This window comes from Chlorocebus sabaeus, chromosome 20 (genome assembly GCF_047675955.1).
Source record: "Chlorocebus sabaeus isolate Y175 chromosome 20, mChlSab1.0.hap1, whole genome shotgun sequence".
NCBI classification, from domain to species: Eukaryota; Metazoa; Chordata; class Mammalia; order Primates; family Cercopithecidae; genus Chlorocebus; species Chlorocebus sabaeus.
Genome location: NC_132923.1, coordinates 21829952 through 22099358, shown reverse-complemented (window position 1 = coordinate 22099358; position 269407 = coordinate 21829952). Strand labels below are relative to the sequence as shown.

The 269407-nt window shown below is 40.1% G+C and overlaps 6 protein-coding genes and 1 pseudogene across 14 annotated transcripts; 1 reads left to right on the top strand and 6 right to left on the bottom strand.

Moving 5' to 3' along the window:
* The first annotated feature begins 25611 nt into the window (after positions 1–25611).
* Positions 25612–27427, top strand: LOC103224173 (pyruvate kinase PKM pseudogene; annotated as a pseudogene).
* A 29479-nt stretch (positions 27428–56906) lies between these two features.
* On the bottom strand, positions 56907–71352 carry BCAS2 (BCAS2 pre-mRNA processing factor). The gene is made up of 7 exons (XM_007977481.3): positions 71210–71352; positions 71010–71102; positions 66111–66181; positions 64899–65060; positions 60044–60094; positions 59336–59416; positions 56907–57605 (listed from the first exon to the last, which is right to left on the bottom strand). The coding sequence occupies exons 1-7, from the start codon at positions 71300–71302 to the stop codon at positions 57479–57481; spliced, it is 678 nt and encodes a 225-aa protein (XP_007975672.1). The 5' UTR covers positions 71303–71352; the 3' UTR covers positions 56907–57478.
* Positions 71353–74270: 2918 nt separating this feature from the next.
* DENND2C (DENN domain containing 2C) lies at positions 74271–159106 on the bottom strand. 6 transcript variants are annotated; one of them, XM_073008459.1, is made up of 21 exons: positions 159018–159072; positions 117385–117523; positions 114540–115547; positions 112889–113025; positions 112365–112477; positions 111254–111424; positions 106762–106858; positions 100571–100615; positions 98218–98405; positions 93834–93943; positions 92838–92909; positions 90790–90859; positions 90171–90248; positions 89483–89623; positions 88865–89013; positions 87950–88127; positions 84502–84543; positions 83455–83560; positions 77688–77927; positions 77355–77441; positions 74271–75614 (listed from the first exon to the last, which is right to left on the bottom strand). In XM_073008459.1, the coding sequence occupies exons 3-21, from the start codon at positions 115340–115342 to the stop codon at positions 75583–75585; spliced, it is 2859 nt and encodes a 952-aa protein (XP_072864560.1). In that variant the 5' UTR covers positions 115343–115547; positions 117385–117523; positions 159018–159072; the 3' UTR covers positions 74271–75582. The 6 variants fall into 6 exon arrangements, with proteins under 6 accessions (XP_072864560.1, XP_072864563.1, XP_072864561.1 ...); XM_073008462.1 differs by having other exon boundaries at positions 77688–77924; XM_073008460.1 differs by lacking the exon at positions 117385–117523 and having other exon boundaries at positions 159018–159106.
* A 3121-nt stretch (positions 159107–162227) lies between these two features.
* AMPD1 (adenosine monophosphate deaminase 1) lies at positions 162228–185439 on the bottom strand. Of its 2 annotated transcripts, XM_007977475.3 has the most exons (16): positions 185064–185439; positions 183109–183120; positions 178688–178868; positions 176822–176987; positions 173959–174124; positions 169684–169903; positions 169023–169152; positions 167778–167972; positions 167355–167486; positions 166797–166960; positions 165346–165472; positions 164999–165162; positions 164218–164338; positions 163373–163546; positions 163099–163209; positions 162228–162405 (listed from the first exon to the last, which is right to left on the bottom strand). In XM_007977475.3, exons 1-16 carry the CDS (start codon positions 185083–185085, stop codon positions 162247–162249), a joined length of 2244 nt encoding a protein of 747 aa, XP_007975666.1. In that variant the 5' UTR covers positions 185086–185439; the 3' UTR covers positions 162228–162246. The 2 variants fall into 2 exon arrangements, with proteins under 2 accessions (XP_007975666.1, XP_037853987.1); XM_037998059.2 differs by lacking the exon at positions 183109–183120.
* Positions 185440–193355: 7916 nt separating this feature from the next.
* NRAS (NRAS proto-oncogene, GTPase) lies at positions 193356–205481 on the bottom strand. Its single transcript, XM_007977468.3, has 7 exons — positions 205368–205481; positions 204759–204886; positions 202529–202707; positions 198463–198622; positions 197419–197542; positions 197040–197078; positions 193356–196936 (listed from the first exon to the last, which is right to left on the bottom strand). Exons 2-5 carry the CDS (start codon positions 204867–204869, stop codon positions 197423–197425), a joined length of 570 nt encoding a protein of 189 aa, XP_007975659.1. The 5' UTR covers positions 204870–204886; positions 205368–205481; the 3' UTR covers positions 193356–196936; positions 197040–197078; positions 197419–197422.
* Positions 205482–205625: 144 nt separating this feature from the next.
* CSDE1 (cold shock domain containing E1) lies at positions 205626–246161 on the bottom strand. Of its 2 annotated transcripts, XM_007977469.3 has the most exons (20): positions 246052–246161; positions 237975–238360; positions 227965–228163; positions 226508–226617; positions 226016–226108; positions 225299–225396; positions 223008–223089; positions 222554–222682; positions 222301–222426; positions 221086–221298; positions 218981–219121; positions 218730–218894; positions 215458–215565; positions 214681–214856; positions 213681–213793; positions 212340–212459; positions 209294–209472; positions 208309–208472; positions 207306–207438; positions 205626–206924 (listed from the first exon to the last, which is right to left on the bottom strand). In XM_007977469.3, exons 3-20 carry the CDS (start codon positions 228161–228163, stop codon positions 206877–206879), a joined length of 2397 nt encoding a protein of 798 aa, XP_007975660.1. In that variant the 5' UTR covers positions 237975–238360; positions 246052–246161; the 3' UTR covers positions 205626–206876. The 2 variants fall into 2 exon arrangements, with proteins under 2 accessions (XP_007975660.1, XP_007975662.1); XM_007977471.3 differs by lacking the exon at positions 226016–226108.
* An 11018-nt stretch (positions 246162–257179) lies between these two features.
* SIKE1 (suppressor of IKBKE 1) lies at positions 257180–268464 on the bottom strand. 2 transcript variants are annotated; one of them, XM_007977467.3, is made up of 5 exons: positions 268228–268464; positions 267889–267994; positions 266929–267071; positions 264137–264250; positions 257180–262160 (listed from the first exon to the last, which is right to left on the bottom strand). In XM_007977467.3, exons 1-5 carry the CDS (start codon positions 268384–268386, stop codon positions 262059–262061), a joined length of 624 nt encoding a protein of 207 aa, XP_007975658.1. In that variant the 5' UTR covers positions 268387–268464; the 3' UTR covers positions 257180–262058. The 2 variants fall into 2 exon arrangements, with proteins under 2 accessions (XP_007975658.1, XP_007975657.1); XM_007977466.3 differs by having other exon boundaries at positions 261848–262160; positions 268216–268464.
* Between the last annotated feature and the right edge of the window lie 943 nt (positions 268465–269407).

Sequence of the window (269407 nt, the reverse complement as noted above, 5' to 3'; positions counted from 1 at the left end):
TACTGAGGATCTACCAGAAATAGGCTGAAAAGACCGAGTGAGGAAGAAACTCTTTAACAGCTATTTTTGGCATCTTGAGGTGATTCTCAGGAGTTGCTACGTATCAGAATCAACGGAGGAGTTTTTCAAAGCAGAGATGCCAGGGCCAGTCCCCAGACCTGAATCAGGAAGTGAGGGAGAGAGCCGACGGAGTGGGGAAAAGTCCCTTCGGCTGATTCTAATGTATTTCAGTTTGGAGAGCCACGGCTTGTAACCAATACTGCGTCCTTCTGAGGTCCCATTTTAAGTGTCCTGGTTTGAGCTGGGTGACAAATGCCCTTACAACAATGGTAGTAGAAGCTTTCAGGCCGGGCATGGTGGCTCAAGCCTGTAATCCCAGCACTTCGGGAAGCCGAGGAGGGCAGATCACTTGAGGTCAGGAGTTCGTGGCCAGCCTGGCCAATACGGTGAAACCCCGTCTCCACTAAAAACATAAAAATCAGCCGGGTGTGGTTGCGGGCGCCTGTAATCCGAGATACTCAGGAGGCTGAGGCAGGAGAATTGCTTGAACCCGGCTGGAGGCGGAGGCTGCAGTGAGCCGAGATTGCGCCGCTGCACCCAGCCGGGCGACAGAGCGAAACTCCGTCTCAAAAAAAATAAATAAAAGCTTTCAGAAATTTGCCGTTTTATTTGGGGAAAAAAAGTATTTGGAGGATTTTATGTAATGCAACAACTGTTTCAGTGTTAAGATCATGAAATGCTCTCCTGTTAGTGTTCCCAAGAAGGGCGCTTAAACCACGTGAAAACTTTTTTTTTTTTTTTTTGAGACCTCGTTTATCGCCCTGGCTGGAGTGCAGTGGCGTGATCACATTTCACTGCAGCCTCGACCTCCCAGGCTCAAGCCGTGCTCCTCCCAATTACCTGGGACTGTAGATGCACGCCACCACCCCTTAGGTGATCTTCCCCCCCCCCCTTGCCTTGAAGAGGCTTGGGTCTCACTATGTTGCCCAGGCTGAAGCTCCTGGGCCCGAGCAATTGGCCCGCCTCAGCCGCTGAAAGTGCTGGAATTACAGGCACGAGCCACTGCGCCTGGCCTCCTGAAAACCTTTTAAAATTTATTCAAAAATATTTCCTGACCTCTTTATTGTCATAGTGTTTTAGATATACACAGGGATTACAAAACAGAGGCGCTCCCTGCATTCAAGGGATTTACAATCTAATAGAGAAAGATTGAGAACAGATATATGCCAGGGAGTGGTAAGTGCTGTGAAGAAAAGAGTAAGTGGGGTAGAAAGGATTAGAGGTGACTGAAGAAGGCCCCTATTGATCGGATGAAGGAACCTGTCTTGCAGAAGAGCAGGTAGCGGAACACATAGCAAGTGCAAAGGGCCTGAGGGAAACTGATTCTTGGCTTGTTACAGGAGTCAGTGTGGCTGGAGTGGCTTGAACAAGAGAGAGAATAGTAGGACATGAGATAAGAGAGTTATTAAGGGAGCCAGGTCATGTACAGAAATGGTCTTAAATTTTTTTTTTAACTTTTGTACCCTTTAAAAGAATTTTGTAAAGCTGTTTTATTGCCTCAAAACATTGTAAGTTGACTAAATTTTTTCAGAAGTTTAAATAGTTGCAGAGTGTAATTTGTGACATTTTGTAATACTGACATTTTAAAATTATTTTAAATAGGAAAGTAAACACTAAAGTGGCTTAATACTATCCATTTTTTTTAAAGTATACTAAAATGTATTTTTTTAAACATGAAAAAGTGTTGGGAATGTTTTAATGAGATGGCTGGGAGTCTTCCCCCTTCCCCTAATTAGTTTGAGTAGGCATGAATGCATATAACATTGCTAGAATGAGATGAGGTCCTGTATCAACTCCATTTTTCATTGTCACAGACTTAACTCTTGCATTTACAACTATGTATACATGTGTGTAGTTACACACTCACATATATGATAGATTAATTCCCTTAAAACTACACTTTTATGTACCCCTTGGAAAATTTTCCTTCACTGAAGTACCCCAGGAGTACTCATACCCTAGCCTTAGGACCACTGAGTCAGATAGGAAGACTTGGATGGGTTTTGAGCAAAGACTCAAAGCAGAATTGTGGGAAGAGTCACTGTGGCTGCCTCTTAGAGGAATCACCTATAAAGGGTCAGTGGAATAAGGAAGACCAGTTAGAGGGGCTAATAGGGTAATAACTCGGTTGGTTGGACCAGGTTGGAATCTGTAAAGGTGGTGAAAAATATGGCGTATAAACCATAAACACTTCTTTTCAAATTCACTTAAAAAAAATAAGTTAATGGACTGAATTTCTCAACCGAAAGTTTTGCTTCCATGAGTTTTCTTAACCTTTTGATGCCTGCTACTGTTTGCCTTTATTAAAATCTAGAATAAAAATGTTGTTTTTGAAAACTGTTTAATTTGTATAGGAAGGAAACAGCCCCGTGAAGTTCACTGTGTGCTCTGAGAAGGCAGTGCCTGGAGTATAACTCATGAAATAGGATCATTGAAACAGACCCAGCTACATCCTTGATTTTCTGTGGGAGCCCAGAAATCTTGCAGTAGAAACTATGAAATAAGTCCACAGATGAGGCTGAGATATGATAATGCACAAACCTGTCTAATAGACTGCACAGCATGGGGTTCAGTATGCCCTGGGACAAAATGCTTGGTTTGAATCTAGTTCCATCACCTACTAGCTATGTGATTTAGGGAAACTTTCTTAGCTTGCCTCAGTTCCCTCAGTCATGAAAGGGTGTTTGCTACTGGTAGGACCTACCTCAAGGTTGTCTCACAAACAATATTTGTAAAACGTTAATAACAGCACCCAGCACATGGTGAACATGGATGTTAAAGTAGACCCAGAGTTCCCTGAAGGAAACAGAACTGGCAGGAGAAACCCATGCCACTGAGAAAATTTCAAGAAGAGAAATCATGCTGTGACCCGAACTGAGCAGCAGGTATAGGTAGAGGCTGTGTCCAGCCATTTTCCTGACCTAAGCTACTATCCCTTGTTCCTCTGGTCTGAGCATTTTCAGAAAAACACAGTTCTGAAATAACGGAAAGCGCTCTTAGTAGGTTCATAGCAGTTCTGCTATAAAGAAAACTTCTCTAAGTTGCTGGTAAACAATAGTGGAAGGAGTTTTCCAGTTGTCCAGGAAAGAGAAAGGGCGTTGGAGGTAGGTAAGCAATGGTGAGAACATGGTGTGTCCATCAGCTGGGCACAGGAGGTTAGCAAAAGCAAGGCAGTAGCTGAAGAGTAGCTTGAAGATTTGCAAAGGCTGGTCTGCACCTTCTGGACAGAGTAGCCATTCTGAACAGCAGGAGCAGAAGAGTACATGAGAACCAGCAGAAGGATGCTGAGCTGCAGCTGAAATCTGGGATGTTTCTGTAAATGTACAATACTTGCACTCACCAATGGATGAGGCCAGAGGACCTAAAGGTGACATTTTATCTTTTAAAGTTCACTTCTCAGCTGGGTGTGGTGTCTTACACCTGTAATACCAGCACTTTGGAGGAAAACAGGAGGATCACTGGAGGCGAGTAGTTCAAGACCAGCCTGGGCAACATAGCAAGACCCCCATCTCTACAAAAAAAATTTATTAATACAAATTTTTAAAATAATGTAAAGTTTACTTCTCATCATTCCATGGTGTACCAAGTACAGTTTGACTTTCTAGATACTCTGTTGTCTGAATGAGTTTGAGAACTATTAGTACCAAGAAAAGCAGGACAGATAGCAGAGTTCTGAGTCTAATTACTATCTATTGGCTTTTCTGTGTCTCTAAGGCCTTTCAGGGGCACATTGTAATTCTAGTAATAAACACCACATTTGAACAGCAGTTTACAGTTGACAAAATGCTTTCACACACATTATCTCTTAATTTTTGCAACCAGTAAAATATAGCTCAATAAATAGACTTCCTTATGTGAATGTACCGTAATGTATTATCTGTCTATTCATAGACAATAAGGTTGTTTTAAATTTTTTACTATTATAAACAATACTGTGATAAGCATTGTGATGCATAATTATTTGCACATCTATAATTATTTCTTCTGAATATTCCTAAAAGTAGAATTGCTTATTCAAAGAATATGCCCACTGTAAAAGTTTTTAATATGTAAATTTAAAGTATTCCATATGGATTATTAAATTATTTTCATGTGTTTTGCTACTATAAATTAAAAAGTGAAATTAACATGCAATTTTTTTCCTTTTTTTTTTTTTTTTTTTCCTAAAGATCCCTATTTCCATGACCAGGCACTGTGGCTCATGCCCGTAATCCCGGTACTTTGGGAGGCCAAGGCTAGAGGGTTACTTGAGACCAGGAGGTTGCAACCAGCCTGGGCAATATAACAAGACCCCCATCTCTACAAAAAATGTTTTAAAAATTAAACAGGTGTGGTATTATATCTGTAGTCCTAGCTACTTGGGAGGTTGAGGTAGGAGGATCCCTTGAGCCCAAGAGTTTGAGCCTGCAGTGAGCTGTGATCGTGCCAGACTGAGATCCTGTCTCTAATAAAATAAAAGTCTATTTCCTCACATCCCATTCATCCCTCAGTCTACTCTGGCCTGGCTTCCGCTGCCATCACTTTACCAAAACAGCTTTTGCTAAGGCCACTAATTACTCCCATAATTGTATATCCAGTGAACATCTTTTTGTTGTTGTTTTTTTTAGGGACGAATTTCGCCCTGTCGCCCAGGCTGGAGTGCCGTGGCGCCATCTTGGCTAACTGCAACCTCTGTCTTCTGGGTTCAAGTGATTCTCCTGCCTCAGCCTCCTGAGTAGCTGGGATTGCAGGTGCATGCCACCATGCCCGGCTAATTTTTGTATGTTTAGTAGAGATAGGGTTTTGCCATTTTGGCCAGGCTGGTCTCAAACTCCTGACCTCAGGTGATCCGCCTGCCTAGGTCTCCCAAAGTGCTGGGATTACAGATGTGAGCCACCGTGCCTGGCCTCCAGTGAACATATTTTATCCCTAACCTTACTTGTGTGCTTGGGAGATTTAACACTGTTGGCCGCTCCCCTTTCTGGAATCACTTCCTTGGTTCTCATGACACCACTGTCTTCTGGTTTTCCTCCTGCCCCTTGGACTGCTATTTCTCTTTTACACACTGTCAGTGTCGCCAAGACCACACTTAGGTTCCATGGTTTTCTGGAAGAACTCACAGGACTCAGAAAATCTGCTGTGCTTATGTTTATTAAAAGTATGAGGATACGGGGCTGGGCGCGGTGGCTCATGCCTGTAATCCCAGCATTTTGGGAGGCCAAGGAGGGCAGATCACGAGGTCAGAATATTGAGACCATCCTGGCTAACACGGTGAAACCTCGTCTCTACTAAAAATACAAAAAAAAATTAGCCGGGTGTGGTGGCCGGCACCTGTAGTCCCAGCTACTCGGGAGGCTGAGGCAGGAGAATGGCGTGAACCCGGGAGGCGGAGGTTGCAGTGAGCGGAGACCATGCCACTGCACTCCAGTGTGGGCGACAGAGCAAGACTCTGTCTCAAAAAAAAAAAGTATGAAGATACGGATTAAAATCAACAAAGGGAAAAAGCACATGAAGGAAAATCCAGGAGAAAACAAACTCAAATGTCCCTTCCCATTAGAGCTCTATGAGCATTAATTCTCATTAATTAGAAGTGTGACTACACATGTGAAGTGTTGCCAGCCAGGGAAACTTACCTAAGCCATAGTGTCCAGAGTTTTTGTATTGGGGGTCAGTCACATATGCATGCAACACCCACATGATTCACCTCAACTACTCAGACTCCATGCCCTCAGAGGTCAAACTGATACAGTGTGGCCCAAGACCTCAGGCATACAAAAATACTCATTAGACAGAGTATTCCAAGGACTTGGAAGTTACTTCCCAGGAGTTAGTCAAAGGCAGTTCTAAAGACAAGCCTTTCTTTGGAATGTGCAAGGTTTGAGCAATCCAGTTAACCCTTTCCTGAGCACAGACTTATTACATGTTGGGCTTTCTCAAGTCTCAACTTTAGATTCCCTTCTCTTAATCAATTTTCTTTCACTGGGCAAACTCATCCATGCTACAGGTTCATTTCCCATCAATGCAGTGATAACTCCCGAGAGTATATCTTCAGCCCAGGGCTGTTCTTTGAGGTCCAGGCCCATCTTGACAACTGCCTATTTAATGTTTCCATGTGGATGTCTTAAAGGCATCTCAAACTCAGCATGTCCAAGGCTCAGTAATCTTCCCCCAAACCGCCTGATCTTGTTCCATATTCCCTATCTCAGTGGCTGGTACTACATTCTCTTAGTAGCACTAGAAATAAAGATATTTAGAAAATATATCAATTGGGCTGGGTGTGGTAATCATGCCAGTAATCCTAGCACTTTGGGAGGCCGAGGTGGGTGGATCACCTGAGGTCAGGAGTTTGAGACCAGCCTGGCCAACATGGCAAAACCCCATCTCTACTAAAAATACAAAAATTAGACAGGCGTGGTGGCACGTGCCTGTAATCCCAGCTACGCGGGAAGCTGAGCCAGGAGAATCACTTGAACCTAGGAGGCAGAGGTTGCAGTGAGCCAAGATCATGCCACTGCACACCAGCCTGGGCAACAGAGTGAGATTCTGTCTCAGAAAAAAAAAAAAAAAAAAATTAACTGGCTTTTTGGATATAGAATGGCAGATTGGATGTAGGATGGGTCATCTTTGAAACCTACAACATCTGACCCCTTGTATCTAATCTGTTACTCAGTCCTGTCAATTTGACTTCCTAAATATTTGTCCAGATCCCTCCATTTGTCTCCATTTCCACTGTCACCACCCTATGTCAACTTAACACCCTCAAAATATCACCCCCTTATCTCTGAGTGCACTGTGACTCCCCTGCAATCCATTGTGAAACTGCAATGAGAGTCATCTTTTCAAAAAGGAACTGATCCCTCCTCCCCCAGCCACCATCCCCATGTCTTCCCATTGCTCTTAGGACGAAGAACAAAATCCTTAAGGGTTTATGACTTTATCATCTTACCCGGACTGCCTCTTCAACCACACCATGCCCTACTGTCCATTTGCTTTCTACATTCTAGATACACTGGCCTTCAGTTTCTTCACTGTGCTGTGCTCCCTCTTCCCTCAGGCCTTTTGCACATACTGTCCTCTAGCTGGAATGATCATTTCTCCACCCCTTCCCCCTCCCCACCACCCACTTTACAGAATTAATGCCTACTCAAACTTTGAGTCTCAGTTCAAGTAGTACTCCTTCAAAAAAGCTCCTGTCTAAATCAGTTTTCTTTGTTAGATGTTTTCATAGATCCCCATTTGTCTCCTTCAGAGCTATTTGTGAGAAGCAGTATAGTTTAGTGGTTAAGAACAGGGGCCAGACTATCTGAGTTTAAATTCCAGCTCTGTTACCTACTGGCTTCAAGACCTTGGAAAACTTAACCTCTTTCTGCCTCAGTTTCATCATCTATAAGTGTGTATAATAGTTATCAACTATATTCATGTTATATATAATAAGTTGTTTAATGATTAAATTAATACATGGGAAGTATTGAGAACAAGGCCTTACACATAGAAGCACATGTTTTCTTTTATTGTTAATGTCTAGATTTGTAATAATGCATTCATAAGTGTTATTTTCTGATTTACAGTTGTCTCTCATTAAACTCCATGAAAGCAGAGATGATATCTATTTTTACTGCAAATAAAATTCACAGTGCTGGGCACGTAGGTGCTTATTAAATATTCAAAAAATTAATACAGTGGCTCAAGCGTGTAATCCCAGCACTTTGGGAGGCCAAGACGGGCGGATGACGAGGTCAGGAGATCAAGACCATCCTGGCTAACATGGTGAAACCCCGTCTCTACTAAAAAATACAAAAAACTAGCCGGGCGAGGTGGCGGGTGCCTGTAGTCCCAGCTACTCGGGAGGCTGAGGCAGGAGAATGGCGTGAACCCGGGAGGCGGATCTTGCAGTGAGCTGAGATCCGGCCACTGCACTCCAGCCTGGGCGACAGAGCAAGACTCTGTCTCAAAAAATAATAATAATAAATGATTCTTTTTTTTTTAGATGGGGTCTTACTCTATTGCCCAGGCTGGAGTGCAGTGGTGAGATCACAGCTCACTACAGCCTTGACCTCCCCAGGCTCAGGTGATCCTCCCACCTCAGCCTCCCGAGTAGCTGGGACTACAGGTACACTCTGCTATGTCCAACTAGTTTTTTGTATTTTTTGTAGAGACAAGGTCTTCCTATGTTGCCCAGGCTGGTCTCAAGTTCCTGGGCTCAAGCGATCTGCCTACCTCAGCCTCGCAAAGTGCTGGGATTACAGGCATGAGTCACTGTGCCAAGCCACAATTAAGACTCTTTCAAGTGGATAAAAGAGTTTGCACATATTAAATGTTTTCTGATACTCATTGTGCAAGTCCTCTGAAGAAAGTTTATTTTGTTTAAAAGACAGGAGAGATTTGACCATGTTTCTGCTTAAGAAAAAGAACCAATAATGATACAGAGTTTGAAAATAAAGAAAGGAAAGCAGACTCCCTAGGAATCTGGGAGAAAATAGGGTGTAGAACACAGATGAGTAAATTAGCTTTGGACAAGAGGAAGAATATCACTGCCTCCCAATGAAGGGAAAGAAGACAGAAGAGCACTGTAGTGATGCAGAGAATTCTGTGGCTTGGCAGATGAGGAGGAGAAGAGTAGGAAGAGGCTGTACAGCCTCTGTGATAGATGCAAGGCTGTATGCTAGGAGAGGGGACACCAATAGGGTTAGCTTGGCAGTGAGAATTATCTTAGCTGCAAGAAACAAAATTCGTGGGAGGAACAATTATTGAGAAGGCAATCAACATGATCTGCTACGACTGATAAATATTTAAAATAGCACTGAGCTCTTCCTCTTTCCCTTCCCCAACAATTCAGTCCTGAAGCAATAACGTAGGATCAAAAATGTAGGTATCAGGGTCTGGGGTGGAGGGTCACTGTGATCCAGAGTGGAGAGTCAGAGATTGAGCAGGGCATCCCTGGGGAGAGAGGGGTCGGCCTAGGACAGGGTGCCTAAGTGTACCTGGGGTGAGGAGAAGGGCATGGGGGAGTCCATCACAGGGTTTTGGAGCATAAGCAGGGTGAGGAGGGCATCCGTGCAGGGGCTATAACCTGGCAGAGGCAGTCAAAGCCAGAGCAGAGTAAAGGCATGGGGTCAACATGAGGTGGGGGGCAGAAGCACTCCAGCATGGGACATCAAAGCACAGGGTGAGGAATGTGGCCCACACAGGGGGATAGCCTGGCCCTGAGTATCAGCACCCAAGAGGGCATCTTTGTGGGAGGGAGGCCAGTGCAGGGTGTTGGAGCCAGAACAGGGTAAGGAAGATGCCCAGTGGAACAGCTTTTCATGGGAGAGGTTAGCCCAGCCCAGATAGCCCAAGAAGGTCAACTAGGGCATTAGTGCAGGGATGTGAGCTTTCATTACACATCAAAATCCCAGTACAATGAGAAGGACATCCACAAAGGGACAGATGTGGTAGCAACAAGGAGGGATTGTTTACATACAGGCAGATTGACCAAATAAGCAAACGATTTAAAAAATGTATTCTCCTGGCCGGACGTGGTGGCTCACGCCTGGAATCCCAGCACTTTGGGAGGCTGAGGCGGGTGGATCACCTGAGGTCAGGAGTTCAAGACCAGCCTGGCCAACATGGTGAAAACCCATCTCTACTAAAAATACAAAAAATTAGCCAGGCGTGGTGGCGGGTGCCTGTAATCCTAGCTACTTGGGAGGCTGAGGCAGGAGAATCGCTTGAACTTGGGAGGCAGAGGCTGCAGTGAGCTGAGATCAAGCTGTTGTGCTCCAGCCTGGGCAATGAGAGCAAAACTCTGTCTCAAAAAAAAAAAAAAAAGAAAGAAAGAAAGAGAGAAAATGAAAAGAAAAAAATTCTTAAGTACAAATGTAGAAAGAGAAAAATTAGAGTGAACCTCAAGATCGGGAGCAGTGGCTCATGCCTGTAATCTCAGCACTTTGGGAGGCCAAAGCGGGCGGATCAACTGACGTCAGGAGTGCTAGACTAGCCTGGCCAACATGGCAAAACCCTGTCTCTACTAAAAATACAAAAAGAAGCCGGACATGGTGATGGGTGCCTGTAATCCCAGCTACTCAGGAGTCTGAGACAGGAGAATCGCTTGAACCCAGGAGGCGGAGGTTGCAGTTAGCCGAGGTTGTGCCACCGCACTCCAGTCTGGGCAACAGAGTAAGACTCCACCTCAGAAAAAAAAAAAAAAGAATGAACCTTGTAGTGCTGGATTGGAATTGTGGTATCTCTGTGTCCTTATGTCTATCAATATACACATACATAGTTATAGAAATAATATAGATGTAAATGTATGTATGTGTATGTTTGTATGTACGTAAATACATATATTCCTTAGGCTTGTCCACTGAGAGGCTTAGAGGCAACAATATCCCAATAGCAACAAATACACCTAGTACCCAGATCTTGGCTTTTAAATATTATCCTCCTTTAAAAAGAACTCTTTGCTGAAATAACTGATTCCAAGTCTGGAGTAAGGAAAATGCAAGATGAGCCTGGGATATCTTGTTGTTGCAGAAAGTAAGGTAGTCCTTATACAATGATAACAAGTTAAGAGATCAGAGAAGTCAGCTTGAATGGACTCCCATAAGCCAAACCTGGAATAATTTGAGTATCAAAATAAATGGTGATTCTAATGGATTATAACTCAGTGAATAAAATAGGAAACAATGAGTCCAAACCAATAAAAATAAATGAATAATTTGAAAGTAATGGGATTCCGGCCATGATACCCCCAAAATATAGCACCTTAGCATTTGAGAAAACAGCAAAAGCACGTAGGTCACTCTTGCTTCTTCCTTCTTCCCTGAAGCAGCTCATAAGAACCTCATTTGAGTAGTGCTCTCCCTATTCCTGGAAAAAAGGAACATCCTTATCTCTGAAAACACAGGGACACAGAAAAGAATCTGAGTACAACAGGCCTCAGAAACTTCTCTCCAGTTTATTATCATTAGGTCATACTTTTTCAATCCAATCATACTTCTCCCTGACTATCCACTTCACCACACCTAGCAAGAAGGTTCTATAATAATAAAACCTTTTGTAGAGTGTGTGTGTTTCTCTCTCTCTTTTTTAGGGTTGGGGTGTCACTCTGTTGCCCAGGCTGGAATGCAGTGGCATGATCATAGCTCACTGCAGCCTCAAATTCCTGGACTCAAGTGATTCTCCCGCCTTATCCTCCCGGGTAGTAGCTGGGACTACAGGCATGCGCCGCCATACTTGGCTAATTTTTTTTTTTTTTTTTTTTAAGACATGGTGGCTGGGGGCAATCTTGCTTTGTTGTCCAGCCTGGTCTCGAACTCCTGCCCTTAAGCAATCCTCCCACCTCGACTGACCTCCCAAAGTGCTGGGATTATAGGCATGAACCACCATAGCCAGCCAAGTGTTTCTCTCTTGATTAGCAAAAACTGCCTCATCCTTTGGTCTAGTTAGTCACTAGAGAGGAGGTGGATCAGTTGGCTTAGGAAGCTCAATCTTATAGGATAAAGGGGACCGAGACCCTAGTTTCTGCTCAACCAGATCTGAAGTTAAGGAGACTTTATCTTATCTTTAAGTCCCAGTGGCAAAGGAGGACTGAAGAGACACCAGTTTTAGTTATCTCTGCATTTAGAAGAGGACTCTGTTGCCATTTGGGCTGAGTAAGTCCCAGCCCCACCCCCTACAACTAGGATTCTTGGACATTCAGAGGAGAGGAGGGCAAACCACAAGTGGGAAAAATGACTTCTGATTAGGGTATGTGGAAGGCTTAAACTATAATAGAGAAAGTTAACAGCTGTAACTGATCACATTTGTTCCTTGAGTTTGTGGATCATACTGGTTACACTAGTATAAAAAGAACTCTTTAAAAGTCAAGAAGAAAAATTGCATTCAATATAAAATGGACAAACAGTATGACTAACCAAATACAGAAGAATAAAAATAAATGACCACTAAATATATTTAGAATGTTTAAAATGCACTAGTAATAAAAGAACTATACAAATAAAATGAGCTGTCATGTGTCACAGATCAGATGATCAAAGAAGATAATATTATTTATTGTTGTAGAAGATGTGAGAAAACATGTAGCTTCATATTCTATAAGAGGGACAACAAATTGGTATTATGCATACAAAATTAATTGTGTATTTGTTTAATTTAAGAAAATAAATGGGCTGGGCGCAGTAGCTCATGCCTGTAATCCCAGCATTTTGGGAGGCAGAGGAGGGCAGATTACTTGAGGTCAGAAGTTCGAGACCAGTCTGGCAAACATGGTGAAACCCTGTCTCTACCAAAAAATACAAAAATAAGGAAATAATTGGGCAAATTCCCAAAGATGAAAACATTTGCTATAGTATTATTAAGTAATGTACATGATTCATGTATACAGTGGATTAATGATGCCTTCCACATTTATAGGAGTTCTAAGATTGCCTGTTTAATGCCTATATTGTTAGAACGTCATTCACTGCCCCCAACACCCACTCCCACCCCCAGCTATGCCTCAGTTGCAGGAAATTTGGTTAGCTTTTTTTTTTTTTTTTTTTTTTTGAGATGGAGTCTCACTCTGTTGCCTAGGCTGGAGTGCAGTGGTGCAATCCCAGCTGACTGCAACCTCTGCCCCCTAGGGTCAAGCAATTCTCCTGCTTCAGCATCTCTAGTAGCTGGGATTACAGGTGTGTGCTACCATGCCCAGCTAATGTTTGTATTTTCAGTGGAGACAGGATTTCGCCATGTTGGTCAGGCTGGTCTCAAACTCCTGACCTCAAGTGATCCGCCTGCTTCGGCCTCCCAAAGTGCTGGGATTACAGGCATAAGCCACTGTGCCCAGCCTCAGTTAACTATTCTTAACAAGTACAAAAGAAAGTAGTATCAAAGTTGAATGGGAAGAAGGAAAGCAAAGAGAGGAATTGAGATTTCTCAGTCTACAGAAATTTTGACTTTTTTTTTAATGGCTATAAGGATTGCCCAAGCAGAAGAATTCCTCCTGATCTTCTGTAATGCACAAGAGGCATCCTTGTGGGTTCCAGGTGAAACGCAAATATGATTTATTCATTTTGGGAGAATAGACTATTGAACCATTTCAAGTCATAATTTAAAACAAAAAAAAAATTTTTTTTAGAGATGAGGGTGTCACTATGTTGACCAGGCTGTTCTTGAACTCCTGGTCTACGAGTGATTCTCCCCCTTGGCCTCCCAAAGTGCTGGGATTATAGGTGTGAGCCACTACACCCAGCCTTTCAGATCGTAAGTAACACCCCTACCTAGACCAGTTCATCTGCCCTTGTTCTTTATATGAAGGAAAACCATATAATGTATTATCTAAACCAAAACAGTTGAGAATGAAAGGGGATGCTATTAATAATTACACAGAGATTGTCCTAGGAAAACCAGGGCAAGCAGTCATTTATGTATACCATGTTTTTAACATGCTCAAGGGAGAAAAACAGGTCTAATTGACATCAATATTAGTAGTTATAAATTGAAGCATCAATCAGATAGATAACTATATAGCTAGGGAGATAGATGTTGATCAATTTGAATAAGATTAGAGACACATCACACAATAATTTTAATAGATATCCGTTGTCCAGTAAAATATAGTATATCAAATTTTCTTATCTGACTTCTGCTTCCTAAATAGGCTGATTTTATTACAACTACTTTAACAACTTGGAAAAATGTTGCTAGTTGCTAGCTCTTTAAATTCTTGTCTGTTTGCATAAGTAATGGCAGATACAGTAGATTGGTTCACTCAGCCTTCATTCCAAACCCTTTTTTGCTTACTTTACTCTAACATAGAGAAGTATGTTCCCAGACTCTCCTGTAGCTAAGTGTGACCATGTGACTGAATTCTGTCTTAATGAGACTTAATTGGAAGTCAGCTGCTGTTGCCTCTTCCTTTTCCTCCTGATGGCTTGGAATATATAAAATATTTGATGTGTGGTATCCATTAGCAAGAAAGCAAGGCAGGAAGGTAGAAGGAACCTGGTTCTTTGAGGACAAAATTTAAACTCCCAATACCAGCTCTGAACTATTTACAGATGGACATAACAAACAAATCAACCTCTTTCTCATTTAAAAAATTTTCAGGTAACTTTCAGTTAAATGAAGTTTTGACTAATATAGAAATTATAAATCAATGTTGCGTGTGTATAGTATTTTTTAAAATAATTTAAAATAATACTGGAATATAGATTAGCATGGTTAAATATAGATTACAACCGTTTTAACAAACAATCCCCAAATCTCAATAGCCCAACTCAAAAATCATGCATCTCTCCTCTTTCATATCTCAGTACAGTGCAGGGACAGGAAGGCAGGAAGTGGGAGTACATTCACCTGATTTCATGTTGCAGCCATCAACATTTGACCTCCAAGACACCAGAGAAGGGAGAGACAGATTAATAGGCTTGTGTGGGAAGGATTATTTAGCACTTCTACCCGAATTCCATAGGGCAAAACTAGTCACATGGCCCCACCTAGCTGAAAGAGTCACTGGGAAATGTAGTCTTTCTATCTGTGCAGGAGAAAAATTAACTGGTTTAGTAAATAAGTTGAATTGTCTTTGCTATGGAAAATTTTGTGGAGAAGGATAGAAAATCAAGAACATCAAAACCTGGAATCCAAAAATCACAACATAATGAAATAAAAATTAAGGAAGTAATTTTTAAAAATTACTATACTTGCTGTCTTAAAATATAGTTAAGCAGAAACAGTTCATTAGAGGGCTTGTGAAGTGTATTTTGGTAACTGAGTTTTCCTAGTAACATAGGAATAACTCCCAAATTTTTGCCGTTTTGATTTTTCTTTTTAGACAGGGTTTTGCTCTGTTGTCCAGGCTAGAGTGCAGTGGCACGATCATGACTCACTGCAACCTCCGCCTCCTGGGATCAAGTGATTTTCCCACCTCAGCCTCTGAGGAGCTGGGACTACAGGCACACAACACCACACCTGGCTAATTTTTGTATTTTTAGTAAAGATGGGGTTTCGCCATGTTGACCAGGCTGGTCTCAAACACCTGAGCTCAAGTGATTCTCCTGGTTTGGCCTCCCAAAGTGCTGGGATTACAGGCATGAGCCACCACACTTGGCTTGATTTTTCTTAAAAATCTTCTAAAATCTTACTGTGTATCTCAAATCACATGGTATTATACATCTATTTACTGCTTCCAGTATATGTCTATATCAGTTTCCTATTACTGTTGTAACAAATGACCACAAACAGGGTCTCAAAACAATAAAACTGTGTTATCTTATAGTTCTGGTAGTCAAAAGTCTGAAATGGGTCTCACTTGGCTAAAATCAAGATATCAGCAGAGCTGTATTCTTTTTGTAGGCTCTAGGGAAGGATCCATTTTCTTAGCTTTTCCAGCTTCTAGAAGTCACCTGCATTCCTTGGATGCTAGCCCCTTCTTCCATTTTCAAAGGCAGCAATAGAGCATCTTCCAATCTCTCTCTGACTCTGATCTTTTGCCTCCTTCTTCCATACTTAAAGGATTATTGTGAATACCTTGGGTCCATCAGATAATCCAAGAGAATTTCCCTATTTTAAGTCCAAGTGATCAGTTCCTTAATTCCATCTGCAACCTTAATTCCTCATTGCCAGGTAATAGAACAGGTTTCAGGAATTTATTCACGGACATTTTTGGGAGAATCGTTATTCTGTGTCACACATGTCATAAAAAATTGTGATTATAAGTGTAATATGTAGGCCAGGTGTGGTGGCTCACACCTGTAATCCCAGCATTTTGGGAGGCCAAGACAGGCAGATCACCTGAGGTCTATAGAGTTCAAGAACAGCCTGGCCAATATGGTGAAACCTTGTCTCTATTAAAAAATACCAAATTGGCCATGTGTGGTGGTTCACACCTGTAATCCCAGCATTTTGGGATGCCAAGGCAGGTGGGTCATCTGAGGTCAGGAGTTTGAGACCAGCCTGGCCAACATGGCAAAACCCCATCTCTACTAAAAATACAAAAATTAGCCTGGTATGGTAGCATGTGTCTGTAATCTCAGCTACTTGGGAGGCTGAGTCAAGAGGCTTGCTTGAACCCAGGAGGCGGAGGTTGCAATGAGCTGAGATCTTGCCACTGTACTCCAGCCTGGGCAACACAGTGAGAATCTGTCTCATAAATAAATAAATAAATAAATAAATAAATAAATAAATAAATACCAAATTACCTGGGCGTGGTGGTGCACACCTGTAATCCCAGCTGCTCAGGAGTCTAAGGTAGGAAGAATTGCTTGCATCTGGGAGGCAAAGGTTGCAGTGAGCCAAGATTGCACCTCTGCACTCCAGCTTGGGCAACAGAGCAAGACTCTGTCTCGGAAAAAAAAATAAATAAGTGTAATATGCTTGTTATAGAGAAACTGGTTACATATAAAATATGTTTTTCATAGAACTGATTACATACAGAAAAATAAAAAGAATAAAAAGTAAAATAAGTTGATTCTGTCAGCCAAAGATGACCACTATTAACATTTTGGTATGTACTTTCCAAATATATATATGTAATATACCTTAAATGTATGTATTTTAAATTGGATCATAATATTTGTTCTGTTTTCATTTAATATAAATATCTTCCCAAGTCAGTAGATATGACTCAATGTCATTTTTTTATTTGTAAATATTATTATTATTTTTTTTGAGACAGTCTCACTCAGTCACCCAGGCTGGAGTGCAGTGGTGCAATCACCACTTACTGCAGCCTCGACCTCCTAGGCTCAAGCAGTCTCCTCATCTCAGCTTCCCAAGTAGCTAGGACTACAGGCATAAGCCACAAAACCTGGCTAATTTTTTAATGTTTTGTAGAGATAGGGTCTTTCTACATTACCCAGGGTGGTCTCAAACTCCTGGGCTCAAGCAGTCCTCCTGCCTTGGCCTTCCAAAGTGCTGAGATTACAGGCATGAGCCACCATACCCAGTCTATAATTGCTTTTTTAATATACAAAACATTTATGGCCAGGCGCTGTGGCTTACGCCTGTAATCCCAGCACTTTGGGAGGCTGAGGCTGGCAGATCAACTGAGGTCAGGAGTTCGAAACCAGCCTGGCCAACATGGGGAAACCCTGTCTCTACTAAAAATACAAAAATGAGCCAGGCTTGGTGGCGTGTGCCTGTAATCCCAGCTACTAGGGAGGCTGAGGCAGGAAAGTCTCTTGAACCTCGGAGGTGGAGGTTGCATTGAACCAAGATTGTGCCACTGCACTCCAGCCTGGGCAACAGAGAAAGACCATATCCAAAAAAAAAAAAAAAAAATCAACAACTAAAAGAACAAAAAACCAAAACATTTACATGGTCCAGAAATCAAAACAATATACAAAGGTATATTTAGAGATGTTTTGCTCCTATCTTTATCTCCTAAATTTTATTCCCACCAATCCCTATAATAACGTTTTTCATTAGTTTCTGGTTCATCCTTGCTGTGTGCATGTGTTGAGGTTTTTTGGGAGGAATAAAAAAGTGTGCATATTTATATTTCTCTTTCTTACACAAAAGGAAGCATACCATGTATACCATTTTGCAACCTGGATTTTTCACTCCTCATCAGTATTTAGAAATCTTCCTTGTTTTTTATGGCCACGTAATACTTCATTGTGTGAATTTTAAAAAAGCATATCCTAAATTTGAATTTAAAAAAAAAAAGGCCGAGTGTGGTGGCTCACACCTGCAAATACCAACAGTTTGGGAGGCCAAGTGGGGCAGATCACCTGAGGTCAGGAGTTCAAGACCAGTCTGGCCAACATGGTGAAACCCTGTCTCTACAAAAATACAGAAATTAGCCAGGCATGATGGCGGGTACCTGTAGTCCCAGCTACTCAAGAGGCTGAGGTAGGCGAATTGCTTGAACCCGGGAGGCAGAGGTTGCAGTGAGTCAAGATCGTGCCATTGCACTCTAGCCTGAGCAACAGAGTGAGACTCCATCTCAAAAAAATAAATAAATAAATTTAGCTGTATATTAGATAATATAACCTCAGAGAGAAAAAGAATTAATAGCTTTGAGCACAGGTTTTCACTGTACACATTTAGGGAAATACTATTTGAAGACAAAAAGAACTACAGTGAAATCTTAAAATGTTACTTAGATTGGTTGCTGGTAATGATTTCGGTGTTGCAACTCTGAAATTCTTTTGTGTGTGTGATACATCAAAGAACAAATGATTGATACTGACAGCCAGGATTCTGTGGGAGATGGAAAATACAAATACCAAATGGGGGAAGTCAGGAAAGGCCTTGTGATGTTGGATTTGAATTGGAGGAGTCAGTGTTAATTCATGCTTTTTGCTTCGTTCTGTTTTTTAAGTGTGTTAACCAGTTTTGCCCGCTAAAAAGGCCTATAAGCAAGAACAATCCAGAATAATTTCCACAATAAATACCATTCTTCACTCTAAAGAACCAGAACTGTCTTTAAAAAAATAGTACATCCTGCATTTTATTTAATTCCATATGACAAAAATAATAGTCTAGATTAAGATATCCATTTTAATCAGTAGATGTGTCAAGTCACAAGATTTAGTAATAAAAACAATTCAGTCTGGGTAACAGTTCCCCGCTGGGGCTAGGGAAAGCCTTAGCCCTACATGGCATTACAGTATAAACATGTCTCTGGCCAGGCACGGTGGCCCATGCCTGTAATCCCAGCACTTTGGGAAGCCAAGGTGGGAGGATCACGAGGTCAGAAGATCGAGACCAGCCTGGTCAACATGGTAAAACCCTGTCTCTACTAAAAATACAAAAAAAATTTAGCTGGGCATGCTGGCGCATGCCTGTAATCCCAGCTACTGGGGAAACTGAGGCAGGAGAATCACTTGAACCCAGGAGACAGAGGTCGCAGTAAGCTAGGATTGCACCACTGCACACGTCAGCCTGGGCGACAGAGTGAGACTGCGTCTCTAAATAAATAAATGAATAGATGTATGTCTCTTCACCATGCAGAGAGGGATGGCCTAGTCCTGCATACAGGATGGGGTCAGTCTCACTGTACCTTCATGAGCCAGCTTATTTACAACACTTTATATTTCTCTTTTCTTAAGTTACATACACATCCTTGGACAGGTACAGTGGCTCACGCCCGTAATCCCAGCACTTTGGGAGGCTGAGGCTGGTGGATCACCTGAGGTCAGGAGTTCGAGACCAGCCTGGCCAATATGTGGAAGTGTCATCTCTACTAAAAATACAAAAATCAGCCGGGCATGGTGGCAGGGAACTGTAATCCCAGCCACTCAGGAGGCTGAGGCAGGAGAATCACTTGAACCTGGGAGGCAGAGGTTGCAGTGCCGAGATCGTACCACTGTATTGCAGCCTGGGCAACAGAGTAAGACTCCATCTAAAAAGAAAAAAAGTTACATACACATCCTTTTGGGATAAGAGAGAACACTACATGGTACCAAATACCAACCCCCATCCCCCCAAAAAAATCACTCCAAAAAGGACACAGATAAATAATAAAAACATTCAGCTACTGAAACACAGCAGTATTAAGCCACCTCAGTTACCCGGTCCCTCAGCCTGTGAGAAGGGATGGTACAATAGGGGGAGGTGACATCTCATCACCATGGAAAACAGAGCTGTAGAATCAGAACTCTTTAGAGAAATAGGTGAGTCTAGGTCAGGGATAGAAAAAGTACAAGGTGAGCCTGGAACGTTTGGTTGTGCCAGAAAACAAGGAAGTGTTAAAGACTCTTGGGAACGTAGAGAAAGGACAAAGGAGCCAGGGTCAAAGGTCAGTATGAGGATCAAAATGTATAATGATGGTAAAGGATTATGACACACTTGCTTTTTAAAACTTTTAATTCCATGAGTTCATAGTAATATTAAAAGGAGAGAGAAGCAGATGTTGTGAGGCCCTACTCCACGTCCCCTTGGCCTACCTGAATTCTCTTGCAGTTGTCAACAGTTTCCGACACCCTGACCTCAAGCGCCTATGTTTCTCTCCTCTGTCTGGGGTCTTTCTCAAGAACTGCCTACAGCCCATGGCTGCTGGGCGACATCGTTTGAAAGCTGGAAGATAGGTTTCCCTGGGAGTAGCCACCAAGAAGGGATGGAATTGGGAAGATTCGGAACAATTTCACATGGTTTCTCAGGGCGGTTTCATTGAGACTGAGCCCCAGTTGCCAAGAGCAAAATGTTCAATATATCCTTAATTGGCTTTTCTCCCTGCCCTGTGTCACTCACCCTGCTAACTCTGTGTTTTCTGGTGTCATCTCCCATATAACCTACCCACACCCAGGTTTCTTGTGTCAGAGTTTGCTTTGGGGGTGGATATCAAAACTGAAAAAGTTAAAGAGCATAGGGAAAAGAAGAAAGGCTAAACTCCTCTTATAGAAAAATACCAACTAATATGTAAAAAGAAATGAGAGAATTAGGAAGATTGCCATTTTACAACCCCAATGTAAAAGTTGATTTTGGCAAGGGCCATTAATTTATGCTAAAATCATTGAGTGAAAGGTTAATGGGGAACATGATATTCACATGGTCTCAAAGTATTACCCCACAGATTACTTAATGATTACAAGGAGATATACCTGTTCAGTGGAGAGATCTAGTCACCACCTTGTCAGGTCTCTAGGCTGGGGTGGTTTTGTGGTGGCTTAACCTCAGAGATGATGGGGAGAAATGGCTGCTTACCTCTGAAGCAAGACACACTACAGCAGTAGTTCTAATTCCATTGTCCTGTAGCACCTTGGCTGAAACTGTGCCTCATGTGGGCCACAGTGAGTGGGGCACAGTATTGGCTCCTTCTCTGGGGGGAGCACAGCTATGTGGATTCCAGGCAGCTCCCTCAGCAGGGTTTAGTGCCTATGAGGACTGCAGTGGGCCCCAGTGGTGAGGTCTGTACCTGTCCAACGTGTTGATGGAATCCCCTTACTTACCCCCTCACTATAAGGGGAAGTCCTCCTTCCTCGTTGATCCCAGCTGGGGGATGCAGTGGTGGAGGCCTGGCATTTCTTCTCATTCTCTGTTCTCTAAGTGGCCATCCTGAGTTTCTGTGCTCACCAGGGTTTCTATTAGTCCTCTGATACACTCTAGAACTCTCCCTGTTATTTTTGTTAAAATATAGTTGCTTATTAGTTGTTCTGAGTGTCTTTGTGAGGAAGATGAGTGCTAGGGACTTCTAATAGACCATGTTGCTAATATTACTCTCCTCAAAGCTTGTTCTAAGCCTTAAACATTCCCTCTAAAAGACATAAGGTTATTTCTAATATTTCAATATTATGAATATACTTTGTGTTTTAATTTCATACATATCCTTATTTACTTAGAATATTTATAATTAATTCTTTTTTTGCGGGGGAGGGGATGGAGTCTTGCTCTGTGGCCCAGGCTGGAGTGCAGTGGCACAATCTCGGCTCACTGCAACCTCCACCTTCTGGGTTCAAGCAATTCTCGCTGGCTCAGCCTTCCAAGTAGCTGGGATTACAGGCACCCGCCACCATACCTGGCTAGTTCTTGTATTTTTAGTAGAGACAGGGTTTCACCATGATGGCCAGACTGCTCTCGAACTCCTGACCTTAGGCGATCCACCTACCTCAGCCTCGCAAAGTGCTGGGATTACAGGCGTGAGCCACTGTGCCCCTGCTATTTGTAATTAATTCTAAGAATTCTTTGTGTAGAATTCTTACCTAAATAATAGTTTCTTCTTCATAAGACAATCAATCCTCTCGTTTCATGGTCACCTGTTTCATGGTTCCTTCTTAGACCCACTTCAGGGCAGATTCATTTTGTACAACTTCAACTTCATTTTCTCTGCTATTCAGAAGTAATCTAGTCATCCTCTTTTAACTTGTTAGAAAGCAATATGTCTTCTTAAGCATCAGTTCCTTAAGTCCTCATGACATGGCCTTGCATTCTTTTTCCTAAAACTATATTTATTGACATCTGCACAGTCCAAGTGATGTATGAAAACATACGTATTTATTTATCACATGATTACCTGATCATGTTATCCTCATAAATGTTGAAACATTATAAGTTAAAGGTACCCCGTCTGGACAGTAGAGATTCTGTTGTAAACGCTGGTGATGAGGAGTTCGAGAAGAGCCTGGCCAACATGGTGAAACCCCATCTCTATTAAAGATACAAAAAGTAGCCGGGCATGGTGGCACATGCCTGTAACCCCAGCTACTCGGGAGCTGAGACATGAAAATCGCTTGAACCCCAGAAGGCAGAGGTTGCAGTGAACCAAAATCACATCACTGCACTCCAGCCTGGGTGACAGAGCAAGACTCTGTCTCAAAAAACAAAAAAAACAGACTGATGATGATCGTCCCAAAGCCAGGGAGCTGCACAGGTGAGAGGAAAGAAAGCTTTTTGTCCAAGTTGCCCTCTCATAGCCTAGACAATGCTCTCTGTCCTAGGCTGCAACCACCACCACCTCAATTCCCCCAGTATGCACGTACACACCAGTTCAAAACAGTCCTTTATCTACCCAGAGCTTCTTACGGTTTGCTTGTTATTTCCTGGATTCCTGTAGTTTCTTTAAGTTTGATCTCAGGGGAAGGAGTCAGCAGCCAATTTATTTCAACATACTCATCAAAAAATGCCATTAAGACTGGGCTTAATGGCTCAGGCCTGTAATCCCAACACTTTGGGAGACAGGAGAATTGCTTGAGGCCAGGAGTTCAAACCTAGCCCGAGCAACATAGCAAGATCTGGTCTCTACAGAAAATTTTTTTTTTAAATTTGTTTTTAAATACCATTAAACACATTAAAACAGTGCTACAACAAAGGAGTGGGGCATGGGTTAAAAGAGAATAAAACAATAAATGAATTAAACAGGAGTGTCCTTGCATAGGACAAGAAGTCAAATAGTGTTCAGGGCTTATTATAAGAAAGAGTAATTCTGGCCGGACGTGGTGGCTCACGCCTGTAATCCAGCACTTTGGAAGGCCGAGGCGGGCAGATCACGAGGTCAGGAGATCAAGGCCATCCTGGCTAACATAGTGAAACCCAGCCCCACTAAAAATACAAAATATTAGCCAGGTGTGGTGGTGGGTGCCTGTAGTCACAGCTAATTGGGAGGCTGAGGCAGGAGAATGGCATGAACCTGGGAGGCAGAGCTTGCAGTGAGCCAAGATTGCGCCACTGCACTCTAGCCTGGGTGACAGAGTGAGACTCCAGCTCAAAAAAAAAAAAAAAAAAAAAGAAAAAGAAAAAGAAAAGAGGAAAAGAAAGAGCAATTCTTTGGCCTATCATAGTCTACCACAATTCCCATAACCCCTAACATTCAACTTACTCAGATTTTTCTTTTGGAACTTGCTTTGCATTTTTAGACAAAGTTTTAAAACTCTTATTTCTTGATTTTTCAATTTTAGATGTTTTCTGTTGGCTAGAGAGGGAGATTTATTGTGAAGCTAATAAAGCTTAAGTTTCAGAGTCCCTCATTTTCATGGGCCTCCTCCAAGGCCCTATTCTTAACCATTGAATTTGGAATTTTATTTTCTTACATAGCATTCAGCTTGGTGCTGTGGCTCACGCTTGCAATCCCAGCACTTTGAGAGGCTGAGGCAGGAGGATCCCTTTAGCCCAGGAATTCAAGACCAACTTGGGGAACATACTGAGAACCCTGTCTCTACCAAAAATAAAAAATAAAAAAAAATTAGCCAAACATGGTGGTGTGTGTCTGTGGTCCCAGCTCAGCAGGCTGAGGCAGGAGGATCATGCCATTGCACTCCAACCTAGGTGAAAGAGTGAGACTGTCTTAAAAAATACATTTTTAAAAAATTTGGCCGGGCACAGTGGCTCATACCTGTAATCCCAGCACTCTGGGAGGCCAAGGAAGGAGGATCATGAGGTCAGGAGATCAAGACTATCCTGCCTAACATGGTGAAACCCAATCTCTACTAAAAATACAAAAAATTAGCCCGGCGTGGTGGCACGTGCCTGTAGTCCCAGCTACTTGGGAAGCTGAGGCAGGAGAATCGCTTGAACCCAGGAGGCGGAGGTTGCAGTGAGCTGAGATCAGGGCATTGCACTCCAGCCTGGGCGACAGAGCGAGACTCCGCCTCAAAAAAAAATTATCTTAAAGAGCATCCTCCAAATCATGTATGCTTCTGGCCCTACAAGCCCTGAATCCACCCTTAATTTACTACTTTGGATGATGAGGGTTTAGCTAACTTAGATCGTAGCCCTTGCAACACACACCAATACACAAACATTTCCCCTTCCCAGTTTCCCAAAATGTAGTCAAGCTATTCATTTTTAGTTTGTTTATCATGTTTTAACCTCTAAGGGCCCTTTCTTGTTATCTTTTTTTTTTTTTTTTTTTTTTTGAGACAGAGTCTGGCTCTGTCGCCCAGGCTGGAGTACAGTGGTGCGATCTCAGCTCACTGCAAGCTCTGCCTCCCAGGTTCACGCCATTCTCCTGCCTCAGCCTCCCAAGTAGCTGGGACTACAGGCGCCCGCCGCCACGCCCGGCTAATTTTTTGTATTTTTAATAGAGACGGGGTTTCCCCGTGTTAGCCAGGATGGTCTCGATCTCCTGACCTCGTGATCTACCCGCCTCTGCTTCCCAAAGTTCTGGGATTACAGGCGTGAGCCACAGCGCCCAACCTTTTGTTATCTTTTCTGCATTAGCCTGTTCTTTGTCTTATGGATCCTATATTTGATCTCTCCAGCAATATTGTAGGGGTTGTCTTATTTTGTTTGTTGGTTGGTTTTTTAGTTTAGTTTTATTTTCTCAGTTGCCTGTTTCCTTTTAAGTTCCTTTTCCCTCATGGTTTATTTTGGCCTCTCTCTTATATTGGACACTTTCCTAAAAGGGGTGGTCATCCAACCATATTTAAGAATGAGGAACCAAAGCTGGACATAGTGGCGCATGCCTGTAGTTCTTGCTACTTGAGAGACTAAGGTAGGAGGTTCGCTTGAGCCCAGGAGTTGAAGGCTGTAGCGAGCTGTGATTGCACCACTGCATTCCAGTGACAGAGTGAGATCTTGTCTCTAAAAAAAAAAAAAAAAAAAAAAAAAGTAATAAAATAAATTAATTTAAAAATAAGAATGAGGCTAATCAGAAGCTCAGGTTGGGAAGTTTTCTAAATGGTGAGTGTGGTAAGAAACCCGAAAGGTAGCACCCAGTGATCCTCACCTCCTGGTATTCATGCTTGTGCAACAAAAGTATTAACCTTGCCCCAGGAAGTATCTGGCCTTTACTCTCACTTTCTGGGAGGTAATCTCTAAACTGTTGGAATGTTCTTTGTTTACCTGGGGGCCTTGGGCCATGCCAGCTGGCCTATGCTAACAATGTGATATATGGTAGGGGCTCTGAACCATGCATTGTCAGCTCAACCTCAGGAGGGGGTTGGACATGAAGGCCAGCCACACAGGCAGTCAGCCATGTCTACATGACTAATAAAAATGCTGGACACCAAGGCTTGGAGGTGCTTCCCTGGCTAGGAATATTGCATGTGTATTATCACACATTGTCACTGTGAGAAGTAAGAATTGTCTGCATAACTCCACTGGGAGAGGACAACTAGATGATCTGCATTTAAAACTCTCCTGGGGCACAGCAGCTGCACGTCCCGGGGCTCCTGACCTCTTCGCCTTTGCAGTGTAGCCCAAGTCGGTCAGCACCAGAGGACCTCAGCAGCCATGTCGAAGCCCCATAGGGAAGCCGGGACTGCCTTCATTCAGACCCAGCAGCTACATGCCATGTAGCTGACACATTCCTGGAGCACATGTGCCGCCTGGACATTCACACACCACCCATCACGGCCTGGAACACTGGCATCATCTGTACCAATAGCCCAGCTTCCCGATCGGTGGAGAAGTTGAAGGAGATGATTAAGTCTGGAATGAATGTGGCTTGTCTGAACTTCTCTCATGGAACTCATGAGTACCACGTGGAGACCATCAAGAACGTGCGCACAGCCACGGAAATTTTTGCTTCTGACCCCATCCTCTACTGGCCTGTTGCTTTGGCTCTGGATACTAAAGGACCTGAGATCCGAACTGGGCTCATCAAGGACAGCAGCACCGCGGAGGTGGGGCTGAAGATGGGAGCCACTCTCAAAATCATCCTGGATAATGCCTACATGAAAAAGTGTGATGAGAACATCCTGTGGCTGGACTACAAGAACATCTGCAAGGTGAGGGAAGTGGGCAGCAAGATCTACGTGGATGATGGGCTTATTTCTCTCCAGGTAAAGCAGAAAGGTGCTGACTTCCTGGTGACGGAGGTGGAAAATGGTGGTTCCTTGGGCAGCAAGAAGGGTGTGAACCTTTCTGGGGCTGCTGTGGACCTGCCTGCTGTGTCAGAATAGGACATCCAGGACCCGAAGTTTGGGGTCGAGCAGGATGTCGATATGGTGTTTACGTCATTCATCCACAAGGCATCTGATGTCCATGAAGTTAGGAAGGCCCTGGGAGAGAAGGGAAAGAACATCAAGGTAATCAGCAAAATTGAGAATCATTCTGAGGTTTGATGAAATCCTAGAGGCCAGTGATGGGATCATGGTGGCTGGCGGTGATCTAGGCATTGAGATTCCTGCAGAGAAGGTCTTCCCAGCCGAGCTGGGTAGTCTGTCATTAACAGTGATGTGGCCAATGCAGTCCTGAATGCAGCCAACTGCATCATGCTGTCTGGAGAAGCAGCCAAAGGGGACTATCTGGGGGCTGGGCGCAAGCAGCACCTGATTGCCCATGAGGCAGAGGCCGCCATCTACCACTTGCAATTATTTGAGGAACTCTCCCCGCCTGGCGACCATTACCAGCGACCCCACGAAAGCCACCACCGTGGGTGCCAACGAGACCTCCTTCAAGTGCTGCAATGGGGCCATCATCATCCTCACCAAGTCTGGCAGGTCTGCTCACCAGGTGGCCAGATACCGCCCACGTGCCCCCATCATTGCTGTGACACGGAATCCCCAGACAGCTGGTCAGGCCCACCTGCACCATGGCATCTTCCCTGTGCTGTGCCAGGACCCAGTCCAGGAGGCCAGGGCTGAGGATGTGGACCGCTGGGTGAACTTGGCCATGAATGTTGACAAGGCCGGAAGCTTCTTTAAGAAGGGAGATGTGGGCCAGGCGCGGTGGCTCACGCCTGTAATCCCAGCACTTTGGGAGGCCGAGGCGTGCGGATCATGAGATCAGGAGATCGAGACCATCCTGGCTAACATGGTGAAACTCTGTCTCTACTAAAAATACAAAAAAATGAGCCGGGCGTGGCAGCGTGTGCCTGTAGTCCCAGCTACTCGGGAGGCTGAGGCAGGAGAATGGCGTAAACCCGGGAGGCAGAGCTTGCAGTGAGCCGAGATCACGCCACTGCACTCCAGCCTGGGCAACAGAGCGAGACTCTGTCTCAAAAAGAAAAAAAAAAAAGAGGGAGTGAGATGTGGCCATTGCGCTGATTGGGTGGCGCCCTGGCTCTGGCTTCACCAACACCATGCATGTTGTTTCTGTGTGGTGATAGACCCCAGAGCCCCTCCTCCAGCCCATCCCACCTCCTTTCTCCAAACCATCCATTAGGCCAGCAACGCTTGTAGAGCTCACCCTGGGCTGTAATGTGGCACTGGTGGGCTGGGACACCAGAGGAGAAGATAAACGCCTTGCTGAAACATGGCTGTGTTTACAGCCTGCTCTGGTGGGACAGCCCAGAGCCTGGCTGCCCATCATATGGCCCCACCCAATCAAGGGAAGAAGGAGGAATGCCCAACTGGAAGCCCCGGGAGCCAGATGGCAAGAGGGTCACAGCTTCTTTTCCTGTGTGAACTCTGTTCAATTCCTTTAGAAAACAGATGCCCAGAGGACTCCCACTGCTGGCCTGGGGTCAGGAAACAGCCAGTGAGAGTTAGGGGCCTTAGGGTATGGGGCAGTTGTTCCATTTAAGCCGACTCCGGCCCTGGCCCTTACTTGCTTCCCCTAACCCCTGGGCCTTCCCAATTTGCACCTGTCCCTGCCCTCCACTAAGCTGTCCTGCAGCAAACACTCCACCCTCCACCTTCCATTTTCCCCAACTACTACAGCGCCTCCGGGCCTGTTGCTATAGAGCCTACCTGTATGTCAATAAACAACAGCTGAAGTAAAAAAAAAAAAAAAAAACAACTCTCCTGGACACTGTCCCATGTGCCTCTTCAGTGAGTTATGTGAGTCCTTCCAACAGATTGTCAAACATGACAGTGTCTCAGGGACCCCAGGCTTGCAGTTGAGGTCAGAAATCATGGTGGTCTTGGGGATTCCCGATATTCGCAATACCTTTATGTAGTCATGTCTCCTTTAGTATGGGCTGGAGTTCGGGACTTGCTTCTATCAAATAAAATGTGACAGAAGTGACAGGATGTCCATTTTAAGATTAGTTTATAAATAAGCTTAGTCTTCCATCGTGGGTACTCTCTTTCGTGTTGCTTACCCTGGGAGATGACAGCATTCATGTCCTGAGGTGGCCCTGTGGAGATACCCACTCATCCTGTGACCAATAACCACATAATTGAGGTTGGAAGCGGATCTTTACCCCAGTTGAATCTTTGCATGAGACTGCAGCCCTGGCTGATAACTTGATTGTAATCTCATGAGAGACCTTGAGCCAGAGGTGCCCAGCTAAACCATGCCTTGATTCTTGACCTGGACAAACTGTAAGATAATAAATGTTTGTTGTTTTAAGCCACTATATTTGGGGTAATTTGTTAGGCACTGGGCTACAATATAAGGTGATCTGGTAGACCTATGTGTTGGGTATCCACAAATGTTTTTGTCTGGAGGTCTTTTTTTCTAGAGTGATTCAATTTATTCAGAAAAGAACTTTCCAATCTCCCAGGCAGCATATACCTGGCTGCATGAGTTCAGGGTCCAGAGATGGAGAAAAGAACCAAACTTTCACGCATTCTCTTCTTTTTAGCCCCTGTACAAACTCCCGTCATCTGGTGCACCTGATGTGCCTAAGTCTGGAGCCCTTCCTGGATCATTTATCTGGAGAGGTTGTTGCCTGGTTATGCCCAGCTGGAAAAGGGACCTGATGAGTCTAACAGCTTTGTTTACACACTTTCAACAATTTTCCTTGTTTTAAACCTAGATCCTTGTTCTCACCTTTTAAAGTAACTAGTGCTACTCACAAGAATAACTCCAGAGGATATGGATCTACCATGAAAGAGAAAGCTATAAAACTTTTAGGAGATAATAAAAAACAATACCTTTATGACCTCAGGAGGGAGAAAGATTTCTTAATCTAGTTTCAAAAAGCATTAGTTATAAAGAAAAAGATGATAAATTGGTTTACATTATTTAATGTAAATAAGAACTTTTGTTTATCTGGAAACATCATTAAAAGAGTACAGCCCAGGCGTGGTGGCTCACGCCTGTAATCCCAGCACTTTGGGAGGCCAAGGCAGGTGGATCACTTGAGGTCAGGAGTTTGAGACCAGCCTGGCCAACATGGCGAAACCCTGTCTCTACTAAAAATACAAAAAGTAGCCAGGCATGGTGATGTGTGCCTGTAGTCCTAGCTATTCAGGAGGCTAAGGCACGAGAATCACTTGAACCTGGGAGGCAGAGGGTTCAGGTACTGAGATCATGCTAGTGCACTCCAGCCTGGGCAACACAGCAAGACTCTGCCTCAAAATAAAATAAAATAAAATATCCCTGAAAGTATAGTCTTGTAAATTGTTGTTATATTCAAACAACAGAATACTATCCTTCCAAGAAAAGGAACTAAAGATAGATGCAATATAGTGAATGACTCTTGAAACACATTTTTAAATAAAATAAATAACATATAAAAGAATAAATACAGTATGATTATATTATATAAAGTCCAAAAATAGGCAAAACTAGAAATGCATACATAGATTGTAAAACTATAAACAAAAAAAGCATGTAATTCCTATAAAAGTCAGGATAGTAGCTATCTATATAGGGGAAGAGATTATGATCAGGAAGGAATGCTAGTCATGTTGTATTTCCTGACTTGGGTAGTGCTTAATACATATGTGCTTTATAATTATTATTCTGTAATTCATATTTTATGTATTTTTCTGTATGTCTGTTGTAGTTAATAATTAAGAAGTTTAATTTTGCTTTTCATTGCTGTTGTTTCTGTCATTCTTCTGCTATTTAAATGCTGTTTTATTTTTCTCATGGTTATTGTTATAATGACACCTTTATATATTATCTTTCCTCTTAAGCAATATTTATTGCTTCCCTGCCATGCACAACATGAGCTGTATCCTCTTCCTCCTGTCTAACCTCCTTCTCTTTCTCCATTCAATTTTAGTAAATAACATTACCTGACTCAGGGCTTACCTTTGTACATTTATCCTTTTGCTTGACTTGCCACCCTTAAAGATACCTTTAAATTCTGAGCAATTACAGATGAAGCTTTCAAGACTTATGCTACTTCCAAATTATCTCTCCTTTCTTCCATTTATTTTTGGCAGTTCAAGTTTTCCTACATTGTCATAGTATGTAACATTCTGTCATCCTCATTCTCACCTTTATCTTTCTTATTCCTAGCCTTATTTTTGTTTTAAATCTGGAGTTAAAAACGTTTGATTCTTACTCTCAGTCCTGTAGCTAAAGTTTGCTCATTTTCTCTTGGCTGGCTGTAGTTTGCTGGTAGTTTCCTCAAGAGTATTGTTTATATAGTCAATATTCTGTGGGTTCTTGCTATCTTAAAAGTATTTGTCAGCCAGGCGCAGTGCTTCATGCCTGTAATCCCAGCACTTTGGGAGGCCGAGGCAGGTGGATCACGAGGTCAGGAGTTCAAGACCAGCCTGGCCAATATGGTGAAACCCCATCTCTACTAAAACTACAAAAAACTAGCCGGGTGTGGTGGCAGGCACCTGTAATCCCAACTACTCGGGAGGCTGAGGCAGAGAATTGCTTGAACCCGGGACACAGAGGTTGCAGTGAGCCAAGATCATGCTGCTGCACTCCAACCTGGGTGTCAGAGCGAGACTCCGTCTCAAATAAATAAATAAATACATACATACATACATACATACATACATACATATTCTAAAAAGGTGTTTGTCTGTAACCTTTATGTTTGAAGGACAGTTTGTCTGAATAAAAACTCTTTGCATCAGTTTCTTTCCTTGAGTACAGTGAAGGTATTACTCTTCTGTGTTCTGACATCCAGTTTCACTGTTGGGAAACTTACATCAATCTGAATTTCTTTCTATTTTAAAGGACTCATCTTAGGCCGGGCGCAGTGGCTCACGCCTGTAATCCCAGCACTTTGGGAGGCCAAGGCGGGCAGATCACTTGAGGTCAGGAGTTCGAGAACAACCTGGCCAACATGGTGAAACACTGTCTCTACCAAAAATATTGAAAATTAGCCACGTTTGGTGGTGCACACCTGTAATCCCAGGGAGGCAGAAGGGCACACCTGTAATACTCAGGAGGCTGAGGCAGGAGAATCCCTTGAACCCAGGAGGGGGAAGTTGTAGTGAGCCGAGATTGTGCCACTGCACTCTGGCCTAGGCAACAGAGCGAGACTCCATCTCAAAAATAAATAAATAAATAAAAGAGCCATCTTTCTACCTGGTCACCAAATAATTATTCCTTGAAATTTGTATAAATTTACTTTTTACTTGAATTTATTTACTAACTATTGGTTCTAATAGTTCTGATGACTATTCTGTTTCCTTTGCCCTACATGGCCACTGAAATGACTGGAGAGGGACTTTGTCGAGAACAAAGACAGAGGCCAAGGACTTTCACATTGACCTTTTAAGAGAGATTGTCACCCTGGTTCCAAATAATCCTGCCCCTGTTAACTCTATTTTATAGACCTTTGTTAGGCAGCAACATGAAAGAAAAAAACAGGCCAGGTGTGATGGCTCATGCCTGTAATCCCAGCACTTTGGGAGGTCGAGGCAGGCAGATCACCTGGTCAGGAGTTCAAGACCAGTCTGGCCAACATGGAGAAACCTGTCTCTACTGAAAATACAAAAATTAGCTGGGCATGGTGGCATGCGCCTATAATCCCAGCTACTGGGGAAACTGAGGTGGGAGGATCCCTTGACCCTGGGAGGCAGAGGTGGCAGTGAGCAGAGATTGCACCACTACACTCCAGCCTGGGCAACAGAGTGGGACTCTATCTCCAAAAAAAAAAAAAAAAAAAAAAAACTGTGTTTAAAGTCTTTTTCTTGGCACTAGTGTCTCTACTTATATTTTGTCCCAAACATCTTTCTTTTGCAATCCAATTTCTTTATTATAAGTGTTTGGATAAACAGCATCTTATTACTAATACATATATTATTTATTATTATATAGTTAAATAGTTCAACGTTTGAAAAGCTCTTCGTGAATTTAGAAAATGCAATCTACCACCATGATAAAAGAATCATCATAGTCCTTTAAAACTGTATGTAGATTTATATATATATACATATATATATAATTTTTTTTCTTGAGATGGAGTCTCACTCTGTGGCCCAGGCTGGAGTGCAGTGGCACAATCTCCGCTCACTGCAACCACACCCGGCCTAGATTTATATTTTTATAATGTTGTCTAGGTTCTGAACAATCAGCTTGTAAAAGCCACAGCATGTATAGATTACAGTATATTTAAGTTGCAATTTCATTTCACATTAGATGTAGATATTCTTTATAAGTAGTCTCAATATCTTTATAAGTAGTTTCCAGACTTTTGCTCAAAGTAACTTCCGGAGGTTTTTATCCCTTCATAAAACATCCAGCCTCGCATGGATTAAATACATGCTCTGCCTGTAACCCCAATTGTATTATTTGGGGTAACTACACCATCAGTGACAGTGTAATTGTCACTAGAATAGAAAAAAAAATTACATTTTCTTCTGAATAACTTGATGGAAAGGGTCCAGGAAGATTCCCCTGGGTGCAATATTGTTTTTCCAAAATGTAAGTAGGGTACCAAATAATGGGAATCCTCCAGAACCTTTGTTCAGCCAACACTAATAACACCTTTTTATTTGTAGTAACACATTTTTAACTGCCCAAGTTTGTTAGTGAATTGCTCTTGCCAAAGTAATCAGCAGGAATTTTCTGCTTAGAGCAGCACTGTCCAATAGAATATAATATGCACTACATCTATAATTTAAAATTTTTCTAGTTGCCACATATAAAAAGTTTTTAAAGAGGTGAGATCACACCGGGTGCAGTGGCTCACGCCTGTAATCCTAGCACTTTGGGAGGCCAAGGCAGGCAAATCACTTGAGGTCAGGAGTTCGAGACCAGCCTGACCAAAATGGCGAAACCTCATCTCTACTAAAATACAAAAATTAGCCAGGTGTGGTGGTGGGCACCTGTAATCCCAGTTACTTGGAAGGCTGGGGCACAAGAATCGCTTAAACCTGGGAGGCAGATGCTACAGTGAGCTGAGATCACGCCACTGGACTCCAGCCTGGGTGAGAGAATGAGACGCCATCACAATGGGGAAAAAAAAAAAAAAGGTGAGATCAGTTAATTAATTGTAATTATGTATTTTGTTCAATTGGGTACATTCAGTTCAATATACCCAAAATATCATTCTGATATGTAATTAATATAAAAATGCATTAATGAGGTATTTTACATTCCTTTTTGTACTAAGCCTTCAAAACCCAATGTGTATTACAGTTGCACCACATCTCAATTCATACTAGCCATATTTCAAATATTCAATAGCCACATAGGATTAGTGGCCACCAGGATGGACAGTAGAGACTTAATTAGCTTCTGCATTACATTAACCCACAATGTAGACACCACTCCTGAAAGGTCTGGATTGTCTCCCAGAGTGAGAAGCTGAAAATACCTTGACTTCTCAAACTCAATTTACCTTGGAATAGAGTACAGAGAGTACAGTATGCTTTCCCATTAAAGGGTTTAGCATTCAAAAAATTCTTTTTTTTTTTTTTTTTTTTTTTTGCGGGGGTGGTGGGGACAGTCTCACTCTGTCGCCTAGGCTGGAATACAGTGGCGTGATCTCAGCTCACTGCAATCTCCACCTCCTGGGTTCAAGTGATTCTCCTGCCTCAGCCTCCTAAGTAGCTGGGATTACAGGCGACCACCACCACACACGGCTAATTTTTTTGTATTTTAAGTAGAGATGAGGTTTCACCATGTTGGCCAGGCTAGTTTCAAACTCCTGACCTCAAGTGATCCACCCACCTCGGCCTCCCAAAGTGCTGAGATTACAGACATGAGCCACCACACCTGGCCCAGAAAATTTCTTTCCTTTTCCTTTCCTTCCTTCCTTCCTTCACTCCTTCCTTCCTTCCTTCACTCCTTCCTTCCTTCCTTCCTTCCTTCCTTCCTTCCTTCCTTCCTTCCTTCCTTCCTTCCTTCCTTCTTTCCTTCATTCCTTCCTTCCTTCCTTCCTTCCTTCCTTCCTTCTTTCCTTCCTTCCTTCCTTCTCTCTCTCTCTTTCTCTTTCTTTCTTTCTTTCTTTCTTTCTTTCTTTCTTTCTTTCTTTCTTTCTTTCTTTCTTTCTGTCTTCCTTCCTTCCTTCCTTCCTTCCTTCCTTCCTTCCTTCCTTCCTTCTTTTCTCTCTCTCTCTCTCTCTCTCCAACTCTTTCTTTCTTGAGACAGGGTCTCACTATGTTGCCCAGGCTGGTCTTGAACTCCTGGGCTCAAGTGATTCTTCCAACTCGGCCTCCCAAAGTGCTGGGATTACAGGCATGAGCCACCATGCCTGACCCAAAAATTTTTTCTTAAATAGACTTTATTTTTTAGAGCAGTTTTAGGTCCACTGAGGAATTGAGTGGAAAGTACAGAGAATTTCCATATGCCCCTTACTCCTAAATATGAACAGCATCCCCCTCTATCACCGTGCCACACCAGAGTGGTGGATTTGTGGATCAATGAACCTACACTGACTCCTCATTATCACCTAAAGTCCAAAGTTTACATTAGAGTTCACTTTGCTGTTGTACATTTCATGGGTTTTTACAAATGTATAAGGACATGTGTCCACCATGATAGTGTTGTACAGAATTGTTTCACTGCTCTAAAAATCCTCTGTTCTATACCTATTCATCTCTTCCTCCTTCCAAACCCTGGAAATTACTAAATTTTTACTGTCTTCATAGTTCTTCCTTTTCCAGAAGGTCATATAGTTGGAATCATATGGTACAATACGTATATAGCCTTTACAGGTTTGTTTGTTTTTTTTTTTCACTTAGTAATAGATATTTAGGTTCCCTCCATGTCTTTTTACAACATAACTCATTTCTCTTTAGCATGGAATAATGTTCCATTTCTTGGATATATCAGAGTTAATGTATCCATTCATCTGTTGAAGGACAGCTTGGTTGCTTTAAAGTTCTATCAATCATAATTCAAGCTGCTCCAAATATATGTATGCAGGTTTCTGTGAGGACATAAGTTTTCAACTTATTTAGGTAAATACTAAGGAGTACAATTGCTGGATGTAAGAGTAGGTTTAGTTTTGTAAGAAACTGTCTTCCACAATGGCTGTACCATTTTGCATTCCTTCCATCAATCAATGAGAATTTCTTTTGCTCCACATCCTCACCAGCATTTGAGCTTCTAGATCCTAAATAGAAAAAGATGAGAGTTTATAAAAGTTTTGAGTGAAAAAAATACCCTATAAAACCTATTACTTGATTAAAATGTCTCCAGGCAAAGATCACATTAAGGAGGTGGTTTCACACCTATTATTAAAACTCCTTAGTGCTTTAACGTGCCTCAGGGCAAATTCAGATCAAAGGGGTAATGCCAGGAAAACCTGTCATTTGAATGAAGCCTTCAGAGCAGAGATCAGATTAAAGGTGAGACCTTTCTATCTCTTATTCTGATAAAGGTACCCTCCATTAAACTGAAAAACCTACTAAAATCCTTCCCCAATATTCATTTTGAAAAAATAAAAAACCGACAGAAGATTTGTAATGTACAATAAATATCCATACACCCTTGACTTAGATCCTTGAATTGTTCACATTTTGACACGTTTTCTTTCTCTCTCTGTCAACCCATGCGCATGCATAAACACACACACACACACACACACACACACACACACACATATTTTTGCTCAAGTATTTAGAAGTTAGCTGTAGACAATATGGTGCTTCACCTAAAAAACTTTAGCACACTTCCAATAATAAGGATGTTACCTTATATAAACAGTATGTAGTAAAGAATTTGGCTTTGCCCAAGTAGAAGTTCTGGCCTTTGCCCTAGGCTTCATGGATGTAATCTCTGGGTACTTGGAATGTTATGCCTGACGGGAGTCTTTGTCAGGGCGCCTTGTGTCACACTGGATAGTCTAACAATGTGACTTAGGGCAGGGGCTGGCCACACCAGAAAGACTCACATGTTATTTAGAGTGAAGGTGCTTTGGATTTTAGTTTAGTTTTTTTTTCTCTTATATTTTTATTTTTTCTCTAGGTCATGTTCTCATTGGAAGGGTGGGGGCTCTGGTTCACGTGGTATCAGTCGACCTGGAGTTTGAGATCAACCACAGGGACAATTAGTCAATCATGCCTATATAATGAAGTCCCAATAAAACTCTCAACACTTAGGCCTGGGCGAGCTTCCCTGGTTAGGAATACTTGGTGCATATTGTATACATCAACACTGGAAGATAGTTTCAGCAAGAAAAAAAAAAAAAAAGACATGCATAGATAGGAAGATAGATAAATAATAGGTAGACGATAGATAATATATATAAATATATATAGAGAGAGAAAGAGACATCGCAAACAGCACAATACTAGCAATTGGATGAATCTCGGTGAAAATTCTGTGTGTGTTCATTATCTTATCCTTTCGTGCAGTAATGTGTTCTGACTCTATGAAGACAGGACAAGGGAAGCTCCACATTTGGTCCATCCCTGACTTGGCCCTATGTGCTTCTTCCCTTAGCTAAATTTAATCTGTATGTTTTTCCTGTAGAAACTATTACCATGAATAGTTTTCAGTGAGTTCTGTCAGTCCTTCTAGAGGATTATTAACCTGAGGATGGTTTTGGGAACTCCCAGACTTGCAGTTGGTTGTCAGAAGTGAGAGTGGTCTTTTATACATACGATTCTCTCTGACTTCCTAGTTGGCTAGGAATTGAGGCAAACGCATTATAATTTCACATTCTGATAATTTAACAGTGATATAATACTCTACATAATACATATTATTATTAATTAATTAATTAATTAATTTTGAGAGACAAGATCTTGCTACTTTGCCTAGGCTGGTCTCAAACTCCTGGCCTCCCACCTAGGCCTCCCAAAGTGCTGGGATTACAGGAATGAGACACTGTACCTGGCCACCTAATACATATTCTTTATTCAACTTTTACTAGAAAACCCTGTGCATGTAGACGGGGCCTGTCAACTCTGCCCTTCACCGTAGGGTAATCTAGCTGGTTCATTTCGATGATGTCTTTAGATCTTTAGATCTTTTCTCTTGGCCAGACCAGATTTTGCCAGCAAAGACTCTTATAATCTCCTTCCAGAAGGAGGCTGCTAGCAGCGTGGGGAAAGAGGGCTGAGGGATTCTTCCTAAGTACATGAGCTCTCACTTAATCTTTCTTCTTTCAAGATTGAATCCTTGCCCTTGACAGTACTAGGTGTTCCCACTCAAGCAGTTGTCTATTTCCCCCCTTTTTGGAAAACACACTTTCTGCCTTCTGTCTGCCCAGCCAGCTTGGATTGAAGATGAGGATTTGAGCCTTTCACTGCTTCTTTAAAGTTAAGGTAGAACAAGGTCTAACTCCTTCTTAAAGTTAAATTCAAAGAGCCATAAAGACATCTGGGGGGCACTGAGACTATACATTGAAAAAATGTTATTATATCAGTGTTTTTTATTTTATTTATTTATTTATTTATTTTGAGACAGAGTCTCAGTGTGTCACCCAGGCCGGAATGCAGTGGCACAATCTTGGCTCACTGCAGCCTCCACCTTTGCTACTTGGGAGGTTGAGGCAGGAGAATTGCTTGAATTATCCTGCCTCAACCTCCAGAGTAGCTGGGACTACAGAAGCACGCAAATTTTTGTATTTTTAGTAGAGACAGGGCTTTGCCATGTTGGCCAGGTTGGTCTCGAACTCCTGACCTCAAGTGATCAGCCTACGTCAGCCTCCCAAAGTGCTAGGATTACAGGCATGAGCCACTGCACCTGGCCCAATTTCACTTTTTACCTCACATTCACCCCCAACTCGCCGAGGTCACTGGTGCTACCAAATCCTGGGTCCAGAAGGTTGTGTGGATAAACAAAACTGCCTGTTTTTTTTTTTTTTTTTTACATATGAAGTCTTCTTTATTATTATTATACTTTAAGTTCTAGGGTACATGTGCACAACGTGCAACAAAACTGCTTTTTAACTTTCATATTTTGCTTTCTCACTGTTGGTTTAGGGTTTAACTTCTTTGCATCTGTTAAATCAGTTACCCCTCTTCCATTTGCATTCCATCGTCTCCAATTTCTTGCTGTTGTCTTATTTCTCATTTTCTTTGTCTTTGTGGATTTATGCCTTGAAACAAAACAAAAAACAAAAAACTTTTACTAAATGTTGTAGTGTGATTTGGGGAGGGAGTAGAAATAAATGTAAACATTCACTTCACTTTCTTTAGCTTGAAGCTTTCCACTATTTTTTTTTTTTTTTTTTTTGGAGACAGAGTCTCGCTTTGTCACCCAGGCTGGAGTGTGATGGTACAGTCTAAGCTCACAGCAACTTCCACCTCCTAGGTTCAAGTGATTCTCCTGCCTCAGTCTCCTGAGTAGCTGGGACTATGGGTGAGCACCAGCATGCCTGACTAATTTTTGTATTTTTAGTAGAGACGGGGTTTCACCATGTTAGTCAGGCTGTTTTTGAACTCCTGAGCTCAAGTGATTGCACTGCCTCGGCCTCCCAAAGTGCTGGGATTACAGGCATAAGCCACCACATCTGGCCTCTACTATCTATCTATCTATCTATCTATCTATCTATCTATCTATCTATCTATCTATCTATCTATCTATCTATCTTTTTACCTTCAGTTAGTTTTCACAAATGACGGAGCTCCAAGGTCATAATGTATTTCAGCCTTGTCTTTGAGAGTAGCAAAAGTAGTTCACACATATTGAAATAAAGCTATTCACAGCAGTTTAAATTATTTTTTAAAAACTTTTAATTTTGAACAATTTTAAACATACAGAAAAGATGAAAGGATAGTATAATAAACACCCACATACTTTTCACTAGGATTTATCCAATTGCTAGTATTGTGCTACATTTGTGTGTGTATATATGTGTGTGTGTGTATATATATAATCTATTATCTATCTTCCTATTTATGTGTCTTTTTTTCTTGCTGAAACCATTGAAAGTAAGTCCTAAACATCATAACACTTCATCATTAAAACACTCCAGCACGTATCTTTGAAGAATGTAAACCACAATACCTTTATCTTACCCATGAAATAAAAAAGTGATGCAATATTATGTAAATATATAGTACCCAAGTGTGTCCTCAAAATGTCTGATTGCTGTTCTAACTTAATATTTTCCCCTTAGCTATGACTTGCTCACCTCCTTTCCTCCTTGATTTTCTCTACACTGCCAGGAAAGGTGGGGCCAGTGAGAGTCAGCATACTTTGGCACCACTGTCATCCCCTCTTAACACTGCCTCAGTGGTTACCCGGTTTCTGCTTGAGAAGTTGCTCAATCTAGTGTTAGTTGTGGTGTGAATGAGTCCTCAGTCTTTCTTTCAATCACTAGTATGTCAACCCAGGTATTTTTATCCCAGATATCAGTGTCCACTGGTTTAAATTTCATTCTCTTTTTTTTTTTTTTTTTTTTTTTTGAGACGGAGTCTTGAGCTGTTGCCCAGGCTTGCTCTGTTGCCCAGGAGTGCAATGGTGTGATCCTGGCTCACTGCAACCTCCGCCTTCTGGGTTCAAGCAATTCTCCTGCCTCAGCCTCCCAAGTAGCTGGGATTACAGGTGCGTGCCACCACTCCTAGCTAATAATTTCCTTCTCTTATAAGCTTAGTTAACTAGTCTAGAAAACCTTGGGAACCTCAAGAAAACCCCAGGAACCTGGGCTACTCTAGCAAAAACTGATAGAAACACCCATAGATTATGTTTTTGGCCTCATCAAATGTTTATATCTTTTCAATTTACTGTGCCAAACCACTTGAAGTCAAGATGAGAATGGACAGTGAATTGATCCCTCTCCATTATAAATAGTCAGAACATTTTGGGGTTCCTGCTCCAAGGATGATCTGAGAACCATCCTAGAAATCTTGCAACATTTATCTCTGCTTGCATTTCATAAAAATTCCTCCAAATTACTTTAGGAGCTAGGACTTTCAGTCAATTTCACTTCTGATACCAGTCTGTATAGATGTAAAAAAGTAATGATGGCCTGGGCATGGTGGCTCACCTGTAATCCTAGCACTTTGAAAGGCCAAGGCTGGCCAATCACTTTGAGCTCAGAAGTTGGAGACCAACCTGGGCAACATGGCAAAACCCCGTCTCTACCAAAAATGAAAAAATAAGCTGGGTGTGTTGGCTTGCACCTGTGGTCCCAGCTACTCTGGAGGCTGAGGCTGGAGGATTGCTTGAGCTGGGAAGTAGAGGTTGCAGTGAGCCAAGATCATGCCACTGCACTCCAGCCTGGGCGACAGAGCAAGACCATTTCTAAAAAAAAAGAAAAAGAAAAAAAGCAATGACGGTATGATTAACTAAAAGACACAAACAGAGCCAAGCCAATAATACAAGTTCCTGTAATGTAGGTAAACACACAAGAATTTTAACAGCTTGAAGACATAGAGGACACAGCCACATACTCAGATAAAGGGGTCAGTTTCCTTGCTCTTCAGGTTCCCTCCTGAGGTCAGATGACTTTTGCTGAATTTACCCGATGAGGGTTGAGATACCATCAGATCTTTCAAGAAGCTCTCTTGCCATTCTCTTGGAGTTTTTTTTAAAGCCTTGGTTCCCTTCTAGCACTGAAAATGGTAGCTATGTGTCTGCCTGCTCACTAAGTGCAAGTAATTGGTGATAACTCCAGCCCATTGCTGAATGTGAATTTGAGAAAAGAAGGTTGATTTTTCAGGCATACTATCCCTCTTAAAAGCCTAAATTTTAAGTTGGCCAGAAGATTACCTTTGCGATGTAGACACTAGAATTTGTGCAAAAAGGGAGAATACGATCCTTTTTTTAAAAAAAGTAATGTATAAAAACCTTTTAAATTATTAGATTGTCTCATTTTAAATGTTTTCCCCATTTGGTGGTTTTTAAAAATTATGGTAAAATATACATAATGTAAAATTTACCATTTTCTACATTTTTAGGTGTACAGTTCACTGGCATTAAATACATTCATATTGTTGTGCAACCATCACCACCATCCATCCAAAGAGCTTTCATTGTCCCTGATTAAAACTCTTCTTTACCTGTTAAACAACTCCTCATTTCCCATTTCCCCAGCCCCTGGCAACTCTCATTCCATTTTCTATCTCTATGAGTTTGTCTACCCTACGTACCTTATATAAATGCAAATAGCCTCATAGTTAATGTGAAAATTAGTAAAATTAGTAAAAAGAGATGTGACTATATAGAAAAAACATGCATTGTGTTTTTATGTGTAAATGCGATGACACTGTGTGTGTGTGTATATATATATACAGCATACATATGCTATTTTGTAACTTTCTTCACTTAGCAATATAGTATTGTTATTGGTTATCTAATGCTGCATAACAAATTACTCCAAACCTTGGTGGCTTAAAACAACATTTATTATCTCATAGTTTCCATGGATCAGGAATCTGGGTGTGGGCTTTGTTGGGGCTCCTGTTTCAGGATCTCTCAAAAGGCTGCAAGTCAAAATGTTGCCCAGCAGGAGGATCCCTTGAGTCCAGGAATTTAAGGCTGCAGTGAACTATGATCACACCACTGCATTCCAACCTGGGTGACAGAGTGAGAGCCCACCACAAAAAAAAAAAAAAAAAAAAAAAAAAAAAAAAAAGCTGGGCACTGTGGCTCACGCCTGTAATTCCAACACTTTGGGGAGGCTGAAGTAGGCGGATCAGCTGAGGCCAGGATTTCGAGACCAGCCCGGCCAACATGGAGAAACCCCGTCTCTACTAAAAATACAAAAATCAGGCCAGGTGCGGTAGCTTATGCCTGTAATCTCAGCACTTTGGGAGGCTGAGGTGGGTGGATTACTTGAGGTCAGGAGTTTGAGACCAGCCTGGCCAACATGGTGAAACCCCGTCTCTACTAAAAATACAAATATTAGCAGGGCATGGTGGCACACACCTGGAATCCCAGCTACTCAGGAGGCGGAGGTATGAGAATCACTTGAACCTGGGAGGTGGAGGTTGCAATGAGCTGAGATCGCACCACTGCATTCCAGACTGGGCGACAGAGTAAGATTCTGTCTCAAAAATAAATAAATAAATAAATAAATAAATAAATAAATAAATAAAATTAGCCGGGCATGGTGGCAGGTGCCTGTAATCCCAGCTACTCCGGACGCCGAGGCAGAAGAATCTCTTGAAACCCAGGAGGCGTATGTTGCAGTGTGAGCAGAGGTTGTGCCACTTCACTCCAGCCTAGGTAACAGAGTGAAACTGAGAAAGAAAGAAGGAAGGAAGGAAGGAAGGAAGGAAGGAACGAAGGAAGGAAGGAAGGAAAGAAAGAAAAAGAAAGAAAGAAAGAAAGAAAGAAAGAAAGAAAGAAAGAAAGAAAGAAAGAAAGAAAGAAAGAAAGAGAGAGAGAGAAAGAGAGAGAGAGAGGGAGGGAGGGAGGGAGGAAGCAAGGGAGGAAAAAGAAAAAGGGAAAGGAAAGGAGAGGAAAGGAAAGGAGAGGAAAGGAAAGAAAAAGGGAAGGGAAAGGAAAGGAAAGGAGAGGAAAGGAAAGAAAAAGGGAAAGGAAAGGAGAGGAAGGGAGAGGAAAGGAAGGGAAGGGGAAGGGGAACGGGAAGGGGAAGGGGAAGGGGAAGGGTGTTGCCTGGGGCTGCAGTAGACTCAGGCTTGCTCATGTTGTTGGCAGGATTCACTATATCCCAGGCCATTGGACCAAGGGGTGCAGTTTTGCTCTGGCTGTCTGCTGGAGGCCACCCTCAGTTCCTTGCCACATGGACTTCCCCATAGGGCAGTTCACAACATGGCAGCTTGCTTCATCAGAAGAAAGACATGAGTCAGAGAGAGAGTGAGAGCAGAGTGAAAGTCAGTCTTCTATTATCTAATCTCAGAAGTGACTCTCTATCACTTTTGCCATATTCTATTCATTAGATGCAAGTCACTAGGTCCAGCCCATACACACAGAAAGATGATACAAGGTTGTTAATATCGGAGGCAGGAATTGGGAGCCACTGTAGAAACTGCCTACCACAAATATCTTTCTGTTATCAGCATATATCTCAACTTCATCTTTTTTTTTTTTTTTGTGATAGTTACTCTGTCTCTTTTTTTTTTTTTTTTTTTTTTTTTTGAGAGAGGATCTCTGGAGTACAGTGGCACAATCACAGCTCACTGCAGCCCCAACTTCCCAGGCTCAAGTGATCCTCCTAGCTCAGCCTCCCAAGTAAGTGAGACTACCGGCACATGCCACCAGGTCTGGCTAATATTTCTATTTTTTGTAGAGACAGGATCTTGCCATGTTGCCCAGACTGGTCTTGAACTCCTGGACTCAAGCAATCCACCTGCCTTGGCCTCCCAAAGTGTTGTGATGACAGGTGTGAGCAACCATGCTGAGTCTACTCTATTTTGAGATAAATGTCTGCAACTTAAAAAATTTGTCTAAAGATGAATATACCTCTGCATCATGGAGAAGACTGCAGACAGCCTACTATCCTTAACCTCTTCCTTGAAGGATAAACACAAATTCATCAAGAAACAAGGTGGGGGCCGGGCGCGGTGGCTCAAGCCTGTAATCCCAGCACTTTGGGAGGCCAAGACGGGTGGATCATGAGGTCAGGAGATCGAGACCATCCTGGCTAACACGGTGAAACTCAGTCTCTACTAAAAAATACAAAAAACTAGCCGGGCGAGGTGGCAGGCGCCTGTAGTCCCAGCTACTCGGGAGGCTGAGGCAGGAGAATGGCGTAAACCCGGGAGGCGGAGCTTGCAGTGAGCTGAGATCGCACCACTGCACTCCAGCTTGGGCAACAGAGCCAGACTCCGTCTCAAAAAATCAAAAAACAAAAAACAAAAAACAAAAAACAAAGTGGGGAAGGTATTCCAAGGAAAGAAAAAAGTATATGAAAATGGGTAAAAAATGGAAGGATGCATCATGGTGGGTTTAGAGAAATAGGAAATTTTTCCTTTTCTTTTTCTTCCTTTTTTAGAGTTGGACTCTTGCTCTGTTGCCCATGCTGGAGTGCAGTGACATGATCATAGCTTGCTGCAGCCTTGACTGCCTGGGCTGAGCTGTCCTCTTGCCTCAGCCTCTTGAGTAGCTGGGACTACAGGCACGTGCCACCACATCCAGATCACTTTATTTTTTGTACAGACGGGATCTTGCTACGTTGCCCAGGCTAGCTTTAAACTCCTGACCTCAAGTGATCCCCCTGCCTTGGCCTCCCAAATTGTTGAGATCACAGATGTGTAATCTCTCATGCCTGAGATTACAAGCATGAGCACATCTGGCTGAAAATTTAAATATGGTTTGAGAAAGGGGTTCAGGCAGATGAGATTTACAAGATTTGGAAATAATAGCAGCATTTAACATGTGCCAGGCACCGTTCTATGCATTTAATGTGTAATAATTTATGTAATTCTTACAATAACCCTATCAGATAGAGTAGAATTATTGTGCTAATTTTCCACCTGGAAAACAGACACAGAAAAGTAAATAAACTTGCCTAAGATCACATAGCTATTAAATGGTAGTTTGACTTCACTAGGTTCACTGTCTGCCTTTCTTTCATTTATTTATTTTTTATTTTTGTGTTTTTATAGAGACAGGGCCTCACTATATTGCCCAGGCTGGTCTCAAACTCCTGGGCATAAGTGATCCTCCTGCCTTGGCCTCTCAAAGTGTTGGGATTACAGGTGTGAGCCACCATGCCTGGCGATTATCTGCCTTTCTCTTAAAAACTTTGTATGCCATGGTAAGAAGTTTAGATTTTAATTTTAGGTAACAGGCTGGGCGCGGTAGCTCACGCATGTAATCCCAGCACTTTGGGTGGCCGAGGCAGACGGATCACTTGAGGTCAGGAGTTCGAGACCAGCTTGACCCACATGGCAAAACCCTGTCTCGACTAAAAATACAAAAATTAGCCGGGCTTGGTGGCAGGTGCCTGTAATCCCAGCTACTCAGGAGGCTGGAGCAGGAGAATCACTTGAACCCAGCAGGCAGAGGTTGCAGTGAGCCAAGATTGTGCCACTGCACTCCAGCCTGGGCAACAGAACAATACTCTGTCTCAAAACAAAACAAAACAAAATTAGGAAGAAAGAACCAATTATTTTAAGCAAAGGAATGGTTTTATTAGATTAATTTTTGGGAAAGATTACTTTGGTACCAGCTTTGAGGGTTAACTAGTAGAAAAAGAAAGGTTACAAGGAGAACAGGGAAGACACTATTCCTATGATTCAGAGATGAGGAGGACCTGAATTCATGACAGGTGGCAGCGAATACATAGATCAGGATTAGTGTGCCATTTCCAAAGTAAACGAATAGGATTTGGTGACCAGTTGGATATAAGGATTAGCGAGGAGTCAAGGACAACAAGTGAAGTTTGAGAATCTTGCAGAGCATCCAGGTGGAGCTGTCAGTTGCAATACTGCTGGGGAGAGATATGGCTAAAGATACAGATTAGTGAGTCATCCACTTCACTGGTGATAATTAAAGTCTATGGGAATGGATTGCTCAGGTTAGCTGATCCAAAACAGAGCCTTAGGGAACACCAGCATTCAAGCAATGGGCAGAAGAGAAATAGCCCATAAAAATACAGAGAAAGAGGGGTAAAACAGGTAGGAAGATAATTAAAATACTAAACAGAAAGCAATAAATACCATAAAAGAGGTACAAACAAAGTAATGTGGGAGTTCAGAGGAGTACTACAACTTAGTCTGAGTCTCTGTTAACTCACCTGTAAAATTAGGTTGGACTAAGTGATCTCTGAAATCACTTTGTCTCTAAATCTTTGAATCTATTCAATGTCTACCATGTACCCATTAACATGGTAGATGCTATGGAAAGAAAGGCACAACCCCTACTCTAGAAGAGCTTTCTTATTTTAGTTTTTTGTTTGTTTGTTTTTAGAGATGGAGTCTTGCTCTGTCACTCAGGCTGGAGTGCAGTGGCGCAATCATAGCTCACTGAAGCCTTGAACTCCTGAGCTCAAGCGATCCTCCCACTTCAGCCTCCCAAGTAGCTGTGGTTACACACACGCACAACCGTGCCTGGTTAGAAAAATTTTCGGTTTACTGGGGAGCTTAGTCTCTACACAGCTACTGAAACAAAACAAAACAAAAAACCCGAACAAACAAAACCCACTGGAGATGGAGATCATTTATAATTAAGGGTTGAATTTTGTGGCATAGCCTGTGGGCTGCAATCCAGAGAAGGAAGGTGTGATAATATGTGTATAGGAGCTTCATGGAGGAAGAGAGTGGACTTGGGCTGGATTTAGATGGAGAAGAATAATGTGGGCAGAAATAAAGGTATGAGTTCACTTACCTGACTGAACTTGAAGACTTCAGTTGGGAATTCATGGGAAGTAAGGTTTTAGATAGGTAGCATAAGGCCTACCTTACTAATCAACTTATATAACTTAGTTGGGGCTTAGAATAGACATGGAAGCAGTAGCGAGCTATTGTAGGTTGTTGGGCAGGTTTGTGATGTTTATTGTACGGGATATATTAATAGCTATTTTTATTGCACAAAATGTCTATCACTGATACGTTTTCCCATCGCCAATTTCACACTACAGTGGTTGCTGTGATGTGCTGCCCAGATTGCCTCGCTCCAGGTCTGAAGCACGCATGCATGCCCCCAGCTTCTGGGAGAGTAGACGGCTGGCAACTCTCAGCTAAGTCCTTCTCCGGGACTCGCCCTCAGCTGAACAGAGCCACTTTGCCTAATGTCCCACCCCCTTACCAGGAGCAGCGCACATTAATGACTGGTTGATGAGCTTTACAAAGGCCCAGCCTCCCCAACCCAGTTCAGAAAAACCTTTAAGTGTCCTCCTCGCAGCTCCAGAGCCTCCTGGCTGAGGTCTTTGTTGCAAACGCAGCACAGTTCATCTCCTGCTCAATCCTGCTTCCTTTGCTCTCAACAGGTGTTGATCCCAAGAATACTTCCTAATGAACTTCCTACATTCTAATTTCCATCTCAGTTTGTTTTCTGGGGAATGAAACTGAAACATACATGATAATTATAGTTTTCACTCAACTTTTCATCTATGTTACTTAACAATTAAACTGCAGACACATTTTGTGAGCCCAGATTTTGGTTTGAGGAATGTTCTTCAACAATTTTGACATTTGTAGTTTAGAACACCAAGATCTACCTTTTATAAAACCTGCACTCTCTAAAATCACACACCCATTTTGGCACTATACATCAGTTCAGTTTTTTTGTGAAGACAGTAGTAGATACAAACAGCTAAGCATACGTAAGGAATATCAATCAAAAGGAAATAATGAATTGGTGGTAACTATGTCTTAGCAGGATATACCATAGGTTAATGGAGTGCATTGCTCAGCGTCTTGTATAGTAATACTCTTGGAGACACCAGGTACTCCGTGGAGGTAGTCCACAAGTGGAAATTTTACAGTATTGTTTTGGATCACAAAGAAACTGTGATACCATTTGATTTTTTTTTTTTTTTTTTTTTTTTTTGTGCTTATCCAAAATATCTTAACCTATATACTTGGCACTTAACACTACTTAAAAAAAAAAATCACCAACTATGACACTATCAGACGGCTCTCAGCTAAGCACATTACTCTCCTTTAGTTTAAAAGCTCTACAAACAAAGTTCGGAAATTTAAAACTTGGAATAAAAATGGGCAAAAAAGTATTGTAAAGTTGGTGGTAATAAAGCGATCAGCATTGTTAGAATGGTTACCTCAGAGTGTTCAGAATATCAAAGTCCCCTGCAAAGCATCTTGCTGAGATAATTGGTCTTATAACTTTTTTTTTTTTTTTTGAGATGGAGTTTTGATCTTGTTGCCCAGGCTGGAGTGCAATGGCGTGATCTCGGCTCACTGCAACCTCTGCCTCCCAGGTTCAAACTATTCTCCTGCCTCAGCCTCCTGAGTAGCTGGGATTACAGGCGCTGGCCACCATGCCCAGCTAATTTTTGTATTTTTAGTAGAGATGAGGTTTCACCATGTTGGCCAGGCTGGTCTGGAACTTCTGACCTTGTGATCTGCCCGCCTTGGCCTCCCAAAGTACTGGGATTACAGGCATGAGCCACCGTGCCTGGCCAGTCTGGTAGCTCTTAAGAGGGAAAGATGAAGGGTGAAAAATGAGAAATTGTCCGTCTATATTCCCAATGGCCTATGTCCTTTTAACATTTATTATTATTATTATTATTATTGTTTTAAAGACAGGGTCTTGTTCTGTTGCACAGGCTGGAGTGCAGTGGCATGATCATGGCTCACTGTAGCCTTGAACTCCTGGGCAAGCAATCCTCCCACCTCGTAGCTGGGATTACAGGCATGAGCTCCACCGCCCGGCTCCTACATCACTTTTTTGTCCTTATGACGTCTGTTTTTAAAAATTTCCTTTCCTCTGTTCACAAAGGGCAAAAATAAAACCATAATAAAAAATAAAGTAAAATATACTTTCCTCAACACGATTAATAGACACAGTTTTAGAGACAAATAACTTTCAGTGTTCACTGAAATTATCAAATTTTTAACAGGGAAATAGATGGGTTTATATGGCATTCTTTATAATACAACAAATTCCGTAAAGGGAAATATATTGAAAATGCTGGGTCTGTAATTGACAGATTGCCAAAGAATAAATTATATCCTGTGCTGTAATTATGTATTCAGTAATAATGAATACTAGGAGAAAATAGCAAAGTAGTAATTATACCAATTACAATTGATTAGTTGGTATTAACACAAAAAGATGTGCTCGTTGTGTTATACTCTATTATGTCACAAAAGGCTCTGATGTATTAAAGATATTTGATTTCTTTACAAAGTCCTTTTTATAATTGACTAAACTCAGTGAGTTTGGAAGGAAACTGGGAATTTGTATAATTACTCATGATAAAAATTTATTTATTATGCTACAATTTTCATTGTTTTATGCTACTGTAGTTTCTAATTTTCTAATCTGTTTTTCCTGTGTTATTGGTATACTAGCACTGCATTTTAAAAAATGGAACAAAGTAATCCAAAAGAACTGTACTAACTGGAACTCATAAATATCCACAATTATTTATTTTTTGTTAGAAATTGAGATTCAAGGTAGCAAGGTAATTGCTACTCTATATAAAGTAGAGCTCTGTTTCTTTACAAATCTCCAAAGTGTAAATTTAACAATTTAGCAGGACAAATGATTTTACACTTCTGGTGAGTTGGATGCACTTCATAATTTTAACTGTAAAAGTGAAGTCTATGTGGGATTACATTTAAATTCTGAAAAAAATGCAAGGATCCTTCAATATATGAAACACCAAAGTAAATTTAATTATCTCCATTTTCTCAAGTCATGTAATGGAGAGCAGGCAGGTATAAATTGCTGCTGCATGGGTATTTATTTTACTTTTTAATGGCCTTGTGCCCTCTATGGTCAAACAAGGATACTACAGGAAATAAGCAGGACCTCTTAAAAATAGGAGGAGAGCATAACAGATGGCAGACTGAAAAGATCTTGAAACTTAGTGAAAAGCACAAAATAGAAAAGAAGCCAAATAACATTTAAGTGTGACTAAGATGTTCTTAGGGCCAGTTTTAGTGAGTGGTAAAATTTAATTGTAATTATAAGCAAAAGTCTAATATATATGGCCATTAACAGAATTCAATTTAAGACTAAGTTGTACACACATCAATAGCGTATTATTTTGAAAGCATTTAGTTGTACGGTGTGGAAGAAGAAGGGAACACCGAGCTAAGATGAAGCTGAGCTTTTTATTATCCTGAATTATGTACCCTTAAAGCCCATATCCAAATTCCTTGACCAAACTTTTTTAAGATCTAGAGAAAAAAACCCTACATGTTAGAGAAACTGTTGGCTAAGTGTGGTGGCTCACATTTGGAATCCTAGCACTTTGGGAGACCGAGGTGGGTGGATCACTCCTGCCCAGGTGTTTGAGACTGGCCTGGGCAACATGACGAAACCCCATCTCTACAAAAAACAGAAATCTTAGCCAGGCATGGTGGCACCTGCTTGTAATCCCAGCTACTTAGGAGGCTGAGGAGGGAGAATCACTTGAGCCCAGGAGATTGAGGCTGCAGTGAGCTGAGATTGAGCCACCACACTCTAGACTGTGCAACAGAGTGAGATCCTGTCTCAGGGGGAAAAAAAGATTTCTGCTTGGTAAAATGTGGTACTTAAAAGCAGGACTTGAAAGTTGCACACATCACTTCAATTCCTGTCTCATTGGACACAACCTCGTCACACAGCATATGCACATGGTTGGATGGGAAGCTGGGCAGTTAGTTTTTAGTTGAGAATCCATATGCCCAGCTAAAACTTCTGTCATTATAGGAGAGGATGGCATATATTAGAAGGACAAGTAAGGAGTCCCTGCTACAGGAAGTCACTGAGACAACAAGCTCTGAGTTTACCCCTTTCCTTCTGAAAGACATGTAAAAATACAACTGAGTGAGATATGCATAGGGATCATCTTGAATCTGTATGATATATTTAGAAAGAAAGTTACTAAAAACTGCAGGTTTTGGCTGGGCGTGGTTCACACCTGTAATCTCAGCACTTTGGGAGGCCAAGGTGGGTGGATTACTTAAGGATAGAATTTAGAGACCAGCCTGGCCAACATGGCGAAACCCCATCTCTACTAAAAACACAAAAATTAGCCGGCCTGGTGGCATGTGCCTGTAATCCCAGCTACTTGAGAGGCTGAGGCAGGAGAATTGCTTGAACCTGGGAGGCAGAGGTTGCAGTGAGCTGGGATTGCACCACTGCACTCCAGTCCGGGTGACAGAGAGAAACCTTGTCTCAAAACACAAAAACAAAACTGCAGGTTTATTTATTTTTATTTTATTTTTTTAAAATAGGGGTCTTACTATGCAGGTCACAAGCTGGTCTCAAACTCCTGGGTTTCAGCTATCCTCTCACCTGAGCCTCCCAGAGTGCTGGGATTACAGGTGTGAGCCAATGTGCCCGGCTAAAAACTGCAGATCTTAAGTTACCGTGAATAACAAATTACTTGGCCCACATCTCTCAACAAACCATAATAGCAAGTTTATTGACTTTTATGGGTATTTCCCAGCACAAACTATGAAACAGAACATCCCACTTCTCCACTACTAAAATTATGCCATAATAAATATAACCGATTATGTTTTTCTTTAAAAAGAAAAAAAAAAAATCCTAGGTAGTAGTTGGGTGAACTGCTTATCATACTGGGCCAGCTAAGTGAAAAGGGTTCTCTCTCTCTATTTTATAAAGACGAGGTCTCACTATGTTGGCCAAGTTGGTCTTGAACTGCTGGCCTCAAGCGATCCTTTCCCCTCCACCTCCCAAAGTGCTAGGATTATAGGCATGAGTCACTGCTCCTGGCCAAAGGGTTGCCTCTTAACCCAGGTAAGACCCGGGGTGTAATAGACATGTTATCTTTATCTGCCCAACTACTTCCTCTCTTGATAGAAGCGCCATCGTATCTTACTTTGGGGAGATATTATTCCAATCCAATCAACTGCCAAAGTATAGTACTCTACTCTCAATTCTACAGGTATATGATTGATATCTGGCCAATCACAGTGCCCCCAAGTCCTAGCTATACTTCTGACTCTAAGGACTGAACGTGAAATTTAGAGCACATCAATCAAAATCCTCTGAAATAATATATACTGATGTATTTGCTTTCTTCTAAGGCTGCTTTAGCCTGTAAGTCTGGTTGTAAGATGATGTAAGTCTGGAGCTGCCTGTGGCTTTGGCCTCTGTTGCATAGAGGAAGCCTACTTGTAAGAGATAATATGGCCAGAAGGATAAACAGAGAGATGAAAAGTAGGATGACATGGGATCTCTGGAATTATTTTTTAAATTTTATTTATTGAAAAAAAATTTTTTGAGACAGGGTCTCACTCTGTCACCCAGGTTGGAGTGTGGCTGTGTGATCATAGCTCACTGCAGCCTGAAACTCCTGCCTGAACCTCCCCAAAGTGCTAGGATTACAGGCATGAGCCATCATGCCCAACTGGAATCCTTGGATTTAGCTGACGATGTAGCTAGTTCCACCTCTGTGTTTACAAATTAAATGAACCAATAAATCCCCTTTTACTGCTTAAGGTAGTTTTAGTTAGCTTTTTGTCCCTTGCAAACAGACTTCTAATATCCAGAAATAAACTTCTAAGGATGGAGGAAGCGAAGTGGATCTAATGTAGTAAATGTTAGTCCTCAGGGTAGAAAGCAGAGTGAAACAGAAATAGAAACTTCTGTTCATGAATAGGTTTACAGAGTGTCCCATTAGTCCATCTTATTTTTGATTCCATGGTATCCTACAAATTTGTATTTAAATTAAATGAAATGTGGTTTCTGTCTGTGTTCTTCTGGCACTAAATAAAAATAGTACCTTGAGTGGCAGTCTTATGAATAATTTTCATTTTCTTTTTACCTGCATTTTCTGATTTGCCTATAATAAACATATGTAGATTTTTCTTTTTTTTTTTTTTTTTTTTTTTTTTGAGACGGAGTCTTGCTCTGTCACCCAGGCTGGAGTGCAGTGGCCAGATCTCGGCTCACTGCAAGCTCCGCCTCCTGGGTTCACGCCATTCTCCTGCCTCAGCCTCCCGAGTAGCTGGGACTACAGGCACCTGCCACCTCGCCTGGCTAGTTTTTTTGTAATTTTTAGTAGAGACGGGGTTTCACCGTGTTAGCCAGGATGGTCTCGATCTCCTGACCTCGTGATCCGCCCGTCTCGGCCTCCCAAAGTGCTGGGATTACAGGCTTGAGCCACCGCGCCCGGCCAAACATATGTAGATTTTTCACCATTTTAAATCAAACACTTATCATTACTCTTTACCAACTATTGTATTAGTTTCCTATCAGTGCTGTAGCAAATTGCTATAAAGTGGGTGGTTTAAAGCAAAACATATTTACCATTTTACAGTTCTGGAAGTCAGAATACAGTGGGTCCGCAAAGCAGTTTATCCTGGTCAACACTCTGACGGGAGATTTGTTTCCTTGCCTTTTCTAGTTTCTAGACAGCACCTCCATTCCTTGGCTCATGGCCCCCTTCCTTCATCTTCAAGGCCAGAAGGTTAGCATCCTTTCTCCTCTTTAACCTTCCACCTTCTACCTACCTCTTAAGAAGACTCTTGGGATTACATTGGATCTACCCAAATAATCCAGGATAATCTCACGTTGAGCCTTAATCACACGTGCAAAGTTCTTTTGCCATGGAAAGTAACACATTAACAGGTTCCAGGGATTAAGATCTGGACATCTTTAGGGGCCATTTTGCAGCCTTCCACAACTATCTACATGTAAATGAATACGAAAGGTAATTAAAATAAAAACTGTGAAGTAAGCACAGCCTACCCCTGCAAATAAAAGGCACAATTTCAATGGTTGGATGAAAGCTCCCAGGGAAAAATAAGCTGGTCTGGCTTCAGCTTCCCTGACAGTCATAAAGCCTATTCTGGGGAAGTGAGGGAACAAAGCTTTAAGTGATTTCTTGGAAACAAAGGGCTTAATATTGTTGGAGTTTCTGGCCAGGCTGGAATGCTCATTTGGCAGGCATAAGTTTAGGGATGAACTCCTATGAATTTTATACTTGCAAGCTCTCCAAGAGCAGGTACATAGTAGAACATTTCCAGCAGGTCAAGGAAGGAACAGGAACTTCATTAGAACACAGAACACAGTCTTGGGGACTTGGGAGGAAGGGTGGGAGTGGGGTAATGGATAAGACTACAAATAGGGTACAGCATATACTGCTTGGGTGATAGATGCATCAAAATCTCACAAATTACCACTGAAGAACGTACTCATGTAACCAACCACCACTTGCACCCCAATAACCTGTGTGTGGTGGAGAAGAACATGGTCAGATTTTGGGCCAGTTTTCCCCTGGGCTGTTTCTCAGTGTAAAATGATGGTACAATGATAGCAGGCATCTTTGTGATGACAGCTCTCATGAGCCATAGTGTTCCAGTCTGAACCAGTTGCCTTCTACGGAGTGTACATGTATAATCCCGAGAGCCCTTCACCAAGCTCTTTGGAGGAGTCCCGTCACTGCTTCCCTGTGTTTGGCTGGAAGAGCACACATCCTTCAGAAGCCCCTTAAGAAATGATACTCAGGAAGGAAATGCTTTTGAGATCTCTTATATCTCAAAGTGTCTTTATTCTACCCTAACCCTTGTTTTAAAATTTGCCTATGTCTAGAGTTCTAGGTTGGAAATAATTTTTTTGTAAGAATTCCAAAGGCATTTCTCCATTATCTTCTTTGTAGCTTCCAAAGATATTGTTGAGAAGCTTGAAGACATTTTGATTCTTGATCCTTTATATGTAACAATCTGCCCCTCCTCCCCCACTCCATGCCTGCAGAATCTTCGTGTGCTTGGGTGTTCTGCTATCTCACAAATAACATGCTCCAGAGTTGGTCTATTTTCATCCATTGTGCAGTGACCTTTTGATTCTGGAAATTCTATCTATCAATCAGTTCTGGAAAATTCTGAATTATTTTGATGACTTCTTCCCTCCAGTTTTCTCTCAGGTTATTCAGCTACTGACTTTCCAGAGTGGTCCTCCTATTTTCTCTTCTGTTTTCCATGTTTGTCTTTGTTGGCTCCACTTTCTTTGAGTTTGTCAACTTTAATTCCTAACTTTCCCATTGAATTTTAATTCCTGCTACCATATTTTTAATTTCGATGAGCTGTTTTGTTCTTTCTTAATAAAATAGCATCTTGTATATTATTATGGCTGCAATATCTTCTCTGAGGATATATTTTTCTTTTTTGAGACAGGGTCTGGTTCTGTCATTCAGGCTGGAGTACAGTGTCACATAGTTCATTAGAACAGTAACCGCCTCCTGAGGCTTGAATTCCTGGACTCAAGCAATCCTCCTCCCTAGCCTCCCAAGTAGCTGATACTATAGGCACACACCACCATGTCTGGCTAATTTTTGTATGTTTTGTAAAGATGAGGATCTCACTACGTTGCCCAGGCTAGTCTCAAATTTCTGGGCTCAAGTTATCCTCCCACCTTGGCCTCCCAAAGTGCTGGGATTTACAGACATGAGCCATCACACCCAGCCTGAGGATATATTTCTTAAAAAAAAGTTTTCTTCTTACATCATCTGTTTTCTCCATAGTCTTTCGCAGATTTGTTTTACTCCTTGTCTTTCACAATGTACAACTGCCTTATCTGGTGATCCTCAACTCTCTACTCAAGTTTAAAAGTGGGGAGCTAAAACACGGTTTAGAAGCTGTGTTGGTTAGGGGGTGGTTTGTTGAGCCTCTCTGCTCTGTGTCCTGGCTTGGTCATTTCATTTGTTGGGAAACTCTCAATTTCAACAACTGTAGTAGGTCTTTTCTCTTAGGCTGGTCAAATACTCCACAACTCTTCCCATTTCCTTCCGAGAGAAGGCCAAGGGTGGGGAATGAAGAGATGGATAACAACACTCCATATGCATTCATTCCCACAGTCCCTATCTTTAACACAGAAATGTAGCTCTTGCTGGGTGCCGTGGCTCACGCCTGTAATCCCAGCACTCTGGGAGGCCGAGGTGGGCGGATCACCTGAGGTCGGGAGTTTGAGACCAGCCTGACCAACATGGAGCAATCCCACCTCTACTAAAAATACAAAATTAGCCGGGCGTAGTGGCACATGCCTGTAATCCCAGCTACTTGGGAGGCTGAGGCAGGAGAATTGCTTGAACCCGGGAGGTGGAGGCTGTGGTGAGCTGAGATCGGATCACTGAACTCCAGCCTGGGCAACAAGAGCAAAACTCCGTTTCAAAAAAAAAAAAAAAAGAAAGAAAGAAATGTGGCTCTCAATTGTCTTAAGGTACTTTCAAAAGTACTGACCATTTATCAATATCATAGATCAAAAAATTCTAGGTTTATTTTGTATTATAATGAACATCCTTTTATATTTTTCAAAATTGAAAAATAATTTTTAGATTTTTCAATTTATATTTCTCAGTTATTGAGATAAACATCTCAATAATTTTTTTTTTTTTTTTTTGAGATGGAGTCTCACTCTGTCACCAGGCTAGAGTGCAGTGGTGCAATCTCGGCTCATTGCAACCTCTGCCACATGGGTGCAAGCGATTCTCCTGCCTCAGCCTCCCAAGCAGCTTGACTACAGGCACATGCCACCACGCCCAGCTAATTTTTCTATTTTTAGTAGAGACGAGGTTTCACCATGTTGGCCAGGATGGTCTCGACCTCTCGACCACATGATCCGCCCACCTCAGCCTCCCAAAGTGCTGGGATTACAGGTGTGAGCCACTGACCTTTCAATAATTTTAAGTCAGTACTTACACATTAAGACTACCTTGATTCACTGCACACCCAGGCTGGCGTGCAGTGTCACAATCATGTCTTATGGTGGCTTTGAACTCCTGGACACAAGTGATCCTCCTACCTCAGTCTCTCAAATCACTGGGATTACAGACGTGAGCCACCACACCTAGCAAGACTACCTTTTGATATGTTGCAAATATTTTTTCTGAATTGGGCACGAATCTTTTATACAATTTAATTCCTTACAAGTAGAGAAGTAAGAACATTAACTCTGGAGCTGGACTATTGGGTTCAAAACCTGACTGACATTTTCTATAAAAAAGCTGACATTTTCAGCTATAAAACCTTGGCAAGTTATGTTATTTAACTGGGGTCTGTTACATGTCCACATATGAGAAAAACAGTAACCGCCTCCTGAGGTTTTTGTGAGAACCGAATAATTTTTATTCATACACATCTAGTTCACCTATCTAAGGTGTTCAGAACAGTGTTCAGCACATATTAAGCTTGATATAACTGTTAACTATGATGATGATGGTGACAATGATGACTCTGTACAGTCACTGTATTTCTGAAGTCTTGTTTGGTAATCAAGAATGTGTTTCAAACTATCTCTTTATTAGACAAAGTCATAAACCAAAAATTTCCAACTTCCTGTACATGTTGAAGGTTTTAAATAAGGATCCTTGGATACAAAATATGGTCCACATGGCTGAAAATTAATTCTTTGACACAATATTATTCTAAAGTCATAACTTACTTTGAAAGCCTAAAGATTTTCTTTTATGGTTACAAAAATACCACCAAGCTAGACATTTTAATTCTGTTGAGATATACAAATAGAATTACTACAGCAGCCCACACATTCTATGATTTCTAAACATTTAAACATCAATAGTTTTGCGAAGATGCTGTTGTCCTTCACAGTTCATTAAAAGTTCAGATGCCTTCTGTGAAAGCCCACCTTTTCTTCTACCTGCTAAACTGTCTTTTCAGAAGTCTTGCCGGATGTTTTCTTTGTTTGCCTCTCCATGTTGCTGCTTAATTTGATAGATTTCATTTTCTAGCTGAACAATAGTCCGTTCAATCTCATAATTCTTACTGACCAGGGATACCCAACTAGAATGGGGGGGAAAAAGGAAAAAAATTACTCAGTGTAAAATTTCTCTTAGAAGATTTTATTTTAAATGTATACACATGTTCACCCAGAGCTATAACACTAACCTTCACTTTTTTTTTTTTTTTTTGAGACAGAGTCTCGCTCTTGTTGCCCAGACTGGAATACAATGGTACAACCTTGGCTCACTGCAACCTCTGCCTCCTGGGTTCAAGCGATTCTCCCGTCTCAGCCTCCCGAGCAGCTGGATTACAGGCACATGCCACCACGGCTGGCTAATGTTTTTGTATGTTTAGTAGAGGTGGGGTTTTCACCATGTTGGCCAGGCTGGTCTCAAACTCCTGATCTCAGGTGATCCACCCACCTCGGCCTCCCAATGTGCTGGGATTACAGGCGTGAGCCACTGCACCCGGCCTAAACTTTACTTTCAACTTTCCATTAAAAAAAAAATCAAGGCACAATTGTGGAAAAGTAGGTAAAGGGTACATGGAATCTGTATTCTTTCTTTGTTTCTTTTTTTTTTTTTTCCCTAGAGATAGGGTCTTTCTCTGTTGCCTAGGCTGGAATGCAGTGGTGTGATCACAGCTCACTGCAGCCTGGAACTCCTGAGCTCAAGCAATCCTTCCACCTTAGCCTCCCGAGACGCTAAGACTACAGGTGCATGCCATCATGCCTGGGTTCATTTAAAAACATTTTTTTTTTGTAGAGACAGGGTCTTGTTATGTTGCCCAGGCTCATCTTGAACTCCTGCCTTCAAGCAATCCTCCTACCTTGGTCTACCAAGGCACTAGGATTACAATGTGAGTCACCACACCTGGCTCTCTATATTATTTCTTACAACTGCATGGTTCAACTAATAAAAAAGCAAATTAGAAACAGATGAGAGAACTTGTAAATCAGAAGAAATAGGAAAGAGTGATGAAGACAGTATCTAATTTAATCAACAAAAAGGAAAGAGGCAACAGTTTATTAAATTGAGGAAAAAACATGAAAGGGTACCAAAGAGACTGATAACACGTACATGGAGATGGTAGAACAAGGAGAATAACTTGAGTAATGAAGGGACAAAGGGAATGGGAAAGCAAAAAAGAAAAGAGAAATGACACAAATATTCAAGATATTGTATAAAGGCAAAAGTGTGTATGTAAAAGAACATTTTTTTAAATGTATAAACCTGAGGTGCAAACAGATTATCAAGAAAAGTATGAAATCTCTCTCCCTACAATATTTTATAAAATTAATTTTTTTCCTTTTTTTTTTTAAGACTAGGTCTCACTCTGTTGCTCAGGCTGGAATGCATTGGTGCGATTATGGCTCACTGCAGCTTCAACCTCCCAGGCTAAGCAATCCTCCTGCCTCAGCCTCCACAGTAGCTGGGACTACAGGCATGTGCCACTGTAGCTGGCGATTTTTTTTTTTCCATTTAAAAGGAGAATAAAGGTAGAATTCTATTCAAGGCCAAAAATACTAGACTAAAAACAGGGTATTCTAAGACCAGAATCCTTTAGCAATGGTTCAATTTAGCAAAGGATCCTTCACCAATGGTTCAATTCTCGTTTATAGTTCTCTTTAACACCTTATAGAAAGGCAGAGACAGTGAAGGGTGAATTCAGAAAACAGCATTTTCTTTGACACCTATGGCATCCCACTTGAATGCTATTTGAATCATATTATTGAATCGACCTTGACAGGGCTAAACAATTTAAAAGATGATGGAATTATAGATACTCACTTTGACTCCATTTCTCTCAATTTAGATCCAGCTGTGAGCTGCATGTTCTTTCTCTGCCAGTTTAAATCTTGAATATGTTTTCTGTAAAAAATTATACAACCTAATGACATTTTAATGTAAGACCAAAACTCAACAGAAAACTCTATAACACAAGAGAATATCTTAATCCCATGAGAACAATATTATGTACAGTTACAGGCTAACTGTAGAAATTACTGTTCTTCTATTTATTTTTTGATTACGAGCTTCATAAAACATGCTCATTGTGAGAAATCACACACACATACACACGAGCACACACAGATTACAAGTCTCAAGTCCCTCTTCGCATGCATGTCTCCTTTTTCCTGATAACTCCTGTTGAGTTTTTGCTGGGTGTCCTTCCAGGCTTTCCTATATGTGTGTGTAGAAATCGGTTTTAAAAATCAGATTATATGTGTTATTCTCCAACTTTTTCCCCCTCTAAAAGTGTCTTTCCATGTTTGCAGACTTGCAAGCTGCAAGTGGCAGAGATGTTTTCAGACCTCAGGCCTATTACTCGTCTACTTAGGTAGGGCAAACCCACTGCCAGATGTTGAACAAAGAGAGTGGATCAATTGTTTACTTTCACCTGGCTGCAGTCTCATTGCTTTCTTTTTCCTCCTATTATCTATTTATTAAAGGTTCACTTTAATAAAGTTCACTCTGTAATAGGAAAAAACAATTTACCTTAACTTCTGAAGTTCTTTCTGTGCGTGTTCAATCATATGAACTAGATTTCTGAAGGAAAAGAGGAAAATCAGATTAAAATACATGAAAATAGTACCAATTAAAAGTGAACTTTTTCAAGTTTTTTTGCTAAAAATCGTATTTATGGAGCTCTGTGCCAAGAACTATGTTGGACACTCCATAATCAAGGACTATCACCCATGCTGGAATGCAGTGGTGTGATCATGGCTCACGGCAGCCTTCACCTCCCAAGATCAAGTAATCCTCCTGCCTCAGCCTCCCGAGGAGCCGCAATTCTCCCACCTTGGCTTCCCAAACTGCTGGAATTACTATGCCCTGCCTGATACTTTGAGTACTTAGGTTGCTTTTCTTATGAGACAGTCTCATTCTGTTGCCCAGGCTGGAGTGAAGTGGTGTGATCTGCAGCCTCTGCCTCTTGGTTCAAGCAATTCTCCTACCTCAGTGTCCCAAGTAGCTGGGATTACAGGCGTGCACTGCCATGCCTTGCTAATTTTTGTATTTTTGTATTTTTGTATTTTTTTTTTTAGCAGAGATGGGGTTTCACTACGTTGGCCAGGCTGGTCTTGAACTCCTGACCACAAGCAATCCATCCACCTCGGTCTCCCAAAGTGCTGGGATTACAGGCGTGAGCCACTGCACCCGGCTTTTTTTTTTTTTTGGACAGAGTCTTGCTCTACTGTTGCCCAAGCTGGAGTATAGCTGCACAATCATGGCAGCCTCAACCTCCTGGGCTCAATCGATCCTCCCACTTCAGGCCTTCAAAGTAGTTCGGATTACAGGCATAAGCCACCATGCCTGGCTAATTTTTGTAATATTTTTGTAGAGACAGGGTTTCATCGTGTTGTCTGGGCTGGTCTTGAACTCCTGGGCTCAAGCAGTCTCCCCACCTTGGCCTTCAAAGTGTTGGAATTACATGCGTGAGACATCACACACAGCCTTTTGTCACTTCTTAAACTGTCATGACTTCTTGTCACAGAGAAGATGGAATATATCTGAGTATATCCACTTATTATTTCTCAACCCCCTTTTATCTCTATATTTCTTCATATACATTTATCCTGTCATTCTCTCCTCCTGTCCACTGCTAACTAGAGAGAGGTGAGAAAAAGAAAACTGTTGTAGATTTGAGAGATCAGTCCATATTTGCATGTAACCTATGCACAGCAAAATAAAAAACAGATACCAGTCCAGGTCAGCTGTAACTAGCACAGGAGAAAAGTTCAATAATACAGAGTACCATATCATTATTTCAGAGAAGTAATAAAACAGATTTTAATCTCTTTTTTAAGTTTAAATAACAGCTTTATTGAGATATAATTCCACATCATATCAGTTTCCTCTTAAGGCAGTGGATCAATCACCTATAGGGTCCATTTTAACCACATCTGGCCCTAATGTGTTCTTGCTCTAAATCTAATATTGTTTCCTGGCTTTTGTGACTCAAATTTTCTGCTGCTCACCTGCGTTACTCTCCTATCTCTACTGACTGGTTTCCCTGCATTAGTTGCAATTCTCTCAAGACTCAGTCTTTAAACAGCTGTGCCTCTCTAGGCTTTCCCTCAGGTCAACCCTCTTTCCTTGACTTCGACGATCACTCCATGCTGAGGACTACTGATTTTAGTGCTCTATTCCAGACTCTGCCCACCAACAAGGGAGCTTTCCTTTGAATTGGCTCTCCCTGAAAGTTTAGTTTGTCTTCTCCCTTCTCCCACCCTTCCTCTTAAATATACTTTGATAAAATATAGTACACCTCCTCTGGAGAAGTGTCCATTGAATTTGGAGGAGACAAAATATGCTCAGGGGAATGTTAAGCACTACAGAGGACTTTGTGATTAAATGGAAAAAAGTGATGTGCACAATAATTCTGTGTAGAGTTACTCAGAAGAGGGAGACAATACTAGAAGCAGAATTTCAATCAGGGAAGAAGACAAGTAAGCGAACTAGAGCTGGGCCCTAAACAAGCTGAATTTGGGTAGAACAGGAAAAGTCAAGGGCAAGTAAAGGCCAAGAGGCAGGATTTATGATAATCACCAAAGAAAGGACTAGTTTGGGTTGAGTGAAAAGTTTACAGTTGAGGGAGTAAGGAAAAGGCCTTGAATACCATGTTAAACAGCCTGGCCCAGTCAGGTGCTCACACCTATAATCCCAGCACTTTGAGAGGGTGATGCCGGAGGATCACTTGAGGCCAGGAGCTTGAGACCAGCCTGGTCAACATGGTGAAACCCCATCTCTACAAAAAATACAAAAATCAGCCAGGCGTGGTGGCGTGTATCTATAATCCCACCTACTCTGGAGGCTGAGGCAAAAGAGTTGCTTGAACCCGGGAGGGTTGCAGTGAGCTGAGATTGTGGCACTGCATTCTAGCTTGGGCGACAGAGCAAGATTCTGTCCCGACTCCCGCCTTCACTTCCAAAGAAAAAGAAAAAAAGCTTGGCCCTTACCTTGCAGGTAACAGGGAATTATTAAAGGTTTTCAGGTAATTTGACAGCAGTGTTCTCTTCAATGTCATATTTTTTCCTCTGCATCTATGCACTCCATTCCTGGAATGTTTTCCTTGTTTCCTTCTAAACATTCCAATTTCACCCTTCTTCAACAACCCTCAACTTTACGCCACATCTTTTTTTTTGTTTTTTTCAAACAGACTACAGGTGTGTACCACCATACCTGGCTATTTTTTGTTTTCTGTAGAGACAGGGCTTCACTACGTTGCCCAGGCTGGTCTCAAACTCTTGGCCTCAAGTGATCCTCCTGTCTCAGCCTCCCAAAGCACTAGGATTACAGGTGTGAAACACCACGCCTAGCAATGCCCTATCTCTTAATGCTTAGCTTACAGACCACAGCACACAATGTAACACTTGCCCCCATACTGCCAAAAATAGACTACTGCTTACTTGGCATACAACTTACTGTCTCTTCCATTAGATAAAGCTTCTTGAGAATCACAGTTTTCCATTTTGTGAAACAGATTTATTGATGTCACTTAAATTTCTTAATCACCCTGATCCCGTTCTTTCTTTTTTTCCCCCTTGCAATATATAGATATATAAAAGAAAATTAGTTGTTGGCTTTGTAGAGTTTCCCAAATTCTGGATTTTGTCCACTGGCATTATGTGGCTACAAATACTTAATGCATAATTCTGAAGATTTGAGAAACAGTATTATCATTTCATGGTTTTGCTTTATTTTATACAGCTATGTTTCAGGAAACACACTCTAACAAAAGTTGTACACACTGTTATGAAGTTCTGTGGCCTTTTTCTCTTAAATTGTAAATACACAATCAGGAAATCTCAGGGTACAAAGGGGCCATGCAGATAATCTAACCACTGAATTTTGCAAGCAAGGAATCTGAATTCTAGATAGACAATAAATACTAAAGCTACAGCTAGTTACATGGAACAGAAACAGGAGGTCAGTGGCTTGTTTTGACAATAAATACTTGCTCAAATTTATCTGTAATCTCAAAATTACTACTTGTAGTGTTTTGCAGTCATTCATGGACATGTGCAGAGCAGTGAAAAATCCGGGCTGCTGAGCATGCACATTCGCAGCTGAGGATGAACAAGGAGGTGCTCTGCCTTCTTGTTTCTGCTCTCATACAGAAATAAGCAGAGGATGAAGTTCAAGTTCTAAGTCTGGGATCTGTTAGTGGGGTAGTTTCAAGGAAGTTACTTTATATTTCTCAACTTTGTTTTCTCTTTATTTAAAAGACAGAAGTCTACCAGGATGAGTTTATTCTAGGATTTAAGACTATAATCTGTGTGAGAGATATGTATATGTGTGCACATGGATATGTATATATTCCCCCTAGGAGAAATGGTACAGTATTTGCTAATTCAGTGTCCACAGGACTTAAAGAACATAATGCACGACTAATGAGAATCAACTGTTTAAGCACACTTGATAACATTCTATCAAGTGGTGCTCTGCAAATGGGACCTCAGAACTTGTTTTCTTACAATATTATTCATTAAATGTGGCAGTTTGGTTTAGGTCCTCTTAGTACTCTTGAACTTTGGGGTGGGTTTCAAAATAGTGGCCTTTCATATGGGTCGTAGTTTTAGAACATAATCCCAAGAAAAAGTCTAGCTATATTATTTTTATCACACTTCCCCTACCCATACTTTGTGGGGGTTTTTTTGTTTTTCGAGATGGAGTCTTGCTCTGTCACCCTGGCTGGAGTGCACTGGTGCAATGTCAGCTCACTGCAACCTCTGCCTCCCGGGTTCAAGCAGTTCTCCTACCCCAGACTCCTGAGTAGCTGTGACTACAGAAGCGTCACCATGGCTGGCTAATCCTTTTTTTTTTTTTTTTTTTAGTAGAGATGCGGTTTTACCCTGTTGGCCAGGCTGGTCTTAAACTCCTGACGTCAGGTGATCCACCCGCCTCGGCCTCCTGAAGTGCTGGGATTATAGGCGTAATCCACCGCACCCGGCTTTTTTTTTTTTTTTGAGATAGAGTCTCACTCTGTCGCCTAGGCTGGAGTGCAGTGGCACAATCTTGGCTCACTGCAACCTCTGCCTTCTAGGCTCAAGCAATTCTCATGCCTCAGCCTCCAAAGTAGCTGGGATTACAGGCACGCGTGACCATGCCCAGTTAATTTTGTGTGTGTGTGTGTGTGTGTGTTTTTTTTTTTTTTTTTGTAGAAATGGGGTTTCACCATGTTGGCCAGGCTGGTCTCCAACCCCGGACCTCAAGCAATCCACCTGCCTCTGCCTCCCAAAGGGCTGGGATTACTGGCGTGAGCCACTGTACCCAGCACTTCCCATACTTTTAAAAGGTACTAAAACTTTGGGTGAGACGGAAAGAAAAGTAAAAAAAAAAAGGTTCTTACTCATTGTATACTTTCCAGGCATTACATCCATGCTGTGACATTAGTTCCAGATTCTCAATTCTAACTGCTTGATGCTCTAACTGGGCCATAGAATTGTTTACACATTCTTGCCATGCAGTAATGTCATTTTTTTGACCAGAGGAAGGGGCTGGAAGCTCATATCTGAAATTAAACAACAAAATAAAATAAAACCATCTGTACTGTCAAGACTTTACATCTCTTCCCAACAGAATGTCCCATGAGTTTCCATATAGTATAAAAACTACAGAAGACTGAGGATGTAAACCTTGCTATAATAAGAAACTGATATATCCTAACAATCAATTTACAAATATGATTTAGCACCATTATGTTCACTTCAATGTGAACTGGTTAAATAAGCAACATTACATTCACATAAAATATTGTTATATTAGCTATTAAATGATGTCACTGAAGAACATTTAATAATATTAAGATGTGAATAATATATTAAGGGGAAAAAGTAGTAGACAAAAACCTTTGCTACCATTTTTGTAAAATACTCACATCCACCCATCCACTAACATACCCATTCCCCGGTAGAGAAAAAAATAAGAAGTGATATGACTCCTTCTATACCCTCTTCATACTACCCAGTCAGTCCTTCAACACTGCCTCTCTAGATATCTATAGATCTATATCTGCAGATATCTATAGATACGTATCTATATCTACATCTCTATATCTATCTATAGATCTCTGTATCTATATCTATGTCCATAGATATATCTTTATCTATCTATATCTGTATCTACAGACATCTCTCTATATATAGTTTTTTTTCAAGACTGGGTCTCCTTCTGTTCCCCACACTGGAGTGCAGTGGTACAATCTCGGCTTGCTGCAACCTCCATCTCCTGGAGGATGTCAAGCGATCTCCCTACCTCAGCTTTCCAAGTAGCTGGGTCTATGGGTGCGTGCTACCACATCCAGGTACGTTGTTTATTATTATTATTATTATTATTTTTTTGGTAGAGATGGGGTTTTGCCATGTTGTCCAGGCTGGTCTCAAAACTCCTGGATTCAAGCAATCCGCCAGCCTCGGCCTCCCAAAGTGCTGGAATTACAAGTGTGAGCCACCACGCCCAGCCAACACTGCCAATATTAGCCAGCAAATACATTCTTCACAAATCTCAGCTCATTACTGAGTTACTACAAACTAAATTTTAATTTCCATTTTAATATTCTTACCGTTTCATACTGAGCAATTCAATTGGTTGTCGAGCAGCCAGTCTTTCAAATTCATTTCTCATTATGTCAGTCTGACGTGTAAATCAGAAAAAGATTTCTAAGATCATGTTGACAATTGAAATTAACAATCACCAAAGAACAGATTTAAGCTACACTACCTATTATAATGAATCATTTACCTTTCCCTAATTCTTCTCTGAGTTAAATGCTCTCTAGAATCACACACACACACACACACACACACACACACACACAGTCTTCACATTCAGCTTAGGCAGGAAAAGTGGCATGTATTAAGGAGCCCACAGATAAAAGGATTAATCCTAAACCAGCGGTTCTCAATTCCAGAAGCATATCACCATCAGTTGGACAGCGCTATGGTTTGAATGTTTGTCCCCTCTGAAACTCATATGGAAACTTAATCCCCAATGTAATAGTATTAAGAGGTGGGGTCTTTAAGAGGTGATTGGGTTATGAAGGCTGAACACATTCATGGATTAATGAGTTATCACCAGAGTGGGTATGTTATAAAAGCCAGTTTGTCTTTCTCTTGTGTGCCCCTACATGCCATGTAATGCTCTGTGCTGCTTCAGGACTGTATACCAAGTACACATCAGCAAGAACGCCCTCACCAGATGCAGCCTGTGAACCTTACTCACACTTTCCAGCCTCCAGAAATCTAAGAATTCTTTTTTTTTTTTTCACGATGAAGTCTCACTCTTGTCCCCCAGGCTGGAGTGCAATGGCGCAATCTTGGCTCACTGTAACCTCTGCCTCCCAGGTTCAAGTGATTCTCTTGCCTCAGCTTCCCGAGTAGCTGGGATTACAGGCGCCTGCCACCACACCCAGCTAATTTTTGTATTTTTAGTAGAGACGGGGTTTCACCATGTTGGCCAGGCTGGTCTTGAACTCCTGACCTCAGGTGATCTGCCCGCCTCAGTCTCCCAAAGTGTCTTTTCTTTATATTCACTATCTTCTCTAGCAATTTTACTGTTTGCAAGTAAATGTAGTATGGCTCTTCCTCTTTAGGGATGTTTTGGCCAATATCTTATCCCATTTCCGTTCTGCACATTTCCTACCCTGAGTATAAAGAATGGCTTAAAATATTCGTTTGTAGTAATACTTCAGTTATTCCATGTAATTTTAATTTTCCGAGGCCTTCAACTATCTTAACAATTAGACTAGAGAATAAGTATCAAAGGCCTTACAGAAGCCTGCATTAATCTTTAAAAGTTTTGTATTAGGCTGGGTGAGGTGGCTCACACCTGTAATCCCAGCACTTTGGGAGGCCGAGGTGGGTGGATCATGAGGTCAAGAGATTGAGACCATCTTGACCAAGATAGTGAAACCTCGTATCTACCAAAAATACAAAAATTAGCTGGGCATGATGGCACGCGCCCGTAATCCCAGCTACTCGGGAGGCTAAGGCAGGAGAATTGCTTGAACCCGGGAGGCGGAGGTTCCAGTGATCCAAGATCGCGCCACTGCACTCCAGCCTGGCAACCGAGTGAGACTCCATCTTAAAAAAAAAAAAAAAAAATTTGTATTAAGCATTTCTTTCTGTTGAAAGCATTTTGCAGGGGCTACTGCTAAATTACACATAATCTTAAGAAAATGTAGTTACCTAGTTTCCTGCAAAAAAACCAAGGCATTTTAGCTAGAAAATTCTGCAGTGACAAAGAGTAACAGCTAATAATTAAACAAGAGGCAGTATAAAAATGCGGTATAAGTAGTCTTGAGCCATAAAGCACAGGAGGAACCCTTAACTAACTCACATGCTCAGTGAGTGATAGATCTGGAATTTTAGCTCAGCTCTCTCCAAAGACTAAGCCAGTGTTCATGGAGCTAAGTCATGGGCGGTGGGGGAAATCCCTGCTCATAGAGTAGTCTCACCTCAGCTTTGCAAGGCCTTCCTCAACCACCCAACCTAGAGTCACCCAGTTACTTCATCACTATCATTCTCTGTGCAGCATTTATCAACAATTTTTCTGATCTATTTATTGTCCATCTCAACACTCTAGATTGTAAGGTTCATCAGTATGGACCCCGCCGATACTGTTCTCCAATACCCAGCATGGAATAGACCTTCGTAAATAGTTGTTAAGTGAATTAATGAAAGAGTAATTTCACAAGCAGTTTGAAGAATGGTTAAGGTCTTAGTCAATGAGCCTTTCTAAGCTGCAGTTTTCCCAGCTAAAAAATGGGGATAGCGAACATAGTTATATAGTTTATAGAGCTGTTTTGTTTACCAAGAAAGACAGTGAGCCCAGTATACATTACCAAATATTACTAAGAAAGGATGCCAGGTGTGGTGGCTCACACCTGTAATCCCAGCACTTTGGGAGGCCGAGGCAGGTGAATCACTTGAGGTCAGGAGTTTGAGACCAGCCTGGTCACAATGGTGAAACCCTGTCTCTACTAAAAATACAAAAATTAGTTGGGCATGGTAGTGCATGCCTGTAATCCCAGCTACTTGGGAGGCTGGGGGAGGAGAATCGCTTGAACCCAGGAGGCAGAGGTTGCAGCGAGCCGAGGAGTTGCATGCACTCCAGCCTGGGCGACAGAGCAAGACTCTGTCTCAAAAAAAGAAAGGATTAAATAATCAGTAAAATAATTACAGGAGAATCATTTGAACCCAGGAGTTTGCTAATTAAATAATCAGTAAATAATTACAAAGGTATTTAAGAGAAGGTAAAAAACTGGCAAAAGTATTATAAAAAGTCTGTGATTGAATGCAGTTATTTGAAAACATCAGAAATCAGTCCAATAAAGAAGCATTACTGTATTCAGTCCTCTCTTTTTTTTTTTTTTTTATGAGATGGAGTTTCGCTCTGTCGCCCAGGCTGGAGTGCAGTGGCACCATCTCGGCTCACTGCAAGCTCCGCCTCCTGGATTCAGGCCACTCTTCTGCCTCAGCCTCCTGAGTAGCTGGGACTACAGGCGCCCGCCACCATGCCCAGTTAATTTTTTGTATTTTTAGTAGAGACAGGGTTTCACCCTGTCAGCCAGGATGGTCTCGATCTCCTGACCTCGTGATCCACCCACCTCAGCCTCCCAAAGTGCTGGGATTACAGGTGTGAGCCACTGTACTTAGTTCTTAATGTGGTTAACATCTACACCGAGGTAACAATATTTAGAAAAAGCATAGGAAAACACGTTCATAGGAACATATGTCTTCTACTTAAAACTTAGCCAAGGCTGGGTGTGGTGGCTCACCCTGTATCCCAACACTTTGGGAGGATGAGGTGGGCAGATCACTTGAGGCCAGGAGTTCAAGACCAGCCTGGCCAACGTGGTGAAACCCCGTCTCTACTGAAAATACAAAAATTAGCCAGGCATGGTGGCAGGCACCTGTAATCCTAGCTGCTCGGGAGGCTGAGGCAGGAGAATCACTTGAGCCCGGAAGGTGGAGGTTGCAGTCAGCAGAAATGGCACCACTGCACTCCAGCCTGGGTGACACAGTAAGACTCCGTCTCAAACAGAAACAACAAACTTAACTAACAATTTTTTCATGTTACTTTAATGCAAATAATATCTTTTTTTTTTCCTCTGAGACAGGATCTCAGTCTGTTGCCAGGCTGGAGCGCAATGGCATTAGCATGGCTCACTGTAGCAGCTTTGAACTCCCAGGCTCAAGTGATCCTTCCACCTCAGCCTCCTGAGTGGCTGGGACTACACGTGCATGCCATCATGCTTGGCTAATTTTTAAATTTTTCTTTTGTAGAGAAAGGGTCTCACTATGTTGCACAGGCTGGTCTCAAGTGATCCTCACACCTCAGCCTCCTAAAGTGCTGGGATTACAGGTGTGAGCCACCACACCCAGCTAAATACTGCCTTTTAATAACACAATCCTTTCATAAATAAACGATTAGGTATAATGGGAAAAAAACTTCCAGGCTGTACATACTAAAATACTTGAATCCAATAATTTAGAAATATCTTACATTTCACTTAGCTAATTAGACCCTAACTAGAATCTTGGGTGTACTTCAAGGTTATACATTTAAAATAGTATCATACTCACTGTGTGGAGTAGAACAGCATCTGACTCCCTAGGCAAGCATGGGCACTCCTTTCTCTAATCCTCTTGTCCTTATATATACCTCCACTACAGGTCCTTTACATATTATTACACATTTATACATACTATCGTAAACTTTGTTTTATATATCTAGCTCCTCATTGTATTGTATTTTTCTGTATTCAGAAACCCTATCTTTTTTTGGAAAGGATGCCTGTCTTAAATAAAGAAAAAAAAATTAAAAGAAAACAAAATACATACTTTTTAAAAACCCACATATTTTTATCTCTATGATTTCAGAATCTGGAATGGCACCTAGCACTTGGAAAGTATTCGTATCAGTGAAAGTTCTTGCCTACATTAATCAGAAATGTGTTAATAAAAACATTGGACAGATTATAGAAAAAAGGAGAAGGCTGAGAAAAGAGTAGTATACACTTGGATATGGTTTGTCCTTTCAGTCATACCACAAACGTTTGGTAAATAACTAGACTTTAATACGCCACTCTCCAGTGGTTCTAAAGGGCTTAGGTAATTAGGTTTATACATATTAAAAAACTCTAGATCACCTGCTGTAGAGTGACTCTTGGCAGGAGAGGGTCCCTTTGAGAATTTACGCATGGATCCTGTCTCAAAGAATTGTAGCCACAAATTTTTGCATTAAGTGAGTCGTGGAGTACCAGAAAGTCTTCCTATGGATCTTAGAATAAGAACCTCAGAGAAGACTTATCTATCTAGCTGTTTTCAATAGACTGATACCTATGCAGGCAATAGTTAAAACTGGAATTTAAAAATCACTTTTACGTAGCTGAAGCTCTCAATCCAAAATAAAGGTTCACAGGAATCCTCGTTCATACCCGGGCTCAAGACATACTTACTTCAAAGGCAGAATAATCCGGGGCTGTTAGGTAGCTCAGGTAGTTCTTAGTAGGTCGGTATCTGCGAGTTTCCTCCTCCACCAGCGCTGCAGCCTTAGAAAGAGAATTGGGGCCAGGGTAGAAGCAGCAAATTGTAACACGTTTCTTTCGGTACCGAGCCAGCGAACAGTGAGTCAGCTACAAAGACACCCCGCACTCACCGCTTCCCGCACACCAGGGGCTTCATAACCTTGATCAAAATACGGCAGCGCATCCACCACAACCTCTCCAGCCACCAAACCCGTGCCCGCCATTCTGAGGACCTCAGGTTTGCCTGCGTTTTCTGCGTCTGCGTAAACTGAGTTCTATTCAGATACGCCGGCGCCTGACACTGATGTAATCACGTTCCCTGCATATGGACGTTAGCGCATGCTCAGTTGCTAATTTTGAAGGCGGGTCCGCCCGGTATCTAGAAATTGCCGGGCTGCTTTGTTTTGGGCGGACGTGACGTCACGTCTTGGCTTCACTGCGTCAGCGGAAGGCCTCAATTTCCTGTCTTCTGCTTACTGTATTTTTTTTGCCAGCCAATGGTGGCGATTGGAAGTTAGGGCTTTTCGTTTCCTCCAAAACACTGATATCTGGAACGGGAGCCCCTTAACACTTTTAGAGGGAACTGGCTGCAGGATTTGACGGGGAGAGATAACTGGTTTCCCACCTCTGCTTACTCCCACCGTCTCCTCTTAATCTTCTCTTCCTCTGTGCCGGACTTCTTTCTTTTTTTATTATGGACACACGGTCTTGTTCTGCTGCCCAGGTTGGAGTGCAGTGGCGCGATCATAGTTCACTGCAGCCTTAACTCCCCCGGGCCCAAGCGATCCTTCCACCTCAGCCTCCTGAGCCGCTGGGCCTAGAGGTGCACACCACCACGCCTGGCTAATTTTTAAATTTTTTTTTTTTTTCGAGACGGAGTCTCACTCTGTCGCCCGGGCTGGAGTGCAGTGGCGCGATCTCGGCTCACTGCCAGCTCCGCCTCCTGCGTTCACGCCATTCTCCTGCCTCAGCCTCCTAGTAGCTGGGACTACCAGGCGTCCGCCACCATGCCCGGCTAATTTTTTGTATTTTTTTGTATTTTCACCGTGTTAGCCAGGATGATCTCGATCTCCTGATCTCGTGATCCGCCCGCCTCGGCCTCCCAAAGTGCTGGGATTACAGGCGTGAGCCACAGCGCCCGGCCATTTTAAAATTTTTTTGTAGAGTTGGAGCCTTCCTATGTTGCCAAGGCTGGCCTCAAGCTATCCTCTCGCCTTGGCCTCCCAAAATGTGGGGAATACAGGCGTGAGCCACTGCACCCCGGGTCGTTCCTCTTTTACTTCCTTGCTGTACCCCGACTATCCTCCCCCCTTGCCACCCTGAAAACCTTTGCATTGGATAAGTACAATTCTTAAAGAGGCTCTAGAATTGGGCGCCAGTCTCCAATTAAAATTGTGAAGCTTTATGGTCTGAGTATCAAAAGGAACCTCAGTTCCTTAAAAATCCTGTCATTTTGCCTTTAGGAGTTAAACGGTAATAGAATGGCACTCCTCACTGTCTCCGAACCATTCAAGCTGCTGCCCATGCACTTTGTCTTCTGCATGGCTCCTGGACTAAGCAGCCTCCCTTTGATTAAGCAGGTAAAGACCAAATAAAGTTGTCAGACTATATATCCTGCCCAGTGTGCAGTCTAGACCCAGGCTTTGTCTGCCAAGAGCCTCGAAATGTTGACCTCCATTATAAAGCCTGATCAGTCTAAGACTAATTCTTATTACCTAAGTACCATTAGGTAAATGTGCTAGCTGTAGATTTAAGTGACATAAAAGATCTTTACATCTTAAGAATTCTCCAAGGGATCTGTGGGGTTTTTATGTATTTATTCATTAAAAGATCTGTAAACAACATTTTATACAAATCTTGATTCTTTTACAAAAATATCCAGAATTCATAACACTTTACAGAAACAAAACACAACAGACCTAAGGAAATGAAGCAGCTTCAGGCTGCAATGATGAAGACAGCATTCCTGAAGCAAAGGTCTCCTCCTAAAGGGATAGCCAGGATCCATCACAGTAAACCCTTTTACCCCCATTTTATAAACATCCAATTATTAACTGTTCCCGCTGGGTTGGAGTGTAAGAAGAGACCAAATGGAGAGATGTCTAGTAGAAGCCCCATTAGGGTAACCTGCTTAACATTTAAAAAAAGGCTCAGTTCTATTCCCTGGACCCACATCTGTAGGAATTATATTATACAGCACCAGTCTTAAATGGTGTTCTGCTTCAGGTTCATGCATACCTGAATGGGTTATAATGAAATACTGTATAAGTCAATAAACTGTATCACAATACAACTTAACAGTTTTGTAAGGCTGAATAAATACTTTCTGTGCCAGTTGAAACCATCAGCAGAAACTGAAGAAAACAAACTGACATTTGCTATAACATTAATAAATGAAAAGTGCACCATCTGAACTTGAATTTGCCCATTAATTTGAAAAAAAAAAAAAAAACAACAAACAGGCCCGGTGCACTGACTCATGCCTGTAATCCCAGCACTTTGGGAGGCCAAGGTGGGTGGATCACCTGAGGTCAGGAGTTCGAGACTAGCCTGGCCAACATGGTGAAACCCCGTCTCTACAAAAAATATAAAATTAGCCAGGTGTGGTGGTGGGCACCTATAATTCCAGCTACACGGGAGGCTGAGGCAGGAGAATTGCTTGAACCCAGGAGGCAGAGGTTTCAGTGAGCCGAGATCGTGCCAATGCGCTCCAGCCTGGGCAAAAAGAGCAAAACTCCATCTTAAAACACACACACACACACACACACACACACACACACAAAACATTGCACCATCACTGAAAAATTTCTCTTTCCAATCACTACTACTACTACTTTAGATATTAAAGGTCTGGATGACTAAGTGGTATATGTTCAAGGAATGTTCATATTTTGAGTCTAATTTAATTAGAGCAAAAATTTCAGCATTTCTAGGGGAATAAAAAGAGTCTCATCTAGGCATCTATATATAAAATCCCTTATCCTCAGAGCTGAAAAGTGGCTCTGGTACACTTAATAGAAAATTTTTATTAATAAAATAAATAGCTATATAATCCTACTGAGATGAAATTTCCATCTGGAGGACTAACCAACTTTGTGTCCATAAAAGTCCTGGCTTCAGTTCTGTGTTGTATAACTTTGGGCAACTTATTTAACTTCTTTGAATTTGTGTTTTTTTCTTTTTGAGATGGAGTCTTACTCTCTCACCCTGACTGGAGTGCAGTGGTGCGATCTCCGCTCACTGCAACCTCCACCTCCTGGGCTCAAGCAATTCTCGTGACTCAGCCTCCCGAGTAGCCGGGATTACAGGCACCTGCCACCACGCCCAGCTAATTTTTATTTTATTTTTAGTAGAGAGAGGGTTTCACCATGTTGGCCAGGCTGGTCTCGAACCCCTGACCTCAAATGATCCACCTGCCTTGGCCTCCCATAGTGCTGGGATTACAGACGTGAGTAACAGCACCCAGCCTTAGTTTCTTTATTAGTAAAATGGAGATGTAAATATCTATCTCATAAGGTTGATTTAAGGATTGGTTGAGATGATATGTATACATATACCACAGTGCATGGCACATGGTGGACACTAAAAAATAAAGGTGGCTCCCATGCCCTTGAGAGGACATTTTCATAATAGTTATAATTCCACAAAGTTTAAATTTATTTACTTATTTTTAAAATGTTTTTGTAGAGATAGGATCTTGCTATATTGCCCAGGCTGGTCTCAAACTCCTACCCTCAAACTCCTGCCTTAGCCTCCCAAAGTGGTGGAGATTACAAGCGTGAGCCACTGGATCCAGCCTCCACAAAGTTTAATGTTGACATGTGAGGGACAAGCAAGCTACTCAAATGCTACACAATTTGGAGGAGGAGTTGCAAGATGTCTAATTTTATAAGGTACTTAATAACAGTACTTTATAATACTACAAGTAGGGCTTCCTCCTGAGATTCCCCTAGATACAATATAAGGCAAAATAATGGAGATATGTGATGAGTCTATTCCTTTGCCCAGGTCAAACAGCCCATGGATTTAAAGCTGCCATGATAGTTCAGTGATGAGAATTACGCGTATAAGGCCAGCGTACTCCATTTCCATCGTCTCTCTCTACTATGTTAAACTCAGCATTTCTCTCCTTATTCTCATTTTGAGCTATTTTTTTAAAATGTAACAACACGGCTTTTCCTTGTGAAAGACAACTACTTTCATAGATGAAGCACAAAACAGAGAATGAGCCCAAGAATTACATAGAAAAGGCTGCTATAAAAAAAAAAAAAAAAAAAAAAATGGAGACAGAGTAAAGATGGCATTGGTTCCAGACCATTCCCAACAATTCTCCAGTAATTACTACAGCAGCAACAGGAGCATCCTCCTCCGACAGCCTGACTCGCTCTTTAACCTTTTAAAATTTCAAGAATTTTGTAGAATACTTCATGGGATCCTGACCCTTGGAAAAATATTTTCTTTGGCACTTTCTGTTGTATATTCAGGATGGAGACAATCAGAGGTTTCATTTCTTCTGCAGAAATTTCATTTTACTTCCTAAAGTGAAAGAAAAGGACAGTGAACTCTCAATTCATTTTTATTTATTGTACATTATTTGAGGCAAGGGGTTAACCGGTCAGTCATTCAGAACAGCCCAAGAGTTAAGCTGACATCTCAAATGCAGTTGATGTGTTTAACCACCAAAACCAAAACAAAAACGAACCCTGAACCCCATGTGTCTAATTAATTGCAGAGGTTAAAAAGAACTCAGACATCATGTAATCCGGTGGTTTTCAACCTTAACTATGGGTTAAAATCACCTGACTTCTCCCCAGAGATTTCCTGGAGCCCAGGGGAAAATTTTTTAAAGTTCTCTGGAGATTATAAAATGTAGTCAGAGCTGGGAACCACTGATCTAATCTAACCCCATCGTATAAAGATGAAATAACAGCCTAAGGCCTAATATGTCCATGGTCTGTCAACTAGTGAAGGACAGGGCCTAATTAGGGGGCATATATGTCAAAGACAAAATATAAATATCATAGAATATAGGTTATTCATAATTTTAGGCTAGCCACACCCCTGTTCTCTTATATCATACTAGATAATGAACTATTATTGAAAAATCATAAATGTGTTTATGAAGTAGAAAATTAGAGACTTGGAAGAAATCCTCTTTTGCCTCAGAAGTCCCTCTAAACCAGGTGTTTTTAATCTGGAGTACCAAGGATAGACCGTGGGGTACATGAGCAGCCTAAAATTACACGCAAAATTTATTTATATGCTGTAAATACATTTTTCTGGGAAAAAGGACCACAGTTTTTATAAGATTCTCCAAGGAATGTGTCCTAGAAAAGATTAATAATCATGATATACAAACATATCATGAAATAAATAAACTTCTATCAGAGAGGTACATCTCTGGGAAATGGCCCCACAGACCACTCTGATGAGGGATCCCAAATTTTGAGAAAAATGCTTCTTTTTCTCCAGAACACTTTGAAACTAGCATCATGGTTTATGGTCAGCCTATTTAAGGCTATATTACTGATCTGATTATAAAGCTTTTGTGATGAGGCCTACTTACCGCAAAGCTTTTTCAGCCACATTTATTTATTTTTATTTATTTAGTTTTCATTTATTATTTTTTAAATTTTTATTTATTTTTTTCAGAGACAAGAATCTCACTCTGTGGTCTGTGGCAAGATCATCTTACTGAGGCCTCAAACTCCCAGGCTCCAGCAATCCCCCTCAGGCCTCAACCTCCTATGTAGCTAGAACTACAGGCATGTGCCAGCATGCCTCCTTTTTTTTTTTTTTTTTTTGAGAGAGAGTTTTGCTCTTGTCGCCCAGGCTGCAGTGCAATGGTGTGATCTCTGCTCACTATAACCTCTGTCTCCTGGGTTCAAGCAATTCTCCTGCCTCAGCCTTCCAAGTAGCTGGCATTACAGGTGCCTGCCACTAAGCCATGCTAATTTTTGTATTTTTAGTAGAGACAGGGTTTCACCATGTTGGACAGGCTAGCTAGTCTCGAACTCCTAACCTCAGGTGATCAACCTGCCTCAGCCTCCCAAAGTGCTGGGATTACAGGCGTGAGCCACCATGCCAAGCCATGTCCAGCTAATTTTAAAATTTTGTGTAGAGATGGGGTCTCACTATGTTGCCCATGCTGGTCTCAAACTCCTGGCCTCAAGCAAACCTCCTTACTTGACCTCGCAAAGTGCTGGAATTACAGGCATGAACCACTGCACCTGGTCTTAAGCAACATTTATCTAACAAGAAAACACAGCAACTTACCAAGACTCCGCAAAATTCTATTCATCCCACTGGGCTCTGACTCAGGAATTGTTTCCAAATACTGGATGGCCCGGACCTCAAACAAACCTACAAGGAAAAACTCATGTTGGTGAAACTGTCTAACACTCCAGACTGGGAATTACATAAAACTCTGTGCTCATTACCAGTGTATTACTTCCAGGGCTAAAACAATATTACAAAATAAACAATTCTCACAATAAACAACTCGGATTTTGAGTCCTTGTTGCTTTACAATACTTTTTATTCATAATATAGTAAAATCTTTCAAGGTATTCACTAAATAGAGAGGGAGAACTTAATAATGAAACCGACCTTTAACTCCACTTTTCCGGAGCTCTCGGTCCTGGATGAATCCTGCAAACATCTGAGTCTCCATGAAGAGATCCAGGAAGTGGCGTACACTTCGGGAGGTGTGGGACTTACGGAATGGTTCCCTTTGGAAAACACGCTCCCCACGCTCCGTGACAGTCATGTTCAAAGAATAATGTCCTACCAACTCCACAAAAAACCTGACAAATGCTTCAGACACCAGAGAGTTGAGTGTCACATCTGCTGCAAGACGAAAAAAAAAAAAAGAAAAAAATCTCCTCAGTTATCTGTATCTGTAAACACTGGCTCTGGTTATGGAAGTCATGCCTAAGAAGTTATAGATCAAAGGACTGGGAATAAATCTAGGAGTGTTCATTCTTCACTTTCTTTCTCCATGACCTAGAAAAGGCTAATTGATTCTACCCTTACCTTCATTTTCTTTCCATACATACTCCTTCTACATCTTGCAAACTGGCTTGCACATCTGTTGATTTCATTGTAACTCCTCTTTCAAAGGCCACTGGTGAGAGCCAGCCAAATTTAATCTGCTCTTCTATTTTTATCTCCTTTAAGCTCCATGTTGCATTTGTGCTGACTACCTCCTCAGTTCTTTTGTCCCCCACAACTCTATGCTCTTCTGATTTCCTGGTTCCCTTCCTGACTTGATGACAAAGCAGTTATTTTTCTCTTGTCCTTTCTTTCTCTTCCTGAGCATGGTGCTCAGACACTCTTCTTCAACACTCCCTTCCTTAAAGGGCTAATTGGCACAGAGATAGAGCTGGCTATGATAATACTGTAATTCCAAACCTTAGTTTTCCAGCCCTGTTATCTCACCTTCTACATTTTCAGGCTACCTATGGGTGGTTATCATTTGGCTGTCCCATTAGCACATAAGTTCCATCTGTCTAAAGGTCACTATATCAGGTTCTTTTTGGAACTTGGACTATGAATCAATTAAACAAACAATACATATCTAAAGCCAAATCCATTATATTTCCCCACCAAATCAGTTTCCCTCTCAATAGTCCCATTTTTTTAAATAAATTTTGTTTTTCCCTAAAATACAGACAGGGTCTTGCTATGTTGCCCAGGCGCTGGTCTCAAACTCCTGGGCTCAAGCAATTCTCCCACCTCAGCATTCCAAAATGCTGGGATTACAGATGTGAGCCACCATGCCTCGGTGACATTGCCATTTCATACTACACTATAATTATTCCATAAAAATAGTGATTTGAGGGCTGAAGTTGCACTGTATTAAGTGCTTTTACAAACATAATAATCTATTATTATTTTTTTCTTTTACAGAGGAAACTGAGATGCCAAATGATTAAATAAATTCTCCAGGGTCATCCCATCTAGTAAGTGAAGATGCTGGACTCACAAGTCAGGTGATTTTTAATCCCTATAATACACTACATTATATTGCCTTCCAGGTCCCAGGCTCAAACTTCAGATTCAACTTATACTCCCTCTTTTTCTTCCATATCCAAATAGTCTTCCCCCGCCGACCCTTCACACTGTCTATTGCTCTATTCCCAGGGATCCACTCAGGATGGGAATCAGGGACCTAAGTTTAGTCAGAGTTCTACCATAAAGCAGTTGCATAATAGTGGGCGGCTCACTTTTCTCAGTTGGCCTGTCCACATCTGGGCAGCCAGCAGGGCTGACCAGGTGATTTCCAAGGTCTCTTTCTGAATTACACTTTGACTCTAATCTAGGGTTTTGCTATATTTTGTCCAACTCCCTTCCTTCTCATCTCTTTCCTTCTGCAGCTGAGAATCCGTGTCCATCACTGCATTTATCTTTTTTCTTTTTTTTAATTAATTTTTTTTTTTGTAGAGATGGGGTCTTGCTATGTTGCTCAGGCTGGTATTGAACTTATCCTGCCTTGACCTCCCAAAGTGCTTGAGATCACAGGTATGAGCCACCACACCCAGCCCCAACACTGCATTTATCTTCAACACTTTTGCCTCACTGTTATGTCTTATTTTCTTTCTTTTAAAAATTATGTTTTTCTATAATTTCTTTATTCTTTCCTTTTTAATGTATATACTTTACATATTCTTTGATATGTATGAGTATTTTATAAGATCAACAATGAAATGAATAAATTCTCTACCACAAACAAAGCTTACAAACAGAATATTACTAATATCTTTGAAGTTTTCCTGTGTGACTCTCTCTAATGGCATTCTTCTCCTACTTTCCAATAGAGTGACCATGGAATTTTGGATTTATTATTCCCTTGCTCTGCATTATAGTTTCACTATACACATATAAAACCCCAATAGCATATTATTAGGTTTTGTATGTCTTTGAACGGTATACAAAATATTGTAGTCTTCTTCAACTTACTGTTTTATTCAATATGTTTTTAAGATTCATTTGTAACTGGGTGCAGCTAAAATGGTGCATGCCTGTAATCCCAACACTTAGGAGACTGAGGCAGGCAGCTCACCTGAGCCCAGGAGCTTAGGACCAGCCTGGGCAACATAGACTCCATCTCTACAAAAAATTTAAGAATTAGCTGAGCGTGGTGGCACAGGCCTGTGGTCCCAGCTACTCAGGAGGCTGAGGACGGAGGATTGCTTGAGCATAGGGGGTCAAGGCTGCAGTGGGCCATCATCACACCACTTGCACTCCAGCCTGGTTGACAAAATAAAACCTTATCTCAAAAAAAATTCATTCTTAAAGGTTTATCATCCTGAAAATGGATATTCACATTGTTTTTAGTTTTTGCTATCACATATACTGGCACTATGAAAATTACTGAACTTGTTTCCCAGTGATCATGTATAAGAGATTCACTAGGGTATGTATCTACAAACTACATTGTTGGGTTGTAGGATATGTACACCTTTAATTTTACTAGATAATGCCAACTTCAAAGTGGTTGAACTACTTGACACACTCTTACCAACACTTGATATTGTTAGATTTTTTTTTTAATTGTTAAATTTTTTTTTTTTTTGAGACAGGGTCTTGCTCTATTGCCCAGGCTAGAGTGCAAGTGGCACCATCACAGCTCACTGCAGCCTCAAATTCCCGGACTCAAGTGATCCTTCCACCCTAGCCTCCTGAGTAGCTGGGACTACAGGCACACATCAACACTCCTGGCTAATGTTTTAATTTTTTTTGTAGAAACAGGGTCTTGCTATGTTACATGGGCTGGTCCTGAACTCCCAGGCTCAAGTGATTCTCACACCTTGACCTCCCAAAGTGCTAGGATTACAGGTATGAACCACAGTGCCTGGACAGATTTTTTAGTTTTTGTGAATACCAAACTATCTTAATTACTATCTTTATAATAAATTTTGATGTCTAGTAGTGCAAGCCTTCCAATCTTGTTCTTTTTTGAGTGCCTTGGCTATTCCTGGCCCTTTGTACATCCAATTAAATTTTATGGTTGGGCGCAATGGCTCACCCATGTAATCCCACGGCTTTGGAAGGCCGAGGTGGGTGAATTGCTTGAGCTCAGAAGTTCAAGATCAGCCTGGGCAACATCGTGAAACCCTGTCTCTACAAAAAATACAAAAAACTAGCCAGGTGTGATGGTGCACGCCTGTTGGCCCAGCTACATGGTGGGCTGAGGTGGGAGGATTGCTTGTGCTCAGGAGGTCAAAGCTGCAGTGAACCATGGTTGCACCACTGCACTCCAACCTGGGTGACAAAGCGAGACCCTGTCTCAAAAATAAAAATAAAAATAATAAATAATAAATTTTACAATCAGTCGGCTGAATGGAATTCTTATTCTCTCTTGAACCCTCTCCCATCTCACTTTCTTCCCCTCATTCCACTGAATCTGCTGTTATCAAGGTCTTCATATTGTCAAATCCACTGGTCAAATCTTAGTCCTCGCCATACTTGGTCTCTTTGCAGCTGTGGGCATAACTGATTACTCTTCTTTTCATGAAGTATTCTATTTGCTCAACTTCTGCAATGCCACACTCTTGTTTGTTTTTTATTTTTCTCTTCACTTTTTGTAGAGATGAGGTCTCATTATGTTGCCCAGGCTAGTTTGGAATTCCTAGGTTGAATCAATCCTCCTGCCTTGGCCTCCCAAAGTGCTGGGATTACAGGTGTGAGCCACTGTACCTGCCCACGCTCCTGGCAGTTTACACACATATTTTCCTGGTTTTTCTCCTTTCCTGGCTGCTCCTCTTAGTCTCCCTTGCTGGATAGTTCTCCTCCTTCCAACCTCCAAGTGTTGGAAATCTAACCATGCCATTTACAACCAACAGAGGGCTCAATCCTTAAACCTTTGTTATTTTCTAACAATACTCACTCTATACCATCATCTCATCTGGTCCCACAGCTTTAAAACAGCAATTTCTAAATGTTTGCTTTTAGCCCAAATCTTTCTTCTAAAACATTTCCAGTTGGATGTCTGCTTAAGTATTAAACTTCTAATAGGTATCTCAAACTGTAACATCCAAAACTAAACTTTTTATTACTCCTCTAAATCTGCTCCTTCTATGCCAGGTGTGGTGGCTCACAACTGTAATCCCAGTGCTTTGTGAGGCTAAGGCGGGAGGATTGCTTGAGACCAGGAGTTTAAAATCAACCTAGGCAACATGGTGAGAACTCTGTCTCTACAAAAAATAAAAAGATTAGCTAGCTGTGGTGGTGCATGCCTGTAGTCCCAGTTGAGGCAGGAGAATTGCTTGAGCCCAGGAGGTTGAGGCTGCGGTGAGCTATAATTGCATCACTGCACCCCAGCCTGGGTGACACAGCAAAAAACAAAAAACAAAAAAAGAAAAAACCTAAAACAAACAAAAAAAGCCCTGCTCCTTCCTTAATATTCCCTGTCAGTACATAGCCTTAGTTTTCTCATCTGTAAAATGAGGATTAAATAATGATACCTGCTTCATAAAGATAAAACAAAATGTATGTTAAGTGCTTAGCATAATGCCTGATACAGTGTAAGCACCCAATAAATATTATTTGCCCATTTATTTAACAAGTATTTATTGAGTACCTACTTACTGAATACTGTTTAAAGTACTGGAGACAGAGAACAAAATAAAGCCACTGTTCTCACAGAACTTATGCTGTAGCATATGAAATAGTGCTAAGAGTCTTGAAGAAAATTAAAGCAAGGGGAAGAGGATAAGGAGCACTAGGGGAATGGGTACAATTTAAAGTAGGACAGTCAGGAAAGGCCTCAGTGAGCAGGTGACGTGAGCATGGACCTACAGGAAGAAAGGGCAGGAGTCATGTGGATATCTGCGGGAATAGCATTCTATAAATGGAACTGAGCAAGTGCAAAGGTCCTGAAATAGAAGAGGACCTGGCATACTGAGGATAAGCAAGGAAGCTGATTATAAGATTTTCTTTTTTTTTTTTTTTTTTTTTTTTTTTTGAGACGGAGTCTGGCTCTGTCACCCAGGCTGGAGTGCAGTGGCCGGATCTCTGCTCACCGCAAGCTCCTCCTCCTGGGTTTACGCCATTCTCCTGCCTCAGCCTCCGGAGTAGCTGGGACTACAGGCGCCCGCCACCTCGCCCGGCTAGATTTTTGTACTTTTTAGTAGAGACGGGGTTTCACCGTGTTAGCCAGGATGGTCTCGATCTCCTGACCTCGTGATCCGCCCCTCTCGGCCTCCCAAAGTGCTGGGATTACAGGCTTGAGCCACCGCGCCTGGCCTGATTATAAGATTTTCAAGGCGCAGGCAATCTAATGCTACTTTGGTATACCCTTTAACATAGTGCTGGGCATTCAGTAAACATTTACTACCTTAATCCTTAAGTCCTTGGCTCACTTGTCTCATACCTTGTGAAAAATTCTGCTCCTGAGTCAAGATTTCATTTCGTTCTTCCAAAATCTGCATCAGGGCAGCTTGAAGTTTTGGTGGTAGAATTTCATCCTCATCAGATACCTTAAGAAAAAAAAATGGAGATTTTTCTTTGTAGGAGATTTGAGGGATTAAGTCTCAAATATGCCCTAGTTATTTCTCCAAAATTCCACAAGTGACTTTATATATTTTGGCTAGAGAGTCAGTCTGAAGTCTCCTTCCCTACATGAAGAATCTTTCATGTTTATGGTGTATATATTTTAACTATATTAAACAAATAAACAATATACTTTATAAAATTTTCTGGCACTTTTCCACCAGATCTCTCTCATCTACAAGTCTTCTATTATATTATGAAGATCATCCACAAATAAATTGTATTTCAAACGTGATGAGCTAATCGATTCTGAAAATGTCCTGGGAAACACTCTTCTTTTCACCCTGTGTTTCAGAGCTCACACTCCGACACACAGGTTATATCCGGAGGGCTGATCTAAGAAGGCTTTATGAACTCTTCCTTTCCACTTCAATATTAAGAATAAATGATCACTTCATTCTTGCTCCTACTGTACCTTGTATAAATTTCTATTATACAATTTCTAAAACTTTATGTATGTCTGTTTCTCCGCATTAGACTGTAAGACCTAAGGGTTCAAACTGTGTCTTACTCATTTTTACATTCTAACAGAGTATCTAGAAACAATCAGTGCTTAATAAATGCTTTTAAAATGTAATTAAATTAGAGGCTTATGTGTCGACCCACCTGGAGTTGAAGGGTGGTTTTACCTCTTTTGAGAATGACACATTTATGTTTCCTCCTTCCTTTGGGATAGGCAGCTATAAACTGAAGCCAAATTTTTCAGGTCGATCTTGCTTGATTGGCCATGGTGTCAACTCAAGTATATGTAGGAACTAAAAGTTTTGCCTGAGTCATATTCTCTAAGTACTTTCACATATTATCTGTCCAATTATCTACAGTAGACATTTATCCTAAAACATTAGTAATTACCTCCTTTGGCACTCACCTCCTGTAAGAACTTGTCTGCACAGAGATCAACTATCAGCACCTATGAAATAAAGGAGCCAGACAAGTTCAACCAGAGACATTCACAGACAAATACAGGCAATGAGAATAGTTTTAAACAAAATTTACTCAAAGTTTTAGCCCATTTAAAAGGTAGCCAATCAACACAACAAAAAATAAATTGCAAATAGAAGAATGATGACATGCATACCTATAGATTAAAAGAGACTAAAAACATATCAACTAAATACGATGTGTGGGGCCAAGCACGATGGCTCACACCTGTAATCCCAGAACTTTGGAAAGTCGAGGCAGGAGGATCTCTTCAGCCCAGGAGTTGGAGACCAGCCCTGGCAACACAGTGAGACCCTGTCTATACACAAAATTTAAAAATAGCTGGGCGTGTGGTACACACCTGTAGTCCCAGCTACTCGGGAGGCTGGTCTGAGAGGATCACTTGAGTCTGGGAGGTCAAGGCTGCATTGATTGTGATTGCGCCAATGCACTCCAGCCTGGGTGACAGAATGAGACCCTGTCTCTAAATAAATAAATAAATGAATAAATAAGTACAATATGTGGACTTTGTTTTGAACCTGATTTAAACAAATTATTAAAAGTTTATGAGACAACTGGAGATTTAAACACTGGATTTTGCTGATATCAAGGAATTGTTGGATATTTTAGGTGTGATAATGGTATTGAGGTTATGTTTAAATATGCCCTTATGTTATAGAGATTCACATTGTAATATTTAGAGATGAAATTGTGTCAGGATATCCTTCAAAATATTATGGGAAAAAGGAACGGGTAAGGGTAAAGACTGGCCATTATTTGATAAGTACTGAAGTGAGGTGACTGGTACACAAGGATTCATTTCACTCTTCTGTTTACTTTTACATATGTTTAAAGTTTCCAAAATAAAAAGTTTTTTTTTTTTTTTTTTTTTTTTTTAAGAAGGACAAGGCAGCGGAGTAACAGGGAACAGTCTTTTCAGTAAGTGGTATCAGCACAGACGGTACCATATAAAAACAAATGAAACAACCCCTACTTCACATTATACACACAAAAATCAAGTTCCAGAAGGATTCATAATCAAAAGTTAAAGGCAAAATAATGAAAGGCCCAAGAGACAATATAGAAGGATATTTTCATGAGGTTAATATAAAGTAACTTAAGCAGCTCATGTATAAAGAAAAAGATTGATAATTTTAACCACATTAAAATTAAGAATTTCTGTGCATTAAAAAACATCATTTTTGAAAATGAAAAGGCAAGCCACAGACAAAGGGGCTAGTATCCAGAGCATAAAAAGACATCTTAACACCAGGTGCGGTGGCTCACGCCTGTAATCCCAGCACTTTGGGAGGCCAAGGTGGGCGGATCACCTGAGGTGGAGTTCAAGAGCAGCCTGGCCAACATGCTGAAACCCTATCTCTACTAAAAATACAAAAATTAGCCAGGCATGGTGGCAGGTGCCTGTAATCCCAGCTACTCAGGAGGCTGAGGCAGGAGAATCGCTTGAATCCAGGAGGCAGAGGTTGCAGTGAGCCAAGATCACGCCATTGCACTCCAGCCTGGGAGACAAGAGCGAGACTTCATCTCAAAAAGAAAAGAAAAGAAAAAGAAAACATCTTAATAAGAGAGTAGGGGCTGGGTGTGGTGGCTCACACCTGTAATCCCAGCACTTTGGGAGGCCGAAGAGGGCAGATCACTTGAGCACAGGAGTTTGAGACCATCCTGGCCAACATGGTGAAACCCCGTCTCTACTAAAAATACAAAAAATTAGCTGGCTTGGTGGCATGCACCTATAGTCCCAACTACTTGGGAGGCTGAGACATGATAATTGCTCGAACCTGGGAGGCAGAAGTTGCAGCGAGCTGAGATCACGCCACTGCACTCCAGCCTGGGCAACAGAGTGAGACTCCATCTCAAAAACAAAACAAAACCAAAAATAAAACAAGAGAGTAAACAATGTAGTGGAAAGAGACAAAGATTTTTATAAAAGATGATATTCAAGAGACCAATAAATAGACGGATGCTCAACCTCAACAGGAATCAAATTAAATTAAATTTGTGCAAATTAAACCACAATGTGAATGACACTATGCACCCACCAGATAGGCTAAATTATACAACTGATGACAGTAAGTGATGGTGAAGACGTGGAGCAACAGGAATTCTCATACGCTGTTGAAGGGAATTTAAATTGGCACAACTACTTTGGAAAACAATTTAACTTTATTTATTAAAGTTGGAGATATGTTTACCCTATGACTCAGCAATTCAATTTCCAAGTATATACCCATTGAACTACGTGTGTATGCACTAGGAGTCATGTATATTTATAGCAACATTATTCATAACAACCTCAAACTGGAAACAACTCAAATGTTCAACTGTAGAATGGATAAGAAAATTGTGGTACATTCACACAATGGAATCCTATATACAATTAGAATGATCAAACTATTGTTGACCTCATCAACATAGATCAATCTTACAGATATAATATTGAGCAGAGGAAGCCAGGCAAAAATATATATACCATATGAATCTATTTATTTCAAGTTTAAAACCAGACAAAGCTGAATTACATTGCTTAGGGAGGAATGCCTAGGAGTAAAACTATAAAGAAAAACAAGTCAATGAGTACCATAAAAGTCAAGATAATGATTACCTTTGGTGGGGGATGGGGATGGGGATGGAAACAGATTAGAAAGAGGCATGATGGGGACTTCTAGGGGGTTGGCACTGATTCCATTGTGGTAATATTTCCATTCCATTCTAATGCTGGTTATGTATCTGTACATTTTGCTTTAACCATGTATCTATATTGTGTTTTATTTGAAATAAAGTTTTTTGGGTTTTTGTTTTGAGACAGCGTCTCCCTCTGTCACCCAGGCTGGAGCACAGTGGCATGATCTCAGCTCACTGCAACCTCCGCCTCCTAGGTTCAGGCAATTCTGACTCAGCCTCTCAAGTTGCTGGGATTACAGGCATGTGCCACCACACCTGGCTAATCTTTGTCTTTTTAGTAGAGATGGGGTTTTACCATGTTGGCCAGGCTGGTTTCAAACTCCTTGACTTCAAGTGATCCACCTGCCTCAGCCTCCCAAAGTGCTCGGATTACAGACATGAGCCACCATGCCAGGCCTTGAAATAATTTTTAAAGTTAATCCAGAGTACTGTACCCTTCAGAATAACACAAGAATGAGCCCAAGGTTACTACTGTAAATAAGATACAGGTTTGGATTTATGTGTACTATCAAATTTTCCCATCTTAATACTAGAAATATTATGAACAGCAATATTATAATATCATAGAAATACTATAAATAGCATAAAGTAGTAATAATAACTATATTAATTAATAACAATTCCACCACTCTTAAGATCACTTATTTTTACTTCTCAATGCTCCAATATTAGGTTCCATTCTTCCATCTCACCTCTTCAATGGGTAGGTCCTGGAGCTGTGGTAAGGAGCAAGACAGGATTCCAATAAGGAATGGAGTAGGTGAGCAGACGATGTCAATCATAGATGCTGGCAGGACTGGGATGTAGGTATGCTGCCAGGTGAATGGATACAGTGTAGCTACCACAGCATGGCCACATTTTGACAGGGTGCTAGCCAGAGGAGAAAATAAATGGTGTCATATATAGAGCAACATAAGGAGGACATTTCAGTTATTATGTTAAAGAATTAAAAGTTGATGCTGGTTAGTGATCACAGATTAAAAACTATGTGAACAGTCATTAATTTTTTAACATTTTAGTTAAAATTTAAACTTAATTTACTGAAAATGTTCAATCTCAATCCAGCTCATCTCCACAATTTCTCATGCGAAAAATTAGTGTACTTAGAAAAGTATTACCGACTTTTGACAATAGGGTAAGCAAAATGCATTTAAAAGGGAAATTTATTATAACCCAAAAAAGTCATTTGTATACCCTAATGCAAGTGGCTTTTGGATGACTTACCATTTGAAATTATCCATGCCACTATATACCACTAGCTAATTGAGAGACTGATCCTACATTTTAATAATATGCCCAAATTTTTGTTCTCACTCATAGGTGGGAATTGAACAATGAGAACACTTGGACACAGGGTGGGGAACATCACACACCAGGACCTGTTGTAGGGTGGGGGGAGGGAGGGAGGGATAGCATTAGGAGAAATACCTAATGTAAATGACGAATTAATGGGTGCAGCACACCAACATGCATACATATGTAACAAACCTGCCCGTTGTGCACATGTACCCTAGAACTTAAACTATAATAATAAAAAAAGCTCCAATTTTAAAATTTGGAGCAAATAAAACACCAGTGTGAAGTAACATATTTCACTTATTTCTTACCTTAGGCTGTTGGCAACAAAGATTACCCTACGCTCCAAAAGGAGAGAGGCACAGACGCGGATGAGATGACACACACTCAGGCACTTAAAGAGACATTCAAAATCAACATGTTCCAATCGGGAATCTAGTGGTCGGCAGAGTTCAATGGACTGAAATGCAAGAATTTGAATCATGTGAGCTAATGTTGGAAAACAATCCCTAGTGCCAACGCTATGGATCCTGTTATTCTTACATAAGTTAAATTCAAGAAGGGTCTGCTACGCAGGGTCTGTGAAGCTTCCTATACTAATGCCAGGACCCAACAGCTTATTTTTGTTCTGTAAATCAAGATCCTTTATTCCTTCTGACAACAGTACATACAGTCTTCCTTTATTACATTGAAATTGTCATTACAAAGGGAGTCAGTCTATGTATGGTAGAAAATCTCTGGGTCCTGGGTCTAGGAAGAACTACGTTACAGATCAGCTGGATATTTCTCCATTGCTTTATGGAAATAAAACATATCCTTTACAGTTTATGGAAAAGGGAAATCTATCCCCTTGGGCTCTGGAAACTGCCTACTAGTATAAGTCCTGCTTTTTAGTGGCTATCAAATCTTTTCAAAATGAGCTAACTTACCTCATCTCCAGCCCCAGGGAGGTAACTCTTAACTGTGATGGTGCGTCCAGGAGCTGGGAAAGGAGCTTCTATGACACTTCGCATGAATGGGTAAACAAGGGCTGGAGACATTTCTCTTCTCTTCTCTACTTCATCCAGAATCTATACATGCAAAGCGTTATTTTGTTATGGACTAAGTTAAAAAACATAAAAGAATGCTATTACAGGAACTGCCCAGCCTGGTGTACAAACTTTAAAATAACCCAAATATAATTTAAGACAGATAAGCTTCTGCAATCAATAAAAATTAAATAAGCATCACATCTCTTGGGAGGTATCATTATACCCTGAAGAAAAGTTACTAACATAAATCAACATATTTTTAAAGGAGAAGCCCCTTTTTGGCTCACTAAGGGAGGGGCAAGAAAGGTGACAGTGGCAATGATATCCTGCAATTTGGTCTAAGAAAGACACAAGACAAGATAAGCTTTGGATTATGTTCTCCCTTAAGCTGAAAGTTCTAGCAAACCAAAATGAAGATGATATAACAACAGCAAATGGATTAGAGATATAAGTTTAAGCCTTCAGGCATGTGGTTCCTACTTTACTAATAGGGAACCTTTCTGAAGTAGTATGTTAAAGTCTATGCCACTTAACATTGCGAGATCAAAAAGGACACCATTTTTCACACAGCTCATTCTCCACTCACCTTTGAAAAAAGATTGAAGCAGCCTAGGCGACTAACCATGCAGTATACCTCAGGGAGTCGCTTTCCTTTGCCTTCTGGCTAAAAGATAAAAACAACAACAAAAAAATCAAGCAGCGTAAGTTTTTATTAATATTGATTTGGACTATTAATTATCTTTTACTACTCTTTAGTACAGAGCAGTAACCAAGGCTCTCATCTTCAGTGAACACTAAAAGATGTGAAAAGTGCTAAAAATGATAGCATGATTTATTCTAGGTTTAGTGAAGCCACCTAAGCAAGACAAAAGCCCTAATATGGTTGATGAGTAACTCAGAGCTCCTTCGAGTAGCTCATTGTACTCTATTCCAAATATATCCAGATGAGATTCAGCCACTATGTCATCAGTTACTTTCTCTATTGTAAACAAATAAAATAAATCCATACCCCTTCTTTTCTAGAACACTCCATGGTTAACCCCCACCTTGCTCTTGCTGTTTAACGCTAATACAGCTTCCTTAATACACAGGTCATTGAGCATCCCTCAAACTCATCTAGAGATAGTGCTTCTGAAGTTCCTACTCTGACCCAATTGTTCCTTGACCAACCCTGTCTTGGTAAGTAACACAAATCTGATACTTACCAAGAGCTTCTTACAGTAACCAAACCACCGGCTTCCATCTTCACCAGTCAAGACAAAGGAGAATGTTTCACTGAAAAAAGAGCCAATAGTTAGTTTAGGATCCAAACAACCACTTATGGCATTCTCCATGGAGCAAACAATTGAAAACTAGAGTCCAACAGTAGTCATTTTGTGATCTAAGAGGAGGCATAATATTACATTCATTGCAAGTCACATTCCTCTTAAGGAATGAATGCGCAGGCCTTAAGAATATCTTGCCTTGTACTGGAGTGAGAGAATAGGTATGGGATAAGCTGTTGATGTTGGTTCCTTTTGTTTTCTTATTCATCCACTCTAGGTATTAATCAGGCTTATTTTCATTTAAATTTTATTTTTATTTTATTTTATTTTTTGAGACGGAGTCTCACTCTGTCCCCCTGGCTGGAGTGCAGTGGCGCCATCTCGGCTCACTGCAAGCTCCGCCTCCCGGGTTCCTGCCATTCTCCTGCCTCAGCCTCCCAAGTAGCTGGGACTACAGGCACCCGCCACCGCGCCCGGCTAATTTTTTGTATTTTTAGTAGAGACAGGGTTTCACCGTGGTCTCGATCACCTGACCTTGTGATCTGCCCACCTCGGCCTCCCAAAGTGCTGGGATTACAGGCGTGAGGCACCGCACCCGGCCTAAATTTTATTTTTATTTTTTAAGACAGTCTCACTCTGTTGCCCAGGCTGGAGTGCAGTGGTGCAAACAGAGCTCACTGTAGCCTTGACCTCCTGAGGCTCAAGTGATCCTCCCACCTCAGCCTCCCAAGTAGCTGGAACTACATATGTGTGCCACCATGCCCTGCTAATCTTTTAATTTTGTGTAGAGATAAGGTCTCATGATCTTGCCAGGGCTGGTCTCAAACACCTGGGTTCAAATAATCCTTCTGCCTCGGCCTCTCAAAGTGCTAGGATTATAGACATGAGCCACTGCACCTGGTCTTATTTTCCTTTTGTTGAATCCCCAATTTAGTCAAACAGGTAAGCTACAAAGACTTTTGATATGTCATTTCCCAGTTCCAAATTCTTGTCTTTAGTTCTGAGAGGCTGTATAGAGCAGTGATAGGCAAAGGATTATATCCTTAATATATAAAAATTATTAGGAAAATATCAACTCCTCATTAGAAACATGGGCAAAAGATATGCGTTAATAATTTACAAATGAAAACCTAAATATGCCCAAGAAAGAAACTCAGACTCGATAATCAAATAAGTCCCCCCCCACTTTTTTTTTCTGAGATAGAGTATCACTCTGTCACTCAGGCTGAAGTACAGTGGCGCCATCTCCACTCACTACAACCTCCACCTCCCGGGTTCAAGCAATTCTCCCGCTTCAGCCTCCTGAGTAGCTGGGACTACAGGCATGTGCCACCACACCCAGCTAATTTTTTATTTTTAGTAGAGATGGGGTTTCACCATGTTGGCCAGGCTGGTCTTGAACTCCTGACCTCAGGTGATCCTCCCGCCTCGGCCTCCCAAAATGCTAGGATTACAGGCGTGAGCCACAGCACCCGGCAAAGTCCAATTTTTTTTTTAAGAGACTGAGTCTCACTGAACAGAACTTAATTTTCTGAAGACATATTTATTATCTTCCTTCCTTCCTTCCTTCCTCCCTTCCTCCCTCTCTTCCTCCCTCCCTCCCTCCATTCCTTTTTTTTTTTTTTTGGACAGGGTCTTGCTCTGTTGCCCAGGCTGGAGTACTATGGCATAATCATAACTCATTGCAACTTTGAACTCCTGGGCTCAAGTGGTCCTCCTGCCTCAGCCTCCTGAGTAACAACTGCACACCACCGTGTCTGTCTAGCTTTTTGGTATTTTCTGTAGAGACAGGGACTTGCTATGCTGCCCAGGATGGTCTCAAACCTGGCCTCAAGTGACCCTCCCACCTTAGCCTCCCAAAGTGCTAGGACTACAGGTGTGAACCACTGCACCTGGCCTAAATCCAAACCTGAACAATATATACATATCTGTATTTGGCTAAAAATAAAGATTGGAAGGGAATATGACAAAATATTTACAGTGATTACCTTTGAGTAACCAGATTGCCAGTGATCTGCAATTTCTGCTTTTTATTTACTCTTCTGTATTTCCCAAATACTCTAGAATAAACATATATAACTCGTTGTGGGGGAAAGCCAGCCACAGAGCAGCCAGGTCAATATGAAAGGCGCTGTTTATAAAGGTAGCAGTGCAACTGACAACACAAGGGCATCAACAGTGATGGCTGAGAGATGACAGTGTCAATCAGGCTGAACTGCTTATGAGAGACAGTAGCTTAGTCTGGAGGCAATGCGAAGTTGAAGTGCAGAGCTATTTAAGCAACAGCTGAGGCTATTATCCAGAAGGTCATTACCATGTGATATGGTTCAACAAATCAAGCTTTTCAAACTAAATGGCATCATCAGTAATTACAGTTTTGAACAAAGCAGGCATCTATTAATATTTACAAGCAGAATTCAGAGATTATGATAGCTCATTAATTAAAAATAGCAATTTCCTCTAGATACCTGGAAGAAATTCTTTAATACTTCCTTTCTTAATATACTACACTTCCCAAACTGGAGCCTCCCTTTGTACAGGTTCCACAGGGGAACATAAAAGCTGGGCTGTGGATTCTTCTGTTAATTTGAAGGAGAAAGAAAATGAAGATGAAGACCTTGCTCTGTTTTATCTCTGTTTCTAGGTTGAGTCTCAAAATCCAAGTCTTTTTTCCTTTCTGTACACTTGGGAGCATTTTTGATTGCACGTAAAATAGAACTTTTTTTTTTGTTGTTGTTGAACTGGCAACCTTGAAGTGACTCTCAAATTTGTTTTCCTTTTGACACTGAAATTATTCCATGTTTTTCTTTTTTTAAGCCCCACATAGGAAATGTTCTAATACTGCTTCTTCCTTTCCTCCCACCACATCCTTGACTTGCCACAGTATTCACATAGCTTCACTAATGGCTCTACTCATTTCTCAAATACTCTGATTTATTTTTGCAGTTCTAATGAATATAAATTAGATAAATTAGCCCATTTACCTCTTGAGTTCTGAGGTTGGCATCCAGTCCTTTGAATCAGGAAAACAAAATTTTGGGATAACTTTAAGCCTCTCTTCCGTGTCTTTGGACTGCTTATAGCCATGATCGTCCTGAAAAAGATAACACCCTCAAACACCCTCAAAATAGGTGACTTAAATTATACTATGTAAGTGGGGGAGAGAAATAAAAAACTCAGTCTCATCTCAGGAAAAAAGGTCTCTGATAAGCCTGGGCAGTTACTGATAAGCCTCAGCATGGTTTTGTACTGCTTAACAAAATTAAAAAGTCAATTCTGGAAATCACTGAAGATGAACTGAGAACAGTTACTGAGAACAAAGAATCCCATTTTTACTGAGAAATAGTACCTGTGGATATCTCAGCATCTACTGTAAAAGAGATTAGTGAAAAGTTTCCTATCAAGAGGAAATATCTTAATTCAGGATTCACAAACTAATGGGAACCCAGTATTTTTATGAACCGTGGGACATAAGATAAAAATTCATTCTTCAATGTACTGAGAACAAAAACCTAGTCAGCTCAAGACACTGTCCAATCAATGATCAAAGAAGCTTTGAAATGGTAGGTGAATATTATTTAGAAAAGATACGGCCAGATGCAATGGCTCATGCCTGTAATCTCAGCACCTTGGGAGCCCAAGGTGGGCGTATCACTTGAGCCCAGGAGTTGGAGACCAGCCTGGGCAACATGGTGAAACCCCATCTCTACAAAAAATACAAAAGTTAGCTGAGTGTGGTGGCACATGCCTGTAGTCCCAGCTACTCAGGAGGATGAGAAGTGGGAGGATCTCTTGAGCCTAGGAGGATGAGGCTGCAGTGAGCCGTGATTGCGCCACTGCACTCCAGCTTGAGTGACAGAGAGAAACCTGTCTCGAAAACGAAAAAATAGGCCGGGTGCGGTGGCTCAAGCCTGTAATCCCAGCACTTTGGGAGACCGAGACAGGCGGATCACAAGGTCAGGAGATCGAGACCATCCTGGCTAACACGGTGAAACCCCGTCTCTACTAAAAAAATACAAAAAACTAGCCGGGCGTGGTCGTGGGCGCCTGTAGTCCCAGCTACTCGGGAGGCTGAGGCAGGAGAATGGCGTAAACCCGGGAGGTGGAGCTTGCAGTGAGCTGAGATCCGGCCACTGCACTCCAGCCTGGGCGACAGAGCGAGACTCCATCTCAAAAAAAAAAAAAAAAAAAGAAAAAAAAAAAAAGAGATACTATTTTGAGAATCCACCCCATATATAATCATTTCCTTTAGCATAGAATCTTTGCTACCTAATTGCTGGTTTGCAACTTCTTGTAAAATTTTAGCATAGAAGACCCTTTTGCATAAATCTGGTACTGTACCTACGTGACAGTCTAAATTTCAGTAAACCAAACATTTAGAAATTAGTATGACCTGTCCTCTATAAAAACAAGCCCTGAAGTCTAATTACCATATTGCCTTCAGATAACTAGTAAAAATGACCTCCCCTTTAATTTCTTTTTTGCTGTTGTTGAGGAGGAGGTCTTGCTATGTTGCCCAGGCTGGCCTCAAACTCCTGTGCTCCAGTGATCCTCCTGTTTCAGCTGGCCAACTAGCTGGGATTATAAGCATGTGCCACTGTGCACGGCCCCTTTAATTTCTTAAAAATCCAAACTATGTAGCCATTCTGGGTCACTTAACAGTGCTGTGACATTGTACTTTCAGGCTACACTGAGAAATTTTATGAGAAATTAAACTTACTGATTATTTACTGTAGGGATATTTTTGAGGACTTTTTGAAAATGAGAATCCATGCAGGAAACGCCTCTTAGATTCCAGTACAGTTGTACTTCATCAGCTTTTTTAGTGAAATATGTAACTCAGGGTTATAAACCCAAAAGTCCTAAAGTGGCCAAGCAGGTAACTGAAATGAGATAAGTGGTCCAAGTAATAAGCAGGAGAGTGAGTAAATGTCCCTATTAAAGGGATCACTCCTTACTAAGGAAAACTACATAATTCAGACAGCATAATGCAAAATGAAAATGTGGAGCTTCTTGTCCAAAAAGCAGAAAAAATTAAACATAAAACATCTTTTCGGCCGGGCGCGGTGGCTCAAGCCTGTAATCCCAGCACTTTGGGAGGCCGAGACGGGCGGATCACGAGGTCAGGAGATCGAGACCATCCTGGTTCACACGGTGAAACCCCGTCTCTACTAAAAAATACAAAAAACCAGCCGGGCGAGGTGGCGGGCGCCTGTAGTCCCAGCTACTCGGGAGGCTGAGGCAGGAGAATGGCGTGAACCCGGGAGGCGGAGCTTGCAGTGAGCTGAGATCCGGCCACTGCACTCCAGCCTGGGCGACAGAGCTACACTCCGCCTCAAAAAAAAAAAAAAAAAAAAAAACAACATCTTTTCTTCTATGGCCTCTGTAATGGAGTTTTTATTTGCTATTTAACGTCACACTCCCTTAGGCATGAGGATCCTGGGGGATGAGTGTAGACTCTCACAGACACCCAGGTGCTGCAGTCTGTCATTTGGTACACAAGGGGCCCATGAGGTACTGGGTTTCCTCTCCGGGTAGCTGCAGAATTGAGACTCTGTGTTTCGACTGGGGGTTGGGAAGTTAAGCCAGGCATCTCCCCTTCCCATGGGGGCCACCATTCCAACCCACAGCAGTTGAGCAACCCCCAAAAAGTCACCCAAGAGTGGCACCACCAGCCCAGGCCTGGGAAAGCTTCCCCATGCCTTGCCTGGAGATGTTGCAGAGCAATGCTGGCCTGATCCTAACCCTCCCAATGCCTGTGCCCAGCCGGGGGGAGAAGGTGGCAGTAGTGACTGAGTAGAGGTATAAAGGACCCAGGGAATCGGGCAGTGGAGAACAGGACAAGAGAACTCATCCTAGGGAAGCAGCACAAGGTGACACCATGCATGAACTCAGGCTTTAAGACCTTGGCACATGTCCAATTTTCCTATCAGACTTCATTTACAAACACAAATTCAAAGCTAAAATTATTTAGCATTTCAAGATGGTGACTGCAGATCATTAAACCCTACACGCAGGGCCCTTCTGAGTGATGGCCTTATGTAACTACACTGGTCACCTGCTCTGAAGTCCTGCTCCTTATTAAGCTTCAACCCATTCCTGACACTTAGGAAAGCAGGCTGTGTTGGCATTCTTTCCAGTTTCTCAGGAAAAGGCAGAAATACAGATTTGTATGTGAAATTTGATTGTTAAATGTTGGCAACAAAAATTATTGTTACTTTTACACAAACACTATGCAAAGCAAAAGAAACCCAATCATGTCTGTGGGCTTAACTGGTTCACAGGCTCAATAAGCTCTGTGAACCAGAGACTAAGATCTTTTTCAGTGGTACTCCCATCACCTAATCCTGGCAAATATTAGGTATTTTTAAAATATTTGAATGAATGAATGATTTTATTTTTAAAAACGTAGAGAAATCAAATATTATTGTTAATAATAATGGCTACCAAAAATTAATACCTACCATTTATCAAGTACCTACTATGTGCCAGGGATGGCATTAAGCACTTTATATACATTATCTCACTAAATCCTTACTAATAATGGATAACATTATATTGAGCTTACTATATGCCAGACACTGTTCTAAGTGCCTTATATAAATTAGTTTATTTAATCCTCACTATGACTCAGAGGGGTAGATACTATTGTGATTACCCCCATTCTACAAATTAAACGACGAAGACACAATATGGTGCCTCACGCCTGTAATCCCAGCACTTTGGGAGGCCAATGCGGGCGGATCACTTGAGGTCAGGAGTTCGAGATCACTCTGGCCAACATGGTGAAATCCTGTCTCTACTAAAAATATAAAAATTAGCTGGGTGTGGTGGCACATGCCTGTAGTCCCAGCTACTCAGGAGGCTTGAACCTGGGAGGTGGAGGTTGCAGGGCTGCAGTGAGCCGAAACTGTACCACTGCACTCCAGCCTGGGCAACAAAGCGAGACTCTGTCTCAAAAAAAAGAAAAAAGAGAGAGAAAGAAAAGTAACTTCTTAAAGTCACAGAACTTATAAGTGGGAAATGCAGAGCTTTTGCACAGAGTACACGCTCTAAACCACTACCCTATTCTGTCACATTTATTATTCCCCTCCTTAAGGATGAGAAAACTAAGGTTTTGTAACTTGTTAAAGATTATTAAATGGCAGAGCCAAAAATTTAAAAAACTAGTAAAATGAGTTGTTTTGTTTTGCTTTGTTTTGCTGGGTTGCAGCTCATGCCTAACATAAGACGTTTTCAAAACCACGAGATCCTACCACAAGTACTGGTAAAAACTGGCTGAGATAACAAAAACCAAGAGGATAGGAAATAAATGTACACAGAGACACAGGAACATTCCTGAATGCCTCTTGGCCTCCTTGTACCTACCTTGCCAGGGAATTGTTGTATGACCTGGGGAATATAGCTTATTCCTGATGGTTTCTTCTGTAGAGACACCACCACAAAAAGTTCAAACAGCTGCTGCTCCTGTAATTCAATAAGATCCCGCTCCAAGGTCTGGTAGTGAGGATTCCTCTTGGAAGACTGTTGCAGTTGTGCTAAGCGTTTATGGCGATCTGTAATGAAATCATGGAGCAATGTTTTCTCTCTGTAGCCCTACCTTCCTTCCAGCACCAGAGGTCATGACCCACACAGGATTAATCTTCACACAGTCACTGCGGAATGAATGTTGAATAACCAGTATCTGACGCATAGACATATCTGTTAGGGCTGTGACATACTAGGGGGAATAGGTGCAGACCCTCACAAGTGCACAGGGGCCTCATTCCACTTCTGGCCAGCAATGGGACTGACATTCCATGTACCAACCAATACTTATGTATGTCCCAAGAAATAATCTATGCTATCCCATCTTTCATGGCATCACACCAGGACACATGGAAAATGTCACAAAAAAGTGCTAGACTGACAACAGATGCTACTGCTGGGAATGCCATGAAATCACAGGGTGCCAGGTGGCAGGGGGCAGAAATTTGATAAAATAATTGAGTCCTAAGTACAGAAAGGGGTGAGTTTGATAAATTAACACAAAAATTATCCTCACATTGAAGAAACTGTCCAGTTCCCTTCCCTCCTTGCCATATATTACTAACAATGAATATATGCTTGTATCAGTAAATGGTGCTAGACGCAAGAGAAAAATATTAAGTGGAAGAAGATATCCATCAGCAGACTTTCTCAAAATAATAAAATTATGGAAGCATACTATTTAAACAGTCATAGCAATATCAATCAAAACTGGATAACACCTATCCTCTATTCTCATTTATCTCTAAATTTTGAGCAATCTAGGGTGGTCCCCACTGAAGGAAACTGTGGACTTGCAGAATAGTCTACATGTCCCAGTGATTTGCTTATGTGTCATTCTGAGCCACTGATAGACTCAACCTCTAATTGTCTTTCCTTTCTTTTTGATATAATGCATTCTGTCCCAAAAGAAATTATACTATAGATCAAAATATTAAGAACATTTTAAAAAATGCATCCGGGAATGGCTCCCCAGAATTATCCAGTACATTCAGTGCTCTAGGCAAAACATTACTTACGTCAAAGGGCTGAGTTCAAGTCAAGAAAATTTTAGGTCCTGTTTCTCAGTAGTAACAGCTCTAAATTAGTCATCTTTACACATCAAGACTGAACCTGATGATTATTAAATTTCACCTTCAGTCAGGCTACAGAATCAACACCTGAAGCAATTCAGGCCAGTGGAAGAAGCACAAGACTATTAATCATAAAATTAGGGTGTCAGATTGGAAGTGGAACTGCCCTGTACTCAGCTTTGATAATGTACGTCTTCTACTTTTTACACGGCTTAGTATGTCAGTCGCTTAAATAGAAAGTAGATAACTTGCTGTGATAACTAGATAACATTATCATTAGATGAAGGATGAAGGCACCATGAAGTGCTTGGACAAATAGAATCAAAAAAGCATGATGCCTTCTATATTCTACTAGAAAGTAAACAGCACAATAATCTGGAATATAAATGCTTATAAATAACAAATAGATGTTTCCTTTTTCAATGTCAGAGGTATCAAAGTTACTTAAATAATTACACTTGAGTGGCTATAAAAAAATCAGATATTTGGCCGGGCGTGGTGGTTCATGCCTGTAATCCCAGCACTTTGGGAGGCTGACATGGGAGGATCATGAGGTCAGGAGTTCAAGACCAGCCTGACCAACATGGTGAAACCCCGTTTCTACTAAAAATACAAAAATTGGCTTGGTGTGGTGGCGCGTGCCTGTAGTCCCAGCTACTCAGGAGGCTGAGGCAGGAGAATCGCCTGAACTCAGGAAGCAGATTGCAGTGAGCCGAGCTCACACCACTATACTCCAGCCTGGGCGACACTCCGTTTCAAAAAAAAATCAGATGTTTACTGCTCAGAGGATGATTCACACACTCTGTTTTGGCTGCCAGGAAACTACTGCATATATGTCTGGACATGCAGCTCTCTGCCGCTCCCCTAAGAATATTCCATCATAAGAACCACACTGTTCAGCCTCACTCTACCACGGGAGACTTTAAATGCTGTCAAACATCTGACAGTGTTTAATTCTGACCGTTTAATTCTCCAAACCTCAACAGGTTCTGAAAATAAGGAAATCACCTACAAAATGGAACTTCATGTGGGGAAAAACATGCTTAATCACAAAGGTAGATGCCACTCCACCTAACCCATGATCATCACAAGAACAGGAGCAGCTCCATTGACTCACTCACTCTTTGGCAGATACTCGGCATCACTTTCGTTCCCACTGGTTTCACCTGAAAAAGAGAGAAGGAGTTTCCATTTGTATTGTCCAACAGTAGGAAGTGCATGAGGATGAGAACAATGTAAACCCACAAACCTGGGGACTTGGAGTAAGGAATAATAAAGCTGCTGAGCCTTTCTCCAAACCACTTGGTTGTATCAGGTTGGGATAGTTATCAAAAGAGAGTAAAAGGCTCAAAGAGGAAACTCCCGTACTACATCTTCTTCTCACACCCTACTTCACTCCTCAGCTCCCCTCTCATCCCTAATTCTAGAAACTAATTGCATTTCAGACCAGTTTTAAGAAGTCTAGTTCAGAGTGGATTCTATTTCTATATCCACATAGTTGTCTGTATATTCCAAATAAAGTATCAAAGGCAAACACCAAGAGGGCTAACCAAGAATATAAACACCAACCAGACTACAAATTTAGAATAACAGGAAACCATGAGAACTAGGAGAGAGATATTACCAAGTCAGCCTACCTCTTCTATGATGCCTGTAAACTACTTCTAGTCCATATTGATTTTTTCTTTACTCCAAATTCTTACAGTACTCATAATGCTTTGAACTATTTTCATTTTCCCCAATCAGATTTTAAGTATTTTGGGGATAAGGGGCTATCTTGTTTTCACAAGGGAGTGTTTTGTATAATTCTGAGCACACAGGCAACACACACACACACACAAAGCAGCTTTTAAAATAAATAAATGAAACATTTCTAGATTAAGTTTGAAAAGTTAAAGCAAAATAGAAATGCAAAGAAAGGGAAAACATTTAAATGTATCAGAAAAAAAAAGGCCTAGAAGTCATAAGTGAAATTTGATTATATAAACTTGTATCTAATTTAAAAGTCAGTATTAAACTCAAAAAGTGAATGATAAACTGGGAAAATATTTACAAACACATTGCAGATATAAGGCTGTTTCTTAATGTTCAAAAAATTGTTACAAATCAAGAAGAAGCACAACAGAAAAAAGGAATAAAGGGTGGGAACAGGCAATTCATAGAAAAAGATTTGTAAGTTGTTGATAAACAGGAAAACTGCCCAAATTCATAATGAAATAAATGTAAATTAAAACAATAAACAAGACATACATTTTCAACCATGATACTGTCATAAAAAGCTTTAATAAAGCATAGTATTTATTGATGAAGATTATGGGGAAAGAGGTATTTTCAAATGATGTTTGTAGAAACATAAGCTGTTACAATCTGCTTGTGGGACAATTTGGCAGCAGTTACAATTTTTTTTTTTTTGAGACAGGGTCTCACTCTGCTGCACAGGCTAGAATGCAGTGGTACAATCTTGGCTCACTGCAACCTCTGCCTCCCGGGCTCAAGTGATCCCCCTTACCTCAGCCCCCCGAGTAGGCTGGGACTACAGGCATGTGCCACCACACCCAGCTAATTTTTTTTTTTTGAGACGGAGTCTCACTCTGTCGCCCAGGCTGGAGTGCAGTGGCACAATCTTGGCTCACTGCAACCTCCACCTCCCGGGTTCAAGCAGTTCTTCTGCCTCAGCCTCCTGAGTAGCTGGGATTACAGGCATGCGCTGCCATGCCTGGCTAATTTTTGTATTTTTTAGTAGAGACGGGGTTTCACCATGTTGGTCAGGCTGGTATCGAATTCCTGACTTTGTGATCTGCCTGCCTTGGCCTCCCAAAGTGCTGGGATTATACGTGTGAGCCACCGCACCTGGCCACCCAGCTAATTTTTGTATTTTTTGTATAGACAGGATTTCGTCATGTTGCCCAGGCTGGTCTCAAACTCCTGGGGTCAAGTGATCCACCCGCCTCAGCCTCCCAAACTGTTGGAGTTACAGGTGTGAGCCACCATGCCTGGCCAAAATTTTATTTTTTTATTTTTATTTTTATTTATTTTTTTTTTTTTGAGACGGAGTCTTGCTCTGTCGCCCAGGCTGGAGTGCAGTGGCCAGATCTCGGCTCACTGCAAGCTCCGCCTCTCGGGTTCACGCCATTCTCCTGCCTCAGCCTCCTGAGTAGCTGGGACTACAGGCACCCGCCACCTCGCCCGGCTAGTTTTTTGTAATATTTAGTAGAGACGGGGTTTCACCGTGTTAGTCAGGATGGTCTCGATCTCCTGACCTCGTGATCCACCCGTCTCCGCCTCCCAAAGTGCTGGGATTACAGGCTTGAGCCGCCGCGCCCGGCCCAAAATTTTAAATCCATATGTTCTGTGATTAAGCCCACTTCTAGGAACTTATTCTACAGAAATAGTCGAAACATAAGTAAAAGACGCATTTGCAGCCTTGAAGATTTTTATGTAAACACACACACACACTTTTAAATATCTACAGGTTAAATAAAATGTTAGAAACAACTAAACTGTCTACTAGCTAAATAAAATTATTTTACTTCTATGCAATGAAATACAGTACAGCTATGTGGATCTCTACGTGTTGATACTGAAAGAGCTCTGAAATACATTAATTAAGCTTTTTAAAAAAGGAAGGCATACAAAGCCTGAATAGTGTAAGAGTATTTGTGTAGAAAATGTATTTGCATGCACATGAAATTTTCTAGGTGTGGAAGGGGGAAGTTTGGAAAACTCTGGCTTTTCATTTTATAATAAGGAATAAGAAAACATTAAAATAAATGCTGCCTATTCTTAAGATAGGTGGGAAAGACACATAAGAGATGTTACAGAAAAAGTGTTTATTTAAATATTGCATATTACATATGTTTTATAACTCAAAATTAACCACCATGACAAAAAGTATAGTGTGGCTGTAACATATTATTCAGAGGAAGAAACAAACACTGTGAGCTCCTGGTCCTATCTATAGTCTTAGTACCAGGTACCTCTTAGAAACTTAGGAAGTGCCTGGAAAGAAAGAAAAGAGAGAAGAAAGGGAGAAAAGGCAATATAACTAGAAAAGTCCTTATAAAAGATCACTTAATTGGCTTAATATATTCTCATCTATGGGTTTTGATGACCTGTATTCTAAGACAATGAATGAAGGTTAGGGGGATTATGAGCCAAGAGAAAAATCTACTGAGAATCCACAGGGATCGAAAAAGTACCAGATAGTCCACTTTTAATATGAGACTTGAACACACAAAATTATAATGACAGAATTGATGAAGGCTGATAAGTCCTTTTGTAACACGTGAAAACTGAAAGTTAAGAAATATTTAGGGCCAGGTATGGTGGCTCATGCCCATAATTCCAGCACTTTGGGAGGCCGAGGCAGAAGGATCGTTTGAGCCCAGGAATTCAAGACCAATCTGGGCAACATGGTGAGATTTTGTCTCTATAAAAAATTAAAAATTAGCTGGGTGTGGTGGGCATGAGCCTGTGGTCCCAGCTACTCAGGAGGCTCTGGTGGGAGGAAAGCTGGAACACAAGAGGTTGAGGCTACACTGAGCCATGTTTGCATCACTGCACCCCTGCCTGTGTGACAGAATGAGACTCTGTCTCAGAAAAAAAAAAAAAAAAAATTAAGAAATATTCAGGTTGGAATATATTCAGTAAACTCTAGCAGGGACTTCAGAGCAGGTAAATAAAATTATCTATCGTATTAGGCATTGTTGATATACAGACAAAAGCTTAAGAAAGAAAATGAAAATCTGAGAACTGTGATGATAAAGGCAGGAGATCCTCAGGCATGACAGAAATTTCTCTGGTGCATTGGAGGAGTTGGTCAGAGGTAGGGAAAGGTAAATGCTTATTTTATTTGAGCCATAAGTGAAGGGTTACAATGTAGAGGCTGCTCCTTTTTTCTTTACTTTTGTTTTGGACAGCAGAAGTTGGCTAGAAGTTGGAGGATTTTTTGTTCTTTTCAACATTAATACAGTCAAAAAACTGTTTGGCTCTTCAAAAACTTGTCTTAGAGCCAAATTTGCTAGAATGTTCCTAATTCATAAGGCATAGACTACAAATAAATTAAGGGCTCGGTAATAACCTACTTAGAGATACCTGGGTGCAGTGGCTCCCGCCTGTAATCCCAGCACTTTGGGAGGCCGAAGCGGGCAGATCACGAGGTCAGGAGATCAAGACCATCTTGGCTAACATGGTGAAACCCCATCTCTACTAAAAATACAAAAAATTAGCCGGATGTGGTGGTGAGCACCTGTAATCCCAGCTACTCAGGAGGCTGAGGCAGAAGAATGGTGTGAACCCAAGAGGCAGAGCTTGCAGTGAGCTGAGATTGTGCCACTGGACTCCAGCCTGGGAGACAGAGCAAGACTGTCTCAAAAAAAAAAGCAGCAGCAAAAGAAAAAAAAAGAAAATTCTGGCCAGGTGTGGTGGCTCATGCCTGTAATCCTAGCACTTTGGGAGGCCCAGGGAGGTGGATCATTTGAGGTCAGGAGTTCAAGATCAGCCTGGCCAAATATGGTAAAATCCCATCTCAATTTAGAAAAAATTAGCTGGGTGTGGTGCCATGCACCTGTAATCCCAAGCTCCTCAGGAGGAAGAGGCAGGAGAATCACTTGAATCCAGAAGGCAGAGGTTGCAGTGAGCTGAAATTACACCACTGCACTCCGGCCTGGGTGACAGAGTGAGACTCTGTATCAAAAAGAAAAAAAAAAGAAAAGAAAATTCTATCTTTAAAAGTCTGCAAAAAGAAGAAATATTCTCCTTTGCTATGACTTAGCTGTTGTTTCTAAGGAACTTATAAACAAAAATTGCTAAATTCTACATATTTGCCAGATATGTTAGTCCATTTTCATGCTGCTAATAAAGACACACCCAAGGCCAGGCACGGTGGTTCACGTCTGTAACCCAAGCACTTTGGGAGGCTGAGGCGGTGGATCACTTGAGGTCAGGAGTTTGAGATCGGCCTGGCCAACATGATGAAACCCCATCTCTACTAAAAACACAAAAAATTAGCCGGGCGTGGTAGTGGATGCTTGTAATCCCCAGCTACTTGGGAGGCTGAGGCTGAGAATCGCTTGAACCCGGAAGATGGAGGTTGCACTGAGCCGAGATCATGCCATTGCACTCCAGCCTGGGCACCAAGAGCAAAACTGCATCTCAAAAAAAAAAAAAAAGGCATATCCAAGACTGGGAAACAAAAGAGGCTGAACTTGACTTATAGTTCCATATGGCTAGGGAGGCCTCAGAATCATGATGGGAGGCAAAAGGCACTTCTTACGTGGTGGCAGCAAGAGAAAATCAGAAGAAGCAAATGCAGAAACCCCTGATAAACCCATCAGTTCTTGTGAGACTTATTCACTATCACGAGAATAACATGGGAAAGACTGGCCCCCATGATTCAATTACCTCCCCCTGGGTCCCTCCCACAACATGTGGGAATTCTGGGAGATACAATTCAAGTTGAGATTTGTGTGGGGACACAGCCAAACCATATTCCCAGACAACCAAGTTAAGAATCTTGCATAAGTTTTTAAGAAAGTTCTAATGATTTATTATAAATGTTGACAATTTCTTAGTTAACAATATAAGTTTTATCTAGGCATCTGAAGGATAAAACTTTTTTTTTTTTTTTGAGATGGAGTCTCACTCTGTTGCCCAGGCCAGAGCACACTTGTGTGATCTCAGCTCACTGCAACCTCCGCCTCCTGGGTTCAAGTGATTCTCCTGCTTCAGCCTCCTGAGTAGCTGAAATTATGGGTGCGTGCCACCACGCCCAGTTAATTTTTGTATTTTTAGTAGAGACAGGGTTTCTCCATATTGGTCAGGCTGGTCTCGAACTCCTGACCTTGTGATCTGCCTGCCTCGGCCTCCCAAAGTGCTGGGATTACAGGCATGAGCCACCATACCTGGCCAGGATAAAACTTATTAAATGACTACAAGTTGAGTACCACATACCTCCAGTCTATACAAGACTAATGTTTTCATACCTACAACAAAAGAGTCTATACTGATAAATGATTATAAATCAAAGTAGGACTACAAAATAGTGATTCAATTTGTCTATGAAAATTAGTATCATTGGTTTATGATTATTTTTGCATTTATTTATTTGTTCATCCAATAGTTATTACTTGGCACAGAATTAAATAAAATGGATTTGAGAAACAATCCCTTATCTCAAAGAAGTTTATGCTTAAGTGGGATAACAGGAAAGTAAGCCAAAATTTTTAATACATATCAAACATTAAGTTATATGGTGATTCTCCTCTTGTATCCTGACAGCTACAGGATAGCTGGAACAGAAAACAATGCTTACCTTTTGTTGGAGGTAATTCCTTTCCAGTGTAAGAATGTAACTTTACCTTCTTCTTCCCTCTTTTAGATTCAAATATGTCATCTATTTTCAACACAAGCTGAAAAAAGACCAGAAAAATACAAATTAAAACCAACACCCAAAAGTTGTACAGTTTGATGATATTAATCTATTAAGGATTCTTATTCAGAGAAAAGACCTATTTTATAAATAGAAACCTTTACCTTTTTGAATTTTGGATTTAAAATGATGACCTTTAATTAGATGATATGTTGTTCTAATACCAAGTCCACATAACATGGGGAAGGAAAATGGGAAAGAATATCGTATGAACCCAGCACAGGCTTTTAGATTCCTTGTCACTCCATGTCACAACATGCAGGAAATGTGGCTACTGCCCTTTGTATAGTGATCAAGCCTCTACTATTAAACTCAAGTTCTCACTTGCCTGGAGTAGGAAGTGGAACACTCATTTATCTAAAAGGCAAGGTGAGGCATAGTTATTTCTGCTCCCAGAAATTCTTCCCAAGGAGCAGATAAACATACTTAGAAAGCTTTTGTCAAAGGGAATATTCTAAGAGTACTAACATTACCATTTATTTCAGAAATATGTCATAAAATTATGAGACCCAAATATACTGAAATACAAAAACTATGTTTTTTCTTCCACTCACCAATCTATTTCTCAAGCAAGTAAAATCCAGACCATTTAATTTTAAATTGTTATATAATTGCTTCTCTCCATTTCATAAGTATTACTCATTAGAAAGTTTTCTTTGCTGCTGGGAGAGATGTGTGTGTGTAAGAGAGACAGGAGACACACACAGAATGCGGTAAAAAAGAGGAGATTCAGAGCTGATCAACAGGTACTTTTAAAAGGAAGAATTGATTAGTTTTTCTATAAATACTTCTCTTTTTTTCTTAAAATTCCAAGCTTTTCTTAAGTATCAATCCTGATTTAACATACTTAATGACTAGAATTACAATTGTTAGGAATATTATATATGACAACAACCAATAAAGTTCCCCGAGAAAAATGCTCTTGTATTCTCTTTTGTCCTTATTTCTCTAGCCATCCTGGCAATCGACAGGCAGTGAATCAGTCCAGTGCAAACCACCGTCCCCCGCCAACCACCCACTCCCAAAAAACCATGCAAGAAACACATGCTTCCAATACACAGATTATTACCACATTTTTGGATGAGTTTGTGCTCTTAAAAATTTTTATGGCTGCAATGCAAGTGAAAAATTGCCAATGTTCTTAAATATTACTATTACAAAAAACAAATTTAAGAGAATCTAAAATTAAAAAGTACTAAGAGCTATAGGAAAGATGTATGGAAATAAATATATATTTGGGTTACATAATGACCCAAAATAGCATAATTGTTAATTTGCATTTGAAAAGTAGAATCAAAAGTATATTCAAGTATAAAGGAAAGAGAATTGTTCTAAAACTATGCGATAAAGTGATAAATTTAAATTTCTGTCATGAACTAGGAAGAAGAGCCTCCTAGTTGCAAGAAATACTGTAGAATATTCTTCCTAAGAAATGATGGAAATCATACTGCTGTACACACAACACAAACAATAAAGGCAGTAGGAAGTGTACTCTAGCAAACAATCCGACACAGGATTCCACAGCAGGGAAGGAACGGAAGAGTGGGGAAGAGGCAAATGGACTAGATCAGTGAGGTGAAATTGTGAGGCAGTTTCCTTTCCAGGGACAGCTGAAGGCCTTAAAGGGGAAATAAATGAAAATGGACTTTCTTATGGAATGTTGTTCTAGAAGATACTCCAAAGCCAAACTTTGTATTGCATAAGGGACATCCTAACAAGATTTAATCCAAGGAGGGTCATGGGTAGAAATGCTGTCATGGCTTGTTCCTACCTGACAATTAAAAATTCATAATCATTTTTTTCTCCTCACATCTCCAAAAACCTTCAGAAAAATATTAGAAAGGGAAAAGTTAGATCATATCACCTATCATCAGATACAGAAAAAGCTTTGAGTACTTGAGATCCATAATACATAAAACATTGAGGCATGAAATCAAAAGTGCTGTAAAGCCTCCCTGGGTCTCATTAAACTCTATAATCCATGATTCCTAAATATTTGTTAATGCCATTATAAGAACCACATCTTAAACGCAGTCCCTTAAGGTGTTTGCATTCTTCTCCCTATGAACACACAATTTGTCGTTTCTTGGCCATGTGGGAGGCTGCTTTGTTGTGCCAACATGATCTACCGGAGGACGGAGCTACTGCAAGATGCCTGGCAATTCTTTAAGCCTCTTTTTAAAAAAATATTCCTCATCATACACAGAAAGATAAACAGTTAATTTTTTTTTTTTTTTCACTAAGAGAGATCAGTTTAGATCTTTTTTTTTTTTTTTTTTTTTTTTTTTTTTTTTTTTTTTTTTTTGGAGACAGAGTCTTGCTCTGTTGCCCAGGCTGGAGTGCAGTGATGTGATCTCAGCTCACTGCAAGCTCCGCCTCCCGGGTTCACGCCATTCTCCTGCCTCAGCCTCCCAAGTAGCTGGGAGTACAGGCACCTGCCACCAAGCCCAGCCAATTTTTTGTATTTTTTAGTAGAGAAGGGGTTTCACCGTGTTAACCAGGATGGTCTCGATCTCCTGACCACGTGATCCGCCCGCCTCGGCCTCCCAAAGTGCTGGCATTACAGGCATGAGCCACTATGCCCGGCCCAGTTTAGCTTTAAAAAACCTCTATGTCTTTAACTTTTCACATAGTAAAGAGGAAGGGGCAGAAAACTGATCATAAGAATTAAACTGTGGAATAGAATATTTCCCAAGGAATCAATCAACAGTTACTAACCCAAGAAACAGATATGACTTTTGTTTAATGTTAAAATCAGGTACAAAGTACATGTTAGGCCGGGCGCAGTGGCTCAAGCCTGTAATCCCAGCACTTTGGGAGGCCGAGGCAGGTGGATCACGAGGTCAGGAGATCGAGACCATCCTGGCTAACACAGTGAAATCTCGTCTCTACTAAAAATATAAAAAAATTAGGCCGGGCGCGGTGGCTCAAGCCTGTAATCCCAGCACTTTGGGAGGCCGAGACGGGCGGATCGCGATCACGAGGTCAGGAGATCGAGACCATCCTGGCTAACCCGGTGAAACCCCGTCTCTACTAAAAAAATACAAAAAACTAGCCGGGCGAGGTGGCGGGCGCCTGTAGTCCCAGCTACTCGGGAGGCTGAGGCAGGAGAATGGCGTGAACCCGGGAGGCGGAGCTTGCAGTGAGCAGAGATCCGGCCACCGCACTCCAGCCTGGGCGACAGAGCGAGACTCCGTCTCAAAAAAAAAAAAAAAAAAAAAAAAAAAAAAAAAAAAAAATTAGCCAGGCGTGGTGGTGGGCGTCTGTAGTCCCAGCTACTCAGGAGGCTGAGGCAGGAGAATGGCGTGAACCCAGGAGGTGGAGCTTGCAGTGAGACGAGATTGCATCACTGCACTCCAGCCTAGGCAACAGAGCAAGACTCCATCTCAAAAAAAAAAAAAAAAAATTACATGTTAAATGAACACATATAGCTAATTCAGAGGGATTAAAGAAGGAATAATATTTAAGTGATCTGATTTCTTCATTACAGCAGAATATTTGCACAGTATTTTGACAATCCTGATAACACCCTGCATTACAGCAGAACAAAGTAACAGAGAAAGTTTAAAAATTTTTCATATAATTTCTTAAGTGTTTCTCCTAAAAGAAAATGTCTGTCAGTCAGATGTAGTGGCTCACACCTGCAGTCCCAGAACTCTAGGGGGTCAAGGCAAGAGGATCGCTTAAGGCCAAGAGTTCAAGACCAGCCTGGGTAATATAGCGAGACTCTGTCTCTACAAAATAAGTAAACATGTAAGAAAAAATACATATATGTATGTCTGCAAGTAATCTCAATTTCTTCATTTTGGTTGCAATGCTTCTAGTAGAGATGATGTACAGACTTACTGCCTTTTCTCCCTTGAGGGAGAAGTCATTTATGTATTATGGTTGCTGATAATTTCTATTCCCAAGTAATAGATTTGTTTTTTTCTTTGGAAATTTTTGCCCCAAATAAATGGCATATATTTTTTCGTTACTGAAAATCTGTAAACTCAAGCACAAAACTTAACTCACTTTGGCAATGATATGAATGAGTGAATTAGAACAACACTGAAGCCATCCTGAGAGAACGCCCTTTTATATAAGATTCTGGTGCTTCCTTGAAATAGGCAGATGATTTTAATGAGAGCTAAAGTAACTGAAGTGAAGTCCCCATCTAAATCAATTTTACAAATCCATAATGAAACTCTGGCAAAAGCCATTCATGCACTTTTCTAGCATGAGCAAAAACTTAAAACATAACGCTACCTTCCAAGTCTTCTAATCCCAGTAGGTCAGTTCTAACCTATTATTCATTCCAGTCTACAGTTTACTTATTCTCATTCATGGAAATGCTGAAGTAAGAGTCAAAGAATGAAAGCACTGGAGTCTTTACCCTTGGAAGATTTTTCATTTTCCTGTTTGCAACTTCACCAGCTCGGAAAAGCTTCCATTCCGTTAAAGTGACCGGCAAAGTGGTATCTTTTGTGAGCTTTGACCGCAAATAGGCTTGTGAGTTCTTTACTTCCATAGTCTTCCGGTGAAGGAATTGAGGTTTGGGAGGGAGCTAAAACAGGATAAGATGTATTGGTAAGATCACCTAGTTCTGTTGTTGTTGTTTGTTTGTTTGTTTGTTTGAGATGGGGTCTTGCTCTGTCACCCAGGCTGGAACTCAGTGGCATGATCATGGCTCATTGCAGCCTCAACCTCTGAGCTCAAGCGATCCCCCCACCTCAGCCCCTTGAATAGCTGGGACTACAGGCACGTGTCACCACATCTGGCTAATTTTTTTTTTTTTTTTTTTTGTAAAGATGGGGTTTTACCAGGTTGCCCAGGCTGGTCTCAAACTCCTGGGCTCAAGCATTCCTCCCACCTCGGCCTCCCAAAGTTCTGGGATTATATGTGTGAGCCACTGCGCCTGGCCAGCATCATCCAGTTAATCCCTGTGTTATCATACAAAGTCAAAGCTATTCCAGAAACGCATTTATCCTGTATTTCATTTAAAATCATTTCAAATGAAGATAACATAATTTCTTTCTCACCATTTATAAAGAAGTTTCTCGGGTTTCTAATCCAAAGTTCCACTACAGGGTAATCAAATTCCCAGAAAACAATGGCTCACAGTTTTCATCAACTCTAAGGAGCCTTTGTTTCTAGGCGTCTCGCATGCTTTCAGGGACTAGGAAGGTAATTTAATGGTCATAGGTTGATGTAGATTAATAGGGAAAGTGGGAACTAAAGTGAACTGAAAAGTTCATGGCTGTCTAAAGGCATATATATTCAATTATTTTTGAAGTGTTAAAATAACCACCAAAAAAAAAAAAAAAAAAAAAAAAGCTGTATGCTATCCCAAAAACAAAACAAAACAAAACAAAAAAACCACCACCAACATTAAACCTTACATTTCAGTGCCTCTTAGTTCTGACCCCAATTAAATACCCTTAATCTTTTTGTAGATACCATGAATAAGATTCTAATGTTTTCTTCAATTAATTATCTGGCTATACCTTGGGCGCTTTAAAAGCACTTTTAGCGGGTGGTAGCTTCCATGCCGAAGGGGATCTCCACATAGGTAAAGGCTGCACTGGAATATCTTCATATGGATTTTCTTTGGTGGGATCTTAAAAAATAATTTAAAAAAAATGCTTACATGAACATAATTAAATGCAAAGATAACCACAGCTAGCAAAAGAAAGAAAAAGCTAACTATGTTCAGCTTTCTTATTCAACATTGCTGTAGGGATGTGGGTTAAAGCACTTTAAGCTTACAAAGCCACTTATGTGTCCAACAGAGCTAAAAGAATTTTCAAAATGCTATATTATAAAAATCTACTTATGAGCTAAGCAGTCTATCACATTAGTTGTAAAATTCATTAGAGAATAAAATAATTTATACACCAAAGGTTTCCATGCTAAAGAGAAAAACCCAGGGCAATATATGCTTGATTGTAGAAGAAAATATCATCCTACAATTAAAGGCTTCACCAAATACATAATCATCAAATTTAATTGCAAAGTTGTCAACACCTACATATGATATCTTCATAGATATTGTCCTCAGACTGTGTGTAATAAAGTGCTGACCCAGAATTTTTTCCAAGTTCTTCATGAATCGTCTGTGAGTTCCGATTTCGAAAGTGCTGAATATCCTCAAATTCAAAGGATTTCCTTAAGAAAATAGATATATTTTAAAGTTATATCTTTCAAAACTCTCTTTACTTTTTAAAATTTTAATTTATTTATTTGATTGTTTTATTATTGTTATTTTTTGAGACAGAATCTCAGTCTGTTGCCCGAGCTAGAGTGCACTGGCACAATCTTGGCTCACTGAAACCTCTGCCTCCCAGGTTCAAGCGATTCTACATTGCTGTAGGGATGTTACGACTGGGATTACAGGTGCATGCCACCATGCCCAGTTCTTTTTTATATTTTTAGTAGAGATGAGGTTTCACCATGACCACCAGGCTGGTCTTGAACTCCTGACCTCAGGTGATCTGCCTGCCTCAGCCTCCCAAAGTGCTAGGATTACAGAAAATTCTAATCTTCTTTAAATTGGTATGGGAGACAGAAATAAATAAGTACAGAACTTGTATACAGAATTACAAAGGTGTTTTATCAGAGATCTAAGAATAATGAAGTAGGCTGTGCCTTATAAACACCATGAGAAAACTGGATGCTTGCAGCCAGTCACATTCATGTTCTACATTGGGTTCCTTTATTAAGTTCACTTAGTAAGGAAAAGTGGGGCTGAGGACAGCATGCCCTAAATGAAGTGGAAGAATGTTACTGCTTCCCTACAGAATTTTTTAATTTAATTTTTATTTTATTTTATTTTAGAAGCAGAGTCTCATTCTGCTGCCCAGGTTGGAGTGCAGTGAAATGATCACAGCTCACTGTAGCCTGAGCTCTTGGGTTCAAGTAATACTCCCAAGTAGGTACGACGACAGGAACACATCACCATACCTGGCTAATTTTTTCTTCTTTTTTTTTTCTGTAGAGACAGGGTCTCACTATGTTGCCCTGTCTAGTGTTTGGCTGGTCTTGAACTCCTGGCCTCAGGTGATCCTCCTGCCCCAGCCACCCAAAGTGCTGGGATTGAGCCAGCGCACTCAGCTCCTACAGATTAATTTTGTTTTTTGTTTTTTTGAGACTGAGTCTTGCTCTGTCACCCAGGCTGGAGTGCAGTGGCACGATCTCAGCTCACTGCAAGCTCAGCCTTCCAGGTTCAAGTGTTTCTTCTGCCTCAGCCTCCTGTATAGCTGGGACTACAGGTGCACACCACCACGCCCAGCTAATTTTGTATTTTTAGTAGAGACAGGGTTTCACCATGTTGGCCAGGCTGGTCTTGAACTCCTGACCTCAAGTGATCTGCCAGCCTCAGCCTCCCAAAGTGCTGGAATTACAGGAGTGAGCTACCATGCCCGGCGCTGGCCCAGATTCTTAAAGATATATTAATAAAATGGAAGGCGTTCTGATGCTCTTATGTCAGTAGATTATCTTAGACATTACTACATTTCTACTTTTTTCTCTTATTTTCCTTCCACATTAATCAACACCTGCATGTTCAGATCAGGGCCATCACCTAAGCTGAGAAATGGAAACTAGTTTGAAAAGGAAAAAGAAGCTCAATAATCCTGTAAGGAAAATACCTACAAGTCTTTATCTGTAGGATAAAAACATACCTTTTAGATCTTCCTCTTATTTTTCCACCATATTTCTTTGGTTCAGGTTCCTGAGAAGAGGCCAAAGAAGATTGTGCACAAGAATTATTTTCACAGTATTTTTTGTCACAGTTTTTTTCTTTATACGGCATAACACCAGATTCGGATAAATATCTGAATGTCCTACGAGGTTTTGGCAAAGGATTTATGGAAGGTCCACATTCTTGCCCCTCAGGCTCAGAGTAAATATTTTCTAAGCTCTTGGTTATTCCGTATGAACTATCCAGAACTCTGAAGTTCAGTTCTTTTTCTGAAGAGTCACAATGTTCTAAAGCCAAATTTAAGAGTTTATCTGGGGGAAGTGCTTCTATTTTCTTCCACAGTATTTGTGAGGTATAGAAGTTTCCTGGAGGTAATGAAGTCTCTGGATCTAAGACATCTTCTTTACAGCTTTCAATTTCTTTGACTCGAGAACATACCCAGTTGGATTCTGATTCATTTTTAAAGAAGTGTGTATCATCATATTCCTGTTTCTTATTTTCATTCTCACTTTGATCATGGCTTTTGGTATCTTCATTTATATCTAGACCTACATTCTCACAGCTGGTTACATCCAAGTTTTTGCTCTTTCTCTCAGCTATAGGATTTTTCTTAGGAAGGATCTCTTGGTGACAGTTATATCTCACTCCAAAGTCCTTTGGACGCCACTTTTCTGGATTAGATATATTAGCCCTTCCTTCCCATTGAGAAATTTTTTGTTTGATATTTTTGCAGTGGCTTCTTGACAGTGTCTGAACAGCAGTACGAGAAAAACCAACATCCATGTTTCCAACTGGGTGAATGACAAGTGATTAATCTTACAAAGGTTCCATTACAAGTAAATGTGAAATACTGTATTCTTTATCCTGTCAGAATCCAAATGATTCCAGTATTTTCCCTTCATGTTTAACTTGTAAATCTCTTTGTAAAAAGAACAATTTTGATCAGTGATCCTTGTTGAAAATGGCTACAACCTGATGTTGAATAATCCTGTGAAAATGACACAAAAATATGTTAACACATTTTATAATTTCCTAATTTAAAACTCCACTGAAACACTGCCCACCTATCCCTACATAATTCATATAAATTGCACATGTAAAAACATACCTGTCATCTATTAAGTGATTCAACTACATAAAGGCACTCCTAAGATGGTGAGATAATAATACTAACAAAACATTATTTGTGGCATTTTTCAAATTGTCAGCTTTAATGTTCTGCCATATTTAATTTCCTAAAGTTAGGTAGAATGAGGTTTTAGAAAAAATTATACATAGTAGTATACAATATTATTTTGTAATAAATTAATTCTTTTTTTTTTTTTTTTTGAGACAGAGTCTTGCTCTGTCACTCAGGCTGGAGTGCAGTGATGGTGATCTTGGCTCACTGCAACCTCTGCCTCCTGGGTTCTAGTGATTCTTCCACCTCTGCCTACTGAGTAGCTGTGACTACAGTTACGTGACACCACACCTGACTAAGTTTTTGTATTTTTTGTATAGACGGAGTTTCTCCATGTTGCCCAGGCTAGTTTTGAACTTCCTAAGTTCAAGCAATCCACCCCCTTGGCCTCCCAAAGTGTTGGGATCACAGGCATGAGGCACTGCACCTAGGCATAAATTAATTCTTTATGAAACCTTCTCTTAATGAAACAAGGAGCAATGGAGTATCATAAGGAGCATATATATACACAGAATTACATCTCAAAAACCCCCCAAAATCTATGTATGTCCACAGCAAGAGCCAGTTGGCATGGAAATACACCAATAGCCAACGTCCTCCTCCTGTCCTACGTTGATTAATAATATCAGCCCATCATATAGCCTATTTCAACTTTACTATTGGCAGCACAGGATTCCATATACACTAAAGACAACTCAAGGTGCCCATTAACCATCAGTTGCTTTAAAATGTAATAACCTATTTTGATGACTGGACTTCCCACATCTATGCTACCACACCCTTGACCCAAATCAACACAAATACTTACAGCCACTGTCACATTCCTTCTTTTCACACAGAGGCTTCATTCAGGCCCATAAACCATTTCCTCATATGTAGGCTTCAGTGGAAAACTTTTCCTACCAACTGAGTAAAGACCTGATCTCAAGTTCTACTGTATACTTGTTAAAAATAGCAGTTGATTCAAAACTTCCTGAGGCAGGGATCATCCTTCCTTGAGCTTTGTCTGTGTGGCCTTGATTAACAGGCAGGAAAATATCTTAGCCCAGCTCTGTCAGTACAGCTGACCAAAACTGTCACATACAGAAAGTACACAAAAATGTTATTCTTGGCAGAGCAACTGCTAACTAAGACTTCCATCAACTTTCATTTAAACCATTCCTACCTACAAATCTGTGGGAAAACCAGCTTTGCCAGCAAATAAACTTTGGTGACAGTCTGATGCAAAAAAAAAAAAACTTCCAAACAACTTTAAGAAATTAACCTCATGTGGATGAAAAAATAATAACTATACCCAAAGCCCAAAACACCACAACTGTTGCACAGAACTCTTGATAAAAAACGAATGCACACAATTTAAAGATCTAATCTGCTACTGTTGATTATTAAAACTGAAAATTCTTTTCTTGCTTCTGATATTTATAGGGAATTCCTAGGATTTTAGGGTGTCTTTGAGACTCAAGTTTTCTTCACTATAGACAAGATAGGACTTTTTTTCTCCAGCTCCTGGGAAACTCCTGGAGGTTTTTGGTGGTACTTGTTAACCCTTTCTTTATTCTTCTCTGGTTAATGTGTCTTAAGTGTGAATGGCTCAAATTGAGGGAAAAAAAAGATGAAAATTGTCAGGGCTAAAAACAATTTTTACCTTGAAAACTACTGGCAACATGGCTGGGTGTGGTCGCTCACACTTGCCATCTCAGGACTTTGGGATGTTGAGGCAGGAGCATCACTTGAGGCCAGGAGTTTGCGACCAGCCTGGGCAATACAGTGAGACTTCATCTCTACTAAATAAATAAATAAATAAAATTAGCTGTGCATGGTGGCATGTACCTGCAGTCCCAGCTACAGGGTGGGAGGGTGAGGCAGGAGGACTGCTTAAGCCCAGATATTGGAAGCTGCAGTGAGTTATGATCACAGCATTGTGATCTAGCCTGGGTGATGGAGCGAGACCCCAACTCATAAAAAGAAAAAAAAAAAAGGTAAAAGTCAAATGACTGGGAACATGGCTAAATCTACAGAATTCACACACAAATATAAATGATGTATACTGATGGTGTTTCAGTTGAACAGAGTAGCACGGCAGGTAAGACTCTCATAAAATAGGTAGGTATTTACTTTCTCCTAAATGTATGCTTTAATACTTATAGCTTTCAAAAAATGAACTATTTCAAAAATGAAAACACTTTAATGAATTTTAACTAGATCTATGACTGTACTGATAACACAGAAAATCTGTCTTAGAGTTGATTAACAGTTCCAATTTTTGCCAAATTAACTTACACGCTTTATAATGTGGCTTGCCTATTCTCACATACAGGTTGTGATTTTGTCCCATTCAAAAATAAGAATTGCTCACCTCAGTTGTTTTCTTACAGAAACTTCACATCTGTCCCTTTAACCTAATTATATTCTGAGCCACCTTGCTTCTCAGTGCCTCCTCTCCCATGGCTCTCCTAGCCTGCGAGATCTTACTCATCCCATTCTTCATCTTCCCAGTTTCTTGCCTTAACCTCCATTACTGGTGGACATCCTAACTCCTAAGTGCTGGCCCAACTTTCAAATCCTAGATCTCTCCCAAGATTTGTCTTTTGAAAACTTTCGAAAGTCAACTTATTTGCATACGTGTCCTAGAGACTGCTTTCTCAAGTTTGCTTTAACAGTTCTAACAGAAATAGAGGTTGAGAAAATCTAACAGTTTCAACAATTTTAAGAATCATTTTGTCTTTTCTTTTAATAGCACAAAATGAGTCGGAGACTTTTCCAGCTATTAAAAACTACTGAAGTCAGATGGGACTCACAAAAAGAGAAGGCAGAACACACACAACCACAATGGGCAATTTCAACAAAAGAAACAACAGCAGTCATTCAGTTCCTCACCTGAACAATAGAAGTATAAACATAAAAACTCACGCATGATTTTTTTCTTTTATGAGGTGAAGTTTTGCTCTTGTTGCCCAGGCTGGAGTGCAATGGTGCAACCTCGGCTCACTGCAACCTCTGCCTCCCGGGTTCAAACAATTCTCCTGCCTCAGCCTCCTGAGTAGCTGGGATTACAGGTGCCCATCACCGCACCCAGCTAGTTTTTTATATGTTTAGTAGAGACGGAGTTTCACCATGTTGGCCAGGCTGGTCTCGAACTCCTGACCTCAGGTGATCCAGCTGCCTCAGCCTCCCAAAGTGCTGGGATTACAAGCGTGAGCCACTGCGCCGGGCCAAGCATGATTTTTAGAAGCCTATTCAAACAGCATACTTTGAGATGACTCTTAATCATGTCCCTTTCTTTTTATTTTCTATTGCTCTTCCGTGTATTTATTTTCATCCAAGAAATATACCAACTGTAGTTTATCAGCTTAAAATACAATTTATAACATAACCTATCATATATAGAATTTTGTGTTTTTAACATATTAAGAGAAACCAATCTGAATTCACTCAAGTAAATTAAATTACCTTTGGGAAAGAGGATACTGATGCTCTATTTTACTAATTCAAGTCTTGGATAGGGCAAGTTTCTCACTCCAAATCTTTTAAAATATTTTATTTGATTAGATATAAGCATCTGGAAAAATAACTTGGAAGAATTTGGAACATTCTAAAACCTGATTTACAAAATAATTGAGGGGTACACTGTAAAAATAGTGAATTTTACCTCAATGAAAAACAAAACTGGCTGGGTGCAGTGGCTCACGTCTGTAATCCCAGCCCTTTGGGAGGCTGAGGCAGGTGGATCACAAGGTCAAGAGAACGAGACCTACCTGGCCAACACGGTGAAACTCCATCTCTACTAAAAATATAAAAAATTAGCTGGGCGTGGTGGCACGCACCTGTCATCCCAGCTACTCGGGAGGCTGAGGCAGGAGAATTGCTTGAACCCAGGAGGTAGAGGCTGCAATGAGCCGAGATCACGCCACTTCACTCCAGCCTGGCGACAGAGCAAGATTCTGTCAAAATAAATAAATAAATAAAAGAAGAAGAAAAATGATGAAAGGGACCAGGAAAACTTCACTTCTGGCCATGATGGAGTAGCTGAACTAGGCTTGCCTTTCCCACATTAATAACTATAAAACCAGAAAAATATATAAAATAAGTGCTTTCAGATACTGGATAACAGACAGCTTAGGATTGTGATCCCTGAAAGAAGGGAGAAAAATGAGGCAGGTTCTATGATGGCCCAGTTTTCTCCCTGGAGACTCCAGAAAGTAGGGTCAGGAAGGGGAACCCAAATAGACATGGCAACCTTACTGAGTTGAGGATAACAAGATTGGAATATGGAGAGGCTGAGGCAAACAGAATTTTCAGGGCACAGTATCAGAAAAGAGAGCAACATAGAGAAAAAGCTCCAGAAATCTACATAGAGTCCCCTTGAATCTTTGGTTGAATACTAAGCTGTTAATGCATAGGGTAATACTACATGAGGCTAGACAATGAACAACTAGTGGAGAAAGAAAAACTATGGGGGATTTTTAAGCTAACCCGGAGTTCAGCCAGCTCTGGGAAACCTTCAAAGTCCAACAACAGAGGAGCAACCTCATTGAACGCCCAGGTAATTCAGTAGAGAAACAAGAGGTCATGATTTACCAGTAGGATGAAATTAACCCTAGAGTAAAGACTATCTTAGAGCCACCCTAACAAGGATGAAGTTGATTCTTATGAAATTTAAGTATGCACAAAAACAAAATTCAATAATTTTTACATGAAGACAACTAAATCCAGACACTCAGCAACGTAACATTTAAAATGTCTGGGCGTGGTGGCTCACACCTGTAATCCTAGCACTTTGGGAGGCCAAGGTGGGTAGATCACCTGAGGTCAGGAGTCCGAGACCAGTCTGGCCAATATGGTGAAACCCCATCTCTACTAAAAATACAAAAATCAGCTGAGCATGGTGGCACATGCCTGTAATCCCAGCTACTTGGGAGGCTGAGGGAGGAGAATTGCTTGTACCCGGGAGGTGGAGGTTGCAGCGAGTCGAGATTGTGCCACCACACTCCAGCCTTGGAGACAGAGCAAGACTCTGTCTCAAAAAATAAATAAAAATAAATAAAATGAAATAAAATAAAATGTCCATCATCTAATCAAAATTACTAAACATACAAAGAAACCTGAAAATAAGACCTATACCCAGGAGAAAAATCAATCAATAGAAGTAGAACCGGGCCAGGCGCGGTGGCTCACGCCTGTAACCCCAACACTTTGGGAGGCTGAGGCGGGTGGATCACAAGGACAGGAGATCGAAACCATCCTGGCTAACACGGTAAAACCCTGTCTCTACTAAAAATACAAAAAATTAGCTGGGTGTGGTGGCAGGCGCCTGTAGTCCCAGCTACTCGGGAGGCTGAGGCAGGAGAATGGTCAGAACCCGGGAGGTGGAGCTTGCAGTGATCCGAGATTGCGTCACTGTACTCCAGCTTGGGCAAAAGAGCAAGACTCTGTCTAAAAAAAAAAAAAAAAAAAAAAGAAGTAGAACCAAAATAATACAAAATAAAAGAAATAGATCCAAAACAACAGACATGATGGAATTGGCAGACAGGGACTTCAATTCAGTTATTATAAATATTTTCATAAATTTGAAGGAAAACATGAACATAAGTAGAGTAATGGAAGATATAAAAAAAGACAACAAATAAAACTTCTGGAGCTTAAAAATATACTATCTGAAATGAAAAATTCACTGGATGGGTTGAAGAGCAGATTTTAGTTATTTTAGAAGGAACGACCAATAAAGTTGAATAAGTAGCAATAGAACCTGTTTTTAAAAACGCCTGAAGCACAAAGTGAAGAAAAAAAGCTAAAACAAAGATGAAAAACAGAGCTTCACTGGGACAACATGAAGTGGTTTTGCTTTACCCTACATATAACTGGAGTCGCAGAAATGAAGGGGTTGGGAGTGGGGATAGAGAACAAATATTTCAAGTAAAAACAGATGAAAATTTTCTAAATTTGATGAAAACTCTAAACCCAAAGATCCAAGAGGCTCAACAAACCTCAAACAGGATAAACACAAAGAAAGCCACCAGGCAAACCATAATCAAGTTGCTAAAAACCAGTGATAAAAAGAAAATTCTTTAAGAAGTCAGAGAAAATATATATATATACAGGGGAAACAAGGTAAGCCAGAAAACAAGGAAAATTTTTAAAGTGCTAGGAAAAAACCCAACAACTGCAAATCTAGAATTCTAGACACAATCTTCAAAATGAAGGCGAAATAAAAATGCTTTCAGTTAAACATAAGCTGTAAAAATTTGTCAACAGCAGACCTGCATTCAGAGCCAGTGATATAATTCATGAGTCCAAGTACAAATTGAAAATGTAAGGTCCCTGTTCAAAGGGCAGTAAAAGTGCCTTTAAAGGTACACATAAAGCTTTTTCTTTTCTTCTGCAGCCTTGCTTTCAACTTGTGGTGTTTTTTTATTTTCTATTTAACACTGTTTTAAGTAAAAAAAGAAAATTATGCTATTAGCAGAAATTTTACATTTATCTATATTTAGTGCCCATTTTAAATGCAAATATCAGCACATTTAACTCGTATGCAGCATCACGTAAAAATGTTAAAGTTCTTCAAGTTGAAGAAAAAATGATACCAGATAGATATCTGCATCTAAAAAAGGAATGAGGAGAACAAAACATGGTACTTGTGGATAAATATAAAAGGCATATTTTTTCTTATTAATCTCTTTAAAAGATGACTTCACTAAAGTAAACATGATAATGCACTGTGAAATTTACAACAATGTATGTGGAAATAAATGTAAGACCAGGGCATAAAGGTAGGAATGGAAAATTGTGTATGGTGTTGTAAGTTTCTCTAACCCACAATGGAACTGAATTAAAAATCACTTCACGCCAACGCGGTGTCTCACACCTGCAATCCCAGTGCTTTGGAAGGCAGAGGCAGGTGGATCACTTGAGGTCAGGAATTCAAAACCAGCCTGGCCAACATGGTGAAGCCCCGTCTCTACTAAAAACACAGAAATTGGCCAGGTGTGGTGGCACATGCCTGCAATCCCAGCTACTCAGGAGGCTGAAGCATTAGAATCGCTTGAAGCAAGCGAGGTTGCAGTGAGCCAAGATCGCGCCACTGTGCTCCAGCTTGGGCAACAGAGTAAGATCCTAGCTCAAATAAATAAATAAATAAATAAATAAATAAATAAATAAATAAAAAATTTAAAAAAAAGACAAAAAAAAGAAAAAAGAAATCACTTTACATATGATATGAAGTGGTACTTTATATATAATTTTAAAATGATGGGTTAAAGTTGTGTCATAAACCCTAATGAAACTACAAAGAAAAAAAAAAGGAATAGCTAAGAAGTCAACAAAAAAAGATTAAATGGAATTCTAAACAAAAATTGATGCCAAAAAAACAGGGGAGTTGGAGGGGGAACCCTAAGAATGGTAACAACAATAATAAAAAACCCACATGGAACAAACAGAAAATGAATAGCAAGATGGTACACTTAAATCTGACTGTATCAATAATTATATTGTATATAAATAGGTTAAGCTCTAAGCACAAGGCAAAGATTATCAAATTTAATTTAAAAAGCAAGACCTAACTCTATGCTGTTCATAAAAAAATGTACTTTGAATACAAAGAGACAGATCTGTTAAAGAGACACAAACAGTAAACACTATCATAAGAAAGCTAGATTGTCTATATTAATATCAGACAAGGTAGACTCCTGAGCAAGAAATAACAGCAGTGATAAAAGAGGGACATTACAAAAAGATAATGGGGGCAATTCATCAAGAATACCTAACAATTCTAAATGTTCATGCACCTAGTAAGAGTTTCAAAAATGTAAGAAGCAAGAAAATATCAGAACTAAAAAGCCAAATGGACAAATCCACAATTTTACTTGGGGATTTCATAACTTTTCAACAGTAGTTGACAAAACATATAGACAGAAAATCAGTAAATATATAAAAGATTTGAATATCACTATCAATCAACTTGACATTTTAGAATGCTTTACTCAACAAACATAAAATACATACTCCTTTCTTTTTTTTTCTTTCTTTCTTTTTTTTTTTTTTGAGACAGAGTCTCACTCTATTGCCTAGGCTGGAGTGCACTAGTGTGATCTCGGCTCACTGCAGCCTCAGCCTCCTGGGTTCGAGCGATTCTCCTGCCTCAGTCTCCTGAGTAGCTGGGACTATAGGCACGTGCCACCAAAAATTCATACTCTTTTCAAGTGTACATGAAACATTCACCAGTAGACCATATGTTGGGCCATAAAATAAGACTCAATAAATTTTAAAAGACTGACATCATACTAAGAATGTTTTCTAGCCTAAAATGGAACTGAAAGAGAAATCAGTAACAAAAAGATATCTGGAAAATCCCAAATTATTTGGAAATAAATCTTATAAAATAAAAAAGTTTAAAAACACTAAGTGAGGATACTACTTCTTGATATTTGAAACTGGAACACGGCCGAGCGTGGTAGCTCAAGCCTGTAATCCCAGCACTTCAGGAGGCCAAAGCAGGCGGATCACCTGAAGCTGGGAGTTGAACACCAGCCTGGCAAACATGGCGAAACCCCACCTCTACTAAAAATAAAAAATACAAAAATTAGCCGGGCGAGGTGTCGTGCGCCTGTAATCCCAGCTACTGGGTAGGCTGAGGTACAAGAATCGCTTGAACCTGGGAGGCGGAGGTTGCAGTGAGCCGAGATCGTGCCACTGCACTCCAGCCTGGGCAATAGAGTGAGACTCCATCCAAAAAAAAAACTGGAACACATTTTACCTCATAAAGTTTCAAATTATTATTTTAAATTTATCTCTAGGTTAGGTGCTCTACCTTAACATTTGTTTAAATGGTCTCATTGCTAATCCTGCACAAAATGTACCAACCTTTTCAACATCATAGTCTTCTACATCCTGTACTGAAATTTGAGTGTCATCATTACACCTAATAATATCTTCAAAAGGAACAATTATTTAAAGTTCTCCCTTAAGAAGAAAAAAAGGGTAAACCCAAAGAAAGTGGAGGAAAATAAAGAGTGAGTATTAATGAAATAGATGAACATAGGATAAAAATCAATGAAATAAAAAACTGTTTCTTTAAAAACATTAGTAAATTGACAGACCTCTAGGCAAAGTGAAGAAAAAAAGAGTCTGAGGCTGCAGTGGGTTATGACTGCACCACTGCATTCCAGCATGGGTGACAGAGCAAGACCGTCTCTTAATACAAAAAATAAGAGAAGAAAAAGAAATAATACCAATCATATACAAACTCATTCAGAAAATAGAGGAAGTAGAAACCATTTCAACTCATTCTATGTGAGACCAGCATTACCCTACTAGGTAACTGGGCAAAAAACTTATAAAAGAAAAATACAGAATAATATAACTCATGAACATAAATGCAAAAGTCCGTCTAAAATATTAGCAAATCCACTGGGCGCGGTTGCTCACACCTGTAATCGCAACACTTTGGGAGGCCGGGGAGGGCCGATCGTTTGAGGTTAGGAGTTCGAGACCAGCCTAGGGAACGTGGCGAAATTAGTCTCCACTAAAAGTACACAAAAAGTAGTTTTTGTCTCTAAATTAGTCTCTACACAAAAAGTAGCCGGGCATACTGGTGTGCACCTATAATCCCAGTTTCTTGAAAGACTGAGGTGGGAGGATTACTTGAACCCAGGAGGTGGAGGTTGCAGTGAGCCAAGATCACGCCTCTGCACTCCAACCTGGGTGACAGAGAAAGACTCCCACCTCAAAAAAATAATAATAATTTTATATATATATATATATATATATATATGCAAATCAAACCCATAAATAAATATACAGAAAGGATACCAGAACGCAAGGTTGCTTTAACATTAAAAGTAACCATGTTTATGGGATAAAGAAAACTATGTAATTATCTTAACAGGCCGAGCGAGGTGGCTCACGCCTGTAATCCCAGCACTTTGGGAGGCCGAGGTGGGCGGATCACAAGGTCAGCAGATCGAGACTATCCTGGCTAACACAGTGAAACACCGTCTCTACTAAAAAATACAAAAACTTAGCCGGGCGTGGTGGCAGGTGCCTGTAGTCCCAGCTACTCGGGAGGCTGAGGCAGGAGAACGGAGTGAACTTGGGAGGCAGAGCTTGCAGTGAGCCGAGAATGCACCACTGCACTCCAGCCTGGGCGACAAAGTGAGACTCTGTCTCAAAAATTATAATAATAATAATAAATTATCTTAATAGATGAAGAAAAAGCATTTGAAAAAATTTACACTTTCAGCAAATCGGAAACAGAACAGAATTTCTACAATCTGATAAAATATCTATAAATAAAAAAACCCACTGCTGATATCACAGTAAGTGGTAAAAACTAAATACTTTTTCCTTAAGTATGGGAAAAAGGCAAGGATGTCTCCTCTTACCACTTTTATTCAACATTGTAAAAGAAGTTTACAAAGGCCAGGTGCAGTGGCTCATGCCTGTAATCCTAACATTTTGGGAGGCCAAGGAGGACAGATGGCTTGAGCTTAGCAGTTCAAGACCATCGTGGGCAAAGTGGTGAATCCAGTCTCTACAAAAAATACAAAAATTAGCCAGGCATGGTGGTGTGGGCCTGTAGTCGCAGCTACTCAGGAGACTAAGGTGGGAATAGGGGAGGACTGCTTCAGTCTGGGAGGTTGAAGCTGCAGTGAGCAGATCTCACCACTCCAGCCTGGGTGACAGAGTGCAACCCTGTCTCAACAGCAACAATAACAACAACAACAACAAAAACATAATGAATAAGGCAAGAAAAACTAAGTAAAAGGCACAGAGATTGTAAAAGAAGCTTTTTTTTTTTCCTGCAAACAATATGATTGTAAATGTAGAAATTTCTAAGAAATCTGTATTACAAGATATAAGAATTCGTAAGAGAATTTAGCAAGGTCTCAGAATACATGGTCAGTATAGAAGAATTAATTGTGCCTCTATACACTAAGAATAAACAATTGGAAAATGAAATTTAAAATAGCATGTACAACAGCATAAAAACATGAAACAGTGGCTGGGTGTGGTGGCTCACACCTGTAATCCCAGTACTTTGGGAGGTCAAGGCAGGCAGACCACTTGAGGTCAGGAGTTTGAGACCAGCCTGGGCAACATGGTAAAACCCTGTCTTTACTAAAACAAAAAAAAATCCAAAAAAAAAAAAAAAAATTACCTGGGTGTGGTGCACACCTGTAATCTCAGCTACTCAGGAGGCTGAGGCATGAGAATCGCTTGAACCCAGGAGGTGGAGGCTATAGTGAGCCAAGATCATGCTACTATACTCCAGCCTGGGCAGCAGAGCAAGACCTTGTCTCAAACGAAAACGAAAACAAAAACAAAAACAAAAAAAAAGAAAAGAAAAGAAAAAGAAATACTTAGGGATTCAAGATGTGTACACTGAAAATGACAAGCTAATGCAGAGTAAAAAATAAAGAATAACTACATAGACAGATATTATACATTAATGTACTGGAATATTCAATTTTTTTTTTTTTTTTTTTTTTTTTTTTGAGACAGAGTCTTGCTCTGTTGCCCAGGTTGGAGTGCAGTGGTGTGATCTTGGCTCACTGCAGCCTCAACCTCTCAGGTTCAAGCAATCCTTCTGCTTCAGCCTCCCAAGACTGCAGGTGTGTGCCACCACACCTGGCTAATTTTTATATTTTTAGAAGAGATTAAAATGTGGTTTTGCCATGTTGCCCAGACTGGTCTTGAACTCCTGGCCTCAAGTGATCTGCCTGCCTCGGCCTCCCAAAGTGCTAGAATTACAGACGTGAGCCACTGGGCCTGGCTAGGAATATTCAACTTTGTTACAATAAAAAATTATCTCAAAATTGACCTATAGATTCAACACAATCCCTAGATTGTTGAATCTATAGATTCAACAAAATCACAGCAGGCTTTGCTGTAGAAATTGACAAGTTGATTTTCAAGTTTATAAGGAAAGGCAAAGAATCTAGAATAGCCTAAATAATTTTCAAAAAGAATAAAGCTGGAGGGCATACGCTACCTGATTTTAAGACTTATTATAAAACTGCAGTAATCTCAACAATGTATTTTAGTTGGTGGGATAGACAAAAAGATCAGCAGAAGAGCAGAATCCAGAAATGAACTCACATTTATATAGTCAATTGATTTCCACAAAGCTGGGGAAAAATAATCTTTTCAATAAATGGCATTGGAACAAACAGGTATCTATCTGGAAAAAAAAATGAACCTCAACATTTACCCATAACATTTACAAAATTTAAGTTGAAATAGATCATAAACCATAAGTTGAAATAGATCACATTTTCTAGAAGAAAAAAACTTCATGACTTTGAGGAAGAAAAAGATGTCTTAGGACACAAAACACATTAACCATGAAGAAAAAGAATGGATACACTGGACTTCATCAAAATTAAAACCTTCTGCTCACTTAAGACATTGGCTTAAAAATGAAATGGAGCTGGGTGCGGTGGCTCACACCTGTAATCCCAGCACTTTGGGGCGCCCAGGTGGGAGGATCGTTTGAGCTCAGGAATCTGAGACCAGCCCTGGCAACATAGTAAACCCCGTCTCCACAAAATTCAAAAAAAAAATTAGGCGGGCATGGTGTCGTGCATCTGTAATCCCAGCTACCTGGGAAGCCGAGGTGGGAGTATCGCTTGAGCCTGGGAAGTCAAGGATGTAGTGAGCGATGATTACTCTACTGCACTCCAGCCTGAGCAACAGAGCAAGACCTTGTCTCAAAAAAAAAAAAAAGAAAGAAAAGAAAATATATAGACAGAAAAGCAGTAAATATATAAAAGACTTGAGTATCACTATCAATCAACTTGACTTAATTGGCAATAAATAAATAAATAAATGGCAAGCCACAAACTGGGAAAAAATATCTGCAATACATATATCTGATGAGGACTTAAATCTAGAATATGTAAACAATTATTACACTAAAAAAGTCAAACAACACAACTAAAATATGAGTAAGATTTGAACACTTTACAAAAGATTTATGAGTAGCCAATAAAGCACATGAAAAGATGCACACCATCCTTAGTCACCAAGAACATGCAAATTAAAACACAAGATTCTAAAATTACACACCCACTAGAATGGATAAAATTTAAAAGAATGACAATACAAAAGATTGGAGCACCTGGAACTCTCAAATATTGCTAGTGTAAGATGGTGCAACTGCTTTGGAAAACAGACAGTTTCTTACAAAATTTAACATATGATTGCTATATGATGTAGCCATTTGGCCAGGCGTGGTGGCTCACACTTGTAATCTCAGCACTTTGGGAGGCCGAGGTGGGAAGATCACGAGGTCAGGAGTTTGAGACCAGACTGGCCAACATGGTAAAACCCCGCCTCTACTAAAACTACAAAAAATTAGCCAGGCATGGTGGTGGGTACCTGTAATCCCAGCTACTTGGGAGGCTGAGGCAGGAGAATTGCTTGAACCCGCGAGGTGGAGGTTGCAGTGAGATGAGATTGCTCCATTGCACTCTAGCCTGGGCAACAGGAGCAAGACTCCATCTCAAAAAAAAAAAAAAAAGAATTTTTATTTCAGCTATTGTATTTATCAGCTCTTAATTTTCTATTTGGTTCTTTTTTTTTCTTTATATTCTCATTTGTATTTTGAAACACTCCATCTCTTCACCCATTATATTAATTTTTTTCGAGATGGAGTTTTGCTCTTGTTGCCCAGGCTGAAGTGCAACAGCGTGATCTCAGCTCACTGCAACCTTGGCCTCCCAGTTCAAGCAATCTGAAGTGCTGAAATTACAGGCATGAACCACCTGGCCACCACTGCCTTTTTAATCCTATCAATATTAAGCTGGAAAGAGCGTGGCTGCAGTTTCACATAGTTTTGGTTCACCTCTGTAATCAACTCTGGCAGGGCATTACTGTATAATATGTGGGACTACACAATTTTTTGTATCTCTCCTGTCCTCCTTCAATGCTGCTTTTTAAGCAAAAGTTGGGAGAAAGAGGACACAGCAGATAATTCCTGGGCTAAGTGGTTTGTTTTTCCATTTGAGATTCTTCCAGATTCCAACCTACATTTCAACAATTTACACCATTAACTAAGGCTTGTCTGATTTCATAAAGTCTTACCATCTATGTCAGAGCTACTTAAATCCAGATCATGTGCTTGTTCCAGGTATAAAAGTTCCTGTGGCTCTCTGCTCATTTATAAGGGCTATTTTTATTTTGAAAATCAGTTCATGGAAGTTTATTTGCATCCATTGCTAGTCACTAGCCCCAGAGAAATATATGATTTTTATTTTGTCTAGAACGTTCTTGTTACTATCAGAACAAAGGTCTTTTTACATCCTTCTACATCCTAAATGGAAGTCTTAAAATAATCAATGAAACAAAACAGTGTAGAATAGAATACATTAGAGTACACTGCAAGTATTGCTTCAGAAACGTTTGTTTCAGGGATGTGTGTGTGTGCATGTGTGTGTGACCATGGTGAGGTATGGTCAGAAAGCTGTGGAAAGCATCTGTTCTAGAGACATTAAGGTCCACTTCAGTGCTAAGCAGGAGTTCAGAGAAAAGATGTGAGGACACCAATCTTTAAAGAAAATAGTCCATAGGCCGGGAGCGGTGGCTCAAGCCTGTAATCCCAGCACTTTGGGAGGCCGAGACGTGCAGATCACAAGGTCAGGACATCCAGACCATCCTGGCTAACACGGTGAAACTCCGTCTCTACTAAAAAATACAAAAAACTAGCCAGGCGAGGTGGCGGGCGCCTGTAGTCCCAGCTACTCGGGAGGCTGAGGCAGGAGAATGGCGTGAACCCGGGAGGCGGAGCTTGCAGTGAGCTGAGATCCGGCCACTGCACTCCAGCCTGGGCGGCAGAGCGAGACTCCGTCTCAAAAAAAAAAAAGGAAATAGTCCATAGCTAGGCCAACTTCACGCACTGAAACGGTTCAGAAACCCGAAGGCTTTTACATATCAACACAGAATAAAGTCAGCCTCTGGAAAAATACACAAAAACATAAATTTTTTTTTGTTTTATCACAGTGTAATACAAAACTTAACACAATTTTAACATAATAAGCAACTGCTGTTAAAGAGTAAAACACATGCAGATATTTTAATAATAGCCTTTGATTTTTGGGAGGCCAAGGTGAGAGAACTGCTTGAGCCCAAGAGACCAGCCTGGGCAACATAAAGAGACCCTTTCTCAAAAAAAAAAAAAAAAAAAAAAGAAAGAAAAAAGAAAAAAAAATCACTTTGAACTCAGCAATTAGAGGTAATATTAACATAACAGCAAAACAAATATATAGCGGATACAGTCTGGATATTTGTCCCCTCCAAATCTCATGCTGAAATCTGATCTCCAATGTTGGAAGTGGGGTTGAGTGGGAGGTGTTTGTGTCACAGGGATGGATCCCTCATGAACGGCTAAATGCCCTCCCTAAGGTAACAAGTGAGTTTTTGCTCTATTAGTTAATACAAGAGCTGGTTATTTGAAAGAGCCTGGCACGTCCTCTCATCTCTCTTGCTCCCTCTCTTGCCATGTGACACGCCTCCTCCCCCTTCACTTTCCACCATGATTGTAAGCTTCCTGAGGCCTCACCAGAAGCAGATCCTAGTGCCATGCTTCTTGTCCAGCCTGACGAACCATAAGCCAAATAAACCTCTTTTCTTTATAAATTACCCAGCCTCAGGTAATCCTTTACAGCAACGCACAATGGACTAATACAATAGCCAACAAATATTTATGAAACAATTGGGAAAAGCCAACAGTATAGTTTTAAACCTATTTTAAAAATGTCACAGGTACACAAAACTTGTATTTTTATGATGCATACAAAAATATGATCATAATTTTGCCACTAAACTAGTTTCTGGTATAAATTATATATATATATATATATATAAATTTATTTATTTATTTATTTATTTTTGAGATGGAGTCTTGCTCTGTCACCTTGGCAGGAGTGAAGTGGCACAATCTAGGCTCACTGCAACCTCTGCCTCCCGGTTCAAGTGGTTCTCCACCTTAGCCTCCCAAGTAGCTGGGATTACAGGCACATGCCACCATGCCCGGCTAGTTTTTGTATTTTTGGTAGAGAGGGGTTTCACCATGTTGGGCAGGCTGGTCTCAAACCCCTGGCCTCAAGTGATCCATCTGCCTCGGCCTCCCAAAGTGCTGGGATTATAGGTGTGAGTCACCGTGTCCGGCCAATAAAATTAAACAGGTAAATATTTCATGGTGTGCAAGAGATAAGACAAAGCCTATACTCCTAAATATGACATATAAGGTCTTTCACCCTCTAATTCGAGCTTTGACTCTTGCCACTTGCCTTACTCACTAGCTACATATTTTCCAATAATGCCAAATAATCTGGAACTATTAGCAGTCCAAAGTTAGAATGTTTGAATTACAGAGTTTAAATACCAACAGCTTTGGTTCTTGGTTGTATATCATTACTTAACCCTTCTAAGCTTGTTTTCTTATCTGTAGAATGATCACAATGTTTACAGATAATACTTACTGAGTACTTAATATGAGCCAGGCATAGCTCTACTAACTTTATCCATATTAACTCACCTAATTCTTGTAACAACCCCATGAGGTAGATACTACTGTAAATCTCATTTTACAGATAAGACAATAAGGCACCAAAAGGTTAAGTAACAAACACATGTCTTAATATCCTTTGGCACAACAGATACAGATATTTATTTTATAAGGTTGTGAGGATTAAATATGAGATAAAGTAAATAAAATGTTTAAGACAGTGACTGGAATATAGTAACTGCTCAATAAATGACAGGTACTATAAATTTCTCTCTGAATACACCATGTACTTTCAAGATCAGTTGAAAGTTTTTCCGTGAAAGCTTCCTTAGCCCTCTCCCCAGAGTTAATCACTCCTTCTGTGTGCTTCTATTACACCTATTTGCATATTGTTATACTTTTCCAATTCTGAATTCGCCTTACAGCAAATACCTGTGTACGTCTTTTCCATGACCTCAAGACTCTTAACACTCATTCTTGCTGGCGACACTTAGAAAAAGAGGAAAGTCAGGGATAAGACTGAAGGGGAAGGAGCATGAATAGTGACAAGCAAATGCTTCTGCAATACTGTCTTACAAGACCTAAAGTAAACCTCAATCTCAGAATGTCACTCCTGAACTTGTTATAGCAGAGGAAGCTAAGGCTTGTGTCAGGGAAAAACAATGAACAACATAAATTCTGCTCAGGAAGTTGGGTGGGAATTTGCACTATTCACATTATTTGCTTTTTTCAATTTTCTATTACATTAACACATTATTTAATTGAAAGCCTCAATATATTTTTAATAAAGCCCACAGGAATATATCTTGCATAAGATTCTTCATTAAATGTGGCTAAAGATATTTTAAAACAAATAATAAAGGACCAGGCTAATAGAGGAAAAAGTGTCAAACAGGCTTCTACTTTTCAAACCTCTATCATCTTGTTGACTGTTCCTTGAATAACAAATCTTCAAAGCAAGCACATACAGGATACCAGCCTTTTATCTCACTCCTATCAGAGGAAACAGCCTTATAAGTAACTAAAAATGGTTCCCAAAATAACAAAAAAACTTTAAATAAAGTCCTAATATTGCTTATAACACATAATACAAATTTCTCAAGTCATTACCTATTGGCAAATCAAGAAATATGTAAGATTCTTTAAAAAGTAAATTTAATCCTTTTAACAGTTCTATCAAGTCTGTTGTGATATTTGTCATGGAAATTTTTTCAGGTTTTTTAAAATGAAAGAATGAAAAATGATAGCTGATATGATGCAGATTATATTCAGAATTTTGAGGCATAAGCCAAAGACTTAGAATAATGCTGACTTCATGATTGTGTTACATGGTTGGTTATCCGCACTATTCATAAAACCTTCCAAATGACTACAATTCCTTTTCTTTGCTGTTTACTGATTGTAATGGGTACTACTGGAGGGTTTATTTGCCACAGCTACATGACCCTAGGTGTTATCTCCATAACAAACCCAATGGTAATTCCTGTTAGCTCCACCTTTAAAACAAATCAAACTCCCACCACTTATCATCTGTACTGTTAACACACTAAACCAGGCCACTATCACTTCTTCTTCTCTCATTTTCTATTTCTAGTCAATTTTCACCTTCCCTGTTCATTCTATCTAAAATAAAGCCCCTTTTCCAACACGATTTTCTATGTCCACACTCTGCCATGTTTTCGCCACAGAAGTTATCATTTATCTGAAATTGTGTTACTTATTTGCTTATTTACTTCTCTCCCTCACTGGAATGTAAGCCTTTTTACTACTGTATCCCCAGCACCCAGAAGAGTATGCATCATACAGTAAGCCCTCAGTAAATATTTGTTGAATGAATGACAAAATCCTAAGTATAAGAATGCTTAAAAGGAAAAGGCTGATGAAAAATTTGCAGTGCCTGTTACTTTAAGTGCCTCCAACGATTTGAAGCTGCCCCATTTGTAGAATCGGGAAGCTTCTTAGAATAGTTTAAGAATATGAGTAACACCAAAATAACTTATTTAAATAATTCACACCACAATAAGAATGTTTTTCGTATATTTACTATTTGCCAAGCACTATATGCATAACCTCATTCAATCCTCATAACAATCCTTAGAGGAAGATATCTTCGTTTTCTAGATGAGGAAACTGAGGCTTAGCAAGTTTAGATGGCTTTCTAAGGTCATATACATCGTTACAATTTGAAAAGCATAATTTAATAGCACACAACATACTACCTTCAGGATAGAAAGACATTTTGAGGAGGGGCAATATCTAAGTTAGGGGTCTCCAATGAAGAAAACAATTGATTTATATATAGTTATTTATAAATTATAAACATAAAACTATAATATCATGTACATTATAAAGCATACTAAAACTAAAAATTAAAGGTATGAGATTTTAAAAACCATTTTACTAGTTTAAATTAGTAAAAATTAAATATGTAAAAGGAGGGTATAATAACCATTTCATTCTCACTGAAGTTTAACTACAAATATTTTGAGTAAGAGCAATGTGATGAAACGTGGGTTTTTTTGATACAGTGATTCAAAGATTTAGTCTAAAACTCAATTTATTTCAATACTTGGTTCTAAGGGTGTTACAGACTGAACCGTGTCCCCTGAAAATTCATATGTTGAAGTCCTAACCCTAGCACCTCAGAATATAACTGGATTTGGAGATCAGATCTCTTGAAAGGTAGTTAAGTTAAAATGAGGTCACTAGGGTGGGCTCTAATCCAATGATTGGTGTTCTTAGAAAAAAAGAGGAAATCTAGACACAGACAGATTCAGAGGGGAGACCATGTGAAGACACAGGGAGAAGACTGCCATCTACCAGCCAAGGAAACAAGCCTCACAAGAAACTTACCCTGTCAGCGCCTTGATGTTAGATTTCTACAGCCTCCAGACTTGTGAGAATATCAATCTCTGGTGTTTGAACCACTCAATCTGCGGTATTTGGTCATGGCAGCCCTAGCAAACTAATACAAAATGCCACAGTAATAGAAAATGGCAACTCACCATAAATACATGGAGACAATGAAAGAAGAGCTTCACTGACTGAATCAGAATACTTATTTGTCAATTCTATTCACCTTAAATTAAGCATGGATTTTTGTTGAAATTTGACTAAGTTTTCATCTTCTCTAAGTTTATCATCTGTACTTTCAAACTAACCGAATATTTAAAAACTTTTAACAAACTGATTCAAAATCTAAGTGTGTAGATAAGAGAGCTTTAAAGATAACACATTCTTTGTTTTGGGCAACATTAAGTAGTAATTGATATATTACCAAATACCAAATTCTGTCTGCAAATCATATTTCTTTAGAAAAACAATTTCTCATTCATTGTTTTTTTGTTTTTTTGTTTTTGAGACGGAGTTTTGCTCTGTCTCCCAGGCTGGAGTGCAGTGGCGCATTCTTGGCTCACTGCAAGCTCCTCCTCCTGGGTTCACGCCATTCTCCTGCCTCAGCCTCCCGAGTAGCTGGGACTACAGGTGCCCGCCACCACGCCCGGCTAATTTTTTGTATTTTTAGTAGAGACGGAGTTTCACCGTGTTAGCCAGGATGGTCTCGATCTCCTGACCTCGTGACCTGCCCGCCTCAGCCTCCCAAAGTGCTGGGATTACAGGCGTGAGCCACCTCGCGTGGCCTCTCATTCATTGTTAAAACATCATGTTTACCTTGTAGGAACACACTGACCATGTTTAAGAGAATTTTTTGCTGACAACCACTTGTCATTACAGAAAATCAACAATTTTAGAACACTTTTCTTTGGAAAAGGAAAATGGTGTGACTTATTTTAAGATTCGCAACTTTAAAAAATACTTTTCCATAACGTAATCAGAAAACTAGTATGTGATATATTTTCATGACTGTGACACTTCTCATTTTCAAAGGATTATAATGATTCTATTATTTAAGATACAATCTGTAAATCCACCTACTTGGACACATATGAACTGCTGTATGTTGCAACAGCTAAAAGTGAACAAACAAGTGAGGATGTCACCGCAACTCCGTTTTGTTTGAGGGAATGCCTACTCTTCCCCTGGGGATCATTGCTTATATAAAGTCTGATCCAGAGAAAGCACCAGTGTCAAATTGTATATTAAATATTTAGTAAGGCTTAATTTATTTTTAGATGAAAATGAATACAAGAAACATTTCTAATGTTTTTTTCATATCCTAACGTACAATCTTATGCACCTCTGGGAGATCATGAGTCCATAATAAGGTATTCTAACTTACACATGCATTAGCTTTAATGTTCACTATTTCACCTAGGTAAATAGAGAATATTTAGGGTGGGCACGGTAGCTCATGCCTGTAATCCCAGCACTTTGGGAGGCTGAGGTGGGAGGATCACCTGAGGTCGGGAGTTTGAGACCAGCTTGGCCAACATAGTGAAACCCTGTCTTTACTAAAAATACAAAAATTAGCTAGATGTGGTGGTGCAGGCCTGTAATCCCAGGTACTCAGGGGGCTGAAGCAGGTGAACTGCTTGAACTCAGGAGGCACAGAGGTTGCAGTGGGCCGAGACTGCACCACTGAACTCCAGCCTGGGCAACAGAGTGAGATTCTGTCTCAAGAAAAAAAAAAGAGAGAGAGAGAGAATATTCAGGGGTCTGCTAAAATAACCAGGTGGCCAAAAGTGTATGAATATAAAATGTAAACAACCCTTTCCTTTGTTTACTCAGAAAAAGGAAGAACTATTTCTTTTTAATTTTTATTTTTAATTGACCAATTCCAATTGTATATGTTTATGGAGTACAATGTGATTTTTTTTTTAGACACAGTCTTGCTCTGTCACCCAGACTGGGTGGGTGATCTCCACTCACTGCAACCTCTGCCTCTCAGGTTCAATAATCCACTATTGTACAGCCTGGTGACAATACTCTCTAATATTCTTCTGGTTTCTCAAGCCATTTAGTTAGCTTCTAAATCACTTATTTATACTATTAGGTAATGTTTGTGAAAGGAATGCACTGCCACGTCTGCCTAATTTTTGTATTTTTAGTAGAGACAGGGTTTTGCCATGTTGGCCAGGCTGGTCTGTAACTCCTGACCTCAAGTGAACCAACTGCCTCAGCCTCCCAAAGTGCTGAGATTACAGGTGTGAGCCACCACGCCTGACCTGTGTAGCATATATTTTAAATAATTATTACTTATTAAGTGTTTACTGTGCGAGACACTATGCTATGTATCTGCTTGCTTTCATTACTACATTTAACTTTTTTTTTTCTTTTTCTTTTTTTTGAGACAGAGTCTCGCTGTTGTCGCCAGGGCTGGAGTACAATGGCGCCATCTTGGCTCACTGCAAACTCTGCTTCCCAGGTTCCAGCAATTCTCCTGCCTTAGCCACCCAAGTAGCTGAGATTACAGGTGCCCTCCACCATGTCTGACTAATTTTTGTATTTTTAGTAGAGGCAGGGTTTCACCATGTTGGCCAGGCTGGTCTCAAACTCCTGACCTCAGGTGATCCACCCACCTCGGCCTCCCAAAGTGCTGGGATTACAGGCGTGAGCCATCGTGCCTGGCCTCCATTTAATTCTTACAACAACCCTAACAGATAGTTACTATTACCTACAATAAATAGTAGCAAGTTTTATTATTTTGTGAATGAGTAAACTGAAGTTGAACTGATTAATTACCCAAACACACACAAACCTAGTTCTGCTTTACTTCAAAGTTTGTGCACTAAACCACTATATATTATTACTTGTTAGTTGGTAGACATAACAATAATATAAACTAATGCAACAGGATGTCAAATGCAACTTTTCCTGTGTTCTCCGAGTTTCAGCAGGGCCTCAAAGGCCAAAACCAAAACAATAGAAGTCGAATACCCCCACATTCTAAGAAAAGTGCAAGGCTTAGAAAGTGAGGTTGCCAAAAATTGGCTCTGCTGACATTAGTTCACTACCCTTCTCAAGGCTGTATAAGAGAAGAATTACAATTTCTTAAATTGTGAGGATTACAAGGGACAACAGAGAGGACTTCTTTAAAGAAACTAGGTGGTGTGTTTCCCTGCCTCCTATAAGGAAAGAGGGATGTACCTCTTGCCTACCTCAAGCCAGGGACTGAAACCTCAAGATAACCACTCAAAGTGCTTGAGGCATATGCCCAGACTTAGGGAAGTACATAGACACAGGGACTGGTATCTGACTCCCACCTGGTGGATAAAAAGAGCTGACATGTAGCTAAATGTTAAAGACAGCTTAGGCACAACAGTCAAATGAGAAATTTCAGCAGAAGTTCTACAAAATGCCACAGTATGGAAAATTACATGTAAAACTAACTTTAATAACATTAAACTTCTAGAATTTAATTACGTTAATGCAATGTTATTAATTGCCCATATAATTAAATAAAATATCTCTTTTCACATAATTACTTTTTTTTTTTTTTTTTTTGGAGACAGAGCCTCGCTCGTGTCGCCCAGGCTGGAGTGCAGTGACGTGATCTTGGCTCACTGCAACATTCACCTCCCAGGTTCAAATGATTCTCCTGTCTCAGCCTCCTGAGTAGCTGGGATTACAGGCGTCTGCCACCATGCCTGGCTAATTTTTGTATTTTTAGTAGAGACAGGGTTTCACCATGTTGGCCAGGCTGATCTCAAACTCCTGACCTCAAGTAATCCGCCCGCCTTGACCTCCCAAAATGCTGGGATTACAGGTGTGAGCCATTGCAGCCGGCACTTTTCACTTAATTATCCTTTTAAAAATCCCCTCCAAAGTAAAAAATAACTGTCCCAAACTAGAACTTTGCAGCTATACAAATTGCTTCAAAACAACTTTAATGTAACCTAGTATTTTCCTAGTGTTTTTGTGTTGTTTTGTTTTTGAGACCGGTCTTACTCTGTTGCCCAGAGGCATGGTGTGATCATAGTTTACTGTAGCCTTAACTCCCTGGCTCAAGCAATTCTCCTGCCTCTGCCTCCCAAGTAGCTGGGACTACAGGAGCATCCCACCACATCTGGCTAATGTTTTTTTTTTTTTTTTTCTTTTTTTTTTTTAAAAATAGAGACAGGGTCTTGTTCTCTTGCCAGGGCTGGTCTTGAACTCTTGGGTTCAATCCTCCTGCCTCAGCTTTCCAAAGTGTTGGTATTATAAAGTATGAGCCGATACGCCTGGCCAATAAAACCTAGTTTTTAAACCACAAATTCAAACTTCGTAAGCTCTTAGCAAGACACTGGAAAATAAAGGCAGCAAAATCATTACTAAAGTATTCAAAGGTTGAAGAAATTTTCCAGAAGCTAAAAAGAAGCAATAAAAAAAGTTTTAAAAGTCACAAAGTAATACTACTAGTAATACTACTACTTTTTAGAAACTTTGAAAACAAAGAAAACAGGAGAAAAATACCTGTAAGTCTACTACCTCCAACATGGTCACTGAAACATTTTGGTATCTCTCCTGTTTTTTAAGCACATTTTTATACAGATGCAATTACAGTGTATATATTGTATCCTGCTTTTTTTTATTCAGAGTTACACAAAAAGATGCAATTTTGGTCAGGCTCTGTGGCTCATGCCTTGTAATCCCAGCACTTTGGGAGGCCGAGATGGGTGGATCATCTGAGGTGAGGGGTTCGAGACCAGCCTGGCTAACATGGTGAAACCCTGTTCCTACTAAAAATACAAAAAATTAGCCGGGCATGGTGGTGCATGCCTGTAATCCCAGCTACTCAGGAGACTTAGGCAGGAGAATTGAACCCAGGAGGTGGAGGTTGCAGTGGGCTGAGATCGCGCCATTGCACACCAACCTGGGCAATAAGAGTGAAAGTCTGTTTAAAAAAAAAAAAAAAAAAAGAGATGCAATTTTCAAGAATTTCAGACTGCAGACATAACAGACTTTCTTAAAAAACACACATTCATAACAATTGTACGATGTAACTTTCTATTTCATTCTAAAGCTTAAAAGCCAGAAGATGTATTTCTCAAATTTTCAAAAGAGATTCCAAAATTATATATTCTTTGCATATTTTATCCCATTTGACAATAAAAGAGCAACAAAAGTAAAACTGCAGTAACATGGTTATCAAATACATCTCATATCCCTCACAGTGCCATGTAAAACACAGTAAGGGCATTAGCTGGGTGTGGTGGCAACCGCCTGTAGTCTCAGGTACTTGGGAGGCTGAGGCAGGAGAATTGCTTGAACCTGGGAGGTGGAGGCTGCAGTGAGCTGAGGTCACGCCACTGCACTCCAGCCTGGGCAACACAGCAAGACTCAAGACTCTGTCTCAAAACAAAACAAAACAAAACAAAACCAACAACCAAACATAGTAAGGGCTGGGCATGGTGGCTTATACCTGTAATCCCAACACTTTGGGAGGCCAAGGCAGGAGGATCACTTGAGGCTAAGAGTTTGAACCAGCCTAGGCAACACAATGAGACCTTCCCTCTACACACACACACACACACACACACAAGCGCCAAGTATCAAGTATGTGCTGTAGTCCCAGATACTCAGGAGGCTAGGGCAGGTGGATTGCTTAAGCCCAGAAGCTGGAGGCTACAGTGAGCCATGATTGCGCCACTGCACTCCAGCCTGGGCAATGGAGCAAGACTGTCTCTAAAAATAAAAAATAAAAATAAAAAGTGCCTGTAATCCCAGCACTTTGGGAGGTTGAGGTGGGCAGATCATCTGAGGTCAGGAGTTCAAGACCAGTCTGACCAACATGGTGAAACTCATCTCTACTAAAAATACAAAAATTAGTCGGGCATGGTGGCATGTGCCTATAATCCCAGCTACTTGGGAGGCTGAGGCAGGAGAATGACTTGAACTCGAGAGGCAGAGGTTGCAGAGCTGAGATCACGCCACTGCACTCTAGCCTGGGTGACAGAGTGAGATTTTGACTCAAAGAAAAAAAAAAGTTATTACCAACTCTTCTTCCTCAACAATTTGGCCCTAATTAGGCAAAGCAGAGTAAGTAAGGCAGGCATACTTCCCTCATGCTAACGAGCAAGGTAAGGAGAGCATTTGTGTAGGAGGGCTGCCTACTGTGGAAGTATCAGGGCCTAAACAAGGTAAGGAGTGCACTCCCACAGAGGGGTAGCCCAGCATGGGATGTTAGAGCTTCAGCAGAATGAAGAGGGTATCCAGGCTGATAGATGGCCTGATGCAGGTTGTCAGAGTCAGGGCAAGGTGAGGAAAGCATCCTAGGAGGGAGCCAACTGGCACAGAGCCAATTGGCAAGTGGACCTTGGGCTTGATTTCAGCTTCTTGGCTGGGTGCTGTGTGTAATGCACAAACTACTTAATCAAACACAGCACCCTGACTCAATACTATGCAACTATTAAAAAGGATGAGGTAGAGATCTGTATGCAGACATGCAAAGATGTCCAAAATAAAAGTGGGGCAAAAGCAAGTGGAAAAACAATTTTCAATATACTTTTTAAAAAGAATATACATATATCTATACACCTGCTATACATGTATCTATATACATGCCCTCCCCTCACACATGTACTGCAATAATATGAATTTGAATGTTACACAATTGACTCTTAGTCTCTGTCCAGCCCCCTTTTCTCAAATGGGGGGTGGGCAGGCTATAGTTCTCTTCCTCAAATTGTAGGAGGTGGGTAGTTAGGAAGCAATCATTTTCTGACCATTTGAACTTTCTCAATTCAGTACAGTAATCCTTTGGTATGTGTAGGGATTGGTTCTAGGACCTCCCTCGGATACCAAAACCCATAAACGCTGAAGTCTCTTTTATAAAATGGTGTTGAATTTGCATTATAAAACCTACTTACAACTTATATCCTTCCATTTACTTTTTTTTTTTTTTTTTTTTTTTAAGAGGCAGAGTCTCCTCGTTGCCCAACCTGAAGTACAGTGGCTATTCACAGACACAATCATGGTGCGCTACAGCCTTGAACTCCCGGACTCCAGTGATTGTCCCACCTCAGCCTCCCAAGTAGCTGGGACTACAAGCCCCATGCCTGACTCTATCTCCCATATGCTTGAAATAATCTTGAGATTACTTATAATACCTAATACAATGTAAATGCTATGTAAATTACTATTATACTATATTGTTCAGGGAACAGTGACAAGCAAAACAAGTCCATTCATGTTCAGTACAGATGCAACCATCCAATTTTTTCTGAATCTTTTCGATCCATGATTGGTTGTATCCACAGAAGCAAAATCCATGGATACAGAGGGCTGATTCTATATGATCAGTTATACCAATAAAGTTTTTTTAACTTCACATTGGTACTTTTTTTGTTTTGTTTTGTTTTGTTTGAGGCAGGTTCTCACTTTGTTGACCAGGCTGGAGTGCAGTGGTGCTATCTTGGCTCACTGCAGCCTCTGCCTCCTGGGTTCAAGAGATTCTCTTGCCTCGGCCACCCAAGTTACTGGGATTACAGGTGTGCACCACCACACTCGGCTAATTTTGGTATTTTTTTAGTAGAGATCAGGTTTCATCATGTTACCCAGGCTGGTCTTGAACTCCTGAACTCAAGTGATCCACCTGCCTCAGCCTCCCAAAGTGCTGGGATTACAGGTGTAAGCCACGGTGCCCAGCCTCCCATCAGTACTTTTTATACTATTAATATTAAATCATATTTTTTAAATGTTGTTTTTTCATCCTTATAATAAGACTCGAGATTTTTATAAGATTGAATTTTCTGGTCCCCACTTATTAAATTACGGTGGCTACACAAGGAATTGTCAACAATGGTACCAGTGAGAGAACCTGGGGTGGGGAAACAAGTTATTTACTGTTTATTTTATAACTTTTTATAATGATTACATGTTTTGTGTTTTTTGTTGTTTTTAAATGTTAAAACAGGATCTGAATGGTGGAATAATGGACCTTTTAAGTGGTATTTGTTATATTTTTCTATATTAAGTAAAACCCTAATAAATTTTTTTAAATGAACACATATGATGATGCAGAGATATCACTTCCAATAATTTACCCTAATGAAATAAGTAGACAAATTCACAAAGATATATGTACAAGAGGAGATTTAGAATATTATAAAACTGAGAATAAATTTCCAGTAGGTGATGATTAAATGTACCATGGTAAATCCATACTCCGAAATACAATGAAGTTATAACATGCTCAAGATCTATTAAGTAAAAGAATGTTATAAAAGGTTGTGTAATATAAATTAACTTTAATCTGTATGAATAAACAAATAGAATTTATAGTTAATATGGATATGCACCAAAAAGCTAACAACGATTATCTCTGGGTGATATAACTATGGTTGAATTTTCTTTTGGTTTATCTGTATTTTCTAATTTTAAAAAATAAACGGGCCGGGCGCAGTGGCTCATGCCTGTAATCCCAGCACTCTGGGAGGCCGAGGCGGGTGGATCATGAGGTCAAGAGATCGAGACCATCCTGGCTAACATGGTGAAACCCTGTCTCCACTAAAAATACAAAAAATTAGCTGGGTGTGGTGGTGGGCACCTGCAGTCCCAGCTATTCAGGAGGCTGAGGCAGGGGAATGGCGTGAACCCAGAAGGCGGAGCTTGCAGTGAACCGAGATCACACCACTGCACTCCAGCCTGGGCGACAGAGCAAGACTCTGTCTCAAAAAATAAAAATAAAAATAAACATAAATCACTTTCATAGCATTTGTTTCAAAAAGAGACAGCTTACTTTTTAAGATACATCAAATACTTACTGAACACCCACTTCATACAGAGCATTGTGAGAATTAAAACAGCAAGAACAGTGATTACACTTTATTAAATATTTTGTTAAATACTATGTGCCAATCACTTCAATCACATTATCACAATTAATTTTCATAGCACCTATTTGGGGTACTATATAAGATTAAGTCTTGGTACATACAACTGGAACTGGAAATAGCAAATGGTTTAAGCAACACCAATGTTTGTTTCGCTGCCACTTTAAAAAAAAAAAAAAGAGTAGGCAGTCTAAGATGTCATCAAATCCCCAGGCGCCTATGTTTCTGCTATGCCACCCTCAACACATGGATTCTGTCTTCAAGATCACTTCATAGTTCACACATGGAGCTCCGGCTATTACATCCACATTCCAGGAAGCAAAAAGGAAAAAAGTTCTATTTAAGCAGCACTTTTGCTATGGCTTATTGACCAGGACTTAGTCACATGTACAAACTGCAAGCCAGGCTGGGAAATATAATCTTTAATCATTTTATCCTGCAATGTGCCTCAAGTAAACTACTGAGTTCTATTACTTAGAAGAATGGATATTAGATTAGCCAAAAAATCTCTGCCACAAGCAGGTATTATTATCCTCATTCGCACACAGAAAACAGAGGTACAGAATCAAATGGTTAAATGACAGAGGATAATTTGAAAGTGGTCTATATACATTTCACTACACATTCTGTGCCCCATTAGAAAATTATATGCATGAAAATAAATATAAGCACACTCACAGGACATTTATATATGATTAAAGGCAGTTTATTACTAAATGAGATTATTGATAGATGAGAAGTCATCTACAAAATGAACAAAACTAAGAGCACGTTCCTGGCAAATGTAACATCAGCAACAAATTATTTATGAAGCACCTATGATGCACCAAGGGTTTTCAAAAACCTGTAAAAAAAAATTTTGTTTGTTTGTTTGAGATGGAGTCTCGCCCTGTTGTCCAGGCTGGAGTGCAGTGGCATGATCCCGGCTCACTGCAACTTCCATCTCCCGGGTTCAAGTGATTCTTCTGCCTCAGCCTCCCAAATAGTTGGGATTACAGGCACCCGCCACCATGCCAGGCTAATTTTTGTATTTTCAGTAGAGACGGCGTTTTGCCATGTTGGCTAGGCTGGTCTTGAACTCCTGACCTCAGGTGATCCACCCACCTCGGCCTCCCAAAGTGCTGGGATTATAGGCATGAGCCACCGTGCCCAGCCTAAAGCCTATAAATGTTTTAAAATGTAACATACATAAAGCACATAAAGTCCACTAATCTATGTACAACTCAAAGAACTTTTTTATATATATATATAAATATATATATATAAAATACATATGTCATTCATGTTGTTGTATATAGCAGTCAGTTTTTCTTCTTTGTTTCTGTATAGTACTTCATTTAATGGTAATGCCAATATCTATTTATCCATTCGCCTGTTGACTAATATGTGAACTGTTTCCAGGTTTTGGTTATTATGAAGAAAGTCATTCCAAATAATTTTTTTTCTTTTTTTTTCGGAGATGGGGTCTTGCTCTGTCATCCAGGCTGGAGTGCAATGGTACAATTAAGGCTCACAGCCAACTCAGTCATCTGGGCTTAAAGTGATCCTCCCACCTCAGCTTCCCAAGTATCGGGGACCACAGGTGTGTGCCACCACGCCTGGCTAATTGTTTAAAAACTTTTTTTGTAGAAATGGGGTCTTACTATGTTGTCCAAGCTGGTCGCAAACTCCTGGCCTCAAGCGATCCTCCTGTTTCAGGCTCCCAAAGTGCTGGGATTACAGAAGTGAGCCACTGTGTTCAGCCTGTTATAAACATCCTTTTTTTTTTTTTTTTTTTTTAAAGACAGAGTCTCGCTCAGTTGGAGTGCAGTGGTGTGATCTTGGCTCACTGCAACCTCTGCCTCCCAGGTTCAAGTGATTCTCCTGCCTCAGTCTCTCAAAGTAGCTGGGACTACAGGCGCACATCACCACACCCAGCTCATTTTTTTGTATTTTTAGTAGAGACGGGCTTTCACCATGTTGGCCAGGATGGTCTCCATCTCCTGACCTTGTCTGCCCGCCTCAGCCTCTCAAACTGCTGGGATTATAGGCATGAGCCACCACACCCGGCCTAAACATTCTTATATGTATCTTTGATAGACACAATCACACTTCTCTTGGGTATCATCTAGGAGCAGAATTGCTGGGTTATAGAATAGGCATATGTTTTTGGGTTTTATTTGGTTTTTGTTTTTAAGATGTAGTCTCACTCTGTTGCCCAGGCTGGAGTGCAGTGGTGCAATCTTGGCTCACTGCAACCTCCACCTCTTGGGTTCAAGCAATTATCCTGCCTCAGCTTCCTGAGTAGCTGGGACTACAGGTGCATGCCACCACACCTGGCTAGCTTTTGTAGAGATGCGGCTTCCCCATGTTGGCCAGGCTGGTCTCGAACTCCTGACCTCAAGTGATCTGGCCTCCCAAAGTGATGGGATTATAGGCCTGAGCCACCGCACCTGGCCAAGTAGGCATATGTTTAACTTAAGTGGACACTGCCAGAGTTTTCCAAAGAGGCTGTACTAATTTACACTCTCGCCAGCAATATAAGTGGTTGCAGTCACTCCTCAGTCACACTGGAATTGTTAGTCTTTTTAATTTTATTCATTCTGGTATGTAGTAGCATCTCCCTGTGGTTTCCATTCAACTTTTCAAACTCATTTGTTTCTTTCGTTTGTTTGTTTCTTACCATACCATATTTATTTTTACTTTATTACTATATTATCATATTTTATTTTTTAAGATTATTTTTATACATCATCATGTTCTGTTGGAATTAAGCTTTATAAACTCCAAAACATTGGTAATCAAGAATAAGTGAGTTCTCAAACATTTTAGGTAAGTCCTCCTGTATCACATATGGTCATGAAAGCAGACAAAAGATGGCAGAAATACTATCAACGTGTGGAATCATGGAAGCCAAAGGAAGAGACTTTATCAAGAAGGAAAGAGTGGTCAATAATGACAGATATGTTGTCAAAAGGTCAAGTAAGACAAAAACTGGAGTGTCTGTTGGTCATTAGGACTTGGACAACAGTAGGTTCAGTGGCATGGAAGAGGCTGAAGGAAAATAAGTGAATTGAGAATTGGATGAGAAAAAAAGAATACAAATATCAACTGCAGACAATCCATTCAAGGGGTTTATCCAAGTAGGCAAGTGGACAATAGAGTGGAGCTGGACAGGAACATGAAGTCCAGGAAAGCTTTCTAAATTTGTTTCCTAAACAAGTTTAATCTTGTTTAAACACCAGTGGGAAAGAGTTGCTAAAGAGGAGGTAAGAAAAGAAACAAGGGTATAAAGCAAAGACCTCAAGAAGGAGTGAGAGCATGGGCCTCCAATGGGACCTGGAAGGATTATCAGCATCTGCCAGGAAGACGGACAGGTCTTCCACTGGAACAGAAGGTAAATGATAAAAGAAAGATAAGAGTGCAGGTAAATTTCCAGGTTTAGCGGCTAATACACTGATGAACTTTCCATCTGATGGCTTCTATTTTCTATTTTAACAGCCATGGTTATCTGCTGAGAGTACAGTGAGAGATACAAAAACCAAAGGTTTAAGGAGAAGGAAGAAGGTTTAAAATAGGAAGTGTGTGGTGGGGGGGGGGGGGGAAGGTGCAAGAATACACAGGTTCCCTAAGCAGAGAGTTTTCAAAGAGTTATGAAAAAAACCTTTGAGAACATTCATCATGATTAGGGACCATAGATGAGAAGAAAAGAGAGCGTCAGATAAAGAGTGGGAGAAAGGCTGGTGAGGGGTAACAAAACCAGGATAACATCAAGAGAGGAAAAAAATTCTAAAAAGAAAAGAAAGATGCAAACCAGTGTCATACAAGTAAGGAGAATAAAGACTGAGAAAGGATCCTTGCATTTGGTAAGAGGGCATTAAATAAATGGTTTCTAAAGGATGGTGAAGGCAGGTAACAGCCAAAATTAAAAAGAAAATTAGTGAGGAAATGGACAAAGTATGAATACAACATTTATTTGAAACTCAGTAAGAGGGATAATAAAAACAAAAAGGAGACACAACTACAAATGAAACATTTTAAAGTTGGGGAAAATCGATATTTTTTAAAACTGCAGCAAAAAATAATGAAAGATATAATAAATACACAGAAGAGGGAGGAGAAAGTCTGATGGAAGAAAGGTGCTACGGCTCACAAGAGGGGCAAAAGAATGGCAGTACTACTTTTCAGCAGTTCTTAGTCTTAATACAAAATGATAACTGAGGCAGAGGAGGATTGCTTGAGCCTAGAAGTTCAAGACCAGCCTGAGCAACACAGTGAGACCCTGCCTCTATTTTAAAAATTGTTTAAATGATGATAAGCAATGCCAATTAATCATTCTTCAAAGTAAAAGAAGAACTAAGCTGCAAGAATTCATTCTCTTTTTGGAGTGCACATTAAACTCAATTATTGACGGGATGTATCGCTTCTCAGTCTTTTGGCTAAGATCAAGTGTATTGATGTGATGGGGCACAAATGAATCTCTTGGCCAAATATTTTTCTTTAATGTTTCAGGTTTCTCTTCAGGAAAATAACAACTAAAAGTCTGATAATAGTAATAAGAACTAACAATATCTCTACATTTTATTTTGGTCAAACTTTCTTCACTGATAATGCCGTGTTCAAGATGCAGTAGTGGCCAGGTGCAGTGACTCACGCCTATAATCCCAGCACTTTGGGAGGTAGAGGTGGGTGGATCAGTTGCGGTCAGGGGTTCGAGACCAGCCCGGTCAACACGGCGAAACCCTGTCTCTACTAAAAATACAAAAAATTAGCCAGGCATGGCGGCCGGCGCCTGTAATCCAAGATACTTGGGAAGCTGAGGCAGGAGACTCACTTGAACCCAGGAGGCAGTGGTTGCAGTAAGCGGAGATCCCACCACTGCACTCCAGCCTGAGCTACAGAGCTAGACTCTGTCTCATAAAAAAAGGTGCAGTAGTGATGCTTGAAAGATACAGTAGCCAGATATAGACAATAGTACCAAGTGTCATTTGCCATAACAATGTCTTTTGGAATCCTTCAGCATATAGCTTCAAAGGTAGTTCACTAGACCACCAAAAGCAGTGAATTTGCAAATTTTGTTATTCTAAAATATTGAAAAATATCTGCCCAATGAGATTCTTTCTTACTCTCCCTCCTCCCTTCCCCTCCCTTCCCTTCCCTCCCCTCCCTTCCCCTCCCTCTCTTCCTTCCTTCCTTTCCCTCTCTCTCTCTTTCTCTCTCTCTCTTTTTTTTTCTTGACAAAGTCTCATCCTGTTGCCCAGGAAGGACTGCAGTGGCGTAATTGCAGCTCACTGCAGCCTCACTCTTTGGGCTTAGGCGATCCTTCTACCTCAGTCTCCGGGGTAACTAGGACCACAGGCACATACCACCACGCCTAGCTAATTTTTTGTATTTTTAGTAAAGACTGGGTTTCGCCATGTTGCCTAGGCTGATCTCAAATTCATGGGCTCAAGTGATACTCCTGCCTCGGCCTTCCAAGTGCTGGGATTTAAGGCATGAGCCACCATGCCTGACCAAGACTGCCTCTCAACTAGAAAAATTCTGGATTCATAAAATCTGCTTAGCTCCTTATCTCAACTATCAAACTCCATTATGATATAGTAAACAGCTACAGTTAACTCTGAATAAAATATTTTAAAATGTTGGTTACTCAGCAAGCTTCCTTTAATATAATTAACAACTTTCAATATATTCATGAGATTCAGAAAGTTTTCTGTGCATTCCAAAGCTTTGCAACATATAAAACAGCAGTTTCAAACAGCACTCTTAGCCCTTAGAACAAACAGGACAGAAATGGAGCCCAGCAGTGACTTGCTGGGCAGTATGTTCACCCACACCCAGCTTATTGTTTTTGCTGGAGGGAAAGCTCCAAGGAGCTTTCCTGCTGCCCTGGACATTCAGAAGAAAGCAGGAGGATGTCTATACTTTCAGCTGTATTGTTTTGACTACTGGCTGTAAGTTTGTCTCTAATTCCCTCCCTCCCCTTGAGTGTTGGAAGGTGCTTTGAGGAGATACTCACTAAAACACAAGTGTGAGACTTGCATGGGAGGCTGGACAAGGGGGAGGGAACACTGTTAGTAGCAGCTTCAAACAATGCTTAAAATAACTGCTTTATATTTTCTAATCACATTTGCTATTCAATTGCTCATAATTAATAGTTTTTTCCCAGTTTAATTTCTGAGGATCAACGATTTATTTTTTTAAATTCTGTAAATATGCCCATACAGCTGTGGTTAAATTTAAACAACACAAGAAAATCCTCCTTATTATCTTCACTACCTAAAAGCACAGTACAACTTAATGATATCAGCAACTCCATCGATTTGGACTGCAAAATCTGCACCAGACTCTAACCATCTTACAAGTACTGCTGAAAAGTCCCACAATGGTAAAGAATAGAGATATGTCATCACTAAGAAGTATAATGTTTAATTTCCAGCTCATTTAGTGTCAAAAACCATGAGCACAATATCCATGAATTCTAGATGAATACTTCTTTCAAGAGATATGTAGTCATTTTTCCCTTATGCCACTGATATACAACTAAATGAGACAATAATCTTTCTCAGGAATGATCCTTGAATAAATAGGAAACTGAGATAACTTTATCTCTTTTTTTCTTTGAAAATATTTGAAAGGGCTTATTTAAAAGTCCAGTATGCTATGTTTCCAAGAATCTTTTTAATTTTAAGGATTTTAAATTTTCATTTGCAACATTATATGAAGACATGGGTCTGTCATTTTACTCAGATTTTGCCCATTTGATAAAGCCATATTTTAAATAATCTTCATTCAAAGTATTATACTTTTTCTCAGGTGACCAATTCCCTCAACAGTTTTGTTCTTCCAGATCCAGTTCTTGCACCTACTTCTGTATTTTTTACTTTGTTTTTTTCCTCTAATAATGAAACAACAAATTTGAAAGGTAAATTGATCTAGTTTGATTTAAAAATACAATTATCACTAGACTCTTGAAAATATCACACTTGATGAATGCAAAGTTCAAAAATAAAATCTGGTTCAACTCCTCACCATTTTTAACAACAGCAGATAAAATTCTCCTACACTTTGCTTAACCCTGATTTACGTCAATATAACCATACAATGATAGCTATCACATTACACTCATGATTAAACTGACCATCACTCTAATTCACATAATTTTCCTCTTTTGTTCCAAGTTACCCCTTATAGTTTAAATAGGGCCCAGGGAAAAGGAAATTTTCAGTAAATACTGTTGTGCAGCAGGCTATGTCATTTCCTCACAGAAGGCTCTATTATTACAGCCTTAATAGACCCTTATTTAATCAGAATATCAAAGAGTACAGATAAATATTTAAATACAAAATTATGCTTTACATTGCTAAGTAACCAATTCAAACACATCCCACACAGCTGGAAGATTTTGTTTTTTCACTCCAACAGAAAAAAAGACAGAGAAAAATGCAAATCCCTTTTAAGCAGCAGCAAAAATAACTCTCTCTCTCCCCCACCAATCTGTCCTGAATTTTAACATCCAAATAAAAAATCCACAAACATGTCATTTCTATGAATTCAAACTTGAAGGAAAACAAATAATTTCTCTCCATATCCTTTGTTGTAAATACCACTGCCATGAAAACTACGAAAGTTAGAAATTTAACTTTAAAAAGTAGAGCATAAGTAATCTTTAAGTAATATAAATGGATTAATATTGCCTGAACTGAATGCTAAAAACTCTATTTTCACGCCACTAACCAGAAGTCTAAGATTCATAAGAAAAAAAAAAAAGATCTTGAGTTTCTTCCTCAAAAACAGGGGCCAGGCATAATGGCTTCATGCTTGTAATCTCAGCACTTCAGGAGGCTGAGATGGGAGGATCCCGAGGCCAGGAGTTCAAGCTCAGCCTAGATAATGTATCAAGACTCCATCTCTACAAAAAGTTTTTTTAAAAATTAGAAAGTCTGGGTGGTGTGCACCTGTAGTGCCAGCTAACTGGGAGGCTGAGGTGGAGGGATCGCGTGAGCCCAGGGATTGGAGGCTGCAGTAAACTGGAGTGCCACTGCACTCCAGCCTGGATGACAGAGAAAGACCAAGAAAAGAAAAGGGAAGGGAAGAGGGAAGAGGGAAAAGGGAAAAAGGAAAAGGTAAACACCTGGGATAGACGTGAAAAAGTCAGTCCTTTAAATTTTCTTCTCTTATCATCATTTACTTAATCCTTCAGTCTTAAAATTTGCTATACTGCTTACAAAGTGGAGACATTGTCATATTTTCTTATCTTTAGGATAAAAATTACTCATTCAGGGCAAAGAAGAAAAAGGGAAAAAAATTCCATCCTGTCCAATCCTCTGGGAACCAGTGAAGAATACCCCTTCAAGTTTATCTTTTATTTCACCCAGGCTTCAATGTCCCCACTTTCACCGAAGCAAAAAGAGCAATGCTTTATTGATTCAGTAAAGAATATTGAATATCAAAAAATATTTTTCAAACATACTTCTTTATTCTGACTCTACAAGTTAATCTATTTCTCTGTATCTCAGGTTCCAAATGAGTAAAGGGAATATTTTCCATTTAAATGAGAAATGGAAGATGAATGAAAATGTTTTCATTATTTTAAGAAATGTACTAGAATTTAAAAACAGGAGGTATAATTTCGAAGAACCATGATTTTTTTCTAAACCAAGCTTACAAATTTAAGTATTTCAAAGAACATCCCTTAGGGTTGGCAGACTATGGCCTACCTGTGGGCCAGATCTGGCCCACTGCCTGTTTTTACAAGGCCTCTCGAGTTAAGAGTGGTTTTTACATTTTTCAATGGTTGGGGGCAAAAATCAAATAAGTATAACATTTTGTGATGTGAAAATTATATGAAATTCAAATTTCAGTGTCCATAAATAAAGATTTATTGGAACACAGTTCATGCTTACTCATTTAAGTGTTGTCTACGGCTGCTTTTTGGCAGAATTGGGTAGTTGTGACACAGACCATATGGCACACAAATATTAATATTTGCTATCTAGCCCTTTACAGAATATTTGCTAACCCCTGCCTTAGAAGACCATATAGTTATTCTCTTTTTTTTTTTTTTCCTGTCTTGTCACCCAAGCTGGAGTGCAATGGCAGAATCTCGGCTCACTGCAACCTCTGCCTCCCGGGTTCTAGCAATTCTCCCACCTCAGCCTCCCAAGCAGCTGGGACCACAGGCATGTGCCAGCAGGTCCGGCTAATTTTTAAAAATTTTTTGTAGAGACGAGGTCTCCTTATGTTCCCCAGGCTGGTCTAGAACTCCTGGGCTCAAGTGATCCTCCCATCTTGGCTTCCCAACGTGCTGATTACAGGCATGGGGACACAGTCTTTTGTTGTTTTTTAAGCTTTGTCTATGATTTCCAAGAACTAAAGAGCCAGTGTTGGGATAGGAATATGCTTTTAAAGCTTTGATTGATGGTAAAAAAAAAAAAAAAAAAAAAAAAAAGCTGGGCACAGTAGCTCATGCATGTAATCCTAGCACTCGGGTAGGCTGAGGCAGAAGGAGTGCTTAGGCCCAGGAGTTTAAGATCAGCCTGGGCAACACAGTGAAATCCCACCTCTACAAAAGAAAAGTATTTATTTATTTAAATTTTTTTTAAGATGGAGTTTCACTCTCGTCTCTCAGGCTGAAGTGGAATCGCGCAATCTCAGCTCACTGCAACCTCCACCTCCCAGGTTCAAGTGATTCTCCTGCCTCAGCCTCCCAAGTAGCTGGGATTACAGACACGCACCAACACATCCAGCTAATTTTTGTATTTTTAGTAGAGATGGGATTTCACCATGTTGGCCAGGCGGGTCTCAAACCCCTGACTCAAGTGACCCACCGCCTCGGCCTCCCAAAGTGCTAGGATTACACGTGTGAGCCGCTGTGCCTGGGCAAAAAAAATTGTTTTTTAATTAGCAGGGGGTCAGGCCGGGTTCGGTGGCTCACGCCTGTAATCCCAGTACTTTGGGACACCAAGGTGGGTGGATCACCTGAGGTCAGGAGCTCGAGACCAGCCTGATCAATATGGTGAAACCGCACCTCTACTAAAAAGTACAAAAATTACCCAGGCGTGGTGGCACATGCCTATAGTCCCAGCTACTTGGGAGGCTGAGACAGGAGAATCACTTGAACCTGGGAGGCGGAGGTTACAGTGAGCTGAGATCACGCCACTGCATTCCAGCCTGGGCAACAAAGCAAGACTCTGTCTCAAGAAAAATAAAATAAAAAACAAAAACTAGCAGGGGGTGGTGGTGCAAGCCTGCAGTCCTAGTTTCTCAGGAGACTGAAGCAGGAGGATCCCTTGAGCCCAAGAGGTCCAGGCTACGGTGAGCTATGATTGCATCACTGTATTCCAGCCAGGGTGGCTGGGCAAGACCCTGTCTCTTGAAAAAAAAAAAAAAAAAAAAAGTAAATAAGTTATATGTGCCACACAAATAAAAAGACAGAAAAATAATTCCATAATAAAGCCAGAAGAAAAATGTTCTTGTGTAGCTGTGAATTTGCTATAAAGTTTTTTACAAAGAGAAGTTCCAATAATACTTTGGGCAATACAGACAGTCCCTGACTTGATGTTTTAAATTAATGATTTTTCAACTTTATGATGGTGCCAAAGTTGTATGTGCTCAGTACCCTCCTTAACTTATGATAGGGTTACATTCGGATAAACCCGTCGTAAGTTTATCATATGTTGACTAACAACAGTTTCAGCTTATGATGGGTTTATTCAGACATAACCCTATCGAAAATTGAGGAACATCTGTACTTCTGGAATAAATGAGTGACTCCCAAAGGAAATTTTAAAAGAACAGGACTCATTTGGATGCAAAAGTTGTTCAACTTTCAAGTAAAACCCATTTCATTGCTTTATAATAATTTATAGAACAAAATTAGCATAGATAAATACTCCCTTCTACTTATACAAAGTCAGTCACTTATTCTTGGCCCCCTTCTCTTCTAATTCTGTATGCTCCCTTGAGCAATTTCATCTGCTCTTACAGCTTCAATTAACACTTACTGGTTACCTCTGAAATCTGAATCACCAATTTTAGTCTAGCTTCTGGACTCTAGATCCTCTCTTGACTTCTCCACTTGAATGCTCCAAAGATAATTCAAACTCAACATGTTCAAAATGGAAACAATTATCTCCCTCCAACATTAAAAAATAAAACAAGACCCTTCATCCAAACAGTTTTCCAAGCTAAAAAACCAAGTCATTTACTTTTCTGTTCACCTTCTGAGCCAACTGATTTTAAAGCCCTGTCAAATTCTACACCTTCACTATCTATCCTCTCCTCTCCATCCCTATTACTATTTTCCTACTCCAGGCCCTTAGCCTCTCTTATCTGGACTATTTCAATAGCAATAGCCTCCTAACTTATCTCCCTACCTTTTGTCTCTCTCCATCCAATCCAGTCTCCAAACCATCTTCAGGTTATCTTTCCTAAATACCTATATCTAAAATCCTTCACTGCTCTCCATTGTCTTTAGAATCAAGTCCAAAGTCCTTGGCATGATACTCTGGCTCTTCATGACCTAGCACCAGAAGACTTTTTTCCCTCTTTTTCTGAATCATAACTTTTTTTTTTTTTTTTTTTTTTTTGAGACAGATTGCCAGGCTGGAGTGCAGTGGCACGATCTCAGCTTACCGCAAGCTCCGACTCCCTGGTTCAAGTGATTCTCCTGCCTCAGCCTCCCGAGTGGCTGGGATTACAAGCATGCGCCACCACACCCGGCTAATTTTTGTATTTTAGTAGAGACAGGATTTCACCCTGTTGACCAGGATGGTCCTGATCTCCTGACCTCTTGATCCACCAGCCTCGGCCTCCCAAAGTGTTGCAATTACAGGCATGAGCTACCACGTCTGGCCCTAAATCTTAACTTTTTACTTACCCAAGTCTGTAATGTTATCTTATAACATATCTTGTACTTCAAAGTATTAAAAGTACCTTTAACACCGTATTTTTTAATGAAATTTTCTGCCAAACTGAACTAATTACTCATTTCATTGTTACAAACGAAGGGAAGTGAAATACCAGATTACCTAGCAATTTTAGTGATCCTAATGCAATCAGCAAGGAAGCTTTGCAATTTTCTTTTTTCATCTTATTTCCAGGCACCATCTCCTTTAGCCCAACCACCCATTTCTGTACACCCTGGCCTTCAGTGACAATGGACTACAACACATTCCTCAAACATACCATACACTTTCACACTTATCCCTGTTCTTTATTCATATCACCTGTTTCCTGATCCAGTTTCAGCAAACTCCTATTCATCCTTCAAAGCCAAATGTAATATCTTCTCTCTAATCGTCCTCCCTACCACATGTAGAATGATTTTTCCTCATCAGTGGTTAAACTCTGTCTATACTTCTTTTTTTTTTTTCTTGCATCTCTTCAAACATATATAAATCTATACTTCTTTACAGGTCTTACCACGCTGAAAATTGTAAGGACTTATTTACATGTTGGGTTATAAGCTTCTTGAAGATAGGGAAGCATTTTCTTTTCTTGAATCTAACACTTAACTTACAGTCTGAGAACAGATATTTTTAACTTCTTAACGAAAGAAGTTATGAGGTGCTTTTTAATGAAAAATAAGCACCTCACATTGTTAAGATAATGCCATAACTGTTGTTACTGAGGGACTGAGAGCTTAGAATCAACACCATGTCATTCACTGGCAACAACAAAAAAAAGGGTTCCTACATACAAACTGTAATTAAATCGTATCTTGGACATGACTTTATCTATATATTGCAATACCAGTTTATTTTTTCCTCTTTCTTTCCTTCTTTTTGAAATAGTTTTTTATAGACCTCTTTTTAAAATACCTATTAGATGTCATTTGTATCTCACTCACAGAATTTGAAACTCAGTATAGTGCAAAGGTTACAACCAGGTCCTTGGAGTATGACTGATTTGAATTCTACCTTCGCTATCTAGGTTGTCTAATCACGGGCAAGTTACTCAACCTCTCTATGCCTCTTAACGAGATGATCATAATTAACATCCCTCATGGTGCTGTTGTGAGGATTAAATAAGCTAATACATGTAAAGAATTTAGAATACTGTCTGGCACAGAGTAGGTATCAATGAATGTTAGTCAATGTCGTTATTGTTACCATCCGCTTTAAAAACAGCTTTTGTTTTTTCGGTACTTATTTTAGCTCACTTGGTAGAATGGAATCTCCTAGATGAAAAGAATTACATACTGCTCTTACATAAATATAATCTTGTGCCTATTGCATAGTAGGCCCTCAAAAAACAATGTGAATGTAAGGTTTCAGACTTCCAAGATCAACAAATTGTAAAATCACAGAAAAATTTATACATGGAGTATATGTTTAAAACTCATGTTTTAAAGTAGTTTCAAAAGACCCATCCTCCACTGAATTGTTGAAACATGTTTAAGTAAAACTTCTAAAGCAACATACACAAAAATTACATTCACTAGTAACTTTCCCTCTACTACTTCATTTAATTTGATCTTGGTATCCAGTGGCCTAAAAATCTTGCCTATAACTTAAGACTCACTACAGATCATTTAAACTCAATATAATTTCCAGCTTTAGAAAACTGCTTATTGTCAATAAGAAAAATGAATATTCTTCCTTTATTCCTGCATTTAAAAAACGCACTGCCACATTCAACACACACACACACACCAACTAATGAAAGACCAAGACACATAATTACTACATTTCCTGGTTTCTGCCTGACAAAGTCAGAACAGGCCTACAAGTATCCCCAGCAAAAGCCTACGGGTTACAAAACTGCCATTTTCTTTTGTATTTCCCATCTCCCCGCTAAATCCCTTGCACACATATCCATAGGAAAGAACAAAAACGTCTATAATAAAGACTGTATGAAAAAAACATATATTAACAATATTTTGGAAGATTTAAATCTTCCTATAAGCAGCCCGTCAATTCACAAAAACAAATGAAAGTCTTGATTTGGAGCAATATTCCCAGCTTACTTTAGCAAGCATTTTAAACTACAACTATTTAGCTAAGGCAAAGAAGTAGATTATTTGATTGCTACAGACTTCGTGGTAAATGATTCAGCAACAGTGTATAGATAACACCACTGCGCTATTCTAGAAAATTTCATCAATCATTTAAAAATAGAACACACTCAAACAATGGTGACTTTGTGGGAAAAGTTTAAACAACTTATTTACACAGTAAGCAAGGATCTATCACTTTATCTAAAACACTGCAGGAGAATCACTAGCTTTAGGGTAAAGTTTTGCAAAGCGCCTACTATGTACCTTAGTAGTTGCTTCACAGAATATACACATTCCACACGCACGTTCAAATATCTGAGATTTGTAGAATACTCTCACTCATCTCACTTGGCCCTGAGAATGCCCATAGGCATGAACTTACCAGTTTCACAGTTACGGAAACGGAGGCCCAGGAAGTTAATTTGACCGAGGTATCACATCTGGTTCCGTGGGTTCTGGCCCTAGACTTAAGCCTTTTGACTCATAATCTAATCATCAGCTGCTATAACAGCACTAGTTACTCAAATGCTCTTAGGTGTTCCATTGTCAGATTTTTAAATTAAAATTATACTTGACAACTTTCGGTATTGTGCTTATTAGATGCTGTTAAGAATCAAAACACCAAAAAAAAAAAAAAAAAAAAAAAGCAAAAAATTGTTTGGAAGTAGATCGTCCCAGCATGTCGAAGTTCAAGCTCACTAGCTAATCTTGGAGAAAGCCCGCATTTCCCCGGGCTGTGGGGCGCTCCCTCCCTCTTCCCCAGCAGAGCGCGGCGCCCCGCCTAGGGGTCCCCAAGCCCCTGAGGTGAGCGAGGAGGTCCTCAGCCAGGCTCTGCCCCAACCCGTGCGGCCACGAGAGGACGTCCCAAAGCTGGGCCCAACACCCGGTTGCTCCTCCGGACCGGGGAGGTGCCGAGACAGCAGGGCTCGGAGACTCCACCTCCGCCAGCCCGGCTCGCACCTTCCGCGGACTAAACCGCGGCGCCTCAGCTCCGCGCCCGACGCCCAGAGGGGTGATGCCAACCGCCCCGAGAGTCCGAAGCCCCTGCGACTTGAGACCCCGCACCGAATCACCCCGACTCCTACCTGTCTGCACCTCAACGCTGTCTCTGTGGCCAGGCTAGTCTCCTGGGTCTCACTCGGGTCCGCTCCGTCCCGCCCCCGCAAGCCTTGCCAAAGGCTCCGCCCCGGCTGCAGCCCCACCCCTAGCCCCGCCCGGTTTGGCAAGTCTCAGTTCTTATTGGCTTCTATTCCCACCCCTCCCGCTACGCCAGCCCCTAACACCGCCCCGGCCGGCGGTGAGGGGAACTTCCACACCTCAAGTCCGCTGAATGGCCAGAACCTTGCCAGGACCTCGGTCGCTGCAGTTCCAGCAGGCAGGCGATCGGTGCCACCGTCGTCCGGCCGAGCCCTCGAGCCAGAGCTCCATCGCCTTCGCCTGCCGTCGCATCGGGCCCACGGCGACTGCCCTACGCTTGATGTGAAGGTTTACTCTTCACAACTACTCAACAAGATAAAGCCTGGCTTAATCAGGGAATCCAAGCACTCTTTCCTAGGATGACCTCAGTGGGCAAACACTTGCACTACGGTGCCAATTTGAAACGTCAAGAGAAGCAAATAACTCTCGCAGCACCTCAGGCTTGGAATCTCAGAACAGGGGTGCCTTGATACTCCCAGTGCGTGAGGTCAGCCCCCACGCCCTGTTGAGACACACATGCCTAAGCGCTCCGCCTGCAACACGCTCTTACTCAGGTATGTGCATGGCGTTGTGCCTACTGCAAGCTGTAACCCAGTTTCACCGAGGCTGCGGGACAAGGATCTGTTGAGCCTGTTTCCCAGGCACTCGCTAACCACCCCACCTCGCCTCGCCCCGCCCCACCCAGCCAGAGCCTCTTGGGTCTGGTGACCAAACTCTTCCTACATTTGTTCACACAGAGGTACCAAAATAGAAGACTACCAGAAAGAGAGGTGTTTAGTTACGTATCACAGATGACTGTCACAAGCAAACTTAACCCAAACAATAAAGGCAGCATATCCCAAACAGCTGTGAAACTATGACCTGTAGACAGTAAAACAGAAATTACATTCCATGATGGGGGGAAAAAGTAATGACATACTTAAAAAAAATCATGTCCCAATGAGGAAATAAATGTGGGTATTGTTTGTAGTAAATTTTGAACACTGATCTTTATGGGCTTCCCCCACCAAAAAAAAAAAAAAAAAAAAAAAAATCTTATTTAACGTATCTTTTTATTTATTTATTTATTGAGACAGGGTCTCTGTGTGTCACTCACACTGGAGTGCAGTTGCCCAATCATAGCTCACTTGAAGCCTCAACCTCCTAGGCTCAAAGGATCCTCCCACCTCAGCCTCCCAAGTAGCTAGTACTATAAGCATGCATCACCACCCCTGGCTAATGTTTTTATTTTTTTGTAGAGACAGGGTCTCACTATGTTGCCCAGGGTGGTCTCCAACTCCTGAGCTCAAACAATCCTCCTGCCTCAGCCTCTGCAAAGTGCTGGGATTACAGACACAAGCCACTGCACCCAGCCCAGAAATGTATTTTTTGTCCTCTGCATTCAGGAAGATTATTTGGCAAAATGAGGCAGGTTGAATTCCAAGTATCACATATGAAACCAAATTTATAGATGTAATAAATGAATTCACATGTATGTATTGTACTGCCCTCTCATGGGTAAGATGGAGATATACATAATGGTAGTTAATGCCCTCTGAAGTCTGAGAATACAGTGTTTAATGTAGCAATTTGTACTATTTTGATGAGGAGGAGGCCAAGGTAAAATAAAATCTGGTTCTCAGTGAGCTGAGATCTGGCCACTGCACTCCAGGCTGGGTGACAGAGCGAGACTCCGTCTCAAAAAAAAAATAAAAATAAATAAAATAAAATAAAATCTGGTTCTTTAAAGGGTTTACAAATACTCAACAAACAAAACTTCAACTTAAGAAATCAGGAAGAGATTCTTACACCAGAGCTAGTACAAACATGCCGTCAGGGTTACACCTGTGCTTATGGCTGCCTGTATAGAATATAGAAACATGCAGGAATTTGCTTTCAATTTTTTTTCCATTTGAAAGTTCAGGCTGGGCGCAGTGGCTCATGCCTATAATCCCAGTACTTTGGGAGGCCAAGGCACATGGATCATTTGAGCCTCGGAGTTTGAGACCAGCCGGGGCAACATGGTGAAACCGTGTCTCTACAAAAGATTAAAAAATTAGCCAGGTGTGGTGGCATGTGCCTGTAGTCCTGGCTACTCGGAAGCCTGAGGTAAGAGGATCACCTGAGCCTGGGAGGCCGAGGCTGCAGTGAACTGTGATTACACCACTGCACTGCACTCCAGCCTGGGTGACAGAGCAAGACCCTGTCTCATGAAGAAGAAAAAAGTTCATAACTTTTGAAGACATCTCACAAAATTCTCTTTTTTACTTATAGCCACACTATAACTTCATGCTGAGGACAACTAGAGGATAGGAATGAAGTCTTATTCTGTATACCTTTGGTATTTAGAATAGTACCTGATAATTTAGCTATTTGATCAATAATTGTTTATTGAGTAAATTGAATGAAATGTCAGCCTAGCCACTAGATGCCAACACAGTTGTATGTGTGGAAGTATCATCTGCCCATTTGGAATTTCACCTGACCTTGAGTAATAGGCATGCTTCTTAAAAGTTATATGTGCATTTTACTTTGGTAAGCAAAATCATTTAAAATGTACCAGTTTAGCTCACTATAATCTTACTGTCAATTACGTCCTTAAAGCTAAGAATCCTTTTGTAAGGTAAATTCTCCCTGAGTATAATAACTCAGAAGTACTGATTTTTTATATTGAGGCACACCCTCTGGTTTTGTCTAAAAAAGCCACTATTCACTTATACCTTGTCAAAGGACTTTTTAATGGTTCTAAGTGCCTTAAGCAAATTTCATTCTATAAACCAGAAGCCTATCTCCCAAAAAGTCATTTGCTTGTATTTTTGCCCAGCTTTATTAGATATTTTGCCTGAAAGTCATAGAGACTACAGTCAGAGAAACCTACATTCCCACTGCTACCCTTCACCAGGTATATCCTTGTGCAGGTTATTAACCTTATTAGCTTTAGTGTACTAATTTCCCCAAAATGGAGATAATAATATCTACTTTATAAAGGTTGTGAGAAGGATTAAATGAAATAATATCAGTGGAACATCTAATATTGTCCTTGGTTTATAGTAGGGACTCAATTAACAGGTAACTATTATTATTCAAACTCTACAATGAAATTCTCACTCATATTATTATTTGGTTTATTTTTTTTTTTTATTCTGTTGATTTAAGACCCTCAGCAATTAAATTGAGTTCATAACACCAGGTTTCATAGCGATAGGCCATGCGGATTTGGGCTACGTTTGTCCTCCGGATATCATTTCCAGCAGGGCCTTCCTCAAGGTAATTGTCGCCCAGAAACTTTACTTTCTCCTATAAGAGAAAAGGATGCAGAATTATTGTTGTCTCTTTTCACACTGGTATAGACAATAATTGTATTCTTTTTTTTTTTTTTTTTTTTTTTTTGAGACGGACTCTTGCTCTGTCACCCAGGCTGGAGTGCAGTGGCCAGATCTTAGCTCACTGCAAGCTCCTCCTCTCGGGTTCACGCCATTCTCCTGCCTCAGCCTCCCAAGTAGCTGGGACTACAGGCACCCGCCACTTCGCCCGGCTAGTTTTTTTTTTTGTATTTTTTAGTAGAGATGGGGTTTCACCGTGTTAGCCAGGATAGTCTCGATCTCCTGACCTCGTGATCCGCTCGTCTCGGCCTCCCAAAGTGCTGGGATTACAGGCTTGAGCCACCGCGCCCGGCCGACAATAATTGTATTCTTTACAAAACTTCCTTCCTTATGTTAGCCACTGACAAAAGAATAATAATAATAAACCATTAAAAGCACTCATCTAGTGCCTCGGTGTTCACAGTCTGCTGAGAAATCAAGTGTATTTTACTTCCCTTGCCCAAAAGGCACAGGCAAAGAGATAGAATAATCCCTTCTAGTCCTTGTCCATAGTAACTGCATGTGATTCGTGGGCCAATTTTTCCACATGTGTTTACCAACTACTTTTTCGGTATTCAAGTTAGCAGACCCTATACTCAGAAGGGAAGCCATTTGAGGACAGGTCTACCTCATGAGAAATTCCACACTGCAAGACACTGTTCCTTGCCACTTCGCACATATCACAGGTGCTCAACTTGAAGACTTGTGCAGCAATAGCATATTCTTCCATTAGGGGCTCCTGCAGTTAATTATTAAATGAGGAAAAAGGAGGAATGAATTAATAAATAATATGTATCCTGCACAAAAGAAAATAATGAAATACCTTTATTTGACTTTCAAATTCTGGATGGGAAACAACAGTCCAGCAAAATACACTTGTATTGCCCAAGTCCATACTATACCTTGGTAAAGTGGAATTGCATTGGGTCATCTGTGGACAGTGAGATCATTAGCCCTTTCTGAAGGAAATTCAAAAAAGGATTTTTGGCATACTCTAGAAATAGGCTATTGTTACTTAGTGGTGACATGGCGATGGGAATCTGGGCTAAGAAAAACAAGTACTGTAACACGGGACTCTGAAAAAGAAAAGTGAAAAAATACGTAAAGATGTTGAAAAAGAAATACAAACTAGAAACACTACAATCTCATGATCTACCTTAAGCTTCAGCTTTCAACAAAATTATCACTTGTTCTTCAAGTCCCTTAGTAAGGAGAATTTAGGAGTTTTTCAATGTAAATGCTATTTAGGATAAATGTATTTAGGATACATTAATTTTCAGAAGCATTGAGTCAAACCAGATTGTTTATTCGATCTATAATTGCCTACGTTAGATGGTCTGTCTCAGGCAAAAGACTTTGCCTTGAAACATTCTTTTTTTCCCCCTCTCTCTACAAGAAAGTTCTGACTCTCACAAAAAACATCTTGAAGCATGCTATAACAAGAAATCTGGCAAAAACTAGCTTAAGGAAAGCCAGGCCATCTCTGAATTATTACCCTTGTCAGGATTCTAAGCTAGAAGTCAGGAGATCTGTGTTAACATATCTCTAACAGCAACTAGCAAGGTAATCTTGAGCAAGTCCCTTTACTTCTCTCTGTAGAATGAACTGCACTAAACTAAAAAATCTTTTATGCTCTACTTGAATATGATTCCAGTGTCGATAATGACTTGCGACAGTATGGTTGGCTAAGGGGAAAAAGAGTCCTCTAGTTTCAATGTAAAAATTAAGAAGAGAGCTTCCAACTCACCTTTTTTAAATTTAGGCCATGAGATATATTATCTGCTGTCATGAATGCTGTCATGAGATGGGTGAGGGCTCCAGCTTCCCCACAGTGAGGTCGGAACAGAAACGTATTCATGCCTCGTTCCCTGGGGAAATAGAACTGCTATTGGAATCACAGGTTCTGAGTATGGAGTGATTCACAATAAAATTCAGTAGAAAAATGAACACTCTAGAAGGAAGTAAACTATCCAAAGGATTCAGCAAAACAGTCCCAAATCATAATCTTAACTCTTTCTAAATACAAAGTTTCTAAAAAGAGGCAGCAGAGGATATGGGGGTAAGGAAGTAAATCAAGTATTGATTGCCTGGATGGAAATACCTTCAGTCTCAATAGGAAATTTACCAATATCAACATCTCATCATTTTTTCTATTCTATTCAAACTTTAAGGGAGAAATGTTTCCAGAAAACCCCAGTATAATATTCCTCTACTTATTCCTTACCCAAATATATCAAGAAGGGAAAAATATATGAAGTGTTATAATTAATTACACAATGATTAGTATAAATTCCTAAACTTCCCCCCACCAAAAAATGAACTGTGAAAGTTACTGAAAGCATCAAAATATCAATCTCTGCCCCTAAGTAAATAAACTGAAGAAAAAAGTTAAGAGAAGGAAATTTCTGATTTGGGCCAGTTGGAACCATCACAGTAATGCATGAGACCCTTGACCACCTTTAGTGCCAATATATGTGGAAAGAGCTGTGTCAAATAGACCCTCCTAGCTCCAGTTCTCTCCTGCTTACTTTCTCAGGCTGTTGAGCACCATGATGTTTGCATACATGTAGTAGGCATAGTAAGTGTAAGATGGATTCTTTTCCAATGTCCACTCTTGGGGCTTGGGACTCTTGGAGGAGAACATGTGGCCACTGTGTTTGGACTCATCATCCACACTGTCAAAGCCAGTGATCTGTTAGGAAAAGTGAGTCATGCAATGGGTTCAGTCCAACTGCAGGTTCCCAGTCCTCACACAAACTTTCAGGTCCAAAGGCACAAACCAAACATAAAGAGATAAGCACCAAGAATTCGTCATGACCAGGTAGGGAGGCTGGTTCATGAGCAGCAGTATGAAAGCCTGAAGGGTCATGCTTACATGCTTGAGGAAGACACTGAGTTCTGGGTCAGCCTGGGGGTTGATGGTGGCCTCAAACACTGGCATGAAAATATTCTCCAGCATTTTTCCAAAATGTGGAAGGAAATTCTTGGAACGGAACACATCACTAGAGGCAAGAATTAAGAGAATTTAGGAGAAAAAATGATTTTTAGGACTGATAGCCCCAGTATGAGGGAACCAGAGGGCCGAATGTCATGCACAGGAAAAGACTTGGTATATCTATCCTAGGTCCATGCTCCTCATACATTCTTCTTGGTCCCCTACAGAGAGGGATTCAGTTTGGGCTGCACATAGGAAATAAAAATTTTTTGGTGGACCCTATTCCCCCATCTTTTTTACAAATCTTTGTCATAAGAAAACTAAACCTTCACAGCTAAGTCCTCATAGAGGAATATAGCAAGTATGTCATAAAAGTTTCAATATATGTGTGCAGCTACAAGACAGTGAGCATGAAATGATTTCCAAGAATATCTCTGGTCTGCAATTTAACAAACTCTTATATAGCAGTTAATATATCCCAACCACTCTTCTAGGTGTCCAGAAATATTAGCTAATGTAATCCTCATAACAACTCAGTAAGTTAGGTATTGTTTTTAACCTTGTTTTAGAGATTATGAAACTAAGGCACGATGGGGTGATATGACTTAACCCAAGGTAACACAGCGAAATGGTAGAGCCAGGATTCAAGTATCGACACTCTCGGTCCAGAATCTGTACTCCTAACCAACCTACTGCCTCTCTGCCTATTAGACAGGAAGTATTATCCTAGTCAAAAAATTACTTTTTTGGTTAAAGAGACGGAATGAAACTCTTGCATTGCAGTAGGTCACACAGAACACAAAGACAGGTAGCCAGAAAATACATAAACACCTAAGTTAGGTAAAAGATCAATGATACTGAACAAACGGAAAGAGAAGCCATCCCTGAAGGCGATGAATGACAGCAGGGGGTATGAAAGGGAGACGACATCCTCAGCAATACCATTGATAAATACTTTTTGATTGTGGAGAACTTGAGCACTTGTAGGTGGGACAATTGACAGACAGTAGTAAAGGTTCTGATACAAGAAAGCCACATCCCAGTAGAGATGAGCATGGGAAAGAATGGACTTGACACAGAGAAGACCAGGTGAAAGACAATGTATACCAAACTACATAGTTCTTATTCTATCTTAGTTTTAATCATTCTCAGTAAGTTATTTATGATCTTCATAAAGCTAGAGGACTGAACTGAAATGATCTTCCTAACTCCTGTCTGTGGTTAAGAGTGGTGTACCTAGAGTGCACATAACCAAGCATTCAGGACCCAATAGTGAATGCTGTTTTAACAAAGCTGATTTCTATCTAGATGGGCAACACATTCCTTGTTCATACAGGGGAGTTGAAGCAGATGAGACAAGTGCAGGCTCTAGAGTTTCTAGAGGTACATACTAGATCCTGGGGACCTGGATCATCCATGTCATGTTGGGGCAGTGGATGCGATTGCGGACGAACCAGGAGGACAGTTTGTTCCACTCATCAGGACTGCGGCCATAGATGGACAGGCGGGGCTCAGCATGCTGGTACTTGGCCTCCACCAGGTCTGCACCTACCTCCTGCAAAGCCAAGGGAGAAGTCCAAGCCGGGAATTCCCACAAGTTCCTCTGGGGTCTAGGGAGAGGAGATTCCTTTTCTAACTCTTCCTTTCAGAATCTGAAAAGGCTAGGTCCTTAATCAATCTCAAAACCACACCCTTAATTTCTCTACCTTAGGAATAGAGGTCTTTAAAAATCATTAGAGTGGATGTTTCAGAAGAAATTCTTATATTCATTTGTGTGGTGTTTGGCCCCAGGGATAGCATCCTCCCTCCCTCCCTCCCTTCCTTCCTTCCTTCCTTCCTTCCTTCCTTCCTTCCTTCCTTCCTTCCTTCCTTCCTTCCTTCCTTCCTTCCTTCTTCCCTTTCTTCAAGAACGGTGCCAGGTACCATAGATCTGATTGGTTCCTCCTCACCTTGATGATAGTGGCAAAATATTCTCCATTAATGTAATTGTCTGTCTTCAAGTAGAGGTCCCGTAGCTCACTTGCTCCTACAGGATTATATTTGTCATTGAACTTATCAAAACGCTGGAAGGTCTGGCGTCCCTGAATCAGGAAAAAATTGTAGAAATGTATTATTACCAGAGCGGTCTGGACTCAGAGAGCTAGGAAATACTCAAGCAGAACTGGGGTCTGGTAGTAGGGGAGGGCATTGGGCTCCAAGAATGGAATTTGGGACAGGTGACAATGAGCAAACTTCAAAATTGTCTGTGGTGCTTTCAGGCATCATGGCAAGCCAAGATAGTTAAAAGAGCTCTGAGAAGGGAGGGCTTGTAGGAGAAAGAAACGTGAGGTTCTGAGTATTAGAGTGAAACTGACATTGGCATTTCAACCTACAGCATGAACATCCAGAGAATCAACAGTCAAGTCATAAGGATGCATGTTCAATTTCACAAAAAGTTCCTTTAGGGTCAGATTCTTCTCTTTGGTGCTATGGACCACTCTGTCAGCATCAGTTTGGTAAGATTTCTTAATAAAACGCAGCAGATGTTTCTGGTTCATGCAAGCGGCTGCATGGATATGAGTGTCCACCTGTATGTACATTCAAAGAAAGAAAAAAACATCAATCAGCCTTAGTTATGATACTCTGTTTAGAGGAGATGGTGCTGCAAATCCCACCGTGTTGGGACAAAGTAAATAATGAGGATGTGAGCTGACAGTTGGTGGAGGTGGTCCAGCAATAAAAAACTCATTACAACTGTGATGTGCCCATGTGAGGATGTGGAAGGTTCGGCTAGATGCAATAATAATTCTTGCTTCTTCCGTATATCTGTACATCCAATTTACTTCCTACGTCTGATCCACACATTCTTCAGGACCATTCTTCACTCCTGAAACACAGCTGGAAGTGAAGTCACTACCGTAACTTTCAGCCTCTAAGGATAAAGGATTGAAATTATGAAGCCATGACACGGTGGTGGCTTTTATGAGGTAGATATTCTTATAACTAAATTTTATACACTGAAATTTCAGCAGATTAAGTAATTAGTCCAAAGTTGTATAGGCAGCTGAGCCGGGATTTGGGCCTGAATCTCTGCTCATGTATTCCCTATTCCCACTTCCTTGTAATCATGTTAATGGTCAGAATACATCTTGGAAGTGTTTCTAGTTGATTGGATTTCACAATCTCTAGGCTAGCTCATTTGATATTCACAATCCTCATGTGAACTGGACTGTGCAGATGTAGTTCCCAATTTGACAAATGAGGACTGAAATGAAAACATGTTGTCACTTCCTCCAAGGTCTTACAGTCAGGAATTCAAAGAAAAAGGACTAGAGGGAAGATCTTTCAAATTCCAGAATGGTCATTTTTGATTGTTTTGTTGTTGTTGTTATTTTTGTTGTTGATGATAACTATAATTTTTTATGCCAAAAATGTGGCAAACCTTTCTGTGGGGAAAACAGTAGAAATGGCACTTAACTCTAACCCATTAGACATAATCTGTTATCTGCTTTTACTAAAATCCACCAAACCTGTAGAAATCTTAGATTAATCAGAAACACACTGTTTTCTTGCGCTTCTCAATAAATAATTGAATTGCTTTTGCCCAGGAATGACCTCGGAGCAACTAAAATGTTTACCTTCCTGCAGTTATAAAAATCTCGGTGGGGGTTGTTTTTCAGCTCTTTTAACTCGTCCATCTCGTTGAGCATCTGATGGACCTGGAACTTGGAGGAGAGGAACTTCAGACGCCGGTGGGTATAGGTCTTACTGTGAAAAATAAAATTAGATAACTCCAAAAAGTTTCAGACATTCAAGGAAAACAGTCACAATTTCAAAACTATCAGGACCTTTATCATTCCTAGGAAATAATTATTGGAACAAACCTTTCAGTTTACTCTTCAGTTAATCTCATTGAGAAGTAGTGGGATCCAAGGGCTTAATCTTTTCAACAATGTTGGACATAATAATGAGGGAGAACTTGGAAAGATATCTTAAAACTCCGTGGAGAGAGTGTTGTTCAAAGTTAAAGGCCCTGGCATTGGGGTCAGCAGATTCAAGCGCAAATCCTGGCTCAGCCAGCTGTGTCACTTTTGGCAAGTTACTTAACTCATCAAAATCTTAGCTCATAAAACTGGAATTATGAAAATAACCACCTCACAGAGCAAGTGTAAGCAATAAAAGGAACAACGTGCATGAAGGGTTTAATATAGTGTTTGAACATAGTAAGCATTTAGTAAACACTTAGTCTTACTATCAGTAGTCGTAGTACTAGTTGTTTAGGTCTCGCTAAACACTTACACAGGTCCTTGAGCAATTAAAGCAAGTAAAAAATTCATATCATCTAAGAAGGTGTCCAGATTTGGGTAAGGAAGTGGCTTAGGCTGATCTTTGCTGGCTGCTGCTTCGTTAGGATAGACGTAAACTACACCGTCCTTCATTTTGAGGTGATAGCCCATGTTTTCAGGAAGGTTGTCTGTTCGGAAAGGGTCCTCTCCCTTCTTCACAGGAGGAGTAAAGACTTTTTCAATCAAGCACAGAGTAATATATTAGCACATAGGATGAACGACCACATAAAAATAACCAAAATCTGAAATACTACAACATCTCTTTAGCTTGGAATCCAGTACTTAAGTTGTAATTATCTGGAATTAAGCTAACCTTTATTTTTGCATTATTTTTCAAAGGTGACTTCATAGTATAAAACAACTATAAAAATAATATGTTGGCCAGGTGTGGTGGCTTGTGCCTGTAATCCCAGCACTTTGGGAGGCCGAGGCGGGTGGATCACCTGAGGTCAGGAGTTTGAGACCAGCCTGACCAGTACAGTGAAACCCCGTCTCTACTATAAATACACAAATTAACCGGGCTGTGGTGGTGCACACCTGTTATCTCAGCTACTCAGGAGGCTAGGAGTAGAGAGTTCAAGGAGAATCACTTGAACCCGGGAGGCATACGTTGCAGTGAGCTGAGATCACACCACTGTACTCCAGCCTGGGTGACAGAGGGAAACCCTATCTCAAAAAAAGAAAAATAAAACAATATGTTATCTAGTGTAAGAATGATTTTTCAATTTATTTGGAAGAACTGTTTACATAAAGTAATCCATATACTACTTACAAACAATCTTCATTATTTACTGAAGTTGGTCATCAAAGGCTTTCTGTTTAGAGCATATTATTAGGTCTTAGATAATAAGATAAGAATAAAAGTCAAACTACAGTTAAAAAAAATAGAGTTTAGCTTATTTAAGCCAATCTTTTTTATTAGTCTTAATTTAGAGTGTTTTCTGAAATAGGCTTTTAAAGATCAGTTTTGGGTTCACAGTAAAATTAAGTAGAAAATGCTGTTTCCAGACTGGGCACAGTGGCTCATGCCTGTAATCCCAGCACTTTGGGAGGCCAAGGTGGGTGGGTCGTTTGAGGTCAGGAGTTCAAAATCAGCCTGACCAACATGGTGAAACCTCATCTCCACTAAAAATACAAAAGTTAGCTGGGTGTGGTGTTGTACACCTGTAGTCCCAGCTACTCAGGAGGCTGAGGTAGGAGAATCTCCTGAACCTAGGAGGTGGAGGTTGCAGTGAGTGAGTTTGTGCCCCTGCACTCCAGCCTGGGTGACAGAGTGAGACTCCATCTCAAAAAAAAAAAAAAAAGAAAGAAAGAAAAAAAGAAAATGCAGTTTCCCCACAGCCCTTGCACCCACACACGCACAGCCAGTCTCCACTCTAGGTATCCTGCATCAGAGGGTCCATCTGTTACAACAGATGAATCTACATTAACACCTTATAATCACCCGAAGTCCATAGTGCACATTAGGGTTCACTCAAAGCGTATGGGTTTTGGCAAATGTATAATGACATATATCCACTCTTATAGTATCATACAGAATAGTTTCACTCTCCTAAGAATCCTCTGTGCTCCACCTAAAGTGGTTTTAATGTAAAAAAGGGATACAAAATAAATTATTATTGTAAGAGTAATAATTCTTATGAGAATTATTTTTCCCACCTTTTAAAGCGCATACAATTTCTGCTAAAGGAATTGAGAAGAGATTAAGTGGATGTGTTCCCTTCTTTCCACTGCTAGTGGTTTCAGCCTAAGGAAGCCATGAACACATTTCACACTGTCAGAGCCTTTAAGAATGCATCCTTTTACTTTCAACAAGTATGGTCATTTATGCCTCTTCACTGCTGTGCCCAAGGAAGGCATCGGAAAGTCTCCTGTTCGCAAGTGATGCCTACAGCAGCCAAAGTGAGAAAAATAGCATAGAAAAAAAAAAAAAAAACCAAAACAGTCTGCACATTTCCTATTCAAAATTGGGAGAAAAGGAACCTAAGAGAAGTGAAACAGCATGTTGCTACGTCAAATATTAATTTTGAAATCCTTATACTTAAGGATTAATAGCTCACTATTAATGATATAATTATTATGAAAGCATAACTTAGGGGAAATAAAGACAAGACAAACTAAATGTCAATATTATAGAGGACGGGTAAACCACTGTTAGGAGTTACCAAACTGGAGACATGTTTAATATGATTTTAATATTAAAAGGAATTACAGACAGGAAGTTGTGGAACTGGCAATCTTTAATAGTATTACAATTTGGAAGTTCAAAAATCTTTTTTTTTTTTTTTGAGATGGAGTCTCGCTCTGTCACCCAGGCTGGAGTGCAGTGACGCCATCTCGGCTCACTGCAAGCTCCTCCTCCCGGGTTCATGCCATTCTCCTGCCTCAGCCTCCCAAGTAGCTGGGACTACAGGCGCCCGCCACCACACCCGGCTAATTTTTTGTATTTTTAGTAGAGACAGGGTTTCACCATGTTAGCCAGGATGGTCTCTATCTCCTGACCTCGTGATCCGCCTGCCTTGGCCTCCCAAAGTGCTGGGATTACAGGCGTGAGCCACTGCACCTGGCCTCAAAAATCTTAAGTATTTGCCTCCCCAGAAATTTTAGTTCTAGGAGTGTAATCCTAAAATTATGAGACAATTACAGGAAGATGTGTATATAAAGATGCTTATTGTACCCTTTTTAGAAACAAGTTTTAAAAAGTCAGAAATTTAATTGCCTAAAAATAGGAATTAAGTCAATTATGTTCCAGTTATACAATAGAAATCTGTAAAATTATTAAAATCTGATTGTTGAAAAATATGTACTTAACTTTCTACAAGGCAGAAAGTAAAAACTGAGATAAGTAAATAAAGTGGTATAGAAAGTCAGAACATGTAGTTTACATCTATCCAGAAGGCAAGAAATGATAGTATTTAGGCTGCCTCTTGAAAGATTGGGTTGGCTCTAGAGACTTGGACAAGTGGTGAGTAAGTGAGAGGAAGGACAGTCTGGGCACAGGGAGGCAGAGCAGCAATCCAGGAGCAGGAAAGTGTTGAACTATGCAGGGAACAAGAACTATTTCCAACCGGAACCAAGAGTATAAAGATGGAGCAGAGAAAGTAAGTTCAGAAATAGCTTGAGTGGGCCAGGCATGGTGGCTCACGCCTGTAATCCCAACACTTTGGGAGGCCGAGGCGGGTGGATCATGAGGTCAGGAGATCGAGACCATCCTGGCTAACACGGTGAAACTCCATCTCTACTGAAAATACAAAAAATTAGCCAGGCGTGGCGGCCGGCGCCTGTAGTCCCAGCTACTCGGGAGGCTGAGGCAGGAGAATGGCGTGAACCCAGGAGGCGGAGCTTGCAGTGAGCTGAGACGGTGCCACTGTACTCCAGCCTGGGCGACAGAGCTAGACTCCGTCTCAAAAAGAAAAGAAAAAAGAAAAGAAAAGAAAAGAAAAGAAATAGGTTGAGTGTGCAAGTTCAAAAATAAACAGGCCAGGTGTGGTGCCTCATGCCTGTAATCCCAGCACTTTGGGAGGTTGAGGCAGGCAGATCACTTGAGGCCAGGAGTTTGAGACCAGCCTGGCCAACATGGCAAAACTCCATCTCTACAAAAAATACAAAAATTAGACAGGCATGGTGGCACACACCAGTAATCCCAGCTAGCCAGGGGGCTGAGGCAGGAGAATCGCTTGAACCCAGGAGGTGGAAGTTGCAGTGAGCCAAGAGGGTGACGCTGCACTCCAGCCTGGGCAACAGAATGAGACCTTGTCTCGGAAAACAAACAAACAAATAAAATGTAGCTGGGGGCAAGAGGATGTGGGCCTCAAATGCCAGGCTAAAGACTGGACTTTGCTTTGTAGGTAGCAAGGAGCAGCTAAAGGTTCTTGTTAGGAGAAGGATGTGCTCAGATCTGTGTTTTAAAAATTAGCACCAAAGTAAAGATGAACCAAAAGAGAGTGAGACTGAAATTTAGCAGAGTAGTTAGGAAGCTCTTGTAATTATCTGGACAAGGAGAAGGCTAAGCCTGAATGACGGTTTAGGGAATGGTGAAGAGAAAAAGTTCAGAAAGATGTGCAGACTGAATCAAGTGATTGGACACATGAGAAAATGGGGCCAAAGATGACTATTACTATAGTATTTTTAGACTAGATTACTTATAATCTAGGGGCATATTTTAAATTTAATATTTAATAGTTTAAATAAAAGATATGTTTCATACATTATGTAAGAGAATTGTTACCTGGATAGAAGCTCTCATTTGCTATCCAAGCCTCACCATCAATGTTGCGTAAGTATTTGGAAGGGGTTTTAGGGAACCTCTGAAATGACTTCTGCATGTATTTCTCACGTATGCATAGTGCCCGATACAGACCTTTGCAAACAATTTCAAAATCTTCAACTGTAACCTGCAAAAAAAAAAAAAAAAAAAAAAAAAAACAACTCCTCAGCATATCAGAGTCATTCCATGAAAAACTGAGAAGTTAGTAAAGCTTATCCTTGGCACCTCCCAGCTCTCCTGTGTATTGCAGCCCATTCTGAGCCTCACCACTCACCTTGCTGCTTCTTCATTGACTTGGGACCAAAATCTCCCTCCCAGAGCAGGTCCTGAAGCTTTTCTAGCTTTTTCGTCTCTACCAAACTTACCTGTCCTACGAGTCTTTCCCTTATAGTCCTGTATTTGTTTTTGGTTTTTGTTATATAGCAGGGATTATCTAGCAAATAAGATTAAAAGAATCCATTCTAACATGGTATATACTTTCTTCCTTCCAAGTGCGTGTGAATATTTTAAGTACAAGACAATACCTCAGGCCGGGCGTGGTGGCTCACGCCTGTAATCCCAGCACTTTGGGAGGCCAAGGTGGGTGGATCACAAGGTCAAGAGATCAAGACCAGCCTGGCCAACATGGTGAAACCCCATCTCTACTAAAAATAGAAAAATTAGCCGGGCGTGGTGGCTCGTGCCTGTAATCCCAGCTACTCGGGAGGCTGAGGCAGAAGAATCGCCTGAACCTGGGAGGTGGAGGTTGCAGTGAGCCGAGATTGCGCCACTGCATTCCAGCCTGGCAACAGAGCGAGACTCCGTCTCAAAACAAAACAAAACAAAACAAAACAAAGACAATACCTCAACTGAAAGACTATGTGACTCAAATTGTGAGAATTCAAACCACTTGGTCAGTGAGGGAAATATTTTGGGATGAATAAGGGGTCACAAATCTCTCAAACCCATGCACTGCCTTCTTCAGCTATGATGATCACAACATCATTCTGTGAGAAGTCAGTCTTCTAGATGATTTTATTTCTGGGTAAAAATTGAGAGATTCTAGAGGAAAGCTTCATTAGAGCTGCTGGAAATTTCCCCTGCCCCCATTCCCAACTCCTGACTGGGCCAGGCAGGCGTGCCCAAGTAGTTATAACTTGAAATCACTGAACGTTCATTATCAGAACCCAAAGACTTTTACTCTGGGACTAACATATGCTTGTCCCCAATAGTTTAAGGTCCAGATATTGATCCTGAATTAGTTTAACTATTTGGGACCTGCTGACCTTGGCCAAAAGAGTCTGGCACAGGTGCTAGGTCTGGGAGTCTGCTTCCATGCTTCCAATGGCATGTGTAGCTCATTGCCACCTAATAGGCCACTAGTCTATCAGGTCCTCAAGAATGAGAGCTGGGTCTTATTCAGCTTCATGTTCTCAGCACACAACGCCTAGCACAGAATAGATGCTCAACAAAGACTGATTAAATTGAATCAAGTGTTTAGCAGGAATTAATGATCTTGGGAACTGAGCCCTGGTTTCCCCTTTGCCTCTCTGTTTAAATTACAAGGGTGAAGACTAATTTGGGTACAGACTACAATCAGGTAGAGCGTAGAGTGTTGCTCAGCGGCCCACATTCAGCCAACAGGTACAGCAACATACTTCGTTTTTCCCAGTCTCCAGGTCAAGGTTTCAGGTGCCCTCCAGCTTTCACAGGAGGAGAAGCTACTCTTTGACTTCTGTACATTTTGTTCGTCCTCCTAACTTCTTTGTTTTTATTGTTGTTTTCATTTCTATCAAGCATGCAAGTATGATGTTTATCTCCAAATTTTTATGTTATTTTGAATTCTGGAGTCCTCCAAACTGTGTTTCCCCTGTACTCATCTCTATTAGGCATTTCTTTTTAGTTATTTAGTGCCTAAACCCCCTGACATTTAGAGAGCACCCATGTTATACAGAAAATGAATAAGCAAGAATGAGGTGCATTTAATTGCTCTGTCACTTTTAAGTATCTTAGGACTGACTCTAAGTGGGTCAGTTACATGAGAAGGGGACCCAGCACTGGTCATTAAAACTATATTTGGAGCATCGACTGATGGCTGCACAGCAGTTTCACCAATATGATGCTGATTCTGCAAGTCCCTGTGGCAGAGATTTATTAATTGACCAACTGTTCTGGATGAGACAAGCAGGTCAAGTTGTTTGTGACATGACTTTACTATCCCTGTGGCATACTAGAGTCTGTTCCAAGTAACGATCTACTATGTAACCATCTGCAATGAAATTGGAGAGTTCAGCTCCTCAAAACACAATAGCCTCGTTAGGATTCTCTAACCCCTCTCTCGTCTTCCTTCTTTTCTCTGATTCCTTCTTTTTTCTCTTCCCTCTCTCTTTCTCTGGATCTGTTTTCTTTGGTTGGTTTATGCTATCTGCAACCCTTCTCACTATCCTAGGTCTGCTGGGGTCTTTCTTTTCCCCAGAGTCTCCGTGCCTCCCCAGAGGCTCCCTTTTCTGATTTATGATAACATCAGTGAGATTTGACCACTCTACTGCTCTCTTTGATCCTTTTTGCCAAAATCTGTCCATTGTATTCTGTAACATACACACTGCATTCTACTCCATATTCTCCATGTGCAAGCAAATGAGACAGAGGATAAATTATGTGGGATGATAAAAACAACAGAAATATAAAACATACCATATTAGTAGTGAAATGCAATAATGAAGTGTAACAAAGTACAGGTGAGCTAACACCTCCCTCAACAGGAAGGAGAAGAAGGTAAGGAGCTAGAACTGTCAAGCTGAATGGCTTCCTGGTTGCTAAGTCTGAGTGGCAAGGACCAACTCACCCCAGAGGCATAGTCACCAGTGATCTGCACTCTCTGAAAATCAGGCACGTTCTGGTAGGTTGGAGATGAGGAAATGTATTCATCAATGTGGGACAGTTTGGTGGAAGATGTTTCACTTAGTGGAATGGACAAATTAACAGTCTTCCGTCCTTGGAAACGCTTTTTTCTGGGTTCGAAATTTAAAAGTAAGAGTTAATTTTGTCTTCATCAGGCATTTCACTGTGACAGATAGATGTTTCTCTATACGATTTTATTCTGAGGACAAAAAGTAAAATTTAAAATGTGGTTGGGTATCAGAAACAGGATCCAAGCATAGTGGGAGGAGAAATCACTGAAGACACATGACAGTGTGCCCCTCTCCCTGGTCTACCTTGGAAGAGCCTTAGCAATCCTAGAAGACCTTCACCATGACACCCTTCTTCCCAGGCAATCCACTCCCAGCTGAACAGGCAGTTTAGGTACTACAGAAAACACAGGTTATATCAGTTACTACCTGTATCATTTTATTCATGTTCCTTAAACATGGATAAAGGAGCTCCCATTTACCCACCTAAAAAAATGGTGCAAAAATGACTACCTTATAGGATTTCTATGAGATTTTAATGTGTACAAAATGCCTAGCAGAGTACCTGGAACTTACAAGGTATTTAATATTATTTTCTCAAATCAACAAGTATTTGTTGAGTTTGACCCAAGTTTATTGCTTTGACCCAAGTCCTGTGTTAAGTCCTATGGGGGACCCAAGTCCTGTGTTAAGTCCTATGGGGGACACCAAAGGAGGTGGATTGCTCTTCTTTCCTTAAAGATGTAAAACCAAGAGAAAGATAGCAGAATAGTCTTTTCCCCATGAAGCTGGTGGGATCGGGAGAGAACTTAAGGAGAGGATTCCAACAAAGTGGTTAGTATAGGTTTGAGGTTTGAGGACTAAAGTATGGCCGGTAGAGAATCCTAGAGTGGTTCAAATAAAGGAAAATATATTTGGTGGAGAGGGATTTTCAAAGACTGCTTGGGGGAGGCAGCAAGTATGCATCACAGACATAGGATGGGCAGGGCATGAGGGCAGAAGTAGAGAGCAGTATTCCTAAGGCCAGGAGGTGGTCAGACTAACTGGAAGGCAGGATTCATGCCAGGGAGCATAACACTGAGGTTGGCTAGGGACAGAGTCTGAAGATGGAGGCTCTTGTGTCCCAGTTTATATAACCGTTGTGTGTAAATTGAATATGTTCACAGCAGCCGTTTGCCCACTTTGGTTTGAAATAATTCTATGGTATCTCGAAGTCCTCTTGCTTAGAAGGTAGGGAGGCTTCAATCAAGGGAGATGTGAACGAGATAGGAGGCCCACTGCTTTCTTCTTTTTTCATCATTGGCTCCTCACTCTACTCACTGTAGCATATCCAGGGTGGGGGGAAAAGGAATTTTATTTTATTTTTTTATTTTTTATTTTTTATTTTTGAGACAGAGTCTCGCTCTGTCACCCAGGCTGGAGTGCAGTGGGGCGATCTTGGCTTACTGCAACCTCCGCCTCCCAGGTTCAAGCGATTCTCCTGCCTCAACCTCCCAGGTAGCTGGGACTACAGGTGTGCACCACCGTGCCTGGCTAATTTTTGTATTTTTAGTAGAGACAGGGTTTCACCATGTTGACCAGGCTGGTCTCAAACTCCTGTCCTCAAGTCATTCACCCACCTCAGCCTCCCAAAGTGCTGGAATTACACTTGTGAGCCACTGTGCCCAGCCTTAGGAATTTCTAACTCTGGCAGAGTTCTTCCTCTGAATTGAACATCATTTGGATAAATTAAACCATATCTTCCCTGGCAGATACCCCTCCTTAGGTGCCAATATGCTAAGCATTCCACTTACACCACTTACCTCCTGGCTTCTATGGAGGTGGACAGAGTCTCCAGATGGAATATGTGTGCTTGCATCTCACGATGAGAAATTGGACAGATCTCATCCACATCAAAGGGGGAAATCTCCTGACGACCTCCTTCATCTTTGACTTCAGTGGCAAACACTTTTTCAGCAAAGCTGCGCGTTGCATCATCAATTTCTAAAAGAGGTTTTCACATTAGTGTTCAAGCCCCTTTTCAAAAGTCATCTGAGAGTTTCTGCTATGTGTAAGGCATGAGACAGGGACTGTGCTGCGTGCATGACTCCCCTGCTTTCCAACCAGGGTCCCTGAAACACCGCAGAGCTCAGTGCCTGTTCTCCTTTTAGTGGGTTTCTGTGTGGGTACCTTGAAAATATGCTCTCAGAAACATGGGTCAGATTCTCATAGCACATATCAGAATAGTCCTAAAGATGGTCCTAAAGATGAGACTGGGCTCTTGGAGGACCAGCACCTCATGTAAGATCACCTGTTTCTGGCAAGGCTAAGTTTGATTTCATAGTTTGAACCATGCAGCACAGTTCTTCCCATTAGGTTGGTGGAGTTTTTCTGATGGTTTTAAAGATGTGGATAGGATTATTGGTCCTTGGAGTTTCTCTTGCTAAGGAGAAACAGTGATTCCAGTGATCTAAGTAGTTCTGAGAAATAAATGTGTACTTTAGGGCCTTTCTTCTACTTAAGACAGATACTGTGTTTCTCTCACACATCAAACCTTATTTTCTTCAAATCCAGACAACTTTGTGATATGCTGCTGTATGCAGCGAGGGACCACTGACATTTACTACCTAGTACTGGAAGTCCCATTTCTTGTGGACATGGGCCTCAGTAGAGAATGACCCTTGGAAGGCCAAGTTTACTTGTATATACCCTAATTTTCCCATTCTTAAAATGGGGGGAGAGGATGCTTCTTAGTTTGGCAACGAATAACCCCAAGACCCTCAGGATGTAAGATAACCAGTGTCTCTGGGCACGGTGGCTCATCCCTGTAATCCCAGCACTTTGGGAGGCCAAGGAGGGTGGATCCCTTGATGTCAGGAGTTGAAGAACAGCCTGGCCAACATGTGAAACCCTGTCTCTACTAAAAATACGAAAATTAGTTGTGCATGGTAGTGCACACCTGTAATCCCAGCTACCCAGGAGGCTGAGGCAGGAGAATCACTTGAACCCAGGAGGCAGAGGTTGCAGTGAGTCAAGACTGCACCTCTGCACTCCAGCCTGGGTGACAGAGCAAACTCTGTCTCAAAAAAGAAAAGAAAAGAAAACCAGTGTCATCATATAGGATGGTGATGGCCATCAAGTATCTGCCTTTCTGTTAAGTTCCACTGTGTTCTCCAGATCCTCAGTGTTTTCTGTCTAAATAATCATTACCTCTAATACTTTTCCTAGTATTTCCAGCAAATAGCTGGTAGCAATAATGACAATGGCAAATAGCTAGCTATTTGGAGCAACAGTAGAAGACAGAAACATTCCCCACAGGATGACAGAGCAAACTGTATGCAGAGAGAAAGATGCCCCCACCCATGAATGTCTATACAGACCTGCAAAAGTCCATATTTTCTATTCTAAATTAAGTAGATGTCATGTGTTCAAGCTCCCTGCTCTGCACTTAACACCTCCTACATCTTCCTCTATTTCCATTTCTTTATCTGTAAAGTGGGAATACTAATACCTACCCAACCTCGCTGGCAAGGCTGTTGCGACGCGAAGTGAGATAGTGTATGTGGAAATGCCTTAAGACAAGTAAAGCACCAGATTAAATTGAATGAGGTAATGTGTAGCATTGGTCAAACAGACATTTGGTGTGTGGGGTTAGCTTTGGACTAGGAATGAGATGATAAATGATATGACTTAGTATGTGATGTAATGTACATTGGAGATGATAGGAATTGATTCATAACTTCCCCAACAATAAGTCAGGTCAGCCAGTTTTTAAAACCTGGTTTGTTACAGCAAAGTTAACAGAGAAGCCCACTATGTTGGCCAAACTTCATGCATGTATTTGCCTTGTTAAACTCAAGCACCTGAAACGGAAATGCATCCTTGGATGCTATCAGTAGTCCTTTGGCAAGCACCATGATCCATGAAGGAACAAATGGAACACCAAGTAAATGCATTTGATGGCCTGAGAATGCCTTCACACCCTACTGCCAACTGATCCCCAGAAATAATGTCACTTCTTCCTAAGCATCACGAGCAAGCACGTGCATCTCAAGGGAGAGTGGCAAGCAGAAGTTGGAAGAGGCTGCATGCACCATGAAGGGTAAATGGAAATAGGACAGTTGGTTATGAAGACGAGAATGAGGATGATGCAACTGGTCAGTCATGCTGGGTCTGCAGCAATAGTGCTGGAGGCCTCAGGAAGGACAGTATGGAAATGGATGCCCAGAAACCAAATCCTACTTGCTTGATATCTGGCTTTTCCAGAACAAGCATTTTGTCTGGGACTGCACATTTCTATTTGTTTCCTATTTTAAAACAGTATTGTTTTTACTAAGATTGTATCTCTCTAAGCCACTACAGACAGTTGAAAAGTAGAAACTCTACTCTTGAGAAGTAGCTTACATGATGACCAAAAATTATATGGTTGATATTTCCTTCCACTGAATCAACCACTTGTTTTGACTTCATGTAACCACAGCTGAAATTTGACTCTTAATTCAAGAGCTCTGCTTTTCAAAAATACCTCGGGGAGTGGGCCTGGCATGGTGACTCACACCAGTAATCCCAGCCCTTTGAGAGGCTAAGGTGGGAGGATTGTTTGAGGCCAGGGGTTCGAGACTTTGGAGCCTGGGCAACATAGTAAGAACCTCATCTCCACAATTTTTTTTTTTTTTCAAAAATTAGCCAAGCATGGTGGCATATGCATGAAGTCCTAGCTACTCAGGAGACTGAGGTGGGAGGATCGTTTGAGCCCAGAAGGTTGAGGCTGCAGTGAGCCATGTTTGCACCATTGTACTCCAGCATGGGCAACAGAGTGCAAACAAACAAATGAAATATATTTCAGGGAATGGTGGTGATTATGGAAAGGAAAAAATGAAACTTATATTTCAAAAGATAAGTAGATAGGCCAGGCGCAGTGGCTCACGCCTCTAATCCCACCACTTTGGGAGGCTGAGTGGGCGGCTCACCTGAGGTCGGAAGTTTGAGACCAGCTTGACCAACATGGTGAAACCCTGTCTCTACTAAAAATACCAAATTAGCTGGGGGTGGTGGCACATGCCTGTAATCCCAGTTACCCAGGAGGCTGAGGCAGGAGAATTGCTTGAACCTGGGAGGTGGAGGTTGCAGTGAGCCGAGATTATGCTGCTGCACTCCAGCCTGGGCGACAGAGCAAGACTGTCTCAAGAAAAATAAAAATAAAAAAAGAAAATGTGTGTAGGACAGCTGGATGGCCTTGGGCAAACCACATAATAACTGGGAGCCTCAGTGTTCATCATCATAAAGGGGAATGTTAATAATAATAATGTCAATTTCAGAGAATTGTTATGAAGATTACACAAAAAATACTTTAAAATCATGCAGTACCGTCCAGAAGTCGGAGATTACTATTATTAACACCGGAAGCGCAAGACTCTTGAGAAGAGGAATATCATGCTTACTTCTTAACCCAACAGGTCCAGAAAAACATGCTTGTTTCTCAGCAGTGCTTTATTAATGTGTAGGAAAGACAAGGTTGTAGGCCTTTCATCTGCCACATCTCATCTCCCAAAGGAATTCAGAGGCAGACCTACTATCAGTCAACAAAAGGACAAGTCTAATTTGAAATTGAGGGGAATAGACAACTAAAGTTATAGTTTTATCTAAAATAGGTTTTTAAGGCCAGGCACGGTGACTCATGCCTGTAATCATAGCACTTTGGGAGGCTGAGGTGGGTGGGTCACTTGAGGACAGGAGTTCGAGACCAGCCTGGCCAACATAGCAACACCTCGTCTCTATTCAAAATACAAAAATTAGCTAGGTGTGGTGGTGGGCACCTGTAATCTCAGCTACTTGAGAGGCTGAGGCAAGATAATTAGTTGAACCCCGGAGGCGAAGGCTGTGATGAGCCGAGGTCACACCTCTGCACCCCATCGTGGGCTACAGAGCAAGACTCCATCTTTAAATAAATAAATAAATAAATAAATAAATAAATGTGCCACATGAGGTTTTCTTTAAAAAAAATTATATATATATATATCTTTATATATGTATATATCTTTATACACACACTAGAATCCAGAAAAGCCATGAGCTTATTTGCTATGCTATGGGATAGCTATGGTCATTACGAATCTCTGTTGAGTTTCAAGGCTATTATTTAATAAACACTGCTGAAAAATAGCCATGTTTCTGAATTAAGGAACAGTATATTTTCTTTAATTGATACTCTGACAAATGGCAGCAAAAGTAATGCAATACTCACGTTTCTCTTCAGCTGTATGAAGTAAAATAAAACAAGATAAAATATGTGAACAACTTTCTATAATCACGGTGGCTATTAGTCACTGCTTTGGGGTAGATGCATGTAGATTGCTGTTATTTCAGCTCAGTCTTCCAGCTTGTCTACACTTGGCATCAGAAAGCTTGGGAATATGGTCATTATACAGCTCTTCATTTTCTTTTCTTTTCTAATATGTCTCTTAACGTTTTAAAAAGGCACTCTCTATAAAATATGATTTTTAAAAATATCTGATGAAGAAAAATGGGAACGCTCATATGATGTTGACAGCTCATTTGGTAAATTTAGTAACACCTACCAAACAACCACTGGAGAAGCTATCCTATGGAAATCATCCTTAAACATGGAAAAAGCTTTAGGTGTCAATATTGTTGTCAGAACACATTTATATTTATAAAAATCCATAAAGAGGCCAGGCGCAGTGGCTCACACCTGTAATCCCAGTGCTTTGGGAGGCCAAGGCGGGCGGATCACGAGGTCAGGGGATCGAGACCATCCTGGTTAACATGGTGAAACCGTGTCTCTACTAAAAATACAGAAATTAGCCAGGCATGGTGGCGGGCACCTGTAGTCCCAGCTACTCGGGAGGCTGAGACAGGAGAATGGTGTGAACTCAGGAGGCGGAGCTTGCAGTGAGCCGAGATGGCGCCACTGCACTCCAGCCTGGGTGACAGAGCGAGACTCCGTCTCTAAAACAAACAAACAAACAACAACAACAACAACAAAAACCCCAAAACCATAAAGAACCTAAGGAATTAGTTAAGAAAATAGAATATGCAGTCTTTTAAAATGCTTTTTAGGAAGAGTTTGGGATACCATGATAAATGGATAAGTTGTAAAGTTAAGCCAAAACATTATCCTGCCAAAGCAGGATATAAAATTACATGTGCAATATAATCATAACAGTGTCTTTTAAAAAAAATTCTTTAATTTTGCACAGAAAAGAGATTGAAAAGAAAAAACACTAAAATGTTAAGAGTGGCTATCTTTGTATAATGGATGTGCAGAGTTTTAAAATTATTACTTTTGGCTGGGTGCAGTGGCTAATACTTGTAGTCCCAGCACTTTGGGAGGCCGAGGTGGGCAGATTCCTTGAGCCCAGGAGTTTGAGACCAGCCTGGGCAACATAGCGAAACCTTGTCTCTACAAAAAATACAAAAACTAGCTGGGCATGGTGGCACGTGCCTGTAGTCCCAGCTACTCAGGAGGCTGAGGTGGGAAGATCACCAGATCCCAGAAGATTGGGGCTGCAGTGACTCATGATCGTGTCACTGCACTCCAGCCTGGGCAACAGAGGGACACCGTGTCTCCAAAAAATAAATAAGTAAGAAATAAAATTATTATTTGTACTGAATTTCCCAACTTTCAAAATGAATGTTTATTACTTTTATTTTTTCAGCACAATTTCTATTTCACATGAAACATGTATTGCTTTTATCATTTAAAATTATAACATTATTATTTTAAAAATTACTCTGCATACAAACCTGGACAACAGAAAGCTATTCTCATGAACTATCAGAATACACATATTGGGTTATTTTTGTCATGTTCATGATTTTCAGCTAATACCATAGCTAGAGTCATTATGTAGGAACTGTCTCAGAGCTATGGCAGCACAGGTTTTGTTTAGACTAGCAGAATAGTTATTAAATATTTCACAGAATTTTCTACTGGGATCATCAAAGATGCAACATACATGATAACAGTTTTAGAAACTTACCCACATACCAAAACTAAAAACAAACAAAAAACCTTTGAAAACATTTTGTGTTTTCCTGAAATGTATTTTGAAACTATCATGAACCCCAAATAAAGAATGATCAAAGCTGATATGGTAGCTAAAGGAACAGTTGCATATGAAAAAAAAAAAAAAAAAAAAAAAAACCCTGAGCTCTCCAAACACTTTGTACACCTACCTGCAAGTTTGAACAGAGGCATTGTTGCTGAAATCCTTGATTCTAGGATAGCACAGTAGAAAAGAAGAGAGAGGAGACCGTGGGTGACTGACTGACACTATAAAATATCCTGACATTCATTTTATTATTTTGCTTTGCCCCCTGAAATTTGACCCTTCTCTGCTAAGTGGAGAGAGATGAGCTTTGGACCTATTTATAGCTTGAGGCATTTGATAGTGAAAAACAGGTGAAGCTTTCAGTCTTTACTTTGGGATTAGAACTTATCTGTGGTGGGTCAAAAACTGCATTTCAATACTCTCTAAATCTTCCTACAGACTGGATCCTTGGCAAGTGTAGTACACGATGTGACCACTGATGGTGATTTCCCACCCTAGTGAAACACAGTGAAGTCTTTTTGGTTTCTGAAGCTACGATCCTCAGGGTTTCACATCACACGAACAGCTTTCTGTGGTTGGTGAATATGCTGGTACATTCACCAAGCTCTCAACAGACACACACACGCACATGCACACATGCGCAGGAATGCATGTTTTTGTTAGAAATATATCTGACTTAGCAGAAATTCAGTTGACAGTTTAATGAATTAAGTGGTAAATTTACTTCAAGTCTTACAGAAACTCAACTGTCCTCCGGAGTGTTCAGTTACCACTTCTCTACTTATTGTTATAATAGGAACAATAGCTTTGTTTTGTATAACATTTTATTGTATGTAAAACACTTTGCAAACATTATTTGATACTAATTACAATCCTGTAAGGCAAGTAATACCTTATCCCTGTTTCCCAAATAAGAAAACTGGGGCTCTGACTGGTATCTTGCTCAAAGTCATTCTGTTCATCTTAAATGGCAAAACCAAGGCTCTCTGGACCCAAATCTCACGCTCTTTCCACAATAACACACAGTCCTTTTTTTGCCCCCCCAAGACAGAGTCTCACTCTGTTGCCCAGGCTGAAGTGCAGTGGCGCCATCTCGGCTCACCGCAAGCTCCGCCTCCCGGGTTCACTCCATTCTCCTGCCTCAGCCTCCCAAGTAGGTGGGACTATAGGTGCCCGCCACCACGCTTGGCTAATTTTTTGTATTTTTAGTAGAAACGGGGTTTCACCGTGTTAGCCAGGATAGTCTCGATCTCCTGACCTCGTGATCCGCCCGCCTCAGCCTCCCAAAGTGCTGGGATTACAGGCGTGAGCCACCGCACCTGGCCAGTTATGACTAAATATTTGATGGTTACTTCTAGGTAAAGAAAGTACGCTGCTAGACTCAGCAGAAATTTTAAATTATAACAGCTTATATTGAAGACCAGCTTGGCATTTCAGATTAGCAACAGAATTATGGGTATAGACCAAAGGATCTTTTTACTGTTAACTATTTCTTTTTGAAAATTGGACAAGCCTTTTTGTTGGCAAAACTTAATAATATTTTAGTGTTTAGCCTTATGGCCAACCTCTCAATCAACAATATTGGAACACATTACAAAGGTGTTACTGAACCAAAATATTTGCTCATTTCTTTCCAACTCCATTTTGTTACATTTTCAGCTGGATTTCCCAACAGTATCCACAAATTGATATATCCAAACTAAGCATCTTCCTCCATGAACCTGCTTCTCCTTCAGTAATTCCTATCTTTATATAAGTTGCCCTCCAATTTTCTCATTCCAATTGTGTAAATACCCTTGTTGCCTACCCAAAGGTCATTTTCCCTACCTTTCTTACAAACAAAAAAATTTGGTTTGAGCGTTAATGTGCTCAGCCAAAAAAAAAAACATTTGCTAGATTCCTTTGTGGCTAGAAGTGGCCATTTGACACAGCCTGGCCAACGTGATGTAAGCAGAATTGCTGGGTGGGATGTCTCCAAAAGTTCTTTTAAAAGGGACCAGCTCAGCTGGCATATGTTTTGCCTTTTGCCCTTCCTCTTCTTCCTGCCTGAAAAAGGAAATATGTGGATAGGGGGCTCCAAACCAACCATTGTTTTAACACAAATGGTGAGCAGGACAAGAGTCACATGAAGAGTATCCGAACAGAAACAAAGAATTAGGGTCCCTGATGGCATCCTAAAGCCACCATATTAGTCCAGGACTTCCCATATTTAGAATTCTTGTTTAATTAAAGAATGTTTTCTTAACAGACAGGGTCTCACTATGTTGCTCAGGCCAGGGTGTAGTGGTTATTCACAGGAGTGATCCTACTACTAATCAGCACAGGAGTTTTGACCTGCTCTGTTTCAGACCTGGGTTGGTTCACTCCTTAGGCAACTTGGTGGTCCCCAACTCCTGGGAGGTCACCGACACTTGATCAGCATAGATTACTATAGCCCAGAGCTCCTGGATTCAAGTGATCCTCCTGCCCGAGCCTCCTGAGTAGCTGGGACTGCAAGCATGCAACACTATGCCCAGTCAGACTTCTTGATACATAAGAAAAATGGCCGGGCACTGTGGCTCATGCCTGTAATCCCAGCACTTTGGGAGGCCGAAGCAGGCAGATCACGAGGTCAAGAGATCGAGACCATCCTGGCCAACATGGTGAAACCTCGTCTCTACTAAAAATACAAAAATTAGCTAGGTGTGGTGGCCTGTAGTCCCAGCTACTCAGGAGGATGAGGAAGAAGAATTGCTTTAACTCGGGAGGCGGAGATTGCAATGAGCTGAGAACACACTACTGCACTCCAGCCTGGTGACAGAGCGAGACTCCGTCTCAAAAAATAAAAATAAAAAGAAAAGAAAGAAAAAGAAAAATAAATTTGTTTTAGTCACTGATTAGTCAGTTTTTTTGGTTATTAGAAGCCAATGTAATTCTACCCAATAAGTCATTAGTTACCTCAAAGTTGGATAATTGCAATAGATTCCTAATTATTTCCCTTGCCTCCAATCCATATTGCATAATACTACCAGGTTAAATCTTCTGAAAAACCACTTGATCATTATATTCTCAGTTCGGAAACATTCAGTGACTCTTTTTTTTTTTGAGATGGAGTCCCGCTCTGTCGCCTCGTCTGGAGTGCAGTGGGGCGCTCTTGGCTCACTGCAACCTCCACCTCCTGGGTTCAAGCGATTTTTCCTGCCTCAGCCTCCCGAGTAGCTGGAATTACAGGTGCACACCACCACGCCTGGCTAATTTTTGTATTTTTAGTAGAGACAGGGTTTCACCATGTTGGCCAGGCTTGTCTCTAACTCCTGACCTCGAGCGATCTGCCTGGCTCGGCTTCCCAAAGTGCTAGGATTACAGGCGTGATCCACCGTGCCTTTATTTTTATGACTTTCTTAAGAAAATTTTCATGTAAGTAATCAAAAATGTAGTTCAAGAATGTTTATTGTAGCTAAACCTTTATGATAGTCAAAAGGCAGGAAAAACCCACATGTCTACAATAAAAGATTGAATAAAGCATGGTATAATCATGAAGTAAAATGCCACACAATGAAATAATGATGCAGATGAATACATATTAACATGAAAAACATTCACAAAATGTTATTAGTTAAAATAATATTACAACGATGTATATATGGCATAATCTTGTCTTTGTAAAAGGAAGAAAAGTATTAATTTACTTATCACTCTAAGCATTGAAAGCAGCTTGGGTAGTTTACACTCTTATTCTTTCTGGGTAGTGTGATGATGATGATTTTTACCCCATTCTTTTGGCTTATGTACATTTTCTACCATGAACAAGTATTATTTCTATCACCAGGAAACAAACTCTGAATTTAAAGCAAAACACAAATAAAAATCTCAGTTGTATCATCATCTGCAAACTTCAAGAAAAACGCCCAGAAATTCCCTCTAATGGGAAAAATCTATCTACTCATTTTTTTTCTCTAATTAAGCACGCGTTTCTTCAGGCATAAGCATATAAGATAAACTAGGCTCATTTAATTCTATTTTTGTTTTAGTTTTCAGCGAAAATATTGGTTTCTACGTCTTTTTTTAAAATTATACTTCAGGTTCTGGGATACATGTGCAGAACGTGCAGTTTTGTTACATAGGTATACACATGCCATGGTGGTTTGCTGCACCCATCAACCCGTCACCTACAGTAGGTAGTTCTCCTAATGTTTTCCCTCCCCTAGCCTCCCATCTATTTTTTATGTCTTTTGAAATGATTGGTGTGCAAATATTTCAGCTATATGATGGACCACATCAGTTGGAGCTAACCTAGGGACTTAACCATTGTTTACAACATTATTTTAGGGGAAATCATTCTAAGATCCAAATATCAACTTTACAAAGGTACTTTTTAAATAGGAGATTTCTTGTAGTTCATTCAGTTGGAGATACCTGAGGATCTGCGGGAAGCAGATGACCTTGTACAGGAATGAACTGTACACAGATTGCTGTGCTTGGTTCCTTATTGTCCAGAAAGCCCTTACCTCCATTCTGCTATAGCAGGTCTCCCTCCCTGCTGGGAAACTTGCTGGGGCTCCCACCTCTTTCCAACTTGTTCATCACCCCACATCCTTCAATGCCTCAGTGACCACAGTAAGTTGTGGTTGAGAAGACAGCATACCAAAGGGTTCTGTGGGGCTGAGGGTGACTGTCGGTAAACTGCCAGCTCCATTTTTTTTTTGTTACATTGCTTCAGTGGGAGCAGTTCTGAGTTCATTACAACTTCCAGTTTAGGAATAGAACTGGAACATAGTTGCCAGCAGCAACCATAGATTTTGTCATCCTGTTAGAGGTGTATAACAATTCCTTTATACTTAAGGAATGCGTTTTGGTTTGGAGCATAACCAAACCTGTGGAATGATGAGGCATTTTATGGTACTTTACTGCATTCAGTCTCATTTTCCCGTCAGTAGTAATTTCCCCTACATGCCTAAAAATAAAGAAGTCAAATTTTTAAGACACATCCTTTTCCGTGAGACAAACTGACTTTATTTCCTGTCTCTGGAATGGAACTGAAATTCAGCAATTTGCTTTAAACAAAACAAGCTGTACTTCAGCAGTGTACTATGTTCTGTTAGAGGAGAGAGGGAGGCACACTATGGGGTCCCTGCAATAAGAACAGTGCTAGATAGTGTTCTAACTTATTGTTTCTTGTTGATGTTGTTTTTACTATATATTAACTTATCTAATTTTCACAATAGTCTTTTGAAGAACTATTATTTCTTCTATGTTACAGTTGAAAAACTTCAGGTATGGAGAGGTTGACTTGCTCTAGGTCAGACAACTAATAAGTGGTAGAAGGGGCATTCAAGGCAAGGTATTCTGGCTCCAGAGTGGGGGCTCTTAAGCACTATGTTATACACCATCTCACTATTATGTAGAGTGCAATGAACACGATTGTGTCTATAGAATATTGGGATCTGGACTAGACTTCAGGATGTGATCTAGTGATTCCCACTTTGATACATAGTCATAGAAGTAGATTGGTGAAGTCAAGTGGTTTTTATACTTTTACTTATGAAATCTGTTTTTTAAACTAAATCTTTTCTTCCCCCCAGTAGAGACAGGGTCTCACTCTGTGGGCCAAACTGGAATGCAGTGGTGCCATTATAGCTTACTGCAGCCTCAAACTCCTGGGCTCAAGTGATCCTCCTGCCTCAGTTTCCTGAATAGCTGGGACTACAACAGGTGCAGGGCTAGCTAAGTTTTAAAACATTGTAGAGACAGGGTCTTGCTATGTTGCCCAGGCTGGTCTTGAATTCCTGGCCTCAAGTGTGGCCTCAAGTGATCCTCCCACCTTGGCCTCCCAAAGTGCTGGGATTACAGGCGTGAGCCACCATGCGCAGTCACTAGTGGTTTTTAAGCCATGCTGCTCAGTCCTTGGAGGATAAAGGAGACTTTTAGGAGAGGCTGAATGGCTGTGGTTCTGCTCCTCCTCCCTTGTCCCCCAACTTCAAGGAAGGAGGAGGAGGTAGGGTGAAGAACCGGTTGGGAAGAAGTGGGAGTTCCCAACAAGTTTCACACCAGATTAGTTCCACGTTCATCTCTTTCATTTCAGGCTTTCATTCAAGATTTAGTTTGAGGCTGGGCATGGTGGCTCACACTTGGAATCTCAGCACTTTCAGAGGCCAAGGTGGGAGGATCACTTCATTTGCCATGCTAGTTTCATTTTGGACTTTAATAGTAAATGTCAAACTCCTCAGCTTCACAGGCAAAACAAGCATACACTTACAAGATCTCTTGAGCCGGGCGCGGTGGCTCAAGCCTGTAATCCCAGCACTTTGGGAGGCCGAGACGGGCGGATCACGAGGTCAGGAGATCGAGACCATCCTGGCTAACACAGTGAAACCCCGTCTCTACTAAAAAAATATTAAAAAAAATAGCTGGGCGAAGTGGCGGGCGCCTGTAGTCCCTGCGACTCGGGAGGCTGAGCTAGGAGAATGGCGCAAACCCGGGAGGCGGAGATTGCAGTGAGCTGAGATCCGGCCACTGCACTCCACTCCAGCCTGGGCGACAGCGCGAGACTCTGTCTCAAAAAAAAAAAAAAAAAAAAAAAAAGATCTCTTGATCTAACTTTCAACATGTCTTTACACTTTATACCATTGATTTACAAAAATATTCCTATCAGGAATGTTGGGTTTCAGTTGTAAATGTGAATTTAGAAGAAATTGTTTTAAAATAATGTGCAAGTTTTCTTTCAGACTGAATTATAATCCACACATTTCAAGCTCCTACAGAAAGTATCAATAGCGCCAATTGCATCATGTCCGCAGCATCCATTCTGGGATTGCTTTTCCTAACCTGGGTATTTCAGGCTGCTGCAAATAAAGGAGCCTGCTAGTAGGCAACTGCTAGCTACAACCACATCCTACCCTATCAGGCACGTAGCTGCCTCTATCTTTAGAAACATTTAATACAACTCTAAGACCCAATATTGCAGGTGCTACCCATTTTTACTTCATATGGCTTCTACAAGTTGATGGTAATCTGAATTTATACTAGGTAAGAAACTAAGTTCATTCCTCCCCTCCATTCCCCATTTCCACCCCTGCTCCCCACCAACATCAGTAGTTTATAATAGACTATTTTGGTGCAAGTGTGAAGTAAATCATGTGGTAGAATACAACTGCAAATAAGAATGGTCAACTCAACTCTTGGTTCATGAATCTGAACCCTCTTATATTCCTTTTGCAACTGGAAAGAATGTTTATCTCTATTTTGTATGTTCCTGAAGTTCCAGCTTTCTTTTATTAAGCTAAAGGGTCACATTTCACCGCCCAGTTGCTTTTAAAAGCATTACAAAACATACCTTTCCCACTTGGAAACTGGACATTGATTCTCTCTGTGCTGTCATGGAGCTGGACATGCTCAGTTTTGCAAAATGATCACTAGCAAGGCCTCTTGGCCTCTTCTCATGTATTTATGGATATCAAATAACTCATGCAACTATGTTGGCCTTTCAGTGACCCTAAGTATTGCTTATGAGAACAGAAACCTTAATAGCACAGAGATGCACAGGACGTTCCCTCATATTCCAAATAAGTTTCTTTAGGTACCTTCTCATTATTTCTGTAGCTTTATTTTGCTGAACGGAATAGCAGTTCTCACCAGAAAACATCCTTTCCTCTTTTCTGTTATTAGAGGGTCAAATATTGGAACAAAATTTTGTAAAATGTATATGAAAAAGAAACAAAATTGTGGACTTTCTCTCTCAAACTATCACTTAGGCCTCTATATGATGTGATAGTTTGAAAGATACAAAGTCCATAATTCTATTTCTTTTTCATATACATTTTACAATTATTTATACTCTTTCTAGTTGTCCTAGCTAGAAAAAATACTGTCATTTAAAATTGGTTTTCCCAAGCTTACTTTAGCCACATGTTAATGACCTACCTTCCCTGCCTCCTTTTTAAGAAAAAAAAGTGAAGAAGAAAAATTGTGGTAAGTCTTTCGTAGAGTAAACCAAGGTCTCCAAAATTACAGTATTCCAGTGTTAGTTGAAAATGCCTAGATTTGATATTATTCTTTTTAAAATCTCCTTAAGGTTGGGAAATCTGATATATCCTAATTCAACTCTCCTATTTTGTAAGTGAAGAAACTGGGCCAGCGTAGTAAAATTATATTGGGCCTCAAGTTCTCCAGCCCCTAGCATCAATGCTCCTCCACCTATACCAAGATTGCTAGATTGTGCAGTAATGCAAAAACGAGACAAAAGAGCTCCAATGGCATCTTAATGTATGCAAATTTGACAAATAGCTATGAATCATCCACAGGGTAATACTTTAAAGTAGGCTTTGATATATTTTATATTATGATGAAACAAGGAACTCAGATATTCCAACACTTCCAAATGTCATATCCAAAAGTTTGAAATTAGTATGAGCGCTTTAGTGAATATAAGAATTACGACTAAGCCAAGAACTTCCAGTTTTTATTTTTTAAACATCATTTAACAAGAAAAACATTCAACCAAATTAAAAAGAATTAGGTTGGATTAATTTACAATAAAATAATCAACTTAAAATATCAGCCCTTCCATTTAGGGCCAAGGAGGCCAATAGTTCCTGTTTAAACAGCAGAATTGCACAATTATTTTTACCTATATTTGATGGCACGAAAAAATAGAAGTCTTACAACTTCCACGGACACCCTCCCCTCCCTCCAGAGTAGAGTTCATCATACAATTCCATCTTAGGTCAGTACTCAGGCTTTTAAAAATCATCTTACATTTTGAAATATAATACAACTACTCTAGTAACAAGAATACTTTTAAAACAATTCTTATAGAAGACAAATACCTTAGATAATTGTGTGGCACGTTAGACTGCTCAAAGAAACAGCAAAGATGAAAAATAATGTACAAGAATTATAGTCCCTTGTTTATAGAAACCATCCAAATAAAATATTTTCCCTAATTTTCCTTGCTTCTTATAATTTATTAGCAGAGATGAATTACAAGAAGCAGAATGCACCATTTTTTGGTTCTTGGTTGTAGCTGCCAGCTTAGGAGTTCATGACTATAAATATAAAGCAAATATGATTATGCTCACAAGTTCTGGAATGGGAAAAAACTCCAGATATGTCTAAAGTGTTTCTCTATCCTTGCTTTCAAGTCATGACAAAAAAATTCACAGCAGTTTAAAGGATGGTGAAAGACTAAACATGGGCCCACTAAAATAGAGATTAATTTTACCTATTACACTCCTATAGTGAAAATTGTAGTAAGTATGATATTGTATTAAGTAACATTCTATAGTAAGCTGTTGGAGCAAACACAGCATTTAACAGGTTCATTTACAGACCAGGCATGGTAGCCTTTAGACAGAACATCTTATTTTCACACTCTTGAACATGTAACCTTTAAAAAAACCAAAAGGAATATGTAACTTATGACAGCTGGCCAGGCACTTAATCTGGGGAAAGAGAAGTATTTTGAGGTAAACTAGAATTATTTTCAGCAATCACAAACATAGCCTAAAAACCACGTTTTACATCACACTGAAGTTATTCAGCTTTTAACTATAGTTTGTCACTCCTTTGTGCCAAAATTCACACCTAGGTGTAACTTTTTTTTTTTTTTTGGAGACAAGTCTCACTCTGTCACCCAGGCTGGAGTGTGGTGGCATGATCTCCGCTCACTGTAACCTCCACCTCCTGGGTTCAAGTGATTCTCCTGCCTCAGCCTCTCAAGTAGCTGGGACTACAGGCATGGGCTACCATGCCCGGCTAACTGTAACTTCTTAAGAAGCTATTCAAAGAACATATTCAAGTCTGAATTTTGGCCCCATTTAGAAACTTCTGTGCTTAGAACATACTTGAGAAAACTGTAAGTATATACATACAAGGGCTATTGGTACAGGAGCCCAAGATGAGTATCTTTCTCCCTAATTTGACATCAAATTTAATAGATTTTTAAGAAAAAGAATCACACTGCCAGTCACAGACACTTTAAAAAAAAAAAAAAAAAAAAAAAAGACTGAGGTGATAAGCCTCAGGAAAATTACAGAGTAACACTGCTCCAGAAGGAACAGAAACAGAAAAGCAGAATTTCTGTTTACAAATGATGATAGTACTGTGAAAGCTCCCAGAATTAGCAGTAAGGAGCACAACTCTCCAGGTTCATTATACTCTGGGCACAGTATATATTTCTTCTTTTCTCAATTTCAAAGTATATGACATTTGCTTAATAAATGAAAATTCCTAATATAGAAGATGGAGGACCTCAGTAAGTATTTAGATATTAAAGACAGGAACAAAGTGGCCATTTTGGAATTAGTCTTTTATCAAAAGTTATCCAAGTCTGTTTTTCATGAGAATTACCAGGGTATTATCTGCAAATGAAAATGCCAAGTCTCCAAATCCTTATAACTATCAATTAATAATATTTTCCATTCCTGTCTCAACAATTTCAACTTCCTGCTTTGAGCAAACTCATCAGCTTAATCAACATCTTGTTTTAAACCCTTCAAAGAACATTATGAGTACAGAAAATTTAAAACATTTTTCAGCTGAGACATCCTCATTCTCAAATGAGAATATTGGCTTAGAGTTTCTACATGGTTAAAAGAAAAAAAAAGGTTTAAATACGTGATACCGAGTTTTCCAGTCATGGTAAAGGGTTTGTGCTAACTGATCTCTTCTTTCCTTGCATGGCTAACTACAGGCACCCAGCAAAAGTACTAGTTGGAGTTAATGGTGCAATGAGCAAATGTAGAATTTTTCTCTGTGATGCTAACTGGATTGTTCAAGTTTTGAAACTGTGACCCTGGTCCATTAGCACCATGCTTTATTCAACTGAAATAATCAAGCCCCTCCTGCTGTGGGGGAAGCTGTAGAAGATGGGGTGAGAAGGGGATTGAGGGCAATTATATACATCATTAAGATACCATGATATACAGTGAAAATGTAATTTGTTAATATACTATATTTGAGGTTTGAAAATCACTGATCACAGCTATTAAATAACAATGCACCAAAGTTTTACAATATTTGAACACCTGCAAATGTAGAGCTTTCTGGTATGACCCAAATTTGAATACAAATGGAAGTTCATTGAATAGTAGGTTTATCAGTAAGCTAGAGGAAACAAATTACATACATTGTATAGGTAGTAACCTACGAAAAAAGTGGAGATTAGGTAAAAATTAAGTGAAATTACTCATATGCTTTCAGTTTCATCTTTCTCCTGGGAAAGCCCCAAAACAGGCCTCTGGAAAACCAACTTCATACATGTACAAAATGGCATCTGCTCTCAAATAGATATAGCTTTCCCTCAATGGTAGATAAGTCACAGAAGTATCTCAGACATTCATTTCATGCATAAGGATTTTTGAGACATCTATTCCATTGAAATATTATAAAGGAAGTCTAAAAACCACTTCTAGGAAAAAGGCACTTCACTGTGAAAGTTGGATTTAATCACGTCAAAGTAGTGAAGACTAGGATGGACTCAAAATTCAGTATTCATTTTTGTATTTATGAATCTAGAGCAGATGCCAGTTTAGAGAATACAGCCGAAAACATTATAAACAAACCAAACAGCAACAATAACTATATTCTTGGCAAAACAGTAATTTATGACATTTCTCCAAAAATTAGCATAGTTCTAAGTTCAACAGTAAAAAGAAAAAAAAATCACCAGCAGTTGCTACTTTAGAGCTCAAGACACTGTTTTCAACAGAATTTCATGTTTGCGGTTTGGTTCTCTGTTTCAGACATGAACTGCTTTTCAGATGAAAAACCTGGGGTGGCAGAGGTGTATTTGTGCTGTGGAAGAACCCAGGGCAGAAAAATAACAGGGAGTAACAAGAGGTGCATTTCTCTGGTCAGACAGCCAAGTGAGGAGGTAGTTATTCTGAGAACTTCTCAAATACAGAGTACTGTACTAAACTACTGAGAGCTGGGGAAGTAGCAGGAGCTTCTCTGTGAGACTGAAGATAGCAACAGGAATACTTCTCCTCCAGGGAAGTCAGGACCAGGGTGTCAGTGCAGCTGAAATAAAAACAGAATTTGTATAAGTGACACATTCAGAGTAGAAGACAAACAAGTATACGAAATTAACAGGAATGAGTATACATTTCCAAACTTGTCCTACCTTGAAAGTGGCTCTTTTCTGATAGAACTTTAAAAGTATCTGTAAACAAAGAACACAAACCATGTCATTATTATCTAGTTTCAAAGTAGTGATCCTTCAAATTCCTGGTCATTGCCAGGAATAGGGTATGCCTACATCTCATAAATAATGTCTTATAATTTCTAATGTTAGCAAAAATATAAAGATACCTGTAGAATAATCAAATGTTTTAAATACTTTAGACCTCAGTACTTTCAGAAAGGATGCCATATGGAAAATATGCAGAAAAGAATAGGCAGAAACTCAAATAACATATAGACGATAACACTAACACTCCTCCAAAAATTGACCAATACTAAATACTAAGATTTATAATTATGCCAAGAAACCATATGCTTACCTTGTTACATCACCACACATGGCAATCCCATACAACCCTGAGTCCCATCATCACTGCTGTTGAGTTTTTTCATTCGGTACTGGCGTATTTCTCTTACCAGTGTGTAAAAAGCATCTTCAACACCCTATAAAAGGAAAAAATGAAAAAAAATGAGAGAGCTAACTCAACGGACACAATCCAAATTGTAAGCTCTCTTGCACTTGTATCTCTTTATGTGGACATAAGATTCCAATTACATAATGAATAGCTGATAAAATAAAATATGGTGATTTAAGGAAGAGAACACTAAATTTCACACTCCTATTGAATCACATGAACAGGCTGATAGAAAAATGGCACATTTTGCCAAATAAACATTCAGGCAAAGGAAAAGGGTAATGTGAGACATACAGAACAAAACTACATTAAACTAAAGACTCCATTCAGGAGACTTAAGCCCTAAACAGGGGCTGGTTTTGACAGAGAAATAACTAATGTTTATAAATATTTTTAGTCAAGGATCTTCAGAAGAAATATTTGTGGATGTTAATGCAGGAGTAAACATGCCATAGTAGACTATTAATACATTCATTTTGGGTTTAAACAAGCGATAAAAAAAAAAGAACACTATTAAAAATGCCTAACAACAGGCCGGGCGTGGTGGCTCACGCCTGTAATCCCAGCACTTTGGGAGGTCCAGGTGGGAGGATCACTTGAGGCCAGGAGTTCGAGACCAGCTTGGGCAACATGGTAAAACCCTGTCTCTACTAAAAGCACAAAAATTAGCCAGGCATGATGATGCGCCCGTAGTCCCAGCTACTTGGGAGGCTGAGGCAGGAGAATCACTTGAATCCAAGAGACGGAGGCTGCAGTGAGCTGAAATTGCACCACTGCACTCCAGCTTAGAAGACAGAGTGAGACTGTGCCTAAAAAAGAACAAAGAAAAGAAAAAAATGCATAACAACAAAGAATATGAACATGGATCACATCTCTACCAGAATTAATCAACTGATGTTCTCTCGCCTAGAGCAAACTGTTGCACAAATGCTGAAAGCTGTACCATACCTGTCTGGTCTTGGCTGAGGTTTCAATGAATGGAATCCCGTAACTCTTGGCCAGTTCGTGGGCTTGTTTTGTATCAACTGTCCTTGTTGGCAAATCACACTTGTTTCCCACTAGCACCATAGGTACATCATCTGAGTCTTTTACTCGCTTAATCTGCTCCCTAAAAATGGGAATATATTACCAGAATATAAGAAAAACAAGATTAGGCTGGGTGCAGTGGCTCATGCCTGTAATCTCAGCACTTTGGGAGGCTGAGGAGGGCAGATTGCTAGAACCCAGGAGTTCTGAGATTAGCCTGGGCAACATGGCAAAACCCGGTCTCTACAAAAAATATAAAAATTGGGCCGGGTGCAGTGGCTCACACCTGTAATCCCAGCACTTTGGCTGAGGTGGGCGGATCACAAGGTCAGGAGTTCAAGACCAGTCTGGCCAATAGAGTGAAACCCCATCTCTATTAAAAATACAAAAATTAGCCAGGTGTGGTGGCAGGCACCTGTAGTCCCAGCTACTCGGGAAGCTGAGGCAGGAGACTCGCTTGAACCCGGGAGGCGAAGATTGCAGCGAGCCACGATCACGCCACTACACTCTAGCCTGGGTGACAGAGTGAGACTCCATCCCCACCCGTCCAAAAAAAAAAAAAAAAAAAAAGTATACACACACACACACACACACACATATTATAGCTGGGTGTGGTGGCACATGCCTGTAGTCCCAGCTAATTGGGAGACTGAGGTGGGAGGATCACCTGGGCCCAGAATGGTCGAGGCTGCAGTGAGCCATAATTGTTCCACTGCACTCCAGCCGGGGCAGCAGGAAGAAAGAAAGAAAAGAAAGGGAAGAAAGAAAAGAAAAGAAAAGAAAAGGAAAGAGAGAGAGAGAGAGAAAGAGCAAGAGAAAGAAAGACAAGATTTCAGGAAGGAATAAATGGCTAGGGCAAAAAAGAAACTAGCAAATTTTATGTAGCCCTATTAACTTCTAGTATTTTTGCTTTTTTCTACCACTTAGAGAAGACGTTGTATATCAAGGAGACTGCTTTAGACTTGATGCAACAGCCATCAGGAAGCCATAAGTACAAGCTCACCTTCTACTGGAAGTGGATGGGTATTTTATCCTGACAGATGCCCTAGTTAGGCTCCTGGATTCTCCAAAGAACTTGGCTCTGGATTTAATTGGCAACTAGAAATCACTCCTTAGATTAAGGTCTAAAGTATAAAAAGTGAAGCTCACTGCTGCTAATAACTGGCGTGACAGTATTTAATGGAAGGCAATCTATCACTTTTGAAGATGGGTGGTGCTTAAACATTTTCTTCAAACAAATTATAGATGAAGCTGGGCATGGTGACTCCCACCTATAGTCTTAGAACTCTGGGAGATTGAGGTGGGAGGACCACTTGACCTAGGAGTCTGAGACCAGCCTGGGTAACCTGGTGAAACCTTGCTTCTACAAAAAATACAAAAATTAGCTGGGCATGGTGGCACATGTGCCTGTGGTTCCAGCTATTCGGGAAGCTGAGGTGGGAGGATCCCTAGATCCCTGAGAGGTTGAGCCCTGAGAGTGTCATGTCACCGCACTCCGGCTTGGGCAACAGAGGGAGACGACTCCTCAAAAAAACTAAAACAGGCTGGGCACGGTGGCTAACACCTGTAATCCCAGCACTCTGGGAGGCCGAGGTGAGTGGATCACCTGAGGTCAGGAGTTTGAAACCAGTCCAGCCAACATGGTGAAACCCCATCTCTACTAAAAATAAAAATAAAAATAAACTAGCCAGGCATGGTGGTGGACACCTGTAATTCCAGCTACTTGGGAAGCTGAGGCAGGAGAATCTCTCAAACCTGGGAGGCGGAGGTTGCAGTGAGCCGAGATCGCACCATTGTACTCCAGCTTGGGCAACAAGAGCGAAACTCAGTCTCAAAAAAAGAAAAAAAAAAAAAAAAAAGAAAAACTAAAACAAAACATTGTATCTGGAAGCCCAACCTACACAACAGAAAACTAAGAACAGCTCTTAGTAAAGGGAGGTTGAAACATCTAGAACTCCTGACAACGCCCCCTTCAATGACATGTAAGACACACCACACCTGGGAAACTATTGCTTTAGATTGTCTTGACCAACACAATCCAACAGTACTTTATGTGATGATGGAAATGGTCTATATCTGTACTGTTCAACATGGTAGCCACTAGTAGCTATTGAGCATTTTGTGGTCAAGGAACTAATTTTTAAATTTTATTTAATCTTAATTAACTGTAAATAACTACATACTGCACAGTACTGTTCTAGACTCTACCCCTGGATTACCCACAAGATCATGCATCTGAACTACACTCTATTGGCTGTTTGCAAAACTGTGCTTGATGGCAGTAGCCTACATTAAGGGATAAGACAGCCTAAAGTACCTGGACCATGTCACTGTTAGGTTACTAGTGATTTTTACATTAAACAAGCCTCTTTGAGGATCCATGGGAAAATTTCCTTCTAGTAGCAATATAATTCTGCTTCTTCTGAGCAACTTAACTGCTTTCAGCATACAGATACTGAATCTTTCAGCTGGCTACTTTCCTTTTCACAACAGTGACCAAATTGTAGTCCACCTTTAGAAAGTCATTGGAGCTTCATGCACAACCACACAATATGCTCATTCCTAAATTTGTTTTATTTCCTTTACCCTTATTTTTTTGGTCTCACTTAAGCCTATTTTTCATTAATTTTACCTTGCTCTACTATATGCATTTTCATAAGATGTTTTAAATACTCTTTGGTTTGAGGTAAGGCATACAGAAAAATGAACAAATTTCTTGTAAGAAAGAAATGACTTCTAGAAATTCAACAAACATTTATTAGATGCACGCCACCAAGTGTGGGCATTTTATTAAGTACTGCTATTACTTTTAGACAATAAAAATGGGAAGTACAACAGGTTAGGAAAAGAACACTTGAATTCAGTTTTGGACCAATCTGCTTTTGAGAGCAGACATCTTCACATGGACAGAAAATAAGCCAAGACTCAAGTCTTTAGGCAGAACACTTAAGTTGCATTTACTGTGTGCCAGGCACTATTCTGAGTGATTTGCATATTTATTAAAACTGTAATCTTCACAACAACTCTATGAGGTAGGTATTATTTAAATAGAGCTAGGTTTCAATCCAGGTAGAATTCCTATTCTTAACCATTATATTACTCTGTTTGAGAACACTGTGCTAAGAAAAAGGAGCTTTGGGTTTTTGGTCCTGGCTCTGCTACTAATAACAATCCTGACTCCAAAACCTAACAAACCACCTTCTGAACTCTGATTTTGCAAAATAAGAATACTGTACTAGAATTTTCATGGTCCAATCTAGCTTTGAAACTTTATGGTTCTATAGACAAAGTCTATCTTTATGTTCCTTTGCTTTGTTTTCATCTTTATGTACTCCCTATTTGCTTTTTTCTATCATTTTGTTTTTTATTTTTATTTTTTTATGGAGACAGAATCTTGCTCTGTTGATTAGGCTAGAGTGCAGCAGTGCAGTGGAGTGAGCATGCCTCGACCTCCTGAGCTCACGTGATCCTCCAACCTCTGCCTCCCGAGTAGCTGCCACCATGTGTGACTAATTTTTTTATTTTTATTTTTGTAGAGAAAAGGTCTTGCTCTGTTGCCCAAGCTGGTCTCCAACTCCTGGGCTCAAAGTGATCCTCCCGCCTTGGCATCCCAGAGCACTGACATTCCAGGTGTGAGCCACTGTGCCTGGCCCATCTTTTCCATTACATAGTGAAAGATGTTTCTTGGAGATGTTTTCCTCTCTGAAATTCCTTTGTGATCTCCAATTACAACAACTCTGGTTCCGAGTTGTTCCCAGTAGCAAGCTTCACTTATGTATTATCAAACATTATAGTAACAGTATATTATGCAAAATAAATTCCAGTATTAACTTTCAGTAATTACCCTAGATTCTCAATGTCAAACAACCTAAAACCAACACTTCCTGTAATTAAAAAGCTCTATCTTCCCTAGTGTGTTAACCTCATTTCCCTATAAAGCTTCAGAACACAAAGATCATCCTTTCAGAGAAAACAATGCTCCTAGTACCTGTAGAGGTTAATATCCGCAAATGACTTGCTATTATTGATGGCAAATACACAGAGGAAGCCTTCGCCTGTCCTCATGTATTGGTCTCTCATGGCACTGTACTCTTCTTGTCCAGCTGTATCCAGTATGTCCAACAAACAGGTTTCACCATCTATAACCACCTGTTTTCTGTAAGAATCCTGCGGGTGTGGAGGGTAAGGGAAGGAGGGAGGTTCAATTTTTATTAAAAACCACAGGGAATGCAATGCTATTGTCAAGGTCAAATAAGCCTCTAACTATTCAAGCCCATTTCTGCCTATCTGGTTTGTCCCTCAAATTGCTAATATAAAATCACAAACAAAAAGTATCCAATGTCACCCTATGTAAAAGAAAACCCACCAAATTCTATATGCCTGCAGAAAATAAAGATGGTCACTCTGTTCCTGGAAAAGATTTAAAAAACACGGTAACTCAAATGACAACTCTACTGCAGCCAGGAGGCTACAGATTAGGTACCTAGTGTATTTCACTAAGCTATGAACTGTACTATTTTATTTGTGCTGTTTATTTTACTTTAAGAAATCTAAACGTATCTTCACCAATTATAATCTGGCCCTATATACATCATTTGTGTTTATGACTAAATAAACAAATACCTTTTGTTTCAGAAAAGGTTATAACGCTAAATATTTTTTTTTCTCATGACAGACGTACCTTTGAGAAATATTCCTGAATCAAATTCTTAAAGGTTCCAAACAAGGTACAGTTATGATTAATTTCTCAGGAAGACAGACAGGCATAGATCATATAAAAAAAAAACTTTCATTTTGGTTTTATGGCAACAGGCCCTTTACTTGTATTTTAATGTCATCACACTTGGAGAAGTCTCTGGAGTATTGGAAGTGCTCTATGCAGTTATCTGGGTGGTAGCTACATGACTATATAAAAACGCAAAAAGCACTGGGTTCTAAACATAAAATTTATGAATTTTACTTATGTAAATTGCTCAATAAATCAAACATTTAAAAATATTTAATTAAAATATTAAACATTTCATGTAAAATATTAAAGCTGTTAAGCTGGAAATAAAGATTTTGCCAAGGGTTAGCAACCAATTTTTTTACAGTTAGTTTGCATCAATTAAACACTAGTAGCCAGATGGTAGGGAGGCCAGGTGTTGATTAAAATAATCTCTAAAGTTAGGCATTTCTAAACTGAACAAAATTACAAAACCGTTTGTTTATCTATTTATTTATTCATTTATTTTTTGAGAAGGAGTCTCCCTGTGTTGCCCAGGCTGAAGGGCTGTGGCGTGATCTTGGCTCACTGCACCCTCTGCCTCTGGTTCAAGCGATTCTCCTGCCTCAGCCTCCTGAATAGCTGAGATTACAGGTGCGTGCCACCATACCCAGCTAATTTTTGTATTTTTAGTAGAGATGGGGTTTCACCATGTTGATCAGGCTGGTCTTGAACTCCTGACGTCGTGATCTGCCCGCCTCCGCCTCCCAAAGTGCTGGGATTACAGGCGTGAGCCACCGCGTCCGGCATAACCCTTTATTTAAAGAGCCTTAGATGCCACTTACTGAAGACAATCTGTACCATGAACCCTCACAATACAATAGAATCTCTAAGTACTATTACATAGTACTTTACCATTCATAAATAACTTAAATATATTAACTTTCCATAACATCCCTGTGTGGTAGGCAGGACAAGTTTATGATAATTTAATACATGAGGAAAATGAGGTTGAGAGAGATTCATTTGCTCAATATCACACAACTAAACAAACAGGGACCAAAATCCTAGGCATAAAGACTAAAAATCTCAAGTTCTTACTACTCCAATCATCTGGTCTCAGCTGCTTCAACTAGCTAATAAATAAATATTGAAGAACACTCAGATCTCTGAATCCTTTATCTCCAACCTATTATCTCCCATACAGTCTCGCTACTATGGCCTGTGTTTCTCATGTAATAGAGCTGTCATATATGAAGAAACTCACGAATGAACTCAACACTGAGTTTGCAAGTTTACAGAACTGTTAAAAACTGGACGTTTTAGAAACTTCAGCAGCTAATAAAAATGAACTGTTCTCTATAAACACGTTAAACTTATTGCATAACTGAATGTAGTACCCAAAATAACTTTTACTTTCTCTCCTCTTATTCCTTTAATAAAGAATATAGGTAAAGACGATCTGACAAGTGAGAGACAGGGTCAGGTCAGCGGGCTACCACCTGGGCCTCACCTCTATGGTGGGATCATATTCATCTACAAAGTGGTTCTGGATTAGCTGGATTGTCAGTGCGCTTTTCCCAACACCACCTGCTCCAACCACCACCAGTTTGTACTCAGTCATTTCACACCAGCAAGAACCTGTTGGAAACCAGTAATCAGGGTTAATTGGCGAGCACCACAGCTAAAGTACTTTAAAGCTTTCTATAATCAATGGAAATGAAAACCCTAGCGTGACCTGCCATTTGGTTCTTAAAGTGACTCGGGAACGCAAAAACACCGGACCAATATCGGCCTCACATTTCTGGAGTAGTTTTCTAGCAACCCCCACCCTTGGCTATTTTTCAACAGTCCTTGGGCCCCGCCCTCGCCTAAGCAATGGAAATCCCCCTTCCTATTACTCCCCGAAGCCTTCTCAGCTCTAGCGGGAAGCCTCCAGGCCGCAACTCCTTCCCATTCTCCCTTCTGTCTCCAAGGATCTCCCCACGTAGGCACCAAATGGAAGGACCCCCGCCCAAGGCCTTTGTCTCCAGCTGGTAGATTCTGCTCGATTTCTGGCATCAGTGAAACGCCTGAACATTCCACAGCCCAAAGCCAAACACTATGCATGCGAGAAACTTACCTCAAGCTCCACTGCCTCTGCTTTGGACAGATTCAGGACCACAGCCGGGAAAATTGTTAGAGACCCCGGAACCGCCATGAACAGCCCCCACCAGGGAGCGGCACTTCCGGCCCCGCCCGCTACGTAATCAGTCGGCGCCCCAGGCGCCTGTGTCCCCGCCCCGGCCACGTGGGCCTCCGCACCAGGAGTCATGCGGCAGGCCGCACCCAGACCCGCCCCTCCCACACGGGACGTTTCAATAATGAAAGCGCTAGGTGCTAGTGTCTCAAAAATCAGTAAAACTTTATTCGCTTCCATTCTTTCGCCATTAACAGAAAACTGGAGAAAGCAAAAATGTTTTGTGTTTACAAAGATAAACGGCCTCTTTACCCAGAGATCAAAACCTCAAACGACAAGGGGGAAGATAAAACCGCCCTCCCCCACATCCCCTGAGCTGACCCTTGTCATCTTAGACAAAGCCTTCAGTCCACTGGCCAGGGACCCTGTATATGGCCAATTCAAGAAGAGGGCCAAGAAATCAGACCCATCCATTCCCGTGATATAAAGTTGAACAGAAGCTACACCAAGGGTCAAGTGTCTGTATTTTACAGGACACAGTAACCAGGCGGCTACTTATTAAAAAAACAAGATTCATTTCAGGCACAACTTTTTTATTTTTATTTTTTTGTTTTGTTTTTAAATCAATAAAAGAAACCGGGTCCTAGAAGCTGCAGTGATCTAAGCAGCAGCAAGTTTGTGCATTCATTTTTTTGTTTTTGTTTAAATATGTTTAAATTATCACACTGCTGGCACTCATTTGCATGAAATTCTGCACCATACTTACTAATTGTAGTAAAGTTACCCCCCAACCCACGAAAAAAAACCTACTCTGTAAGATAATTTTCACTGAAATATAACCAAACTTCTTTAAGTGGATTGTGACAAGATTATAAATGATATGAAAAATAACATTTTAAAATTTGGCCATCAACTTTAAGAAATGGTTTGCCTATACAAATCTTTGTAATTTTTAAAAGATAATATATTCTACCCTCATATGGTCCTCAGAATTAAAGCATAATGAACAGGAAGAAAAAGAAAAAGAACGCAACTGAGTGCTAAGGCAGAACATCTTGCCAGAAGTAATTAATGAAGGTAGAGTATATAATGAGAAGTGCAGAATTTCATAGGGCCAACAAGATAACAGTCTATATTTTTCACTTAACACAGGCGAAGTGGATTTTGCAATTACCAGTTGCGTTAAATGCACCAAATAAAGCTCCTAAAATTGATACTATAAGGCGCCACCTTAAGTTTTCCAGGCTGCAACTGTGCATTATTTTAAAATGGTTTTCTTAAATTTATTTATTTTTTTAAACATAACACGAGGAAGGTGTTAAAACTGGTGTAATAGCTCAATAGAATAAGTATTTCAGATTTTGGGAGGGATGAAGAAGGAGATATTCAAAACCCTTCACCAGATTCCCCCCAACTTGATCAGGGGATTAATGATGTGCTTTGTAGATGTGGTTAGTCAATGACACCAGCTTGACGGATCTTTCTTTCTGCACCAAACCCCTGTGGGGGGGAAAAAAACCCTGCAGTTAATGATTTGAGTGCACAACAATCACGGTACATTCACTATTCCGAAATGAAACTACAAAAGCATTATTTTTAATCATCTTATGTACTACTAATTCTTTTCTAGAGGAGAAAATCCACAGTAAGCCCTCCTGACCCATTACCTAAACTATCTTCAGAGCATCAAGAAAAGAAATGTGCTTCTTACTGTAAGCAACCATTAGGTTACGGGCTGAACCAATGTGTAGAAAGTCCTAACTAGTAATAAGCAATATGAAAGTGTCCCTGCTTCATTTCCTGACCTATAGTTTAAATAGGACCACATATTGTACGTAGGTCTATGAGTTGGCCTCCCCCAAGCCTTGTATGCCCTCATACCATTGAGTTATCTGGTCCCCTTGGCTGACGAAGAACCATTAGGCGAGGAGCACTGGCATCATCCAGAGTGATGTTCTTCAAGCGATTGACCAACCGATCAGGTCGAGGAGCTGCAACAGCCTTGGGGCCCTCACTGTAATGAAGTCAAAAGACGAGAAGAAACCATACTTGGTGGGCAGACAGCAAGCACTTGCAAAGGAGTGTGTTTTCCACCTAACTGCCCAAATGACTCACTTTTAATGACGGGACTCTTGCCTCATCTACCTAGCTAGAAAGACAAGATAGACAAGTTTGTTTATATATTATTATCCCCAACTCAAGGTTCCAGCTTAATAGGAATGGAAGGAATCATTTGCAGACCCTAGACTTGAATGCAATCAGAATGACCCGTTCCACAGATGCATAAAAAACAAGGTAGCAGATGTGGTAGCTGGTAGCTAACACCTGTAATCCTAGTGCTTTGAGAGGACAGGGCAGGAGGAACACTTGAGCCCAGAAGTTTGAGACCAGCCTGGGCAAAATAGTGGGACCATGTCTCCACAAAAAATAAAAGTGGCTGGGTGTGGTGGCGCATGCTTGTAGTCCCAGCTACTCAGGAAGCTGATGTGGGAGAATTGCTTAGGCCCAGGGGGTTGAGGCTGCAATGAGTTGTGATAGCGCCACTGCACTACAGCCTGGGTAACAGAGTCAGACTGTGAGACTGTGTCTCTGGGCGGCAGAGAAGCAAAGCAGCATTATGAATCAGGATGACTAAAGTATTAGAATTTTAAGTAGCATATAACCTAGAAATGACTTAATGGAAGGAAAGGAATTTGGCAAAAATTTTAAAAACCTTGTACTACACAATCTTTTTGTATTAGACTAGTAAGTAGGAAGTAAATAAAAAGTGGCAAAAGAGGGGAAAAAACAAGGCACAGAAAAGTAAAGAAATGTGATAAAACAGAGACTACAGAAGTTGAGACACTCCAGGGTAGTTACTAATCAAACCACAACAACAACTCACCAGACTCGCCAAACATTACAGGCGCTGCACTTGCCAGTGCGCTGATTAAGAATCACTGAGAACTCCACCTCATCTCCTGCCTGTAGCTCAATGCCATCCTGAACTTCTTTCACATGGAAAAAGAGCTTCTTGCTATCTCCTACTTCATAGTTAATGAAGCCAAACTGGAAAAAAAAAAAAAAAAGTAGGTAAAAAAGAGAAGACATGCCACACCTCACTCTGAGTGAAGCACAATGCCTGCCCCTATATAAAAGGATGTATAAAACATGATATTAATGTTGATACTCCAGTCCAGCTGCCTGTGGCAAAACCTGTCAGGGAAGAAATGTATCTTTGAAAGTGCCATTCACTATATCACAAACTTGAACCAAACAAATAAAAGTTGCCTTGTTCCTTCATACATTATGAACTAAGCTTTTTGATTTAAGCAAACTCATCAGGAAGTTGTTACTTCAACATACATATTGTTTGGATCCCCTCTAGAATTAAGCTGGGTTATAGCAGTATATGAAGCAGCCATACAAAAATGTTGTTATTCTCTGTACTGATGACGAAAAACATTATGAGGACTCAGATTTCCCTGAGATCTCAATAGTAAGACTAAGTTTGTTTGCCCTAAGCTTATTTTTTAAGTACTTTCGAACACGGTTTCTGTGTCTGTGTGACATGCAAAAGAAGCTCTAAGCAAAAGTGTACAAAACCATATAGTCCTTCTATTCTGGAAATCTCACCCCAAACTTATTTTCCCCATTGCGTAATATTAGTTACCAATACCAATCTTACTTTCTCATTGCTAATATAGTCACTTTTTTCTTTGTGTAGTTTTCTGTTTTTATTAAGCTACCTCAAATGACTGAAAAAAGGTAAAGTAGAAATACAAAAACGAATGAATGTTGATGATTTCCCCTTGGCTGAAAAAATTTGAAGGTTCTGGTTACCAAATCATAGAAGGATCAAATTCAGATACAGAGATGCTGGCACTTACCTGATCTTTCACACATTCCACTGTGGCCCTACGCAGGGGTGTGATGTTATAAGCCATAGTTTGTGCATTTTGGCCCAGGACACACAATTGGAACTTGACGCTCTCCCCTTTCTGCAGGCAATCCCCTTTGTTGGCCATCCCAACGATGCCAAATGGATAGACCTCACCTTTCATATCGCCTGTAGAACAGGTACAAAGTTTAAAAGCTAGTATTTCACAACAGTCCTCTGCTGATGATCCTAGAAAGTTTATATAGTTGCTAAAAATGTGTTATGTTACCTAAAAAAAATATATATATATATATCTATTTTTAGTACTCAGAAGTTTCACCTTAAAGCTTAAATGAAATTCCAAATGTAAATACTACCATGGAACCAAATGAGAATGTCACAGCTCATGAGTACTTTATTAGCTGATGAACAATTTTAAACTGCATTTATAAATTTAAAAAAAAAAACACAAAAAAACAAAAAAACTGTCATTTACAATCCCATTACCTAAATTTTAAGCACTATGGGTTGCTAATAATATTCACAGGACTATCTTCTTCCCAAGTTCACAATATGAGCCAACCAGCCAAAAATATTTTTGTCCCATACTCAATCGGCCAGTAAACAACTAGGCAGGCATAGGCAAAAACAATTTAGATAAACCTGACACCCAATCTCCTTTTTTTTGTTCCAATTCTGGTTCCCTGATAGGTTCCTTTTTCCAGATCAGAGATCAAAAACCATTTTCCTAAAGGGCCAGATAGTATATATTTTAGGTTTGCAAGTCATCCTGTCTAACCAACTCTGTTGTTGTAGTGAGAAAGCAACGAAAAACAGTATGTAAACAGATGGTTGTGGCTGTGATCACAAAAAAAGGCCACCATGTATGCTGAGCCCTGCCCTACAGTATAAAGTTGCCTGAAGCCCAGTGCAGGCTACAGATAAAAACTATGCCAAAGAATTCAGCTGCCTAACAATTCAGCATCCAGGCAAATGTACTCGCTCTGCCGCCCAGACTGGAGTGCGGTGGTGATCATGGCTCACTGCAGCCTTGATTTCCTGGGCTCAGGTGAGCCTCCCACCTCAGCTCCTGAGTCACTGGGACTACAGGCACGCACCATGACTAATTTTTGTATTTTTTGTAGAGACAGGTTTTTGCCATGTTGCCCAGGCTGGGCTCAAATTCCTGGGCTCAAGTGATCTGCCCGCCTTGGCATCCCAAAGTGTTGGGTTTACAGGTGTGAGCCACCACACTTGGCCTTTTTTGTTTTTTTTTTGTTTTTTTTGAGACAGAGTCATGCTCTGTTGCCCAGGCTAGAATTCAGTGGCATGATTCAGCTCACTGTAACTTCTGCCTCCCAGGTTCAAGGGATTCTCCTGCCTCAGCCTCCGAAGTAGCTGGGATTATAGGCACCCACCACCATACCTGGCTAATTTTTGTATTTTTAGTGGAGACGGGGCTTCACCATGTTGGACAGGCTGGTCTCGAACTCCTGACCTTCAGGTGATCCGCCTGCCTTGGCTTCCCAAAGTGCTGGGATTACAGGTGTGAGCCCCTACTCTCAGCCCCAGCTGACTTTTTATTTTAAATACAGGAACCAAAAAACTTTGAGGAGATAATCCGAAGAGATCAAGTCATGAGGAAGAGTGATTAGAGGAAGCTGGTCTGACCTCATGCAATATCAATAATTACCACTTATGATGCACATACTGATTCATACTTTATAGAACCTTCTAAGGCTAACCCTTTTAAAGATGAAGAAACTGAGCTAGTAAAGATTTATTTGTCCAAGATTATAATGCTAGAACAGTGTCCAGATCTATGTCTGCCCAACTTTAAAAGTCTTAGTATAAGTTACAGTTGTGTTACTGAATAAAGAGCTAGTGCTTACCAAGTGGGAAAATGTAATCTGTCTAGTCCCAGGCTTAGAGATGCCTAAACAAAACCCTTGCTTTGGACTATATCCCACAGCCAGTGCTGAAGAATGAGTAGACTGGGAAGTGGGGATGCAAAAGGAAGTAAAAGCAGCATGTTAGGAAGAGGTGGAAAGGCAATTTGATATCGTATCATGAGTTAAAGTAGTAGTCTATACTCCCATGGCCTTTTCAGGGGTGTGCTGTCATGGCATTTGTTTAAAAATTCATATTTAGAGGTGGGGGAATAGTGGTTTTATGTAAAACAGAAATTCTAAGAATCCCATGTGGTAAAGGAATAGGTTATCAAGGTTCATTTTCTTCTCCCAAATGACCTGCTATTCACTTTATGTTCGCTGACTCTTAGATGATGCAAGGACTTTATTTTCTTTGTAAACCAAGCCATCATCTTTGGCTGGAATACTCAAGCCTTCTCATCTACTCCACCATCATGTAACTCTGCTATCCTAATCATCTACAGAGTTCTCTCCTATTTCTATCGTGCATTTATTTTATGCATACAGATCATACAAAGTTGGTCTTTCTGATGGTGACTGCTGGAGGAACAGTTGCACTGAACTCTGGGAATTCTTGAAGATAGCAGGGAGAAAAAACAAGAAAGTAGAGAATGAAAGGAACCCTGACCTAGAAACGAGAAATAGGATCCTCATAGAACTCTAGCTATTAAGAAACAGATTATGCACATATGTATAGTCTGGCGGGAGGGGGGGGTGAGGGGTGGGGGAAGGGGGGGCAGAACAGTAAACTTTTACAGGAAGCAAAAATACAGAACTGAATGGTTACCGATTTAAATACTAGTGAAGGAATTGAATATCTGATTATCATACACTCAACATTAAATGTTTTGGTATCAGATTTTGTTCTTAGGTCTATCTCAATATAACTCATAGTTGCTCATGTATCGGTCATGTGCTCACAAAGCAGTCATATTTTCACTACTTAAATCCAGACTGACCTCATTTTCAAAGGGTATGAAAATAAGCAAGCATGAGAGAGGTCACTTTTCCTTAATTCAGTTTTAACCTAAAAACAACTGCAATGAGCACAGTATTTTAAAACTTTATAGGTGCTCATCTGAAGTTATGGCAAATTTCTAACAGCCTGATAGTGATGATCCTTACCCTCCTCCACAATCTCAATCATTCCTTGGTACTCAGTCTGTGTTGGATCAACACTCCTCAGGGGGCGAATTACTTTGCCAGAGTAAATGGTGGGATCAGCTTCCTCAGTAATGCCATTCACTGCAAAACAAAGGCATGTGCATCTTTCAATTTTATTTTATCTCTACTGTACAGAAAGACAAGCAAGCAACAAATAACACAGATGTTAACAGGGTAGCTTGGTGCCTGCTACTGAAATGGGGTAGGGAACCCGAAGCCAAGTTCTATTTTTCAGAACAGCTGTTGGACTTTAAATACTTCTAAACTACCAAAATGCCTGCTTTTCCTAAATAGAATTGTTTAAATAAATTTGTTTAAGGAATTAAGAAGTATTCCATAAATAAAACATGCCTTGATCTCTTACTTTTTCCAGGTGACCCTATGTCACTTTTTAAGAAGCCTTTCCTGGTCTCCAAAATGCAAATCCCAATACTTATATACTGTCCTGATTCATCCTTATTACATGTATTACTGTCTTTCTAAACATCATATACAGTATTTTACTCCTCGTCTGCCCCAACTGGGACTGTCTACCCCCAGTTCCACCAAAAAATAAGGTCAATGAATGCACGGATGTATCTGATTTCTTCACTGCTGTATCCCCAGTGTCTAAAACATAACACACACTTAAAGAGTTTAGATGAGAGCCAGAAATAAGCTGCAGGTGTTTTAAAGTCAGAGATCCTAAATTACAATTAATTTTCTTCACTTCCCATTATTTTTCACATTTAGATTCATTCCTCTTCAAAACAGTCTTCTAGGGAAATGCTTCTCTTCCCTACTCCATGGAGATGTATACGTATCATGACGTTATTTTTGGTTTTGTGAGACAGTCTTGCTCCATCACCCAGGTTGGAGGGCAGTGGTAGGATCATGACTCACTGCAGTCTCAACCTACCAGCACAGGCGACCCTTGCACCTCAGCTTCCCAAGTAACTGTGACTACAGGCATCCACCACCCACAGCTGGCTATCTTGGGGTTATTTTTTTAAAAGACAATGAATTGAAAATATAAAGCAAATTACCTAAAATATCTAGGCCGGTCCTTCTCAAACTTCAGTGTATACCAGAATCACCTAAAGGACTTATTAAAACAGAATGCCCACCCACAGAGTTTCAGTAGGTATGGGACAGGGTCAGAGAATATGTATTTCTAATAAGTAACCAGGTGATGCTGCTGTTTTAGGCAATCGCACATGAGAATGACTGATGTAGAATAATTAGGCCTCATCTCCTACTACTACTCCATCCTTTATCTCCCACTTAAAAGCACAGGCTGAATGAGAAGTCACAATTTATTACCTGAGTGTGTTTTGTTCACTTTTTCTGCACTGACTTTGTTGCCTTTGCCTTTGGACAAGCTATACTCGACCATGTCCCCCAGTTCCAGGCTATCAACATCACCAGAGAACTCACTAAGGAGAAAGGAAATGACATTTAACTAAACATTACCATAAACATCAACAGTAACAGGCAGCCTTTATTTTACAGTAACAGTCATGGCCTGGCATGCTTATTTATGTTAGACACCATTTTAAGTACTTTCTATGTCTTGACTCATTTAATCCTTTATCCCCATGAAGAGGTAACATTATCCCTAACTTCAGGATAATAAAACTAAAATACCAAGAAGTTATTTGGTAAAAATTACACAGGTATAAAGTGGCAGGCCCTGGACTCAAAAGCTGAACTGTCTGGTTCTAAGAGCCCTTTTTTTTTTTTTTTTTTGAGAGCGTCTCACTCTGTTACCCAGGCTGGAGTACAGTGGTGCGATCTCAGCTTACTGCCTCTGCCTCCCAGGATCAAGTGGTCCTCCACACTGGCCTCCTGAGTTGGTGAGACTAAAGGCATGTACCACCATTTTTTTTGAGATGGAGTCTTGCTCAGTCGCCCAGGTAATTTTTGTACTTTTTGTAGAGATGGAGTTTCACCGTGTTGCCCAGGCTGGCCTCGAACTCCTGGAATCAAGGGATCCACCTGCCTCAGCCCCCAAAGTGCTGGGATTATAGGCATGAGCCACCACACCCAGTCAGACTCCCTACTCTTAACCACTATATTATAAACCAAATGGCCAACCTTATGGTACCAACACATAAAACAAAAAGGCACAGGCCTACTTCTTTTGGCCACGTGCTCTGTATATAGAGATCAAGGATTAACTTCAGTTTATATCATGGCATAATTCTACAAATACGAAATCTGGGCCTCAACAAGTATAATCAATCAATACTAAATGTTTTTTATTGCAACAGCAAAGAATGGATGGTAAGCTAGCTATAAGTTCCTGAAAGTCACACCTTACCTGTAATGGAAAAAGATTTCCTTATCATGATTGGCTGTTTCAATAAATCCAAAATTATCCTTCAGAGTTGCCACATAACCCAAGAGCCTCTTTGAGTTAGAATTACGACCTAAAAGTCGCACACAAGTTGCAACCTGCTGTCCAGGCCTCTGTTTGTCACTAATACTAAATTCAACCTGTGAAAATTAAGGGTGCTCATTAACACCATATCACTTCCACACCAATGTCCTTAACTCAGAAAACAAGACCTGTAACTCCCCCAGCGCATGCTTTTCATTCCAAATATCCTTTGTTATTACTCCAGTGGAACTGATTTTCACCAAAACATTTATGTCTCATCCCATTTTTCACAAAGGATCAAAGTTTTGTTCTTTCAATCTGTATTTCTTATAGAGTCTTAATTTCTTTAGAGGGCTATCCAAAAACCAAACATAGTAAGTATGAGAAATAAAAAATGAACAGCAATGTAAAATCTTTGGTGTGCTTTTACTTTGATGTTTCAGTAGTAACTGTTTTAACTTTCTTACCAATAACAACTTTATTTAAGCATGTTTCATCTTACGTTTAAACAGCTAGATTAACAAGGCTTTGATTAACAAAGAGCTTGACAGACACTGTTTTAATAAGCTGCTTTCAAATAGGAAGATAATAATGTATTTCTCTTAAACACAAAATATACTTCAGCAAAACTTGACAAAATTTGAAGAACCATCCTGCAGGATTTATGATTAAGATGACAACTCTTAACCCTCTCTCGAATGAGCAGAATTATCTTGCCTTATCTCCTATTTGAGGAGAAGTAGATCCTTCCACATCCTTGGCTTGAAAAGCAATAGTCAGTTTCACCCCACAGTCATCATAAGCAATAATGCCATCCTCAGCCTCCTAAAGAGATACAGTCAAAAATAGAATGAAAACAATCTCAAGAACAAAAACCAATAAAAGCAACTACAGTTCTTACAGATTCTTGAGCCAAAGGATTGGTACAGCTGTAAAAATGTCTTATTCCAGGGTTTTCTAATAACAGATTATTCATATGAATAAAAGGTAGTCTTGCCTTAAGACTAGCTCAGTCTGCTGTAATTTTTAATTGTCTTTCAATCTTAAGAATCTAATTTTTGCTATTGAGGAGAAAAAAGCTTACTGAAAATGTTTAATACACCTATGCTCCTCATAGCCAATCAGAAATTAAACTGGGCATGTTACTTCCAACGAAGCGGAAATTCTATAGGGCAAGAAGCTTTAGTATTTTCTAAAGAAGCTGCTGAAGTATCCTCTTTTAGTAGCACACAGCACCTTGCACGGTATTTAATATGTAATGTCAATCATTATACTTAATACAGAAGAATTTGGTATATGATCTAGTATAGTTCAAGCACTTGATATAAAGTAGGTGATTAAAAATTATGACATACCAGTATTTCAACAATTGTTTTAATACCAGACTTCAAGGAGAAGCAACATTTCAATCGTCTTACATGTAAGAATGATTAACTCTTAAAAAAGTCTAAGTGCTGGTCTGAAGGTAGCGAGTTATCTTGATTATTCAGTCCGTTACAGATCGAACTTCCTTGTTCTACTCTTTCCCCCCTTCTCACTACTGCACTTGACTAAAAAAATAAAAAACAATAAAATTCTAAAAAGTTCAGGTGTGTCGTATTGAATCATACACGTGAAGTAACGACAGTGTACAGCAACTACATAAATTATACTGATTTTATGGTTTCAACATTTCTATGGAGATAATGCCCACATCCCTACTCTAGCCCTGACTTCCTTCTTCAACTCCAGTCCTCATTACAAACTATGACATATTCAAAACCACTTCATTTTCCTCTTCTACCAATCACACTCCTTCCATAACTGTTACAGAATTATTTACTGACCACTTACAACATTACCAGGTATTATGTATTATCAAATTAATCTTGTACAAAATTATCTCCATAGTTTCTCTTTTCCCTCATTTTACAAATTGGGAAAATCTGAGGAATTAAGTAAACCTTACCAAGGTTACAAAACCCAGCACAAAATAATCCAGAGGATTTGAGTTTGGTTAAGAACAATGTCAGTGAATTCAGGTCTGACTCCAAAGTCATCAACTTTTCCACAACCAAACTCAAAAGCTTACTGTTCACCTTTTGCTCTTAACTCATCAACTTTGACATCCAGTCAACAGCTGACAATATACTATACATCAAATATATTAGAGACAGGAGAATCCCTGCTCTGAGGGAGTCCAGTGCAGCAGAGACAGACTCATAAACTGGTAAATGTTATATACTATAAGAAGCACGATGACAGAGGATTTACTAGCTAGGGTGTTGTTGGACTAACAAAAAAAACAAAAAACAAAAATGGCAGGGAGAGTCTCACACAAAGGCTCTCTTCATCAAGCCAGTTTTGCCAGACACATTTGGGAAGCAGAGCTATTAAAAATAACCCCAACTGAAGTTATTTTTATTTTTGTTAACAGTATCATCTGTCACATGTGAAATTCCTATTATGAGTTAGGTATTTTGAGGGCTTTTTAAACTATTACACAATCATTTTTGAAATTTAAAAACTGAAGCTCAGAGGTAAAATAATTTCCCAAGCTACAGTAAGTGATAAGCAAGATACTAGCCTTGCTCTTTCTGCCTAATAGTAATTATTAAATTACAACATGACTGACTTTCCAGTATCTCTTATGTACCTTCACTTGTCTATAGCCACTATCTCTGTGCCTAGTTCAAGGACTACCTTAACTATCCGAGTAATTTCATAGTAATCCTTTTCAACTTTTGTCTTTCTCCATCCCATCTAGGCTTCATATTGCTGCCATTACTCTCCCAAAGCACATACCTAATGTCATTATCTAAAAGAGATCTTTTCCTTTAAGTACAGAACAAGGTCTAAATTTTTTTTTTTAATTTTTGGAGATGGAGTCTCGCTCAGTCGCCCAGGCAGGAGTGCAGTGGCACAATCTCAGCTCACTGCAAGCTCCGCCTCCCGGGTTCACGCCATTCTCCTGCCTCAGCCTCCCAAGTAGCTGGGATTACAGGCACGCACCACTGCACCTGGTTAATTTTTGTATTTTTAGTAGAGACAGGGTTTCACCATGTTAGCCAGGATGGTCTCGATCTCCTGACCTTGTCATCCACCCATCTCAGCCTCCTAAAGTGCTGGGATTACAGGCATGAGCCACCGTGCCCGTCAACAAGGTCTAAATTCTTTACAGAAGCAATCAACACCCTCTCAGTCTAGCTGGATCCTGATTTTTCATCCTTATTTCTCCTAACCTCCCTCACCAACAAAAACCCATACACAAAACCCCCCAAAAAACTCCTGTCAGACTAGTTACTCATTGCTTCCTAAAGAAACCCTGAATTTTTCTCATCTGTACTTTTACTCTGTGAATAATGCTCTTTCCTGTCTCCATCTATTAGTGAAACCATCCCATACCCTACCAGTTAATTTTCACCAGAGCACTATCGCTGACCTTCAATAGCAGTATTTTATATTCTGTATGAATTACTTGTTTCTATAAAACTCTCTCAATTTGTTATTAACTTGAAAGGAGAATTCATCTCAGACATCTTTATATTTCCTGTTCAGGGGATTTTTCAATAAATGAAGTTTAAATGTGTGAACTGAGGATACCCAACTTTGAAAGTTTTCAATTGCCTGGAAGACAGTACTATCATTTTATATAACTGGTTCTCTACTTGGAGTGAGTTTGCCTCCCAGGGGACATTTGGCAATGTCTGGAGACATTTTTGGCTGTCGTAGTGGGAGGTAGGGAAAAGGGATCAGAACACCAGCTTCCAGTGGGTAGAGGCCAGAGATGCTGCTAAACATCCCATTCCCCACAGTAAAGAATCATTCATCCCAAAATGTCAATAATCCTGAGGTTAAGAAACCTTACTTTGTTTAGTTCACTGTTAATACGACAGAGAATTCTGAAAGAGACAAACTCTGCTCATTATATGTGCTCCATTAACTATGTGCTGTTAAAGCAGAAGAGGAATAAAGAGCTACAAAAATAATTTGGATTACGCAAAACCTACCTTCTCTTTGCCTTTATTTGGGCTAGTGGTTTTAGGATTGGAAAAAGTGGCTTCTTTTTCTACCGTGCCCAGAAAACGGTGATCTGAATGGGAATGAAACGAAACCGTGCCCTTGGGAAGTTTTTTAATCCTAATAGCATGATTTCTTTGAGCAGAGAGCATATCCTAAAAAATGATAAAACAAAATTAACTTTCAATTGAAAAAGGAAGCATCAAGAAACACCTCCCAAGTTTTCTCAAAAACAACTCACAGGAACCACAGTAAACTCTACTTCATCTGCAATATGGAGCTGGTTCCCATCCAGAATTTCACTGAAGTGGAAGAACATACGAACATCACGATCCACACATTTGATGAAACCAAAACCATCTCTCATGGCAGCAATCACACCCTGAAACCCAAATAATATTTTCACTGGCTGTGAAATTTGTCAAGTAAGGCAACATTCAACTTTACAACCACCATCAAGTTAAATTCATCAGGAATTTTCTCTGATGTGACACAAATATTGTATCCACATTTGAACTGTTCTCTCACTTAAGTACAAACTCATTGCTTTCAACAAAGTAACCTGAGCAATTTTCTAAGACTCCCCAATTGCTACTTCCTGGCAAATATGCACTAGAAAAAATCACCACATTTGAACGTAAACACATGAACACAATGTATTTCATAAAAGCCCACGCCTAATGACAATATAATTTCCAGAAACTTCAGTAATTTAGAGACCATAATTCCAAAGTAGACAAAGGCAATTCTCTAGTTTCTACTTCAAAAATTGCATGAGTTTAGGCCCAGGAAAGAGTTAAAATTTACATCTGAAGAATAAAACATACAAAATCCTTTCTCCTGTTTTTTTTTTCTTTTCCTTCTTACTAAATTACCAGCTTTGTAAGGGCTATTGTATCAACAGTACCTGGAACATGGTAGGTACTCATGTTTAATGAGACAATGAACACAAATTATCAATCTGCTATTGTATTACATACTACATATTTGCTCACTGCAGAAGTGATTCTGTAAGTTTTAAATATGACCTAAACAATATACTGACATTTAATCCTTGCTACGTCCTGATGGTAGCCAAGTTATATTTTCCATACTGTAAAGCAAAACAGATCTTGCCTTTGAAAATGTTTAAAAAAAAAAAAAAAAAAAAAAGAAATCACACATTCAGACTTACAAACTTTTAAAGTTAAATACACTGTGTCAAATACAATCAGTTCTTCAAAGGCAAAGGATCAAAAAAAACTCAAGAAACTTAAATTTTCATTCAATGTACCCAGTTCCACTGACAACACTGAGTTACAGTGTAGACGGTATGATCCCAAACATAACTAAATGTAAATTATGTCTGAGAAAGTGAATTCATAAAACATGTTCGGGAAATAATTCTGGTTGGTATATGCCACTCCCAGACACAAACTCTTTAAAAACAATCTGCAAAGTTCTGCCAAAACGAAACCTTTTTGACTCTGGTTTAATTGCGAGCTTGTTCAAACTGTGGCCTAGGACAGCTCTGAACATGGCCCAACACAACAAACCTTCTTAAAACATGAGATGTTTTTGCGATTATTTTTTTGAGACAGAGTCTCCCTCTGTCACCCAGGTTGGAGGACAATGGCATGGTCTTGGCTCACTGCAACCTCTGCCTCCCGGGTTCAAGCAATTCTCCTGTCTCAGTCTCCTGAGTAGTCAGGATTACAGGCGCCCACCACCATACCTGGCTGACTTTTTCTATTTTTGGTAGAGATGGGGTTTTACCATGTTGGCCAGGCTGGTCTTGAACTCCTGACTTCAAGTGATCACCTGCCTCGGCCTCCCAAAGTGCTGGGATTACAGGTGTGAGCCACCACGCCTAAGATTTTTTTTTTTTTTTAAAAGCTCATCAGCTATCATTGGTGTTAAGTGTATTTTATGTGTGATCTAGTGTCTAGATCATGGGTGTCCAATCTTTCGGCTTCCCTGGACCACATTGGAGAACTGTGTTTCCTAAAAACAGAAACCATCACTGATTAAACGTCTTAGGAAATAGTTTGGGAAAATCTACTTTCTACAATGATGAACTTGAATTTTCTTACTCTTCATATTAAGGGCCAGAGAATCACTGACTCTAACAATACCTTAGTAATCCTGTCCAGATTTCCATTCAAAAATTTTTTCACATATATTTCCAAGATAACTGCCAGAGAGAACCCAGACTAATCAAATGTGTATGATTCTTAATCACCTTAACAAGGTAAATGCCCATTAGGGTTATTTAACTTAAAAACATTTTTAATTTAGTAGTATAAACTTGAATATAACATTGGCTTTCACATATTAGATACATATCCAGGAATATCCAACACTTACCATTTCTCGGGCTTCATTAGTGAACTGAAAAGTATTTGACAGAACTTCTATATTGGTTGCTCGTTCTAATTTGTCACGTCGGTCTGTTGAAATATTAAACCTAACATGGTCACCTTCCAGCAGGGTCACCTTGGATTTCGTATCTTTGTCTCCAAAGGGAAGTTCTTTAGGGATCACAAAGTCAACTTTGATGCGTCCTGGCAATGGGTCATTCTGATGAGAAGGAAAAACGATTTTAGCTGGAGATTTCTCATCCTTCCTAGTTCTAAGTCAAACAAGAAGAACACATAGTAAACCCATGTTATTTTTAACATAGTTTCCTGAAGCGAAAAAAGGTGTTGACAACATAAGTCCAATGTGAAAGCTTCATGGTCTATGGTCACATGAGTCAACCATAAAATTACAACATTGCTATTAAGACCCTGTACTCTGGTACCAAAAAATTTTATTTAAGGAATTTTCCCAGCAATGACACCATTTGTGTCCTCAGCTTCCCCACAAATAAACTGGAGAGGTGGGGCAAGGGCAGAAGAGGGAACAAATGTACACCTGAACTGCAGTCTAATCCAATCAGGTGCTTTCCAATTTAATTAGCATTTCCTTCTTTGGTCTTTTCTCATCACCCAGTAAAAAAAAAACAACAACAACAAAAAAAAAAAACACAAAAAAACAAAAACATATTTGGCTGGGCGAGGTGGCTCATGCCTGTAATCCCAGCACTTTGGGAGGCCGAGGTAGGTGGATCACAAGGTCAAGAGATCGAGACCATCCTTGCCAACAGGGTGAAACCCCGTCTCTACTAAAAAAAAAACAAAAATTAGCTGGGCGTGGTGGCGCGTGCCTGTAGTCCCAGCAACTCCTGAGGCAGGAGAATCGCTTGAACCCAGGAGGCAGAGATTGCAGTGAGCTGAGGCTGTAACGAGCTGAGATTGCGCCACTGCACTCCAGACTGGTGACAGAGCAAGACTCTGTCTCCAAAAAAAAAAACAAAAACAAAAACAAAACAAAACAAAAAAACCAAACCACAAAACACCAAAAACCATATTATGGATATGTAAATCCGGTTTCTCTTTTAGTTTAACTATACATAACAAGAGGTACACTTAGTTGTTCCACTATCATGTTAACTGAGTAAGATAAAATTTCAGTATACCATACCATATTATTCTATTACTACTGAGGTGAAATAGGACTCTCCTGAAAAAGATTATTTACCTGGTTTTTACTGGGTACTTTTGGGATAACTTTGGTTACAGTTCCTTCAAAATGTTCAATGCTGATATCTTCAAAAATGACTGTTCCTTGAGGCAATAGTCTGACATCTGTTGCAACTTCTTTACCCTAAATCAGAAGGGGTTGGAGGTGGTGGGGGCACAGGGGAAGGAAGAATCATATAATTTTAAGTGTTTCTTAAAAACATAAACCACCGCTGATCTTAAAAGTCCAAAGATCAAGTTAACTATCTTACATTTCTGTCCTTGATTGTGAATTCCACATCATCACCAGGCTGTAAGGTTTCTAAGTCACCCTTAAATTCACTATAGTGAAAGAATATCTCTTTTACAACATCACCTCTTTCAATAAAGCCAAATGCCTCCTGAAGCAAAACAAAAAACCAAGAACATTATTACCACTCTGTACAAATTTAGTATTACAACTTAAAACCAATAATTTTTGTAAAATTATACTGTAGTCACAATAGTATAATTTGGTACAATCTAATATTATCAATTAAACAGCCAATTTTAAAGAAGACAATGTATTAGCAACCAAGGAATTTTAAGAGACTACTTTTGAGGCTAACAGTGAAATATTTTTAAAGGGTAAAGATAAAAAAGAAAAAAAAAAAAGGGGCTGGAGTTTGAAGTACAACACTTCAAATGGCCAAAGAAAAACTCAAGATTCTCAAATTTAACACTTACCTTCATGGCACAAACTACTCCCTGACAGCGGGCTTGTTTCTTTTTCAACAGCATAATGTTGCGAGCACTTACAGCACCAGTACTAGAAAAAAATAATTGCAGGGAGGAGGAATGAAACACGGGTTAAAAATGTATTGGCTTGCTTAGATATGAGTCTAAAGAAACTAGTTTCCTGGGGCTTCAATAATTCTATCATCACTAAGAATAAATACAGGGTTTATGACATTTGATTACTTTCATATGGCTTTATATGCAAAGGACTTTACTTATCTACATTTGGCAAATATATATATAGGTCATCTTTCTCTAGGACTGTTGTTGGAAGATTTGTTTTTACAAACTTACACATGAGTGCATGATGTTCTACTGTTTTTCTATTTCAACAAAAGAACTGAAATAAAGCCACAAAGCGAATGCTACCAAACGTGGGGAATACTAAAGTTTTATAAAGGTTATTCACTGAACAAACATTTGTGTAGGCATAATCTGTGGCAAAGTAAGGTACTGGTGACACAGAGATAAATAGGAGATGGTCTCTATTTTCAGTGAGTGCTAAACTTAGTAGCTATCTCAATTATTTCTGAGTAAACAGCCACAAAAGTTGAGCAAATGAAGTGATTTTAAGAGAACTTGCTATGCTTTTAAAAGTAATGATATTCACCGCCATTGGAGACTGGAAACAAGTTAGAGACACCACATGTTGCTTTTATGCCCTCATTTTTGTGCAGCAGCGATGTAAATTCAATTTTAAGATAACATAGACTATATAAGACATAATGGTACTGTTAGTCTAAATGTTTTAAGAGAAGACCTATACACCAAGCAATTACTTCCCTTAATTTTTCATGGACAAATAACCCAAAATGTGTTTTTTATTTAAAAAAAAGTTACAGACTAACAAAGACACCAGAAAAATTCTACCTGCTTTTGTAACTTACTGCAGTGAAAAGGCTTTAGAATCAGATGGGAATTTAAATGCCTGCTATTTAAAAGCAGTACGAACGTCGACAAGTAACTTTGTGAGAACTTATACCTCATTTTACAGATGAAGAAACTTACCAGGTAAGGCAGTTCTGAGATTAACAACTATATAAATTGAGGCCTTCAGACTGTAATAATAACCATACCTACAATGCAATCTGATTCCTTCTAGACTTGCCAAGAAAGAGAGAAGGTTCAAGGCAGATAATCCCACAGACATGCTCTTAGGACTTTTCCCTCCACATGCTACTGGAAAGTACGTTACTAGCACTTTCTCCAACTTCCTATTTTAATTTCCTTCTCCTCTTGCATCTCTCATATCCCAAGATAAAAATATTCTCCCTGAGCTTTCTTAACTACATTTTCCTTAACTGTGTATGCTGATGAATTCTACAGCTCTATATACTTTCCCTATAGGCAGGAAACAGACCTTAGACTTATAGGTCTAAGTCTCAGACCTATACACGCAGTTGTAGATTTGATATCTCTACCCAGATGTCACAAACACCTCACTCAAAAATTGCCAAAGTAAGTATGATTCTTTTCCCACCTTGAACTTTCTCCTTATGTCTCCTTAGCCCAGTTTATGGTACCATCATCTGCCCAGTAGGCCAGGCCAGAAAAACTATTTGGGACTCCCTTTAATTCCAATCCCACCTTCACCTGATTAATTAAGATTGATGATGGTATCTTCTTAATATGACTTGACTCCTCCACCCCATCCTCTTAGTCTATCCATATTAGCTAGCCATCTTTCACGTTAACTCTCACATCACTGCCTCTGGTCAACAGCATCCCCACTTTTCAAAAGTCTACCACTTCCACCACCTCCAAAGAGCTAAACCAATCACACTTCCTTGTTTTAAATACCACAAAGATTCCTACATAGAAGAACACTCAAACTTTACCTTCCGGCCAATTCGGCTAAACTTTTGGCCATTTCCCCAAAACATGTCATGATATTTCTTCTATCCATAATGCTCTTTTTTCTCATCTCTCTAGTGACTATATCCCTTCCTCAAAACTTACCTCAAAGCACTATTTTTTGAAAAACCTTCACTGATCTCTAGAACAAGTCCTTGAAATGCCTGACAATGTTTTAATTATCATCTTCCTATTTCTGAGATCCTACATCATAGCTGTAATACAATATTCACAGACCTCAAATCATTAGTTGATGAACTGAAAGTTCATGAAAACTATCCAGACTTACAAGTTAGGTTTTAAACCCACTTCAAATTTCTTAATGGAGGAAAACAAAACACACGCAAAACACTTAGGTGAGAAAATTTTTTTAAAAAAGAACTTACTGTTTATTGTTATCAATTACAAAGTTTATTTTATCTCCAGTTTCCAGCTGAACATTCCCTTCGACATCTTCAGGGGTGTAAGTCAGATAAAACACTTCCTGTGAATTAATAAATCATTATTACTATTTTGGCAGGATGCATATTCACTGTATACTGTGATTTACTTACTTAAAAACCTCTTATACTGGCATTTTAAGCCAAATTTCTTAAAATTAAATGCTTTATGACAAGTAAGTTACTTTATTCATGTAAACACACACTTCCCCTCCATGGTGCTGATGACTTCTGCGAGTCCACAGCTGAGCAGCAATCCAACTTCAAAAAGCTTACACACGTGGAAGCATTTGCCCAGAGACTATAGTTACATTTCAAAAAAACCAATTTTATATAAGGCATTCCAAACAAAAAAAGCTGGTGTTAGTGCTTAAAAGAAACCAGAAAAAGATCCCCCCCCACAACCCCCAAAAAAGTGATTAAAAGGAACATTTTACCTTAATGTTCTAACTAAGGTCATACTTGGGCAAACTGACACTTGGAAGTCCTATGGAATTTTTCTTTTTAAGTTTTTTGATTATGCTGCATTTGAAGCCTCTTAAAAACCAAATTTAAAACTGATTTTAACAATTGCAGCTTACGTTTTCTATTTCGAATTTTAAAGTACGCTTATAGATCACATGGTGGATCAGGCAAAGGTTTAAGAAAAATACACAAGTTTACCCCATTACGTTCGTAGCATACACTCCCTGTTGGACTCTGACCCGGGGCAGCTGGAGATTTACTCTCTAAGTTGTGAGGAACAGCGCACACAACCTACCAGTCAAAAAAAAAAAAATTTCCATTGCTAATCATTTCAGGAGCAGCACTGTGCAATATAAACTGAATTTTAATATCCTCTATACTATACACAGGGATGCATTTTAATATGATCCACAAGAGGATGTCATGCTGCCAAGTTTCAAACTTACAGTATGTAAATTGACTGTAAGCATTGACTCAGGGTTATATGTAAAAACCCAACTGAGTCTTGACCATATTTTTATTTCAGGTCAAGAAATGCCAGTGCTTTTGATTAATTTTAAAATAGTAATCTTTATATACTATAGCTCTCTTTCGTGCAAACTGAGGAGATGGGGAGAATCTTCCTTTTCTAATGTGAAAGATATGCAAATGCAGGGCCCTAAAAAAACAGAAAGCATCAAAGTCACTAACTTGTCCATTCATTCGTTCTTCAGGGAGGATTTCTTGTTTTATCTTCACCAGTTTAACAGCAATGGGTTTCCCAGTCCGCCGGTCCGATGATACTTCAAATTCAACATCATCTAAAATAAAGAATGTGTTATATTTGTTGAACTAATTTTTGCGAAACAATATATTGATTCCAAACTATACTTAACGTAGCATTTGAATTGCCTTAGACCAGTGGTTTTCAAAGCGTGGTCCCTGGACCAGCATTAATACCACCTGGGAGCTTAAAGAAATGCAAATTCTTGGACCTCACTCTAGTTCTAGCCAAAGACAAACTCAGGGGATCAAGTATAGCAATCTGTTTGAACACGCCTTCCACGTAATTCTGATACACACAAAATGTTTCAGAACCACCATCTTAGGCTAAGATAGCCATGTCTTAATCTTAGTTTTTATGGAAGTTACACATACTAAAAATGAGATCACTTATCAATCATAACCTTTGGCAAGTTTTTTTTTTTTTAAACTCCTCTGTACCTCAGTTTTCCCATATGTAAAAGGAGAATAATTCTTAACAAACAGGACTGCCATGAGGATTAACCAAAACAATGCTCCTATAGCATGCATCTTGTTAGCTACTATACTCTTTTCTCAAACATATTTTTTAAAAACGCACAGAGGCCTCATAATTTCAGTCCTTTAGTAAGCCAAACACTTTAACACATAAAAATGATTTTTGTGTGTGTGTTAAAAAAAAAAATCTCCTGTGTTAAAAAGACAGGAGACTCTGTCTCCCTGTCACCCAAGCTGGAGTGCAGTGGCACGATCTAGGCTCACTGCAACCTCTACCTCCTGGACTCAAGCGATCCTCCCACCTCAGTCTACTTAGTAGCTGGGACTACAGGCACAAGCCATCTTCCCCAGCTAATTTTTGTATTTTTTGTAGAGATGGGGTTTTGCCATGTTGCCCAGGCTGCAAGCTGGTCTTGAATTCCTGCGCTCAAGCAATCCACTTGCCCTGGCTTTCTAAATTGCTGGGAATACAGGCATGAGCCACCATGCCAGACCTGTGAAATAATTTGTATGGTGTCAGCCAAAATGAATTTCCATATAATCTAAGAGGTGACATTCTAAGAATTACTTTTTTCAGGTACTACCAAAATAGTACCCGATAGAATAATCATAAGTAACATTATAACATTATAAAAGTTCAATATTCCTACTGGCTTAAAATCTTACAGGTAAACAGTCATCATTAGGGGGAACAAAGAAATCTTCCAAGCATTTATTGTAAATATAAACAAATATATCTTTTAAGGATTCTGCTGGTTTATACAGATATTCTCCAGTAAACAATACAACTGAAAGTCCAAAATGTTTTTATTTACATAAAACATTTTTTTGAAAAACACTCATGAACAAGTTGATATGCAAGACAAATTTTGTGATTACATTTTTACAAAGGAGAACTGACAGATTACCTCCTACTTTTAAGTCTTGCAGGTTGCCATTATACTGTGAACAGTGGAAGAAAAGTCTAGCTTGACGTTCTGAACACTGAATAAATCCGTAAGAGGTTAACAGTTTTTCAATAACCCCAGTTTCACGCAGTGCTGCTGAAGTACCATTAGGGTACCCATTATGTCCATTGTTGTGGAGAAGGTTTGGATCAAAGCTCATCTGTTTTAAAAACAAAAAGAATATATACGTATCTGCACATTATCTCCATAGCATATTATGTCTGGTTAATAAGTCACTAAATCTTCCATATAAAAAGGCAAAAAAAAAGTAAAATGAAAGGAAGATTATGGACTTTTATTAATGCAGCATTAATTTAGCTAATAAAACATTTCAGAGGAAACAATTTAAGTTATTATATTGGAGAACTGCCCCAAATTATGGTAGAATTTCCACTTACCAGACAAAAATAGAATTTCTGGGGTTTAATATTAACGTATGACAGCTACAGTAGTAAATGCTGCCTTTACATAAACTGAAAATTACTAAAACAAATTCAGAACAAGGGTAATTAACATTAAGAGACAGTGACCACAAACTACCAAAGACTCTTAAGAGATTTGGTAACACTATTTTGAAACTTCAGCCGATACCTTAATACAATTTAGTAAGTCATGCATTTGGAAGGCATATTTCAAGTTAGTAAAGATTAACACAATAAAATAAACTTTCTATGCAATACTTAAACTAGAAAATCTCAGAGTAATTCATGCTTAGGTCCTTTAATGAAAGACTATACAAAATAGTGTATTAGAAAATTTCTGAGACAACAAAACTACAAGACAGCAAAAGCATTTCCATTTTAAAAATGCTGAATCATTTCACAGGTACATTTAAAGACATCTTTACCTGAAAGAAACCCTTCACTTTTCACATACTGATGAAATCTGTAACTATCATTTCTTTCCCATTCTTTAGTGAAACAGGAGCTATTTAAAAGCAATATAACATAATCTGTCTAGGTCATAAAATACTATCACATTGGATGTTCCATTTTCCTTTCTTTGAGTAAAACAACAAAAACTGTAAGTGAAGCACAAAATAGGATGAAATCCTTAGCAAAGCCTAGGTCTATAATTTACCATAGTAATGACATTTCCAAATCATTACAATTATGTTTTAGACCCTTTCATTGAAAATCTCATTTATAATCAGTATTTCCATTTAAGTGGGATATTGGACATTATTAATAAAAAGGATACATTTTCATTAGGAAAAAAGAGTAACTAAAATTCTAGAAAGATAAACAAAAGTAGGAGTCAACGATGTGTGGTCAAATCAGGTAAATCAAAGCCACCACACCTGTAGGTGGTTACGTTCTAATTCTTCTACACTAGCCACTGTTCTGTGTTTAACATATATTAACTCATTTAACTTTTACAAAAGAAAGTATTGTATTAGCCTCATTTTACCAATGAGAAAACAGACAAGAGAAGTTAAATGACTTGCCAAAGTCAAACAGAAGATTCAAACCAAGAAGGTCTGGCTCTAAACCAGGGCTTCTCAAATGAGAAGTTAAAATACAAAATCAGACTCTGCGTATAGGGATTTGAGATTTTCCATCTTTATTAAGATCCAAGGTGTTAATAATGCTTCTGATTCTTGGACATACTTTGAGCAAGGCCCTAATCTACTGGGTTATCTTTCAAGACTGAAGGTAAAAAAAAAAATGATTCGGGAAGTTAGAAGGTGAGTCTGCAGGATATTTCACCCAGAATGAGTGGCAATCCGAGGTCATGCTCTTAACACAAAGCAAGGTAAGCTGAGAATGACTGCTTTCCTGACTTACAGATCTCTGATAAGTTGGGGTCCTCTTTTGTTTTTTAGTTCCAGATGAGGTAGAAGATGAAGATAAGGGTAAAGAAAGTGAAGGAGGGGCTGCAGGAGAGGGATGAGGATCTGATGACACAGTAAAAACGTTCTCCATCTCAAACAGCTGTTATAACATAGCATAATGTTGATAACTATGATCAATAACAATTTTGCGCACATTTCACAGTCAACCTTTATATATTTTTAGCTTGGGTTTAGCAAAATATAATTAATCAGATTTCTATCGACATAGGAAATATATTTTAAAAAATATAACATTACTATAAAAGGTGAAATGTATTTTTTTTTTAAGCCATTAAAACATACGACGATATCAACAATTCTGAAAATGCCACAAGGACTCTTGATGGTTGTTGGAGTGAGACTATTCAGTCCAATTTCTTTTCAATGCCAATCAACTTTAAATAGAACCTATCATTTTTAGTTACTAGTCTCCCTAAAGTACAGTACACACAGATAATCCAATGGGGTGTAGAAGAAAATAATTGGGACTATTTTTCTGCCCAGAGATAAAAATGAGCTTTTATAAATATTTACTATGTATTTATAGTCTAGGTTTCACCGAGTTCGTATGTCAGATGGTATCATGTATTACTCAGGTATTCTGAGGGAAGAGTGGAGAACTCCATAAGAGGCCGACAGTGAAGTCCTCACTCATTTGCTCTCGCTATATTACAGTATGGCCGATAAGGAAATACACAAATTTAGTTATCTAGTGTAACTAAACTACCTTCACAAATAGACAGATGAGGCCGGGTACAGTGGCTCACACCTGTAATCACAGCACAGGGAGGCCGAGGTGAGCAGATCACTTGAGGTCAGGAGTTTGGGACCAGCATGGCCAACATGGTAAAAGACTGTCTCTGCTACAAATACAAAATTTAGCCAGACATGGTGGCATGGGTCTGCAGTCCCAGCTACTCAGGAGGTGGAGACACGAGAATTGCTTGAACCCAGGAGGCAGAGGTTGCAGTGAGCCGAAATTGTGCTACTGCACTCCAGTCTGGGCAATACAGCAAGGCTCCAACCCAGAAAAACAAAAAAAGCCCAAATAGACAAATGTTTGAAAGATTCCCGCAGAAGAACCTCAGATGGAAGATAAGGCAAGCACATGTAAAGAGCATGGGAATTGACATTTCTATTCCTAGTACTAGTTCTTCAACCTCCACATTAAGAAACCATCTAACGAGATATGACAAGTATGCCAAAAAGTTAAGATCAAGACTATGATATGGATTTATATTAGTTGCAATACAATGCACTAAATGTTGATCTCCTTGACAGTAATTCATGGTATTATAAAGCTTTTTAAAATTAAACACTCAAAAACCAGCAATCCAGAACATAGTATTTCTAGCAAAAACAGAGCATTTCTGCACAAGGAAACTTTTTATATAATATCCCTCACTTCACATTTTTCCTATTTCTTTGTACCACTGTTTTACAATGCAGACACAAAATTGTAATCACACAATTTATAAATATATACACATATCGACAATACATGTTTTTAACTGACAAGCAGTATAAAATTACCTTGAGAACCATTATTCTAGATCACTGAGGGACTTTCAAGCTGTGCTTCTTTCATGTTTGTTTATTTATTTATTTTTGAAGACACAGTCTTGCTGTCACCCAGGCTGAATTAATTAATTAATTTATTTTTGAGATGGAGCCTCGTCCTGTCACCCAGCCTGGAGTGCAGTGGTGCGATCTTGGCTCACTGCAACCTCTACCTCCTGGGTTCAAGTGATCCCCCTGCCTCAGCCTCCCAAGTAGCTGGGACTACAGGCGTGCGCCACCAAACCCAGACAATTTTTGTATTTTTAGTAGAGACGGGTTTTCACCATGTTGGCCAGGTTGTTCTCAAACTCCTGACCTCGAGAGACCCGTCCCCCTCACCGGCGCCCCGGGCCTCCCAAAGTGATGGGATTACAGGCGTGAGCCATTGCACCTGGCCTCATGTTTGGATTATAGTTCTGATTACTATTAAACAAGAACACAATGATATTATCTGAAATATATATGCCTGAAAGCTGCAAAAAATCCATTCTCAAGTCTCCAATCCTGCCACACATCTCTGCAGCAGGCAGGAGATAGAAATCCTCTTTTTCTCACCCAAAGGGAGACTGAACCAGAATCAGAAAGCATCAAAGTTAACATTTTAAGACTCTAAATTGCTCCCCAACAAGAATGCCGGAATCTGGGCTCCACTGTTTGGGTCTCATCTCATCCTTAGACGCATAACAAAACAGCTGAAAAAGCTGTCCCCTTATCCCAGAATCTTTGCTGACTAGAGCTCTCTTTCCCTAGCCTTTATCCATTTGGAGGATGCCTTTATTTTATTTTTCCAACAGGAAACGCACCACTCAAACAACTTTATATAAGACATGTGACACGTTAATACTTTTCAAAGAATTCCCAATAATTTGGCTAAACTATATTTTTATGGCATTGCAAATATTTCTTCATCAGCACCACCAAAAAACAAGCAAAATGGAAGTTATCACAGAAACAACACATAAAAGTAGAAGACAAATGGAATTAGATAATTTAACAGATCCTTGTTTATAAAAAATTAAAGACACTAACAAAGCTGGTGGTAGGAAGGACCCAATAGGTAAATGTTACTTGGCTTCTTTTTCAAACAGGGGAAAACAAAATCCACAATTTAGTTGCTTGCCTAACAGCATATAAAAATGTATGCAAATGAACCAAGTTTAATGTCTTAAAAATATTTAAAAACCAGCCAGGCTCAGTGGTTCATGTTTGTAATCCTAGCACTTTGAGAGGCTGAGGTGGCAGATTGCCTGAGCCGAGGAATTTGAGACCAGCCTGGGCACACGGCAAAACGCTGTCTCTACAAAAAATACAAGAATTAGCCAAAATTAGCCGGAGGCCTATACTCCCAGCTACTCAGGAGGCTGGGGTGGGAGGATCACCCGAGCCGGTAGGTCAAGTCATGATCCTGACACTGCACTCCAGCCTGGGTGACAGAGTGAGACTCCGTCTCAAAACAAAACAACAACAAAACAAACAAAAACCCCAAAACACACAACACACACACACACACACCCTGGATGTGTATATTTGTAAAATCTTTGCAAGGGAGGAACTTTCTAGATTTGAAATCAATTTTAAAAAAAAAATCACAAGGGACTGATATCTGATTATAGAAAAAGCACAAGCTTTCATACTCAAACCTAGGGGGAAAAGTGTATATACACCAGAGTAGTATTGAAGATTCTAGGCAAATCAGTATAATTAAATTACCAGAATATAAGCTTCTTGAGGGGCAGAACTTTCTATTAAAAGCTAAATCTCTAGATTTTAGATAAACAGTGCCTGGTACAGAGCAGGTTGTATGTTGCTATGTTGAATTACTGATTAAGTGAGTAAATAAATCATCCTTGAATATCAATCATTAAACTTTAAACACAAAAGCTCAAAACATTAAACAAAAAACCCTTGAATTTTTGCAATAAAAAAATTCAGATAAAGCAAATTAATACTTTCATATACCAAATTAGCAAAGATGTAAGATTTTAAAATAATGAAAAAGTGAGCTAAGAACAACACATACATTTTTATGGTAGTAAATTGGTACATTTAGAAATGCAATTTAGCAACACGTATCAAAATGTGGAGATACTTTTCTTAACAACTGCATTGCAGAAAAGCTCTCCTGGGGAAATCTGAAATGTGAAAAAAGCTTTATGCACAAGTATTTTAACAAATATATTTTTGCAGCAAATTCCTGGAAATAATCTAAAGTCTAACACACTTTATGGTTCAAGACGTCATTGCAACTTATGTAATGCTATGTGCTCATTGGAAAGAATATGTGGAAAATGCTTATTCTGTAATAGGAAATGAAACATCAGATATTTATACAGTATGATTTCAAATGTATTTAAAGACCAGAAAATCTACTTTAATGTTCACAGATGAGAAAACACTTAGCCATCTTAAGGGCACACTGCTAAAAATGGCAAATGTGGGAACAGAATCCAGTTCTGACTCCATTCTTAACCACTGCCTTATTCATTCAACCACAATTGAGTTCGCACAATACATCAGCACTATTTTAGGTTCTACTCATATAGTAGGTAACACAACAGGCAAATATCTCCAGCCTCATAAAGTTTAGACCTTCTACCCTTTTCTACATAGTTACTTTTAAAACTGAAGAAGTCATTAACAAAATTAGTCCTCCTTTAATAAAAGCAAAACTGGAACAAATCTCAGGTCAAATTTAAACTTCATTTCTAACCCACGAAATCAACTAAAGTTCCCTGAAGAACATAAAAGTCAAAAGACTGGCTTTCAGCCCTGACTCTCAAGTACTTCTAACATCTCTGGGATTTTGTCCTCAAAAGTAAAGTGGGAGCACCTAACTGGTTTCCAAGTTCCTTTAGGGAGAGGGGGTGGAAATCTATGCTTTGTAATTTATTACAAGATCTAAGTTGTTTTTCCCCACTAATCTGGTCTGCTTGGCTTCTACTGATTGTCAAACAATTACTTTAGAAAAGGTAGCCTATTTCACCATAAGATCTTTAGAAAACCACCCTGTATTCTCAAACATACCTCCCCCTTGACTTCCACTGTTTCTTTCAATTTTCTTAACACAACCATTTTTCATACTAATTGCGGTCTTCTGGATAGGTTCTAAGTAATTATTCATTAAAGCGCATTTCACGACTATTCTTATCGTACCCGACCAATACAAGGTACTGAGTGATTACACCTCTGAAGTTTTATAACTTTGTAAAACTAAAAAATATCCCCATCATTTCTTCACAAATCACATTAGCAAAATCAGGTTTTCTTTCAGTTCCTCTGTAATGGATCATTTGTTCCTAAATAAAAAACTATAACCTAATGCTTTTAAAATGCCTTCTGTTGGTTAATCTAGTATTTCAATTTGGTGACTAATTTTAAATTATCAGACTCTGTGTAGTGTATCTTTTAATCATTCATTCTCCTATCTTAATACCTGTCTCACACAGTTGTTGAGATAGTTAAATGAGTTGCTTCATGTAAAAAGCCTAAAATAAGTGCTTACATAGCACACAGGCACTCACATAACTACTTATTAGGTCTCTGAAAAAAGCAGGGCAAGGATAGCATCTGGCAGCATACACCTGGAGACTTCTCTAAAATCAGTCTCTTACTAACCTCTTTTAATTGTTATCCATCCAACATTTCTCCATACTGACCATTACGCTATCATGAGCTACTCTGTCAAGTTTTTTATTCACTGGCTCTGGGGTTTTTGCTAGAGATGAAAAGTAAGCTCAACAGTTCCCACATCTGACTGAAAAATCAGGACACTGAGTTTCTGTCATAGGTCTCTATTTGACTACTATCACACACCTAGTAACTAGCACCTTAGCAACTGCCAAGTAATCCTGTTACTTTCTCACTCATCTGGGGCTTCGGTTTTCTCTGCTTTGCTATGTTTCAAGTATGAAAATTATTGCATTCAGCAGAAAAAAACTAGGAGCATGACAGGAATTTTCTAGTTTTGTTTTCCTCTTGTCTGTCACCTTTAGACTACCTGGATCAAATCATTCACCAAACAATTCAGGTCTATTTTCACATGTCAAACAAATGTTTTACAGTCCTTGTTCTTTCTTGCCATTTTATGGCTAATTCTACCCTTCCATATATATTTGTTCCTAATGATGTATTATTTTTACTGACTTTACAAAACCCCCCTTTAAAATCTGGGGGTTCCACTGCATTACCAAATCTGTTTCCTTAGGTGTGTGTCCCCTTTCACTGAACTATTTCACAACTGTACAACCATGGCCATGTTTTACTGCTAAAAATCTTCATCCCAATTGTGGTTTCTTTGTAACTATGTAAACATGTAATTTTTAGACAGCTATGGATACATTTATACATTAAAATGCTCATGTAGTAAACTAATATTCAGAATACAAAGATTACACTAAACAAAAAGCATTTCTTTAAATCTATTTCTATAAATCATGTCAATGAGATGAAAGCCTTAATATCTAATCTTGCCAGGCACGGTGGCTCACAAGGTCAGGAGTTCGAGACCAGCCTGGCCAACATGGTGAAACCCCGTCTCTACTAAAAACACAAAAATCAGCCAGGTGTGGTGACACACGCCTGTAATCCAGCCTGGGCAACAGAGCAAGACTCGTCTCAAAAAAAAAAAAAAAAAATCTAATCTTTTATCCTCCAGAACATAAACTTGTGGTTTCAATTTGTGTTAATCTTCCTTAGCTAATCCAACAGAATCCATAACAACTAGTCTAAAACTCAAATTATTCTTTAAAAATCAGCTAAGGTAAGAAGAAACAAATAGAAAAACTAAATGGTACAGTTACCTTAAAATTAAATAACAGTGTCTGTTAATGAGACATAGATAATATTACTAGTTTTTAGTTAAGGAATATTCTAGTGCACAGTAAGGTCATCAACACTATTACATAATCCTTCAATAAATTGGAAATAAAGTCCTAAGTGCTTCTTGAAATAGCAGTGAAGCTTTTGTAACTGCATGACTTACTCTCATTCTTCATTTTATTTGACCTCTGTAGCATTTAAAAAAATGTTTACCATTGACTTCTTGAAATTATCTTTGGTGCTTCTTCCTGACTTCTACTTCTTTGCTCTCTTCATTAGTGCTTCTTCCTTTATTACCTATAATCTGATGACTTCTTTCTGAATTCCTTTATGTCTACTAACTTTAGAAAATCTGGAAACTAAAGATTAAAGAGGAAAATTGCTCTTCATAAGCCAACCTTCAAAGTTAACCACTGTTTAATATTCTGTACTAGCGTATTTCCTTCAACTTCAGATTGCTAATGACCACAATAGATTTCCACTATATATTTTAATATCAGTAAGTTACTACTCTAACTTCCCTATTCCTATGAACAATGGTTTCTAGCTTGGACAACTGGATTTGATAAAGTCATTCCCTCTACATTTACCTTCAGAATCAACTGGTCTCCAAGTCCTCACTTCTATCATCAGAACATTCAGCATCTACCTTTTTCTCTACCTAAACCTTAGCTTTTATCTTCCTTATACTCGATCCACTGCTTTTGACAGATTTCCCATCCTCAGCCTTTCCCTCAAAAGTGTCACCATTTGTCTTTTAAAGGTACACTTCTGAATATTACTTTAAAATGTGAAGCAACAAAGCTATCTTACTTTTGGGGGAAAAACCCATTAAGCCCTTGCTTACAGACATCTGATGGCTCTCCTACAGAATAAAGACAAATGTATTGGGCCAAGCCTCCAGTAAACTTCCCTTTCATAACTCTCCCCACAAAATTGTATTCTCTACTTTGTTCATAATGAACAACTTAATATATACCATGTGCTTTCAGGTCTCCCTGAATCTGCTAATTCTGTTATCTCTATACCTCTACCAATGTCTCTTCTCCCTCTTAACAAGGTACTACTCACCTTCAAATATCCTTTCTCTATAGGCTTTCTTTACCCTCCTCCTTACCTCCAAGGGAACAGCTTCAGTTATATTCTTAATATTTTATGAATATCTTTTAGCCTATATTAAACTGTGATCCTGTGTAACAAATCGTCCTGTATTGCAGGTCCACTAATACCTTATTCACTCATTATATTTCAGCACTAGTAATGCCTAACAATACAGTAGGCATGTCAACCATTCTTTCACAAATATGCACTATATACCATTCATAAATATGCACTGTAAATGTAGGTATGGATATAAACCAAGGTTCTTCCCTCAAGAAGCTAACATTGAAGAGAGAGAAACAGATGTCAATAACAAATAACCACCAAAGTTTCACAGACCCTCGTGGAAAGACTGCAATGCACATTCTTATTTGAAATCCTAACTTCTAAATAGTACAGACGGAGCTTCTCTAAGAGACCAGTAAGTCGAGAGATCAGTATGTATTAATATAATCTGGTGTGAAAAATCTGTGTGAAAAATTTGACCATAAACACTGCCCTTATCTAACAAGAGATAGTGTTGACATTTCATACTAGTTGAGAATAGAAAAACTGTCTTCTGAATACCTTTAGAAAATAATAAAGATTTTATATTTGACCAAATAATCAGGAAATCCAGAATTATGGACTGATTCTTAATAGGAAATTACAAACCTACCTCGCAGTGATAATCAAATATTGCACTTTCAGTAGTATTTGCTGATTCTTCTTTTCAGCACACGTTTCAAAGGATGAAAGTTGCTAGTATTAAAAAAAAGAGCGAGAGAAAATGATCTACCAAGCTAATAAAGAATACAACTGCTGCTGTACCGGGCAATCTCACAGTACAGCACTGAAGAAAACAAAGACTACTAGCAGCGTTGGGAAGTGCTCTTTCAAAGCTGTTGAGTAGGCACAAACTTCTTGTTTCAGATCAAGTGTTGTGTCTTCAACTTAAGTGTACTCTTCTTTGGTCTTGTTAGTTGTTACGAGGTTTGTTCCTTGCCTGATCTGAACTTGAAGCAGCAGTTTCAGGTGGTAAAGTCTGTTCTGTTACACTTCATACTAGAGGCAAAAAATGAAGACATTAAGTATAACATATATAAAATAATCAGGGACAGTGGGTGAGAAGAGGGACGAACTCATTTCATTAACTTAGAATCACAGGTCATGCAAGTAATACAGAAAACCTGGAAGCATGCTCATTTGATGTTATTTGGAGCAATCTCTCAAGTACTAACAACTACCTCGTTTGGTATCTCAGACCCAAGACCTCAAATTATTCCATAGTCTTTATTGACCTCTTCCCCCAAATAAGCTCAGTTACATGACATAATATTTAATTTAGTGCAAGTATTTTATAATGATCTAGCTCTGTGGAAAACATAAAAGAAGTCCCTGCCATGAAGGCATAGACAATCTTGCTGAGAATACAAGATTTATACATGGGAAAAAAAAAAGAGTATAGGACAAAAACGACAAAAATTATTTTGCTCAATTAGCATCTAGATATGTCACAGACTATCTAGAAATATTACTTATTGTTTATCCAGAACTGCATGTGCATCAAAGCAACATGGTAAGTATAGAGAAAGCTTTTAAATAAGTGGAATTTGAACTGAATCTGGAAAATCAGGCAAATAGCTGAGTGTTCTAGGCATGAAATAGCACGTAAGTCAAGCTAGAATATGCCACTAAATTCTAAGTTTCTTGAGAGAAGCAACCATGCATTCTATGATTTTCTAAGCCCGGCACCAATGAAGTCTTCTGCATGAATGCCCGTGGCAACAGTGTGGCTTGTTGTTTCAGAGGAAAATCAACAGGCTAGCCTGGAGAACAGAGAACTGGGCTGAAGTGAAATAGGATATGTAGTGTGACAGGTGTAGTGAAGCCAGACTATGAAGCATTTCAACCTGATGTAACAGGAAACAGTGCCTTAGTTTTTGATGAAAGTGGTATTAAGTCTTGAAATCCTATAGGAGATGACTTAGTGAGCAAATAGAAATCTCGTTTGCACTGCTGCAGTAAATAGATGAGAAATGTCTATAGAAGAGAAATAAAATGTATTTGTCAGTAAAAATCACATTTCTGCTTTATATTAGCTATAAAATAAACAACTATTTTGCACTGACTCCAAAGTTAACCAAATGGCATTAACGAAAATTATTTCTACAGGGAGAAGAAAAAGGTGGACATGCTGAGAAATGGATAATATATTTGAAAACATCAGAATGATTATCAGGTGAGAGATCAGAGCTGATGAAACAGCTCAGATCAGAAGAGCGTAATCTCAATCACTGGTACTAGTAAATACCATGAACAAGTTATTTAACCTCTTTAGGTTTCACTTTCCTTACATGCAAAATAAAAACTCAATAATAGCTGATCTGGCCATTTTCTATTATCTAACATCCCATGACTTTATATTGTTCCTTCAAATATCAAATGTTACATACACTTGTCTGATCTTTCCACTTTATTTAGATCATTCTATTACCCAGACTAGATATATGTCTGAGGATAATGGTGCTCAATTACTTGGGAAGCTTTAAAAAAAAAAAAAAAAAACCTATGCCCAGCCCCCACTCAGAGGAATATAACTGGTCTGAGGTAGGGCCACTTCTTTATCTTGATTCTTCCACTCTCCATCGCCATACCCAATGTTGCAAGTTGTGTTAGTATTTCCCTCACGATATCGTTTGTATCCATCTCTTGTCCTACTAAATGACGTATTTTAGCTCAGGTGTCTAATATATCCGCCAAATTCCAGCGTACACACTTTCCATTTTCTGTCACATACTGCCACCAGACTATCAAAAAACTTGAATTTTGGCCAGGTGAGCTGGCTCACGCCTGTAATCCCAGCACTTTGGCAGGCCTTGGCAAGAGGATTGCTTGAGCCCAGGAGCTCGAGACCAGCCCGAGCAATGTGGAGAAACCCCATCTCTACTAAATATACAAAAAATTAGCCAGGCATGGTGGTATACACCTGGAGTCTCAGCTACTGAGGACTGGGAAGTCAAGGCTGCAGAGACCAAGACAGCGACACAGCACTCCAGCCTGGGCAACAGATCAGAACCTTGTCTCAAAAAACAAAACAAAAACCCTCCAATTTCACTTATCATCTCCCCTATCAAACATCTTCAGTTATTTTTCCACCACTCTAGATGGGAAGTTTTTAATCCTGGCTAACCACCGCTCCCAGCAACCTTAAACAAACAAACAAAAATAAACAAAATCAAAGCCTGAGTCCCATACAAAGATTCTAAATTTAACTACACTAGGTTAGGTGCCAGACATTATCTCCCCCCACTCCCCAGCCACAAACCTGCCCCAAGTGTTTCTGACTTCCAACCAAAATTAAGAACTACTATTCCAGGTGTCTCCATTCTACCTCCCATTCGTACTCTCTACTGTGTTCCAGTTCTCCCAGAAGTCCATTACCTTGCCTAATCCTTAAACACAACTCTTGGGAAATTCCTGAATTCTAGCCACCTTTGTTTATATGGGTCTTCCCACAAAAAAATACTGTTGTGATCTTCAAGGTGACAAAAAAGCCTTTCTTGACCATTCTAGCAGACTCATTCATTAATTCCTACTAAAGAATGGGGCAGTAACATCCACTGCCTGCATCAAGCAATTTGCAGCAAGTGGTACCAAGCAATTTCTGTACTTTGTTTACTTCATGTTTTTATGTATCTTGTTCCTCCAATTCTATTTCAAATTTGAGAGGTAAACTCAAATTTCTTTATCACAGCCTCCTTTAGCACCTAATACAGTGCTGCCATAAACAACCAAAGGAAAAAGGTAGTTAACCCTTAATAAGCAAAAGGACACCACAATTCAAGTGTAAACAGTTATACCACCTTTAATTGTATGAAGTTTTAATTATCCAATCAAGAAATAATCTCTTCTTTAAAAAATACGGACTGTGTATATTGGTTTTATCTTAATACTTTAAGTCTATTAATGAACCCAAAGAACTCAAGACGGAGAAAGCAAGTTATCTTGAAAAACTTGAACTGGATTAACCCAGTCTAGGTTGTTGTATTACATTAAGAACTGTCAATTCCAAGATACAGTAACACAAAAAGAGATTTCTGGAACCGAAACTCTGGAGTATTACAGGGCCATTCTTAGGCACTAATGAGGTCTATTAGGAGCTACTAAAGCTCAAACGAACCCACCAACAGTTATGAATAATTTATTGGCCGAATTAACATCTTCACAGCTTCTGCAGTTAAATAAATGTTTTTCAATTAAATTAACACTTACTGAAGAACTTCAAGGTATTGCTCAGGCATTTTAATATAAATGGCTATCCACTCATGCCCAGATTAACATTAACTGGTGCTACTAACCAACTCTTTTGCCTTAACCCTAGGAATGTAAGTGCATCTCCTCCATCCACCTAAAAGCTTGAAACTTAAGTCACACGGAACACTGGGTATTGGGCTGGGGCGGTGGCTCTCACTTGTAATCCCCAGCACTGTGGCAGGACGAGGTGGGAGGATTGCTTGAGATCAGCCTGGGCAACATGGTGAGACGCTGTCTCTACAAACAATTTTAGAAATAAAAAATAAATTCACTGGGTGTGGTGGCACACACCTGTAGTCCCAGCTACTCGGGAGGCTGAGGCAAGAGGATCGCTTAAGTCCAGGAGTTTGAGGCTGCAGTGAGCTGATTGTGCCACTGTACTCTTCCCTGGGCGACAGTGAGACGCTGACTCAAAAAAATCGCCCCCACAAACCCACCATAGGGTACCAATAAAAACACTAGTGAACAATTTAAATGTGTATCTGAGAATCTCCCTGAGTGCTAAGTAATCAACTCCTTTTCCCTTTGCTCAGCATGGAAATAGTAGTATTAATCACTGCAATTTCCACTTCTCGGGTTCAAGCGATTCTCCTGCCTCAGCCTCCCGAGTAGCTGGAATTACAGGCGTGTACCACCACGCCTGGCTGGCTAATTTTTGTATTTTTAGCAGAGAGGGTTTCACCATGTTGGCCAGGCTGGTCTCGAACTGACCTCAAGTGACCTACCCGCCTCAGACTCCCAAAGAGCTGGGATTACAGGTGCGAGTCACCGCACCTGGCCACCACCTGTTTTATTTCATGTCTTCCTCAGTTGGCTGTTTTACCTCAAAGGCCTAGCATAAGCCATGACATAGTAGTCACTAAATCAAGAGGTTAAACTCACACATTTATGTGGTAAGTAATCCATCTAAAATGTATCACACTACCTAGTTTATTATTTTGACAAATTATTTTGAAAGTATGGGCAGCACTGACTTTGGGAAAAGTTAATAAAAGGCTAAGCCATTCTACAAAAGTCTGCTCACCTAACCCACTTCCCTCAGGCAGTATCTTCTTTTAGGCGGGAAAAACAAAGACCCAAATAGGTAGCATAGGACTGAAAAGTTTCTCTATTGCCTGACATTTCATTGAGCACCACAGTTTATAACTGAAGTGCTTAATAGGTCTTAATTCATTTTCACTTTAGGATCTACGGTAAATGATCAAGTCTAGATAATTAACCAACCTAAGTCACCTGTTGAGTAAAAATAAAAAAATCAAACCGACTCAGCTATCTTTTTGTATCTGTTTAGTAGTAACAACTGTGCTGGATTAATTATCTAAACAGCTACTGAGATATTTAAAACTATCTATCACTTAACTGCTTATACATACACCCAGAAGTCTAATACTTTTAAGCAGGACAAATGGTAGTGTGGGAAGATGCTGAAGAAACACTCTAGACACATCAGAAAACAACACAGACCAGCAGTGTCCAACAGAAATACGGTGCAAACCACATGTGTAATTTTAATTCTAGTAACCATATTACAGTCAAAAGAAACAGAAGGAATTTTCATTAAATATCTTAGTTAACCAATTATATCCAAAATGTTATTCTCTACAGAATCAATGTAAAAAATTGACACTTTTACATTCCTTGAAATCCAATGTTATTATACAATCACAGCATATTTCAATTCAAACTAGCCATACTTCAAGTGCACAACAGCCACACGTGGCTGGCAGCTACCATGTTCCACAGAGTAGGTATATAAACTGAGTAGGGGTCTAAAAAAGCACTATTGTGCCAATTAGCAACAGGAAGTAAATGTAAGAGTCTTGAGCAAAGATTCTCACTAATAAAAGTGGGCAGTATCTAGCACAGAAGCTTGTTGTTACTAAATTGGAGAAACAGAAATGCAAATAACTGGTTATGTACTGATTGTAGCTGCAAATCAACGGATAGCTTGCTTACATGTGCAACATATGGCAACTGATAATTTTCAGTCACACAGTTTTACCTCAGCATAAAAGGACATTAAAATATTAAAAAGTTTTGTGTTGTTTTTAACTAGGTACCCACACATGCAAGTGGAAAACATTCTAATATCAAAACAAAGGAATTTTTAAAATCCTGACTGGGCAGAAGGGTTTAACAGCAAGTCACTCTCACCCATAGTAGTTTCACCACTTAAGACAGTCTAGCTATTAAAGCTTACAAAATAGATCTCAAAGTGCTTCCTCTTCTGTTTTCTGCAAAGACAAAGCTAAGAAGAAAGCACATCAATTCTTTGTGTTTAACAAGATCAAGATATTCATCTCATTTTGCAATACAGTCCTGAAATGCAATTCCTCAAAAATCTGTCCAAGAGAACATCGGTCCAAAATTTCCATGTTTTAACTACCTTGTCGAAAGTATGGCTCTCACAACAGTTTCAACAGACTTAGTGCCACTGAACTCTACAATAAAAAACACTGGAACACTAAATGTTATGTATACTCCAGCATAATTTGATATTTTAGCATTTTGTTTGTATAAAACAAAAATCGATGGCCCTACACGATGTGTCTTCGCGGGGGGGGGGGAGGGAAAAATAAGGGTAGGGGATAAAGCCGGACTGCACATCAGCTTTCACACTTTCAATTTTGATTTGCTAGGACTTCACCAGATTTTCACCCACACTCGCTAAAGGTCACACTTAAGTCAGAACTTACTCACAAAAAAAGAAAACCTATCTTCTGTGCCTCAAATACTTTAGTTTTCAACTCAGCTGCTATAAATACTCATCTCCATGGTAAACATCCAGAACAGCTGCAAAACCAAACTATTAGCTTCTCTTTTATTTTAGTCCCAGGGCTAAAACAAAACAAAAAGAAAGCCGAATATTTATCCAGGTTTTATGACTCAGGTATATGCCTATTCAAGTATATAAACCCCCTCCTTACCCACACCAAGGATATACATTATTGGATATCAATACCAAAATAAAATCAAGTATGTATTACAGTGCCCCTCAATGTAGTATGAAGAATGTTTGCCTTTACTCAAAATGAAAATTACTCAGCATTTTAGTATAGTGTAGCTTATATTTGTGGGTTATAATTTGAAACCTACATTTTAAAAAAGTAGGTTAGTAGCAGTGGCTGAGAACTGCCAGCTCATACCAGCCTGATGAAAATTTAAGCCTCTCAAAAAGATTTAACTACCACAGTGCCTTTGAGCATTCTCCCTCTCCGCCCTGCCTCCCAACTGTTTAAAGAGCGCCACATTCTTTTACTCATTTAAGGTGCAAAACACGAAAATTAACTTGCCTAACAACGTTCAGATTTTCTTTGCAGACTGAAGCCTGTTTCAGGGAGCGTTCTCTGCTTCACCTGTGAGTTAAACAAGACGGCCGCCATCTGGGTGTTTCTAAGGGAAAACCTTAAAGCAAAAGAACCTTGGCACTAAGATTTCGTATTGATAAAACATCATGGTAAAAATTTGAAGCTGTCTCCCACGGGGGAACTTCAAAAAATTCTACCTACAATGACGAAGCCAGGCAGTTCACTGCACAATGTGGGCCAGGCGCTGGCACCATGAGAGCCAGAGGAGGTGGAAGGGAGGACACTACTGAGCTTTCAAGGCGCACGCCCTTTCCTCAAGTGATAGAGGGGTGGGAGCCACGTGCCTAAAAGATTAGGGACTGGTTCCCTTTCCCAAGAAGCCGAAGGGGAGACAATGCGGGGAAGGTTGGGTGCTGAGACCCTGCTCTAGGTGACTGGAGTAACGATGTCAATTCCGCCACGCTGCTGTGCCAGATGTGGCTGGGGAAAGCTATCTTTAAGCACTACCCCTAGATATCTAGATGGAGCGGGGTCTCAGTCTATACACAAAGAAGGCGCCACTGCCGCACTGCGCTCTGGTACTGGTAGTCAGATTCCCAAGCAGGTAACGGCCAGCAAACTATAGGGTCCAGAGTCAAAGCAGGCCCCTCTTCTCGGTCTCAGGCTCTTCCAACCTCACACAAAGGACCGCGCCACCACCCCCTCGCCCCGCCCGCCGGGACATGTAGTTCCCATTTCCCCAGCCAAGCGGCAGATGGGGAAGCCGCCAGACTACAGCTCCCAGCAGCCTCCGCGCCCGAGCCCCGCACCCTATGCCTCCATCTTGGCTGCGGTCGGAGCCTCCATTTTCGCTCCCTCCCCCCACTTTAGTCACCACCACCACTACCAAAACGCGCAGCCGGCTGGCCTCGACTCCTGGTTTCAGCTCTGCGACCTGACGTGAGGCCCAGGCAGTTGAACGGGAGACGTATGAAAAAGCCCAGGGCAGGGAATTGGGGTGCACTCTTCCCCACCTAGAGCTCTACAAGTGCCCACCTTGACTCAGAAAGCTTTCCCCTTAGCCTTGGTCTTATTCTCAGCCCTTCCCCTGGGTTTTTGCTACCCCCAGTTGGACCCTGAGGTCGTACTCACCCCAACAGCTCAGCGCCCCCTCTCCAGCGCCGCCATAAGCAGCACGGCCCGGTACGTAGGAATAAATCTCGCTTCTCTCGCGAGAGTTGCGGGCTCCGAGCTCGTGCACGAGAAGGGGCGGAGTGAAGCGTACTCTCAATACGCTTGCGCAGCAGGGCTGCGTGACGCCAAGCAGTTTGCTGCACTTAACCACAACCAACATGGTGGCTGCATTCCCTTACATTGCTTCTTGGGTGTGCTGCGGGAAGCAATCTGGGTGTTTACTGACTCCTCCTGGACACTAGGGGTGGCGGGTAGCTTTAGGCGTCTCTAGTCTTTGAGCGTTTGAATACGTTTTAGCCCACAATAATGGGGTAAACCTTGAAGGCGAACAATTCTGAGGGCATATCCAGGAGTCATAAAAAATGATTTATCTTTTAGCAGCAAAAATCCGGAAGGGCCTCACACTCGTTTCTTCTCATAGTACAAGCATTCTTTCTTACATCTACTGCATTAGACGAATTTCATTAGTATAGAGTCAGTTTTTTAGCAAGGTAATTTGGAAATCTAAATGAGACCTTTGTTTTCCATGAACAACATTGCAACAGATGCACAAGAGTGAGCAAGGCTGCATAATCACTAAACAAAATGAAACAAATTCAGTCAACTGACCTTTCAAGTTACCAAAGATATTCCTGTTGTGTCAGGTAATCAAAGAGGGTGAATCAGTAATTAAAAGGTTGAAATAAGAGCAGAGATGATTCATCCAATGGGGGAAGAGGGAAGGAGGAAAATGGGTAATTATGACCACAGGAAGTTCAATGGATTAGCCCCTGTCAGACAGTACAGCATGCTCCTCTGGTGAGAGGAATGCTTTTCCCAGATTCAATGCTTCTATTTTCACAGATTCACTGGCTCTCTCACTTGACAGTATTGGATAAATAATCAGCAGCCAGTCTCCTGAGTACTCTCCTACCCACTTTTTGCTTACAACACATTTATTTGACATGTTGTATGTGTAATCACTGGGAAGTGTACAGTTGTAAAGAAAATCGGATATAGTCTTGTCCTCAAGGAACTTTTAGTCTAGCATCATTAATGATCACAAAAATAAATCTAAACGTACACACTGGAATAAGTGCAATGAAGGAAAGATAACCTTCAATTCAAACCTCTTGAATTCTAAGGGGAGGCCGTGTCCCATTTCTGTTTAAAAATTTCTCTCCACCTTTGTTGCTGGTGTCCGGTCCCACGTATAACACCTCAAAAGTGCCCCTTTGCTCTCTCTGATGCCTTCCCACGCTTTCCTAAGCACAAATATTTGCTTCATTTTCAATGCTTTCATAGCTCACTCTATTGTAATTATTAGTTTTTACTAGGTAGTAATACTCCAGCACAGAGCTTATGACATTCATCTTTGCATCCCTGGTTGCTGACAGTGCCTGGTCTCGACAACTCTCAAAAGTTTGTTGAATAAATAGCACTGGACAACAGTATGATAAGTTGTTAGAAATTGGAATGTATTTCTGGGAAAGTACAGAATGTAAACTTTTTTTTTTTTTCAGATGGAGTTTCACTCTTGTTGCCTAGGCTGGAGTGTGATGGCATGATCTTGGCTCACTGCAATCTCCTCCTTCTGGGTTCAAGCAATTCTCCTGCCTCAGCCTCCTGAGTAGCTGGGATTACAGGCGCACACCATTACACCCAGCTAATTTTTGTATTTTTAGTAGAGACGCGGTTTCACCATGTTGGTCAGGCTGGTCTTGAGCTCCAGATCACATGATCCACCCGCCTTGGCCTCCCAAAGTGCTGGGATTACAGGCACGAGCCACTACGCCTGGCCCAGAATGTAAATATTTCAAACTAGCTGTTTTGTTTACTTCACTCAGTTCTTAAATCAAGATCTCCCCTTCCTGCAATACAGCTGGTCTGTGTATTCTAATCAAATGTTATAGAGAAACTGTACCAGGCTCTTGCACTAGATATGAGGTCATGTGAAACTAATTAGGCAATTAGGTAATTCTACTTTTAGCATATATTCTCAAATATCACAGCAATAGAAAATGTAAAAAAAAGTCTCACTAAATTCTATCAATACAATTACTGTTAATAAGAAAGGATAAAGCCTTGATTTCTACCATTACACATAACTTCTGAAAACGTTCTTTAATTATATGATCATTTCATCATCGTCATTCTGAATATATCACAATTGCCTTTAAATTCCTTTAAATTCCTCCTTGTTCCAAAATTAATATCGATTTACATTTAACACAAAATGCAAATCTGTATAAACCCAGAAATACATATTTTAGCTTCTAATGCATTAAAGAAAGTAACAGGTGGAGCAATTTGATGTAAATTACAAGTGAAAATGATTTACTCTTTCTACAAGTAAAACCCATAAATAGAGGTAGGTTTCATTGTTAGATCACTACATAATGATTTTTTTTCAGATGAATTTTGAAGTCAAATCAAAAACTGAAAAATTGTGGTTATCTTTTTATTTTTTTAAAATTAAATCAGAAACTTGTTAAATCACTGGAAAACCATCTCCTATGCAACAGGGTGACATGGATTTTGGGAAGATAGTCTGTTAAGGAACCATCAGAAAAAAAATTTCAGAAATTATTTTTAGTTATTCATCATACTTAGTTTTCTACTCTGAAAGACTTAGACAATGAAATTGATAATGGTTGTGTGCTTTTTTTCCCTCTACAATAATAAATAAGCACATTATCTCTGAAGTCTACTTTAGAATCAAAAGTAAGTATTTCTTATAGTTTGTAAGGTTTTCTTGAGCAGTGGTGGGTGAGATTTTTGTCATTTCTCTGTCGAATGAGAAAAATTCGGTCAATGTAGAGCTGTTTTAAAAAATTAAATAAGGCTAAATTTATTCCAGGTTTTAAGAGTTGTTTTTATTTTGACATGTCCTCCCTGTTTAGAAAAACTAAAGAGGATCTTCTTTTATAAAATTATGATAGGCTGGGCACGGTGGCTCACAACTGTAATCCCAGACTTTAGAAGCCAAGGTGGGAAGATCACTTGAGCTCAGGAGTTCTAGACCAGCCTGGGCAATGTGGCAAACCCCCGTCTTTACAAAAAAATTAAAAATTAGCCACGCGTGGTGATGCATGTGTGGTCCCAGCTACTTAGGAGGCTGAGATGGGAAGATTGCTTAAGTCTGGGAGGTCATGGCTGCAGTGAGCCGTAATCATGCTATTGCACTTCAGCCTGGGCAACAGAGTGAGACGGTCTTAAAAAACATTTAATTAAATAAATAAGATAAAATTATGATAATAGTGGATGGTAAAGGGGTCCACATCCAAGGTTTCAGAACAGAAATAATACTTCTAGAGCAAAAACATTCATAAAGAAGAATTATTTCCATAAGAAGTAATGTAAATAATTAAGATCTGGTTCTATAGGCCTATGACCCAAAACTTATTCTTTAACCAGCCTCTAAACAGTTAAAGTGCATTATATAAATAAGAATAATATAATAATACCACTAATGTAATCAGATATTAGAATTTAAATAAGAATGCAAAAAGCTTTGTATAATGCTTCCCTGTAAAATGTTAACATTGCACTTACTGGGATAATTATGTGGACATGCTAAACTGCTGCACCGAAAGTAACCATCTAACATTGTAGCTCTGGGAGTCAGTTAATAGAGGGAAGGGTAGAGCAACAGAATATTTATAATTTAACTTAAACTCAATCCCAATGAAATCCAATTGTATTTAACATAAATCCAAACCCTTTTACTGTGCTCTTCAAGGCCCTGAATGATATAGTCCCCACCAGATTCTCTAACCCCTGGTTAACTGGTTCTTCCAATATTGTAAGTTTGTTCCTCCTTCAAGGCCCATGAATTTACTGTTGTCTCTTCCTGGAATGTTCTAGCCCAAATCTTTGGGCACTTTCTCATCATTCAGATCTTACGTCAAATGTTACCACCTTACAAAGGCCTTTTCTAAAGTAAAAGTACCCACTAAACTATCAGTTTCCATTTGTTTATTGCTCATCCCTCTGAACTACAGCATAAGCTTCAATTCTCTAGTTCATCATTGTGTCCCCAAAACCTGGCACAGTGACTTACGTATGCAGTAAATACTTAAACAATATTCATGAAATGAGTAAATTACACTTATTTTATTGAATCCAAGGCAGTAGTGATTGTAAGGTCCGCTCATCATTTTTGGATTACCAATAAGAAAACTTGTAGCCATTTTCATTATTGATATGGTTTGGCTGTGTCCTTTCCTAAATCTCATCTTGAATTGTAGTTCCCATAATCCCCACATGTCATGGGAGGGATCCAGTGGGAGGTAATTGAATCATGGGGGCAGTTACCTTCATGCTCCTTTTCTTGTGATAGAGAGTTCCCATGATATCTGATGGTTTTATAAGGGGCTTTTCCCCCTTTGCTCAGAACTCATTCTCCTTCCTGCCACCATGTGAAGAAGGATGTGTTTGCTACCCCTTCCACCAGGATTGTTAAATTCCCTGAGGCCTTCCCAGCCATGCTGAACTGTGAGTGAGTTAAACCTCTTTCCTTTATAAATCACCCAGTCTTGGGTGTGTCCTTATAGCAGTATGAGAATGAACTAATACAACAAATTGGTATCAGGAGTTAGTGGGGCACTGCTATAAGGATACCCAAAAATGTGAAAGCAACTTTGGAACTGGGTCACAGGTAGGGGCTGGAACAGTTTGGAGGACTCAGAAGAAGAAAGGAAAATGTGGGAAGGTTTGGAAATTCCTAGAGAATTGGGGACTTAGAAGACAGGAAGATGTGGGAAAGTTTGGAACTAAAATGCTGATAATAATATGGACAATGAAGTCCAGGCTGAAGTGGTCTCAGTTGGAGATGAGGAACTTGTTGGGAACTGGAACAAAGGTGATTCCTGCTATGCTTTAGCAAAGAGACTGGCAGGATATTGCCCCTGCACTAGAGATCTGTGGAACTTTGAACTTAAGAGAGATGATTTAGGGCATTTAATGGAAGAGGTTTCTAAGTGGCAAAGCATTGAAGAGGTGGCTTGGGTGCTCTTAAAAGCATTTAGTTTTATGCATTCACAAAGACATGGTTTGGAATGGGAACTTATATTTAAAAGGGAAGCAGAGCATAAAAGTTTAGAAAATTTGCAGCCTGATGATGCAGTAGAAAAGAAAAGCCCATTTTCTGGGGAGAAATTCAAGCTGGCTGTAGAAACTTGCATAAGTAATAAAGAGACAAATGCTAATCATCCGGATAGTGGGGAAAATGTCTCCAGGGCATGTCAGAGACCTTCATGGCAGCCCCTCCCATCACAGGCCTGGAGGCCAAGGAAGGAAAAACCATTTCCTGAGCCTGGCCCAGGCCCCTCCTGCTCTGTGCAGCCTTGGGATATGTTCACCCTGGGACATGGTGTCCTTAGTCTCAGCTACTTCAACTTCCTCTGTGGCTAAAAGGGGCCAAGGTACAGCTCAGGCTGTTATTTCAGAGGGTGCAAGCCCCAAGCCTTGGCAGCTAACACATGATGTTGGGCCTGTGAGTGTGCAGAAGTCAAGGATTGAGGTTTGGGGACCTCCGCCTAGATTTCAGAGGATGTATGGAAATGCCTTGATGTCCAGGCATTAGTTGGCTGTAGGGGTGGAGCCCTCATGGAGAACCTCTGCTAGGGCAGTGCAGAAGGGAAATGTGGGGCCCCCACACAGAGTCCCCACTGGGACACTGCCTAGTGGAGCTGTGAGAAGAGGGCCGTTGTCCTCCAGACCCCAGAATGGTAGATTCACTGACAGCTTGCACCATATGCCTGGATAAGCTGCAGACAGTTAAAACCAGCTGTGAAAGCAGCTGGGAGTGGGGCTGTACCCTGTAAAACCACAGGGGTGGAGCTGCCCAAGGTTTTGGGAACCCACCTCTTGCATCACTGTGACCTGGAAGTGAGACATCAAGTCAGACAAAGGAAATCAGTTTGGAACTTTAAGGTAAGGTTTGATGACTGCTGTAATGGATTTTGGGCTTGCATGGGGACTATTGCTCCTTTGTTTTGGCCAATTTCTTCCATTTGGAAAGGGTATATTTACCCAATGCCTGTACCCCCATTGTATCTAGGAAGTAACTAACTTGCTTTTGATTTTACAGGCTCATAAGTGGAAGGGTCTTGCCTTGTCTCAGATGAGACTTTGGACTTGGACTTTTCGGTTAATGCTGGAATGAGCTAAGACTTTGGAGGACTGTTGGAAAGGCATGATCATGTTTTGATACATGAGGATATGAGATTCAGGAGGGGCCATAGGTGGAATGATGTGGTTTGGCTGTGTCCTCACCCAAATCTCATCTTGAATTGTAGTCCCATAATCTCCACATGTCGTGGGAGGAACCCAATGGGAGGTAATTCAATCATGGGGGCGGTTACCCCGTGCCACTGTTCTCATGATAGTGAGTGAGTTCTCACAATATCTGATGGTTTTATTTGTATTTATTTATTTTTTTTGAGACGGAGTTCCGCTCTTGTTGCCCAGGCTGGAGTGCAATGGCATGATCTCAGCTCACTGCAACTTCCACCTTCTGGGTTCAAGCAATTCTGCCTCAGCCTCCCACATAGCTGGGATTACAGGTGTGCACCACCCTGCCCAGCTAATTTTGAATTTTTTTTTTACTAGAGATGAGATTTCACTATGTTGATCAGGCTGGTTTCGAACTCCTGCCCTCAAGTGATCCACCTGCCTTGGCCTCCCAAAATGCTGAGATTACAGGCATGAGCCAATGCTCCCAGCCTATCTGATGGTTTTATAAGGGGCTTTTCCCCCTTTTCTCAGCACTCATTCTCCTTCTTGCCACTATGTGAAGAAGGACGTATTTGCTTCCCCTTCTGCAATGATTGTAAGTTTCCTGAGGCCTCCCCAGCCTTGCGGAACTGAAAGTCAATTAAATCTCTTTTCTTTATAAATTACCCAGTCTCGGGTATGTCCTTATAGGAGCATGAGAACAGACTAATACAATTATGAAATAAAACTTCCACTACTTAGAATTTTTATATTTATTGAAAGGACTATTTTAAACTTACTATTTTTTTTTTTTTTTTGGAGACAGGGTCTCACTCTGTTGTCCAGACTGGATTGCAGTGGCATGATCTTAGCTCACTACAGCCTCCACCTCCTAGGCTCGAGCAATCCTCCTGCCTCAGCCACCTGAGTAGCTGGGACTACAGGCGTGCACCACCATGCCTGGCTAATTTTTGTATTTTTTTTGTAGAAACGGGGTTTTGCCATGCCCAGGCTGGTCTTGAACTCTTGGGCTCAAGTAGTCCTTCTGCCTCAGCCTTCCAAAGTGCTGGGATTACAGGAATGAGCCACCTGTGCCCACCCTAGACATAGATTTAAATTATGTCTCCCTTTTGTGTGTATATGAAGTAAAAAAAAAAAAAAAGCAAAATAAATTTGTTAAGGTATTCTTCAAAAAGTCTAACTCTTCTGAATCTCTTTTCAGTAACATATTTGACCATATTTTAAAAATTCCACTCATCATGAGTCAACATAAAAAAGTCAACAGACTAGAATATATATTTGCAATATATAAAAAATGTATTGGTATCATGAATATATAATACATTAATAAGAAAAAGCCGAAAGGAAAGAAAAGGAAAATGGGGATAAGACGTGAAGGTCCGTATGTTTTTAAAAACCTGTATAGGCAAATACTTGAAATTATACCCAGCCTCATTAGAAATCAGAGGGATGGCCGGGCGCGGTGGCTCAAGCCTATAATCCCAGCACTTTGGGAGGCCGAGATGGGCGGATCACGAGGTCAGGAGATCCAGACCATCCTGGCTAACACGGTGAAACCCCGTCTCTACTAAAAATACAAAAAACTAGCCGGGTGAGGTGGCGGGCGCCTGTAGTCCCAGCTACTCGGGAGGCTGAGGCAGGAGAATGGCGTAAACCCGGGAGGCGGAGCTTGCAGTGAGCTGAGATCCGGCCACTGCACTCCAGCCTGGGCGACAGAGCAAGACTCCGTCTCAAAAAAAAAAAAAAAAAAAAAAAAAAGAAAGAAATCAGGGAGATGATTTTTTTTGTTTTTTTTTTTTTAAGATTTTTACACTTACAGAAGAGGTAGAAAATTGTACAGAAAGTTGCCATAAACCCTGTACCTGCTTCTCCTATTTTAACCTTACATAACTATAGAATAATTTTCAAAACTAGGAAATCAACTTTGACATGATATGACTTGAAATACAAAATTAATTTGGGCTGCACCAGTTATTCCTCCAATGTCCATTTTCTCCTCCAGGATCGAATCTAGGATCTCACACTGCATTTAGTTTTTATGTGTCCTTTGTCTCCCTTCTATGACAGTTCTTTAGTCTTTGTCTTTTACAGCTTTAACACTGAAACAGTCTAGGCATGCCGGATCATGGCTGTAATCCCAGCACTTTGGGAGGCCGAGGCAGGCGGATCACTTGAGGTCAGGAGTTTGAGACCAGCCTGGCCAACATGGTGAAACCCTGTCTCTACTAAAAATATAAAAATTAGCTGGGTGTGGTGGCAGGCACCTGCAATCCCAGCTACTCTGGAGGCTGAAGCTTGAGAATCACTTGAACTCAGGAGGTAGAGGTTGCAGTGAGTGCAGATAGTGCCACTGCACCCCAGCCTGGGCAACAGAGTGAGACACTGAAAAAAAAAAAAATATATATATATATATATATATGTACACACACACACACACACACACTTTGAAACAGTATCAGTCAGCTATTTTACAAATGTCCCTCTTTTGAAGACTACAGAGGTTATGTGCCTCTCATTGCATCAATATCAGGGTATATAATGTTGAAGTGTATTATTACTATTATTATTTGAGGTGAGGTCTTGCTTGTTGCTGGAGTACAGTGGCATGATCTCGACTCACTGCAGCCTCCACCTCCTGGGTTCAAGCAATTCTCCCACCTCAGCCTCCCAAGTACCTGGGATTATAGGTGCCCACCACCATGCCCGGGTAATTTTTGCATTTTTAGTAGAGACGGGGTTTCACCATGTTGACCAGGCTGGTCTCGAACTCCTGACATCAGGTGATCCAGCCACCTTGGCCTCCCAAAGTGCTGGGATTACAGGTGTGAGCTACCTCGCCCAGCCGTTGAAGTGTATTATTAATGATGTTTACCTTAATCAGTTGATATCTGCCAGGATTCTCCGTTGTAAAATTACTACTCTTCGCTTTGTAATTAGTAAATATTTGGGGGCAGGGCAATGCTTTGGTAATGTACTGAATTGAATAGCGTCCCCCTTAAATTCATTCCCACCTAGAACCTTAGAAAGTGACCTTATTTATAAATAGGGCCTTTGTGGATGTAATCAAATTAAGATAAAGTTATACTGGATTAGAGTGGGCCTCAATCCAATGAGTAGTGTCCTCAGAAGAGGGAGTTTTATACACTGACTAGAGACATGCAGGGAGAATGCCTTATGAAGACAAGAGATTGAAGTGATATATCTAGAAATCAGGGAACAGGAATTGCCAGCAACCCCAGAAGCTAGGAGAGGGGCATGGAACACATTCTCCCTGAGACTTCTAGCCTCCAGGACTATGAAAGAATAAATTTGTTTTAAGCCACCCAGTTTGAGTTCATTTGTAATGGCAACTCTAGGAACTAACACAAACATATATAAATATCCTGTTTTTGCTTAAATTTTAGCCCACCATCCATTGGTGGATCTTGCTGAATCTTTTTGGTTCACAGATGTCCAGGTTTTCTCATATAGAATTATTTTGAGGCCACCAAGAACACTGATAATGTAGTATTTCCTCAAAGAATGCTTCATGGTTTCCAGGATTTTATTCCAAGCTGCTAAAAGCCACTGGGGTAGGCAGAATTCCAAGCTGGCCACCAAGATTGCCACTGGCACTGTACATGTCTTGTATTGTCCCATCTTAAGCACAGGTGAAACGTGGATGTGAGAAGCTATATCACTTATATCTCTTTTATGGCAAAGGGACTACCGCAGATATAATTAAGATCTCTAATCAGTTGGTTTAATCAAGAGGGAGATATTCTGGTTGCACCTGACTTAGATGTATTCTTAAAAGGGAGTCTATTTGCCGGGCGTGGTGGCGCATGCCTGTAATCCCAGCTACTCAGGAGGCTAAGGCATGAGAATCGCTTGAACCCAGTAGGCAGAGGTTGCAGTGAGCCGAGATCATGCCATTGCACTCCAGCCTGGGTAACAGGAGTAAAACTCCGTCTCAAAAAAAAAAAAAAAAGGGAGTCTAGAGGTGGGAGACAAGAAGTCAGAGATGATTTCCTGTTGGCCTTGAAGACAGTCTTTGAGTTGTATAGCTGTACTCAAATAGATTTTGTCAATAATTATGAGAACATGGGAGACTGGAGCCTCATATGGGATACTGGCTTCAGCTGACACCTTGATTTTAGCCTTGTGAGTGCAAGAGAGAAGAACCCATTTGAGCCCTGCATGGACTTCAGACCTACAGAACTGTGATATAATATCTGGATGTTGCTTTAAACTGTTATTTGTGGTAATTGGTTATATAGCAGTAGAAAACTAAGACAGCCAGCCATACTCCAAATTTGTATAGTGGCACACTCTTGATAAAAAGGTGTCAATGGAAAGTACAGAAAATGGCCAAAACCCATGTTATTTTTTCAAATGGTCCTGAGCTTGATTGAAATATTCAGATTGCCTTTGTCCAGTCGTCCCCCATGAGTGCAAACCAATTTTGTATATGCTTACAGTCAACCACATCGGAACCTGTACCTGTGTAAGACATATCCCAGTATCAAAGATGTTAAAATAAGAAATAGAAATGAATGTAACAATCAGTAACATATAAAAATTCATCAATTAGTTCCACACATATTTCTACGAGGCTAGATGACACTGAGTGAGGTTGTACCTAATTTAAACTCTGAAGGTTCTGCCTCCTCTTTAGCATTACAGGAGTGACAAAACAAAAAGCATTATCTGCTTTTTCCTATATTAGCAGATAATACCCCCTAATTCACTCTGAAAGTTGCCATGAGATATATCAGTGAAATAACTGCAGAATGTGAAATATGATCTCTTATAGTTAAATGTGTTTAATATAAATGAGGCAGAGGAAAGGGGAATTAAAAATTAGGAAGTAAAATGTTAGCAAAGATTTTTTAAAAAATGTATAATTTATTATATATGTATGTATTCCTTAACAATATGTTGTATAATCCAACAAAGAAATATGTATCAATGAAAATGACAGCTATAAAACAACAAAACGTATAAATTCTAGAGACATGTTGAGTGAAAAAAAAAATCCTTAGACTACATAAGAGTATGATACAATTCTTTTGACGTTCAAAAAAAAAGAAAACTAAAAAATAAGTCACTTTAGGGATACATATGTATTTTAGGTCTTTCTACATGTGAATAAAACTATTAAAAAGCGAGCAGGGGGGTGGGCAAAGATAGGAAAAGAGCTAAAATAGATAAAATACAAGCACTCGTAATGTTATCATTCTTAAGTTAGGTGATGAGTTATTATGCTTGATAATTTATTTGCATTCCACATTTACCCTTTTATAAGCATCAAATATTACATTTAAATATAAGTCCAAAATTATGTATAAAATGTTGATAAAATTTATATCTGCATGGCTGTTCCTAAAACTATGCTTATTTTATCAAGCAGAGTTCTTGGTTTTAGGCAATTCAGGTTAGTTTTAATAACAACAAAAAAATGATTTTATTAAAAGTAATTCTCAGGTTCTCTAGGACAGCCAACAAACAAGAATTAGAGGTTACGGGCCAGGCGCGGTGGCTCACACCTGTAATCCCAGCACTTTGGGAGGCCAAGGTGGGCGGATCACCTGAGGTCAGAAGTTTGAGACCAGCCTGGCCAACATGGAGAAACCCCATCTCTACTAAAAATACAAAAATTAGCTGTGCATGGTGGTGGGCACTTGTAATCCCAGCCACTTGGGAGGCTGAGGCAGAATTGCTTGAACCCAGGAGGTGGAGGTTGCAGTGACCTGAGATAGTGCTACTGCACTCCGGCCTGGGTAACAGAGCAAGACTGTCCCCCCCCCCGCCAAAAAAAAAAAAAAAGAATTAGAGGTTATCATTAAACCACTTTTGCTGCTCCTCTGTGGAGATGAATGCAGTAGTGTTGTTAGTCACCATCTTCAAAGGAATCTGCATGGTTCCCTGCTTCTTTGTATCACTAACTTTAAAGTTGAAGGCAGATGTTTCTTCCCTAGCTGCAAAGGAGGCTGATAAAACATTTACCTGGTACTTTCAAATTCTTTAGGAGGGAGGAATGCTCTGCCTTATTAGGTGAGGGATTCCCTAAACACAGGATTTAGGATATTGGGCAGCTAAAAGAGAAATGACAGATGTCTGCTACAGCCCATTCTCTTGGCCATTCAATATCAACATACTTCTTCAGCTAATTCTTCCAAAACTATATTCAAGGGGAAAGGACTTGACAATGTTAACAGTCACAGACATGTAACAGTCACAGACACTGTTAGTTGCTTTCTCAATATTCTTTCTTCTTGCTAATACTGATTTTATTTGGGACAGCTATGTACTCTGCTTTCTTTGCAGGTACCAGTGGCCATTTAACTGGTCAGGCAAGTAAGTCAAGGGGGAATCCATTTGGAATTTCTGGGAAAGCTTTGCTTTCCCTCATAAAAGGGGATATATATATAGCTGGCACAGGCCATTTCCATTTTTTCTTCCTTGCCTTCAACATGGGCATGACACTTGGCTAGTCAACAACTTTCTAGCAAACACAAGAAAACAGCATGAGGGATGAAAGCCAATATGGTAAGGAGGCAGATCTGAAAGACAGAACTGCACCTTTTCCTATATATAGTAAGAGTCACTGATTATACATTATTCCTTTCAGTTGAATGCACACATACTCTCAGCTACGCCATTCTAGAAAATAATAATATCTCATTAGTTAAGACTCCATTTATTGAAGTCATAATACTTTCTAATATATGAGCTGTGGTGTTTCTTTTGCACTGATAAAAATAGATTTTGCTAATTAAGAACCACTTGAACTCCCAGCAGGATTTGGCATTTAGGCATCTCAAGTTAGTTAGTGATTAAAAATGAGCTTAAGACTGTCTGGGTTTGAATCTTAGTTCCAGTTTGGACAAATAACCACCTCCTTGTGCCTGAGTATCTGCAAAATGAGGTACAGTTAAAATGGAGATTATATAATATAGTACCTGACAGACAGTAAAGCACTCAATAGATGGTAGCCATTATTAGCAATACCATACATACTTTGCTTTTATGGCACCAAAGTTTTCTATTTCTCTCCTACCCATTTATTATCTCTATTGAATTCTCAAGTTTAAAGTCCCTCTTCTGTATCCTATACATACTTACATAATGGATTTATCACACTGCATTATAATTATATATATACTTGTCTCCTGTACCAGACTTTTTCATTTTTAAAATCATAAGTATTAATGAAGTGGTTGGCACATAGACTATTTTCTTTTTAATCTTTTAGAGTGCTAACTATTACACAATGGGGCCTAGACTAGACATTTTTAAATTAGTGTCTTCAGGAATTCTTTGGGATGATTAGAATATAAATTCTTGAACTCCATCGCCAATTTTCTATTTCAGTGGGTCAGGGAACCACATTTTGAAGAACACTAAAATAGACCTTCAATGTTTGAATCAAATTATGCATAAGGTATTAATATAAGAATCATATATAAGACATTGATATAATACTACACTAATATAAGGTACTATTTGTAGAGTTATACACTGCTGAATATACTGTGCTAATTACAAAGTATTTATGACTCTTGTGAGGACCACTTGACAAGGTTGCTATATATATACGTAAAAATACACTGCACTTCCTAATTTGACTTATTACTGAGTAAAATTAGCTGATCTTCTCAAAATGCAGTTTTTGTTAGAAAATATAATTTTGAACTAAGATTTTTGCAAACCAGGCAAGTTCTTCATCCACTGAAGGAGAAACTTTAAAATCCACTTAAAATGAAGAGCATTCCTCCCCTACTCAGTTTTCTAACTACACATATCTTCATAGCATTAACACCAGCCAGAATTTATATTATGTAGGGCACTAAAAGCTTCTTAGACTTGTACCTCAGGCTTTTAATTTCTCAGGGGGAAAAGTTAATATATAGATTTATCCTTACACTTGAGATATAAAGGACTTTATAAACAGCTCTAAAGGAACATGAAGCAGATAAAGGGACACCATATTATACCTTAATTTGATTACTTCATCATTTTCGCTGAAATCTGGCCATGGTAAGTTTGGCCATGGCTGCCAAATGGTATAGAGTACCAAATGGTATAGAGTACCAAATGGTATAGAGTACCAAATGGTATAGAGTACCATTCAAGTACTGCCTCTTGAATGGATTTATGGGTCACTTAAGGTATACTTCAAGGCAGATGGCTGGGCTAACAGTTTCCTTACTTACTCTTGGGAAATGAAATAAAAAATGCTCACACTTGGAGGTGTTTTTTGTCAAATTCTATGCAGGATATCGAACAGAAATTTGAAAAATTCTTAAATGACATATACTTATTCATTAACACCTACTGCTCTAGATGACATCCATTAGTTATTACTGGGATCAGATGCTTTTAAGACATCTTTGAAAGATTTTGTTTTAACTGTAGTTCTTTATAGCATTACAAAAGAAATATTATATCACATAAAGCACTAAAAACTCTTTTTAATACTGTGTCTCTCCCATGCAGTATGGTGCTTTAATGTTACTGGAAACTATTGACAGGTTTAGCATTATTTCAATTAATTCTGGGCAAATCTAAATAGTATAGTATAACATGAAGAATTTATAAATTTGAAATGTGAGTAAACTGAGATGGGAATGAATTGATGAGTGAACCCAGTTGACCACTGGGCACTTGAATCTCAATGTTGCCTACACAGCATTATGAGTGTAATAATTTTCATTAGGTAACAAAACTGCTTCCTCACCTTTTTATATAGCTTAAAAAAAAAAGAAAAGAGACCAAAAAAAACAACAACAACTGCTTCTATGTTAAAAAAAAAAAAAAAAAAAAAGAGCAAGCCAACTACCTATTAGTGCTAGGAATGAAAGACATCCAATCCAAGTAAGTGATGGTTCTTGATTATAAAATGGAAATTGTATAAACATTAAAATAGAATATAGAACTAATACAATAACATTGAAAAACTGACTAATATTTGGTTTTTTGATTTTTTGTGTATGCGTTTTTGGCTGATTATATTTAATAAAAGCTACTTTTAGTATTTGAACTAAGTGCACATGTGTGCATGCGCATACACAGGACAAGCTCCTCAGCTTTGAACAATATGAACTTTGAACAATATGACAACTATAGTATCACTGGGGAAAAAAATAGCCGACTTATTTCCAAGTATGTTTCCTGGGACTAGCAGTAGGTTCTCTCAAATTAAAAGTAAAGGCACCAGGCTATAAAGTGCCAATTCTTAGCACCAGAGAGACTTAAAACTTCACAGGTGAATGGCATTACAAATCAGAGAATCTGCTGATCTAGTTCTGTGGAATTGTATTATTTTGTCAAATGGAAAAAAAAAAAATCAGAGTTTATGCCAAATAGATTTAAAAAGTTAAATCTTTCCTAAAATTTCCTAGAAGTGTATTTTACAATGCTATATAAAATAAAATTGCTGGCTTATAAAAAAATCTCAAAGTTTCAGAGATGTGAAAAATAACAATGAACTGAAAACACAGTTTATATAAATCAAAGTCCCAGAAATGAAAATTAAAAGTAGTCTCTTTGAGAAAGGAATGGTGAAATTCAGCATGTATTCATATTAACACATCTGAGAACCGTGGACAGCCAATATTGACTGGAATTCTAAATTGCCACCTGATACCTTTAATTAAGATTAAATCAAATCTGAGGCAAGACACTTAATGGACAGTACTTGAATGGGAAGATAGTAACTTCCTTCCTTGATAGACAATCTCCAGCCATCATTCAGAGTTCAGTTATTTGATGGCTTGGGAAGCAGTGTCCATTGAGTTTTCCTTTCTGGCTTGAAGAGACTCACTGCTAATGGACAATAATTCTCGAAGTTCCTTATTTTCAAGCTGGAAAAAAAAAAGGCATGTTTATTTCTGGCATATTTACTGTCAAGCTGCATTATAACAACACATTATTTTGAGCCAGGAGCAGAAAACATTATTTTTAATTTAAAAAATTTTAAGGAAACAAAAAATCCACTAGTTGAGAATTTCCTTAAATACTACTTATTTATTCATTTAACAAACATTTACATGTAGGATGTAGGCAATGATAGTCTTTTGTAGCAGTAATTTACTGAGTAATTTCTATATACCAAGTGTTACAATTACAAAGGAGAAACAAAAAACAGGGTCCTTCTCCATTTGAGGAATTTACTATGTTCTATTCTTCATGGTTCCCACAGTTTTACTATTATTTCTTTTATTTAAAAAATTCCTAATAATCATTTCACTCTGATTAATCTCCTCTCCTGGATATCTTATAGTTTCAGAGAAATGGAAGGAAAGGGGGAAAGAAATTACTTGCTGAGCATGTAGCTGGGTACTACTTGGGTGCCCTGTATATGCTATCTCACAATAATCTGTAGGGTAGGTATCATTGCCTACATCCATATATTTCATGAGGATACTCTGGCTCACAAAATTCCTAAAAGTTGTCCAAATTCAGACAACTTGGATGTGGTATTACTGGGGTCTGAATCTAGTGGTCATGTTCTTTCTACTTGAAGTACTAAGGTAGAATTTGTCCCACATTTCCTTAGGGCTGTTTCCATAAGTGAGGTAAATCAAGGATAAATAGAAGGTCATGCTATCATTTCACTAGCTCCTAATTACTACTTGGGACCTGTCACTACCTTTGATTTCTAGAGAGAGTAGCTTCCGCTCTTCATCCTTATTCTGTGCAGAAAATTCTGGTAAACCAAAGCATTTTTAGCTTCACCAAGATGTGCGGAAGTCCCAGCTAGAGTAACTAAGAGATTAGAGCCTGTGGTCGATGAATCTTCGACCACATGAACTGCTTCCTTCAGTATTTGTATCTGTCTCCTAGCATTTATGTACTATTTAATATCATATGATACTAGGATTATCCCTTCCACTAGACTCTGGGCAGGTACTTGTTTTTTTCTCTCTGGTATTTCTCAAAGGCCCCAGGACAGCACCTTGTAATAAGCAGCACACAAACCATTTACTGAAATGCTTCGCTTTTTTTTTTTTTTAATTTTTGAGACAGGATCTCATTCTGTCGCTCAGGTTGGAGTGCAGTGGCATGCATGATCATGGCTCACTGCAGTCTTGACTTCCTGGGTTCAGGTGATCCTCCCACCTCAGCCCCTGAGTACCTGGGATTATAGGTGCATACCACCACACCTGGCTAATTTTCTGTATGTTTTTTGTAAAGACAGGGTCCCCGCCATATCGCCCAGGCTGCTCTTGAACCCTTGGGCTCAAGCAATTCACTCACCTCAGCCTCCGAAAGTTGAAATCCTTAACAATTTTATGAGCACACTAATGCCCCAAACCCTTTTTTGTAACATATTCCTATTTTAATCAAAATTTGACCTAAACATAGCTTTTAAGAAATCAAGACTACAAGGCTTATACAAGCAGTTCTTTGGCTTTGTAACCCAAATGCAACCACTTTTAACACTTTTATCTATTTCTTTTGGTATTTAATTCTGTAATTCTAAATAATATGCTTATACTGCTATTTCCTGATCATCAATTTTAGACATTATCTACTTCACTTATTATGGCAGATGAAGGATTTTATCTCACATATAACTTCTCCCCTCTACTCCCTCTACCTTCCCATTATAATATCTCAAGTTATTGCCAATACATAGTTGGTATTTCCACTGATTGCTGTTTACTATATTTCCTTTCTTCAAAAGGATATCAAAGAGTATGAAGGAGGAGTTTTAATTTTAAATCATGAGCACACAGAAAACATTAATATATTACAGTGATGGGATAGTGATGGCATATCTTCCAGACTCCGAAAACTCTGAAATACTGTGAACCTAAAATAGCTACAATCTTACCTCTAATTGGGCTAATTTTTCCTGAATCTTACAAAACTGGTCATCATCCACCTGAACTGCTTTCCTCATCACTTCTCCCATTTCGCAGATTCTGTCAATCTGACTCTCAATTTCCTGTGAAGATATTAAGGAAACAAAGGTGGAAAAGTCACCTGTTCTCTATATATAAAGAACGTAAAAGTGTGTGCATTATGATTTTTAAAAGTTCATTTAATCTATGATACAGAAGTTACAATGGAGTTTCACTATAATTTTAGTCCTTAGACATAAAGCCATAGTAAAGTGACCTTGTGGTATTCACAGATAATTTTTTTTCTTCCAAAAAATCAATTGTGCAAGACAGTGTGGCGATTCCTCAAGGATCCACAACTAGAAATACCATTTCACCCAGCCATCCCACTACTGGATATATACCCAAAGGATTATATCATGCTACGATAAAGACACATGCACACATATGTTTATTGCAGCACTATTCACAATAGCAAAGACTTGGAACCAACCAAAATATCCATCAGTGATAGACTAGATTAAGAAAATGTGGCACATATACACCATGGAATACTATGCAGCCATAAAAAAGGATGAGTTCATGTCCTTTGTAGGGACATGGATGAAGCTGGAAACCATCATTCTGAGAAAACTATCGCAAGGACAGAAAACCAAACACCACATATTCTCACTCATAGGTGGGAAATGAACAATGAGAACACTTGGACACAGGGTGGGGAACATCACACACCGGGGCCTGTCATAGGGTGGGGAAAGTGGGGAGGGATAGCATTAGGAGGAATATCTAATGTAAATGACGAGTTAATGGGTGCAGCACACTATCATGGCACATGTATACATATGTAACAAACCTGCACGTTTTGCACATGTACCCTAGAACTTAAATAAAAAAAAGAAGGCCTCCTTAAGGGGATCCTCATTCCAGTTGTATATGTTCTATTGATACCATTACTAAGGGATACAGTTTTTAAACAAATATATAATGTTTCTTATATTTAAAACCAAGAAGTGAAGAGTAGAATGCATTTTCTGTTTTCACTCTTTGCCCAGACATCAAGTTGATAATCCTATGGTTATCAGTGATATGCATCAGCTCATAAGTAACCCTTCAGTATGTGAACATGGGGAATTTTTAAATACTGGGCTCTTCGATATGGATTTGTGTTACAGTCATGTTATCATCTCACGCCTTCCAAGATTTCAAAGCATCTGATGGCTGTAATTGCAGAGAATAAATGAGTAATCTTTAGTCGATTTCAGAAATAGAAGGCCAGATGATTCCCTTTCCATAAAGGATTAAGTTTTCATCCAATGCCAACTCTGATAAGGCCTTAGTCATTTCTGTGGGTGAAATCTGATCTGATGCAAGCAATGTTATTTTCATTTCTGAAAATTATCTATGTCCAGTGCATCAATCACCCAATAGGTCCACACTCCAATAAAAATATTTGAAACGGAAAAAAAAAATCAGTTGTAGTTTAACTACCCATTGGGTGTTGGATACTATCTCTAAGTGGCTGTTTAACTTAAATTTGAATACTTTCACTGGCAGGAAGCTTACTACATTCCAAGGTGCCTTATTCTATCTTTGGACATATCACTTAGAAAGTTCATCTATCTGAGTAAACTGTCTCTTTCAAAGTTCAGGTTTTTTCCTCCATATGAGAATAAATAAAATCTATTTTTCTCTTCCAGTTGAAAGCCATTCAAATATTTAAAATATCTGTTTCCTAAAACTTTTAAGTCAGTAAAATGCATTCAATGGAATTTAAGATGAAGCTTATATTTCGCTACATCTCACAGAAGTAGTAGGCTCCAACCTATACATCTAGAATTAAATGATACAGTACACACGAATGTACAATGACAACCATGAAGCACCTACAAACATAAGAACAATTACTGAGTCTCCCAAATTAGATAATAAGCAATCAAAGCATAGAAACTATGCCATGTTTGTTTTTTTTAAAAATCATACTCCTATCCCCTAACAACATAGTATGATGCTATGTGGTTCAGTTTATAAAAGGTTTATTGACTGCTTGCTATATGTCAGGGACTATGTTAGGAATAAAATGTGAATTCAAGTGCCTCACAACCAAGGAGCTTAAGTGAAATGTATAATAACCAACCAAGTATTCACTGGGCACCTTCAACACTAACTGGCATTACGTTTGGTGTGAGGGCTAAGAATTAATGAACATTTTCAAAAGAGATCTTGGTGAGGGAGGGGGAACGTTAGTCCCACTCAAATAAAAGGACCTGAGCAACCACTATCCTTCTTTCTATTCATATCTTTACAAAGCCATGGCAAAATAAACAACAAATGTGATAAACATGAAAGGAAAACAAGCTTACTTTTCTTCAAAAACAAGCACATATGGCCAGGCACAGTGGCTCATGCCTATAATGCCAGCACTTTGGAAGGCTAACGTGGGTTGATCGCTTGAGCCCAGGAGTTTCAGACCAGCCTGGGCAACATGGCGAAACCTCATCTCTACCAAAAAAAAAAAATAATAATAATAATTAAAATAAACCCCACAAAAATTAACAGGGCATGGTGGTGTGCACCTGTAGTCCCAGCTGCTCAGGAGGCAGAGGTGAGAGGATGGCTTGACTCCAGAAGGCAGAGGTTGCAGTGAGCTGAGATCGTGCCATTACACCGCAGCCTAGTCGACAGAGCCAGACCCTATCTCAAAAAGCAAAAAAACAAGCACACAATCTAAAACAATCTCAAGATTTCAATTTGGTTCATTTCAAATTTATTCAAAGTTTCTTACTGCAGAGTGAGACTGGTGAGCTTTCAGGACTGGTTCAGCATCCACAGCTTTTTTAGCAACCATTAACTGTAACATCTGTTTCCGGTACTTGCTCATGATGAGTTCCAAAGCATCCTGGTGTTCCTCCAAGGAAATCCACAGCTCTGTCAAAAAATAAAATAACTTGGCAGTGATGTCTGAGAGACAGTTCCCAAATCCAAAGTCTTAACAGTTAGAATTTTGCAATACTATAGAGATAATACGAATCCAAGGTTGTAAATCAATGTTTCAGTCCACAAAACTGAGCAGTTAAAGTCTATGTTAAAGGTAACTTTCTAGGCAGAGAAGCAAAATCTTGCAGTAACAACAATGGATATGTCATCAGAAGACATGGATTTGAGTTCAGTTCTGTAACTTGCTTGGTTAATACTCATAAGTAAATCATTTAGCTTCTCTGAGCCTATTTCTTAACAGCATTGAGATAGATAAAAATGAAGATATGAGAATACAGTAGAATGATATATGTACCCCTCTGGTAAACAACTATTAACACGACAGTCATTAATAATGTACTAATCAAGCCTAAGTATAGCCTTAGAATAAAATTCTGCTGCTTCACCTTGCACAAACAAGAACATAAACAAAACTTTAAATCTTACCTTCAGTGTTTATATTAATACTTAAACATTAAATTTTAAGTCCATGAGGATATGAACTCTTTTGTTACATATCTGGGGATGCTTAAAAATAAACCATGCAGTAATTTTAACTCTACATAGCCCCTCTTTGGTAAGCTGCTACAAAATCAGTCAGATGACCTTGAAATGGGTAATCTAACAAATTTTACTGTTACTGAGCCAGCACAGGAGGACTCTCCTACTAAAAGTACTGACCTGGAAATAGATGTACATCCTTGTGAATGTTTAGGGCAATTTTGCAATAACTTTAAACTATTACCAGATATGAAAAGGCCTGACTAACCTCTGTTTTCCTGTTGCAAGTCTCTAATCTGTGTGTTCTCTTGAGACAGCAGAATGTGAGGTTTGTATTTGGACATGTCCTTCATATCGGATGCATCCTCTTGATACTGGACAAATAGAGACAGTCTAAGCATGCCTTAAAGAGAACAGCGGCAGATGCAACTCAAGTGGCAGAAGTCAGAGCTCTAGGGCAGGATTCTCAGCTCCGACCCAGGAAAAAGGTCTCACCGCCGCCCTCTGAGACCGGGAATAAATTTCAGGCCGAGTTCCCACTTTACCTCGCTCTCCACCCTTCAGTGCCCAGAATCCGAGAGCACTGGACTCCTACCCTCTGCCTGACCTGGTCCGGAAGCGCTGTCCCCGCCTCCCGCATAGCGGCTACCCGCCGGTGCAGCGCTGCCGACTGATCCACCAGCGACTCGGCGGCCGCATCGTGCTCCCGCAGCCTCTCCAGAAGCGTCTTGGCGTCTGTCAGGATCTTCTCGATGGTGCAGCTCATAGCAGCAGCACAACCCCAGCCCCTGCCGGGCTCAGCTACGCGACTCGCTCAGATCTTCTGGGAGTCTGTCTCAGCATTACTGGCGTCACTTCCGGGCACGTTTAAAAGGTGTCTTGGCAGACGCAAGAGGCGCCTGCGCAGTGGCAGCCTATTTTGCGGGTTCACCCGCTTTTACCTGTGGCTTCCTTGCGGTCCTGCCTTACTTGGAGCCGCAGACCTGCCCTTGCTACGCTCTTGGTTTCCAGTTGCCACAGCCTGGTGGTCAGGCCATGATGAGCTGGGCAGAAGGAAGGTCTTCTTTCCTCACTGGTTTTCGTTGATGTGGATTGTTATTCAGTCACAGTTATTTTCTTTTTATTTTCATTTAATTTTTATTTATTTTTTTTCGTTTTTGAGACGGAATCTTGCTCTTGTCGCCCAGGCTGCAGTGCAGTGGCACAATCTTGGCTCACTGCAACCTATGCCTCCCAGGTTCAAGCGATTCTCCTGCCTCAGCCTCCCCAGTAGCTGGGATTACAGGCATGCGCCACCACGCCGGCTAATTTTTCTATTTTTAGTAGAAACGGGGTTTCACATGTTGGCCAGGCTGGTTTTGAACTCCTAACCTCAAGTGATCTGCCTGCCTCGGCCTCCCAAAGTGTTGGTGTGAACCACTGCGCCTGGCCTACTTTCATTTAATTTTTAAAAAATTGTGGCAAAATGCACATAAAATTTAGTATCTCAGCCATTTTTAAGTGTACAGTTCAGTAGTATATTCATATGGTTATACGGCCACCATCAGCATCCATTTCTAGAACTCCTTCGTCTTGCAGTACTGAAGTTCTGCACTCTTTAAACAATAACTCCTCATTCTTCCTTATCCCCAGCCCCTGGCAACCACCATTCTACTTTCTGTCTCTACAAATCTGACTATTCTGGGTACCTGACATGAGTGAAATCATACAGCATTTATATTCATATAACTGCCTTGTTTCACTTAGCGTAATGTCCACGAGTTTCATCCATACAGTAGCATATGTTA

Coding starts and splice junctions, on each gene's coding strand:
- BCAS2 (XM_007977481.3), bottom strand. CDS start 71,302: ATGGCGGGCACGGGTTTGGTGGCTGGAGAGGTTGTGGTGGATGCGCTG. Junction 60,095..64,898: donor GCCTGGAAAGTATACAATGA/GTAAGAACCTTT, acceptor CTTTTCCTTCAG/AAATCTAGTTCATATGATTG. Junction 59,417..60,043: donor AAAGAACTTCAGAAGTTAAG/GTAAATTGTTTT, acceptor AATTTTTTACAG/AAAACATATTCAAGATTTAA.
- DENND2C (XM_073008460.1), bottom strand. CDS start 115,342: ATGGATGTTGGTTTTTCTCGTACTGCTGTTCAGACACTGTCAAGAAGC. Junction 93,944..98,217: donor TACAACAATTCCCTGGCAAG/GTAGGTACAAGG, acceptor TATCTTTTTCAG/GACGATCATGGCTATAAGCA. Junction 84,544..87,949: donor AGGACCTACCCATTGAAGAG/GTGAGATGGAAG, acceptor TTTATTTCATAG/GTGCTGATAGTTGATCTCTG.
- AMPD1 (XM_007977475.3), bottom strand. CDS start 185,085: ATGCCTCTGTTCAAACTTGCAG. Junction 169,153..169,683: donor TTAATTGCTCAAGGACCTGT/GTAAGTGTTTAG, acceptor TATTTTTCACAG/TAAGACCTATACCCACCGGC. Junction 166,961..167,354: donor ATTTTGCCACTATCATCAAG/GTGAGGAGGAAC, acceptor TTGGCTTTGCAG/GAGGTAGGTGCAGACCTGGT.
- NRAS (XM_007977468.3), bottom strand. CDS start 204,869: ATGACTGAGTACAAACTGGTGGTGGTTGGAGCAGGTGGTGTTGGGAAA. Junction 202,708..204,758: donor AATATGATCCCACCATAGAG/GTGAGGCCCAGG, acceptor CCACACCCGCAG/GATTCTTACAGAAAACAGGT. Junction 198,623..202,528: donor GCGGATATTAACCTCTACAG/GTACTAGGAGCA, acceptor TCCCATTTTTAG/GGAGCAGATTAAGCGAGTAA.
- CSDE1 (XM_007977469.3), bottom strand. CDS start 228,163: ATGAGCTTTGATCCAAACCTTCTCCACAACAATGGACATAATGGGTAC. Junction 225,397..226,015: donor TATGCTACGAACGTAATGGG/GTAAACTTGTGT, acceptor ATTAATTCACAG/GAAGTGTTTTATCTGACTTA. Junction 223,090..225,298: donor GTAATTGATAACAATAAACA/GTAAGTTCTTTT, acceptor ATTTTTTTCTAG/TACTGGTGCTGTAAGTGCTC.
- SIKE1 (XM_007977466.3), bottom strand. CDS start 268,386: ATGAGCTGCACCATCGAGAAGATCCTGACAGACGCCAAGACGCTTCTG. Junction 264,251..266,928: donor CTCACCAGTCTCACTCTGCA/GTAAGAAACTTT, acceptor ATATCTTCACAG/GAAATTGAGAGTCAGATTGA. Junction 262,161..264,136: donor AAAAATTAGCCCAATTAGAG/GTAAGATTGTAG, acceptor TTTTTTTTCCAG/CTTGAAAATAAGGAACTTCG.